Below are 288,358 nucleotides of genomic sequence, written 5' to 3' on the forward strand. Positions count from 1 at the left end.
GATCATCTGGCCATTATGATACAAACGTCCAGCACAGTACGTAGATACAAAACGGGTGTCCCCAAATGGAAAAAATTAGCTTTCAACACTGCAAAATTTCAAAATGCTTGGGAAAGCGTGCATATTGACGGAGCGAATGCAGAAACCCTGGCGGAACAAGTTGCTTCTCAAATGGAAGCCTGCTGTGACGCAACCATGCCCAGGTGCGGGGTCGGTAGGCTCAAACAACCAGTTCACTGGTGGACCGATGAAATTGCATCAATCCGGAGGAAATGCTTAATGGCAAGGAGAAAGGCACAAAGAGCACGGCCGCGTTCATCGTATGAAGAACTTTATGCATCCTATAAAGCTCGTAAACGCGATCTGAAGCTAGCAATCCAGCAAAGCAAAATTAGAAGCTTTAGAAAATTGGTAGACGGGGCAAATGTAGATCCCTGGGGCCTAGCGTATAAAACTGTCATGCGGAAAGTGAAGGGACCACAATCACCTCAACCCACGTGCCCACTGCTATTACAACAAGCGGTATTAACGCTCTTCCCGCCCCAGAAAGACAGTGATAACTCAGCAGACAAATACGACTTAGAGCCGAGTATACCTCCGGTAACAACAGATGAAGTGCTAGGTATACTGAACCGTATTAAAGACAGAAAGGCCTCAGGGCCAGATGGTATACCTAACGCTGCGTTTAAGACAGCTGTACATACGAAACCACACCTTTTTGTGAATCTGTACGAAACTTGTCTTAGAGAGGCAACGCAACACGCAGCGAAGAATTCAGTAGCAGCTATTCGCTGGAGGTAGACAGCCTACGAACTGACGACAAATAACAGACGCCTGAGCTTAGTGCTCAAGACGGTATCAGTCTACGACATGTCGGTAATACTTACGACACTTTTTCCGATGTTCCATTTGCTGCAGAACCATTTATGAAGTGGAAGCAACGGACACTATCGATAGCGTATAACCTCCATACGCCCATGTAAGAGAAACCTGGACGCAGGTACCTGTTGTGTCAATAGACATAAACGCGGCTCCACTTTGACGAAATGTTACCACGGTCCCAGGGTGGAACTCAGCCGATAAGGAGGGTTGTTATAGTGCTAGTGGGAGCATGCCCCACATACCACTGGTGCGACGGCACCTTTGATGATGTTTTTGACATTTTGATTTGAACCTCCCTAAAAAACAAAAAAAAAAGGGCTGGCGTTGAACTCAACCCTGGACCACAGGTATTTAACTGCTGCATCTGCCACAAACGGCTCCACTCGAACTCCACCTCGGTTAGGTGCAATAAGTGCAACGGGTGGTGCCATCTTAAGACCTTTTCAGGCCTTAAGACTCATAGCGAGTGGTCCACAAAGTATGTGGCCACGTGTTGCTCCCGCCATCAGGCGGCCCCTGACTCAACGGCGATACCGTCATCAGTGCCGGGACGCCAAACTGCCGCCATCAACCATACCTTAAAGGAACCCTCAGGCGCAACACAACTCCCCCACTGACCCACAACCTTCCTGCTCCTACCCCAGTGCGGGGACAAAGCAGCAGCTCTTGGCCCCCAGCACAGTCTGTTCCGTGTGTCAGACCATAGTTCCTCGGAACCTGACAACAGTCCAGTGCAATTCTTGCAATGGCTGGTGCCATTTTCGGAAGTGCTCTGGCCTGCGCACCACCCGTGAGTGGACACGCGACTACGTTGCCCCCTGCTGCAGAGCTCTGCACCCACAGCCGTCCCCTGTGGCGCGGCCACCCCTCAACATCAGGCCACAACAACTTTTGCGGAACACACAGCAGAACCAACGAAGACAACACCACGCGTCCCTTACCCCCCGAACTACAATTGGTAGTAGGTGACTTTAATGCACATCCGGTCTGATAAATAGTATAACCTAGCGACCTATGCTATCGCTTGCATCAGACCACTTGCCCATTATCATCTCGATCGAGAAACCTGCCGACTTTGTTTCCGCAGATCACCGGTCATATAACAACTTTAACAAAGCTGATTGGACCAGATTCGGGAATTCACTGAAGACATCTTCGCCGCTCGCCCCATTCCCATCGATGTGCGCGCAGGCGAACGCGCATTCCGCAAAGTGAACACAGCCGCTGCGCAGCTCGCATCGTACCCGCTGGAAGGATCCGGGATATATGTCCCAATTTCCCAGCTGAAACAGCTGCTCTGGCGAACGAGCGTGGGGTATATTCAATAACGCATTATAATGCGCAACGTACTTTTGCAGTGTTGGCAATGCGTTCAGAAATGCAAATATGGCAGTACTGCAAATGCATCGCGTTCCAAAACGCCATTTTTGTATCAAACGTCGCGCATTATTTGCAGGAAAATTTTTAATACTGCCAATCTATCAATTGCAACACTTGTCACATTGGCAGTGCTGCCAGCGCTGCAATTACTGCGCATTTATAATGCGTTTCTGAATATACCCGTGATCTCCTACGCCAGCCCGATTCCGGGAATCCTCGGATAAGGGATCTTAATTCGGAGATCCGGCAACTGGTAACCCGATATAAGCGGACCAAATGGGAAGAGCATCTGAAGTCTTGCAACTTCACCTCTGGTGTGAGCAAGCTCTGGTCCACCGTAAGGTCCCTGTCGAGTCCAAAGCACAACGACAAGGTGGATATCACCTTCAACGGTCGTACTTCGTCGGATCCAAAGGGAGGCACGAGCTACTTTAGCAGGCAATTTATTCTGCATCCTCCGGCCGCCAGATCCAAACGTAGTGCTACCAGACGGCTGCACAAACTGACATACAAGGTGCTCACAGGCTGCGGTTTGCTTCATACCTGCTGGAACGATCCCGGACATACGTCCTAATTTCCCAGCTGAAGCAGCTGTTCTTGCGGTAGGAGGGGGATGTTAGATGAGTGGGTTTGGTGGGGCATGTGAAAAAGTGGTTAGTGTTGTGCGGTGCGCCTTCACATGCTGGACATATATTGAGTAGGTTGGGGTCGATTTAACCTACTACAATATCCAGAATGTAATTGGGCCAACGTTACGCGGGTCTCGCGAGGCACCTAATTCTTTGTCTGTAATATGTGATGGTTGCACTCTGTTAACAGCATTCGGCGGTCGGGAGTTTAGGAAGATGGTAAGGCTCTCCCGATGTATGTCGTTGTCTATCTGTATACTGCCCGGTCCAGTAGTAGTTGCTGTGGTTTGTCCTGGATCTCGTCAGTGTGTGTTACCGAAGGTATCACCCTAGCAGAAATTGCTGAGCATGGGGGATATCGGGAGGCGTCCCACAGCTCTCCTGATTAATGTATTTTGACATGTCTGGAGCTTTGTCCACTGCGGTTCACTGGTGCCAGGTGACCATAAGTGTACGGCATATTCAGAACATAATTTCTTGAATGACGTTGCTTTTTAGTGACCTCTATTGGCTATTGTTGGTGTTGTAGCAGCATAAACACTGCCGATACATATACGGGGAATGCTGCTGAAGTGACAATCCTTGTAAGCCTCCAATTACTTAGAACCGACTGTAGAACCTCTACTGGTCGCTTATAGTTGGAATAATTTCCACAGTTCTATCCCAATTTACAACTTTTTCCGTTTAAAGAAAAAAAAAAAAACAAATGCTCATATGCATTTTGTAAGATTTTCTTATTTTTATTTATTTATAAGTAAACGTTTAAACTTTTTGTAGTTGATCTTAATTACGTTAATATCATTTATGAATGCAGTAATTCATTTTGTTTTTGTTTGTTTGCTGGTTGCTTGCTATTGTATGCAAATATGCATGCATGCACTAATAATTATTTAATTATTTGATGCTTCGTTATTTTATTTTGCTTAAACGATACATACAATATATTTATAAAGACATATATATGTATATATGTATGGATGTGTGTAATACGGATGTATGTCCGCTTGTATTGTATGGTATGGATGTTTGCATGCATGTATACATAAATAATAAGTTAATATTATAATTACAAGTTTTTTAATTTAAATTTTCCAGTTTAAATAGCATTTCCATTACATTAAATTAAGTATTTAACGTATGTGTGTGCCCGTATGATTTGATTAGCCAAATCTTGATCGTATTTCAAGTAAATGTGCTTTTACATATAATTTTAACACCTCAGTATATATAATATAATATTTAGTTTTATTTTTATCTTTTTAATTTACTACTATTCAAAATTTCCTTTTAATGTTTTAAATGGTGAAAAATGTGATTACAATTTATTTAGATTTACAATAAATATTTATTAGGCTTTACAAAAGATTGATTAGCGCCTTTTTATTTGCACGCCACTCACACATGTTACTTATATATAACGGATATAACGATAGAACATTTTATAAGCATATCTCTAAATTCGAACATAACTCGAGCAGCCCATACAAATAAAAACGGACTAAAATATTTTGGAAATGTCCTTTTCTAACCGGCAAACAAATGTTTAATTTAAAATACCTAAAAATGCAGTCTGAATCTCCAGCCAAAACGATGCGAAGGACTTAAATTTGGAAAGCATCTGATCCCCAACTAGGTTTACCAATTCAACTGCTTGGAAGATAAAAGAATTCGAAAAAAATAATGTTTTATACATTTCTAATATTTCTGAAAATTAAAAGCAAGTTCCACAAAAATAATTGTACGACGATACGAGATATTGTTTTAGGTGAAAAACCAATCAGCACGTTGCAGTGGCAGAGCAAAACCCTACATATTCAAAGCCGAAAAACAATATAAATAAAATATATTTATAAAAATGTTTATTTTCAAAAATAAAAATTAAATTATAATTGTTTTATTAAAATAAAATTAAAATAAAGTATTATTAAAAACGATTATAGTATGATACAAGTTATTCCTACTAATGTATTTATAAAATAAGTGTGAATCAATGCAATAATGAAATTTTATAAAACAAAAAAAAAAAAATAAACATGCAGACATTGTCAATTGAGATAAAGTATGTATGTATATTTTTGTTTGTAGTCTTTCTTCTTTGCTTTTTATGCTCTTCATTTACATTGAATATCAATATGCAAAGACTACGCTTTGCTCACGCACACGCAATACATACACATGCTCATAAGCCTTTCTTATGAAATTTGGTTTGTTGAACAATAAAAAATTCAAAACCGAAAATTTTGCACTTTTAACGAGCATTCGAATCGTTCGCTTTATCTAAATATTAGAAACCACTATTGCCATGAAGCGTATTAAGATAAACAAAAAAATCTTGGTGATAAGGCTTTGCCGTTTTTTTTTTTGTTTGTTTGACTAAAGCGCACGACAATCATTTTCGCATGGCAATTAGTTGAAATTCTTAAACTTGTTTATGGTCAAGTAACATTGCTAGTCCAGGTGCGTTAAGCCTGGGCACGGCTTATCAAAACTAACTACGATGCTCTGTTAGCGCTAATTTAAAATAAATATTCTTCTAAACTGTTTGCGATTATTTTTTATGTTATCGATTTCTCACAATTTTAAGTGAATAAAAATAAAACCAAAAGATAAATAAAATCAAACAATCGCATAGATTTTTGATTGGCAACAAACAGATTAATTTACTATCATATTCTTAATTTGCCTGAATTTGCATTAATTTTTTATTACTTTTCTCGTTACAACTACAAACTGTAATAATTAGCATAATATAATCATACGTGTAATTAGATGAATATCAAAAAAAAAATATAATTTATAAAATACACACGTTTAAGAAAATATATCTATATATAAGTTGCCTATTCAATTATATACGCTTTTTGTTTTCTCATTTGAATTCTGCAAGCGTTTTCGAGTATTACGCTTACCAGTACATTACAATACTACCATTATCATTATATATTACAACGATCATTATCAGCATTATAATAAACGTCATAAGCTCAAAATTTATCGTTGCCGTTTGTAGATTTACTTGTGCATTTTACTTTTTTAGGTAAATTATTAAGCAATCCAATTAAATTAAATTGTCGTTACGAGCTAACTTGGTTATTTATTTTTTCTGTATTTTTTACTTTTTTGTTTTAGCAATAATTTATAGTAATAACTCTTCATTTATTATAATCTGTTTATAATTATAAGCGCTTTTCATAATATATTTACTTTTCCTTTCTGCTTAGCCAATCAAATTTCATTATATTGCAGAAGATCAATACAAAACCATTATATAAATGGAAGGAGAGAAGTATGTTTGCGAAATTGCTACAAGCTCTGCAACTTGTCAAATGAAAATGCAGCAGCAGCGTGAATGACAAGTGCTCGAGTACAAATTATAGAGAAGTGTTTTGGCTGTGAAGCAACAAAACGACGGTTGCAGCAGTTGCCATTTTGCGCTTTCAAGGTCGACGCACTTTCTCATAGAACCTTCTCATTGAATAGTGTTTAGGAGCATGGTGCAGAATTTAGGTGTAGTGAACATCACACTGTTAGCCTGATCTTAGTGATTTTAGGGGAATCAGCTGATTTGCTGTCGTAACAGGGGATGTGGCAATGATTTCTTTATGACAAAACTGAGATTGTGTTGATGATATAAGAAAAAAACCAGCGCACCAACTCATTGGAAGCTCGTAAGATTACTTATGAAATGAGCGGCCACAATTCTGCTGCCAAATCCTCTATGACATGGTAGCCCAAGTTAGTCTCACAATTTTGTTTTGGACTGGCAAACCTTGTAATCTTTGAGGTTATCTCCGCAGGAACACAATAAAATTGTGCAGTAAGTTCACTTAACCTTTTAAATGGAGAAGATGTCTGATTTTACAACAGTATATCAAAGTATTTATGGATCTGTTAGCTGTTACAACCACAACATTTATGGGCTGCGATTGAAGTTTTATGATTTTTGCTTTGCTAATACTAGTATTTTACGCCTTGGTATCCACTCCTCTCCCACACTCCCCAATTTCACTTAATCCTTGCATTACTCTACATACAATAAATTCATACTTTCTATTCACATTCCATATTATTTGTTTTTACTCGTTCGCTACTTGCGCGCTTTGTTCTATTTATTTGTCATCAGTCGCGTAGTACGTCGCAGTACTCATTCATTTTTTTCCTCCGCCTCGCTATTTGTAGACAAATTCAATGTTGCTTCCAGGCTGCCGCTCGATTGGCGTGTATGGCGTGTTGAGCGCAATTCGCGTCGCTTTTCAGGCGGCTGTTCATTTAGTGAATGATCAGTGACCGTTCGTGGTCGTTTCAAACGGCTGGATGAACGTCGATGCTCTTCATTGGCGGAAGCTGCCGCTGCCGCTGCCGCAGCTGCAGCAGATGTCGATGGGGTAGGGGTTGTATTGCCACTAGTAACACCACCACCACCACCACCTCCGGCCATGCTGGCAGCTACTGCTGATTCTAAATCCTCTACACTACCATGACTGCTTGATGCCACACTTGGGACAGTCGAAGTTGGTGTGTTTTGTGGCTTCTTAAGTATTGGCTGTATTATTAGCTCGTCCGCTTCCTCATACGGTGGTGGCAATTTAGCTGCGTCAGCAGCATTTGTGATTGTCAACGAAATGCGCGATTCACTACGTTCAGAGCGCTCACTGCTGGAACTGGCACCGGAGCTTATCGGTGGTGCAATGGTAATGGTGGTCTGCGATGGTAGGTTAGCCGCAATGCCAGCGGAGTTTAACGGTGTCAGTGTGACTTTGTCGGCCTCGGGCATCGCAGCGCCACCACCACCACCACTACCACCCATACCACCCATACCGACATTAACGCTCCTTAAGCTCTTCTCTATGCTGGTCATGCCACCGCCAAGATTTAGTGGTAGCCCACTAGCTAGCATAGCAGCGGATAATTCATCTTTAGCGCTTGCTAACGCTGCGGCATGTGAATCAATTCTTGGACGCTTAGATTTGTGATGATCATCAATTTGGGCATTAGAAATTGAATTGGACACACCGCTGGTGCTCATACTCGTTGCAACTGAGGTGGGTATTAGAGAGATGCCAGATCCGAGTCCTAAAGTTTTCGTATAGTATTCCATTTGTTGTTTAAAGGCATCCTTGGTCAAGGCATCCGGGTCAATCATGTTGCTACTACTACCACCGCCACCGCCGGCGCCACCTCGTTGGCGTTTCGAGGAACTCGAAGTGCTGCTGCTGCTGCCGCTACCGCCACCCATAGATGACGCGCTACTGGTAGGTGGCGCAGTCAAGCCCGCCAAACTTGCCAACGAACCAGGAGCGGTCAACGCTTGTGCCATATCGGCGATCATCGCTGGTGCAAAGTCGCTTGGTAGACCAAGTATTTGCGGTAATTGTGCAGCTAGGGCAGCAGCTGCCGCTTTCGAGGCATTCTTGCTCGACGAAGCCGACGATGTTGACGCCGACGAAGACGTGGAAGTCGTTTGGCTACCGCCAGTTAGTGAGGCAGGGAATTTGCCTTGTGAAAAAGCCTGTAATGTGGCCAAATCTGTTGGCAATTGACTTCGCGCTAAGCTCTCCATCCATTTTTGCTGCTCTTTGGCAGCTTGCTTTTCTGCCTGAGCCGCTTGTGCAGCAGCGATCGACGCAGCTGAATTGTTGTTGGACGAGCGTTTGTCACTAGAAGATGATTGTGGTGATGGCGCATTTATTTGTGGGATTCCTAATGAACTCAGTAAGCGTGTACTCTGTGCTAAATCCATGCGACTGAGAGACTCAAGCAAATGTGGATCCGTGCCCGGCAATAGCAGACTCGAGAGCTGTGCCATTTCAGCTACCTGGGCGGCAGCCCGACTGGCCGCTGATTGGCGCCCGCTGCTACGTGATGACGATTGAGAGCTACTTACGCTAGTTGGTGGTTGACCAGCCGTTCCCATACTCGCCATTACATTCATAAGATTTGCCACAGAAGCAGCTGAGGATGACGACGACGTAGATGAACGCGAATTACTTGATTTCGATTGAGATTGATGAGACTTCGACTGCGTTGTGGAGGAACTGCCTGCCGATGAAGTTACTCCTGCACCACCATTCAATAAGTTGTACTGTTGTGCCAACTGATCATAAGCTGAGCCAAGTCCCGATGAGCCCAGCGAATATGGATTCAAGCTGCCAAGGCCCATTGGTGGATAAAGTAACGACGGATTGGGGAACAGGTACGGAAAACAGCCTGTCAATTGTGATGCTGCAGCAGCTGCAGCGTTGGCGTTTTTATTTGACGAGCCTCCAATGCTGCTACCAGAATTACCACTATTGCCCGAGTTGCCCGCCAAAGCACCCAAGTTCATAGCATTTTGCTGTGCATCATTTTTATTTTTCTTGCTGGATGACCCACCGGATTGCGAATTTTTACCGGTGCCTGAATTCCCAGTGTTAGTATTCGTTCCACCCAAACCTGCCAACGCCGATCCAGCAGCCATTAAAGTAGCCAGTGTTTGCGGATCCATCGTCGCCAAATTACCAAGGCCTCCCATACTAGCCAAACTAGCAAACAAATTCATACTGTTCAAATTATTCAGTCCAGGTATATTCCCCATAGCAGGCATGCCGGCAAACGGCATTGATAACAACGGGTTCTTTGGATCGAAGGCGCCAAGTGGATTCTTTGGATCAAATGTACCTAGTCCAGGCAAACTGGCCAAAATATTTGGGTTCAATCCAGCCAATGTCCCAAATTGCATGGCGGCATTCGCTTGATCGATAGCCGATTGCCGTGAAGACTTCTTGGAAGACACAGTGGGCGATGGAGCTGGTGACGATTGTGTGGATGAAGATTGTTGTTGTTGTGCATGAGCTCCTGATGACGAGCTGCTTGAAGTTGATGATGGTCGACCTCCGTGTGATGATTTACTTGTCGATGCATAATTACTAGTATCCATCGAACTAAGTTTTGGCGATGGAATAGACATTGGATTTTGTATTTGTTCCAACCATTTGGGATCGACCTCGTAAGCAGGATTCTCAGTCAGCCTAGTTGTTGAGAAATGAAAAACATACAATTTTTACCTTTCTAAAACAAACAATAATTTATCATACCATTGCATCAGACGCTTCAGTTGTGGGGCTTTGCTACCAGAAATACGCTTGCCGGTTTGTTTATTGACCACAGGCACGGGCTCCTCGCCAGTCAGTCCTTGTGGGCCAGCCATTGTTGCCTGTTGTTGGTGTTGTGCATGGGATTGTGCAGATTGTGAGCCAGCCGCTTTGTTCATTTGCGAGACAGACGCCTGATGTGCCGAATTACTACTTTGTTGCCGATTCGAACGTCGACTGTTTGTATTGGTACTGGTACTGGCCGCAGAGTTACCGAAATCCATATTCAGTTGATCTGTGAGTGGCGTGGTCATGTCTGTCAGCCACTTATTCACCTTCAAGTCAGGCACGTTATATTTAGCGCTGCAGACATCAAAAATTAAAAAAAAAAACACACAATATTTCTCATTATTTCAAGCTTCCATACGGCTAAAGGTAGTGGATATATAAAAGTAGCTTCTTACCTCAACTTCATAGCTTGTTCCATTTCGGCCAGCATAGCTTCATAGGCTTTGCGTTGCGCCGGGGGTAAGCATTGCATCATCTTTTGTTGTTGCTTAAGCAGAGTTTGCGGATCTGAAGCCATGGTTTGGGCAACGATAGCATTAATGTCTTTTAAGGACAGAGAACCGCTCATCAATGGCAATCCACTGCTCGATGTAGAGGGTACAGGCGCTGGGGAAGGCATTGAAACATTTCCACCTGATTTGGACTCTGCAAGCGATTAGAAAAAAGCACGAGTTATTATTTGCATTTATATGAGTGATATAATTAGGCTAAAAATAGGCTCAGAGACTCAAACTCACTTCCGGGCACTGTCGTAACAGTGATAGTGAACGGTTTTTGATTTTGCTGATTTTGATTTGATACTGAAGTCGGCAGACTAGCAGGAGTTACCGATACGCTCGGTGGTATTTGTGGTTTCTTCGACGACGGCAAAGATGGGTCAGGGAAAGTTTTCTGTTCCTTGGCAGCTGATAGACCCAATACGATTTCATCTAGCTTCTTACGTTTCTTCTCTTTGCCAATAACGGGTTCTTCAATAGTCTGCAAGAAAAATTAATCAGCATAAGTTTCGTTGTTGCTAAGCGAGAATAACATTAACATGTCCAACTTACGCAATTATTTTTCTTCATTAATTTGTTCAGAGTATCATCCAGTTTGCCTTTGCCGCCCATAGATGGAAAAGCGGAACTCAGGGAAGCTTGTAAATGCGATGTAGACGACTTCTTTGAAGGCATTGAAAAATCCTGTACTTCACTTAAATCAATGGCACCGGAAACGTTAGAAGCAGATTTTAGCATATCTGTCATGTTCATTCGTGGTAGGCTGCGTAGGAGAAAAATGTGTTATAAATAAATCATAGTAAAATGTATTAATATATGTACCTTGAAGACAAGTCCATTGGTCCACTAATGGACGTTGGTGGCGTTTTAAGTGGTGGTACTGCCGGCTTGCTGAATTGGCCAGATGACTGCCGTGCAAGTGATGCGTGCTGATGTGCAGGTGGCGGTTGTAATGGCATACTTGTAGCGGACGCTGTAGGTGCTGCTGGTGAAACAGACGAAGCACTGCGACGTCCAGATGGTTGTGCAGTAGCAGCCAATGGTTCCATATTTGCGATTTCAGTCTCCCAATCTTTTAGACCCACTAGAAATAATAAACAATTATTTACGGATGTTGAAATGTGTGTGAATATATATTCGGCCTACTCACTATTTTGTGAACTATTCAGCAGCGCATGCAGTTTAGCTCGCTCAGTCTCAACGTCAATTGCTATATGGCGTTTTCGTTTTTTGCCTATACTTTGTGTGGCTGGTGGAAGAGGAGCCGGCACACTGTTTGGCATATTGACTGGCTGTGCCACCGGCGCAGTGGCGTTCAACGCTGTCGTCGCGGCAGCTGAGGCTGGTGTCATGGTCATTCCTGGCAACAGTGCTGATAGCGTATTCGCAGACAATGAATTTGAATTATTTCCGCCAGCGGCAGCTGCTGCGACTGCAGCTGCAACTGCGGCATTTATACTGTTAGCATCCAATGGTGGAACGCTCATGTTACTAATGCCTTTACCTGAGCTATTAACACCGGCGACAGTTGTTGGCGGCGGTAACAGCCCAAGGGCAATATTAGTGCTAACAGCGGGCGGAGCTGTGACGGGAAGTGGTGAAGCTGGTACAGTACCAGCGACCTGTGGCATTTGTGATGTCTGCAAATGTTTTGTAACACCCAGTTCGGTAGTTATAGTGATTACATCAGGGGTCGATGGCGGCCGCTCGATATTTTTCAGATGTGGTATAGCCTCATGCAGGCAAATATTAAGATCAATGCCCTTGCAGCCGGCAAACGCGGTATAATTTCTATTTACTGTCCATTTGTTCGTCTCCACACAGATAACGATGTGCGCAATTCTTCGTTCAAGAGCGAAATCTTTGAACCAGCGTATCATGCACATTTCTAATTTGGGTTTATCCTGCTTTTGCTTCACGGTGGAGGGTTGAATGACCTCCAAGTCGGGGAAACGGGCCTTTAATTCAGCCGCTTGCTTCTTGCACTCTTCTTCAACTGCTTTTTCCTTTTCTTTCATGACATCCTCATCATCAGGATCAGTGGCTCCTGTTGTGGCTACGGCCAAATCGAGTATTTCTTCATCGGCAGTGGACTTTGGATTTTCATCTGCTGCGTCTGCAACAGCACTTCCATCTTTCGAGATCGATTCTTCTGCGTTTGGCTTTGTACTTTCAGAATCTTCCTTAGAAGACAATTCACTGCCTTTACTTAATTCATTCTTCTTTGTAACAACTTCGTCTTCACTTTCATCTGATTTATTTTTGTCACTCTCATTTGCAGGACATGTTAATTTTGCGTCTTCGCATGACTCCTTTTCTACATTTGATTCTAGTTCATCGGTTGGAGTGCCATTTATCTTGCTTGCAACTTCCGACTTCTCCGCAGTTGGAATTTTTTCGCCGACCTTATCGGCATCGTTATATGCGCTCAGTTCTTTAGACTTTTCATTATCAACAACAGCAATACCAGCGTCCAAGTCTTTTTTCTCGACGGCACTTTCGCTTACGTCCATTTTTTCACTACCGTCTTTGGGCTTCTTTTCCACAATTTGCTCGGCGTCAATTTCGGAAAGCTCCTTAGAAGAAACGCCTTCATCAGATTTATCAATTGAGCTCAAATTCGTACTCTTTGTATCAAAGTTTGGTATCTCGTGTATTAGATTGGAATCTTTGCCTTCGGTATTGGATTCATTCATTAAGCCTAGACCAGTCGGTTCTTTATTTACTGTTGAAGCATTCCTTAAGCTTAAATCTTCATTGGATTCATTTTGTCGGTCAGTCTTTTTATCACTTAGCTCCTCTGAAACCGCACAAGGCTCAGTATCTGTCTTACCTTTGTCACTGGTGAGTTTGTCAGCAACATCTACTGACTTCTCAGTTTTTACTTCTGCTTTCACTGATGTAAATTGCTCTTTTTTGATGAGACTGTCTTTTGTGAGTAGCTCATCATCCAGATCAATTACCTCACCCTTCACAGTTGGTACCGCCGATGGCAAGCGATCCGCGTTAAAAGACTCTAGTTTTATTGAACGCTGAATTTGTGCTTCCAATTCACGTATAAAACGCTTTTCTGATTCAGCAAAACTGAAACTTGGATCATTAAAAATGAACGTTTCCGAACGGTAAAGACCATGTTTCAACACGGCCGATATTATCTCTTTGTCATGTTTACCAGGTTCCCACCAATCAGGTGTGTCTGCATTCATCTGACACAACTTCAGACGCTCCTCTAATTGCGGATGCCGGGCTACTTCGCGCAATTTCGACAGCAATTCCAGTCGCTCTAATATTAATTTTGCGTGATCCTCGCTAATTTCTTCGATTATCCCTTCGAGGCCACGTTCATTATCGTTAAGTTTGATGCCAGCCTTACGCTTGCACATTGCTATGAATACCTTGTAGTAATCACTTAGCGTCTCATCACTTTTACGTTCCAAATGCGCCATTTGCTTGAACTTGGTCCAATCTGGTGCCAAAATAATGCCCAAAGCGGTGGGTGGCTGAAGATCTACACCATAGCCGGTTAGCACGCGCAAAAATTCATATTCTTCGCGTCTATTCCACTTTTTCGGTATTTGCAGGAGACGCTGACTCTCCCGTTCTTTAGCTGCCAATTCCATTTTGCCTTGCCGCTCCATTTTCTGCAAAATTGTTGAAGTGAGAAAATGTTTAGTAGTTTATGGTTAACATAAATCGAATGTCTTTTGTGGAGTTTACAGGTATAAAAATATGTGTTAAGAGATGTATGGGTATACAGAGTGTGTTGAATGAGTTAAGCAAACATTTTATGTTGAAATTGTGCAGTAATTACGAATGAAATCAAAGTTAATTAATGTGCAACGTATTAGTAAGTCCACCGCCAAATAATATTTTTTTATATTGTACAAAACACACCACTATAATACAAATAGTTATCTACTGTTAGCGCCGCATACATACATATATACATGTATGCACAAGTAGGAAAATTATATTAATATATAAGAGGAATTGTTTTATTGGAAAGAGGCAAAGACTGTTTATAAAGCAGTGGTTACAACACACACAAATTCTAAACCTGCAAGCTACTAAAGTAGTAGTAAAGGGTGGCCCATTGCGATTGTACGACGAATGCACGACATTAGGAATACTGAAAATAGGAGGATTATCAAAAATCAACGAGAGTTTATATGCTAGGTACCTATGAGTAGTGCTGAATAGCAAACTAACGCGGAAACTCAATGTGGAAGAACGAACGAACAAAGCACTCAATGCCTTATACGCCTGCAAAAAAAAATGCTCGGTAAGGCATGGGGCTTATCTCCACGACTTACACATTGGATTTACACGGCGGTAGTAAGACCAATAATGCTCTATGGCATTCTAGTATGGTGTATAAGTTTGAACAAGAAGACATACGCTAGCAAACTGGAGAAAGTACAAAAAGATGCAGAGCTGTGAATAACGGGTGCAATGCGCACCACCCCCACAGCAGCACTGGACAAGATACTTGACCTCCACCCAAGAATTAGTAGCAAAAAGTTCTACAAAGAAGTCTGCACATAGGCTATTGACAACATCACAACTAGTTGAAAGGCCTTATGGCCACAGCCGAATATGCAGAGGTTTGACCGCTAACTCGGACTACGCTATTCCTCAAACTAATTTCAATAGGGAACTTTAGATAGTATTAGAAAAGGATGCATGACGGAAGGGGCAACTTTCAACGCACCACACTTTCGACACATACACAGATGGTTCCAAAATGGAAGAGGGTGTCGAAGCCGCAGTATTCTCTCCGGAATTAGGATATGAACAGTCAACAGTGAACAAATTACATAGAGAACACTCCTCCGAACTCTCAAATAAACTTTTACATTGACAGCCAAGCAGCCATAGAGGCAATAGCAGCTGTAATGACAAACTCACACTGCGTACGACAATGCCGGAACAAGATGGATAAGCTAGGAACTAAGAAACAAGCCACCAAGGTTTCTGGACAAAAGGGAATTGAAGGAAACGAAAAAGTGGATATGCTAGCTAAAGCAGGCGCTAATCTTCTAGTAGCTAGCACGGCCGGTATACAACCACCTCTCTGCAAACAACGACTAGATATAGATGCAGCAATGATTCGATAAACGAATTTAAGGTGGGAAAGAAATAGCTCACGCATAATCGCGAAAATCACAATGTCAGGTCTACAAACTATATTTTATCTCTTCCCAGGAAGAGTGTAAGCTTGTAGTAGGGATACTGATGGGACACTGTCCCACTCCATCGTATGCGGCCAAACTGAAGCTAGTGCAGAACGATACATGCACAATATGTAACGAAGTCAACGCGAGAGAAACCCTGGAACACCTACTCTGCCACTGCCCTGCACTTAACAGAATACGAATAAACTGCTTAGAAAGTGTGGCAGATAAAAAAATTAGCAGCCAACTTGAATTATCCAAACTGTGTATCAAAGAAAAAATATAAGGTATACTCTCCATATTAACACTTGGTATTACTATGGATCAATTTCTGGTCTATGTGCGATCTAGAGGATCAACCAAGTCTAACCTAACCTTTTCTACAATGAAGCAATATAGAGCTCGATAAGAACTTTCTAGGCCGACGGTAATTGATAAAAAGTTCAGATACTTGACTGTTTTCGGAATGCGGAAATAGTATTTCAATCGGAAATATTTGCAATACTTAAAATACTGGATAATTGCCGAAGGTGACGAGGATATAAAATCAAGGTTTGCAGTAACAGTCAAGCTGCTCCGTCCGTTCTTATCTTTTCAAAAATAGTCCAGGTGGAATGACCTAGGTTTGGTTGAACTAAACATTTGCGTTTCATCAGGGCGTCCAAATTGGCTGGAGCCAATAGCGGGAAAAGTCGTGTACATCAAGGTTTTCATTAATAAAGCTCATGATAACCGTTGGTGCAGTACTGGCACCTGTAAAACAACCAAATGTTTTTTGAAAATGCCTAACAAGGTGGCAGCAAAATTCCTTCTCGAACAGAGGAGGGAGCTACAAGCCTTGATAGCACAAATTAAGATGCACTATCCATGGGGACGACATATAGTCACCGTAGAGATCATCGACTAGCCAGTGTGTAAATCTGGTTTGGATAACGAGGAAAGTACAGATCATTTTCGTAACTGCAAGACCGGCTTTCGCCAGACTTAGATGGCAAATTTTTGGCTCGGATATATTGACTCATTGATATGAATTTAATGCCCTCTCCCTTGACAAATTGCTAAGATTCTCAAAAAATTTGAAGGAGGACGTATTCCTATTTTCAGGAAAATATCAAGGCACGTACGACAAATTGAGAAGCTTGGTATAAATATCTTTGAAGGACCACACTAATATTACTATTATTGGAAAAACTAATTTCATAATATTTGAAATTTGATATAAAATTATATTAATAATTATAAGACAAACAAAGACTTCAATTGGAGAGCAATTTGAGAATTACGAAATAGCACAAATGTGAACCTTATACATATGTTAAATTTTTAGTAGGAACTCTGATTTTATCAAATAAATGTGTTTGTTTACGTTTATTACCGTTATTAAGCTTACATTTATGCGAGGAATTTACCGTTTTTTTTTCGATGGAATTTTTTGCGTTCTATTTTATTTATGCTTATTGCTGTTGGACACAAAAATAGCACATTGTAACTTGTGCAGCGGAGAGTAAAACTTTAATATTGTTTCAGCGATTTTTAGTATAATTTTTTGTTTCTTAAATAAAATTTTAAAGTAATTACTAAAAATGGGACGTGGAAAACATTGCACGCCGGAGAAGAGTTTTTATATACCGTTTGAGTCAAAATGGGAAAAAGCTATGCAGAAATAGCTGAACTGATGATATGCTCTGGGAAAATGGTTTATAATGCTCTTAATTTAATTAAGAAAGATTCATCCTATCTAAGCAAAAAAACGGAAAGAAAACCAAAGCCGCGAAAAACGGATGTTAATATGGGTAGAGCTAAAATATGCAAGAGCAAAACAGATCCTTTTAAGTCGGCACGGCAAATAATGCTTGAAATAAACCAAGAATCTGGTCTATAGGTGTCCAGAAAGCTTATAGGAAGGCGACTTAACAAAGCCCAGCTGCTTGGCCGCATAAGCAGAAAAAACCACTCCTCTCAAAAATACATATCAAACACCGACTTGCCTTTGCAAAAGCCCACAACAAAGACAAATCTATTCAGTTTTGGAAAAACGTACTTTGGACCGACGAAACCAAAATAAATAGGATGGGACCAGATGGAAAAACAATTATACGCCGTCCAAAAAATCAAGCGCTAAATCCTAGGTTCACAAAAAAGACGATTAAACACGACGGCGGAAGCCTCATGGTTTGAGGAGCCTTTTCCTGGCATGATGTTGGGCCGATTGTTCGCGTGGTTGATAAAATGGATAAATTTCAATATCTGGATATACTCCAGAATAAAATGGAGCCATTTGTGTTTGAGTTGATGCCATTAATATGGGCATTTATGCAGGACAATGATCCAAAGCATACTGCAAAGACAGTGAAGCAATGGCTCAGAAGAGAAAAAATTAATGTACTGGATTGGCCGGCGCAGATCCCTGATCTCAATCCAATAGAAAATTTGAGGAATGACGTTAAGGTCAAAATCGCTAACAAAAATTTTTAAAATTTTGATGCGGCTCACAACGCAGTTGAGGAGTAAAACATTAAAACATTACTTAATTATCTGATTTGTTTACTATTTTTGCTTTTATTTGGAATTTTTTAGGATGTGCTATTTATGTGTCCAGCAGGTTTCGTGAGTTATCAACGTTCTCGTAAAATAAATCAGAACTGAAATTCTTTTTGAGCATTTTTTTGTTTTAAAGTGGAAGTAAATACGTTTTTTTATTTTTTAGGTTGCTTTTTCCCCCAATAAAAAATGATTATTTAAAAACATATTCAACTCTTTGCTTTCAAAGTCTAAATGTGGTATTTATATGACCATGGTTGTATATATTACAAACTACTACAAATAAATATATATATAAATAAATATATACCTATATATATATATATATGTTTTGTTTTTTGTAATAGCCCCCGATTTCTGTTCGGGCTGCCCGAAACATTGCTAAAAAGGCGAGGAAAGTACAAAAAAAAGTTATTTTATTTTTTTAATAATTTTAGCTAATAGTAGTTTTGGAAAATAATTTTTATAGAAACACAAATCTTTACAGAAACTTGGCAATGTTCAATCTCACTTTTAACTGAGGATAAAAAAATCCAAATTTTTGTCGAATATTAGGGTCGCCATGTGGTTTCAAAAGGTAATACGAAATAGCAGGGCTTACACTGTTATTTGAGAAAATGAAACATTATAAGAATTGGGGATTGGAGCGAGTACGAATATTACACAAAATACAATTTCAATTTAAATTTTATATCCAGGAGCCTGAAAAACACCGTTTCGCTTCTCCTTCCTGAACACAAATAGCGCTCTGCACACATTAAAATAAATATAAAAAGGAGCTAAACGTTAGTCAAAGACAGAATCTCTATAAGCACCACCAGATAAATATATCCAAAACTGCGCGCTCGCTCTCCAACTACCCAATTCAGCTATGAACCAGCTAGCTACCTAGTAGTCAATCAACAACCTCCCCCATTAATAAGAATATTCGCAAATCGTTGCGTTGAGTTGAGTAGGTATCTTAAACAACCAATGACAAACGACAAGAACAATGTTAGCATCAGTACCTATGTAGATATGTATGTATGTCGCTATCGACTGAGAGTCGAGACGTCACCAACCCAAGTGGCAGTAGCAAAAGAAGGAAATTCAAATAAAAAAACTAAATGGAAATGAAATGAAATAGAACAAAATACTCGTATGTAGATATTATACGAATAATGATGATGAGCGAATAGTACTCGTATGTATGGGATGTATGCACTATGGATAAACGCGAGTAGAAAACGACGATATACAAAAATAATAAATAAAAGTAAAAACCATTTTACACCCCTAATTTCTTTAATATAGGTACGTACAAGTATGGATATTCGAGAAAGACTGTGGGCACTTTGCTTATAAAATAAATACACAAATGAATCCTGCGAGGCCAATTGCATATGAAAGCTTATACGTACCAAATACGAGTAGAAAGAAGCATACAGACAAGTAAGCACCGATGGGTGGTGCTACTATGACAAAAAGGCCGAAAAGGGGGTATACGGCACATCACATACTCATAACTCGCACATCACTACAAGCATACATGCATACTTAAAAAACATGTGATAATATACATGTGTGAATGCAAAATGCATACGAACGAGTATATATATGTATTATAGAAGTACACCACAAAAACGCACATGCATTTAACCAAACCATCGCATATAAATTATAAGCACTAAATTCACCAACAATACTATGCAACTGATTACGATTATTATTAGTGATTATATTAGGAACTGGAGACCCAAGTCAAATATATTATTGCACTCTCTAAATGATGAATGAGTTGCCCTCATAGATATCGGCAGATCTGAAGTATATTTAAATTCAAAAACCAATGAATAATTGCGCTGTTCAATATGGAAACGACTCGAAAAAAGTTGAAAATAAAAATTCTTTAAAACAAAGCAAGGACGAACCGTTTAAGTTCGGGTAAAGAAACGCTTTATATTTGTAATAAATACAAATGTTGTTTAAAAAACCAAAAATTAATTGTGAGATTCGGCCCATCGACTCTAATTTTTATAAGCTACAGAGAAAATAAGAATATAGGCTTACATAAATCACAGAAGGCCAAGTAAAGATTGAATTCATATTGTTTAGTGTGTAAAGAAAATATTTGTTAGCTCCGGTTGTTATCTTGAATGAGAAAGGTCTGAGCCGGAAGTATGATACAATTATGTCATTAAGTTCAACAAAAAAGTTTAAGTACAGTGATGGTCACGAATTTACCACTCTATGCCAAGACATAGAGTGAAAAAAGTATTTTTTTTTCTGAGCATAATTACATTTTTCTTGGAAAATTACCGCAATAAACACTGATTATGCATATGCATATTTTTTTTCTTCGTCATAAAACTCATTTACTTGCAAGTATCATAGTACCAGTTAGAGCTGGGCTTGAATTTAGCGCAGTAAGAAAATTTATTTTCACGTTACTCAATTCAGCTAATTCAAATTCTGTGGTGAGTTTTAACTTTAAATGTCATCCGTGGTGCTATGAAGCGCAGCGACAGCTTACTCTGAACTGAAAATCACATGGAAGCACAAACCTAGATATATCGAAGCAATTGCGATGGTTTATAATGCATTTAAACATATTCAGAAATATGGCAATGCAAAAATTGGCACAATGACACAGAGCGCGAGAACCATTCTCAGAGTGGTATGCATAGTGGTAGATCCATTTAAAATGCCAGCCAATGTTCCAAAATAATTAGTACACGAGAAAAGAAGAAATATTTCAGACACCAATTGTAGCAGTACATAATCCCTACTAAGTAAACAACTTTCAAAAATGTTAGTAATCATTGAGAAAAGAAAAGAAAAACTAGAGGGAGTTGCCTTGACATAGGAGTGCTAAATTAGTGGCCACCACTGTATGCACAATCGATTGTGCGATTCATGTGTTTCGTAAAATATATCTATCTGAATTAGATAATTATTGTCAATATTTCCACTTACATTTCTACAAATTCCTTAAACCAAATTATAGGGCAATGGTCCTAAAGCCATCTTTCATACACCCTAATAATAATAACTTATGTCTCAGGCCAGTTGTAATACCAAATAACAAAAGAAGCAATAAAAAGGAATATACTGTGAGCGTCAAAATAAAGTGTACAGCGTACATCAGTAGCATTTTAGCGATTTTGTACGGTAAAAAATACCGTTATATTTGGTTGTTTACTTCCTTTTTCGATGCATTGAAACTTTTTTCATATTGTATTTTAATTGGTTGCGATCGGCAGAGAGAAAAGTTTTTGTCTACAGTAAATTAAATTCTATTATTTATTTTTTTTAATAATGGGTAAACAAACTTCGACTGATGTTAGAGAACTGGTACTAAAGCTTCGCAATGAAGGTAAAACCTTTCGTGAAATTGGCTCTATTGTCAACAGAAGCCATAATACTGTGACAAAAATAGTTGACAAATACAAAAAGTTCGACAAAGTAGAAAATCGCCCAGGTGCAGGCCGTCCAAAAATTTAATATAAAATTGAAGTAAGGTCTACAGTGCGTGATGTGAAGAAAAATCCCTTTAAAAGTGCGGTCAAAATATCACAAGAAGTTTCAACTGCATCAGATACTAGCGTAAGCGCCAGTACAATGCGTCGAGCGTTGTACGCAAATTGGTTACATGGTCGTCTCCAACGAAAAAAGCCGCTAATATCGACAGTTAATCAAAATAAACGTCTTGATTATGCAAAAAAAATACGAAAATCGGGATGTTTCTTTCTGGAATAATGTCCTGTTTAGCGAAGAAAGTAAGTTCGTGGTCTTTGGGCAGAAAAAACCGGTTAAAGTCTGGAGAACCAAAAAATAAAGAGTATGCCGACCAAAATTCGATAACCACAGTGGGGGTTCGGTGATGGTGTGGGGATGTATGGCGGCAAGCGGAGTTCGCAATTTGGTTTTTATTGAAAGTACCATGAACAAAACAGATTATCTGAATATTTTACAAAATAATTTACTAACCAGTGTACAGAAATTAGACTTGCAGGGATCTTGGATCTTTCAACAAGATAATGATCCCAAGCACACAGCAAAAATAGTAAAAGAATGGCTGCTTTATCGTACTCCTAAGACATTGGATCATCCTCCACAGTCACCGGACTTAAACCCTATTGAACATTTGTGGGAGCGTTTAGACCACCAAATCCGGAAAAGGACAATCACCAATATGGATATGCTGAAACTCGCTATAAAGGAAGAGTGGGATAAAATTTTATCTGACGTGACAAAAAAACTAGTTGAGTGGATGTCTTCTGTTATCAAAGCAAAAGGGAAATCAACAAAATACTAAATCGATATCATTTTTGTAAAATATATCTCTGTACACTTTATTTTGACGCGTAAAATATGCACTAAATTTTGTTTTTGTCTTACAACTTTTGTTGTTGTAATTTATTTTTTTGTTGTTTTCTAGTAATTAGTAGAGAATCCAATACTAATTTAAAAAACATGAAATTAAAATATATTGTCTTGTTATAAAAGACTGAAATAAAATCCATATTGTAACAAAATGCATTGAACACTTTATTTTGACGCTCACAGTATGTTTCAACTTTTTTCTCTGACTATAAATACTAAAAAAAGGTACGACAAAATTTTGCTTTCCGTATTAATATATAGATACTCTAGATCCATATGTTTTTTCGCACTTTTTTTAATTGTGTAACTTAGTTTTAATTTCAAAGTGATTTGGATTGAATAAATATATATTTTTTGTTCATGAATTCATAAATTTTAATTTGCTTCATAATGCCCAACAGCAGATACGTACCAATTTGACTGAATATATGCAATGGAGGATCTATAATTTATTAATGATTTAGGCATAATTGGGACTCTATTATATCGGCAATTTTGCACCAAATGTTATCTTCCAAGAAAACACACGTGAACCCTGTCTTTGGCAGATTAGTAGTTCGTTCAAAGGGGTTGAAAAAACTTAATATTTTCTTTTCTTAAAAAAAAAAAAATGTCATCTATTGCAATGGAACATTACGAAAAATAAACAAGAAACATTTTATCTTTCCACTTTATGTACTTATAATTGAACTATTCACTTCCATTAGTTTGCAACAATTTAAGTTTTCGCACAACTGTTGTAATGCTCACCCCCACTTCGAATATTCGGAGAAAAGAACACGAAAATTTAGCAACCCTGGTGCAGGTCAAATGCAACATTATTACGAGAAAAGAAAACGCTATTAGATACCGAGAAAGTAATATGTTCGCGACATGCACTGTTGTAGCAGAAAAAAATTCCCAATACATTTTTGGGGAATGCTGCTGAAAGGCAGTCCTTGGCAGGATATAAATCCCCGCCGTTTCTTTTATTTCTAAGGAATTCATGAAAAGTGGATTTACACACAAATAGGGTAATAGCACATACAAGCACATGTACAGAGATTTACGCACATGTATACTATATGGTGGTATACTCCTATGTGTATGGGGTGTTGCTTTCAAGTTGGGAAAATATCACTCTGCAATTCGTATGCTAGGTATTCCAATACCTATGTAATCTAAACAATCCTAACCTGACAAGCATGAGGTGAAAAAATCTATCACCTAAAATGAGACAGGACATGATTAAAATTCAAATTTATATACAAGATACGGTTATTTTTTTCTCGTACCATATAACTATATGAAATGAAATATTCATTATTTATTTGTATCTTTTTAAGCCCTGTGGTTTCAAGACATTTGAAACAACTGGGCTTGAGATACCCTGCTTCATCTCGCCAGGTTAAGCGATGAGATCATCGTTACTTGGGCGACTGAGATTTAATGCCGTTTATTGTTCAACTTTCTGGGTCCCCTACATGTACCTAAGTAACTCGTGGAAATATTAAAGGAACAATTTCTGAGGTCGTTAAATTTGTTGTACGAAAATATATTCTCTTTTCATGTTGTTTTCCAGTAGGAATCAGCTGGTAACTAAATTTATGAGAGTTTTACGACATTCGCTGTCAAAGGTATATACAGTCTGTGTCAGAAAAAAGGAACCGCGATTATTCATGAAGTATAAAAGATACATATTTAAATTTCTTTTACATGAAAGCATGTACAAATCTACAAGTCGCAATTACTCAATAAGCCGTGTAGTCTCCAACGTTGTCGAGTATAGCCTGGCATCTTCTCGGGATGCTTTGGACCAGCTCTTCTGCGTAGCTCGTCGACAAAGAGGACTAGTTGCTGGACTAGTTGACGCACGAGTTGCTTTAAATCGTAGAATAGCTTTCCGGCAAGATGCGTTTTCATAGTTCCTCACACATTTTCAATGGGGTTGGCGTCAAGGCACTGGGAAGGCCAATCCATTACTGTGACGCCATTTTCTTGTTTTGTTGTTTCTCAATGTGTTTTTCTGCGAGAAGTGGTTTTGATGATGTGGGACGGTAGGATATGTTCGCCTCCTTCAGTCGACGTTCTATGGCTGATAGTGCTTGGCGTGGTCGCAAAAGTTTAAAAAGTTGGGCGATCACTTTATCCTGCTTTTTTGTCGTCACTCGCTTCAAGCCGCGCTCGGAAAAGTCATCAACATTTTTGTACATCTTATACCGCGGATTCCACATCACAACAAACTTGTTTGATCTTTTAATCACTTTTGCAGCCGCTTCGAGTACTTCTCACTCAATTTTGTTTGATTGCGTTTACGGGAAAGTTTCGAACAACACTAGTCTGAGTTAGCACTGGGGTCGTAGCCCTTGAGTGGGACTATTATGCAGCAAAAAGCAGAACAAAATATATGTATCTTGAAGTTACAAGAAAAAAACCGGTTCTTTTCTTCTGACACAGACTGTATCTAAAAGAAAAATAATGCTATTTTGGGTATCTGTTTTTATTTCAATTATTTCCCTAAAGATTTTTCAAAACTCAGCTTTTTATTTGCACAAAGCACGTGAAGAGAACTAGTGTAAAAACGAACTATTAAATGTATTAAATACAGTATGTAGCAAGACAAATTAATAGGTGACGTCGCTAGAGCACCAACAATATTTACATGTATTTCGTTTTTGCAATTTGGTAGTTTTATTGTCAAAATTTCAATGAGAATGTAAACAAACAAATAAGACAACAATGAAGAAGCACTCCTCGTTGACATTCAAACCAGCAAATTGCGAGAAAAAATAAATCAGCTGATAAAGCTAAGTCACCTTGTCTATAACAGGTAGAAGTAAACAAAAAAAAAAACAAAAAATTCCATCACATCATACATACAGTCATGTATATGTATATCTGTGAGATGAATGAAAATTTAAATTTAAGGAAAAATAAAGAAAGATTATTCACGACGATCGACTCCTTATTTTATTTCAAATGAAAATTTTAATAATGCCGCGCGTTAAAGAGTAACATCCATATCGAAATAGTTTGGATTTATTAAAAAATCAATTTTGTCTAATCGGGCTTTCCCATACAGGGTGGGTCAAGTAAGACCTACTAATGTTAAGCACAAATAACTTTTTTATTTTTTGACATATTTATTTTTCTCTTTTTGTAGGTTATAATTGAATTGCTGGGAATTTATTATGGAACCGTACAGTACAACACAACGCGTTAAAATTATCGAGTTTTTCTATTCTTGTCAACGATCAATTGTTTTAACGCAGCGTAAATATCGGCAACATTGCATGAAGCGCATATCCATTTAAATGGTTATGTCAACAAACAAACCTGTAGATTGTGGGGCTCTGAAAATCCAAGGGCAACACACCAACATCAGTTGCACCCATCTAAATGTACTGTTTGGGGCGGTGTTATGGCCACTAGAGTTATCGGTCCATATATCTTCGAAAATGAGGACGCAAAGCCGGAATCGATTTCAGGAGCTTCTTACAAAACATTAATTGAAAATTTTTTGCGGCCAATGGCGGAACAGTATCCTAATTTGTGCTGTCAACAAGATGGAGCAACTGCGCATACTGCTAGGCAAACTATGGACCTGCTGCATGAAATAATTGGCGAACGTCTGATTTCCAAAAATTCAGATTTCCCTTCGCCACCTCGTTCTCCAGATTTGCCTGCGCCCGACGTGTTTTTATGGGGATATTTAAAAGACAAAGTGTATCTTAATAAACCAGAGACTATTAGACAAATATTCGAGACGAAATACTGAGCTTTCAACCAGAAACATTATGTGATGTAATGGAAAACGCGTTACAGAGAGCCAATCTTTGTATCGAGAAAAATGGTGGACATTTGTCTGATGTAATTTCCATAAAATATATTCAATGTATAAAAACAATTAACCAAAAGAAATTATCATTGCAAAAGTTATTTCTGTTTAACATTAGAAGGTTTTATTTGGCCCACCCTGTATTATGCACATCCGGGACTGAGCCCCGAATGCCCTACCATTCACTCTTAACTCCAGTCACTAGACCAAAGGCCGATGTTATTCAAATTAAATTGTTAAATTTCTCACACCTAAAATTTTCTGAAAGGTTTGTTTAATTAGTAGCGAGAAAATGTTTACAAATATTACCTGTTTGTAATAAGAACTCTTTAAAAAAATATTTACGCCATGAACAGTATTTATAAGTAAATAAGTAATTTTCTAAACGTATGCAAACACGTGACTATTATTAACGCAAATTTGCTATAAAATATGTTAAGAAGAAATAATATAAATGCTTTTAAACCACCAAAGGTCGATCTATTAACTATATGATAAGTTTTAAATTTGTTCGAGGCATTTAGACAATAATTGCAAAACTTTTATGGTCATAAAGTAAAACCCGCCCAAAACAGAAATTATTAAAACATTTGCATATATAAAAGTAATCAAGCAAAAACTGATTTCTTTTTGTTATTTTTAAGTCTGCTACTGTACGTATCATACACTACAAAATAACCGAATCCACTTTTTTCAGTATTAGTATTAGTATAGGAAATGCAGTAATTGTAGTAGCTTGTTAACTTGGCATTTGGATTTTTAAAATTATTCTGTGCGGACTTTACATAATGCAACTTAAATCGACGTCGCACTTTCTAGCTCTTGTTAATTCATCCATAACAGATCGCTGATCTAACTACAAGTCATAGTAAGTTTTTTGATGGTGCGTAGAATTTGTATCAATTCGTATAATTATGTTTTTATCCATTTTTACGTCCCCCAACAATGAAGACTACCCATACACACTTACTTTAATCACTTAATCAGGGTTAATGACCCTAAAGCCGTTTGTAGTGAACAGCATTTTTCTTTCGTTTTTCGTTTTCAAAACCTAACCTGTTTCGATTCAATAATTTCGAATTCGCAATATATGCTTTATCACAATCATACTCGTTTAATACCTCAAAATACTGATGATGGTTGTTAGCGTTGCCGTTAATGAGGTTTGAAATCGGGGGTGGCGTTGTTGATGTATCCGATGCACCAGCAACTCCGTTTGCCGTTGTGGACTCTATTATGGCTGTTGTTGTTGTAGTTATCGTGGCAGTCGTGGCACTTGTAGTCTTTTTCGTCGATTTATCCAAATGTTCGCAAAATGCAGAAAAGCTGCTAAAATCCATTGGTTTTATAACTTCCATTTCGACGCGTTAGTTACGCTATCGAAGCGTTCTTGCCCACCGGTGCTGCTAAAGCGGAACAAGATGGTGATCTACACCGCCACACCGTGGTAAAGTTTATCGTCAATTAGAAGAAATCATGAGAAAAAATCACGGCAACTAGATTTTAGTTTAAACTTTAATTATCTCAAATATATTTAAAAATTTCGCGCTTTAGGCTTTTAAAGACACTTCGCGAACTAAAACACCAGCTCAGTACAATACTCATCATTGAATTAAATTGAACTTTTTATTTCAAATACATGCATGTGCATACCACACTAATTTGAATTATAATACGTTTCTCATATGTGTGTATGTATGTACGTATGCATGTATAGTATCATACACTCTACACCACTTCATCTTTGCACTAATTACTTATAAATCATTTATTCGACGTCAAAGACGAGAGTCACCCAACATATGCATAAGTGTACGAATATAGGATTGTATGAATGTATTAATGTACAACTTTTTTCCTGTTGTTATTCGTAAGTGTTTCTGCTTTTTTGTTGCCTGTTTTACTTGTTTGCCTACGTAGTCTTCTTTTTTTCTTAATTTTTTATTATAACTTTTTTCTTAATATTGGCGTTACTTTTTCTTTATTTTCTATTTGCATATTTTTATTGCTTTGATCGTAATCACAAATGTGGCAAAAGCACTAACAACAACGAAAACCAATAACGACAACTAATAATAATAATTATTATTATAATGATTATGTACACTATAAAAATATTGCGAGCGAGAGGTACGAGTACGCGAACAACAAAAGCGCAGACGAAGACGACAACGGCTACGGGTAAAACTTCGAATTCGACTTCGACAACAGCGGCGGATACGGAGACGGAGGCAACGACTTCAGCTATGGTGACAACGGTCGATGATGATTTAGTTTAAGCGTCAATACGTTTGGTCTTTTGGTTAGGGCTTTATAATTTTTGTTTACTTATATGCCTTTTCCATTTCTTGTATGTATATGTGCATATATGTTGTTTCTTCATTTGCTACACTTATACACTAAGTACAAACGCAGCTCTGTATATTATTAGACACTAAATGCACTTCTTTCTTTTTTCGATCGTTGGTTATTACTTATTAAATATTTTATATCATTTATTATTGTTATTTCTGTTGTGGATTTTGTTTTATTTTTGTTTTTTTTGAGTGAGTGAAACGTGCACATCATCTTTCACTCTCCAGTGCGCGCCAACGACGATGACGAAGAGAGGTATTATTTGAAAATTCTTTTTACAACTTTACACGACGACGCTCAAACAAATAATGAGCACCAAGGCAACTCACGCTAAACCAAAATGTACGCGAAGAGATAGATAAGCAAAGCAACACAAACCGGAGGCCGAGACAGAGACCGAAGCAGAGACAGCGACAGCGACAAAGGCAGGCACATAAGGTAAACTCAAAGCAAAGTGAGAAGTGCGGCAAAGACACCAGCAGCGGAGCAACCGAGTCACAACCAGCAGCGGTAATCGAACTGAAAGAGCACACGGGTGGCATAAATGTGGCATGGAATCATACGTATGCACAAAATGGTATGTAGCTCATACCTATCGGTATATGTATCGAATGCTTATGAGTACAGCATGGTGAGGATGGATGTTGGATCAAATGCGGAAGGAGCGGCTGCGAGGCTAACACGGCGACAAACGGGAAAAGTACACATGACGAACGAAATGAAAATGAGCGAATAAATATAATGAACGCGCGCGCCAACGCCACTGCCACAGCAGCTGCATCAAAAGCACTTTACACTAGAGTAGAATGAATTGAAAATTCATTCTTTTATCAGCAAACTAACATACCAACAAACCCATCGACCCAACAACTCAATGACTGGTCGCTGCTGCCATTCAACCATAGGCCCAACAAAAATTAACAGCAAGAAACAATATTCAAAAATGATACTACATATTCAAATAAAGACAATAAAAGCAACAAAAACAAAAGCCGAATAGCGTTATTATTACTTGTATGCTGTTGCTGCTATAAAACAAGAAACCTAACACTTTTGCCACTACAAATATGCATATTCTTGTTCCTACTCTCAACCACGTTGTTTTTGTATTGGCTGATACCCTTCCATTACATATGCATATGTATGTACATACATACAAATATTTCATTACCCCGTATAACTACAATATAGAGAAAAGGCCAAAATGTATAAAGGGATAAAATACAAAATAAAATAAAATAAAATAGTAATAACACAACCACATCCATACATATGCACACATCTACATACACTAAAAGGTAGACACAGATACTATTGCACACATGTAAACGCATTTGAAGTCAATCGTAATACGCGTTGCCGGGCGCGCTCTTAGCGCAGAGACACCCTAGCTAAAATGGATTAAAATTCAGGTACAAAAGTAATATACGCGAATTCAGTACATGCTGTACAGTGTGTTATTTTAGTACAAAATTACACTTCACAAAGCAGTTATCGTAAAACGCGGCGGAGCACGTACACAAAATAGGTAGAAGTAAAATTTTGATGAGACTTTTTTTATCTTGTTGTTGTATTTAAATTTTACTATTTGTTTACTTGTTCGTGGTACCAACGAATGAAATTAAAAAAAAAAAAAACAAAAAAAAAAAATTTGAATATAACAATATCATATCCCAAAATTCTATAATTATCTTCAATTAATATTTGGAAAAATTAGTAAATTTTCTGAATTCACCTGAAGTTGCTGTTGTTGTAGCAACATAATCATTCCCTATACATATATGGGGAATGCTGCTGAAGTGACAGTCCTTGACGGATTTAAATCCGGGTCGTTCCGATAACGTAGAACCGACTGTCGTGGGAACGCTTCACCTGAAGTATTTTCAATTGGTGTACATTGGCAACCTTGCATGGGAGAGTTTCAGGCATATCTAACACGGTACTACAGGAAAAATTACCAATCCCTGCATTATTTTGCATCCGAGCCGAAAAGAAAACCTGAAACCGGATATATATTATTTTAAGTTCACTACAGTTGTTCCATTTTGTTTGCTTGTAAACAAACAAGCGAAACAACAACAAAAAAGCTTTAGACAGTGAAACGACCAACCAAATCGCCAAAAAAAAATTTAAAAAATCAGGTATTATACTGCTACCACCTAGTATAGATGTGTTTCGGTTTTATGCAGTTTGATGATTTGCTTGAAATTCCCCAAACACTTTTCAGGAGTGCGTTTATAATAGTCTCTTTGTTTTGCTTAACAACACGCAAATAATTATACGCTTAATTTTCCCGTGTTATTTAGGTCAGACACAATACAAGAAAACTACTATTACAATTGGGGTATGCACAAAGGGTGTAAGTAAATGTCATTTTGATGTTTGTAAACAACAACCTATGAAATATTAAATTTGGTACCGGCTATTATTTTGTCTAGAATGTTCTGAGAACGAAAGTTATAGAAGTAACCAACGAGTTGTTAGTTAGAAAACAGCTAAGGGATGAGAGTAATCTGTTTTCTGTGCTACAAAACCCACAACTGGATTTCAAAGATAAACCTCGTCGCATTACAAATTAAATTTAATATCCAGGTTCATCAAAATTTAAATTATATTTACTTAAATTTTACCTTTTGGCATTGATTAATTTGTGCGTACGAATGGCGTTTTGCAACCAAACGTCATTTACGCTGTATTGAGTACATTCGTGAGGTTTTTAATACAGAACACACACTTTTAAGTGACGATCCGTGAATGGGCTACGGATCACGTAATTCGACCTCAGCTTTTGGATATGAAAGTGGTGTCTTAAGAAAAAGTCAATTTTCTTTTCGTTTTGCAAAAATACGAAATAAGTTTGGGAATAACAGAACAACATCTAAGCATTTACGGAAATAACACAAATTACACTCAAAATTTAAAACAGTACACTGTGCATCAAGCTAACATAGGAGCCACCAAGTGCACTCCCTTCTCATGTACAAGGATTTGTAAATGTATTCGCGCTCACTAAATGTTGGTGGCGGTGGCAGCAGTATTACCGGTGGTACTGTCAGCAACGGTGGCGACGACAAAAACAATGCAAACACAACAAACAACGTCAAAGAAGACTTAGCGACTTTGTGGTGCTACTTCCATACACAGAACTATCTGAGCTAAAATGAACGCTCCTCTCAATCTAAATGAGCATAAAAACACCAAGATTTTGTATATTCTATGAGAATTGAGTAAATGATTCTTTTTTATTTTGGGAGAGAAAAAGTGGCAGATTTTAACCAACAATGTATAAGCAATGGCAGGCTTAAAAATTTGGTTTAAGCAGAGTGTGAGAGCACCCGATTTGGTTTGGTAATTTCGTTGTTTCGACTAGAAGTTGTTAGTTGAGAGCACGGATGATGGTTCGGGTAACTTGGGTAGATGGCTCTTTGGTCGCTTTTCGAGCTCGATATGATGTACAAGTAGCGTTACGTTAATAAAAATTAACATAAGCACCACATATACATCTACATATTAAAATCGGTACTCTCATCGCATAGTCGATGTATAGCGAATGCAACAATAACAATAACACCACGAAGTGACAGCGACAACAAGGCAAATAAAATGTGGAAGAACCCCGCCGTAGAGAAATCCAAGCCGAATACGACACATGGTCGGATGTAAATACATGCATATGTAGGTGCGTTGTGAGGATAGGCAAAGATGTGAGGACAGTGTATACGCTTCACGCCTGGCGCTCCCACTTGACTTGGGTGATAGATAAAAGTGGCATCCACAGCAATAGTCACGCGAGTTCTTCGGTTGACTCGAATATGGAATTGAATTTAGAATAGTGAATTGATTTTAGTCGATACCCTGTAGAGAAAATTTAACTAATATACATTACTATTTTTTACAGGTACTCATTTAAATAAAAATAATTTTAAGCTAAGTCAAACTGTGGGAATTTAATTATTACTATAATTGGCACGTACACTTCTGTTAGGTGCTTGGCCGAGCTCCTCCTCCGAGCTGTGGTGTGTGTCTTGATGTTGTCCCCAAATAGAGGGACCTGCAGTTTTAGGCCGACTCCGAATGGCAAATGGTTTTTTATGAGGATCTTTTTCATGGCAGAAATACACTCGGAGGTTTGTCATTGCCTGCCGAGGGGCGACCGTTATTAGAAAAATCTTGGAGACGGAACCTACGCACTCTCCAATGGTAATCACCAACCCATTCGGCTACGGCGACCGAATGTGTGAATATAGTAGGTAAGTAAATTAATGACTAAAAAATATAAAATTATGTAAACTTCAAAGTATTTATAGAACAAAATTTTTGATCTGATATCGGCAAGGACACGATGGAATTATAAAAGGCGTGCTTATCCTTATGCATACACGAGTATGTATGTAAAGCATGTTAAAAAAACAGCAGAGGAGATTTCCAGACTATTTTCTGTAGAGATTTGAGAAATTTATAAGATTTTAGAATTACATATAATAAAAGCAGATGCTCTCTCTAAAAGGCCTAGGGCTACTCTTCGCTGTACCTACTGACCTACTTTGAGTCTTTTAAAAAACAACTACTAGAATATGCCACTGAGTGGTGTGAAGCGGAATTTGCTGGTGGTACGTATATTGAGGCGCTTGTTTTTTCTAGGCCACAGATACCTTTGCTGAAGGTATACTACAGTGCTGTCCGGAGACTCAGGCTTTACTTAGTCACAATACTAAGCTCGAATCTTTACTGTCGACTCCAATATGTACTCTATACTATGATCTGGGGTTGATGCCAAAGATAATGGAGGAGATATTCACGTTTTCTTTGGGGATTATGCCTCGGATTTCAAAACTAAGTACACGCAATACTGAAGGTTATTTGGTATACATAGGTGGAAATAAGCCATACGAATATAACTTTTTGGTTACAACGGGGCTTTCCTTTACCAATTTAGCACTCGCACATCGAAGCCACCAAAAGAAAATTGGTGAATATTTCACTGTTAATTAGGTGTCATAGAGCTATTCAATGAGCTATGAAATTGCATGCTTGAAATATTTTCAGAAATTCTGGGTAAAAAGCCGATTTCTTACAAATTTTATAGAAATTTTGAAACTTTACTTTATATCATTTTTGTTGTAGTATGAATGTACTTTTATAAAAAAAATTATTGAAATTATAAAGTAAAAAAAAAAAAAAAAATGGTGAAAACTTATCAATATATAGTGCACGCTTTCTTTTGACGTTGACTGTAGATACTGTAGGTAGGCCACTTCACTAGAACAAAGTGAGTGTGGAATTGTATGGGGCATCTAAAGGCACGATGTGACTGTATTTCTACTATTTTATGTTATTTAATAGAAGACACAAAACTATATTTTCTGATATGTGGAAAATCAACTGTGATTTTATGAAAGAGGAAAACAGAGTAGTTACGAACAAACCGATTTTCATGTTGGGCATGCAACTCGTACCCAAACACATTCATTCACCCTAATTTTTTAAGAATGAATGGAAAAGTTCGTACAATAAATAAAACATATTTATATGTAGGTTTACAAATAGAAAAGTTGAGGATCATTGGATATTTCTATATATGTACATAAATATTAGGCCGGGTCGATTTGTGGGGAGGCAAAAAAATCGCCCATTGCTCTGTGAAAATCATATTCTAGGGATCAAAATAAGAAACTTTACCGAAGGAACCATACCTCTAAAACGAATTCTGATGTCCCCCAATTTGGGTCGAACTTTTTAGTTTCTTTTCTATAACTCACTTAAGGGAGGGGTCTAGGGTTTGACTTTCAAAAAATCGATTTTTTGGAAATAGCTTTTTCTTATAGTAAATCATCTCAAAAATATTGTCCCAAAATTTCAGCTCAATCGGAGCAAAACTTTTGGAGTTATAGACGTTTTTGTCCCCACTCCTCTGCGACAGCTGCGAGCGTTTGGAGCGGAGCGTTACAAAAATGCCTTTTTTTCAAACGCGTTTTTCTCGAAACCACTTTTTCAAAGTCCGTGACTATTAGAACTTCAACAATATTTAACCGATCCTTTTCAAATTTGGTATACAACTTCTATATATAAAATACCTCCCCCCCCACTGAGAGATTTTTCACTTTTTTGTTTTACATTAAGGGCGGTTTCCACTTATACAGCGAAAAAATCAGTGAAAATCGCACTTTTTGCTTCAAAAACGCGCTGGCAACGTAAAAATGAAAAAAATCGGAGCCAGTGGGGGGGGAGGTTTTGGTGATAATTTAACCAAATAATTCTGTTTTTTTTATTTCAGGTGATTCTACAACTAGATACGATAGTCACCGCAAATCACCTTTTGGAAAAGGCGTTTTCGGAAAAGTTACCTCACCGGCTTATTTCCCGATATTTTCTTATAAAAATTTAGTACAATATTGTTGAAATGATGCTTTATAATGTACAAAAAGTTTAAATACATTTTCACTATTCATATCTCTAAAGCAAAGTCTCAAAAATTCATTAAAAAAAATGCTCAAACCCTAGACCCCTCCCTTAAATTAATTTTTTCATTTACATATGTTCTGACTAAATAAATTTCTTAAGAGAAAAAATAGATATTATTATAAATAAATAAAAATAAAGAAAAAACATAGCCATTAGCTGATTTTTTCATGTAAAGGCCAAAAATGGTGATATTTTTAAATTGGGGGACATCAGAATTTGTTTTAGAGATATGGTTCCTTCGACAAAGTTTCTTATTTTGATCCCTAGAATACGATTTTCACAGAGCAATGAGCGATTTTTAAATCGACCCGCCCTAATAAATATATACATACATATACGCAATATTAAAAGAATATATCACTTTTTTCGGGTTTGGGTGGGTTATTTGCTGTGTTTCAAATACAGTGCGCGTTAGGCTTGGAAAAACGGAGCTTTGCTGTGATTTTCTCGAAAAGATTACCTATTTTTTATGCAAATAGAGAAGAGAGTACCTATCAAAGCACCGACGCGTTTCAAAGAATTTCCCAACTTTAATAAAAGACGACCTAATATAAAAGGTCAAATATGAAGCTATGATTTCAGAGTACTGTGCTCGAGTAAGTATAGCTTCCACGATATTATTAAGTAAAGATTTAAAGAAGTTTAATCATTCACTATGGGTATGCTCGGAAATGCCGACCAGGTAATTAAAATACCCTCACAGGCATGCAAAAGGAAAAAGGTATAATATGAATTAATTTTGTTCAATGAAGAAGTTGACAACTAGAAAACGTTTATAATTTGCAATAGACTAAAAACAAAAATAGTATATAAATTTTTTTAATTATTAAGTGTCCCATTTGTGTGTTGCACATGCTCCAACTATATGAAGTATGCATGTATGTATGACACATAAAAAGCAGGTAAAACAATGCCCACATGCAGCTAGACTATCAGACAGTATACGAAGAATGGCAGACGAGTATAAACGAAAGTTAATATCCATAAAAAGGTATGCATGTATACGCCTCGCTTATATTAACAAAGAAAGTACCAAAGCATTTCAGCAGCAAAATGCTGATTACGATGGCGACGGCGACCGCTACAAAGATAGTGAAAAACGAACGAAATTAAACGTTCGAAACATGTAAATCAACATTTAACTTCACCTTCTTCGCGCACACACACATTCACTATCCGCCACACACGTCATAACATACATCAGGTACTACAAGTAAGACCACATATCACCGAATTCAAGCAAATGCGATGAGAGTAGCCGCAAGTAACACGCATTCAAGCCTAAGAACGGAAACAGAACAGAGTAACATGGAACAGTAAGAGTAGACTAAAATCAACCTATAGGATAATATGGCCGGAGCAACAGCAGCAGTAACAAACAAAAACGCAAGAAAACAAACAAACAAACTAATAAAAAATGAGCTACGAAAATGAAGAATACAAGCGAAAATACATTTTAAAATTGCCCCCGACGATATAAAGGGATAGCTTCTGCTGGCGATTTTACTGCAGAACCGAGCATTGATGATGGCTGATGGCTTGCTTCAGCTACACTTCAGCATGCTTACAAATGTCTTTGTTGTATTTTCTTTTCCTGTCTGCATTATTTTGTCGCCGCTGCCGATACAGATGCTGATGATGTGGATGAATGCAGATGCCGCCACCGCCATCGGCATTGCCAACAAATGGCATAAGAGGAACAGAGATACAAGGTACAATGTTTACGTACATGTAGTAGACTAGTGAGTGGTATACCCACCAATAATGCCTATTCGTGCACAATAAAATGTGGCCAAGTCGCAATGAGAGCGCCAGTCAAGGTATGGATGGTATTGTATGCCAAGTGTTGACCCTGAGAAAGTAAGAAGAGAACAAATACAAGCACAAAGGAGCAGTAATGGAAAGGCATATTATACATATATACGTATGTATGCCGAATAAGCTAATAAGTAATAGTAACAAGGAGTTATGTTATTATATATGGACGAAAAATTTATTATAAATCAAGCTAAAGGGGTAAACAATGGGGGCTGATCAATAATCTAGGCAACTATAATCGACTTATTTATTTATTATAAATACTAACATACACGTTAAAGAAACTGGTAACACACGGGTATCTTTTCTGCAATATTCCATTAAAGAGCTCAAATAAGGGAAGGCAGTTCATAAAACAACAGTTAGTTAATCTAGCAGGATAGTGTCGCTAAGAAACACGAGACAGACCTGGAGGGATAAAAAATAGCAAAAAACTGTTTTAACTAACGAAGGCAAAGCTCACTTTTATTCTAATGCATCTCCAGGTAATGTGTAATGACCTAAACGCAATTTCAAATTTCATTTCATTTCAAGAGAATGTCTACTGTGCAGATTAAACACAAAATATGCAATGTAAATATTTTAAACGAGCTTCTGGCATAGAAAACCATCTTACGGACGGAGGCTACCTAAAAACGTAAGCAAACCAATACCAATCATCTACCAAAATCTGTGATAATAAAGGTAAAAAAATTATGTCAGGGATCGGCTTGTTAGCCAATGATATCTATTCTTGCATAAAAATGAAGTGATCCTACTTATTCATTGATCAAAGAGCGATTTTGCATCTGAAATCAACCATTCTTCAAGTAGTTAAACAAAAAAGCCAAAATATCAATAAACCAACACGAACCGAAAAAAACGGATGTAGACAGAAATAAATAAGTTCTCTATTGAAGATCTTAATTCAAAACACGGAGTGTAGCCAACCACGAGACAACTATATTTTCTCATATGTGTAAGTTGTATTTTTTCTTTGTAGTGCAAGATTTGACGAATTCAGCCACCATATTCCAATGCAAAAAACATTTAAACAAAAAAATCTATGTACTACGTATGCACACATACATACATACATACGCACATACATATGTAGATGTGAAAAAAATATGTTCATAACCACATATTTACAGAAATAATTAAATGTTCGATTTATTACTTTCCGCTCAACGTTTGAGCATTCCAAACGAATTCGAGTGCAATCAAATGCAAACAAAATTACCACAAATGTAGTAAAGAATACAGTAGATAAAAATAAATAGTTGATATGTAAGTATCTACATATACTTGATAAATAATAAAATACGGTGAGTTAAAAAAACAGAAAATAAATAAATTAGCACAGTGATCGCACGTCAAGTTGAACAGCCACCACTATCTAGCATCATTTTCTGCTATTATGGGCATTTTACACTAGAACTTGACTGCTACCTTCATTAAAAAACAATGCTTCTCTTTTAAATTCTTTAATTTTCTGTATATGAAAGGTTTTACATCTCTCAATAATTGGGAAGGGCGCAAGTAACAATACAATTTCCAATAATTTAATTGGCAGTAAGAAAAATCATTTTAGTTTCCATAAGTACGCGTTAGCGATAGTGTACTCTATCCGAAGAAATCGGGACCATAGCCGAAGATTTGCAAATAACTAGAGAAGCAACGAGAATTGGAAAAGAACAAACACATTGCGTTTTGGTCAGCGACTTGCACTAACTTGTAAACACATACATACATACACATATACCTGCAAATGTAGATTTCGTTATGAAATAACTACAATTAGCATTTTATCATTTGAAGAAGTGGAGCAATTTGGCATTGTAGCCCACATATAAACATATTTACATGTATACTTGGGCGGTTAAATAAGTATTCGTATTTGATAATAGAAGACGTTCCTGAGGAAACTTGGTGTTAGCATCGGATGCTGCCGTCGTTTGATGTCAAAACAAATTTCAGACGGACTGAGAGGTTAGTTTGGATTTGGCAGCTATTCGATTAAGACGTGTTTCATGCTTTTCGCTAAGATGGGGAAAAATGCGAGGAAATAAAAGCCAAGTTGGATGCTGTCTATGGGGACCCTTCTCCATCTATGACCAGCTAGATATTGGTTCAACGAAACGTTGGCGAACATCCGTTTTTGATGAGGAGCGACCAGGACGCCCGGCAGACATGGTTGCTGAGGAAATCATTCAAAAAGTCCGCAAGGCCATAGGTGTGTCGACTGGGACGGTAATTAATACTATATTTTACATGATAAGTTGGCGATGAAAAAATTGACGGCACGATAGGTGCCGCCATTGCTCACAAGCAACAAAAAGCGGATGCGGCTGTTAACTTCGAAGCAGTGTTTGGAGCAATTTAAGCGAGATCCGAAGGAATTTTTGCGTCGAATTGTCACCGTTTAGGAAACTTGGATTCATCATTACACACCAGAAACGAAACAACAATCAAAACAATAGATTTCTCTCGGTGAATCTGCTCCAAAGAAGGCGAAGACTGTCCCATCGGCCGGAAAGGTCATGGCGACGAACAATCAATAGACAATACTACAGTGAGTTAATGGACCGGTTCCACAAAAAATTTGAGGAGCACGGCTGCATTTGGCGAAAAAGAAGGAACTGTTTCATCGCAACGTTCCACCAACACATTCATCCGGAATTGTCGCCGCCTAACTGCATGAATTGCTGCCGCACCTCCGAATTCTCTCGATCTGGCTCCCTGCGACTTTGTATTCATCCCTAACATGAAGAGATGGTTCGCGGGGAAAAAATTTAGCTCAAACGAGAAAGTCATCGCCGAGACAGAGACGCATATTGGACAGTTCGACAAATCCTATTTTTTATAAAGTTTAAAAAATGGCCACGGCGTTCCTTTCTACACGAGGACTATGTTGAAAAAAAAATGGTGTCTTCATTTCTAACATGGGTACTTATTAAACCCTCCTCATACATATACATAGACATGTATGCATACATCTGTACATACATGCATACATTTCATATCACTGTGAGAGCAAAAGCACGCCACGATACCAACGTTAGCACAGCAAGAAAATCCACGCAAAACCGTAAAATAATAAAAAATTAACATTATTGAAACGAGAGATTCTCAATAGTAATTGCTACTGGTGGGCCGCCTAACTAATATACTTACTTAGCCAAGCGAACAACCCACCAACCCAGCCCAACATAATGCCATAATCAGTTCTCCATGGTGGGTTTTTTACCAAAGTACAGTAGGTGTTTAGACACACTATCCAACCAATCACTACATAATCGACACCCGACAATCGCCCAAGGAACAAAGCAAAGTGGAGCAGAGCACAACACAGTACAGCACTATGTAAAGCACATCAATGTCGCTCTGCTGCGCTTTCGACTTTTGTCGCTGCTTCGCTATGAATGCTCGTACGATGTTTAAAATGGCCGGTTGCCAATGAGCTGCGATGTTTGCATTGTATTTAACTCGCCGCTGCTTATTGACTATTATACACTGTTTTATTGCCTAAATGTCTGATTGTCTAAAAGACTCGAGAAAGGTGTAGCCCACAAGCAGCGTCAGGAAAATCGTACACGTTTGTATGATTGTATATCATATGCGTGCGTATGTAGAGTACATATAAGTATTATACAGATGTATGCACGTAGGTATGTATGTACGACGAGTGTCAGTTAGATAGAAAGTGCCACTTGGCGTAGTAAGTAATAAATTTTCTAAATTGAGAGTGCTCATACATATTTTACTTACTCCTTCTTCTACCTCCCTCTTATTTAATGGATACATAAAGCCAAGCCAGTCGCACTCGTTGGTACAAATATTTTTTTGCTTTGTTTTTCAATGTTCGATTTCATATTCTATGCCGACGTGGAATCTCTTTTATAATTATTAGCAAGCACGGAATTAGGGGTTGGTTTGTGTAGAAAGCGACTCTGTTTTACAAAATGTTGTAAAGAGAGCAGCAATATAATGTGCCAATCAATGAATATCACTAAAGCTTATGTCACATATTTGAGAAAATTTAACTAAGGCGTCACTAGAACAGAACGGTGATTTTGAATATTTTCAAAAATATTTTTGTTTTTACTATAGTGCAATATTCACTAACCACTGAATTTTGTTTTTAAATAAACTTTCCAAATAAAATTTTAATATGCTAATTAGTGTATAAAATATCAATCGAAATGCAAATGTACATTTGTGTGTAAATATGTACCTTTAAAGTATTTTATTAGCACATAGAAATTCTATTTTAAGCCGATGAGCGTAACACGATTTCTTTTCGTGTCTTCGTACGAAAAAATTATTGTAATTAAAATGGCTTCAATTTGTTTAATATTGGTAACAATTAGTCCATTAATTTTTTTGCTCTTCATAGTGACTGCAAACGTTCAGAAAAAAATTAAGTGAACAAACTATGGAAAACCGGTTTTGAAGACAAAAATCACTCAATCACAAAGCCAGTTAAACCGTTGCCATGTTGTTTTTATAGTACATATAAGATAATTAAATGCTGTGGACTCGTTAAAATTATAAGAAGCCTTTTAATCCATGCGATTTTTTTTTTCATTACACCATTTTAATTTTTTTAACCAACAACAAAAATGAGTATCATCAGAATTCAGTATTTTTTTTCGACACTAAGTTGCCTAGACGCATATCCATCCAGCGCGTTGAATTAATAGCTCACTAAAATCAACATATACCGAAATTTTATGTGAGTGGCTTGAATTTGGTTACCAAACGAATTTTGTGCTAAACACAAAAAATACCATACGATCTTTTCATCAACATGAGGCGCTAAGCTAAATCCATCATAATATATTTATTACGAGATAGTTTTAAAATTTTCCCAATATATCCCATTTGGTAAATCTTTAAATATATATACGATTGCAAGTATGATTAATAATGCGTTCACATATAAGTAGATAAATAATAAAATAATCCTAGATAATAATGATAATTTTTGATACACAACCTTGTGTTTTCTATGTTATCGATAATTATTATTACGAATGTAAGGAGAAACATCAAAATAAAAATTAAATTAAATGGATGCCGGCAAAGAAAACAGGTCTGTAAACATAATTCTAATCAAATGTTTGTTAAATATTATTAATTATGGATTAATTTTGTAGAGAAAAGCGTGAGTTCATAAACGTCCTCTTGTCCTCTCATTACTTATTATAAAATGTAATATAGAATTTCCCATGCGTATTGCTGCCATAATTTTTTGCAACCTCAGTAAACGTCGCATACGGATTTCCTCCAACTGTTTATTATTAGAAGCCAATTGCGCAATTAAATTAGCTATCCTTCTCCTTGTATTTTCTTCATATCGTTAGTAATAATTAAAGAAAGCAAAAACTCCGAAATATTCCACCAAAATAATTTCTATGAAGAGAAACCTCTCAAAGCAGTATTGACAGCTGATTGTAATCTGCCATATGTGAACGGGTAGATTAATTTGGAGGATTTATAAGTGATTAATGCATGTGTAAACGCATTATAAGATAGCGAGAAGATTCTAAATCTAAATGACTTTTTCATGTAACATATGCACCTCTTTCGACTCTCTAATGAATTTCTTTTTTTAGAATACAACTTTCCCGTGGCCAGTGTCACCTAACAGTTACTGTAACTTTAAATAGGTTTGTCCTTGGTATACCATATTTAGCAGGCCTGTTGTGATCTTAGTCAATCCATCCCTTTCCTCATTTCCTTTGATCGGGGACATAGAGAAAAGATGATCGTCGGTTAAGCCATTGAGCGTAATGCCATTTTCAGAATGCAATGCTACTTTGTTTCTACTTGCGCGCTTATTTTTTATATTTTATTATTATTGAACCCATATTTAGTATGTGTACATTTGGTATCTTTTCCTGCCTAGTGTATGTAGAATGGGTAATTAGACCAAACGTCATCGACTCAATTTTTTGTCTATCCCCCTATCATCACACACGGGGATAAATATTCCATTATCTAAACTCCATCTATCCTCTGAAAATTATTATTCCGTTCAAATTCATGGTGTGCATTTTGATGATGACCTAGTCATTAAAAGGTTTGTCTGGCGACGGGACGACCGATATTATAATAAATTTTTCCATCTAACCCGGAACAGACCGAACTGTAGACATGAACTTTGTTTAATAGTTTTTGCAAACTTGGTCATACAATTTGCTTTGTCATGTAAAACACATGCCGATATTTCAGCAATGCAATGAGCCTAAGATTTGATAAACGGAAACAACTTTGAGACATACTGTAAGGTCTCGTTTTATGCAGATTATTTTTATGCGATTTTAAAGTTGTGCGGTTTGTATTTTATAAGAAAATTCCTTGGACGATCATCGCAAAGTTTAATTGTCGATTACATTGTTAGAAAAGAAAGAGCTACACAGCACGAGAATAAAGTTTGTGAAAATCTATCGCCTTTACCGCAAATATATATTGCAGATATGTCTCTTCTGATGATGAAGGTGATTTGAAATCACTTCGCAACGGTGCAAACCATTATCAAATAACGATAATGATTAAAAAATGTAAAACTATATGACTTTTCAATAAAATAAAATTAATTAAGTTGGACTAAAGATTTATTTAAAGCTTTTATATGAATTTCTTTCGGATATTCGAAGTCATTTATGAAGCATTTCTGTAAACTTTTTTATGCAGTTTTAAGTTAATTTTAACTCATTGGAACCGTATCCCTACTTTTTTAAGGCAAGTAAAGTCTTTCTTAATGCGGACTTTTATATGCGCCTTTCTGTAGAACGTATTCATCGCATAAAACGAAACCTTACAGTATTTACTAGATTTTTAGCGTGAATTAGAAAGAGCATCATTTCATCCCAACATTTCGATATTGAATAAGAAAAGCATTGATTGTTGTTTAAATAACTTCTACGATTGCATGAACAAAGGAATCACAAACGAGAAGTAACTTTAAACGAGCAAAATGTGGAGAATCTGATGATAAGTTCTTCATTAGCTAGTCGTTTTGGAAAAATTTCTAAGAATAACATATGCGCAAAAAATATATTATATATATATGCATGCCTATATATTTTAAACCATTATTCTCTGCATACATATGTACATATATACACCCATGGCCGCGCAAACCTTACCAGTAAATTTTTCCGGTTAAAAATGCTTTTCAACTGTAAATAACTACGGTTGAAAAAAAAAATAATTTAAATTTTTATTTTGATCGAAGTGCAAAATTGACAATTGACAAATGCATTTTAGGAGTTTGTGAGAACTCGTGCGTTAACCATAACGACTTAAAACATGTGCGCTAAATATAAGCAATTAACACGCCATCAAAAATGTATTGTTTTTACTTTAGAAAAAAAAATTCGCGAGATAGCGAGTAATAAATATACTCGTAAAAAGGGCCAGGATGATCGTTTGAAGCGTCAGAGTAAAGTTGAAACTAGGAGAAAGACATCACCCCGAACAGATGGTGTTAATCGTAGGGTTTGCTTAAACGCCCTTTTGAAAACTTTTTAGAAATTAGAAGGGACTTGGAGAAAAAACATAATGTAGTTATGTAGTTCTAGAAAATATTTGCAGATTTCAGAATATCGGATATGGCGCGGCCAGGAAATTATCCCGACTTGAACCTGATTGAGCATCTATGGCAGATGATGAAAAAGAAAATGATTCACCACAGCCCAAACTCTAAGGCAGAACTGAAAAAAATGTTTAACAAGGCATGGGAACAGGAAATTCCAAACGAAATTCTTAAAAACCTCGTTGCTTCAATGCCTGCCCGGGTCCTAGCAGCTATTGATGCCAAATACGGTTTAACTACATATAAGAGTATTTACTAAAATATTTGTAGATGTATTAATTTTTAGAAAGATTTGGTAATTAAAACTGCGATAATTGTGGAAAAAGTGCAAAAAGTGAGGTGGTGCGGTTTGTGCGGCCGCGACTGTATATCTGATAGGTTTTGGCTAGGCCCATAGAAGCCTCATTTTGTTAGTGACTTATTCTTAAATGAAAAGGCGGTAAGTGTAGCATGAAAACAAATACAATAAATTTAAATAACATGCAACAGTATGACTAACTTAAGCAATTAGGAAATCAAAATCTACATTTAACTTGGCCGAAATGTTTTTATTTTTGCGCCAATCAAGAAGGAATGTTTGTGTCATCCTTTTAATAAAATGGTTTAGTGATTAGCAAAGAAGCAATGAAGTAAATGCACTGAAAACTTAAAAAAAAATTGTTAAGTTATACAACTTCGACATGAGATGATAAGACAAACAAAATTTCTGAAACTTTCAGTGAAAATGCCGAGTTACCCTCGTATATACCATCATATAAAAGTAGATAAAAATCTTTAAATTGATTGGCGCACAGACACTAAAAAATTAAAAAATACTTTGCTTATATCCATATATGTATGTAAATATTTTAAATTATAAAATGAATATTTGTATCCTAAGCGATAAGTTAGTATAAATAATTTCATATGTATGTATATATATGTGCCCTTGGTACCACGAAATTGAGAGCTGTTTTATTAATTGTTGTATTTAGCGATTGCGGGATGAGTAAAATAGTGAAATATGATGGAGCTTGAATTATTTTTAGGGCTTTGTTGTTTGCATGTCTTAATATTTAAGAAAAATATTGAGAAAAATTGGCGATCATTACATTGTTCATACTAACCAAATACATGGCCAGCTTATTCAGATCCAAATTAGCCAACTGACTGACATCGGTTGTATTTAAGAAGCTCAACATTAATCCAATATCAGCGGCAGTGGGCATCTGTGCTGCAACCGTTGCTGCTGCTGCCTGCTGCTGCTGTTGTTGTTGCTGTTGCTGCTGATGAGCAATAGTTTGATGTTGGTGCTGTTGCATTTGATGTTGCTGCTGTTGTTGACTTCCAAGTTGTTTTTGCGGCTGTGACGTATGCTGTGGGTGTTGAAGCGGTTGAGAATGATGCTGACCACCACCACTTGACATGGCTTGACCAACAATATTCGGTACGTTAACAACATTAGAGCAGGTATTTGCAGCTGCTGCAGCCGCGGCAGCGGCTGATGTGCTGGCACCTGTTGATAACTGTTGCGGAGTTTGTCTTCCACCACCAACACCACCGCCGCTGCCGCCAGGGATATTATTATTCTGTTGGATCAGTGATTGCAGGCTACGATTGCCCGGCTCGACTGCATTCGGCTGCTGTAGTTGAGAGGTTCCTCCCGCGCTGACACCACCGCCGCCGCCGCCAGCAGCAGTGGCAGCAGCATTTTGCATCTGCATTTGCATGGATTGTAGGGTCGGCGTAGTGGGCACCGATAATGGCGGTGTTGACGATACCAATGCTTGCAGCTAAACATTTTCACATACGATAAAAAAAGGAAGAAAGGAGTTGGCAATTTGGACAATGAAATTTAAACGTTTTTTAATTTCATTTTATTGAAGGACATTTTGTGATGCGATTAATGTGGTTGATGATTTGATATTTTCGATTCTAGCGCACACTTTTATAAACGCCATTATTTCAACTGCAATCCCTAATAAATATTTCATTTTCACTTCTAAAGATTAATGTTTTCAGTATACCTCGATGAAGCTCTCATTTCACTAATCTTAAAAATTAGCCTTTACATTTGATTTTTTTAGCAGCACTTTTTAAATAATTAAAAATTTACTATGTTCACTAAAATACATAGCGGAGAGTATAATATGTAAATAAAAACAAAGTAAATACTGTAGTAATAATAAATTTGCTACGGTCTTTTTGACCTCGCGCAATATAAGTTGTGTTCATTGAATTAGCAGAGCATTCATTTGTTTGTTGCTATAAACAATTAGATTATTGTGTGTGTGTTGTTTTTTTTTTGCATTCTAAACCCTAATATTATTTACCAAAATGTACACTTTTATTGAAAGTAAAAAAAAAATATTAATTTTATACAATTATTTGAAATATGAAGCTTAAAATTAGTGATTTTTCTAGCGTTTCTGATGGTCACTAAAAACTCATTGATAAGCATTTCGCAATTGTTCTGTATAAAAGTTACTTGAGGTCTACCAATACCAGGCGATATAGAATAAATTAGTCCAGTTAAAATAATTGGCATTATTAATAATTGAGGCATCCCCACAGCGGTGGAAGTAAGGAAAGCATTGATGAAACTCGTTTACTGCCAAGACCTCTAATTAGAGCAAATCAAATTCTGAGGATCTTTCGAAAATTCTACTGGAAACAGCATTTCGGTCAACGATGAACGCTAGTAACTTTTCCCGTCATGCCTTAACGATTTCAAGTTTCTGAATTCAAATTTAAGTGCTGAATTCCGTAGTCCTTTAAACTGTGTTATATATGGGTATGCTAGCGCTCCAACAATTGCTGTTTTACTTTTTATGAGCGTTCTAAGCGAATATACTGGCAACATTGGCAACATCACGTATTCGATCAACAAAATGTTGACAAGTGTTTTTAACCACTAGCAAGCAAATACAAACAAAAAAATAACGGGGTGATTGAGACGGAGGACCGAAATATATTTAGTTTACTTATATTTACTGATTTTATAGTAAAATGAAGGGAGACTAGAACAAAGATGCTGGTCGTTTCCACGACAGTCAGTTCTACGTTACCGGAACGACCCGGATTTATATCCAGCCAAGGGCTGGCACTTCAGCAGCATTCCCCATATATGTATGGGGAATTTTTATGCTGCTACAACATCAAAGATGCTGGTCAATTCTTTGGAAACAATTTTCTAATAAAAGGTTTAGCCTATATTTGATCAGTTATAAAATAAGTCAAAATATCCATATTTCCTTCTAATTCTTCTATGCAAATTAACTTCTGCAATATTTCAGCAGATTATCAGCTGAGCGTCGATCACACAGTACCAAAAAAGTAACAGTGTGGCAATATTGCGGGGGCACTTAATAAAAGTGGCAGTATGGCAGTATTTCAGCACTTATAAATTCAGAGGCTCATGTCGTCCGAATGGATACACACGCTTCGACTCTGAAAGTATTCGAAGCGGTGCCAGCTGTTGGTAGCAGAGGAAGAGGAAGGCCTCCTCTGTTTTGGAAAGATCAATTGGAGAAGGACTTGGTTTCACTTGGTGTATCCAACTGGCGCCGGTTAGCACGAGAAAGAAAGAAACGCTCAGCTAGAGTGGCATAAGCGGTTGTCGGGCCAATCAAGAAGAAGAACCGTGTTCCAAATCCTAGGCTGAGTCTTTTCTGATGTTCGGTATTTATTTTGCATATATAGGTGAACAAAAATAACGGAGTTCTCTACAAATTTTTTCCTGGTGAACCAAACGCGCAAACAAAATTTGTGTGATGCCGATTTTAAAGACTTTGTATGCAACTATGACCGAATTTATGACACCTTGAACGCTACAGTTTTGTCAAAGGTTTCAGAATTTCACACAATTTGGACGTTAGGGCAAAAAAAGAACTTGTAGTTGGACCACCTTGAATTTCTTGTCCCGCAATCTAATAAATCTAGAGATCTATCCTCGGAAGCATTTATATTCAAGAGTTTTATTTAATTCTGATGGCCGCTATGTAAAAAATATCACAAAAACTAACACAATCGAATATTATTTCAAATTAAGTTTCATGCAGCTCTACTAGTTTAAGGAACACAACTGTCAGACTATGATTGCGTGATTGCTATTAAATAAATAACTAAAAACATTTACAGCCAAATCCAAAAGAGTACTACCCAATTTAGACAAAAATTGACACAATAGTTCAGCTACAATTGAAAAAGGATAGATGTACCCAAAAGTGGTAAATATATAAGATTATATTTTTATGTGTGCAACTCGTTAGAATCTGTACTTTACCTCGTTTAGATAAACATTTCATCGAATTTTAGTACTCTTTTCATTATAACATTTGATATGACATCGACCCGTTAAGACCGAACGAGTATACGGTTATATGGAAATGAGGCATATAATTTTACGGAAAGTGCTTCACTTACCTTGGCTTTCTGTTGCTGTTTCAACTCTTCTTTCTTATAATTGCGTTGGTACGCCGTTATGACACGCCTCAAACGCGTATTCAAATCTTGCATAGATGGCCACATTGTGGCATCATCAACTGCCATAGTCGTCGGCGGATAACTACTTGCAACACTTTCTTCTTCATCTAAGCCTACGGTGGTCGAATTAAGAGTGTCATTTTGCGTGTGTTCATAAGTATTAGAAGTAGGAGTGGGTGTTGTAATAGAAGCGGTAGCTGCAGTACGATTATTGCTTGCAGCATGTTCGGTGGCGGTAGTACTTGTGTTGGTGGCTGTTGCGCTATCGACAGCACCGACCAGCATGGACAGCTCGCTTTCAGTTTCAGTTTTATTTTCTGACTTCATTTCACAATCAGCTTCACTCTGAGCAATGGTGGCTTGAGTAGAGCCATCACCACTTTGTGTAGGCGACGTCGATGCTGAGGGCGCCGTTGTATCAGCTGAAGTTGATTCTCCACCAGCAATGGCAACAGTAGTTGTCGTAGTAGCATCAGTATCAATCTCCAATTTAGCCTCAGCTATTGTTTCGTTTGTTTCCATCCCAACTGGTGCAGTTGTTGTTGATGCCTCAGTTGGGGTGGATGACGAAACACCATCTATTACCATTGCTGTCGATTCATTTTCAACATCCTCAACGGAGGCATCTGCATCTGCATCATTTGTTTCGTTTGATTTATGTTCGATTGCAACTGATTTTTCTGATTTATCTTGGTTTCCAGAGTTTTTAATATTATCAAAGTTTTCGACATTTGCCTGGTTTTCTTCAGACTCTTTTATTTGTTCCGTTTCTTTTTCAACTGTCTGATCCTTATTAGCTGTGCCGGCGGTACCATCGACAGGAGCCACAGGGTTCGCAGCGATGACACCAACACTACCAACGTCAGCGGCTTCACTTTTCGCCTGTTTTTTGCTCTTACCCGATGAACTAGGTCGCTCTGGATCGAGTGAGTCTTTGTTGTCGCCTGCTGTTAGTTTGGTGGAATCCGAGTCTTTGGTTGTTGTGCCATCATCGTCAATTTCTTCTGTATCTTCATGTTTCGAGTTTGCATCGTCTTCGTTTCTGCTTCGAACGAAATAAGAAGTAAATCGTCTTAGATTTGATAAAAAATTTAAGTTTCTTAATAAAGATATAATATATTTAAAAATATATGTGTAATTGGACACAGTAAGTCATGCATAACAATTCGAACCACATCAAGAGTTTGCTAACAGAGATGACATCGAAGATGGATTTCAAAAATTTATTTGAATAAAACTGAGGTGTTTAATAGATACAACTGTCATGATAGCAAGTTAACATTTCTGAATGTGGATCTATGCAAGTATTTGAAACGTTTAAGTGGAATGCGATTAATGAATTTTAATAATACATAAATAATAATGATGTGATATGTGATATGATAAAAGTAAAATTTAGAGTCCAATTAACATCACTCTACTAGAACTAAAAGGAGCATCGAATCAAGGAATGGTATGCTGATCCACAACTTCGAATCGTGTTTACGAAATAAAATTTATAAAGCATTTAGGGCAAAATGGATACGAGTACCTTGCCCTAGTTCAACTTCAAACAATCCGCGAGGGAGTGAGCTCTAAACTGTTACATGTAAATTACAAACTGATGTTTTACATATATTTATACATTTTATATACACATCACAAACTTTCGTTCCATCGTTTTCGGTTGTTCCAGTAGCGCTCAACCCAGTCATTAGACCGTTTTTAGCATTCAATTTGATAGGACTCCAAACTATGTAGCACACGAAAATTAATTTGAATTGAACTGTATTCAGTGTTTACTCGTATTCAAAAGTGGGTCATGCCTAACAAAATGAATAATGACATAGCCAAAGTTTGATATACTGAAATTACAGACATAACCGAAATACATTTGTGCGGAACAGTTGCAATATCCAAATAATTTCGGGTGTTGGTTCGAAGTACTTATTTTGGACGTGCAGCATCAAAACTTACATATGTAGGCCCGATCACATGGCTTATGAAACAGAGTCTCATAAAAATCAAATGCTGCTAGAGAATGGATAGCCTAGAGCTACACAACCGAGACTAAATCTGTCAAAACTATATACGCATACTTTTTTGGATTTTCCTGTAATATTTCATTGCTAATATTATATTAATTGTTGCATATAAGAAGTAACTTTCATATATCTCGGACCTTTGTGGTGTTCCATACGAATAAATATATTTTCGCTTAATATTTATAGCTTTTTTCTAATGTAAACCTAATCTGACTATTAAATTGAATCTCTCTATAAATTGTGATTAGTATTTAATGCACAAGTTCATATAAATATATTCGTACAATTTTATGGTTAGTATATATCGTATTAGACACTTACGTCGGCAAATTCGTCACTGCCGTATCATCACCGGCACCAACATGACCCACAAAACATAAGTTCGGGTCGGCACGTATCTGACGGTACATTTCACATCCATGCTTGTATGTTCCGACCAAAAGACTCTTATCACAACATACGGGATTCCACCATGATGCTGGCACTTGATCTGGCGTTGCAGGCGGGCGAATGGGGAGCTCGCTACATAATAACATAAATTTTTTGTGATTATACATAATGCGAATGTGTTGTATAAAAAATAGTAAAAACACAAAAACAAACAAAAAAAAAAAAAGAAATTTTGCAACAAAACTGAAAAAAGCCAAAATAAAATTTTACAAAAACAAAAATAAACCAAGTTTTTTTTAATAATTGAAGAGTTCAAAGCCAATTACTACGTAAAGTTTGAAAATGTGACTAAATAAATCAAAAGCACTAACAATCCAATTATTTCACCAGAATTTTAGTATAATAAATTTTATCGAATTTAAATTTTAATAGAAATAAATACATTTTCAACTTTTGTATCAAAGATTAAGAATTTTAAACTTATTTAATATTTCAATAATCAAGAAACACTATCCGTAGCTTCGAATTCCCTGTTCGCCTGGCACATTTTCTCTTTGTCACATATCTTACGCTTTTTCATATTACCTTTTTATGTTAGTTTCTGTTTGAGAGAAGGCGCGATAGCTACACGATGAATTTGTATATATACGTTGAATAAAGAAATTTATTGTTTCAGTTATTGATGGACTAATTAAGCGATCGACTGATAACGTAGGTTTGTATGTATTAGGCATGAAAGCGATTGAATCAATTAGCACTTTAATTTTAATTTAGTAGCAATTCAAATAGTAGTAGTAGTAAAATTATATTTATTTTACAAGGTAAAGCAACATCTTAAATGCATAAAAATAAAAGCTAATATGAATACTAAACGAATGGAAAACACAGAACAGACAATTAATGAAGTATCACTGAACGAGAACATCGAAAGTAATGCAAATTTCTTTAGGCATCTGAGTACATAGCGTGAGGCATTGAAGAAAAAAATCATAATACATATGTAGTATATGAATGTACTGATTAGCTTAAGATTTGCTATTTTTTGTTTAGAAAATCCATCACTAGTGCAGATTATATATAATTTTTAACACCTTTTAATTTAAATTGGTAATAAGTTTTAACTTTTGATGAATCACTGAATTGTGGTGTAGCATATTAGTATTTTTAACAATATTCTTTTGTGATTTTGACAATAAATTAATTTTTTTTATTATTTTCGAAAACGCACATTTAATAATTATACATTTCAAAATAAAGCTCTGTAGTATGAATAAAAGCAATACATTTTTAGTTGGCATTAAGCTCTTAAAACCTTATTGAAATCAATCAAGAAATAGTCAAAACAAAAGAAACCGCTTTAAAAAATAAGCAAATGAAGTTGCCATTGTAAAAAATGCATAATTTTGCTCGGAACATTCTGGCAGAGAAAACAATGCGTATACAATTAAAACAAAATGAAACGAATAAAATACATTTAAAAAAATTCATAGTTTGAGAAATGAAGTTAACAAATGATATGAAAGGAGAGCAGTAGATAGTTATGCAATACAAAACGTTTTGGAAGACAATTTTTTGGAGAATTTTCGGTTACCTGACGGGTGTGTTATCTTTGATTTGTTGCACTAAGTCGCCAATCACCTCATGTTGAATGTAATAGAGCATACGTACGCGCAGAAGGACTCTGAAAACATATTCAATGCAATGCAATAAAGTAAAAAACAAAAAATCAAATGAAATGAAAATCAATCAACGAAATTATGTGAACCGAAAAATCGTTAAATGCACACAAGTTCACAGTAAAGATGTTTACAAAAGTAGAGAAAAAAGAAAGATTGAGATAGAATGACATTAGTGTAAAATTCCATAGTAATTTGGGCAAACAAGCTTTCGATTCCACACGACTCACTTATTCGCGTGTCTGCTCAAATGCTTTTTATAAGCACATTCCAAAAATGCATCCGCATCGAATTTCTCCTGCTTGCTCCAGTGATTTGGATCGGTGAGCGCATTTTGACTGGCGCTGGCATTTGGATTTGAAGTTGATATCGGTGTTGATATATTCATCGGTGGAGTGTTGGCATTAGTTGGTGATGCTGTGGCTGATGTGGCGGCGCTTGTACTGGCTCCAGCATCCTTCTCACCCTCGGTTTTTGCAGTTTGAGTAGCTGTTATAGCAGCGGCAGCCGCTGCAGCTGCAGCCGCATTCGCAATTTCTTTCTGTGCTTTTCCGCCATTCCGACCTGTAACGATTAGCAATTGAACATCAATTAGTTCTAACAATGCCCGGACGCCCAAGTAAACAGTTGCTACTTTTTATGCTGAAACCTACACGGATTATTCACTTCTAATATACAATATTTACATTATTTATACAACTACAAATATATACATAATTTTCATTTCTGTGGATGTTTGACAAAACTACATAATTGAGTTAAAAAATGCTTGCCATTAGATATATATTCTTGTCTTAATTTAGTTTGTTTTAAGATGTATTCTACAGATACACATTAAAACACAAATTTCATGCTCGACAAGTGGAGTTTTAAGTAGTTTTTTCAAAAATCTACAGATTTAAGCGATTTCATGTAAAGTATGTGGTTATTTTGTAAAAAAAGTATTCTACAAATACTTAATAGGAAATAAAGAAACAATACACGCACATCGTTCATTAAAATCCAATAGAGTATAAGTGACTGGAATTTTATAATTTAATACAGATACAACTAAGGAAAATAGCGATTTCTGCAATTTGCAACCATTAGCAGCTCACACACACGCACACAATTTTCTTTTCGTTGCACACGGCGAAAACGTTTCATTGCTCAGCCTATATTCGTTGAAATGTTCGTGAAGTCCATCTCAGTATTCGAGCATTAATAGAAATGTTTGTTTTTGTTAATTTTTTATTGGTTTGAGCGTGCGTGCGCGCATTAACTACGTCCGTGCAGTTAGAGTGCGTGTTTGTGTCTTTTCACCATACCTTTTGCATTCCTACCTCGTGGCACCAAATTATGTAGGCCACTATGATCCCTGCTGATCTTCTGCACCTCACCGTCCTCAGTCGGAGTAATCAGATCCCAAATGAAATTTTTTATTTTCTCATCACCTTTATAAACTTGCAGGCAATAGAGCAGCTGCAAAAATAAACCAATGTACAGCTGTTGTTGGAGAAAATATATTAATGAATATAATTACAATTATTCTGGAGCAGTCTTCCACGTCCATTTCACGCCAACCACGTTTAAATTGTCCTAATTCAAGAATTTCAGGCCAACGACCCCAGCTTAAATTAGAAAAAAAAAAAAAAAAAACAATGAAATATATTTCAACTTGCAATAGTGATTATTTTGATTAGTTGTGGTGTCACAAAGAACAATCAGTGTTTGAGAAGATTTTTACTCAGCGAAAACCTAAAGTTTTCTCAATATTAGCATGGTTGGTCATCATTTTGAAAAACAATAAAGTGAACTTAGACATAATTATTTCTTAAGTGTCGAAAAAAGTAATGAAATACAATAAATATTATTTGCTGAAATATGAAAGTAAAGATAATAAGTATATTAAGGAATAGATTTCATTTATTAAAATTAAATTCAATATTTTGTACACTACTCTATAAAAATTCCCTAAATGTTGCTGCAATTGTACGGGCACTCTTGCATTGAATGTTTTTCCGAATTTCTGATTACCTGTTTTTGTAAAAAAAAATTGTGTAACTGCGATCGTTTTGATATACACATAGCCCATAAAGTCAGCGTATCTTTGCAAATATATTTTAATTGAATAAAAGCACATATTTTATTTATTTATTCTTTCATTACATTCTAAGTTACAAAAGCAAAAAAACTTCATTGTTTACATAACGGTAAGTAATTGCAGCAATATGTAAGTGTAGCAGCCAGAAAGTTTGCGTACAGTTTTTTTTTAATAATACCATCACTTTAGTAGGATTTTTCTTTTTGTTTTTGCGCATTTCTCTATCATCATTTGTTATTATGATTGATCGGTTAGCGAACTCAGTTGCACGCTTTATTTAAAAGTTGTAATAATTTGAAAACATGGAAACCAAAAAAAAAAGAAGAAATTAGTCTTTCAGAAAGAAAAATATGTATGAAATTGTGTAAAGGATCTATGTGGCTTCCGGAATATTGGCAAAGCTATTGGAAGAACCGTTTGCTACGTTTAGCGCATAGTAAACAATTACAAACAAATAGGGATTTCGCTTAAGCCCAGGTCTGGGCATCCAAGAACACTATCGGTCCGAGAAGAGCGCAGCATAATCAATATGACAAAAGTTAACCCTCGAATTACATCATAAAAAGTTGTTGAAAACGTAAACCAAACATTTAAAAAAGTTTGTGCGGAAACTGTTAGAAAAATTTTACATAAATTTGGATATAATGGCAAAGTCGCTCGAATAAAACCGTTCATTTCAGTTGTGAACAGAAGAAAACGCATTGATTTTTTCTAATATATACTCGTTAATAAAAAGCCAGAGTTTTGGAAGCAAAAAATTTTTTCAGACGTAAGTAAATGTTGGTCTTGAGAAACAAAATCTTGTTGGTACAGTCAAACACGGCGGTGGTGCAGTTATGGCGTGGCGATGCATGGAAGCAAGTGGTGTTGGCCAGTTAGAATTTATTGAATCGACACTGCATAAATAGGGGTATTTGAACATTTTATAAAGGAATTTGACACAGAGTGCTGAAAATCGTGGCTTATCAATAACATTTTGGTTCGAACAAGATAATCTCCCAAAAACACACAGCTGAGATCGTTTAGCTTTAGCCCTTGTAAAGCACTCCAAAACAGTTCAACAGACCCCATTACTCGCTTGATCTGAATCCCATTGAGCATTTGTGGGATCTATTAGAAAAATGAATCGGCATTAACATATGTAACAAGTAAAGTGGCTTTGCGAAATGTTATGCGGCCCGAATGGGCGAAGACTACAACTGAAGAAACAGAGAAGTTAGTAAGCTCAATGGCAAATAGATTGAGTGAAGTCCTAAAACACCGAGGCTATCCAACGAAATTTAAATTTTTGTTTTTGTATATTATTTATAAACCTTTTTCCATATGTTTAAAACCTGTACGCAGACTTTGTGGTTGCTATATTTCCATGATGCTGCAATTACTTACTGTTATGAAAACAACGAAGTGAAGCACATTTTTTTTATTTCTTTTGCTTTCGTAACTTAAAAATTTAATGAAAGAATAAAGAAATAAATATGTTTTCAACTATAAAATATATTGTGTTTTTACTCAAATTAAAAACATTTGTAAAGTGTACGCAGACTTTATGGGATATGTGTATGAACATATCTTGTTTTTGACAAATGCTCTATGACAATACGAAGCAACTCAATTGTCGCATACTTTTTCCCATCTAAAACCAACGTTAACACGTTGAATGCCATGGAGGTCACCGGTGACCGGCACCGGTGACAAGGATTGCAAGAAACATATAATTTGACTAATAGTGTCATATAATTTGCAATAGTGTAATTGATATAATGTAGTATAGAACATGCAAAAATATTTTATTTAAATATGAGAAATGTGTGCTCGTATATAAATTTCATATACACCTAATACATATGTTTCGCATACTAACAAATTCATGTTGGCGCCACGGGCGATCGGAGTGGCATTCAACGTGTTAACGCAACATATTGGATTATTTCAAGATAAATTAAACACACGCATTACGCGTCTTTTTATTTATTTTTATGTGTCTACTTATTGCATTTAATTTCTTTTCATTTTTCTATTTTATAAAATATGCATAAAATAAAAAAAAAACACTACTTATTAATGTTTGTTTTGGCTGTATGTTAAACCACTTCGCCTTGAAGTTAATCTTCAAATGAAGAAAAATAATAAATAATCAAAATCAAAAATAATAAATAATCAAAATCAAATATTCTCTTTTTGTTTGAAAAAATTTTGAAAAAAAAAAAACGAGCTGTTTACAAATAGAACGCATAATGTCCATATATAAGTCTGAGGAGGAATCATCTGTTTTGCGCAACAACAGCATATACGCACACGCGAAACTACCTTTTCAATATAATGAAAGCGCTGGAGATTTCGCTTTAGAAACATTCATCAACAATCTGCAATTGGACCTTTATAGGTTAATGAATGAAGAGGCAAAGAACGAGTATTTGGAAAAATATGATGCTTTAGATATGTTCACGGCCGTTCAGGAAATAAACCACGAGTTAGCTTCAGTTAAATTAGAAAATCACTTTCTTACGGATTTTCTCGAGCGGAACGATCCGAAAATGTTGTTCGGTCTCAAACAAAGACGTACCACTGCAGAACAGCAAAGGCGTTTGACAACGGCTTCAATCTCCGCCGCAAGTGCACATTTATCGATCGCAACACCACGGCGCTCAGTCGGTTCCCGACCCTCTGAGAATATGTCCATTTACAACACAAGTCAATCAAATTACACTGGTACTTCAAAGAAAGGTGGACTGCTAGATATGCACGGCGGACAAATGGACTATCGGCTAAATTACAAAGCCAAATGTGATATGGCGGAGAAGGCTACAACCGAAATTGAGAAACGAGTCAATGAGATGGAGTCTAAAGGTACGAAAACAGTATACAGTAACAGGATTGTAACAGTAATAGTAATTGTATGAATCATCACCTTAATACACTTGCATTTCACTTCGACGAATATGTATAGCAATGCAGGGAATTAAATTTCTGAATGCTAGAATCGAGGAGTTGCAATTCCGATACAATGAAACCGAGGAAACAATCATGAATTTTCAACTGCATTTTCTAAACGATAAACAAGATCTTTTATTTTTGGAGACCGCTGGTGAAAAACAGGTAGAACGAAAGTTTCGAAAGTTCGTTAACAATTGGCTGAAAAACGCTCGTGCACTTCTCAGCACAATGCGCCTGCGTATCACAGCGCTAAACGAAAGTTGCCAACAGCTACGCAGTGATCTCATTACAAAGGCAGACCTTAGCGGCATATTGAGTGAAGTGGATTTTGAACAATTGATAATAAAGCGAAATGAACTACTGAACTCACTTGACGAAAAAAACGCACATATGGCTGGACTGAAGAGCGTTACGGGTAAAGCATCATTGGCCATGTCCGAAGAAAAGAAAATCATGATGAATCTTGAGGAAGAATCAAAATCAATTGCGTACAAGACGATTGATATAATTAAAAACGTTTCGCAGCTTGAAAGGGAAACCAAATGCGTTGAAGAGGAAAATAAGAAGGAGTTGAAAGTGCTCCAAACACTAAAGGAACAATTGGAACTCTACCAGGCACCTAGCGTATATCAGTATGTTGAAAAGAAGGACGAATTGCTGATGCTGGAAAAGGAGGAAAAAATGTTGCACCGAAAAATTTACATATTAAATGTAAAACTTAATAATGTTTCGAATCGTTGTACAAAAATGAAGGGACACAATATTGGTTTGTAGGTTGAATGGTTGATGACCATTATTACATATTTCCTTACTAAGTTTTATGCGAAATATATTTATCCATGACCTTCGCGATCAGTTTTTCGTGCACTTACCCGAATGATAAAAGTCCCTTCTCGACCTTAAAGCATTCAGACTTGGCCCAATTGCCGTACTGTATTTCATCCAAGCCTAGGGAGGCCAAGGCGTCACGTTCCCTTGGTATGTACTCATCATTAATGCTCGTCTTTTTTTCACGTTCTCGCTCACGCATTCGTTTCTCTTTGCGGCGTCTTGAACGCAAACCTACAAGAAACAGTTAAAAACGTGCATTTTTAATATCGCATAACTTTCAAATACAACAATGATATTAAAATATAAAAATAGTATTTTTAGCTGTTCATGTTGATAAAGTATATTTGAAGCATACTTGAAAACATTTTTCATACTTACTTATGCCTCCCTCTTCGTCACTGTTCTCATTGGAAGAGTCATCTGAATTAATTTCCATAACATCCTCATGGCCATAGCGTTTAATTTGTGTACGCCTTCTAGGTTCAGATAACACGAGATCTTCGGTTTCATCACGTTCACAAGCATCCGGATCAATATCCGCTTTCTTAGCCCACTTTGTCCAGAAGTCGGGATCGTCGATTTTAATATCCGATCGATTACCAGATGCAGCAAATGAAGCTTTTGAAAAAGTTGATCCCTTTTCAGATTCCATTGTAATAACCTGTGTGCGTCGTTTCAAAATCGAATCGATATCTTCTTCACAAAACTTATCTCCGGCGTTATCATCGTCCATCACAGCACCGTAAGCGCCCTTTCGCAACAAATCTTCAATTTCCTTTTTTGAAAGCTGCCGATTGCTACCGTCCTTGGAGTTTTGGGTATTCATTGATTGCAACACCGCTTTGTCCAATCCCAATTTAAGTGAAGCCTTATCGAACATTTCACGTTCGTAAGTGTTTCGGCAAAGCAAACGATAAATCTTTACCATTTTACGCTGACCGATACGATGGCAACGCGCTTGCGCTTGTAAATCGTTCTGTGGATTCCAATCCGAATCATAAATAATAACTGTATCGGCGGCAGTCAAGTTAATGCCCAAACCACCGGCTTTAGTGCACAACAAGAAGACAAAACGATCAGAGCCGGGTTTAGAGTAGCGATCGATAGCTTCTTGACGCAAGTTTCCACGTATGCGACCATCGATACGTTCAAACGGATACTTTCTATATACTAAATAGTCTTCCAAGATATCGAGGCAGCGCACCATCTGACTGAAAATCAACACCCGATGCCCATTCGCTCTTAGTTTTGGCAACAATTTGTCAATTAACACCATTTTACCAGCTGATTGTATAAGATTTTTGTAGTACGACTCGGGATCATCACCATGTTGCGCTCGAAAATCGTATTGTATCTGCTCTTCGGCACCATTCAAAAGATATGGATGTATACAACATTTGCGCAACTCCATCATTGTGTTCATGAGATTGGGTATGTTCGCCGAGGTTGTACCTTTCTTTAGGAAAGAGAAGTTCTGTTCCAAAATACCACGATAGTATTTCTTTTGTATATTTGTCAGTTCTACCTCGATGATAGTCTCCTCCTTTGGAGCAAGCGATTTTTCTACATCGTCTTTGAGACGTCGCAACATCATTGGTTTCAATAAAGCCTGCAATTTATTCACTTCCTCTTCGGTACGCAAACTACCGAATTCCGACATGAAGTCATCAGGACAAGAAAATTGACTCGGCTCGAGGAAATTCAATAGTGAAAATAGTTCACTTATGTTATTTTGCAAAGGTGTGCCAGACAGTAGTACACGGTGTTCTAAATTTAATTGCCTCAGCCCCTCAAGCAATTTACAATTTCGATTCTTCAAACGATGAGCCTCATCGATTACACATAACCGCCAATTGAACGATTTCAAATCCATGTGATCAGTCACAATCATTTCGAATGTCGTAATTAGTACATTGAATTTAACAGGCTCTTTTAGTATCTTACCACTTTCAGTTTTATAATAAAATTCATAGTCTTGTATCATTTGTTTGCTTGTTACTGATCCATGATAAACGACGACGTTCATATCGGTCCAACCTTCGAATTCGCGCTGCCAATTTGGAATAGTTGATAATGGTGCAATAACGAGGAAAGGACCGCGAATGCCGTATTCATACACCGAATGTACAAATGTTAAACTTTGTATAGTTTTTCCTAAGCCCATCTCGTCAGCTAAGATACAATTGTGCGAGTTATACCAAGAAAATTTTAACCAATTCAAACCTTCTAATTGGTACGGACGTAAAGTGTTGCCACTCTTATAAACTGGGGTCTTTTCTAGTTTTTTCCATTGCTCAGGGTGTGGACGTTTTTTGTTCTTCCACTCGGGGCGTGGTGGTAATTTATTAAAACGCATATATTGCTCAATTTTATCTGCATCCACGTCTTCTTCCAACTCCCATGTGCAATCTTCGTAGGCCAAGGACTTCCACTTCACTAAATAGTGCTTCGTGGTTTCGCCCGTGTTTTCATCTGTGTGGACAGACATGTCCAGCACGCGGTCGACTTCAACAAAATCGGGGTTGAAGGGGTCTTCTTCAATGCTATCGAAGATGTTCATTTGTTGTGCTTGCTTCTGCTGGAAGCGACGAATCTTAGCAGTTACTCGACGGTCTCCTTTAAAGAGTTCCTCTTCAGTGCGCCACTCGCAGTGAAGATACGAGAAGTTTCGATATTTCACGAAATATTCCTCCACGTCAATGTACACAGGATCTGGTTTAAATGAGCTCGAATCGGCGTCTCTGCTATTATCTTCATCTTTATCTTTGTTATCAGTGTTACCTTTCTTATCTTTGTAGTCCTCCTCTTTATTATTTTCATCACCTTTGCATTTGCCTTCATCAACAGTTGTATCCTTTTCGGACCTAGAAACGTTGTCACTATCTTTTGAAGCTGTTTTATTCTCCTCTGATTCCTCTTTAGCCGTCACTACGCCTGTATCCTCTTCAATCTTAGGTTCATCATCAACATCCATATTTTCCACTTTCTTCAAATTCTCTACATCTCCTTCATTTTTTACCACTGCATTAAACATTTCCGTTTCATCTAACTTGTCAACAATACTTTTTATAGATCCATCTTTGTCTTTGCTATCTTCTTCCTTTATCTCTTGGTCAGCATTTTTGATAGGTACATCATCACCTTTATTTTCATTGCTTTTAACTTCTAATTCCTTAGAAAACGTGTTTTCTTCAGACTGCCGTTCCGGCTCTTCACTTTCAGTTTCTTCTACTTCGCCGTCGTCGCATTTGGCAACAGGCATGGCTTGCTCATTTTCATCGATATTCATTTTCTCAGACTCCACTTCGGGGTCCGCTGGATTTTGGATACCCTTATTCTTTTGGCATTCGTTCTTTTCACTTTCCTTTTCCAATTTATCATCATCCACCTCCATTTTTGATTTTTCCGCGAATTCTTCTTTCTCTTCTTTCAATTCTTCCTCTGCTTTATTTTCATTAGTCTCCTCAGACTTTTCGTGGCTTTCATGCGTCTCTTCTTTATTTACTTGTATCTTCTTTTCCTCTCCTTTGAGCTGTTCTGAAGGTGGGTCCGGTATTAATTCTCGTCGGCCCATACGAACCGCCAACACGTATTGTACAACCATGCTGTCTTCATCTCCAGTATTAATATATACATAGTTGGGTTTAGAAGATATTGGTGGTAGAACCTCTAGCACTGATTTGTCCTTCTCTGTCGCCGTGCTAGAACTCGCCTCCGTTGCAGTTCCATCTTCAACTTCACCTGATACTGCTTTCTCTTCGCTTCCAACAGTTTCACCATCAGCTCCCAAGTTTACTGCACCTGTGTCCACCTTCTCTGCATCAGAAATCTGTGGTGCTACACCTGTCACAGGAGCTGCTGCTACCGCAGCCGATCCCTTCTTTTCTTTCTTAACTGGAGATGTTATCAGGGACGAATCGTCATCTGAAAATCGCAGCATTACATCATCAATATACTTCTTTCGCTGGGTGTTTCGGGAAGAGCGTCGCTTATTCGTATCCGTTTCGGAGTCGGGTGGTGGCGACGGCGGTGGCGTACTTGCCAGAGTGTCATCTTCACCGTCCGATTCGGGTACAATTCTTCCCCGATTACGGCGCTTTTTAAGCGCCCTTGCAGAGAGTGTACCCCTACGACGAGTTGTATACGTCGCGTCATCGCTATTATTACCACGATTACGTCCACCCGAACGTTTCTTACTTCGCCGACTTGGTGTTGTTGTGGCGTCGCCTGCAGAATCAGGCACTGAGTCCACAGTCTCATCGCCAGCCTCCGTAGACTTTTCATCATCAGCGTTCGCCCGCGTTGTAGGTATTTTTGAAACCGGTATATCGTCGTAATCTGGCGCTTCACCGTCTATGTTGGTAGCTTTCAATTCAAGACCAGGTTCATCCGATGTTGTAGTTTCGGGCTTATTTGCACCCTCACCATTTTCATTAAGAGCATTACCACTTTGCTCTGCAGCATCTGACTTACAAACAGAAAGAGGTTTGTTATCCTCAGCTTCACTGCCATCGGCCTTTTCTTCCTCTTCGCCGGTCTTTTTCTTTTTGGCACCACTGCGCCTGCGTATGGAAGCAAGTGATTCACTTGAGTTAAGCTCACCATCTTTTACTTTTTTTGCCTTAGGAGTGCGATCACGCGGTGGTTTGTTTGGATCCTTAGGTGCACGTGGCTTACGGGGTTTCTTCTTCTTGCCCGCGTCATCTGTGGACGTATCCAGTTCATTAGCTGAGTGCACAATATCTTGCGAGTGATCGCCACTTCCTTCATTATATTCAAGCATTCCTACTACCGATGTGTCACCGGCGCCTTGTGTCACACAATCCTCGGACACAGGCAATTGGGTGGTAGGAATTACATGTGAGGGCACAACGTTGCCACTTATATCCATAATATCGCAGGTAGGTTGCTGTGATTGTTGCAAAGCAGCCTTCTCCCCTTTTTTAGTGCGTGGTTTGCGTGGTTTGTTTGCGCCCTTTCCGCGACCACGTCCAGTAGTGCTCGAAACTTGTGGACTCTCCACCATCATTTGGCTGTGGAGCACACTGCTGCCGCCATATATCGGAGGCACGCTACCACTCTGGTAGAGTACACATTGCGGTCCACCGCTTGCACATTGGTCATTCACCTCATGTTGCTGCAACATATTTAAACGTTCTTGCAAGCGAACAATTTTCTCTTGGTGATCGGGCCCCGTCGGTGGCATGCAATACATTTCTTGCAGCTGCTGTTGTAAAGCAGCAATTTCTTGTTGATGCAGCATTGGATAAGAAGGATATATGTGGCCGGGCGGTGGCACTGGTGGACCATATGGAGGTAACATTATTTGTTGAGTACCATCATAACCCATAGCAGTCATTCCAGGTGTGTTAGCCATTGGATGATGTGGCAGCATGCTTGGTGGCAACATTGGTGCAATTTGTGGCTGAGATTGGGACAGTGGTTGTGGTTGAGTATTTGATATAACCGTCGTCACATTCTGTACAGCAGTTATCTGAGTCATGGTATCACCAGGAGTTGTTGTCGGCGCTAAAGGCAACTGCGGCTGCGATTTAGTTTGTTCGGATAAAGGTTGGAGCGGCTGTGCTGTCGTTTGCTCAGATACTATTATTTGTTGCTCCGTTTCTGTAGCAGACAACGTCTCCTCCGAACACTTCGCTTGCTCCAGAAGCACATCTGGCAAAGTGACATCCGACGATTTTATTGTTTCTTCAACTACTGCGCCGACTGCAGTAGCAGTATTGCAGGAATTACCGGGTACTATTTCCTCTTCTGTTGTTTTTGCAACCTCGGTAACTGGGTCATTTGTTTTGAAACCGATATCAGTTGACTGCGCGGAAGCAATATCCGCACATTGTTGCTGTGCCGGTGCTTCTTCGGCAGTGCTAATATTTTGCTGAATCTTTTGCTGTAGCTTGCTGGCACTATCGAACTCATTAACACTCGCGACAGCGCCGATAAATGAGGATTGGGAATTGCTATCTAGCATTGCGGCGGCAGCTGAAGCGGCGGAGGACGCTGCTGCTACAGCGGCGCTTGTTGAAGACATTGAGTTGTTGTCGAAAAGACTTGCGCCAGCGCTGTCTAGAAGTCCGCCGTGTGCTGTAGCCGTGGCTGAATTCGAATTGCTGTTCAACGCCGCATTGCCGATACTATCAATCCCTGACAATGATTGTTGCTGATTATTACTACTGTTAATTGAACTTTGTGAATTACTATCATGCACTGAGGTGGGCTGATTGTTGACTATGCTGTTGGTCGAGCTATTACTGCTGCTATTGTTACTGTCGTTTGCTGCTACCGCTAATGTAGAAGAGTCGTTCGAATTTGCAGTCTCGTTAAGAATGCTAGCCAAATGGTGTGAAGGAGTTGTAGGCTGTTGTGGTTGTGGTTGTTGCTGCTGAATTGCCAACGGTGGTTGTTGTTGTTGTTGTGTGGCAACATTTGGAGTAACAGCTAATGGTGACGAAGCATGTGCTGGTGACATAACTAATTGCGTCGTTGGCTGTTGTAGTTCACGTTGTTGCAACTGCTGTGCTTGCTGCTGTTGGTGCTGTAGTAATGGTTGTTGTTGTTGTGGTTGCGGCTGTGGCTGAGCCTGTGGCTGCGACTGTGTTTGCGTTTGCGAGGGTGGTGGCTCCAACTGTGAAAGCTGCTGTTGCTGTAGCGCAGACTGCAAACCAGTTGGGGGATCTTGTGTCGCCGTCAGCATCGCAGCAAACGGATCTCCAAGCAACTGCTGATTGTGCTGTTGTTGATATGATTGATGCAGTTGTTGTTGGGGCTGATTGTGTGGTGATAATTGTGGATGAAGTCTGGGTGATTGCTGCTGGAGCATAGATTGTTGATGTGGCGACGGTTGCTGTTGTAGCTGCGACTGAGCATGAGACGATGGCTGCTGTTGTTGCTGTGCTTGAGAAGTCGGTACCACACCAGCTGTAGGATCATGACTTGGTGTGTTTCTGCTCATAAGTGTAGCGGTTGTATGATCAGTAGCTGGTGACATTTGATGATGACCTATGTGGTGGATGCTAGGCAGCCCGGGTGGTTGATGGTGTAATTGCTGTTGTTGCGGTTGCTGTTGTGTAGATGTTGTAGCCTGTTGCTGCTGTTGCGCATGCATCGGTGACATTGATGGTAACTGTTGTTGTTGCAGCTGCTGCTGCTGTTGTTGCTGATGCTGATGTCCACCGCCTACAATATCATTAATCGAGTGCTGTAATTGCTCGTTCAATTGTTGATGCTGTGGCTGCGGCTGTGATTGCGGCGGTTGTGTTTGTTGTTGCGGTGGAGGTGGCTGTTGCTGCTGAGGAGTTCCAATCGCCGATGGGTGTCCAGCCGGTGGCTGCTGATGAGTCATACCCTGTGCTTGTGCGTACAAGTTCATTTGTTGCTGTTGGTGCTGCAACTGCGACTGTGTACTCATGCTACTGCTAACACTCAATGCAGTGGGGTTTTGTGACTGTGGCAAGCCCAAGTGGGGACTCCACTGCAAGTGATGTTGAGGTGAAACTGGCATGCGTGGTCCCATCGGTGACATTGTGGCATGGCTAGACGCCTGGCGATATGCCGATGGATAATCCATTGGTACACCTCCTGGACCAGACATGACGCTCTGCGTCGGCATAACCATCTGCTCGAGTGCCTGTAGGGTGTTGACAACTGGTGGGCCACCGTTACCTTTTGAGCTTGGTGGTCCTGTATTTGGTAGTTGTGGGCGTGGCGATGTAAGGCCAACCATGCCCGATATGCTGTGATGCGACGGCTGTTGTTGACTGGGTGAATTCACTTGTTGAGTTTGCGCTTGGGCTTGCGACTGTGGTGGTGGCTTGGCCGGCGACATTCCAGGTCGCGGAGACATTTGCGGATGTGGCGACATTGTTGGTGGCCTTGGTGACATTTGTGGCGAAAGCTGTGGAAATGGAGCACGGTATTGTGGCGACGATGACAGTTGTGATGGCGTGGTCTGATGTTTAGTTGATGACAAATACGATGCGGCGGCGGATTGTACGCTTTGTACACTGTTCGGCTGCTGCTGGTTCTGTTGTTGTTGTTGCTGTTGATGATGACTGCTATAACTTGGTGGAACTCCTATGTTATGAGGTGTAGGCAACCCAGCACCCGGCAATTGCTGATGTTGACTTGGCGGTTGTATTAAACCAACATGATTTTGTTGCTGCTGCTGTTGTTGGATCTGTTGTGTCTGTTGTTGGCTCTGCAACATGTGTGCAGTGGATTGTTGCTGCTGTGGCGTACCCAAGCCGGGGGGTAACGATGGCTGACTTGTTCCAGTATTACTACCATGCGGTAAACCCGTTGGATTTTGTTGCTGCTGTTGCTGTTGTTGCTGCTGTTGTTGTTGTTGACTACCTGGTCCCATATGGGCTGAACCATGCGCGCTTAACTGCCCTGCCTGCTGCTGCTGGGCGGTTAAGTGATGCGTTGGTACGCTGGTTGGTGCACCTGATGTTGGCACATGTTGGCCGTAGGGATTTGTCTGATCCAAGTGCCCATAGGGAACATGTTGAGCACCACGACTCGACTGATGTTGCATGGAGTTGACATAGGGGCTATGCGCATAACCTTGAGGACCACCTGGCACCGGTACAGACGAACCTGCCTGCCCCGTTGATGCCGGTGCAACTGGGTATAGTGGATGTTGGCTCGGGGCCTGTGGATAATGTTGGGGCAAACGAGTTGGCTGGTTTGATTGTTGTTGCTGCTGTGGAGTAGGCGCTTGCTGCTGCTGCGGTTGTTGTGTCTGCGACAAAGTGCCGTAGCCTGCAGCACTAACACTTGGGCCGGGTTGCTGCAACAATCCACTGATGCCCATTTGCTGCGATGCATATGACAATTTCTGTTGATCCTGTTGGCCGTAGGTGGGCATATGCTGGCGATAGCTGTAATGTTAATTGTACGAATGAAATCAATTGAGGTGTTAATATTTAGATTTTTGTTCCCAATATGACAATCACTTGGAAGATATTTTTTTTTTTTTTTGTGAAGTGTTTTACCTTGGTTGCGCTGTAGGTTGCCGCTGTTGTGTTGGAGGTGCTGACTGCGGATGACCATACGCACTCAGACCGGAACCAGGGTAGGCACCGGTCTGACTTGGTGCTGCACCCCAACCACCTAAATCGCTCATACCAAGATTGTGCTGATCGGCAGTCGTGAGCCCATATATGTTATCTGGCGTCGGTTGGTACGTTGCATATTGAGCTTGTTGCTGAAGCGGATGCGGAGCCCGGTGACGTGGTGGATAGGAGCCCGGAGGACCCATCGCACGCGGTGTTGCCGCCGCTGCGGCTGCTGCTGCTGCGGTGGGATCATACCGATAGTACGGGTCTCTGCAAGGTAAAAGTAGATAATACAGGAAATTTTAATACAAAGCATTTCAGTGGATATTAAGGGACGTGTTTCCAATTTCTGATTAACCCCCTTTTTCAGAACATAATCGGTAAATGGGTAAAAACTGATTTCTCAATCTCTAGTTAGCTACAAATTGAAACAGAACTAGTAGCTGGATGGCAGCGAAAAAAATAAATCCATTTGCTTTTTGAAATCGTTCTGCAAATTTGAAAAGGCTTTTTGGAACGAATTCAACTTCTGTATATGTTAAAAAGCTTTTTTTATTATACCTAATTTCTGTAGAATGAGCGTGGGGATTGTAAACCGCGTAATTCAAAAGTGTTCAATGCTACTGCAAGACTTTTATAAAATTTTTATTAAATTTGATATCTAAATTCTTCTTTTATTTTCATTATTATTATTAAATGAAATCATTAGGAAATACAAATAAAAATATAGGTGTCATAGATCAGCACGCATAACGATAGAACGTGTATACACAATAGTTTTGCAAATTCTTTTGTAAAATATTTACATTGATCGAACTAACAAAACGTCACCTACCCAGCCTTTGATGAAAATTAAATTGTGATTTCAAGCCATCATTCAGTTAAGTTACCACCGTTTAAAGATATTAACCAGGTATTGAGAAAGCAGCCCAAGTAAAGTTATGTATTGCCTGAATAACTGCCTCAGCCTCTACGGGCTCATTTCTTACTAACCTGTATATCCCCTACAAATACCGGAAGTGCTAATCTGGGGAGCTACCACTGGATTCAATAGCTTTCAGATCAGTAAACCCGTAGATCAAGCTATTAGGCAAATATATATTAACTACACGTCAAATATGCGTTAACTCTCTACAACCGGTGGTTCCACTTAAATTGACGTCAGTGATTGCTTGTTTTTTGCCCACAACTTTTTTTTTTTTTTGTATTATTGACTTACCCTTGGTGATTTCCGTGAAACATATTTTGTGCATTTCCATCCATCAGATTTTTCCAACGTGAAAAATCAAATCCTTATTTGTTCCACGTTTGTTGCAGTTAAAATATTTAGTGCATTTACGTGGCACGTGGTGAATTCGGAGCCTGTTGATCGATTTTTGGTGCGATGATGCAAATCGTTTCAACACTCTCTCCAAATGAAATTACGCTCATCCGTTTGAAGCTAGCATCAAAATAGGTTTTTCCACCCCGCCAAATTTGGTGGGAGGAAGATATATGTCTATCCGACAAACTTTTAATTATATATATGATTTTTTGTTTGCTTATAGGGAATTCGGGATTTTCATCTGAAGATTTTGTTGCGTTAGTGCATTAATTGCACACTTTCCTTTATAAATTGAGGAATCAACATTCACTAATTTTCGATCGTCACCTTTTCTCTCTCTTTATATGTTATCCGCGTTTGTTTTTAACTATATAATAATTGTTCAATACTTTCAAAAATTATTCAGAACTTTTAGCTTGAGATTATTTTCCAATGTAAAAAAAAGCAGACATTTCCTGGACATTTTCTAGCAGTTGCACATCATTTACAGCTGCAAAAACGTATGTTTTAAGAACGCATTAGCAAAATTTGATCTCAAATATAAATAGAATTTATTTATTTAGATGCGAGTGAAACCTAATTTAAATCATTGGGGTAACGATTTTATTTCAATATTATTTACACAAGTCACACGTTGTCGCTCATATTAGTGTAGTATCTGAAAGAAAAATAAAAAATAGACATTGTTTATACCATAAAATATATGGGTTAGATCTAAAGTAAATGCCAACTAAATACTGAGCATGTCGTGTGCACACACATTTTTTCACAAGCGAATGTAGATACATACATGAGTTACCGTAATATAGAAGGGCCCTAACTCATATTTTTGGTACTTTATGGCAGAAAGTTGCATACAGTTTTTTCAATAATTGAATATTATTTAGTGAATGTCTATTTAGAGATTATACAGGGTGGCTGATGAATTTTGCTACATTAAGAAACTCAAATAACTTTTTTTTTAGTGTATGGAATTCATTTATTTTTTTTTCAAGTTGAAGGTCATTAAATTTTATTAAATGTAGCTTAACTAGTTTTAAAAATAATTGAATTTAAATGCCCCCCATGCTCGTTGACACAAGTGCGGCATCTTAGTAAAAAGTTGTTCATTGCTGCTTTGAGAGTTGCGACAGGAATAGCCGCAATTGTTGCCCGAATGGATTGTTTTAGTTCATCCAAATTTGTTGGCTTTGTTTTATAAACTTCTTGTTTACATAAACCCCACAAGAAAAAGTCAGGTGCAGTATTTTCGTCGCAACTCTGTCATAACAGTCTGGGCTATGCGAGACGTTGCCCCAAGGCAAGTTTAACATGTTTTGGTCTTCTTCCACCATTTGCAGGATCTTCTGGCAAAATTCCAAGCGAATCGGCAAGTCTGCTCCATTCAGTTTGTTAACCATTTGAATTTTGTAGGGAAATAAGTCTAAATCTTTGTGCATTATTGTTTGCAAAGACTGTCGGCTGACACCAAGTTGAGCAGATAAGCTTCTTGTTGAAACCCTTGGATTGCTTTGTATAGCTGCAGCTACAGCAGCGATCGTTTCCTCCGTCCGAACTGGTGGGTTTCGATGATAAGGCCTTCTTGCGACTGTTCCTTGCTCAGCAAAATTATTCACCAGTCTCATTATGGTCCATCTGCTCGGGGGATCGCCGCCAAACATCCGCCTGTACTCTCTCTGTACCAAAACTACGGACTCCAGTGCGTGATAGCGGCGGACTATCCAAATTCTTGTTTGCGTGTCCCAGTTATCCATTTTAATAAATTTTAAAGATCAATCTGCAAATTAAAACAAAAATGGAACAGATAACTTAAAAAGAAAAAAAGTTATTCAATTTTTTTTTGGTAGCGGCTTTCATCAGCCACCCTGTACATCGAATCCGTTAAAAACTTGATTGGGTCGACATTCAGTCGTTATAATATATATATAATTGGCCTTTTTTCAGTGTTTAGCCGCATTCCTCCTCCAATTTATATTGTTCGTCTTGACATTTTTCCCCAAATGGAGGGACCTAAAGTTTTAAGCCGACTGCGAACCGCAGAAGGTTTTTATGAGGAACTTTTTCATAGAACAAATACAGTCGGAAGTTTGCCCTTGCCTGCCGAGGGGCGACCACTATTAGATAAGAAATGTTTATATTATTTGATGTTCATGCGAAGAGATTCGAACCTGTGCATTACCGAATCGTAGTCAGACTATCCGAGATTGTAGGAAAAATCGACATAGAACACGTAGGGCCGACAACCCTCTCGTTGAAATAAATTGTCATAAAAGCAGAGCAAAAGCTTCGAATGAAACTCGATAACGTTAACCACCCTAGGAACCGAAAGAGAAAAATATATTGGAAATTTCACTTGGGACATCAGAACAAAGCTATAAGCTGGAAAAATGAATAAGATTGAAGACCAACTCAAAAAATTTAAAGTGGATTTCGTAGCACTACAGGAATTACGTTGGGAATACTTTGGAGAAATAAGAAAAAAGATGGCATTCTTTATTACAGTGGTAGTCTAAAGAAAGCAGGAAGAAACGGCACGGGTTTCTAGATAGGAAAAGAGAGCAAAGAAAAAGGGTTGGGCCTAGAATCCGTTATTAGCAGAATATGCAAATTAAGAGTAAAGGGAGTGTTTACCGGATCTAGTCTCGAAGTATGGCCAGAGGATCTGAAACCAACCAGGAAAGGTTTAAAAGGTTAGTAAATATGAAAATATATAGTAAAAAAACAATTTTGTTTTCCCTTAGAAACTATTCCTACCTTTCAAACATTTGACGTCATTAAGAAATCAAACTAAATTTAAAAGTGAATGTATTATAATAGCTGTCATTTGTTTCCCACATTTGACATTGACAACCAACAATTTCTGATCGTAACCAAAATATAGGTCGATCCTTTAATTCCTCTCAAGACCTTCCTCCTTTTCTTTGTGATAGTGACGTTTGTCGTTACATGTGGTAGAACTTTACTTACTTTGATTACAATTTACAATGCCAAGGAGAAGACGAAGTCAATTAAAAGTGCGAAAGCTACCTCACGTACTGGCCGCACACTGATGCCCAACGAGAGGCAGATAATGTAAATAGTCGTATTGATATGTCGGAATTACGTTCTAGAGTGAGTAAAAATGAAGTGGATAGGCTTAGAATGCAACAAGTGAGTGCACATCCAACATAACAATAGCGAGCATGACACAATGATCCTGGAACGAGATGATATCGCCATGTTTGCTCTAAAATCCAAAAGATTTGTAGGTGAAATATAGGGATGACATGTTTGAGAATGTTTTGCTGTCAAACTTTCAATCCTACACTGCAAATGACTGCAAAAATTTACAATAAGACATTGATAGAAGGCATGTGCTTATCGGTTCTGTTCAAGTTAAGTCCCTTATAGATATGAAATTATAATACAGTGCACTCGCGGTAACTCGAATAGCCGCTAAGTCGAACGACGTGCTAACTCGAACACATTTTTTTCCCTATTGACTAGTTTGTAACTCGAACAATATTAAAGCGCTATAACTCGAACAAAAAAACAAATTTATTTGTACACACATTCTTTTCAAACATGTACATTTTGTACATACATACATATGTAATAGTATATGTATATAAATTATATGTATACTAGTGTATTGTCCATATGAATATTTCGACGTTAATATCCCGTTAGTTTTCTGGGAACAACATCTTGCATTGACCAAATTGCTTTAAATTTGTCATTTGTAGTGTATCAGTGCACGTGAGTAATGGATCATAAAAGGTTGAAGTGTTTAACATTAAAAGAGAGGGCTGAAGTCCTTAACAAAATTAAACGTGGATGTAGTGTTACTTCTCTAGCGAAGGAATATGGGGTAGCCAAGTCCACCATAAGTCTTATAAAAAAGAAAGACAAGGCAATTTTAAAAGCAGTAAACAACAGGTTTTTGGGTCCTGGGAAGAGGAGAACTTTAAAAGCTTCTGAGTTTTCTAAAATGAAAGCCGCTTTATATATTACAAATGGTTTCTGTCCCAAAGAAAAAAGAATTACCCAATAAGTGGACTCATCTTGAAAGAACATAACATGAAAAACATAATTTACAGGTCGAATTTACGCTTTATGATGTTAACAAATGGAATGATGGTGCCGAATTTACCGACACAGAAGTAATAATTGAAACTAGTGATTCTGAGTCTGAGTTTAACAACACAACTGAGACATGTGAGCGGATATCATCTGAGGAGGCAGTTAGCTCTATCAATAAGGTAATTCAGTGGGCCACAACTGAACAAGTAAGCCCCGCAAAGGTTAACACTCTTCAATTGCTGCGTGAAAAAGTCATATTCAACATTGCTGCAGGCAAGAAAAGACAAACACACATTACAACTTTCTTTTCGGCCTAACTTTTCTGTTAAAGCTGACTTTTTTTGTGTAACTGACACAAAGACTGCCAAATATTTGATGAAAAATATTGAAACGAATTAATTATTTTAAACATATTCATGTTCATATCCATATGTAAATAAATAAATAAATTTAATTGAAAAAAATCGATATCGATGAGTGTTTTTTTAACATAGCACACTTAATTGATAAGTCGAACAAATTCGATAAATCGAACAGCGCCTGTTTTAATTAGTTCGAGTTATCGCGAGTGCACTGTACTTTTTTTATTAAGTTAGTTTTATTTAATGGCTGGTCCCATATGTAGAATACCCCGCAAGTGGGGAAAGTTACTGATCGCCATTCACTTGGGAGTGGATAGGACGATTCTTCTGCATATGGTTCAAGCAGCTCACAAACATTTCGTACGTACAATTGTTGGTGTATACCGATGATATTGACATCATCGGCCTTAAGGGGTTATATACCTTGTGAACCCGAAAAAATGGACGATTGTCATAATTTTTTTTAAATATGTTTTAGAACTTTAATTAATGAGGCATATATCATACTGAAGGGTACCTCTCGAAGAATACATTTTAGTGTTTTTATTTTAAATCTTTTATTATTTATTGTTGATATCGCCCCTCGCGCGAAACGCCGTTTTTTACAATAGACTTGCTGCAGCGCATGAGCAGCTCAACTGAAATCAAAAAAATCAAATGATTATTGTAGAAAAATGTTTTTTAGTGAATCTGGTGAATTTACCCCAAAAAATTTTTTCTCGATATGAAAACCGCTTTGCACCAAAAAAAAACGATTTTTGAAAAGTTGAAAAATTAAAAAAATTTATTCCAGCGAACTATGCAAATATTTATAAAAAGTGAACCGTTCAGATTCACGAGGTGCTAACTTCGATAATTAAAAAAAAGTTTATGCAAATCGATCAAATAGTTTTTGATAAATAATGATCACCGCGACGGTAATTTAAAAAAAAAACCCGACTTCGAAATAATCGCGTCTAAAGTTCTGCGTGCACTTCATTTATGCATAATTTGCCAGCTTCCACGATCTGTAACTTGCGTTCTAGTGCTACGATCTTTATGATTTTTTGAATTTATATTTTTAAAATAATGTACTTTTAGAATATGCCATAAAAAAATGTTCGATTTTTTAGCCCAACACAAGGTATATAACCCCTTAACAACCGCGCTGTTAGTTCTGCCTTCTCCAAACTGGATAAAGAGGCAAAGCGAATGGGTCTGATGGTGAACGAGGACAAAATAAAATGCCTCCTGGCATCAAACAAACAGTCGGCGCACTCGCGTCACGTCACTGTTGACAGTAATGATTTCGAGGTTGTAAAAGACTTCGTTTATTTACGAACCAGCATTAACACCGATAACAATGTCAGCCTTGAAATACAACGTAGAATCTTTCTTGCCAACAAGGACTTGGCTTATCTTGGTGTGTCGAACTGGCGCCGGTTAACACGAGAAAGAAGCGACTGGCGCGCTCTGTTAAACTCGGCCAAAATCGCGTAAGCGATTATCGCGCCAATTAAGAAGAAGTTTTATTAATCATGCAAATATTAAAAAAATATATATGTATATATTTTAAATTTTCATTCGAAATGGTCACCATTTGCACACATTGGTCGAGAGGTGGGAAGAGGTTGTAAACAGCAACGACGAAAAAATAATTAATTAACTTATTGATATAAATATTATTTTTTGTTTAAATAAGTCTTCGGTAAAATGCTACGAACTTTTTCCCCAACCTAATATATTTCATCTGTGTTGTATTTAATGTAGATAAAAATATTATATTAATTTCTATTGTAAGCAAGTTTCAAACTAGAACCGTGCACTACAAACTTTATAACCTTTGTGACATAACAATTTTCAAACATGAAAAGTAATAAAATCTAATTTATTAATATCGAGCTTTTTTTTTATTGATTACGATTTTTTTTTTGTTCCGGTTAAGTTTTGACCACATCTGCAATTATCGTTCAGCTTTTTTATTTATTGATTCTGAGGCGGTATATTAAAAATCTCTTAAGAGAACAACAAAAAATAACTACATTTTTCCATATCTTTTTTAAAATAAATTGGTTAGAAGGAAATAAAGTACCTAATTTTTTTTTTTTTGCACTCATTTCAAGACTTTCCACTATTTACTTTTATAATACATTATTGTGTGAAAATTAATATTCTGGCTAGAAAGCAAAATTTTCAATTACATAATGTGCAAGAAACAAAAAGGGCTATTCGAATTTTTGAAATTTTTTGTTTTGAAAAAAGTTTGTTATGTATTTCAATTTTACGAAAGTAACCACTTGAACTGATTGTCGTCTTTACAATTACATTTAAGGGGAAAAGCTATACGCTTATGAATATTTTAATTAACATAAACGCACAGCATTGCCCCCTGAAGGTAATGCAATTTTCACTCTCCTAAATAGTTTTATATGCACATACATACGTATTTAGGTAGGTATATATGTGGACATATTTAATTTGCAGTATGCATGCGGTACAACTATGAAAGCTCAAACAATAAAAAATAAAAGCGTATGCAGTGTGTACATATGCATGTGTATGTAATATATAAATATGTGAACAACTAAGTGTTCTTATTTATATTATATATGTTATATTTACTCGCAAATCTATATACATGTATATGTACATACACATACACATTTAAGCATATTTCTAGTATTTGAGTAAAACAAAAATATGTAATTTTATCATAATTTCAATTTATATATTATAGCAAGTGTGAATTTGAAGCAGCCGTATGTAATACGAAAGCAAATTCCACACACTCAACTGAAGACTATATAACCGAAAGGAGTTATTAGTGGCACACAAAATTCGGTCGATTAATGATGTATAAAAACTATTTAGTCAGTGGCAATCAACTTGCTTCATTTGTTATATGCGCATTTTGTTTGTACAATAATTTACAAAGATATCAAAAATGTATACCTAATTACCAACACAAGCATGTATGAAGTATAGGGACTTACATAAATATGCATTTCTGTAGATACTTAGGTATACACATTGCTGTACTTTTCAAACTGCTAACATCACCAGTAATACCTTAACTTAAATTTAAATAAAAATTATACATTTACGCTTACATATACACATATATGTATGTATATAGTATGCGCATATGTATATATACCCTGCACTAAATTAGACATCTCAAGACTAGTACGACATTGTTCTAAATTATGAAATTTACTTAGATTCTTGCGCATCATATGGCGGTTATTTTTAACGTTTGAGCTCTTTAAAACAGTTCAGGAACATTATAACCGACCTTTTCAAGAGAGGTTGTGGTTATCATATTAGTTATCTTATATATGTATATAAATAGATATAATTGGCGCTTACACCCTTTTTGGGTGTTTGGCCGAGCGCCTTGATATTGTTTCGCAAATGGAGGAACCTACAGTTTCCGAATGGCAGATATTTTTTTATGAGGAGCTTTTTCATGGCAGAAATACACTCGGAGGTTTGCCATTGCCTGCCGAGGGGCGACCGCTATTAGAAAACACTTTTTCTTCACTATTTTGAAGTTTCACGGAGATTCGAACCTACGTTCTCGCCGAATTCCAAATGGTAGTCACGCACCATATCGGCTACGGCGACCGCCTTAGTTATCTTATAAACTTTTAAAAATCTCTAGCCAATATATAATATTATATAATTAATATAAATATTAGTTATAATTCCCCCATTTTACTTTGAAAATTCTGCGATATTTAGGCCGGAAATTAAAGACATGAACTTGGACGATCTTTAGTTTCAGTAATCGTGTTATCAGCTGTCTTGACAATGCCAATATCCGAGGTGGTCAGGAGCTGCGATTAGACTCTTAGTGGGCGCCGTGAACGACCGATAGCATGCGTAACCAAGATCTTGAAAAACTGGCTTAAAGAGGATACGCTATTTCGCAGCCAGCTGATTTTTGGAATTTTCAACCTGAATATAATATAATATCGCCGTATAAAACTCATCCACAAAAGAAACGCGATTTGGTGTCATGATTCTAAATTCCCTAGTTTAGCACTAATGAATTTCCCTGCAGGGTATATGCGCTTGCTTTGGTATAAGTGCGCACACATCTATCAATACAAGTACATACATATAGCAGCACAAATGTACACATATACATGCATGTGTATTTTCATGCCACTAATTTGTAATTGTTGTTGCTAAACATCACAAATTGCCAGCTCTCTCATTCGTTTGGTAGCTTTTTTATTTGTGTAATACTGTTTTATTGTAATTATTGTATGTATGGGCATGACATGCTCAATTATATATTTTTGAGAAATCCAATGAAATTGGAATTGTGCACACTGGCTCAGCCAATTGCCGGCGACGTCTACGATGACAGCGATGGCGATTGACTGTACTTTTATTTTAGTTACTAAAAAAATATCACCCAACCAAATCTATAACTTTTTAAGTTTCATGTACATATTTAGTTTAGGTGAAAGAGTGGCATGTATATTGACGTTTGTTCGTATATGTTATACATATTTATGCATGTAAATTTGTTTTATAAATGCACTTATAAAGCAAAAGAATATTCGTCAATGGCACAGACATACATGCATACACACATGAACAATAGCGATTCAGATTTAAATAGTAACTAAGCACCAATCTACCACAAAAATACCAAAGGTTGACATTTTATCGCACGGAACTCCCAACTATCTAGTCACACTGCTACGATTTTTCTTATTTCAAACCCACTTCTTCATAAACAATAGTCAAACTCCTTTTAAATATTTCTGTATGATCATATATGTGTATGCTTGTATGTACGTAAATATATCCGCAACACTTGAATGGCAGAACTAGCTGAGGAGCACCAGTATGTAGTACATGCAAACGCACAAAGAAAGCACTGAGAAAGACACGAATGTGCAATCGTAACGGTTAAAAAAAAAACAAGAAAAATTGGCATGAGGTATTGAAATTGAGCACAGTTATAACTAATAAATACACTACAAAATGCAAACGAAAGAAAATAAACGAAATCATAAGCAAGTCAACAGCGTTAACAACAACCAAAGAAGTATGATCAAGAGAGTATTAAATAGTTGTAACAACCACATACCCGCAGACGGAATGCTTACACAGGCGCAAGCAGCAACACATATACAGACAAATAGACAGATAGATAGCTAGACAGGCGGGCATTCAGTAAGAACCGACGTATACCTCAGTAATTTCGTAGTTAATGCGAGCGCGACTAGAGATATCTGTAGATATGTTCGTACACATTTACATATGCATTAATACATACATATGTATATAGCATATCTATAAAGGTATCAGCTTACCTACATACTTATATATATGTGTATACAAATAAACGTAGTCAAGCATTAGTGGATTTCTCACTCGTCAAACCGGCGCTCTATCACTTCTACTATGATTTAACAATTATTGCAAAGTATGAGACAAAAAACCAATAAGAAACAGTTTGTTCACCCGGCCTTTCTTGCAGCAACTCTTAACAAAAAATTAACTGAAATAAGTTACTCTGTAATGAAATTGTTACAACGGATTGTAAAACTCATATGTTATGTATTCAATGTATACATATGTACATATGTATTAAGATATTTATTGGAAATAGAAGACAATAAAAAATGGATGGATAATACTTGACAACCATCCTACATCAGCGTACAACTAGTACGCCAAGTAATGCCAATCTGCTTAAGTGAATACACTAACTAACACGAACAACAAGTGGAGAAGATTCACAGCTTCACTGTAAGAGTTCAGTTACCTCAGGCTTGAAGCACCAAAACGAACGACACAACAAAATCGCCAACCCAAAACAGACATTAAAAGAGCTAATTATAGCATAACAATCGCTGAAGAGACGGCCTGTAAGCAAAAGCCAAATGTCGCTACCTGGTTTGTGACTTAACTTTACCTGAATCCAATATGGAGTTGCACAACATTGCATTTGTAGCTGCAAAATCTTAAACGCATTTCAAAAATACTATATTTCTCAACAACGGAACCATTTGAATGTCGCCATATTGTACACACCTATTACGAGTAAACAAATGATAAATTGGAAGATTCTAACAATTGTTCAAATGCCTCTTATCTGTATCATATGCAGTCTGCGTCAGAAAAAAGGAATCGTGATTATTCATGAAGTATAAGAAATATATATTTAAAATTTTTTTACATGAAAGCATGTACAAATCTACAAGTCGCAATTACTCAATAAGCCGTGTAGTCTCCATCGTTGTCGAGTATAGCCTGGCATTTTCTCGGCATGCTTTGCACCAGCTTTTCTGCGTAGCTCGTCGACAAAGAGTACTAGTTGCCGCACGAGTTGCTTTAAATCGTAGAATGACTTTCCGGCAAGATGCGTTTTCGTAATTCCCCACACATTTTCAAAGGGGTTGGCGTCTGGGGACTGGAAAGGCTAGCCCATTACTGTGATGCCACATTCTTGTTTTGTTGTTTCTCAATGTGTTTTTCTGAGAGAAGTGGTTTTGATGATGTGGGACAGTAGAATATTTTCGCCTCCTTCAGTCGACGTTCGATGGTGTTGATACTCACATCTATTTACTTTTTAGCAAGAATTGTGCGTGCTTAGCGTAGTCGCAAACAAGGGTCCCGCTTAAAAAGTTGGACGATCACTTTATCATGCTTTTTTGTCGCCACTCGCTTCAAGCTGCACTCCGAAAAGTCATCAAACGAACGAAATATATCATGAAGTTACAAAAAAAATAAATCGGTTATTTTCTCCTGACACGGACTGTATCATATAACTTGCCAAAACAAGGCCCCGCCGCCTTGTTTTGCAGCTAAACCAAAGATATTTTGTGCTGTAAATGCATAATTTATTTATTCCAATCGATTTTTAGAAATATTTCGATTCCAGTCATCTAGGGAAGATCCAAATTTTGGTCATATTCGAAACCACTCATGAAAAGTTCATCGCAGTCGAATGTACGATTTAGGAGTGCAGGAAAATCCTGTTGCTATAGCCCAAGAATCCTGGCATAGATGGACATCATGATAAGACCAATTATCATTTCCGTGGTAGCCGGTTCTACGTTACCGGAATGACTCGGGTTTTTCCCGACCTGGGACTGCCGCCCCAGTAAACTAGCCCTGTCTAGTGTATCGTACCCCACTCCCAATCTACATTCCCATGGCAGCCGGTTCTACGTTACCGGAATGATTCGGATTTTTCCCGACCAAGGGCTGCCGCCCCAGTAAACTAACCCTGTCTAGTGTACCGTACCCCACCAATTATAACATATGGAGAGGTCGCTTGGGTATCGAGAGCCACTCTCTCTACAGTGCGGGCACCAGTAACTTAGCTTCACACCAGAAGGCATAGGCGCTGGAATAGATGGCCCCAAAGTCAAGCGTTCTGTGTCGTTGGGTAGTTTTTCAAGCATCTTCCAAGTGGAGATGTACGCCATCTGTCTATGAGCAGAGATATACTTAGACAGAAATTTCCGGAATGAGCAAATTACCATTCTGAGCGGAAGCCAGGCGGCACTCAAGGCTCTATCATCCTCACTGGTTCTTGAGTGTATCGAGAAACTTAATCTACTAGGAACGCACAATCGCATCTGGCTAATTTGTGTCCCAGGGTATACTGGAAACGAAGTAGCGGACGCATTGGGGAGAGAGGAGCGACTATGGAGTTGCGCCCGTCGAAATCCTTACTGGCAGGATACAACCAAAAGAGGTTTAAAAAACTCATAACCCTTCCCAAGGATAAACTGAGAATGGTTACGCGCATTCTCACCGGTCACTGGAGACTGCATAGCTATCTGCACATAATCGGGATATTGTCCTCTTATTCCTGACGTTTCTGCGGACCAATCCCAGGAGACTCCAATGCATTTTATCCTTGAATTTAGCGCTATAACGCGGAAAAGGTAGAGACATCTAGGCCAACTGCAGCTAGAAGAAAGGCACATACGTTCAATCCAACCTAGCTCTATCCTGAGTTTAATAAGGGAACTGGGTCTGGATGAGGTACTGTCATGAGCAAAGGGCACAAAATACCGACCATGAGGTCGAAGTGCAAGTCTCGAAGTAATCTAATCTAATAAACTGAAATCATTCATTGAATCTTTTCACATTTTGGTTTTTTGTTATCACTTTAATTAATTAACAATAATTCTTCAAACTACATATGACCATATTTCTGTTTTTGCGAAAAAAATTGCTTCCGTATCCTTTTACGACTTGCTTAGGTTTAAATGTTTAGTTTTACTCCAGAAGATCATAAACACTCAGGAACCCAGATACCTCAAAGATCGACTTAAGTTTTCAAAGTCCTGCCGTTCGTTAAACTTAGTCTCGATGAAATGCAGTTGTTTGGTGACGGAACGTCAATACTTTGTGTTCTCTGTCCGTGTTTGGAATACCTTATACCTTACAAAATTAAACGTATAAAAGAAAGCTCGTGTTTCAAAAATAAATTGCTTCGCTACCTTGCCGAAAATAGCTGAATGTACTCAAATGGCTCCACATTATTTAAATCTCTTCCAATTAATCCCTACTCCTACTACTACTATTTTTACATTACTTTCCTTTTTTAATATTTTCTCCAACTTATACTTCTTTACCACTAGCTGTATATTTAATTTTGATTTTACTGTTAATCCTTAATTTGTTAATTTTAAGGTCAGTCATTGTAAAAATAAACTATGGTTGTATGTTTGACTTTAATAAAAATAAATAAATAAATAAATTAGTGTATCCTCCATATTTTCTTAAATAATTATGAGGTGTACAAATTTAAAACCGCTGTTTTTTAAGTACTTTATTTTGTAAAAAAAATAGTTTCATACTTATTCTTTAAAATGCTATTCATCACTAGCTTCAATCTTTTTTTATTTTACTGGTAGCACACGAAACAAGCTGTTCGTTTTTTGAAGCGTTCAATAAACTACTCCATTTTTGGATTTTTAGTTCGAATGGAAGTGCTGCTCAAACACATAGATCAATCGAAATAGGTGGAAGTTGGAAAAAACGTCTGAACTATGCGGCAGATGAAGTAAGATTTCCACATTTCAGTGGTCTCAGGCACGTTTTGATGATCTGGCTTACGCTGGAAAACCACCTTCTCTAATTTTTCATCTTTTTTCGACTCATCATATCGGAATATATGGACATATGTATGTTATTAGAAAATAACTTTACATAAAACAAGCAACTTTTGTTATTATAAAAATTAAGAATAAGCTAAAGTTCGATGTAGATGTGGAGGTCGGTATATTTCTGCCTGTTTTTTTACCGTACTTCTAATTTAATCTCCCCTATTTGGACGAATTAGTTATAATATGGTGAAAGTGGTTAAGGGGGGATTCTACTGTAAAAATCAAATTCTCATGGATTTTGTTTTCATACTTGTATTAATTTAATTAGTAAAAAAAAGTTTAGGGTTACATAAACACAGGTCTTGAGTGTACAAAAAATTTTTTTAAATTTATTTTCATTTCAAAATGGCAGCTGAACAGCCGCTCCCCCGAAACGCCTTTTGAAATCTGCCCACACTGTCGCGCATTTAAAAAAAATCTGATATGAAAAAAACCAAATTTTTTTTATTATATATCATTATTTTTAGTTGTTAAGCCTATTACTTGCAAAAAAAAAATTTTTTTTTTAAATTTTTGAAGTTTTTTAAAAAATCGACATTTTTTTGTTGTCATTTTGTTATTAAAAAAGGGGTTATAAATAATAAATTTTTTCCCACCATAGCTTTAAAAACTAGTAAATATTGTTAAAAATATACTATCAAAGTTTGAGCTTTAATTTTTCACGGAGCTGTGATGTGGGCAATTTTGAAAACGTGGTTTCGAGAAAAACACGCTTAAACAATTTTTCATACTTACAGCATATGACCGTAAACCGCTCGAGCGCTCAGTTTATACCTGCTTTGCTAAAACTTTTATAACTTGAAAACTATTCAAGATTTCTTTTTAAGATTTTCATGGAACATTCTGGAGTTGTTTCTGAGTATGTTTCAACAAAAAGTAAAAAATCGATTTTTTTTAAGTTTTACAGTAGAGGCCCCCCTTAACGTTGCACATTTTCTGTTTGGGCATTTATCTGGTTACACCTTCTCAGTATTTCTCGTTATCTGGTAAAACGCACCATGAATTTATAGCTAGTTGTGCTGATGTTGCGTATCTTAGGGTCAGAATTTTCACCTTGGATAAAGAAGGTATCACTAGTTACATACCAAAGACGCCGATGTTTATGGGAAAGTATCGACCGAAAACAATTTGAATTGCAATATAAGACAACAAAATTAGCTGAATATTAAAATTTGCCAAGTTATTAAATCAGCATGTGAATCTGATCAATAATAGGGATAACCATAGGGACAATGCGAAACGAACCATGAAGAAACCAAAATTCATTGCTAACAATTGAGCACGAAGAGGAAACAAATCGTGTTACCGGTGCAAAATTGGTCAAGACGAAGTGGAGAGAATTCGAAAAAAACGTGTGACCAGCACTAGATTGTTGAAAAAATATCAGATTTCAAGTTTTTAAGCCCCTTAACAGAATACATACAGGTAACATGTTTTGGTTACTGTAAAAATGCAAAAAGTTCAAATTGTCATTTAGCCCATGTTGATCCATGTAGCCTAGAATGTAGATTGAAATGTTATAAATGTAAAGGGGCGGTACAGAATAACCAAAACCATTTAATCTGAAAAATTTTGGCTTAGAACGGTAATTGAAATAAAGGATATACATATAATTGAAATAAAGGATTACAAAAATGTAATTTAAAAACATTCTCCAAAAGAACAAATTCTTACTGTACTAAACATTATTTTATAAAATAAATCAAATAAATGTGCAAACAATAACAAATCAGTGAAAAATAAAAACCAAAACAACACTCAAAAACAGAGTTGACTGCAAAAATTAACCAGACAAAACAGATGGCAATGACACACCGACGGCGGCAAAACACAATAGCGCTACAACGCTACCATTAGCAGCGACTGAACGAATGTCCAACGACCGGCAATCTAGCGACGAAAGATTGGTCACACAAAACGTGGAATGTGAAACAAACGAGAGAAGAGTGCGAAAACTCTGTCAACCCAACTGATATGAAGGTGAGAATAACAATCACAATTTGTACTTTCGTGTACCCAAAGCGAGAGAGAGATCCAGCCCCATCTTTGCATGTTGAAAATCTAAACTGTAAGAAGAGAAACTGGCTGTAAACTGCTACAACCACACCAACAATAATAAAAGCGGGCAGCAATATATAGAGAATAGGAGAATAAGAAAATAAAGTTATAAAAACTGTGAACTGGCGAGAAGAGAAAACGTGCAAACAAAAAAGGCAGTGTGAGGTAAAATCGTGGATTAAAAATGAAATAAACAATCACGTGCTGGTATGAAACACAGAGCGGCAAGTTGCGGCACTGATGGCCAGAACGACGGCAAAGGAAGGCTACGAGATTCTCCAAGCCCAGAAACGGATAAAGGGGGTATGAAACAATGGCGCTGGCATTTAGAAAATATGACGCCAGGTACGACAGGTGACGTCGGAGTTAGAGATTGACAAAGAAATCGTTACTCGAACGGCAGACACAGCAAATGGAACAAATGTGAAAAATCTGTAGACACCAGTGCAGGCAAAAATAATTCAATTGGGTGGATAATTTGACAGATGAATTGATAAAAACTGTAGGGGAAGAATGTTAAAAAAAATTTACAAGGCGAACTGATTACTGAAGGTGGCGTCATTAAAAAACCGTTACTTTACTCTGAGGTCAGCTCCCTTCGCAATACAAAACAAATGAGCAAAACAAACTGAATTTTCACAAACATGCAATTCCTCTTCCTTTTGTTTATATATTCTCAAAGCTTGACGTCGCAGTAAATTCGGAAGACGCAACTTTTTATTCATCATTCTTGTGTATATATCTTATATTATCAAGGAATAAAAATAAAAATGTTAATTTCCTGAAAAGTTTCGACGAGGAGAAAACAAAATAAAGTTTTGCAGTTTTTTCGTGTCAAACGAAAGCCATATGAGCTACAACTTCGTCAGTATACAAAATGTCAGACCAACTATTAGTATAAATCGACACGAGTTGTAGATTGTTAGAAGAATTTATGAGTCAGCAAACGCTGTCGGCAACCGAAACTTCATCAGGTTAAATAAGAGCTGAATCTCAATTTCTACGTTTGTCATCTAACGTTAATCCGTCATTGAGGATGACTCTTGAGTTGGGGTCCAGAAATAAAAAAATCTCACATCGGAAACAATATTGCTAATATAACTCATATCCTGATATATTTCAATTGTTAAGGAGTTTTTAATATATAATAAACTGAATATTTCATGATTGGGCTTGGTAAACACCATAGACGAACGCTGCTCATTTTTTGGATTATCCCATTTGGCTCAAATATGCGCATTTTTCTTCGAGAAATTTTTTTATGCGATTGAAGTTAATTTTTCAAAGGCTCTCTTGAGGATAGTTTCGTACTATCAAGAAAACTTTGAAATGATTAAAGTGGTGATATTGGCTGAGTTTTTGGCACATAGTAAAACCTTATTGGGTAATCCTGGCTCCGCAATCATTTGGGCCAGCAACCGCAAGTTGACCACGATCTTTTACCACCCAAAACATCGCGATAAATAGCTACACGAAAATGGTAAAAATTTGTATTCGGCCTATACAGAAATTAAATATCCCTATAACTTGGCTAACCAAACTGAAAGCGTTCGGGAATACGGATTCAAAGGGAGTCTTATTTTTGACCTTTTATGTTGAAATGTTTTTCGTAAACTTCAAAAAATTTACCTTGTCATGAAGGCTTGTGGAGTGTTAAGCATACAAATGCTTTATATGAATAGGTTTTAGTCAATACGTGTGCCGTTTCCTCATTTTCATGCTAAAATTTTCGTTGCATAAAATTTTCAGTTAAATTTCTTAAATTAATTTATGTTATTTTCCTATAGGCACAATGTATTTTATTTTCTTCTCCTTAATTGGCACGATAACCGCTTTTATAAAAAATTGTGCCGGAGCGATTAAGTTCTGCGAATATTCTATACGATCCTTTCCAACATCAGGTTAAAGAAGTCACATGACAGCGAGTCACCCTGTCTGAAACCTCGTTCGGTATCAAACGGCTTGGAGAGGTTCTTCCCAATTCTGATAGCGCTGCTAATATTGAGAAACGTCATCTTGCATTGAAGTATTAGTTTTGTGGAGATACCGAATCGCGCATATAGGTAACTCCTTTCCGTACTGTCGAATGCAGCTTTGAAGTCGACGAAAAGATGGTGTGTGTCGATTCTCCTTTCATGGGTCTTGTGCAAGACTTGGCGTATTGTGAATATCTGGTCTGTGTATTACTTATGTATTTGTATTATTGCTTTTTAATTCCAATACATACAAAAAATTCACAAATACGACTCGTAGAAAGATTCAAATAGAACTGCAAAATAAGGCCCAATAAGACTCGTTCAATTTTATTTATATTGTAAGATGGCAACACTGAACAATTGCAGCAGACGTTTTAATTACAAACACAACAGTTACGGAAACACAAGGGGAGATTCCACAAAACGCAACGAAACTTTAAAAAGTGATAAAAAAAAAAAACAATTTAATCAAATACAATTTTTTCATGCGCTACCTGAAATACAAACACTTACCTATATACAATTTCATTTACATTTGCATTTACTCATAGACACATACATGCTAAAGGGTTTTCCAACAAGAGTTGTTATTTTGATATTCAAAGAATGACATACATGCTAAAGGGTTTTCCAACAAGAGTTGTTATTTTGATATTCAAAGAAAAATGCTATTTTTTAATATAAATGATCGGATATTTATTTCATCATCAAGAGGAAGGTATGCCGGTAATAGTGGAAAATAACATCAGGCAAATGACCACCACAACCTCGCTTACAGGACAATATCCTTTTCATGAAATTTTCCAAAACCGAATGGCAAAGTGGCTGTCCTGTGCCTTCAATAGCCTCACGAATTCCATCTTTGAGGTCTTGAATCGACCCTGGACTGCTGGCGTAGACCTACTCCCTCACTTGGCCTCAAAGAAAAAAGTCACAAGGTGTTAAATCACAAGATCTCGGTGGCCAATTGTGATCACCTCTTGTCGAAAATAAACGTTGCCCAGATCAATACCATCCAATACCGGCCATTAAAAATGGTTAATCATCTCTCGATAGCGATAGATAACAGCTGTTATTGGAAAACCCTTTATATAAACGCAAGTGCTTATGTATATATGATTTTTAACGTATTTCTAATTCTAAAATGTAATGTATTTGCTTGTTTCTCACTCTTGCCATTTTTCGCTCTATATCACTACGTTTGTAATTTCATATAAATTTCAATACTATCGTTCACGATTGGAGGTGCAACCATATGAATGAAAGTTATATTACTCTGCTACGAAGTACTCCGTTTGATGAAGAAAGTATTAATACTTGCATTAGTGGTTGTTTATTTTAATGGATCTTACTCCAATCACATTGGAAAATAAAAAGACTTCCAAAGTAAAAAGTTTTTGCTTGCAATGAAAGACTCTCTCGCGAATCATATTCAACTCCGCACGAATTTTAAACATTTGTCTGTAAAATAGCCTCGTCAGTTGGGCAAATGGCGAACTTTGAAGCGTAAAACGAACCAGCCCGGTGGGTCGTTGCTGTTTGTTTCTTTTGTTGCTACACTCCTTATAGTTGTAGGCTGGTTGAATATTCTCATTTACATGTAGCCACATCATAATTTGTATTACATTGAATTTTTTCACATCATTTACCTACTTTTGTACAGTGGCTCAAACGCTTAATCGTACCTACCCACTGTTCAATTTTAAAACAGAATTTCGGAACTGTAAATTAATTAATTTTCGAAAAGCATATTTGTCATTTATTCATATAATAAATTATATTTGCATTCAAAATTTTTAAACTGGGAAATGAAAATAAACGAAACCATCGAATTTATGTCCAAATGAATAGTAGTAAAAATTGTATGCCCTTAAAAAATAATGTTAAACAAAACTTCGTGATCATTATTTAATGGCTATTTCCTTGGCATTGAAAGAAACTGCATTTCAACGTCTTATCAAAGATTCTACTAAGGTTTTACATATTTATGGTGAACTATTTGATTTTTAGACTTACCTTCAGTTCATTTGTGTTCAGTTTTTTTTTTGTTTTATAGTTATTCCTTCCCAAAAATGCTCGATTATATTCAACTCAGACGATTGAACGGGTGTTTGGAGTAAATTGTTTAGGGCAGTTGTAGATGAGCCACATCTTGACAACTATGGAGGTGTCCCTTCTGAATCTATGAAGAACCTCTCAAATCACTTTTAAAGGAGAACGGTCGTCAAATCAATCGAGAATTGGCGGAAAAAATAAACTGTGATCATAAAGCTATTCCAATCACCTCAATTAAATGGGATTTAGCGAAAAATGGGGAGCTTGGGTGCCTCACGAGCTCAACAAAAAAAAAAAACAAAGAAAGTTTCCGTGTTCAGAGGAAGAAGGGTGTTTGATGAGTCGGTTTAATGGGGCATGTGAAAAGGTGGTTAGTGTCGTGCGGAGTGCCTTCACACGCCGGACGTATGTTTAGTATGTCGGGGTCGATTCTGGATAAGTAGGAGTTTAACCTGCTACAGTATCCAGAACGTATTTGTGCCAAAGCGGGACTCTCGGGGAAGCTGGAACTCTTCGTCTGCAATGGGTGGTGGTTGGACTCCGATAACGGTATTCGGCAGTCGCGAGCTCAAGAAAGCGGTAAGGCTCTCCCGATGAATGTCGTTTATTGTCTGTAAACACCTTCCGGTCCAGTAGTTGTCAATTCGTATTGTCGTCGATCTCCCCGGCGTAGTTGAGGAGGTGTCTCCTGACGTGGCTGGGAAGCGGTTCAGGCTCAAGCAGGTATCTATCTACATGGAGGAAACCTACGGTAGCACCCTAGTAGAAACTGTTTGCTGAGCAGTTTGTTGTGCTCCTTTACTGGTATCATCTGTGCCACGTTGTGTAGACGTTGTTGAGGGGACATCAGGAGGCAACCCGTCGCTGTGCGAACAGCAGTGTTTTGGCATGTCTGAAGATTTATCCACTGTGTGTCACTAGTTCCGGGCGACCAGACCGGCGCAGTGTAGTTTAGAACCGGCCGGCCAATTGCATTAAATGTAGATAGCAACATTTCTTTCACTTTGTCCCAAGTACAGCCGGCTAGCGATTTGAGGACCTTGTTGCGAGTTTGGGCTTTAGTGGCAATTGCGGCTGTGTGCGCGGAGAAGGCAAGCAAACTGTCGAAGGTTACACCAAAAATGTCGGGCTTGTTTACAGTCGGTATTGGGGTCATCGTCTACCTGCTCTGCCAAATGGTGTCCCCTACTTGCATTCAAGCCTACCAAAGATCGTGATGTGCATTAAAGTCACCTACAACCAATCGGTCTTCACCTATGATGAGCGCACCAATATAACGGTGATATCCTGCTGGGCAGCAGCTGACAGGGGGTATATATACTCGTATATTATAAGTTTTGAGCTCGGCATCGCCTGACCGGAAAGCTATACCTGGACATACTAAGGTGCTGTCCCTGCGGTCGGTGCTTTCGTCAACGAGACGATACTGCATTGTGTGGTAGACTATGAATGCTAGGCCACCAACACTGTCTCGCTCGCGATCTTGTCCGTGCACATTATAGCCGTCCCTGGTTAACAGGGAGGAGCTAGTGTGCAGTTTGGTTTCTGGGACCGCAGCTATTGGGATTCCGTGTCGGCTCATAAAGTCGACTATCTTATCTATCTTGCTCGTAAGTCCGTTACACTTAAATTGAAGAAGCTTGAAGCTCATCGGTAGGACTGTCGTAACGCGGGTTGTTAGGGACGCGTGGAGTTGTCTGCGTTGGACCTGCTGTGTTCCACTATTGTTGCGACCTGATGATGCTAGGCGGTTGCGGGTGCGGACTCAACACCAGGGACAACGTATTCACATGTCTACTCAGCGGTGCGCAGGGCAGAGCATCTCTGAAAGTGGCACCAGCCCATACAGGAACTGCATTTGACTGATGTCAAGCTCCGAGGTACTCTGGTCTGACACACGGAGTTTGTGTTGCTGGTTTGTCCCCGCACTAGAGTTGGAGTTGGTCGATGGTGGGGAAGTTGTGTGGCACCGATACGTTCCTAACGGTTGAGGTTTGATTTGTGACGGCGGTTGGTAGTGCCGCTAGTATACTGCTACAACAGCAACAATAACATGGCTAGTTTACTGAGGCGGCAACTCTTGGTCGGGAAAAACCCGAGTAAAATCGGTAACGTAGAACCGGATGCCATGGGAATGATTGGAATTCGGTCGAACATTTCCGTGATTTTTCGCTTCAATAATTTTATCAACTTTTAGTTTTGTAACATTTTTTGGATACTGGTATAACAAAAAAAAAATATTGCTTGTTTATTGCTAAAGCACTTTAAAATGTTTGAATCGCTTTCCGCTCATTATCGATTATAATTCTATCCATTCTTAAATTCGTTTATTTGGATAGATTTTTAAAACAAATATATACTCCTTGGGTTTTAAACACTTTTTCTCTGATAATTCCATACTAAATTAAAAAAGAAAAATTATATTAAAGATACAATTTCATTGATTCATCTAATTTCTTTAAACTGCCTTAAATCACTTCATGACTATGCCAAATCACATTTTTCAAGTAATTGTTAAAAAAAATAACTCTTTACAAACGTCTTTTTATCTTAATACAGCGGGCGCTCGATAACGTGAACTAATTCAAGCCAAGGCAGTTCACGTTAACAAAAGTGTTCACGTTTTGGAATGCTGAAAAAGACTAAGTAAATATATTTTTCACATTTAAATTCATATTTATGCTTGTTTTCGTTACATATTAATTGAAAATTAAGTCATACGGTGGTTTTTTTTTTAAATTAGTCATCTTTCTCTTTTAAAAGCGTACGTTTTCTCTGGCAAAAGTCTCAAAAGTGTCTTTCTATTTCCAGGTCCACAATACGTGTTTGCGCATTTTAAAATCACTTGCTTTTTCGCTTTAATGTTACAAATTATTGATTTAGCAACATTATATTTCTTTGCTAAAATCGTCACAGATGAGCCTTTTTTACAAAGCCGAGAATTTTAGCTTTTGTTTTAAGGGGTTATACGCAGTTATGAAGCAAATAAAAGACGGGTTGTCAAGGATTTATTCTGAAGAAACTTCAGAAAAATGCAATAAAAAAAAAATCGATTTTTTTGAAAGTCATAACTGCGTATAACCCCTTAATGTCAAGCACACGGGTTTTTTAGAACTCATTTTCACCAGAAAACTTAAGACGAAACAGTCTTTGCAAAACCAAAACCGCGACTGAAACATTTTACTCCTTACATGCAATTGCGAATAAAATGCCTATTTTATAAATAGGGGATTCTCCAATTTCAGAATTACTTGAGCTTAAGGGGTTATACGCAGTTATGACTTTCAAAAAACTCGATTTTTTTTATTGCATTTTTGTAATGTACATATATTCAAAAGTATACGCACGAAATTTGAAGTAGATCTAAGCAATACTTTCGGAGTTATACCTAAATATGTAGAGATGCCTCGGCACGTTTAAGATAGGTATTGAAACTTTAAACGTGTTTTTTTCAAAACGGCATTTTTCAAGTCGGTGTACACGATATCTCGAAAACGGCTTGTTTGATCGGTCAACCGCTTTAACTCAATCTTTAAAGATACATTTCCTAGTAATTAATCGTTCCTTTTGTAAATCTGATACTTATTTTCCATTTTATAATCAATTTACGCCCAAATTTTAACGTAAAAATCGAAATCATTTCTTTTAAAAGCTGCCATTTTGTGAAAATTCACTATTTTGATTAGCCGAACGATTAATTACTAGATAATCTAATATATTATATTAACAAAATTTGTTTGGTTTTTTGATTTCAGATAATCCAATCCTGAGGTACGATGTACACCGTAAATCGTCTTTTTTAAAGGAGGTTCCAGAAATCGTCTGCAGCGCGCTCTATAATCAACATTTTCATAAATAAAAAATTTTGTTACGTTCTTGAAGGATGCTTTTATAACCGCCAAAAATTTTCAAATTAAAATATTCTGAAGTTTCTTCATGATAAATCCTTGACAACCCGTCTTTTATTTGCTTCATAACTGCGTATAACCCCTTAATGTAAGCTACATTCAAATAATTGTAACGTTTATTGTTCATGTTATAGAGCTTTTTGGGTTTGTTCACGTTTTAGAGTAGTCAATGCACAAAAATGTCTGTTCACGTTTTGTGATGTTCACTCTTTAGAGCGTTCACGTTATCGAGCGTGCGCTGTAGTTTCATCTGCGGCCTTAATCAAGTGAATAAAAAATTATCACTTGTCCGGGCAAATTAGGATTTCATTTTACACCACTACCGAAAAAAGATTTTTTAACAATCACTTTTCTTAGGACATAATAAAATTATCAAAACAATTTTGTTTTCTCGACTCTGAATAGAAGGCAAAAACAAAAGAAAAATATTTGGCATTAATCAAGTGAGAGGGAGTGTATTTAAGAAGTACGATGTCACAAGAGCGGTTGAATGGGCCCAAGACATATTTATATCTATAGAGACTTAAACCCTAACGGTGGAAAGAATTTTAGAAAAATTTGAAAATGAAAACCATTACGTGTCGAAAAGATAAGGTTTATAAACAGCTACAAAATTTACAAAATCAAATTATAGTTCCAGTTTATTTTCATGGGACTACATAAATGTATCTTTTTTGTACTTATTAATTGTTCTACCACAACAGCGAGATGATTTTATACGAAAAGTCTTGTCTTCACTTATCAAGATATAATATAATATTATAATTACATTTGTATCGCCTGCAAATTCTATCATTTGGCAATCACATCAGATGTCATCTCCGATTTGGAAATTTACAAACAACTGAGGTTATCAACAAAGATAACGACAAGGTTTAGCCGACCGTTTTACCCACCATTCATTCGGTACAACGTAAGCCGGACAATGATAAAGCAGCTATGTCGATTATCTTGAGCAAGTGGAAGTCTCCGACACCACCGCCGTTCATATCACAGCAACAGACTCGCAATTCGTTATTGCTTTTAATGTGGCTATCTTCGTACTTATACGAGCATTATTTTTTAATCTTTAATTCTCCATTTTCTCTCTGCATACACATACTAATGCATGTACATATTTTGCTAAATTTCGACGTCGCCTTTGATGACGTTGCTGTCGCGCCTAATATTGTTGCTGTTGTTTCGCAGTTTTTTATCTTAAGAGTTGATTGAAATTTTTTTTGCCAACACTGCGCGCGCCGCCGCATTTATGACGAACTCTTACTACTTGCCTTTCAAGCAATTCCCGCCTTCCCCTCACAATGGCAAAAGCAACAGCCAGTAAGTCAGCCAATTTTTGTCGATATCTGCATAGCGCTTCATAGTCATGCATATGTATATATGCATATAGACATAAACGCGAATACAAACAAACACGTGTATCCAGGGTATGTTGCATGCGCTGGCATACATACACACATATATAAAATTATATATACTAGTGTGATTCAAAATTGTTTGCGAAATAAAAATTGTTAAATAGTGTTTTAAATTGTACGAATTTATATGGTGCACACAACATGAACAATGTAATCGTCTGAAATAATCAATATAGCAATATACCCGAGAAAATTACAATGATTAAATGGCATTCATTATCAGTTGAAAAGTTGTGTTTTGGGAAAAATTCTAAAATATAACCCCTTTTGGCAACCAGGCATTAATCTTCCAACCAATCATAGATTTTACAATAATTAGTTGTTTAATTTACGTATTTGACTTTGAATATAGAGACCAACTTATTGAATCAGAACGGCAGAAGGCAGAGAACATCCATTTGACTCACGATATAAATATTCAAGGAAAGTAAAAAATTATTTTATTCGGACCACCTTAGTGTGCAGTGTACGACTGTAGGGGTGTATCTGTGTGGAATGCCAGTTTTATATAGCTGTCTGTATATCTGTTCTTTGCCATTACTGCTGTTGCTATTATGTTGTTATTTGTATTGCCACCATCGTTTCTCGCTTGCGCTTGATGTTATTCATCGTTGTCGTTTTTTTGCGTTGTAGTTGTTGTTATTAATACGTGTGCTACAGTTAAAGATACATAATTATTTCTAAAAAGCAACTTCTGCCTGACCATTGTCGTAAATTTCTCGAAATTTTACGATTCGCCTAAGCAAACAGTAATTGCAGGTTTGCCAATAGCGAATGTATGAAAACTGTACACGCACTCAGCTGCTCATATCAATGCCTTATAATATGTATATGCAAGTTTGTGTATACATATATAATCGCGTATGTAGATACACATCTCAATTGATCAAAATATCTCTAAATGAAACTTACCTGTATATTATCATTTACTCTGTATCTCTTTGCTCTTCTTTGACAAAAACCGAGCTACATATTATCGCACAAATATCACTTCAACGATGGTAATGACTTGTGTAAGAAATATATCTCATAAAGTTTTTTTTTCTTTTTGTCGATATGTAAAACCGTTGTGCATGTACACCGTATTTTATGTAGTTTATATAGTTAGGTTATTTAAAATTGTTATAAAAATTATTTTTCTTTAAGTTCTTATAATGTATTGTTTTTTAAGATAAAAAATTATTTCATTTGGATTGGTATTGGTCGGAGCGTTTCACATTGATTTCAATTGCCTGGAATAGTCAGAATACTTTCCAAGTGAACGTGACTTGAGTAAAAATTGGTTCTATCTACTAACTTCCAAGATATTTTAGAATGCTTAGCACAATGCTAGTTAATCGTGCAGATAGTTTTCAAGAGAGATAATCGTAAAACCTCCATCGCAAATTATTGATCGTGTCAACCGAAATTATTCTAAAATACCTCCATATCACAGTAAGTACTGAAACTGTCCTAAAGAGCTTTGGTGAGCATAGTTTAATTTCGCGAATTAATCGAAAAGTACCACGCATATGTGAACGGACGAAACTAAATATTGTACTTTCTTTATTTTAAACTAATACAAGAAAAAAGTCTACATAGTTTTATCAAGGTGCTCATGGCTGAAGAAGCCTCTTAATTAACGAGCGTTATCATTTACGCCCATTCCATACCGGGGATCATAGTATTAAGGATAACTGGTTGGTAAACTTGCGCAGAAAAAATGTGCGAAGTACATAAGGACCTGCAACTTTACCTCCACGTTAGGTAACTGTCCAATTCATCGAAGCGCAATGAACCTCTGCGCTCGGAGGAGCTACATCTAACCAAGACTACACAACCAGCCAAAAAACACTGTGCATTGCTGTGACCAATGAGGAAGTTCGGTATGCTGGAAATGAATTCCAAAGTACACTAAAAAAACCGTTAATAATGGTGGCCCGTGGGCTTTATTTTACAAATCCCAGACAAAATGATTGGATTTATATATATTAGAAAAAACTTGTTTATTTATTTTAGTCTTTCACCGAGATTCGAACCAACGTTCTCTCTCCGAAATCCGAATGGTAGTCACGCACCAACCCATTCGGCTATGGCGGCCGCCGGATTGGAATTATGTACTAGGAAATCTTGTATCAACACTTCGTAGCAAATTACAATTTTGTAAAAACTCTCGCGTGGCCGTCGCCAAGCTCCGGTCCAAACCCAATAGAGAATATGTGGGTAATCATAAAGACAGCGGTGGCAGCAAAAAAAAAAACCGGAAAGTAATTGTTCCTTATGACATTTCATCCAGGAGAAATGGCTCAAAATCACTCTAGATCAATGCCAGGATCTGGTGCAGTCCACGACTAAACGACTTGCAGAATTTATACAGCTTAGGAAAATATTAGCAGTGCAAGATATAAAGTTTATCAAAATATATATAATTTTGTTGCAATAAGGATTGTTTTACAGATGACTTAATTATGTCAACACAAAAGCTGTGATGGAAGACATTTTTTTGGTTTTAAAAGTTTGCTGATGAACTTTTTTGATAAAATGAAGATATCTATGTTGCACAAGTTCATTATGAATTGTCTTGTTTAATTTATATTAAATGTCCTAAAACTTGAAACACTTTGCGTTGTGTTTTGTAGGTGTTCTCTAGGATTATATTATAAGCTGCAAACTGCAAATCAATTACAAGGCGAATCTAGGCAAGATGTTATCAGTACGACAGCTGATTTTTTTTCTAGTGATTTTGTGGTTTGAATGTCATATTGAACTGTTTTTTTAGTTTACTTTCTGATTGAAATTTTGACATTCAAACCACCAATTTGCAAATAAAAACCAAGACATATAAATATTGTTTTTGTACTACTGGTAAGTACACCTCGGTTAAATAATTGTCGCAGGTATTTGTATTCCGCGACTTGTCAATTGTCAGTTTTTGCCGTTTCTCTTTTATTCTGTCTTTTCTCAGCTTGCAAAACAGCCGTTCGCATACATGCAAGTACATATACAGAATAATATGTACATATCAGCATATATTCATATACACCAACCGCGCGAACCTAGTTTAGTTTGATATTCTTTCTTCTCTTTGCTCCCTCAATTCATTTCATATTTTATGTAAATCCAGTAATCCAGCCAGGTATTTTGTCTTCTCACGAGCAGTAGTGATTGGTGCTATTACTTGCTGTTGGTTATTGTTGGCTGTGTAGTCTTACCAGTATCGGCCACGACTTTTTCTTGCTTTTGCTGTTATTGTTGCATTTGGTTTTAGATACGAATTAATGCTTTATACAATTTAAGCATCCAGCGAAGTGTATATGTAGTTTTATATGAATGTGTTCATGTACAGGCATACATATTTACTACAATAAAAGTACAATATCAACAGCAAAATGTGGCTGCATATATACCGATCTCTTATTCATTTTCGAGTGCTTATATGTATATATGTATGTATGTATGACAATACATCAGCAGTTGAAACTGTGGCGTGTGTATCTTCACATCCAACTTACACAAGAAGCGTCACAGCGTGGCGCGCACATCCACTCTGTATATTATAAAATGCGTACAGATGCTAAAATCGATGTGACGGCTATGTTGTTGTTGACTTTCAAGAGGTGTGTAAGAGTGTTGAACAATGAAATAGAGTAAAAGCAATTTGTGTGACAAACAGTGGTTTTTGCATCTGTCTTTCGAAAAGTATGAACAAGCAAACCGCTTCTTAATACTTAAATCCATTTTGTTGTTGAAATCGAACTAATGCATTAAAATACGGGTTTAACTTAGTTTTTTCGTTACTTTTTAAAGTTTTCCAATTCACCGCAACATTCGATTTTTCTCCAGCAAAATTCATTTCCCACTCTAAGAATGCTCTTCAAATGTATGCATGCAAAATGTTTTTATGAATAATATGTTGCATCGAAAAAGTTGCAATATCGACAGTGCTACCAGTATTGTAAACATACTGAATAAATCAGTATATCTCTAGCAGATGGCAACATAGAAAGAAACGTACCGAGCATACTATTCACAAATGTGAAATTCTTACAACAACCACACAAAGTAATAAACATATTTAGTGATATTATTTGAAGTCTGTCAGCACAGCAAATTTTCAAAAGGAAGTAACAGGGACTAACAATGTCAATAGCTATTAGTAGAGAAAGCTTCATGCTCACGATTCGTGCAGGTGCAAGTAATACGCAATACATACATACAAACGAAATATTGTATTCGGCGACATTTCCCCGATGACGGCCACAAAAAAGTTTCTCTTCATCGGTTTGAATGCACTTTATAACGAATGTATATATACGAGCATTGGCGAACACACGATTTTGAATAAAACAGATACTCCTGGTGCCGTATCTAGCAGAATTAAAAACCCATAATTGTACTGTCAGACACCTCTTTCAACTCTTATGCCGAGATGTAATACTTTTGGACCGGCACACCTCCATATGCGATTTTTTTTTTCAATCGTTTCATATGAAAACAATCATCTGAATGAGTATTACAATGTACATTGAATTCAAATTTTACTGCGATGGTTTCGCAGATGTAACACGAAAATCGATGAGGCGAGTGGTGATGGGGAAAAACCAAAAAATTAGACAGGAAAAAGCCGAAAGAAATTAAAAAAGAAAAGGTAATCAACTAATTTCCAACTTTGCTAACAAACACAAACATAATCATTGACGCTGCAGTTGTCGCAGCCGTCGCCATCTCGCGGAGACAAACGAAGCAGTTCGAATGAAATGAAATCAAGTGGGGTAGGGTACGATGTGCGGTCGCGAAAGAGGAGCTATGCTACGGGCACTGTACGACGGTCATCGCAAACAGTCAACCATACATATACGAATACAACAACCAATTATGCATACATAAGTCCAGTACCACCGATTTCAATTATGCAAAGCGCCTTGGTTAGCAGGAAACAATGAATCCATTTCATTCCCTTTCACACTCCAACTTCTTCGAATCTTTTTTTTCACAATTTTCCAAAAATCTTCCTATTTACAATACTTTCTTTTAACATGCGGTTTTTTCGCATACTTTTTTATTATTATTCTTCGTTTGTCTTATTTTGTAGTTTTCTATTTATTTTTATCACAGTCATTTATTGCACTTTTTTACTTTTCTATTTTTCACGCGCGTTCAAAAGTTTTTAAATATTTTTTTCAAATATACGAAACAAAAGAAAAATTATTGCTGTCGCTTGTTGAAGAAACGCTGCCAAATAGAAACGTTGAAAAGCAGAAAACGAAAAAACCAACGTCGCCTTCGTTGGCCATCGTCAACGCGAAGTACAGAAATTTTTCTTCTTCTTTTCTCCCTAATTCTCGATTTTCACCAAGTGTCTGCGGCTGAATTATATCGAAAAATTTTCAAAGTCATTTATCGCTGTAATTACACCATCGAATCACAATAGGTTTATTGCAAGTAATAACTGGCATTTTCACCCACAAAGTTTTACTAATTTTATTAATTAATTTACACTTATTTTACCGTTTACACAATTTTTTCACACTACTTGTACAAAGAAGTACGCACCAAATTACAGACCTCCATTTTGTTTTCAGAATTCATTCTTTTTGCCGACGACGATTGGTTTGACAGCGAAAATCGGCCATCCGATATGAAGTGTTGCCAAACTTTTATTCAACAAATTTCCAATATTGCTCAAATATAAAAAAATTTAAAACTGTATTTCTCAGTCTTTTGACTTATTTTAAAAATTAGATAAATTTTTAGAACTAAATAAATGTATGTACATATATAAACAACCTATAACATTAATATATATTGACATTTTCCTTATTAACGTGATTTGAAAGTTAAATTCTCAAAACGATCCAATAAAAGTGATATTGGTTTTTAAGACAATGCACGACCAATTCGACAGAAACAAAAAGTTTTGAAATCACTATAAAAGTAATTAAATATAATATATATATTGATTTGAAGATATTATTTATGGTAGATTCAGTTTTCTAGGGAAAATTACAATAAGGATGAGCAAAGCGTGAAGCCAAACATAATGTGCTAAAGCAGAATTTCAGAGCGAAAGATGACGCTTTTAACGATCTACTATCTTATTCTGTTTAAGTTTGGCAGTTCAGATTCTTGGATGCGACGACAAAAAAAAAGGAAAATCACAACACCACTTCGCCTCGGTCCACAGCCAACTCAAGTAACTTCTATTCACATTCACGGATTGCTAGCTGCCAAACATAGTGTGACGAGCATCAATAAGATTTTGCATTATCACCATGTGGTAAAAAAAGGTGTGCTTGAGTTGGATCCCTCACAATTTAATAAACGCCCCGGAAACGCGACAAAGTCCTTGGAAAATTGACTCAAAAGAATGCGAAAGTGAATTGATCATAATGAATAATATTTTGAAAACCAATCAAATCGTGATCAAACACAAATTTAATTTTTCCATTGTTAGGCCAGATATATATACAGCACCGCTCCCACTCACGGTATGTTTATTTACTTGTTTCTTTCAATATTTCCAGATAATAAATTTATAAATACTGTTTATTTTACAATTTAACACAACCGTTCCCAAATTTCTTTATCATACTCCTTCATAAAGCTTTTTAGAGCAAGTCTTAAAGCTTTAGCGGCTTAGCGCGCGCAAGTACGAGCCCCTCTCATGTATGTGCTATAATTTCGTCAATATTTCGAATTTCGGTCTAAAATTTGTACAGTATATTACCAATATATCGCACTTTCAAAATATGTAAAAAACCAAAATTCGAAATTTTCAAAATAAGTTACCAGACTACTACCTTAAGTAATATCTCCTCTTCTATCATTGTTAAAAGCTTAGGAAAATAAGTCAACCTGGCATCATTCTGAAATAAGCTTGCCTAATTTCAAGGCGAATTGAGTACAGACGGTGATGTCTTCCGAAAACAGGTACTTAAGCATGATTCAATCATAGATCTATAATTGAATCATGGTACTTAAGTTTTCGCGCTATTGACAATATCATTATGAATAAAACAAGCAAAAGGTGGAGAAACTACTTGCATATTACAAAATACAGTATGATATTGTGATTTGTTAAATTTAAACTAAACAAAGTAATAAAAAGAAAGAGCCGCATGTTAAACAGTGAAAACTCGAATTATAAAAAAAGTTTCAAATGCAGTACATGCATATAATTTCTTGCGGTTGTTAGTTATTTTCACTTACTCTTTCTCTTCACAAACAATTCACAAACTAATTCCCTTTCCTTCTGTTTGTATACTTTCGGGTTCTGACGTCGCAAAGAATTCGGAAGGCTCAGTCTAGTATTTTATCATTCTGGGCTCTACTGTCAACTCCTTATTTTCAATACCAAATGTTTCATTTATGACGTCATGACGAAAACAGATGGGAGCAAGGTGAATCCACACAAGACGAGTTCGCGATAGCAGCTGATTTGCTTTTTCTTGCGATTTGCTGGTTCAAATCTTAAGGTGCCCTTCTTCTTGTTGCTTCATTTGTTCGTTTCCGATATCATTGAAATTTGAATATCCAACCCCACAAAATAGCAAAAGCAAAAGAGATACCGAAGTCACCGCGGATGGTAGTCAATGTCAGGATGCATCCACAGCAAGGCGAATTGAGTATTTAAAGTGCCATTATAACACATTTTAGAGCCCTTCTTCCTTATTATTACCTTACGTTCTCATTAACCAAAACAACCTCTGCTTAATCCTCTCCAGCGTTTTGATAATACCCAGATTACCACCACTTGGGCCATTGTGGAATTCCTCTAACATTGATGTCATTGTGAATTCTTAATCTGATGTCAACTATCACCATAGATCTCCCGACTTTGGAACAATGCTTATACTCTATAGCACAGGGTCGCCGAGATAGTGGATCAGCATTTCAATGTTGTTCTCCTTTTCGATCGAGCATCGAAGTCGTAGACTTCTAGAACAGTTGACTGTACAAATATTTGTGGAAATGTTTTACGCACTCAACCATAGCAAACAGTTCTCGTTTGGTCACGCAGTAATCCATCTCCGACTCTTCGAGAACTCTGCTACAGTATGAAATCACTTTTTCTTACTTAGTGACGATCTGTGATATTACTCCACCTCTTCCGTATGTGCTAGCATCTGCATCCGCAACATATGTTTCTGCCGTGACCAGATATGCTAACATAGGCGCGGTAAAAAGCAGCTCTTTCAATTCCTGAAACGCTTCGTCCTATTCCTTGTGCCACACAAACGCACAATTTTTCTTAGTGAGCTTGTGGAAACTCCGGGCAACATTTGCGAATCCTGGAACAAAACGACGGTAATACGTGCATAGTCCTAGAAAACTTCGTACTTCATACACATTTTCTAGTCGTGGCCAATATTTTACCATATATCCAAGATATGTGACTTCTGTTTTGAGCACACTTTCTCGGTCTCGGTCGTAGTCTCGCGGAGGCAATGCGTTGAAGGAATTCTTCTAAATTTTACAGATGGTCACAAATGAAGACTTATGCCGCGACCTAAAAATTGATCCCATAAAAGACGTAATCCAGAATTACAGCACGAAACACACACAAAAATTACTAACCTATTCGAAGAAAGATGTACAAAAAATACCGCACATAGAACTGACGCAGAAATTAAGGCTAAGCGTATCACACCAATAGCATTAGCAGATACAAAAACTATTTTGGAAAAATATAACTAAGTGTATTATTACTGCTAATATAGTAAATCTAAGCTTTGTATGTAAATATCCATTGAAACATGTTATTTATTTCGTTGCACCTGTGTCTAGAGTAAGTACCTGGAATAGACCATTTACAGTTCCCCTTATCATCAAGTTGTTGCTTTTCCGTGCAATTTAGGAGACACAAACTGTGTGGCATCCAGTTGTGGGAACGAGTTCTCGCCTTTTAGAGCTGGTTCGTTTTAGTTTAACGCCTGCTGTGTATCAGGAGTGCTATTGCCAGTATCGGTCCTTTGGTTCCTTCCAGCTGGGTCTTCGATTGCCTGCGTGACACTCTGCGACTGCGTGCCACATGTCCAGCCTTACCGCAGTTGTAATACTTTAAAATCAAACTGCTGGTCGTGGTATTTGAGAAAAGGACTTGGGTATTGTTCTCCTTATTGTTTCTTCCAGAGAGGTAGACGCTTCCACCTCAACCCGATGGACTTGGGGCACTGGCTTGATCAGGAGAGCTGCTGTTTCCTGTGTAAGAGCAAAGCACACTGTTCCAGAAAACTTCCCCTACGGTGTTAAGTATGCTGCCCGCTTCGTGAGCGAATCTCGAACACATCTTCTGAATGCCTCGAACTTCATCTTCTCAACGAAGTCTACTGTTTCTTTCGCATACTCCAAATGTGCCAACCGCTCAATCTCTGTCGCCTATTCCTGCAAGCTCTTATTTGTCCTCTGGCATTCCATTTTGAGCATTTGCTGCTTGTGGTCACATTCGTAACATTCTCTATAGCTTTTATGAGACTCTCATAATTACCACGATCGACTTCTGGAACTGCCTGCAGTATTTCGGTGGTGGAATTCTTAAGTGAAAATTCTTCACCAATGCAGAAATTTTGTCTGCAGTACTCCAGCGATTTGTTGTTGCTGTTGTTTCGAACTGGTGCTTAAAATGCGAGAGAGAAACTGCGTTGATATTTGCGATGACAATCGCGATAATACAGCCTTAATCACGTTACTGTCTACTCCTGGTGACGGTAGCTCCTCAACTCCAGCTGGTGTATATATCATCTACATCGACGTCCTCTACCTCGAGTAGTCGTGCTTGTAACTCTGCCTTGTTTTCAGTGGTTAACAAGCTACGCTGTTCCAGATTTTTCTTAAGATGCTGAATCTTGAGTTCGTTTAGCTTTGCCTGCATTATACTCGTTTTTTACATGATTTTGAGATGTACGTATGTTTTTACACAACCGTATTTTTGTAAAAACTGTTGTTACCTTAAGTTCGAATGTTGTTGCCTTAAGTTTGATGTGCCTATCATTAATAATTAACCCAATCCTGTTAATTATCCTCTCTGGTAAAAAGTGGTAAAAGTGGAACAACTGCTGCTGTAGAAATAAATGCTATTCACGGAGAGAATACCGTGAGTGTAAGGACTGCGCAAAAGTGGTTTTCAAAATTCCGAAGTGGTAACTGCGACATGGAGGATGCCCCGCGCCCTGGTCGTCCTGAAGTCTTTAACTCCGACGCCTTGCTCGAACTCGTGGAAGCTGAGCCAAATTTGACCGTCGATATGATAGCTCAGAGGTGAAGGTAGTAGTCTGGTAACTTACACGTTTTTTGAGGCCATGTTTGGGACATTTTTTGGAAGGGAAAATAAAATTCAATCGATTTGATTTTCTGATATGTTATTAAAGGTATCAGCATGGCCGGCATGATTTCGTCACTTGTGGTCATCTGAAACAGAAAAAACAAATTGCTTATTAATCAGTGTGCTTGTCGTTCTGGCGGGTAGTAAGATCAAATGAGTTTGACAAAAAATAACAAAAAGGCGGACTTTGTAAGAAAACTCCCCATTTTTAAAGTGGAAATCGGACTAAAAAATAGAAAGTTAGGGACGAAATAAATTAAATCTACTACCCGCCAGAACTATTGATGTGTAGAAAAACATATCTAAATTTCTGCTCAATCCGTTAGATAGAAAATTTGTTTTCACGACGGCCATCCACAAAAACGTTGTTTTGAGAAAAATGCGTTTAAAGTTTTAGCAATTGATTATTTATAGCGCGGGCAAGTACGAGTCGCTCTCATGTATGTGCTATAATTTCGTCAATATTTCGAATTCCGGTCTAAAATTTGTACAGAATATTACCAATATATCGCACTTTCAAAATATGTAAAAAACTGAAATTCGAAATTTTCAAAATAAGTTACCAGACTACTACCTTAAATTCATCGCATGGAAAAGCTCACAGTTACCTGGTTCAGTTGGGAAAGGTTTCAAAGCTGGGAAAATGGGTTCCGCATAGACTTTCCGTCGCCAACCTTCAGCAGAGAGAGAATGTGTGTTCTCAGCTGCTGCAACGGCTTGAAAATGAAAGTTTTTTGAACCGTATCGTTACTGGTGGTGAAAAATGGGTCCTTTACAATAATTCTGTTCGCAAACGCCAATGGTTAGATAAAGATGAAACACCAGAACCGACCCCTAGAGATGGCCTTCACCCCAAGAAGATTCTCCTCTCTCTTTGGTGGGATATGGCCGGTATTGTTTATAATGAACTTCTGGAACCCAACCAGACGATGACTGGTGATTATTATTCCCATCAGCTATCAAGCCTGAATGAGGCACTTAAAAAAATCGACCGTCTTTAGTGAATAGACGCAAAGTTTTGTTTCACCACGACAACGCAAGGCCTCGTACCGCAAGGCAAACATTAGGCAAGCTGAACGAGCTCGGATAGGAGCTAATTCCCCATCCACTATACTCTTCGGATATTGCACCTTGTGATTATCACCTTTTCCGTGGACTTCAATCCCATATGAGTAACAAGAAGCTATAAAATGGGATGGTTGGTTGGTTGGTTAAAGTAGTGATTCTTCCAGAATCCAACTAGCGCTTCCGCGCCATTTTGTTGCCACATCCTCGTTACCAACTTGTTTAACGGTTATTTACAGCATAACTATATCCAGTCTGTGCGGTTAAGGAACCTTATTAGGTTGTTAACGTCTAAGCCAGATAGTTGTTCGAGATTCTCGAACAGCGGTTGGCCCCGGGTTAACATTCTGTCCTTCCATAGGGCAGGACATTCACAGAGGAAATGGAAGATTGTCTCCTTTTTCTCCGGTTGTTTGCAACTGTGAAGTATGTATTGTGAGGGATACTCATTTTGGCTGCTTGTTCTCCGATAGACCAAAAGCCAGTTATGACTGCCGTTAGTCTCCAGACGTCCCGTCGTTCGTTCTTATTAATGCGGACGATTGCTTGAGGTTATAGGTGGGCCATAACGTTCTGCTAATTTTGCATTTCGTCTGGACTTTCCACCTACAGTCCGCGATTCGCAGGTATTTTTGGGAAATTGTACTCTTGACTGCACCTAATGGTGTGAGTACCGCTTCTGCAAGAGCGTTATTCATGGCAGGGATATCGAAGCGTATTTTGGCTCCAAGGACAAACAATTTTTTGAGCAGGGAATTAAAAATTTGCCTAAACGTTGGAAAGACATTGTAAATAATGAACGAAAATATATTATGGATTAATAAATACTTTAAACATCTTTTTTATTAATTTTAAAACCTCCTTTAAAAAACGCACGAACTTATGGGCTGACCTGATATTTCTGTATTTTCAATATATTCGTTATTTGCTGGCTTTACAAAATAAAAAGATGCAGATATTACATGATTCAAAGGTTTGCTCAGTAAGCCGCTTTCTCGTTCTCTCTTGACAAATCGGCTCCCTTAGCAAGACACTGGGTTGCTAGCTCTAGAAAACAAGTGAGTGAAAATGGAGGAAAAGTAAAATTTGTAGAAAAACATTTCTTTTTCAAAATGGTCTGCTTACGAGCAACAACTCGCTAAAGAGTTTTCATCGGTATGTTCAGGCTATGGTAGTACGACATAAAATGTATACCGCCTAAGTCAGGACATGATAGATTGACGCAATCCGAGATCGATGAGTTGAGAATTTACAAAGCTTTATTTCTTATGATGTGATTTAGACGGAATTCATGTTTTGCAAAGAGTTAGCATTTCCCAAAGAGTTACAGGGAGAATAAATGGATAGTCCCGACGCGATCGGTAACATAACATACTTCATTATAAAAAAAGTTGGGATTGACGCAACGTATTTCCAATGAGCCCATCTTGCCCTGGATAGATGAAGTGTCCAGAGGAGGCTTAGCAAAACATAGTACAAGCATGAAAAAGATCCTCATAAAAAGCCATCTGCCGGAATCGACTTAAAATTGTAGGTTCTTCCATTAACAATATTGAAACGCGCGCTACAGATAGAAGGAGGATCTCGGCCAAACACCTAACAGAATTGCACGTGCCAATTATTTATTTATTTTTAACAAAATAGTTTCATATTGACAAAGTTTCGCAACTTCGCGATCGGTTTTAAATTTATCAATTAATTCACAGAACAAAATCTTGAATTAAGTTAAATAATTTCTTGTTTTAATATTAGACTTGGCAATTTCCGATAATAACTTCTCTTTGTACCATTTTTTACATTCAAATATTAATTAAAATTTGTTTTTTAAACCGTTCGCAGTTTGTTTCTATTTTAGTAAGAAAATACTTTTTTGCTACCATTTTTACCAAAAAGAATTTAATTTGATCCACTTTATTTACCTTCTTAAATGCAACCAAGGGAGTGTCAAAAATCGAATGTCACTAGCAAGGCGAATTTATTATAGGTGACAGCAACCACATATAAGTAAAACCCTACATGTATTTGTTGTTGACTTTGGTACAAGCATCAAGTCAAAATACAATACAATACAAATGTAAACATTCCAATACATACAAACAAAGCATATCATTTTGACGTAAGTCATATCTTCGGCGAAAAATTCAGCTGGGTGAATGATGTCACCTATAAAAATCCACCTTGGTCACTAGTGAGCAAACCTTTAATAATTGAATCATGCAGATATTACATCTCGAATTCATAAGCCTTCTTTTTCGTTGTTCATAGGTAAACAATCGCTTAACCACTGCTTTTAAAATACCTACATAAAATATTTTTGCTTCATTTGTATTGATTTGTTGAAGTTGTTAATGTAGTCCACACAAGAGTAGTATTATAATACATAGATGAAATCACTTTTTTAAACGCGAGAAATGTTGAGCTATATCATCAAAAAGCTTCAAAATAGTTGTGAGCTCTTTCAAAACATCCATTTCACTTTTAAAAGGTGCATTTTTGCCAAAATTTAGCAGAGAATGTTGATGAATAATTGCATACAACTATTCCACCTGGTTGAACCTTGTAGAATAACTTTAAAGTTTTGTCAGTGGACTGTTCTTCGAGAAGTGTTGCAGAAGCAGTGGTGCTAGATTTAAAAATATTTTAAAATATTGTTACGAACCGACTGGCAACAATAGCGAACGAATGAGATGGCAAAACAAAAACATAAGTTCGCTTTGATGGTGACAGCAGATGGTGGCAGGGCGAATTGAGTACTTCAATTGATTCTTCCCAAAATAGTTACTTTATTTCTCGCGATTTTGGCAAATCAGACAATCGAACAGAACAAGCAAAAGGAAAAGTAATTATATATTTGTGAAAATTCATTGAATGGCTTCGTAATATTGTGATTTGTTAGATTTAAACTAAACAAACTAATGAACACGAAGCGCCGTTTGCTAAATTGTGAAAGCACAAATTAATATAAAGCTTCCAAATCCAGTTTTCTGCGTTTTTATACCGAAGACGCCGTGACAAGGAAGTGTGTATGTGTGCGTATAATTTCTTGCGTTTGGTTGTTTCCATTGCTTTCGTCTACTCTTCCTCTTCCTTTTGTTTGTTTATTCATGGGCTCTGACGACACAGCGTATTCGGAAGGTTCAACTTGGTACTCTATCATCTTGGAGATGGCGGGACAGAATTCGCCAGAAAATACGAGCTGCCAGATCAAGAAATTACGATAGTTATTAAGCACATGTATGTAAATAGAGGTGCCTGCAGGATATTTCGTCGTAAGGTGAACATGGACATGTAAAATGGAAAGGAGTTAAGTGTTGGAAATAAAGTAAATCAAGTTGAGTTGCCATTTATTTTTGACTTTTATTTGACAATCCACTGATCGAACTCAGAGCAAATATTCTGAGAGATTTATTTGGACTTTAACGCAACAATATCTTTAGATTTCTTTTAAGTAAGAAGACTTCGTGTATTTTTAAACAATCTTGCGCAACTTAGTTGACTGAGGGAGCAACACATGGCAGATGCCGCGTTTTCAGAAGCTCACAAACCTTCAGCATTGAAGATTTATTATCTGTTACAATACAAATGACTTTTACCCTCAAGCCATACTCTTCGAATATTTCAAACAGCGAAGCCTCAATAATTTCAGCTTAATGGTTTGTTTGGTGAAGCAGGGCTTCGGTTGACAAGGCCTTGCATTTTAAATGAGACTCGCTGTCAATAAAATGACAAGTATCAGTAAAATAGGATTCCATAAATCGCAACCAACTGTAACGTTGGCAGTGGACTTAAGTTAATTTTTTAATTGTAATATACATTTTTCTAATCGATTTCCAATTAAAATGTTTTTAAGGGTTGTTTTCGATGGAAGGCGATATCGAGGAGCCAAAAAAATAATTAAATGAGTGAAACCTTTATCATTCTTTATAACACATGGGATGAAAAGTCCCTTGCCTAACAAAGAAAACACTTTCTTTTGTTCAAAATTAGCTTTATTTATCAACGTATTTTCCATCAAGAACATCGCAATCATTCCGCTCTAACATTACCTCTTTTGTAGAATGATTTAGCGATAACCTCTGACTCAGCTTCAGCGATAACCTCTTCATTTGAGCGAAATTTTTTACCAGCGAGCATTTGTTTTTTCGACGAAGCACGATCTTTGAAGGTGATATCCACCTTGTCATTGTGCTTCGACGGGTTCGACAGGGACCTTACGGTGGACCAGAGCTTGCTCACTTCAGATGCTCTTCCCATTTGTTCCGCTTATGTAGGGTTACCATTTGCCGTATCTCGGAATTGAGATCCTTAATCCGAGGATCCCCTGGATCAGTCTGGCGTAGGCGATCACGCTCGTTCGTCAGAGCAGCTGCTTCAGCTGGGAAATTAGGGCGTATGTCCCGGATCCTTCCAGCGGGTATGAAGCAAGCCGCGGCGGCTGTGATCACCTTGCGGAATGCGCGTGTGAATGGGGAGAGCGGCAAAGATGTCTGCAATAAATTCCGCGAATCTGGTCCAATCAGCTTTGATGAAGTTGATGTATGGCCGGTGATCCGCGGAAACAAAGTCGGCAGGTTTCTCGATCGAGCTGATAATGGGCAAGTGGTCTGAAGGTCGGAGGTTATGTTATTTATCAGACCGTCGCTAGCAATTGAGCTGTCAGGCGAGCTGCTGCAATGGCCCACTACCCTGGTGGGGGCGTCGTCGTTTACAGTGCTGAATGTCGAGTCGTCTATCTGCTCTGCTGTCCCCTACGATCATTTGGCTTGAATACCAAAGATCGTGATGCGCATGTCGGCTCATGAAGTCGACTATCTCGTCAATCTTACACGTAAGTCCGTCGCAGTTCAGTTATAAGAGTTTAAAACTCTTCCGGAGTGTGATCGTAATTCGGGGGGGGGGGGGGGGGGGTGAGGGACGCGTGGAGTTGTCTGCGTTTGTCCTGGTGTGCGTTCCGCAAGAGTTGTTGTGGCCTGATGTTGACGGACGGCCGCGCCGCAGAGGGTGGTTGCGGGTGCAGAGCTCTGCATCAGGGAGCAACGAAGTCGCGTGACCCCTCACGGGTGGTGCGCAGGCCAGAGCATCTCCGAAAGTGGCACCAGCCATTGCAAGAATTGCACTGTACTGTTGTCAAATTCCGAGGGAGCCAGGTCTGACACACGGAGCAGACTGTGGGGGGGACCAAGAGCTGCTGGATTGTCCCGCACTGGGATAGAGCAGGAGGGTTGTGAGTCGTTGGGGGAGTTGTGTTTCGCCTAACGGTTCCTTACCGCTGAGGTATTGTTGGTGGCGGCAGTTTGAAGTGCCGGCACTGAGGACGGTATAGCCGTTGAGGCAGGGGCCGCCTGATGGAGGGAGCAACACGTGGCTTAAGGCCTGATCAGGTCTTAAGATGGCACCACCCGTTGCACTTATTGCACCTAACCGAGGTGGAGTTCGGGTGGAGCCGTTTGTGGCAGATGCAGCAGTAAAATACCTCTGCTCCAGGGTTGGGATCGACGCCAGTAGAGAAGTATTCGGAGCAAACGTGCTGCAAAGGATTGCTCCTGTGACGAGAAATTGGGGGTGGGATACGGTACACTAGACATGGCTAGTTTACTGGGGCGGCAGCCCTTGGTCGGGAAAAACCCAAGTCTCTCCGGTAACGTAGAACCGGCTGCCATGGGAATGGTTGGCCGTGATCGTCTAATGGTTACGACCCTACGTTGTTGTTACGTTGCCAATGTATTCAGTGTTTTTCACATTAATATAATATACCTATGCATGCTCTTTCGCCTCCATATGAGATACTGGCAATAAAAAGGAAACGCCAGCATGTACATATTTCACATCTCTTACTTTTTCTTTTTATTAGGCGGTTCTGTCGAATCATCGGCAGAATATCTTTCAGATTTGTACTTAATAATACCTATTACACCATCGGCTACTTCTTCGAAATCACTAATTTCTTCTTCTTCCTCGTCAGAGGAATCGGAAAGAACTACCGGTCCCGAAGCCTTTACAAACATAATTGTTTTGCCAATACGTCGAGATTCTGAAAGTATATGAGAATTTCAATTACGAACCATCATTATTCATAAACCAAAACTACTTGGCGCTTACCAGCTCTCAGAAACAACTGTCTGCACGCTTTGTCCACAGCATTCTTTCCCTGATCCTCTGACAACCCGAAGATATACGCCCTAATGTAATAAATATATACATAGTCTTTAAAAAATACGGATGTATAATATGGCTTAAACAATATCTTACAAATTGGCCACATCGTATGGTCCTCGCAATTCGAAGACATTTGTTGCGTCGCTACTGAAAATTATATTTCTTGATTTTCCTCGAACACAATAATTATGTGCAAGCTTTATCATATCCTTCCGTACGCTTGAGTCCCTGATAGCTGGCCCGTATTTAATTTCGAAAAATAAGCCACGCTTTATAGCTATTTTATATGCCTTGCGATTTACTAGCAACTTTACCCCTGCTTCAGTGTCGAATGTCACTAAATCTCCAGCGAAAGCGGTACAACAGTGCTACGAGTACAACGTAAATGTTTGAATAAGTTTAAAAAGCCAAATATCAAAATTTGTGTGTTACCGTTAAAGCGGCATCAGTTTTTGGTTGACCGGCTATCAAGTTGTACTTCTTCAGGTTCTGTGAATTTGTCTATGAATAAATGAAATGTAATTGGTGACAGAAGTAAAAAATCAATTTTAATTTTTTTGATTTTTTACCATTGCGTGTGCAACAGCAACATCCACATATATAATAGTTATTCTTTGCAAAATCTTTACTTGGCTTTTAAACTCATTTTCTAGGTGTTTTATTCCGACAGGAGCTGGGAATATGTCAGGTCCACGTTTGGTAACATCACGTTTGCTGTGATCATACACTTGATCAATGGCTATTGTTTTGTAACCCACTAAAAGCAGAAGTATTAGAAGTTAGATGCACATGCACAAAAACGGGTTTCTTACGACTAATGGCCTCTTTGATTATTTCCCGCATTACGTTTTCGTCTCTTTGATAAGGTATGCATAAATCATAAAATGGCTTAGTTTGATCCATCTCTATGTGAGTTTAAAGTAATTGCCGGCTTAAGAATATATTGTTTTGATGGAACTGTTCTGAAAACCCCAGCTAAAACACACAAAAAGCGTATTCTTTTCTTTAGTAACTTATAGAAATATTTTGCATTTAATACTCAACATAATTTGTAACGCCAACTAATAAATTCACAAACATATTTTATACTTATTTTTAACGTTGACCACTTTTATTTGTAGAATACCTATATGCGTGGAATGTAAACACCAGCTGTTTTTAGCACGTGCAATATAGTACACAAACAAGGCGAATAAAGTACACAAAACTTTGCCGAATTGAAATAAGCACAGGCGAGTTCGCCTTATAATACGTTCACATATAAGTAGATGATCTACTTTTTGGCGCTTAACTCAAAATCCGTGATTAAAAAGCGCGATTTTCCATACAGAATTTCTCTCCCAAAATCTGAGATTTAAAAAATAGTCTTAGATAATAACTATACTTTTTGACACACAACCGTGTTTTCTATGTTATCGATAATTATTATTACGAATGTAAGGAGAAACATCAAAATAAAAACTAAATGAAATGGATGCCGGCAAAGAAAACAGGTCTGTAAACATAATTCTTATAAAATGTTTGTTGAATATTATTAATTATGGATTCATTTTATAGAAAAACGCGATTACATTGGTATAGAGTCGAGTTTCTTTTAGAGTTGTGGGAGGAGAAGCTGTATATGCAGACATGGCTTTGTGTTCTCGTCAAGAGAAATAAAGGTTAAAATACACAATTTAACAAATAAATATAGGTAATTTTGATCAATAGCAATTGTTAGTATATAAATTTAAAAATAGTGTTCTTGTTTTACAGAGATGGGAAGAAAGTTGTTGGGCCTTCGGCGGTACCTCTCTGCGTGGGCGAACTACGATAAAGTGCATCATATCCTTGGCGGATACAAGTATTTTAACCTTGAAGCAGTTGTGGAAGAGAGTGTAGGTTAGTACGGTAAAGCTTTATAATCTCATGCCTATATTAATTGTGTTTTATGTATTATTTAATAAAGTGGAGACCCTTCAAATTGAGGCAGAGGAAGAATGCAGCAGCTCTTATCAAATGCAAACACCTTCGGTGGAATTTACATTGGAAGATTTCCAATATGCATTTTTGGAAGAATTTCGGGCGGCCAACCAAACGATTGCCCGAGAAATTTTAGAACTGAAGGATAATAGTAGAGAAGCCCAGCAAATTGAGAGGGAACGAAATGGTATTCTCGAAAAAATTTTAAGGCCTTCAAGCAAAATAGGCAGTGGAATTTTCTATCGCTACCCAAATGAATACAAATTCGTAAACCACACCAAAAAAAAAAAAAACTAAAGATTTTAAAAGAAAAATTAAAAAAAATGTGATAAATGAATTATTTTTATTTTAAGTTTACAGAATACGAATTTTAAGTTTACAGAAGGAATTGTTAGTACTTTAGGTAAGTTTAATTAATTTAATAATAAAAAAATGAATTTGAAAAGAAAAATGTGAAATAAATGAAATTTAAAAGGAAGATAGCAACGAAGCGATTGATTCTCGAAATTGTTCTGCGCTGACGTTGTGGTTTTGAGTATAGTACGTAGGTTCTGCATTTTTGATGTCATTATCAATCCTTTACCAATTCTTCTAAACCTTGCTTTCAAGTGACCGAAAGCATTCTCTACTACTCTTCTAGACTTGGAAAGTTGGTAATTAAAAATCTGTTCGCTGTATCCGGCCGTTGAGTTGTAAGGGTTAGGCTTCATTAGAAACTCTGAGTCTCCTAGCACAACGACTGGAACATTTGTACCAAAAATTTGTTTCGTATTCTCGCTGAGAAGAGGGCTTTGAAGGATTTTCTTCAATAACGACTGCTCGAAAATTGGAGAATCATTGCAGCGGCCGGGAGCCTCAACATTTATACACATAAACCTATACCTATGAAAAATTAAGGTCAATATTTTCATCGAACTTATGTATATACAGGTCACCTGCAGTCAACGAGGGCTAGTAAAACTATTGAGTATAAACCCTTATAGTTATAATAGTCTACAGCATCACTGGCTGAAGGTCTTATTTCAATATGGCATCCATCTGAAGTTAATTAAACTTATATGAGATCTTTGAGCATTAAGTAAAATATACACGCTTACCGACAGCACCTAAACATTGTGGAAATCCAATTTTCTCAAATCCCTTAACACTCAATTCAATTTTCTCTTGGGTAAGAAATCTGCTTCGTAAATACATAGGAGGATGTAGAAGTCCACGCAAGTGGGGAAAGTTACTGATCGCCATTCACTTGGGAATGGCCAGGACGATTCTTCTACATATGGTTCAAGCAGCTCACAACGGCCGGGATTAGCCCACGTATCCTCTGGGTAGCTTCCGAACACCCGTTCGGGAGTGAGCTAACGTGAGAAGGCGAAACATTCCAGGATAGCTGGTTGTGCGTTGGGTTTGGGACCCGCCACTTAAAAATCCCCCCCCCCCCCCAATGAAAAGTTTGAAAAAGCCTCGGATGAGACCTCCCTATGCTGATGACGACCCCTGCAAACGAAATAAGGAATATGATTTGAGGGCATGCACCTGGAATGTCCGGTCCCTTAATGGGGAAGGTGCCTCTGCCCGGCTGGTTGATGTCCTCGTGAGAGTAAAGGCTGACATCACTGCTATCCAAGAGATGCGATGGACGGGGCAAGGTAAGAAAACCATAGGACCTTGCGACGTCTACTACAGCTGCCATGTAAAGGAGCGCAAATTCGGTGTCGGATTTGTTGTGGGAGAGAGACTTCGTCGCCAAGTACTGTCGTTCACTCCGGTGGACGAGCGTCTCGCAACAATCCGCATCAAAGCCCGTTTTTTTAACATATCGCTAATTTGCGCCCACGCCCCGACGGAAGAGAAGGACGATGCGACCAAAGATTCTTTCTATGAGCGCCTGGAACGCTCCTATGAGCGCTGCCCCCGCCACGACATAAAAATCGTGCTTGGCGACTTCAACGCCAGGGTGGGCAAGGAGGGAATTTTTGGTCCCACAGTCGGAAAATTCAGCCTGCACAACGAAACATCCGGTAACGGACAGAGGCTGATCGACTTCGCCGGGGCCCGAAACATGGTAGTCTGCAGCACCAGATTCCAGCATAAGAAGATTCACCAAGCCACCTGGCTGTCTCCTGATCGAAAAACACGAAACCAGATCGATCATGTTGTGATAGATGGAAGACACGCTTCTAGTGTATTAGATGTACGTACGATCCGAGGACCCAACATCGACTCGGATCACTACCTTGTTGCAGCCAAACTGCGCACACGCCTCTGTGCAGCAAAAAACGTGCATCTACCTACGCAAAGAATGTTTGACATCGAAAAGCTGCAATCACAACAGACAGCCAGAAGATTCGCCACTCGACTCTCACTCCTGCTCTCAGAGAGTACTGCCCAACAAACCGGCATCCACGAACAATGGAGCAACATTTCTCGTTCTCTACGTACCGCCGCCGAAGAAGAAATCGGATTCCGGCGAGCCCGAGAAAACAATTGGTACGACGAGGAATGTCATGCTGCCGCAGAAAGAAAGGATGCCGCCTATAGAGCCACGCTGCGATCGGGCGCAACGCGAGCCATGTGGGATCGCTACAGAGAGCTGAAAAAGGAAGAGAGACGTATTATCCGAAAGAAGAAACGAGAGGCCGAAATACGTGAGTGCGAAGAGCTTGAGATGCTGGCCAACAGGAACAACGCCCGAAAATTCTACCAGAAAGTTCGGCGGCTTACAGAAGGTTTTAAGACCGGGGCGTTTTCCTGTAAGAACAAAGACGGCGAACTGGTGACTGACGTACAGAGCAATCTTAAATTATGGAGGGAACACTTCTCGAACTTATTAAACAGTGACAGCTGCGCATGTCACCGAGAAAGTGAAGATCCCGATACCCCAATCGTTGACGACGGAATTGTAAGGTGCATGCATCAGCTTCTATGCAAAATATGGTCGGATGAAAGCATGCCTGCCGATTGGAATTTAAGTGTACTCTGCCCAATCCATAAGAAGGGCGATCCTGCAATTTGTGCCAATTACCGCGGGATTAGTCTTCTAAATATCGCCTATAAGGTTCTAGCGAGCGTATTGTGTGAAAGGCTGAAGCCCACCGTCAACCAACTGATTGGGCCTTATCAGTGTGGCTTCAGACCTGGAAGGTCTACCATCGACCAAATATTCTCAATACGCCAAATCTTGGAAAAGACCCATGAAAGGAGAATCGACACACACCATCTTTTCGTCGACTTCAAAGCTGCATTCGACAGTACGGAAAGGAGTTACCTGTATGCCGCGATATCTGAATTTGGTATCCCCGCAAAACTAATACGGCTATGTAAGATGACGTTGCTCAACACCAGCAGCGCCGTCAGAATTGGGAAGGACCTCTCCGAGCCGTTTGATACCAAACGAGGTTTCAGACAGGGTGACTCGCTGTCGTGTGACTTCTTAACCTGATGTTGGAGAGCATCGTACGAGCCGCAGAACTTAATCGCTCAGGCACAATTTTTTATAAGAGCGTACAATTGTTGGCGTATGCCGATGATATTGACATCATCGGCCTTAACAACGGCGCTGTTAGTTCTGCCTTCTCCAAACTGGACAAAGAGGCAAAGCGAATGGGTCTGGTGGTGAACGAGGGCAAAACGAAGTACCTCCTGTCTTCAAACAAACAGTCGGCGCACTCGCGTATCGGCACCCACGTCACTGTAGACAGTTATAATTTCGAGGTTGTAAAAGACTTCGTCTATTTAGGAACCAGCATTAACACCGATAACAATGTCAGCCTTGAAATCCAACGTAGAATCTCTCTTGCCAACAAGTGCTACTTTGGACTAAGTAGGCAACTGAGCAGTAAAGTCCTCTCTCGACGAACAAAACTAACACTCTACAAGACTCTCATCATGCCCGTCCTAACGTATGGCGCAGAAGCGTGGACGATGACAACATCCGATGAAGCGACGCTTGGAGTGTTCGAGAGAAAGATTCTGCGTAAGATTTTTGGACCTTTGCACGTTGGCAATGGCGAATATCGCAGACGATGGAACGATGAGCTGTATGAGCTTTACGACGACATAGACATAGCGCAGCGAATAAAGATCCAGCGGCTACGTTGGCTGGGTCATGTCGTCCGAATGGATACAAACGCTTCGGCTTTGAAAGTATTCGATGCGGTACCAGCTGGTGGTAGCAGAGGAAGGGGGCGGCCTCCTCTGCGTTGGAAAGATCAGGTGGAGAAGGACTTGGCTTCACTTGGTGTGTCCAACTAGCGCCGGTTAGCACGAGAAAGAAACGACTGGCGCGCTTTGCTAAACTCGGCCAATATCGCGTAAGCGGTTATAGCGCCAATTAAGAAGAAGAGAGAAATACATAGGAGCGAACTTATCCCAGACCGCTGAATAAAAATCCTGTAAAATATTGCATACGCTGAAGAATCAAACGCATATAAATCAATCGCGACACGTTTGTCTAAAGGGTGGCATTTCCTATAAGTTGTATCAGTTTTTGCAATGGCCATGACTTCGTTACATAAAAAGGCAAAGAAGTCCCGGCTCTGCCTAAAGCACTCCTCGAAAAACTGGTCGGTGCTGCAAGGAATGTCTAGCTCCCAGAACTTGCCATGCCTCACCTAGAACACACGGACAGGCGTTACCTATTATATTCACTAATAAAAACAAAAACAAACACAATTACTTACGTGTGTCCATAAACGCTTTGCCCTGTTCCTGCTTATTATACAATGTAATATTGAATTTCGCATGCGTATTGTTGTCATAATTTTTTGCAACCTCAGTAAACGTCACATACGGATTTCCTTCAACTGTTTATTATTAGCAGCCAATTGCGCAATTAAATTCGCTATTCCTTCTCCTTGCGCGTTTTGTTAGCATTTGACATTTTTAATCTACCCATTCGTTCCTGAGCCTTCTCTATGAATTTACGTACGTGAGGAAAACTTTACACCTTACTTAAAAAGGTATCGGCAATACAAAGGCGGCTACTAATAGGTAGTAATAAACTCTGTTACATCAGTCAAAAGTTAGAGGTTGTTGCTGTTGTAGCAGTAACTTTGACCTGTCAGTGTAGTGTAATCGCCGGTCGTCTTCGTGTAGCTCATCTAACGGTAGGCTCAGGAAACTAGCTGTTTCGACAGCTTGGATCTAGAGGGAGAGGGGTGTTAGATGAGTGGGTTCGAAGGGGCATGTAAAAAGGTGGTTAGTATCGTGCGAGATGCCTTCACATGCCGGACATATGTCTAGTATGTCGGGGTCAATTCTGGATAAGTAGGAGGTTAAGGGTCTCCCGATGAACGTCGTTGATGGTCTGTACACTGTCCGATCCAGTAGCTGTCTGTCAGTTTTGTCTTGGATCTCGTCCGCGTAGTTGAGGAAGTGCCTCCTGACATGCCTGGGAGGTGGCTCAGGCTCAAGCAGATATTTGCATGGGTGAGGCCTACGGTAACACCCCAGCAGGAATTGTTTGATGAGCAGTTTGTTATGCTCCTTCACAGGCAGCATATTGGTCTCATCGTGTAGGTGTTGTATCGGGGATATCAAGAGACATCCTGTCGCGGTCCTTATGGCAGTGTTTTGGCAGGTATGTAGGCTTCGTCTACTGCGAATCACTGGTTCCAGGCGACCAGACAGGCGCAGCATAGTTTAGAACTGGTCGGCCTACTGCCTTGAAAGTCGACAGTCCTTGTCTTTGCCCCAAGTGCTGCCGGCAAGCGACTTGAGGACCTTGTTGCGATTCTTTACTTTAGTTGCAATAGCGGTTGTATGCGCTGAGAAATAGAGAAAGCTGTCAAAGGTAACTCCCAATATTCTGTGGTTCTTTACCGTAGGAATTGGTGTGTCATCGACTTTCACCTTGTGCAGCCTGACCTCTTTTGTCCAGGTGGTGAAGAGGGTCGCCGTGAATTTAGTGGGGGAAAGTTGTAAGTTCCTCGCAGTGAAGAAGCGAGAAAGGCTGGCAAGATAGTCGTGTACCTTGGAGCATAGGCCATCAATGTCATTGCCCGACGCCATTATTGTATATTTGTCGGCGTAGGAGACCAGGGAGACTCCCTCTGGTGGCTGGGGGAGTTTCGAGATGTAGTAGTTAGAAAGCAAGAGTGAAAGGATATCACCCTGCAAAAAGTTCCGCTTTATTTTCTCTGGATGTTTGGTCTCGAAATATCACCGACGAAGGACGATCACTCAGGTAGTTCGCGGTCCACCTCTTCAGTCCTGGCGGGAGTGTCGACTGTAAAATATCATCTAGTAGCGTGGCGTAACTGACTCTGTCGAAAGCCTTTTTTAGATCCAACGCTACTAGTTTCGCAAAGAGAGGGAGTAGAAGGGCTTCAAGAGTCTTCACTACTGGGGAAAGGAGACTTATCGGACGATAGGACTCCCCTTGGCTGACGGGTTTCCCAGGTTTCAGTAGTGGGACCATTCTCCCTGATTTTCACTTGTCGGGAATGATGAGAGTGGCCATAGACAAATTGAAGACCCTAGTGAGGTATTCTACTCACAATGAACCCAGCTTTTTCAGCATCAGCATGTTTAGTCCGTCAGGGCCAATGGCCTTAGATGGTTTCATGTGGTTGATAGCCCCCTGAACCTCATCGCTGGAGAAAGCAAGTGGTGTACTGTTGTGTGTCAGTTTGTGCAGCCGTCTGGTGGTACTACGTTTGGATCTGTAGGATGGATCGGAGGATGTAGAATAAATTGCCGGCTAAAGTAGATCGCGCATCTCTTCGGATCCGACGAAGCACAACCGTTGAAGGTTATATCCACCTTGTCGTTGTGCTTCGTCGAGCTCGACAGGGATCTTACGGTGGACCAGAGCTTTTGTTACCAGCTGTTGGATCTCCAAATTGAGATCATTTATGCGAGGATCCCCGGGATCGACCTGGCGTAGGTGATTACGCTCGTTCGCCAGAACAGCTGCTTCAGCTGGAAAATTGTGACGTATGTCGCCGATCCTTCCAGCGGGTATGAAGCGGACCACGGCGGCTGTGATCACCTTACGGAATGTGCGTACGCCTGCGCGCACATCGGTGGTACTGGGGAGAGCGGCGAAGATGTCTGCAATAAATTCCGCGAATCTGGTCCAATCAGCTTTCTTAAAGTTGATATATATATGACCAGTGATCCGCGGAAACAAAGTCGGCAGGTTTCTCGATTGAGAGATAATGGGCAAGTGGTCTGATCCAAGTGATAGCAATTGTGATGTCAGGCGAGCTGCTGCAATTGCCCACTACCCTAGTAGGGGCGTCGTCGTTTACAGTGCTGAATGTCGAATCGTCTATCTGATCTGCCAATAGCTGTCCCCTATGATCATTCGGCAGGCTTGAATGCCAAAGATAGTGATGCGCATTAAAGTCGCCTACTACCAATCGGTTTTCACCCCCGGGCAGCAGGTGACAGGAGGTATATTTATATTAAATATTTCGAGCTCGGCATCGCCTGACCGGACAGCTATACCTTGACATTCTAAGGTGCTGTCCCTGCGGTCGATGCCTTCATCAATGAGACGATACTGCACTGTATGGTGGACTATGAACGCTAGGCTCCAACCGTTGTCGCGCTCGCGATCCTTTCTGTGCACGTTGTATCCGTCCCTGGTAATCAGCTGGCGTGCAGTTTTGTCTCTTGGATCGCAGCTATCTTGATACCATGTTGACTCATGAAGTCGATTACCTCGTCTATATTACTCGTAAGTCCGTTGCAGTTAAATTGTAATAGTCTGAAACTCCTCGGGAGTATGGTCGTAACTCGGGGGTGAGGGACGCTTGGTGTTGTCTGCGTTGTCGCTAAGGTATGGTTAGTGGCGGCAGTTTAATGTGCCGGCACTAAGGACGGTATAGCCGTTGAGGCAGAGGCTGCCTGAACAGGTCTTAAAATGGCACCACCCGTTGCACTTATTGCACTTAACCGAGGTGGAGTTCGGGTGGAACGGTTTGTGGCAAATGCAGCAGTAAAATATCTCTGGTCCAGGGTTGGGTTCAATGCCAGCACTGAAGAGAAGTATTTGGAGCAAATGTGCTGCGAGGGATTGCTCCTGTGACGAAAGATTGCGGGTCGGATACGGTACACTAGACAGGGCCAGTTTACTGTGGGGGCAGCCCTTGGTCGGGAAAAACCCGAGTCATTCCGATAACGTAGAACCGGCTGCCATGGGAATGCAGCCAAAAGTTAGAGATCTTCACACTTGATTGACACATCATCCAGTTTTGAGCTCACGGTGCAGTTTGGGACTGAGCTTTTAGACATGTTTTTAATGATAAAGAAGCGGTAAATTCCTTTTGTTTCTTCTATTCTAGGCTATTGGTGAACGAAATCGTCGATCTCTCGTTTCCTTCTCACGCTTTATTGGGTTCAAGATTATAGAGGCTTAGGCAGGGATTTTAAGAGCATTTTTTTCAAACGACAAGGTTAGAGATAAAAGAACTGATGATGCCATATGGTTTAAAATTAGGAATTGACACCAGATATTTGGTTCTACGATTTGTTTTTTATTTATGGCTTACGTGTGTCGCTTTGCTGATTGGAACAGGTCCACATGCCGTTAATTTTATTCCAAGGTTCGTCTGATCCGAAAACCATTAAATTGCGTAGTATGAAAGTCGGATCTTAATATTTATTCCTACTGTGAGTGGATTGGCCACAAAAATTCGTAGTAGAAAGCTTTAATTTAACAGTCAATAATTAACTAATATATCATAGCAATATGAAATATATCTATCTTGAAAAAGTCTACCAAACAAAAGGTTTCTTATTTGAATATTCCATTTGGTAGGAACTGAATAGATATAAAGCGTTAAATTATTCGTCTAAGTATTGTACATTAAAATTTATATACATTTTAACTAAAAATAAGTACAGTTTTATGATTAAAAATCAACTGCCCCCATTGAGAACAGATTTTACGTCTACTTTGGGCAAATGATTAGCCGGATATGAACCTTTATTATACTCTTCCAGGTCATCAGATAGACCCGAATCGTGTTTGATCCTTCCTTGATTTTCGTACTGTTTTGCTTTAATACGTCGCGATTTGATCAAGATTCCATGTCCGGGGCAATCACGATCTTCGGAATAGCATTTCTCCCGACAGCAGGTACGGCACAAACGGTATTCACATTTAATGCCCACAGGATTCGCACATTGATCACAGCATTCTAAGCTACGTTCATGTTTACCTTCCGGCCTATTGGGGCGTCGCATACGCCTACGCAGCTTCTTCATGCGTTTGCGTGAGATCTCATTGCCTTCGGTGTCGAAAAATTTTCGCTTCGGCTGATTGGGGTCCTCAGCAAGGCGCACTTTTTCAGCAATGATTTGTTTGTGAGTCTCAGGAGGCACTCGAACATACGGTTGACAAAGCCATGGTGGCAGAGATAAATTCAACTGAAAAAATACCAGTATTGAAGTATATACGTAAGTAAGTAATTAAGACATGCAATTTGTTGTAAATAAAGTGCGTAAGCTATAGAAATGTATGTCCGTTTTGTGTTGCTTCTGTATCGGTCTCTATTCTATGCATATATAATCATTTCAGACCCATGGGTAAGAATTTGTAAAACTTTAAAAATTTTTGGTTAATATCATCTTTTTATAAGACTAAAACCGAACTATCTGCTCAATTTGGTCAGTCATATGTACTTCACCATTTTCAAAACTAGAACTTCATCCCCTTTTTGCGATTGGCGCTTACACCCGTTTTGGGTGTTTGGCTGAGCTCCCTCTCCTATTTGTGGCGTGCATCTTGATGTTGTTCCACAAATGGAGGGACCTACAGTTTTATGCCGACTCCGAACGGCAAATAAATGATTTCTCAAAAATTACAAAAAGAAAGTGTTCCCAAACATTTTATACATAAAAATAATAAAAAATACTAAAAAAATAATAATAAAAAATAAGAATAAAAAATATTAAAAAAAATATAATTTATAAAAATGTTAAAGGAGCTGAAGATGGTTTCTTTAAAAAAAATCTATACCAAATTTTCGATAAATCTTCTAATTATACTCAAGCCTACAAGTAAACAAATTCTTAAAATAGTTGAATAATAATGCACAGGTCATTTGCACAAATGACTATTCCATTGACACAAACTGTAACGGTACATTAACCATGAAAACATCGTAAACATTAAATAAAGAGGAGAAACGCACACTGGATTCATGTATAGCCTGTCTAATGGAAGCGTAACTATCATAACTTGGAAACTATTTGACTACTTCTAGTTAGCTTCAATGGCTTCACATATTCGCGTTATATTTTTGTTAAATTCTGTGCAAGTTGTGGAGGTAGTTGGCTGCAATTCAGCCGAAGTTGCTTTGGTAACTTTTTGATCGTCCAAATTTATTTTCTTTTGAGTTTTTGCTTAACTATTGTCCACACATTTTGAACATTCTTGCCATCAGGCTAATGTGAAGGCCAGTCCAACCTTTCAATTCCATTTTGAAGTTTCCACTCTACATACCTTCGGCTTCGATACATGGGTTCGTTGTCTTCTTGTAAAATCCAAGGTTGGGTAGTTCTTCCAAACATCTTCCCAGCCTACGGTTATAATGCTTTTTGGTAAATTTTATTTATCAAAACTGCATACAAATTGGCGGTAAATTCAACTAAATGGCTAAATCCTTTTCCGGTAAAACAGTCCCAAACATGAATCTTAACTGGATGCTTAACAGTTCGTTAGAGTTGTCGATTATTAGCAGTACACCAGGATCGATGTATGCAACTATTCGCCCAAAAAGAAGATTTATCAGTGAATATTACGTGTGCCCAATTCCATTTTGAATTCGCCTTAGTCCATGCAAGTCTTTTTGTAAGGTGTGATAATAAAAGTAGCGGTTTTTTCAATGTGTTTCGGAATTTAAGGTCTTCTGCACGTAAACGTATCGTGTCTTTGGATACATTAACACTACTTCTCTGCATCGATAAATTCATCTTTCTCACAAACAAATCACTTTCTGACCTTCTGATCTTGCTTTGAAGAGGTATTTTTATTTTTGGGCCTCGTCCGAGGAAGTCTCTAACGTTTTTAAATGCGGTATACCGTTGCAACCATTTGTTTATATCGACTTCTTGTCCAGGTGCACATGAAATTTTTGAATTTTAGGTACTGCTTGAAATCGTTTTTCATACGTGAGACTCATTTTGTAAAAACAGCGAACATTTAGCGTAAATTTTTCACAAAACTAGCAAATTGTACAACGTGTATTGCGAAAAGGATACGCCTATTTAAACATTTAATTTTTTTATAACGGAACTCTAAGTTTGAGTTTTGCCGGCCGCGCTTCTATTAGACAGACTGTAAGTACATCACTACGTATACGTGCCATGATTAGATATTAATTACATACCCGCAGTGTGCACAGTAGGTACTACAGTATATGAGCAAAAATAATGGAGCAATAACACTTAAATAAATACCAACACCTTGCTTGAAAACCAAAACACTGAGATCCACTTCCTCGTCATCGTAGATTGCTGCGCCCACATGGTATGGTTCATATTTGCTTTTGATTTTTTCGACTACAGCTCGGAAATGCTCCAATTGATTGGATACTGCTAATTCTTCACGCAGTGCTGCATTCGGTCGCAAGTTCATTCTTTATATAACATTTAAAGAAAATGAAAAGTACATAGAAAATTGTCTTTTATCTAAATGATGTAGATGTGTTTGCACGTACAAATGGTGGAAGATTTTGAATAGATGTCCACGAATGAAGGATACTGGGCAGGGATATTTCTGTACATAATTTAAATACTCGCTTGCCATATCCCAAGTTTTTACTAATTCACCAGTAAATATAGCTGGATTGTGTAGATTTCCCTCCGCAGTCATCACACCATCCACCCCCGTTTCTGCAAGGCAGCGCTTGATGTCCTCCAAGCCAAGTATATTCCCATTTGCAAACATAGGAATTTTTATATGTTGTCTGCAAGTAAAAAAATATAGATACATTCAGGAATTAGTTTAAATCGGAGATACGTTTTCTTCTTTAACATAAATATTTAGTTTATCCGGTTACTAATCATAAATTGGGAGAGCAAAATTGAGCCACTTTACACTAGCTTTTTATTGCATTAAAATTGAATGGGCAATAAAACTCATACTATAAAATTGTCTGAGAACTCTGAGTGAAAAATTTTAAATTTTGATTAAAAATATTAATCGTTCAATTTTCTTAAAATTTTTTGAAAGCTTTAAATTTTCATGTGTAAGGTTAATGTTTTTGTATGAACCATATCTTATCCGGGCGGAGACCGGATGGGTTAATATCATATAATGGGTGTTAAATTAACACTTGGCAAATTTTAAATGATTCTTGTGAATCTAACGTAAAATAAATGCATTTGTATGCAGAAGCACTGCAGAAGAGTATGTTCTATCTCGTAGACTAGTAAGTACAGTACTCAGACACAATTAAGTCCATTGAACTGCACTCGGGTTTGAATTTTCTTTTAATCTACCCGACCTCTGAAGAAATCTGAGTAGATCTTGAGGTGCCAAGGAGCGAAGGTGGTCGCTGCTTAACACATCAGTGCCAAAGACCTCAAGCCTGATTCGAGCGAAGGCCGGGCAGACGCACAGGAGTGGTAATCACGCACCAACCCATCCGGCTACCGCGGCCGCCATTATACCGACAGTATGGATAAATCATATAAAAACCACTAGATGTATTTGCTTTAAATAGCGGGTGATTTTTTAGCTGCATGAGAACTATCGATATCGATAACAATGACTTGACAGCTGAGAATGGCAAAATATGTTGCCATTTCTGTTCAGCAAGGTTTGGCAAGTCATCAAGAATCGTCCAGAACAACGCTTCCAAATTGTGGAAATTTACTTTGAAAAAAAAAAAAAATAATAAATCTGTTCGCGAAGTTTATAGAGCACTGGCGGCATCATCGGTCTTTATTTCTTTCGAAATGAGGAAGGATCTGCCGATTGGGTGAATGGCGAGCGCTATCGAGCCTGACTGAATTTTTTGTTTGCAAAAATTAATCAGGTAAACATCGACACCACTTGGTTCCAACAAGACGGCGGACGTATGCCGGATATCTTATTCAAAAAATAAATACCATGATATCTGGTAGATAGATTGTAATAAAAAAAAAATCATTCAAATAATATTATATTTCTGTTTTGTTCTTCATTTTAAGTTCTCAAGCTCTTTAAAACACCAAATATTTACGGGTCGCCTGGTATCTGCAATATTTACTACTAAATTTTCGAAAATGCGAATACCTGAAACTATTCAAAATATACAATATGTATGTTATGTTCGTGTGTTCGGTAAAGCTGTAAGGTCGCTAAATATCAGCTGAAAATTGCGAAGCTAACAAACGCAACCAATTATCTTCGGATATGAGGTGTATAGAATGGCCATTTGTCCTCGATTACTGAATAATTACATACTTCTTGTTGCGGTGATACTGAAGTCAAGCTTTTTAAAATATTTCTTGCGAGCTAATGAAAAGTGCAAGCTGTAGTAATTACACGAATTCATAAGGAATGGTTCATGAGTTTTTAATTTCTTTAGTTAAAAGTGACGTACCTCACTTCCTTGATGTAACTCCAATCAGCGACACCGGTTAGCGGCCCCTTTTGCTCTCGCGTTCGACCATGCACAGTAAGTAGTTGACAACCCGCCGCTTCCAACATTTTTGCATACTCGATTGTGCGTTTGCGGTCTTCAAAAACGCGAATTTTACATGTCACGGGCACGGAGAGCTTTGTATGTAAGGTGCTGACTGCAAATATGATACGAGAGTACGCTTTATTATTTATATGCTCACACATATGTATTTAAATAGAGAACCCAATAAATGCAAGAGAAAATATTCTCCAACGCTCGATAAATCATAGTTCACAAGTTGAGTCTCAGCGTTCCTTATCATTTGATACTCCTATTCACCGTTTTCTCAAACTATTTGAGAAGTCATTAAAAACTTTATGTTTTCCTTATGATTTTATTTTATACACAATTTTTACTTCAAAAAAAACGTATATCATTAATTATAGGTAAAGCGGCTGGTATTTCGGTTCGATGAATTTAACTTGAAAGTTTTAATATCAATTGAATGTCGAAAACGGAATTAAATAATTTTTTATATAGTACAATTAATATTTTTTTTTAAGAGTTTACATAACTAATTTTTAATCTAAATAATTTATTAAAAGTATTGCAATTATAAAATACTTATTTAATTTGATACGTTTTAGATTAATTTCATTTGAGGTCAAGTGGGGAGTTTCCAAATTGAGAACACTATAATCCGCTTGTTGGGAATTAACGTTGGAGGTTTGAGAAAGCTATATCTTATCAAATGCATCTCAAGTTCATATCAAATAAAAATGTTTGCGGCGAAAGTAGAAATTATAAATTACATACCAATTTCAGCAAGGAGTTCCCATTCGTCTTGCAGAAAAGCACCATAATGACCGCGCTTTGCAATCGCCTGCGGACAGCCTAAGTTAATGTCAATCGCATCACAGTGGTCCTGAGCCAAGAGTGCAGCCTCCAGCAGCGTTTCTCCATCGTTACCACAGAACTGCAATTGAGACATTTTAAAAAGCAAAAACTAGAATACGTTTTGAAAAAAATTTAGGAATTATTTTATATCATCAATCATATAAACTTTTTCTTTCAAACAAAACTTATATTTAACGACCCTTACGCGTTTTGAAACACAGGACCACCGAGTGGTTGTTGTGCATACATCCACTCGGTACAACAGCCATCCATCGGATAGTTTCCAATTTAATTTGCTATCAATTGGTTTGTATGTTGATGTTGTAGTCGTAACATCATAAAACATTCTTCGTAAATTTTTGGAGAATGCCGCTGAAGTGACAGTCCTGGGCCGGATTTAAATCCGAATCGTTCTGGTAACGTAGAACCGACCGTCGGGAATGATTGATTTGTACGTCGTACAAATTGCTGATCATTTTGTGTTTTAATTGCTATGTGTCATATTTTGCTAACCGTAAGAAAAATTTTAGAAATGTCACAATTCTAGCGGGTCCAAACATACCTACTCATACTCGTATTCCTTCGCAGGTATGCACTATTGAGTAAATGAGCGATATCCGATTTTACCCATAATTTTAGCTCTGTCTTAAATTTTGGTTCGCTTAGCCTTTCCTCTCATGATGTTATTACTGGCATTAACAATCTTAACGCGTTTGTGAAAACTTGCCAAGAACACTACATACCACGAAGGAATACGCCAAAGTCCTTATGAAGCCATGTTTGGCGTTACAGCAAAAAGAGGCACAGCATCGTCTTTTTTGCCTGGCGAACAAATCGCAAATATTGAAACCGAAGAACAGCTTGAAGAAACTGTTAATGCTTATAAAAAAAAATTGAGCGGTGGTCATACCGAAAACCATATTCCAAAGAAAAATATTGAAGAGGACCTATAATCTACAACGTCTTCGCATCAAATTCTGACTGGAAAACACGAGTTGATCTGTACAAAAAAAAGCGGCCGAGAAAGAAAATCTTCTACTGCAAGCAACAAAAATATTACGAGCCTGACAAAAACAATTTCCTCCTGCTCAAATTGGTGATAATGTACGAATACAGGTCCCTAATGTCGATCGCGGTCGTACAGATAACCGAAATGTGTTAGCGGTTATTGTTGGAATAGAAGTCTTCGACTTCTATAAACTGTCAAATAAAAATGGAACCCTCAAGTAGCTTTACACACGTAATCAGTTCGTAATTTGTAAAGAAAAGTTACTTTCCATAGATGAGATTTATTTTCAAGAAATATCGCTGAGAGAAGCAGCTGCAGCTAATTCGAGAAGCGGGGGACAAGGCTATCGACGCTGTGATGGCAAAAGGAAGTGTTCTACAAATAAATGCAGTTGTAAATGCAAGGGACTCTTGCGCAATTCAAAATGTCATAATAGTTTAAGTTTTTGCAATAAATAAGATTTGAATCACATAAGTAAGTAGTTTTTGTTTGGACCGTGTATTTTAAATTCTTGGTCATTCCCTTCAGAAAGAGAGGCGAAAAAGTTATGTTACCCTTGTGGCGTTTTATAGCGTCTGAACTACGGAGAAGAAAATATAAATCTCCAACATGTGCAACATGTTCAACATTCACCATTAGTGCATGGTGAATGTCAACATTTACCGAACATTGAAAGATATACGCAATGACTAGAGATGTTTTGGAGGCGCAATGATTTTACTGTCTGGCGTCTTCCGCCAAACACTGCCAGTGATTCCAAGATCAACGGCTGCTGACGAAATAAACGCTTGCCTCAAATGTCAAATCATCGAATCTATGGCGCTATGAGAAGAAACTTCAGCTGACAACAAACATGAGAGTTGCATTACTTAATGATAGAGTAGAATGGGGTAAGATAGGTCATTTTTCTTTGGAGAGCTCTTGCTACGGTGTTTTTGCATTGATTTTGAAAAATAAGCAAGATTTTGAAAGGTTATTTATCTGCTAACATTTTGGTTATACTGTCTTATGTTTGGCTAAATATTTTGGAAGCTGCATTCAATAAGACAAAGGTACTTTTTTTCGATATTTTCAAAATCGGGGGGCACGATAGGTCACTATATGTGAGGGGAAAAGAACAATGTACATGGCTTGGAAATTAACGTTTTAACTTTTATTTATAGAGTATGAGCACTGCATATGTTATAAAAGTTAGGATTTTTTCTTTAATTCATCACGCGAGCACGTAATGTTTCGAACGGAATTTTAAATTGTTTAGAGGCTGATCGAACACTAGCGCCATCTCGGACTGCCGCGATTGCGTTTTTTACGTCCTCTTCACTTCGTTTCGGCGTTTTTCGCACATAATTACGCACCATTTTGCTGCAGAAACAATTAAAATTTATTTTATTCAATTAAAAGTAGTGACCTATAATGCCCCCAGACGGCTGACCTATAGTGCCCCCAAGCACATGTTTTATGTTAGTGTCGATATTTTTTTTAAAAACAAAAATATCAAAAAACTAACACATTATTCGTGTTCAGCATTATTTTCTACGTAAAATAAAACTCACCTGACAAATATTTACATACATTAAATGCACTGCACCGTAGAATAAAAAAAATGCTATGTCGGAGAAAAGCTCACAAAAAACTAAACGACGCCAGAACTAGGATAACTAATCAATGGTGACGGCCGAAATGACAGTCGCGAACGTTGTTCCCCACCACGTATTCAATTCACATAAGACGAGTGACCTCTGCAAAAACAGTGCGACGAAAACCCCACCTACCTATTGTGCCCCCATACCTATCTTACCCCATTCTACTCTACATCTACTGAATATTTCTCTGAGCAATTCTGACTATCGGTAATGGTCGAGTACCTGTCGACGAATCGAGCAGATTGATTTCTTTTCCTCAGAATTTCTGTAACTTTGTCTCATCGAAAGACGAACTTATCAATAAAGTATTCCCAAACATCATTAATAACTACAAAAATAATGAATGGTTCAGTGAGCGAGCAATTTTAGCGGCTCAGAATACAGATGTAGATGACCTAAACTACATAATTCAAAATAATATCATTGGAACAATGCATTCATTCAAATCCATTGACTGTGTAACGAATGAAGATGAAGCCACCAACTATCCAATTGAATTTTTAAACTCAGCCCACCAAAACTTTGCAACGGTATAGTCGATAGCTTGTTGTTGCTTTCGCATGCAAATTTTTCGTCAAGTTAATCGAGCATAGATATAGCTAGTTGGGAAATGGCCAATTATTTTTTTTTAATATTCTCATGATTAAATAAAACTAACTTCATTAAAAAAGGTATTATAATTTCATATCTATAACGGATTGAACTCGTAAGTGAGTACAGATATTAAAAGGCTTAGGGTGAATAAAAATAAATATCCTAATGCATGTGTATATATGTAGATGCACATGTAATACTCGTATGTGGTGTGGGCTACGAACTATAGATTGCACTTTCTTCCTTTACTTATAATACTTTGATTATAAACATAATTTTTATTTAATCATGTAAATATTAAGAAAAATTTTAAATTTTCGTTCGAAATAAAAATAATTTTTATAAACAATACATTTCTCATCATAAGTCAAGAGGTACTGATTTTCATAATAATTCTTTTGTTTTCTTGCAATTCTTTGGAAATTTTCTGCCCACTAATCTGATTGCAACTTATAATTTGCGGTCTCATTTATGAAACTCATATATCTTTATTTAACCAACTAACCTGTATGATTAATGGTCGATCTTCCGGGCATGTTTGTAGCGCATCTTTGCGATACTTTGGATCTTTGGCAAACAAGTTACAGTGAAACATTGGTGAGTAGCATAATTGGGCGCCATATTTGCGGCAAAACATACGCCATGCCAATTCACTCTGATCCACCATTGGCGCCACCTACAAATAAGAGAAAACGTAAATCCAAATTGCTTTTCATTGTCAGTATGTTTAAGTAAGTTTAAAAAGTTTACAGATCGATATTATTTAATCTCTTCATTTAATTTGCCTTCAAAAAAGGACAAAAAATGTTACCCTATGTTTCATTAAACACAAAAAAGAAACATTTAACAATTTTTTATAGCGATCCTGAAATTAAAAAAAAAAACAATATACATAAATTTTTTATTGTTGGTATAGTTTTTGGAACATTTGTGAAGATAAATTAAAAGTTCATTTTTCCCTATGTAATTAAAATGCAATTTTCAGTGTCAGCGACACGGGTAAATATCATACTAAATAAAAAACATTTAAATATATCTGAAGCCGAAAGCCTCAGTAGCCAGTGCTTCTTTTCAAATAATGTAAAACAATTGAAAAATAACTTAATTGGGATTAACTACTTTGGGAAAAAACTTTTTTAATTTTCGACAAAATCTCTTTTTAGGCTTTTGTGTCTGTCCTTTGTCCAAGTCTGCAAAACAGCTATTCGTTTCTACAATCACGTCCTCAATTCAATAAAATCTTTTTCCCGCCAGTCATTTCATCAAATGGGGGAAAAATAGTGCCAAGTCCTAACAAAAGGGGGGATGTGAAACGAGTTGGAACCATTTGAATTAATTTTGCGACCAGAACTGCTGAGGCGTGAGCTGGTGATTTATCGTGATAGAAAGGAAAATCACTCGACTTTCTCGGAACAAACGAATGCCAAACACAAAGAAATAGACCGATCTGGCTGAAACTTGGTGTGTTCTTCCAAGAGGTGCTATTAACTAAACATAATATCGACACGCGCCAGTAGTACCATCCTTCTCACTTTGCATGGACTTTTCAAACGAGCCTCGTATTAGTTTTTTCTTAATAATCATAATAATAAAATATATGTGACTCATTTTTATTGGCCATACGTATAACATAGTTAGGGGGTGGCATCAAAAAACAATTTTTTGGGCCAAACTAACGTGCATATGTATTTGTGTATGTAAAATATGTATACCTTAATACATTTTTTTTACTTACCACATACTGTGGTGATCCAAGGACTTGGCGATAAAATTCGTAACCTTCAAGCTTGGGGCGAGCTGTTGGCGTTGTGTCTTTTTCTGCGGTCTCCTGACTGGGTGTTGTTATTTTATTTGTCGGTGGCGTAGATGTGAATCTGGAGGTGGGTATATTTGCGACGACTTCAATATCCATTCTGCCGTTATGATGGTTTTTTAACTGAAGGATGTGAAAATGTTTGAGTTAGAAAATTTATTTAATACTCTTTATGGTTTTTTCTTAATCTAAACGATTTCTTCCTTATGAATAATTGAAAGCGTTTCCATTTGTAAAACAATTCATAATTGTTCGCATTAACTAATTAATTCATATTAAAGGTGGAGAATTTCAGAATGTTAGGCTCATATGTCAGTTTAATAGTGTATAATATATTTGCCATTACTTTTTATTAGGTTATTAGGACTATGAATCCATAGGTGTGTGTAGATATGTATAGGCAACCAAAAACGAAATCCGTACTTATATTTTGGTGCGACGAATGTCGTCTTTCATTTCAGGAAATGTTGTTGTTTGGTGTTGTTGCATTTTTGTACGTCCTCCACGTAGTTCATCTTCAACGCTTGTATAATCACGGTTAAACTCCATGACTTATCGATGCTTATTGGAAATAAAGAAGCAGATTCTTACACTGTCATCATTTTTCTATGAAATTCGGTTGCTGATGAAACTTCCAAAACAAAGAATTTCAATGCACTATTCTTTCCAATAAAAGACAAAAAAAAAAAACATTGACACGGTAACTTAAATATCTTATAAACGAAGAATACATTGACAGATCGAAATATAATTTGTTGTGTGTTCAAATTAAAGATGAAGTAGTAAAATGGCGTACAAATTTTGATCCCTATGCTGTTTAAAAGGTGTCAACCTGTATAAATGATTTTTATAACTATCATATCAATAGTATCTCTAATTTTTTTAGCTATGAAATTGCAGTGACTAGTTTTTAGGAGAAACTAGTTAAATAAAATTGGAAATAAGTTGAGACAAGAGAAAGTAAAATACATCTAAATTTTTACTCCAATTATAATCCCTGTTGCACTCCTGACCAAATAGAGTCATTAGGTGTAATTTTGTGACTTTAATTAGCACTCATGTTCCGGCCTTAGGCTCAAAAGGGTCCAGCTTTAACTCATTTGGAGGATATAAAGAGTTTTTTCTCGTGTCATTACTGACGCGCCTTTGTTAAATTCCTTCACAGATGTTTCTTAACCCTTATGTCAACAACCGGGTACCCGGGTACCCTTTTCCATTTTTGAGATAGTACAATTCAGACACTGCTTGATAAACATTTTTTCGCCCGGATCTTCGTTATTTGGTCAATTCTACATCGATCTACGTTTTCAACTTTTTTTAAAATGAAAATAACATTTGATTCCTGGGGGTCAAACTAATTAACGCGCTTGTTCAATAATCAGGGTACCCACTTGATTCCAGAGTATTGTTCGTGTAATTGTAATAAAATCAATATTGAAAGTGTAAAATTGGAGAAAGGGTAGTTAGAATTACATACAAGTCATTATTATTGATAATAACGGAAAACACTCTTAATCCTCACTTTCTCACGTGGAACTCTCAGGGCCTGACTTATCTCCCAGTAACGCGACCAAATACGGTGACCTCTTTACAGCAGCCAACCTAATAATGAAATACTATTTTTATATAAGTTTACCTTGCGAATTCTTGCTCAGATAGTTCTTCCATTTCCTTTTCAATTAGGTTTTTTTGAAGCACACTGAATTCGTCTACACTTCTCAACTACTCAACGAATACTAAATGAAATATACGCCAAAGACGCGGTCACATTACAACCCAGGTACCTTATGATGTCAGTTCGTGACGTCATAGGGCTCGGGTAGTCCCACATCTGCCTACCATTTGTAGGGGAGCGTGCGACTACCTGAGAAGCCGGTACGTTATAAGAATAGACCGGGGAAAATGCAAAGAAAAAATATCTGAAAAATACTGTACTTGTTCAAACAGCTACAGATCTTTCAATTATTCATATATTAACAATAAAAAAACCGTGGGTACCACTAAATACGCATATTCGCATTTTATATAAGGTGGGTACCCGGGTACCCCGGTTATAAAACAATGTCGAAAAAGTTGGTTATAGACAAGTGGGTTAAAGTAACAGACAAGACCAGAATCAATCAGCAATATTGTTTATAAGCTACATAGGTTTTTGCTTTAAATAGACGGCTCGATTTTGTACAAAAAATAACGAGTAACTTGTTCAAAAAAATGGAGTGTGCATTCAATAATAAAAGGGATACGTGATTCCAAACGCAAAAATCACCATTGGACCACTTCTAAATGTTGTTCTTAAGGACTTAAACTTTTATTTAAGCAAAAAAAATATATTTTCAAAATCTTAGAGTCGTGCTACTTCTTAAGTCGTATAGGCGGTTGGTCTACTATCACGGAATTTTGAAAGTAGCAGTAGGTGGCCCTACCGGTAGTAGCTTTCTTGGATTTCAAATTAATTATTATTTGGCTCGCGCTGGTTTTTTATATGTGAATGAAAATAATCCAGTAATTCGCTTTAAAAAGGCTCAATTTTGTTACATTTCAGATGGAAATTCGGTCAGTTACACGTTTTGCTATTAATTTTCACAGCTTCAAGATCGAAATTTTACGGAAAAATGTCTTAATGTCTCTAAATATCAGTGTGATGGAAATGTTAATAATTTTCATTTGTATCAAAATTCAAATATCTTTTCTGCAATCTGCAATTTACTTGATTTATAAGCCATCAATCGTGAATTTGTTACCGAATTTTATATACAACCAATAATAGAAAAAAAGCCAGAATTTATGCAACACCTTTCTGGGTTGTCTCTGATAAATTCGAACGTCAATAATTAGGTGATGCTGCTTGTCTTCCCACTCCGGTCTTCCCCACAAATAGCAATAGAAAGTAAAAGTGACCGCCACATCAAAAAGCACCGTAATGTTCAAATTGTAATTTATTTTAGTAATAACAACAGTAAAAGTGGATGTGATCTCAAATGCAGCAACGCTAAATATGGATCATGTGCATCATTGGGCTTTTTATCAGCTTAACATGCAACTGAGCGCACCCACGAGCCCATTTAACAGCAAAAAACTTTTAGTAGCAATAAAAATGGCACAACAATGGCACCAACAACAACTGCCATATAGCAACTTGTCGAGAAAGTAACTAGTAAGTGGTAACACTTTGTTGCAACTTCGCGTGTTGCTTTCGCTGTTAGCCATGGCTAGCGCTTAGGCAGCGGAAAATGTGCTTAAAGAGAATAAAAGTTAATTAAGCTAATTTTTTACGCGCTACACAGCAGCAATTGGACTGTAACTAAGTTTTATGCATAAAAAAAGAAATGAAAATAAAAAAAAATGAATACAAAGAAGAGTTGCATTAGTGATATTTTTGACTTTATCAATGCTTGCATCAATACCAACAACAACAATACCACAGCAACTAAAGCTAAGTCAAAATTACAACCTGTTAATATGTGTTATCACTTGAGGCGCAACCTTAAATAAATTGCATAACTGCAAGTGTATGTATAAGAATATGCAAATACATATACATATATGCGTAGAGCACCTTTTTCTCAGTTTATTAGCAAAAGTTCACAAAAGTTATTTCGCTTTCAAATAAATACAGTAATGTTCTTGTATCATGCACTTCGTTTAAAGGGGTCGTCTTACGAGCGCAGGTCAAAAAGTTCGCGGAAGTAAATAATAAAATAAATACATACTGTTTCATTTGTATCTTAACGGATCGCTTTTGATATATCGTCGGATAAACAATTTAATCAGGAAGAAAAAATACAGAAAATGAAGTTCGATCCCACATTCAGAAAATGCATCTTTATTGGAGACGAGACGTGGGTTTATAAGTACGACACGCAATGCAAACATCAGGCGAGTGAGTGGAGAGTTCCGAGTGAGCCAAGACCAAGCAAACCCCGTCGTTTTCAGTCAAAAAAGAAGCCGATGCTCACGCTTATTATGAATTTCAACTATTGTACACCACAAAGTCCTGCCAGAAGGTCAAACAGCTAACAGAACTGTTTTTTGGGCGTTATTAGATGTTTAAGTGTAGCAATTCGCCAAAAAAGAAAGTATTTGTGGGCAAACAACTTGTGAATTTTGCACCATGATAACGCACAGTGCCATCATAGCATCCATGGCTATACCGAAAATAGAGATCCACAAATGTTTTGGGAATTGGCACAAGTGTATTGCATTGTTCATGGGGAGTACTTTGAAAGCGATAATAATATCTATTTTGAGGAATGAACTTGTATTTCAAATTTTCTAAATGTATTGTAAGGATTAATCTTGTCCAAAAAAGACAGTGATATATACATAAGTGGCAAAGTGTATTCAAGCAAAGTTGAGAGTAAATTGAAAAAAAAAAAAAATTTTTTTTTGAAAAAGATCAAAAACTTGTTTTGGAAGATGCGTGGAAATGTTTGGAATATCATTTACAACCATTTTGAATATAATCAGTGATAACCTTGGTGTGTCTAATGCCATCGTAGATATATGTCGAGAATGCGTCAACAACTTCAAAAGTACAGTAGATTCTGTTTTTATGCGGTTTTGAAATAGAGCGGTTTTTAAAAAAATTAAAAAATGCATGTTGACCTATCGGGAATTGTATAAACAAGATTCTAAACCAGCTAAGCAAAAACTCATCACAGATTACACCAGAAATGCTAACACTACAAGTATGGAACCGCCTGCATCACCATCCAGATGAGACGTGTACATTTCCTCAAGTGACGAAAGCGATTTTACGCCAAATCCTAACCGAATACGCAACATGCGGGTATTGTCTGATTCTATTTCTGACGATGTAAATTTATTTTTCGATTCTGACGTTTCTTAAATAAAGATATAATTTTCAAAAATACAATTTTTTGTTTATGCGATTTTATTTAATTATTTCAGATTCATGCGGTCTATGGAACGTATCTATAGTTATAATATGGGACTAGTGCCCTTTTTTTATGCGATTTTATTACATTATTTCAGATTTATGCGGTTCTTAGCACTTTTAAAACGTATCTATAGTTTTACTATACGTAACGTATATACCGCATAAAAACAGAATCTACTGTAATGATATGTTCTCGTTATACAGCGATATTTTATGAACCAGATTATTACTGCACACGAAATTGGGTGGGAATTAATTTAATTTTACACAATTCTTCACTTTTCAAGAGTAAAAATATGCAATTAAGTCAGCATCAGTCATCTTTAACCCCTTAGTCAAACTGATTTGAATTGCAATGATAAGCGATTTATGTTAAGCATGTTTCTTTTATCTAACACACCAAACGACGCCCTTAATAATTTTCCATGATATACTTTTGCGATACATTACTTTTCTCGAAACATTCTCCATAGTGATTAATAAATTTTTGTAAGCAGACCTATTGTGGTAAATACCATTTAAAAATGGATATTTTTCTTCTGACTCCAGACTGCCATCCAAATATACACATATATAAGTATATAATTGCCGCTTACACCCTTTTTGGGTGTTTGGCCGAGAGCTTCTCCTCCTGCAGGGACTGTAGGTCCCGACTCCGAACGGCAAATATTTTTTATGAGGAGTTTTCTCATGGCAGAAATACTCTCGGAGGTTTGCCATTGCCTGCCGAGGGGTCATCGCTATTAGAAAAAACTTTTTCTTTATTTAGGTGCTTCGCACACGAAGATTTGAACCTACGTCCTCTCCGAATTCCGAATGTTAGTCACGCACCAACTCCTTCGGCTACGGCCGGTATGGCGAATTGAAATTGGTTGTGGCAAATTCCACACTTGTTATTGAGTACAACTGCGAAACATGTACATATATTTTCTTTATTCAGGGTCATAGCAATGCTTTTTCAAAAATGGACATAGCAATGTCAAAAAAAGAATATTATTTTTAAATATAATACAAATTTACATGGTGCAGCTCGCGAAAGAGATTAGTTTTGGAATTATGGAACATTACTATCGGAGTTCTAAGTCGATGGCCGCAGTAACGTAGTATACGTGGGTCGGGATAATCGTTCTACAAGACAGGCTGTGTATGTGCTCTAATGTATAATCTCGAGTAAACATGTTTAATATTGAATGTTTCTGTGCCGGTAAAACAGCACATTCATAGAAGTACTCAAATTTACGTGCACATTGTTGCTCCACCGCCATACCTTATCCTGCCGCAAGGCGGCTCACTACTATTTTGCGATTATGAATGTGAAGCGCAAATAAAATGGGAATATGCGCATGAAATTGATTTTTGCTGCTGCCTTTTATAATAAATTTTCTTGCAAATTAGAAATATTCTGCGTCAATTCTTAAGCCAACCTACCTAGCAGCCACCCGTTGTTACATACTTGAGGGCAGACAATGTGGCGTCAATGCCAAGTAGGTATTGTTCAGTAGTGGCGCTTCAGCAACAAAAGTAACAAGTGATTTGAATTTCTAATTCACTTGGCTCTTTCTCTGCCGCGTCCAAACGCCTTCTGAAGGCACGTCAAGTTACACAGTTAAGGTATCGAGATAATCACTCGGCTATTATTTTGAATAGCTACTTTTCTATCATCACGTATTTGCACTTGTAGCTGCTGTCTTCGTTGTGCATAGATTGTACCACACCATTTTAATTAGTGCGGAAGTTATTATACTCGGAGATGCGTTCGCATGTCGTAACATCGACGACAAACAATAGGAAATTTTGCGTATCAGCGAGTTCATGTCAAGAGATCCAAGTATTTTGTCGCCAATTTTTCTAAAAATTGGTTTATTTGTACGTGTAATAAGTGGTGCGCGTCATAATGTTGTTTTATCAATGGAGAAACCTACAGTTTTAAGTCAACTCCGAACGGCAGATGGTTTTTTATGAGGAAGTTTTTCAAGGCAGAAATAAGCTCGGAGGTTTGCCATTACATGTCGAGGGGCGACCGATATTAGAAACACCGTTGGTGTTTCATATATAAACATATTCATATACAAGCCAAATAAGTATGGAAAATGGATAGCTGGAGTACTGTTCGATATGATAGTTACAAGTCGTCTTAAGATAGCAACACAGTATCTAAACTATAATAGGTATAAACACAAATTTATACCAACTTAAATCGAACTTTTAATTGTTGCCCATTGCAGCCAAATGCATTAGGTGCATTAACTTCACAATGTGATTCCTCAATGCTTGAAGTGGTTGAGAAGTGAATGAGTTTTTATAATGAAGCTATGAACTTTCACCGGAAGAGGAGGAAAATATCTAGAAGACTTAGAAATGGGTGAAATACAAGTAGATGTGCTTCAATACGTAGCTGGATTTAATATACCAAATTATGCGTTACCGAATATGAATAGAAAATCTTTTCTTCTTATAGGTACATGGATAGACCAAATTTCAAATGAAGGGCAAATAAAACTCAAACCAGAATTTCTTGTAAAAAATAGCTGGATTTGCGAAGTAAAGTTCTAATGTAAATTTAGAAGAAAGAATCAAAATATTTTTTATAAATGTCGAATATACCTTAGAATTAAGTATTTGAATAATAAAATAACATTGGGTGAATAAAAACAAGAAAATTACCAAAACGATTTTATAAATGAATGTGCTTCAATTCACTTAGTATACAATTTTCCTCAATAAGTTTACATACCTATACAAAAATGCAATAACTACCTACTAAAATCAAACTAGATAGATAGATAGAAATTCATTGTATTAATTATATATTATATATAAACAAATAGTAAAATACAACAAATATACTACATTTAAAATGAACATACAGTACTGACATATTGAATCGTTTGCCGGAAAAAAAATCCATATTATTAATCTAATATAAATTGCCTAGTTCGTAAAACACCAACAACAAAGCTCGTAAAATTTTTCCAATTTGCATCATCGTTCAGAATTTGTACCATTTCAGATTCGACTAGAAAGTGTTTCCCAAAAGCTGCATGCCGATAACATTTTAATATGGGGCATCTTCCTAGAAAATCCTGGGTTGTTTCAATTTCATTCAAGTTACAGATGGAGCAGTTTTTGCATAAAAATCAAAGAAATTCTAATTGTCCTATATTATGATATCCTGTCAGTACTATTTATTGCACATAGCACTTTTTTTTTGTTGGCTGCTTTAATGCTATTCAGAATAATTTTGCACTTGTAATTCCAATTTCTTGTGTCATTTTCCATGTCGTCTCGTTTTAGGTCATAAGCATTTCCTATTTTGTTGAGTTCTGTACCCTTTCATTCTTGTATTCGAATAATGTCTTATGTATTGGGTTGGCAACTAAGTAATTGCGGATTTTACTCATAGATGTTTTCAGTTGAATTTTTAAGTTTGCAGACGTAGTACAAATTTAAAAAAATTTTTTAATTTTATAACTGGCAATTCAGCTGCCAATCAGTAAAGAAAGTTTTTTGATCGGTTGCGTAGTTTTCGTTTGGCGTTCGTTGAAAAATAGAAAATCTAAAGGAAAAGGAAAACCGCATCGCAAGCCTATAAAAAGTTATGCGCTGTTTATGGTGACGAAGCCTTAAAAGAACGGCAGTGTAAAAATTGGTTTGCCAAATTTCGTTCTGGTGATTTTTCACTCAAAGATGAAAAACACTCTGGTCGTCCAATTGAAGTCGATGACACCCTAATCAAAGCAATAATTGATTCGGATCGTCACAGTACAACACGTGAGATTGCAGTATCACAAACATGCATTGAAAATCACTTAAAACAACTTGGCTATGTTCAAAAACTCGATACATGGGTTCCTCACGAACTGAAAGAAACGCATTTAACGCAACGCATTAACAACTGCGATTTGCTAAAGAAACATAATGAAAATGATACATTTTTAAAACGACTGATAACTGGCGATGAAAAATGGGTTGTTTACAACCATATCAAGCGGAAAAGATCGTGAAGCAGGCCAGGTGAACCAACTCAAAGAATATCAAAAGCTGATATTCATGAAAAGGTAGTAAATAACAAAAACAAACAAAAAAAAAAACAGCACGCACCCTAAACAGTTGGCTTAGGGCATCACTTGCTGAAGCGTTCAGGGACTTTTTGATCAAGGTGGTATAAGAGTCATTGAGGTAACCATCTACGGGATTTTTTTCGAGCTAAGTAAATCAAGGAGCGTGGCCACATGCAGTAGATAATTGTTGACAAAAGGCCCTGAAACTCTTATTGCATTTCACATGATATACCTATGTATACGAGGAGTACATATATACAAGTATAGGAGTGCACATCATACACGAATTATCGATGAATGGCACATTTTACGATTTAAATTTCTCAACTTACACAAACAAAAAATATTAAAATCGCACACCGCTTGCAGACTTTTACCGACAGCAGTAGTTAAAAGCACTGATCTCAAAACTTTCCTTTGAATAAATGACAATTGAGCCGCCCATTTCATTGGCTGTCCTAGTTCTATAATAACCAAGTTGATGAAATTCGCGATAGCCGTGGTCTACATATATAACTTTCAGCAGCCATACTGAATGAGCATTCCAATTAATAAATGCTACATGAGCGCTCAGGATACGAGTGGCTGAATGGCATAAGCTAGCAAAGCATATGAGTTCATCTCACAGTGGGACAAATGTAGCCAAAAAGAAAATTGTTATTTTTATTTAATACATACATACACACCATTTATTCTCTCTGCAAAGTTTCGACTTAATAAAATTATTTTAAAATACTACTTTTTCATTTTTGTATTTGTGTTTTTCATTTTTGAACGGCCTTGTGAGCAGTCAATGAACTCAACTTAACTCAAACAAAGGTTAGTGCAAATTTCGGTTTTTGAACTTGCATTACGTCACAATTTTACATTAGCACGAATACGTTTAGAAAGAATTATGAATACTTACATATGTAAGTATAAAGCTTAGTATATACGTATGTGCATACAAACGTTAGTTTTGGGCTAAATGCAAATACACGTACTTATAATATGTAAATGTATTTTGAATTCAGTTCTGAAGGACGCTGATCCAGCACTTCCAGTGGAATTGTTGACCCGTCTGTTTAAGGGAATTTTCAAAAACTCAAAATATACACTTTAAAGAAGCTTTATCATCAACAATCAACTGGTCGGATAGGTTGGTTAAATGGTTGAAGTGCCAGTCTGACACTCCTCAAGTAGCACTAAATCGCCGTTTTGATACTTTTATAGGACATTCAACAGGCAGATATCTACATCCAGCCAGAGCTGTTGATATAATGGAAAAGATTGATGGGATTCAGGTTGGCGCACTGCCCCAGGCTGTCGAAGAAAGAAGCACCAAGTGACCTTAATCGGCTAGCTGCCAAACCCGGGCATTTACAGAGAAAGTGCTCAACAGTCTCCTTCTCTGATAGTTCCTCACAGCTTCTGCTATGGGGGTCAAATTGTAACCCTAGCTCTGCCACGAGTTTGGAAATTGAATGGCGAGCAGTCCAAGGGACCTTCAAAGTCCTCCGTATATTGTACTGGGTCCAAAGGGTTTTCGAAATAGTATAGTACATTAAGAAATGGAGCTCCATCTTTTCTGCGTTTTCCTGAGAAATAATTTGTGCAGTTCCCCTTTAACAACTGTCAGGGGGATGCCGATGACCGGGTAGGATGTCTCTGAGGCCAATTCAGTCCCCTTCCTAGCAAGGTCATTAGCAATTTCATTTCCCTCTATGCTCCTATGTCCTGGAACCCAGATTAGAGAAATGTTACTTGCACACCCAAGATATTTAATCTTCTCCTTACAGGAGTTTACTAGTTTCGTTCTGCATCATGGCGTCGTCATAACCTTGATCGCGGATTGACTATAGGAGAAAATTTTAATATATCCCTCGCTCCCGCGTTCTCTAAGCATTTTGTATGTCTGCAGGATCGCAAAGACTTCTGCCTGAAAAACACTAGCAGTATTCGGCAAACTAAAGGAGATAAATAAATTGGCTGATTTAGAGAAAACCCCTGCTCCGACTCCCGATTCCATCTTGGAACCGTCAGTGAAGACAGAGGTGCAAGCTTCGGTGCAGATTTTCCCCTCGATCCAATCCTGCCTGGTCGGATAACTCTGGATCAAACTGTCATTTGAAAAGTGCAGGCATCTATACGTGTGTCGGAAACATTTTTGTGACTCTATCTCAATTAACATCAACAACTTTTCAGTAGAAAATATTAATTATCTTAAAATAATAGGCTTAATTTTTTATTCTAAGCATAATTTTAAGGAACATAAGAAGTAGTTGGCTACGCTTTTCGTTGCAGGTCTTTGTACATAGTACAACCCTTGTAATTGGCGGGATGGTTACCATCACATAGCACGCATTTAACTTCCTTTGAAATACCCCTTTTTGGACAGTCAACGGTTAAGTGATTACCAACGCATTTAACGCATCTTGGACTACGATTGCAAAAGTGTTTTGTATGTCCGTAGCGTTGACATCTTGTGCATTGTGGAATTTCGCGCCGTTTTCTTGGTGTTTCAAATTTTATTTTTGTATAAAGCAGATTATCACAAGCTTATAACTCTTTATTTTTGCTGCCTGCTTTGGGGCTAATTTAGAGCATTGGAAGCGGTTTTTTTGTTTGCCATTGACGCATATTGCAAATATTTACCACTTGGTAGCCGAGATTTTTTATTGCTTCACGAATGTCGTCTGTGGGTGTCGATGAATGCATACCTTTAAGGACTATATTGAAGTTACGTTCTTGTTTTGTATGTATGAAACTCAGTTTTCTTTTCCGCTAGGACTGCAGTTATTGCAGTGTGTTTTTTTGCTGACTGTGGTTGGATTTTAACTTCGCTTCCTCCAGTAACTTTTAATACGAACCATATACGGCTACATTTAAGAGTAGTTCTTGAAGTGGCTGGATGTTGCTGACTCCAGATACAAATATCGATGGGGACTAGGTTCCTTGCGCATTTGGGGTGCGGGAGTACTGCGATGGATCTCCTCTTGGTCGAGCACTGCTAATCGATTTGAGTTGCTTACAGAATGCTATGCTAGCCAGTAGTTGTCAAGCTTTGATTGTTCTGTTTTATTAGGTGTATATTTACCTGGATTAGATCTCCCGCGCTTTGCAGGCGTAGCATCTTTATTCGTGTGTTTTACAATAAGTTTTTTGTGATGTCTTTCGGAGAGGTCGATTTATCGTTGGTTGTTGGTGACACACACTGAGAGCTCCAAGATTCTTTTTGTCTGCATGTTTGATCGCTTGTTTGCCCAAACTTTTGTTTGTTTGGCGACTGAGCTGCGTACATGCCTTTATAAGTTTAAAGTAGTGTGTAAAGTAAATTTACGTTTTACAACAGTGTTTTCGAATGTCAGCTGCTTTTCAGCAACGTGAAACAGCTGTAGTGTTAAATTTGTTTGTGAGTTCACTTTCCCTTTTAGTTTTTCGAGTGTTTTTGGCTATAATAAAACGACCAAACAAAAAAAAAATGTCGTGATCCTTTATTATTTCGATAAAAATTTGGCAAATTTGCCTTCACAGCGCTATGGAGATAGCTGGTTTTTGAGACCCGATAGCAGCTGCGTGATCTGCTAATTTTTGTGGAGTTTTTGCTTTTGACGCGCCCGTGCTGCGTGCTTCTTTTAGATTCTTTCCGGAGCCACTTCACAAACGTCCGCTCGGTAAGAAACGAATTCAAAAATCAGGCAATGTTGGAATTCATTTTGATATCTCCGGCATCATTTAGCGTAAATATGTTTCTGCCGGCAGACAGAGACTGGACAGTTGTTTCTGGAGTGACACATTTTCCTAGTGCGGCCCGAACTCACCGCACATTCCTCATTCATTGTGTGACAGCTTCGGATGAAAAAATGTATTCTATCAAAATGCAAAATTTTCACATTAAAATGCAAAAATTACCATTTTGCTCCTTCACACCTTTCCAGTCCACCAACGTTAAAAGTTAGTTTGGTTAACGACTGAGTTACACACAGGCAATGAACACCCATATGATTTGACCTTTGACGCTTTGTTTATAAGAATGTGCGTTAGGAAATGTAAAAGTATCTATCAAGCAGTAAATCAAACTTCACTGCCTCCTCCTAGAGGAACGAACACGCTAACTTATCAGCGCACCTACAGGTTTAAACAAGTAAAGGAGGTTATTTGCCAAAGGATACATACTTAATGTACAGTTGCGGATATATAAAAACACAGACATGTATTAAACTTGCTTAGTAGGAAATTGTGTCAGGCGCTACTACCATTCGGTTTGTACCACACTCGAAGCTTAGTGGACATGATATAACAAAGAATGGAAAATTGTTTTCTAGTTTCGTTCGTCCCTCGGAATGAAATGACAAATTTTCGAGCGCACTTCTATCATGAAAAAGCTATAAGAATATTCCGATCTACCGCTCGGAGGCGATATGAAACTGGGTGTCTCTCTATGTTTACATGGCCATACATAAGTTAAAAAAGAGGCTTTGTATATTATAAAAAGGGGAAAAGTTAAAAAGGAGCATTCACTGTCTGAAACGTTTAAAACATTAAGAGCGAGTTTTTAAAAGTCGGCGGCATATAAATTTGTAGGAGAATAGCTCATTGAAAGCTTTAAGATGCTGCTTCACTCGCTCGGCATTCTGCTAAAAACGAACAAACAAAAAAAAAAACTTCTGACAACAAAAATTTGCCAAAAAAAGCCTCTACTGGGCAAAATAACCCCAAAATTGTACTGCATTTTATACAGAAAAATAACTTTCAGTGACGAGTCTACATTCAAACAGTTGCTAAAACGGCATGACGTACACTTGAAGAAAAAAACAAAGAACGCTGCGAAGAGTATATTCGGCGCACTATTAGACAAGGTGGTAGCCGAGTAGCCAAAGTCTGCTTTTAATATAATGGTGTTGGCTAACCCATTGCATAGACGGTTACATAAGAAAAGTTTTAACTCATGGATTGAAGTCGCTACTCACAGACAAATGACATTATTTTTCAAGAGACTCTGTAACCCGCCATTGTGGCAATGTAGGTCTGCAGTATGAGTTATCAGATGGTTAATATCTGGGCGTATGTGTTCAGATTTTTGTGTTCGTGACTGTACGTATGTATGTAGTTGTATGCAATAATATTAACATAACGTGATGGCCTAACGTTATTGACGAGGGTGACAAAGTTGGGGGTGTTGGATAAGTTGGCAGCTAATGGCAATTGGGTGTGTCCTGATGATGCGTAATATGCTTTTTGGACTCATGCTGCTTGCAAACTATTATATCTACAGCTTGGTTAACGAAATTCGATTCAAATTTAAAATAAAGAATGCTAATAAAAACTTAATCAAATTATTTGAAAAATTTTATATTTTTTAACCGAGCAATTGCTAAGTATGGTAATTAATAAGATACTTATAAAGTTATTTATTTGAATTAAAATAAATCGGTTTGGATAAAAAACCTTGTGGTTGCTATTAATTCTAAATCCTGGAAGCTTGGATTTGGTTTAGAGTTTATCTAGGTAAAACGCGATAAGTATTTTGGCACCACTTTTTGTTTCGTAACATTTTTTTATTGCTATTTTAAAGCTGATTCCCCAGCCCAATTTTTTTACTAGACATACAAGTACTCGATGCTACTTTATCGACAAAAAGAGTGGTCAAGTACCTAGGAGTGCAATTAGACACAAGGCTAACTTACTGGGCGTACATAAACCATGCTGCCACAAGAGCTGCCAAAGTAAGCGATATGTTAAGTAAGCTCATGGCAAACCTTGGAGGTCCAACGCAGAACAAGCGAAAACTTTTAATAGACACGACGCACGCGATTCTCTTATACGGATGCGAAATATGGGCAGATTCGCCAAGGGTGCAATGCCGGCGGAAAACTCTACAATCTGTGTAACGCACCTGCGCTCTCAGAGTGGCTTCGTCATACAGAACAGTATCTGAAGCAGCGGTTTTAGTTATCAGCGGAACCATCCCTATAGATATTCTAGCACAAGAGCGCAAGCAGAGATGGGAGGCAAGGAATCCCAGTAAATACTACTCTTACACGTCGCCATTGAGTTGTTATGTGACCAATGGCAAGGCAGGCTGTGAATATCCTTTTCAGGGCATCAATCAGCCTGTTTCTTCTTGCTGGGCATATTACATCAGGTCCATGGGACTTAAAGTTTTCAAAGGGAGATAAGTAACCTCTTATCGATGCCGCTATCTGACTAACAATATACCAGCTATACCTAGAGGTTCCACCATTGTTACCGTTAATGTCAATTCTGCTTTCTACTTTAGAAATCGTTCTATTACCCAGAAAATGGGTTTTAACTTGAGCATTGAACGTTTCCGATTTGGAAATGGTATATGAACCGTCAGGTTTTCGACTGGAATCCATCCAGAGGACTTTATTACTCAATTATCTACTTAGTCTTGTCTTACGTGCTTATAAAATACAGCTCGTGCAAGAATTGAAGCCAAATTACCATCCTTTGCGTCGCATTTTTGCTGATTCGGCGAATTTAGAATTGTTATTCAGATTTACTGAAAAAGTAGTAAAAAATTGGACTGATCAAATGTACCATGTATATTAACTCGTAGCCGCTGTGGACATATTCCGGATATCATATTCAAAAAATAAATGTCTTAAATTACCTACCAGATTATAATAAAACAATGCATTCCAACAATATTTCTGTTGTGTATTATCATTTTAAGTTCTCAAGCTCTTAAAAACACCCGATATACGTTATGATGGTTAAATCATTAGATTTAATTTAATTTCTCCTCGTTGAAAAATACTCTCAAAGGAACGGAGTAAGATACTTTATTTCACATGCAATATCTTAGCTTTACCTTTTTGAATCATAATACTGTCAGTTTTTAGCTTTCCAGACGATGGCAGAGGAAAACCTTCTGCAGGATATTTCACTAGGTGGCTCTTATTTTCGCCATTCCTGTAATTTTACATTTTTGTTATTTCTTGTTATTATTTACAGCAGCTGCGCTAGAAAAAAAAACACAAATTTTATGTATACCTTTTTCCAAATACTAAGGTGATGTGCTCCGCTAAAGGAGTCTGTGCTAACTACAGCCCATTCGCCCTAGAAGAACATTGAAACATCAGCAGCCGTTAAGGTTTTGAAATCAATAAGTTTACATTTATTTGGCTATGACGAGTATTTTTTTGTTTTCTATATGTTTGGGTTGTGTAAATGTTCTTCTGTTCTTCCTTTTTTTGGTGTTTCATTTACATTGTATTTACATATATTGTATAATCAGCAGGGGTTTGCATATTAAAAATAATTTTTTATCTTCATATTGTATCGTAAAAATTAAATTAAGTATTTGCTATGTTAATAATATTGATCGATAATCAAAACTAGTTTGCTGCACACCTTTAGTAATTGATAATTATTAAATTTTACAAGTACAATTATGACATGTCATAATGCTGGACCATAGACATATGTAGCTTTATAATGTAAATCTTAATTGCGCAATTAAATATTTTTGCCGAAATTGTATACCGCTGTTACTCTATTTTAAACATTTGTAACACTATTTTTGTTTTACTTATTTCATTATGCAATGAATTGTTTTATATCAACTCGCAAAGCATTTTCGAGAAATGTTCAGCGTTATGTTATATTTTCCTCAAATTTATGCATTTTATGTAAAATTCAACTCTAAAATTATCCTGCCCTCTTTACATATACACATAGTATTTTTTGGCTTTTTCTCTGATAAAGCATTCTTAATATCATTAAAAACATTAATTTTATTTTTCGAAACTCTTATTTATGTCATCTTAAGCTGATTTTTTTAATTTGCAAAAATATACGCCCCAAAGCGGCTTACTACTGCTAGCACCAAAGCTTCAACACTTTCGCTTTACAAAAACAATACGAATTCGCTTATTACCAAAAATCCCAGTCTTGCCTTGTTACTTTTTAACATTATAAATTTATTCGTTTCTTCTTTTCATTTTACATTCAGTATCGTATTTTTTATTCAGATTACATTCCTGGTTCTCTTTTTATTTCGATTTCTTCTTCGTTTTTATTTTTGTGCATCCTTTTTTTATAAAGATTTTTGTTCTTGTTTTTGTTCTTGAATCCAATTACTGTAGACACAATCTACATGAATACGTATGTGTGTGAATTTCTTGTTCTTGTATAAGCACAATATCTACTACCTTCGTACTGATTGTCAGCTGAACCAGAATTCGCTAAATTGGTTTTTAAATGAAATAAGTAAACGCCCGCTGCATTGATGCTCCGAGTGCCAATATATTCCGTATATTTGGATGTGTTGTTATTTGATGAACTTTGAAAGAATATAGTATACCAACAAAGTGTGAGTCATTGACCTAACTAAGGAGAGCAAGCGAATTCTAACGGTATTATCGATTACCTCATTTATTTTCAATACTTGTACAATTGGAGATTACTTTATTATTTATTACAAAGAAACGACTGTCAGTGAAAGGTGCACAAAATACAGAGTGACCCAAAACGAAGTTTCTATTTTAATCATAATCATAGCTGATAGCTGAAAAATCTGAACTGTGTCAGCCAGTTGACAAATATTGCAAACTCTGGTTCCCTATATATGGGTTACGCTTTTCTGTCAAGTTAAATAAGACTTTCAGTTGCATTTTGAAAACAAATTTAATGGAAGAAGTTTTGAAGTATAAATATAGAATATACAACATAAAAATATAAAAAGCACCTACTAGTGTTACATTATTGGTATTCCCGCATATCTCTCCGCTATCATTCCAGTGCGCGTACAGTAAACCTTGGGTCAGCAGGAAACTCAACGGAATCACGCACAATAAGTTTTGGTGCATATGAGGCAAACTCGCGGTCTCTGTAATGCTATTGTGACTACCGACGAAAATGTGTCTTTTATGGCCAGAAATATCCAACTCAACTGAAAATTTCGTGAGCTCGCCTATGGATCATTCGCTTCTCAGTTTAGGACTTAGTCGCTCGACTTGGATGCTGAATTTTTCCAAACATCTTGGATTGCATTAAGAGTAGTGACATCTTTTATCAATTTGTTTTGGTCTTAAAATTGTGCTGGCATTGCCATTTCGGTCAACGCTGAGCGCCGCGGAGGCATGATTATTGGCCTTTTATGGGCTGAAATTCAAGTCCTGATCTTGAAAGATCTTCTTTAACAGAATGGCTTTTATTCGTTTTACTTAATTTTTAAAAGAAACCGCCAATTTTTGGCGTTGAATTAGGCCAAAATCACTTAAGAGGCTGCAGGCCAATCCAGGAAGAGAAAAGTTACCCCGCAAAATAAATAAAGAAGATCTATCAATGCTCCATTATAACTGAACTGATGTAGGTATACAAGTAAAAATTTTATCGTGATTGAATCTTTCATACAAGACATTTCGACTTCGGAGTCCAATACTGCTGCACTCTTCTGCCATTCAACATTTATGTGCCTCCCACACATGTTGCCTTTTAGTAAGGCAGTTGCTGCACTAAATCTGCGGCGCACCGCTGTCTCCATTATGCAACGCCCAACTCTATTGAAATGTTATTTTCGCCTTTGTTAGCCGACCTGGCGTCTCGTTCAGCTGTTGAACGGGCGGACATATCATAATGAATACATAACGTGGAGCAAAGCTGTAAAAATGCTTCCGGCTTAATGGCAATTGTTTTATTGCTTGACTATTGCCATTGACAGGCGGGCAGTCAGAGGTGTAAATAGGCAAAATACACAGACCGTTCGCGAACGTCCACGTCCACGTCCTCGGTATCCTGACTCATTTTACCTGCATTCCATGTTTATCGTGCTGTGACATGCTTAAGTATATAATAAAATAGCAGTATTTCATTTAGCTGGACTCATTTCCCAATTCCCATTGTTAGTCGATTTTAGCTTTGTTGTACTAAAGTAAACAACAGTGGCGTAGCAACATGGAAAAAGCCTAAGTGGGGACGGACAGTGCAGTTAAAAGAATCTCGCTAGAGGCATATAAATGACAATGGGTTTAGGAGAAAAAAAAAACAAATTTAGTTGTTTTCATAATGCAACAAGGAAATGTACTGTGACCCAACTGTAACAAAGTGATTAAAAATGCTGGCTGCGACTTTTGTGGTAGAAATGTGCTCTATTCAGTATAAATTACATATAAATAAAGCTTGCAAAATACGTATACCTTCTACCACAGTTACATAATTTTCATCACAGATTGATTCATCTTAGGTTTAATTTAAGAATCCGTCTCAACAGAAGTTAGGTAAAAATATTAAATACTATACTTTACTTTACAAAAGGGTTGTTTTGTCAGAGTGACAAAGATAACTTCCTTCGAAGCTTATCTCTCAGCTATTTTCCAGGATTAGACAAACGCTGAGAATGAGTTGTACCTATTAATGCCCCATGCAATGCATAAAAGACTAATAGGAATTGCTGACGAAATTCTAAGACAGAGATTGCGTCATAATTTTGAACTTTACACATCTTGTTCGGGTGGCTGGTACTTAATTTCTTCTTTAAACTTCTTAATATTTCATAGTTGTTAATTTTAAATTTCAAGGTTTTAGTAAAACCGAAATGCGAAGAATTCTCAGCTCCAGACAGGTTCTTAATTTAGATTTGTCTAGCAAATGTTGCTATAGTAGTCACGCACAAAGCAATCGGCTGCAGTGGTTGACATATACAATAAAATAAATTCAGAAATTTTCAATGTCAAATTCAATAATGAAATTTTACTAATTTTAAATTTTAATTTAAATATGCACAATAAAATTAAATTTTTATTTTAAACTTCAGGCCAACGATGGAGTAGAAAATATATTTGGGAAAATCTACTTACTCATACTCATAAGTATTGTATTATGCGTACACAGTGTATGCTATAACCGTATATGTATGTATCACTATTTATACATATTTGTATATCTGTTGTAAGCAGCAGGACGTAATATGTACATATGTATGTATTATATAAATAATATTTACTGAGCTTTTGCCTTGTTTACTATACAATAATAGTAGTAGCAAAACTCGGAACTGAGTGACCATGACAACATAGTTTATAATAATATTTATGAAAATTAAATAAATATATATTACAAAAAAAGAGAGTTAGTTCACAAAGGATTTGTATTAGTAGGTACTTTAGAGCAAATAAGTACAGTGTTGTGCAAAACCGAGGTATTTTTTTTTGTATTGAGCCATCGACGATAGGGTAATTGCTCCTCTCAAACCTCTGATTTAAATACTTATTTATATTATTTATAACATTTAAAGTGGACCAGAGACAAAAAATGTATCTTCAATTATGGATAATACCTGTATCCATATATCCCAAGAAATACAATATATGGTGGACAATAGCAGATGTACAAGTACATTAACACCCTTACCGGCTTACTCTGCTACGCTGTATCTGATAGAAAAGGCATTTTCGAAGGTAGAATTCTATTGTGATGTAACTGTACTTATATAACATAGTTAGTGTTATTGAAGAAAGTAACGCACGAATTCCCTGGTTTCACTTGGAGTTTTCAAACGGTGCGCTTTGCTAAACTCGGCCAAAATCGCGTAAGCGGTTATCGCGCCAATCAAGAAGAAGAGAACGCACTAATTCCTATGGCAGCGAGTGGCCAAGCTATTCAGTAATTTTATATATTTCCATATATTTGCTCTAAAATGGCTAAAAAGCGAGTTGTTCACAAAATGACCGTGTAAAACCGAAAATTTGTTTGTAGTAATTATATAAATACCACGCATCATATATTCATATAATTAGTATACAAGCTTATTTCGCTTCGAATTTGTCTTTAGCCATCTTGAAAATTAAAATGCTTCAAAAATAATTTATTTAGATAAAGGAAAAATATGAACTTCTAATTTAAGAGTTAAACATATTCAACCTTTATGTGGATTAAAAATGCTTATCTCCTTTCGCATAAATTGCAAATCTACCCGATCTGCGAAGAAATCTGAGTAGATCTTGTGGTGCCAAGGAGCCAAGATGTTCGCTTTTTAACACATCAGTGTCAAAGACCTCAAACCTGATTCAAGCGAAGGCGGGGCAGACGCACAGGAAGTGGTCCGCCGTCTCATCCTCCTGTTCACAAGCTGGGCAGAGTATGTCTGAAATGCCCAAACTTTCCATGTGCTTCGCCCACGGAAAGTGGCCCGTCATCAGTCCAACCAGCCGTCTGCACAGAAGGGCTTGCGACAGTCGATCGGACATGACAGGTAACATCAGTTTAGTCCATCTGCAGCCTCTCTCAGCCTGCCAAGCCCGCTTGTGGGTGGTAGTTACCCATTTGCTAACCGTGGCTGTGATGGCTGCAGAAGCAAGTGGCAAAACGGGCTCTGGACCAAAGAAGTTGGCACATCCACATTCGTAAAAATGCGAAAACAGTGTTTGCCGGGCTCATTTGACCACAACTGAGCCTCTGGCAGCACTACACTGTATCTCTTTTCAAGTACTACTCTTGATGGCATGGAGAGAATCGTTGGATCGACGTCCATGCCTTCTCTGTGTTCCAATGCCGGACACGGGCCGTACCAGTTCCCATTGTGTTTCAGCCTGCAGATGGCCGTCAAGGCCTCTCCTTGGATGAAAGCATCAAGTGGTGGCAAACCAATCAGAGCATCTAATGCCAGACCTGAAGTAGTCGGAAAAGCTCCGGTGCGCAACAGATGGGCACAGTGTGTTGTAGTCTCGATAAGGTCTTCCTGACTGCCACGAGAGAGAGTCTACTCATCCAGACCACTGATGCATAGGTGATAATAGGTCTTATCAAAGCCGTGTAGATCCATAGGACCTTGCTAGGAGAAAGAACCCACGTTTTCCCAAAGACACTTTGCACTGTTTTTCTGGTGTTTCTATAGAGTAATGGCATTTGTGCCGCGTCGCCACACTGCAACTCAATGTACCTGTGGTCCGAGCACGAATCTTCGGTAAGGACTCTCCAGTTCTTGATTGACCACCCAAGTTATGTATGGCTAGGCAAGAGGACGCGACGATCGAGAGCCCCGTCCATTGCCCTTGCTGCTGCCCCAGATTGTATGCTGGGCATTAGCATTGCAGCAGAGAACGAGACCCAGATTGCGCCGCTCACAGAACCTCACGAGACTAGTGACCTTCCCGGGTGGTGGCCCTTCCGGAGCATCGTAAGGAAAATAAGCAGACGCAATCAAAAACTTCGACCATCCGCGTCTACCTATGTAACACACCTCAGCAGGTACCAGGTCTTGGCAACAGAATTGCTCAAGACCCGTCACAGTCAGATGGGATAATACTATAAGAGCGGCCCTAGGTCTACTCGAACTCCTGTCATATAATAACGTGGCCCCTTTCAACGCGCTAAAGCCACAGAGGCGGCCCCTAAAGACCCAGGGCTCTTGCACTGTTGTTATGTGGCATAATGAAGTAATATTTTAAACCCCATTGGCAGCGTGACTACTTACTTAGGTTTTGCACACCCATTTTTATAGCCATATATTTATTTTTTAATTTTAATTGATTTACATTCCTCTATGTATATACCTATAATTATATGTAAGTTAATATATGGTAGTAATATTGAAGTATTCGTGTTTGCTATGGCTATGAGGCGAGACATCTGAGTGAAGTTCGATTGTAAATGTAAACAAATTGCATGTTGCCATGCACAATTCAAATGTAGAAAAAATGTTGCGGTTGCTACGTTTGATTATTAATGGTAAATGGGAAAATGTTTACTTTTAAGAAAAGGGAAGAAAAGAGAAAGGGAGAGTTGGACTTTGCATATCACAAGGAATATACTGTTATATTAAGAATAATTATATCCTGGTGGAAGTTGTACATATTTGTAATATGTATTAATTTTGTAGCTCTTATTTATAATTTTCGGCTTCGAAATAAAAAAACAGCTCGGGGATGATAGTCAGTTAACTTTAATTTTTAGTGGCACACCACTGCATACATATGACCAATAGACGCGCATGTGCATAAAGGATGATCAATTGGATCACGAGTGACTACTGTCAAACTGAGTACATAACTTTTTCAATATTCATTGACATTTCATCATGGAAAGACTTGCCCTCAATAACGTTTACAAATCGTACAATTGGCTACGTACTTAATGGCTACGTCAATAAGCAAAATTGTAATTTTGGGCTGAAGAGCAGCCCGAAGTCATTCAAGAACAGCGATTGCATCCATTAAAAACGACGGTTTGGTGCGGCCTCTGGGCTGGAGGAATCATCGGCCTATATTTCTTCAAAGACGAGGCTGCCCTCAGTGTAACAGTGAATGGCGAACGCTATCGTGCCATGATAAACGACTTCTTGATGAAGAAGCCCGTTATCTCCACAACATTTGGTTCTAATAAGACCGTGGTACTTGCCATACAGTCCGTGAAACAATAGATTTACGTCGTTTCGTTGAGCAATTTATCTCTCGTCCCAGGCCAGTGGATTGGCCACCAAGATCGAGTGATGTCACACCTTTGGACTTTTATTTGGGGGGTTTGTAAAGTCGAAATGCTTTGTGGATAAACCAGCTTCGATTGAGGCATTGAGAGCCAACATTACTAAAGTTATTCATGAGATATCGACCGGAGTCCTCCAGCGAGTAATTCAAAACTGGTGTTTACAGATGGCCGAATTACGGCGCAGTCGCGGCCAACATTTGAAAGAGATTATGTTAAATAAATGTCATGAATGGTTCTACATAAAAATAATAAAGAAAATCAATTTCAATTTAAAATCCGATACCTCTAAATTGATCAGTCTTTTTGTATGTGAGTATACACATATATTTCAATACTGAAAATTAAGGACACAAATTCGGTATATTCGCAAATTAATTAGCAATTCGCAACTTAGGAACACGTTTCCGTGCGGAATGGGATTAAAAGTGTTTACGCTTTTTTATATATTCTATATAAGTGGTGTAATTATATTGTATACAATTATAGAATTTACATATACTAATGTTTAAGAAGAAAAATATAAATAAATATAAACTAACGATATCAAACAGCAACTACTAGAAGGAGTTAGGCTTATTATTGGTTTGTTAAGTGAAACTAGGGGAAAAAATGTGACGAACAATCTTTGAAGAGCCTTGGGCGCCTTTTGCTAGCTGCTGCATTTGTAAAGTATGGAACTACGAACTGCAACAGGCACATAAAATCAAATTGAGATTCGCCGATTTTAATTTTGTATTAATTATTTATTAAATCGGTTTAGGCCAAACAACCACGACAAGATTGAAGTGGGACGTCGAAATTTGCTCACGAATTTGGCAATATAAACTAAAAGAATGCCTAAAACGATACCTGACCATCGAACTAAAAAAATATTTGTGGTTATGCTGGGGAAATCGATCCAATACATGTTGTACATTCTACCAGCATCCATATACTTAATCCTCATCTACAACTCTGAAGTTGTCAAACACACACTATTGCCAATCGGAAAGCTTGTTCAAGAAAAAGTTGAAAAATATACAAGTATTTCGACGAAGTAATAATCGCAAAATGTCGTAATACCAACGAAAACATGGATTTAATCCAACGACCCTCTTTTGTGTCTCGCACCTTGTTCGATGTTTTCTTGTGATAGTCCACTTTGAGGTTGACATTTGATTTCATTAAAAATTAAAAACGCTAGTGTACTCGCAAATTTACGCATGGGATAAACAATTATAATACTCGCTATATGCTTTGGTGCGTTTCCGTAAAAGATTTACCTAGCCCTACACAAAATCAATGGCAGTCCTTTGTTTGTAACTCAGTTTTCGACTGATCTACAAAAAAAACTAACAAAGATGACGTAATACCTAAAGTTCATTACATTCAAATGTCACATTGTACGGCAATGCGTCGAATTTGAAAATTTTACAGAAGTTATTTTTAATTATAAAGTTAGGTTTTCATTGTGTGTCTACAGGAACGTATTTGTATGTAACGGTCTCCCTTGGTCTCTGCTACGAAAACAGTTTCTTACAAAAACCATCAGCCGGATGCAGGTGGCATATGCTTGTGAGCTTCTCCATTTGCTTGGTGTCCTGCCACGCGCAACACAAATTATAAAAGAAGCTTAGCCTAACAACATTTGCACAGATGTAGGCGGCACACTATTATACATAACACATGCATATGTACATATATATGCTCATGCGTGACATGTACAATTGAAAACGAGGCCAGCAATGTGACGGGTAAAATATTACGGTGCAAATTTATGGAAGTAAAAGGCTAGCTGACCATGAACCTTGGACTTAAGAGAACAATATGCAAATTTTATACTTGTGTACATATACTTGTATAATAACAAACACATACCATATACTGACATTCACAACCATGAACACATTTATTTGTCAAAAATAATTTATATATCTGGTGTACACCTATGACACCAGAATTCACGCATATTATGACGCTAGCCATGTATGGATTTTTGGACTGCATAAACTGCTGTTTCAAACAAAAAATCAGGTTAAACTATTATGTGCAAAGGTATATGTAACGGGTGATTGTTTAGCTATTATCTTTTTAAACAGTTGGTTTAAACAGCTGACGCACGTTTCGTGTTTTGTTTCACTGTCAAACATCTTCAGTTTGGTCTATAATTTAACCATGAATCGTCTTACAAAACAAACAACGCTTGCAAATCTTTGAATTTTATTATAAAAATGCGTGTTCGGGTAAGAAAGTTTATCGCGCGCTTCTTCCATTTTATGGTCAGTTTAATCGACCCACTGAAGCGGCTATTCGAGCTGTTGTGACTAAATTTAGAACCAAATTTACGTTATTGGACATCAAACCACCAACGCGCTTGCGTAGAGTGCGAACTGAAGAAAATATCACAGCTGTATCGGCCAGTATTAATGATGACCATCAGTTATCGATTCGTCGCCATTCGCAGCAATTGGGACTCTGTTACTCAACAAGGAGGAAAATTTCGCTAAAGGATTTAGGTGTGAAGCTTTTCAAAATACAGCTGGTGCAAGAATTGAAGCAGAACGATCTACCGCAGCGCAGAATTTTTGGAGAATGGGCTCTTGGAAAATGGGCCGAAGATCCACTTTTTTATCGAAAAATTGTGTTCAGCGACGAAGCTCATTTTTGGATCAATGTGTACGTAGATAAGCAGAATTGTCGATTTTGGAGTGAAGATCAGCCAGAAGAATTGCAAGAGCTACCAATGTATCCAGAAAAGGTCACAGTTTGGTACTGTTTATGGGCTGGAGGTATCATTGGAATGGTGAGCGCTACCGTGAAATGATATCCAACTTTCTTTTGCCCAAAATGCAAGAGCTTGACTTGCATGACATGTGGTTTCAGCAAGACGGTGCCACATACCACACAGCACGCGTAACAATGGACTTGTTGAGAGGCGAGTTCGGTGAACATTTTATTTCACGTTCGGGACCTGTCAATTGGCCACCCAGATCGTGCGATATAACGCCGTTAGATTATTTTTTGTGGGGATATGTTAAAGTCGATGTCTATTCAGACAAGCCTGCTTCAATTAAAGCATTGGAACAACATTAAAGCATTTATATGTGAGATACCGGCCGAAACATTGGAAAGAGTATGGCAAAATTAGACTAAGCGGATGGACCATTTGAAGCGGAGTCGCGGTCAACATTTGCATGAAATAATCTTCAAACATTAAATTATATGGACTGTACTATCGATTTAAATAAAAATTTCGTGCATTTTTCTGAATTTTACGTGTGTTTTTTTTTAAACTTTCCTATAGCTCTTAAATAATCACCCTCTATTATCGCATTTTCATCTCGAAAAAGAACACTATTTTTTTTTATAAATTAACAAAAAACACGGCCGCCGTAGCCGAATGGGTTGGTGCGTGATTACCATTCGGAATTCACCGAGAGGTCGTTAGTTCGAATCTCGGTGAAGGCAAAATTAATAAAAAAAAAAAAAAAAAAACATTTTTCTAATAGCGGTCGCCCCTCGGCAGGCAATGGCAAGCCTCCGAGTGTATTTCTGCCATGAAAAAGCTCCTCATAAAAATATCTGCCGTTCGGAGTCGGCTTGAAACTGTAGGTCCCTCCATTTGTGGAACAACATCAAGACGCACACCACAAATAGGAGGAGGAGCTCGGCCAAACACCTAACAGAAGTGTACGCGCCAATTATTTATTTTTTTTTTTTTTTTTTTTTAACAAAAAACACTATTTTTCGTAGTAATGGTGCTGCAAAATGAACCAAAAGCCTCAAGTTATTGCGGAAAATAGTAACTCTCGCACAATAAAGTTGTTCACTTTATAATAAATTTGATATATAGAAAAATAGTTTATGATTTGTGAACAGCAAGTCACGTAGAATCCTCATTGAAATAAAAAAATCTAGAAAATTTGATCAGGGCTGATCAAGGTTTTAGCTCTTCCTCTTTGGGGTACAAATACCCATGGACCCCATTTGAATGCAAATTAGGAGAAACGTTAGATTATAATTTCTTTTCTAAAAAAGGTCAGCGTTCTGTTTATTCATAACTGATAACATTCATTTTAATAAAAAATATACACCGTTTTTAGGTGTTTGGCCGAGCTCCGCCTTCTAATTGTGGCGTGCCTATTGATGTTGTTCTATAAATGGTGGGACCTACAGTTTAAAGCCCACTCCGTACGGCAGCCGCCTCGCTCTCGTTCAGATGCGTACTCAAATTTTAAATAATGTGGCGCAAAATTAATCATCAAACTTGATTTTGAATAACTTATTTACTAAATAAAGAAAAAAATATTTTGTGACGGAGATCTTTATTTTGAATTTTACGCGCTCCCCCACTTGTCTGTTTGAATACTGCAGCCGTCTAGTTCCCAAGTGTCAAATATGACTGACGTACGACGTCATTTGCAAAAATTTTAAATCGATAAGGCCACCTTGTACAATTTACATTGCTAATCAGGATTTGAAGCTATTTTTAACCAAACACATAAAAAATAACTCCAAATCACGTGAGCGTTGAATTAAATGAATATTTCGCGCGGCTAATCACGGAGGATGGTTCCATATGTAGAAGCATACGTAAGTGAGAAAAGTTACTGATCGCCATTCACTTGGGAGTCGCCAGGACAATTATTATACATATGGTTCAAGCAGCTCACAACTTCCGGGATTAGCCCAAGTATACTCTGGGTAGCTTCCGAACATCCCAGGATAGCTGGTTGTGCGCTGGGTTTGGGTCCAGCCGCAATGTCTGAATTTGGTATCCTCGCAAAACTAATACGGCTATGCAAGATGACGATGCTCAATACCAGCAGCGCTATCAGAATTGTCAAGGACCTCTCCGAGCCGCAGAACTTAACCGCTCAGGCACAATATTTTATAAGAGCGTACAATTGTTGGCGTATGCCGATGATATTGACATCAACCGCGCTGTTAGCTCTGCCTTTTCCAAACTGGATAAAGGGGCAAAGCGAATGTGTCTGTTGGTGAACGAGGACAAAACGAAGTACCTCAATCAAACAATCGGCTCACTCGCGCCCGGCACCCACGTCACTGTTGACAGTTATGATTTCGAGGTTGTAAAATACTTCGTATATTTAGGAACCAACATTAACACCGATAACAATGTCAACGTAGAATCTCTCTTGAAAACAAGTGCTACTTTAGACTAAGTAGGTTAATGAGTAGTAAAGTTCTCTCTCAACAAACAAAACTAACTCCCTACAAGGCTCTCATCATGCCGCTCCTAACGTATGGCACAGAAGCGTGGATGTTGGCAAAATCCGATGAAGCGACGCTTGGAGTGTTTGATGCGCAATCCATCAGTTGGTTTCAGAGGAGAAATCGTGAATGGAGTTTGTTAGCCGCATACTTCTCGTTGATTTTTTTGAATATCAATACTAGTCGGAACATTTCAATAACGATACGAGTATTAGAGACTTGGCACTTTCGGCGCCAAGTGCTGGAATGTACTTGCAAAGTGTGTTGAACCTCTTCTCCGTTGTGGGGTGTAAGGCAGATCACCTCCGCGTAGTGCACCCTGGGTAGCGCTAAATAATCTGCGGCCTCAACGGCCTTCCTGAACAATAACCCTGCAGAAAGCTTCAGGGGGTAGCGGAAATTCAGAACCGAGTCCCGAAACCACCTCTCATAGGACAGGAGGAGCGAAAATTTTTGCCCCGGGAGGTAGTCTCTAGTGGGTGTAATGCGTCGAAATCAACGCGTAAGGCAATGACCAAGGGGGACAAAAGAGTAAACCGGGGGTCAAAGAGAGGAATCCTTTAGACCCTGATGGTATAATTCCTGCCCAACTGCAGAAATCTGTGGAGGTATCATGCCATTGGTTGAGCCCTATCTATGCGAGCTGCGTAGCCACGGGCTATTTACCAAGATCATGGAGGGCTGTGAGGGTTGCCTTTATACACAAGGCAGGCAAGAGCTTGCATGTCTCCCCTAAGGACTTCAGGCCAATCAGTCTCTCATCTTTCTTACTGAAAACCCTTGAGAGACTGATTGACCTGCACATAAAAAGCGAAATTCCTCGGGGTCGGCTGTCGCATACCTAACATGCTTATTGCAGGGGTAGATCGGTGGAATATGCCCTGCATACAGCTGTGAAGGAGATTGAAGAGTCTCTTTTTCAGAAGGAGTTTGCAGTGGGCGCCTTCCTCGACATTGAGGAGGCTTTTAACAACGTCCTCCCGGAGGCAATTACCAGGTCTCTTGGTAAAATGACTAGAGTTGTTTTTTAGCTATATAATACTATTGTAAAGCCTATATTGTTATATGGAGTCATAATCTTGTGAAACTCACTAGAGAGAACGACATTGGTGAAGAAGCTGGAGAGGGTTCAGAGGTCGGCACTCATTGGAATCAGCGGGGCGCTTCGAACGACTCCTGCTCTGGCGCTCAACGCAATGTTAAATGTGGTACCCGTTGACATCGGAGGCAGAATTGCCGCTACACGTACCATAATCAGACTGGCTCGGGCTATAAGCTCAACCTCACTTATGGGCACTCAAGCATCCTTAGAAACTTCGAGTTCGTCCTCCTGTCAACGGATCAACGTATACCCTCGCTTAGTTCAACCGGAATCTTCTCCACCCATATTCCATCAGAGGAAGAGTGGACGGGGACTACACTTGGGGACAGGGCCTGGTGAACTTGTTCACGGTTGGATCGAAGTTGGAAGGAAAGGTTGACGGGGGAGTTTTTTGCGAGGAGCTCCCCATCAGACTCAAATTCAGGTTAACGGACCACTGCAGTGTATTCCGACAGCCAAGCGACAATAAGGGTCCCCGGGTCAGTGATGGTGCATTCGAAGCTGGTCAGAGAATGCTTGGCCTCACTTTCGACTGCGTCCGAATTCTTTGACATAAACCTCAACTGGGTTCCTGGTCACAGCGACATTGCGGGAAACTGTGAGGCGGATGAGCTGGCCAGACAATGGAGATGTGGGGATTCCCCCGCTAAAGAAGAGAATTGGAATTTCCCTGACTACCTGCGGTCAACTCCTGGAAATATGGGCGCCAACTCAGCGAGCGTTGGGAAAGTACACAAACTTGTAAGGTCGCAAAAACGTGTGGACCGGGGACGCTCGGGCGAGCTTCTGAGGTTGACAAAATATCAGCTTTCGAATCTCGTGGATTGTCTCACGGGCTGCCGTGAGAGCAGCCACAGCTCACTATGCACGAGGAATGCATGCTGTGAGACTTGGAATTATCTCAAGTCCTTTTTGCGCTGGATGTATGGAGGATGAGGTGGAATCATTTCAGCACCTTCTCCCTAGCTGCTCTGCTCTGGCGGGGCTAAGATCCAGGCAACTTGGCTCTTACTTCTTTGCTACGCCTGCTGATATAGCTGGCGTTGAAATTAAAAATCTGATGAATTTCATCAGCAGCACAAAGTGGTTGACGCAAACGCAGCACAGTCATCGTTCGTAATCCACACACTCAAATCCCTCCCTCCTAACCATCCCAGCACCACCTCCCCCCGCCCTCTCCCTGCATCCCATCAGTCTTTCTCTTTCACCTCACCTCCTTCATAATGGTATCACAAAGGACGAAACCGTTTTTCTTCATCCAAGTGTTCTCATTCCTTGGGCAACCATACCAACCTCAACTTCTCAGGTGTAGAGGTCATAAGTCAAACATAAAAAAAAAAAAAAAAAAAAAAGATTTGGCAATAAAGACATTGAAAGCATATAATTTTAAAAATCTGATCGCCATACCCAAGACCATAAAGACATCGGCTTGAACACAGACGTTTCTGTGCTATGTATTATTTATCATATTTGTTGTAAGAAAAATTTCAGTTTAACATGAAATCGTCTACTCGACCCAACAATCATTAGATATCAGTCAGGTTGATGAAATAAGCCCAGAATTTCATTTTTCAAATTTATTTTTGGGATTGGCAAGTAATTTTCTATGGATTTTTGAGCGCTAAATCCGAGTCTGGCAATACAAATTTTCTATCATGTCACATTTTAGCTACATTTGAAAATTTCTACCAAATCAGACGAGCTGAAAATTTTCCAAAATAAGATGAAAGCAAAACTTTCTAAATTATTTCGTAGATATTCCTAACGATGCGTTATTTATTAAAAACCCGAAGACATATACTTTGTTACTGATACTACCATATTGCGTTAATCTCCTCTAATTTTTAATTAATCATTTAGCCGACAATACAGTACAGATATATATGTATGTATGTGTAATTTTCACTAAACTGCTAGATATTAAGCAGAATTTTTCGCCATTTCTTAAAAATTAAACAGACATTCTATACTTCACGTATGCAAATATTTAAGTACTGCTAGAGTTTGAACTAATACTATGTAGTGAACTATTCGATGAATTCTTTCTGCCTATTTCGGCTGAATCGCCTAGACTACCCGTCACAGCAAAAGCACTATAGTTGGAGGCGACAGCATTGTGTCGTCCCGGTTGTGGTGATGTTGGGTTTGAAAGTCCAGTTTCGTGTATAGGCGACAAAGTTGGTGAACGCGTGCGCAGAAAATGTTTGCGTCGTTGTCGACGATAAACATTGCTCAAAGTTGGGAGCCGTTGCACTGGCGATAAAGTTCCTGAACCACCACCCGACGAATGGGAGACGAAACTTAGTGTCTCTGCGAGCTCTTCTAGATTTGTAGGATTTGGTATTTTGCGTCGTGTTGGTGGGGGTAAGGCTGGTGGGAGTGTGATTCCCATTGGTGTCGTATATGTCATGGACGTATCATCACGTATAATTGATGTGGGCAGGATCGTCTCGATTGCATTGGGCGTTTGACCCGAGGGTGTTGTGAGATTACTCGAATCACTGTACATACTTTGATCGCTGCGCTCAGATGTGGTCGTTGTGGATGAGGGTGGTTGTGGTGAGCTGCTATCGTTGTAATTTTGTTGTTGATTTTGGTGATTAAGATGATGACGACTATATGCGTCGTTGCCGCTAGTTCGCAAGTGAAGTGGGCGGATTTGGTTCTGTTTAACTTGGTGTTCGTCAATGCCAGCAACCTCACCATTACCGTCAGTTTTTCGACAGCGGGTTCGGCGATAACGACCCAGCATGCGCATCACGTGGCGCAGACGTGGCATTGGCCAGGTGCGAGAGTAACGCGAGCGGGAATTTGATTTGAGATTGGCACTGCGAGGAGAGGTTGGGCGGCTACTGCTTACACTGCCGGTTGTGCTGTCTCCGCTTCCGCTTCCATTCACTGTTTTAATGAAATGTACAGGCATTTCTGTAGCATTCACTTTCTTACCGGCGCTTGTGGCAGAGCTGTGTTGGTGGCGCATTGTCAAAGCGCTAATAATGTCGTTCGGCACATCGGGACTGTCAGGAACATTCGAACAGCAGTTCCATTTTCGACGCCAACGCTGGTTCTTCGATATTGACTTCATGCAGCAACGCTGGTGCTCAGTAGTCACCACTTTGGAGCTTGCCGAAATAGTCCTCTGTGTGGGACTCAGCTTTATATGAGTTTGTGCACCGTGGTGCCTGCCACTCACGGCACGTATGTTTACATCTCCAACACGTTTGCTCACTATGGGGCTGCGTATTCGAAAAGTGCACAATGTGCACTGCTCGGTGTACTGCATATATGAACGTCGTGCACTTATCGCTTCTATGTCACTAACCAAAGTGGCTTTGGAAGTGGCAGCGCTGACTCTACGCTGGGTCGCTAGAGTGCCAAATGAAGAACAACAATGGATTGTCTTATAGCCGCTATCCGTTGTTTCAGGTGTTCCGTTTGAGTCATACAAACCCCCAGTTCTAGAATTTCCTCTACCACTGATATGCGATATTCCAAGCGGCGAACTTGGGGCATTCTCCTCGAGCAGCGAGCACATATAGTACGCCTTCATAGCCGGTTGATGATATTCTCGGGAATCAACACAACAATGCAACTTCGACCGCGGACTTTCCTCACGCTTTGGAAGTGGCTTACGCGTTTCAAAATAATGCAAATCGGCTGGACTTATAGCATTTGGATGCCTTGTACTGGAGCAGATATACATTTGGCCGCAGTCATTAGTCTTTTTGGACGGAGTCAAAGGGAAATGTTGATGATCTTCTTTTGGCAGGTTTGAAATCGTTTGTTTAGCTTTGTTCTCTTGCACTTGGCGATGATTACGTATGTATTCGTAGGTTGTAAGACCGAGGAAAGAGATGTATATATGGAAAAAACAAAGATGCAGAAGGAGGCCTGCCGTGATAGCAGCCAAGAGTCCCAGGAAGCCAATTAGCACCAGGAAAATGGTATCACTAACACTAATGCCGGCGATTCTGGCAGCTGTAATATTGTTTTTGGAAATGTCGCCTGCATCATCCAATGTTGTCTCTGCGCCTGTGAATGTTTGGTTTAAGTGCAACAGCACTGTATCGTTGATTGTGTCCGCAATTAGTGTACTTACATTCGCAGCGGGCGTTGGCAAAGTCACATCCGGCAACATATCGGTATCCAGCAGATAAGTTGCATTGTTGGTTGTGACATTTGCGGCGACATCGAAGTTATTGGTAACATTGGCTGTTTCTCCAATAGTGCTATTAAGCACACTCTCATTTTGGATAAATTGTACGACATTGGGGTCTATGTTGGCATTGTTAGCAATACTTTCACTTGATAGGCCGCTGCTTGCGCCATTTCCGGCTATTGGATGCCAGAAGCTCAGCCATTCAGGGTGCACATAATAAAGCATAATTTGTGCTACCACTGCCGCGACAATCACCACCGTTGCAATCACTGCACTGACCACGCACATTAGAAATGCTACATAGTTACGCGAACCGATACAGTGATTCAGCCATTTGCAGTGATGATCGAATTTTCCGACACACTTATTACAAACCGAGCAGTGCTTAGTACGCGGTGACGAAGTGCGTATGTTACACAAATGGCAACGACCGTTCTCAATAACATGTGCGTGTTTATTACGATCGAACTCCGGTACAATACGATCGTTGCGATGGACACGCTGTAGCTCACGATCCGCGGGATCAATTAGAAGTGCAGCCAAATGTGATGCAACATGCACTATATACAAACCCGAAATAAGGCCGTAAAGCGGACCTTGAAATTCACTCGTGAACGACGGTATCAACACCAAGAACGAGGCAATACCGAATAGTATCAGCACGAGCCAACCGAATACTTGTAGCGGATGTAGCGGTACTTGTAAGCCATGCAAGCGGCGACCTCGACGATGATGGACATCAGCGTTATTATCTTGGAATGAAATTAAACGCGACAGATCACAACAACGGGGGGATGATCGGGTCTGAGTATGTATTTCGACGTTGGCAGCAGAAACTGAAACGGCTGTAGCTGGGGGCTTCAAATAAGTGCAGGAATGCTGACGAGCGGCAGTGTCGCTATTAGCTGATTCTAATTTAGATGATGCAGATTTCAGCGAATCCTCATTGAGGGCGGATGAATGACACTCGTTGGTGAGACTGCTTGTGCTGATGGTTATGATGTTGTCGCCACCATTCAATGTGGACTCAAATGGCTTTACGGCTCCGTCGTCTGTCGCAGCAGTCTTGGCAGCATTGACTTGTTTGGGCATGTTTCAAAAGCATCTGCTGTAATTAGGCTCCGAAAATAAAATGCCAGTTTGTAGTGAAGAATACGTGGTCGAAGTCGATGATGGTGAAGAGTATATAAATTCTGGCGATGAAGTGAGAAGGTGAAGTAATGATATTGACGTAAAAGGAGTAAGTACATCACAGTGCCGTGACAGCAAAAGCAAAATGCAGTAACTAGTAGGATTTTAGAACAGCGCTACACCAATAAAGGTTGGGTGTATTGAAAAGAAGTGACGGAGTCCACAAGTTCGCTCGCATATGCCACACAAAAATTTGATCATATATTCAGAGACTTTCGGCCAATTTTACGTTTTAGTATTTTATCCTTTTGCTTGCACACCATACGTCAGCTTAACAGCTCGATATCAAAGACGAAATTACTAGTCTCACAACCACTGCTAGATGCCGTTTTGTCTGCCACTCGACAGATATGCTTATGGCAAAAATGAAAACAAAAATTAAACAAAAGTAATTAAAGATCGTTGGAGCCGCCGAATTGAGTATATTCGTAGCAGACAAGCTTTCACGTATATACACTATATGTATGGTACGTGCATTGAATACACACAAATACACATGTACTTCAGTGGTTTTTTATGGGTGTGCGTGAAGAATTTTCGTAGGTAAGCTTCTCAAGGAAGCGACTAATGTTGTGTGCCGTTATGCGTCTGCCTTCCTTCGAACATTTGCTTGAATAACTTTTGAATATAGGCCGCAGATTGTGTAAGCTCTCACACAAATGCTTACATATTCATTTACATACATATGTTAAAGGGCATACGCTATATTCCCCCTCATGTCAAGGTTACCACACAGATGCTTACACGTCGAGTTTATCCTTATTTTGTTTCACTTCGTCACGGGGCAGGGATTTTAACAGCCGTTTGGTTGGTAGGCAAATATTTGAGGCTCTAAAATCACTCGCACACTAAAGATATTATTAAATATTATTCAATACTTGAGAAAGAAAATATAAATCTGCAACTTTTCAGTAGAGATTGGACTGGATTGCATTTCCTCGTTTTTTCACTTATTGTATACTTTAGCCCTTTAGAATAGGGGGTTTATATAACTTGACTTTATTCCATCTCTTTCATTCTTTCGCATAACGAAATTGTTCACTTTTTAAACGCCATAAAATATGCTTTGTAATAATCCTTCTGTATGTAGTTTATTTAATCCGCTGGTATTTTTTGAGTTCATTCTTTGAGTGCATTCATAGTTTTACTTAAAGTAGCATTATTTACTGAAAATTATCAACGTGTGGATTCTTTTGTTTCACTTCACAGCGTTTTGGGTTTGTATGTATGTGTCGTGAAATGTTTCTCGCAAAAGGGTAGTAGTTCACCCCATACTCTTGACTGGTCTGGGCATTGTTCATTAACCACCGTGCTATACATTCATACAACCAGTAATGCAAATATCCATTAAACAAACGCCCGAACCATTTCAACACACTTGTTCTTGTGTTATTGGTGTTTTTTTCTTCTTATTCGCTTTCTGTTTCACAATACAATTGCCTGCCATGGCTCCTGTGCTTATTAGGTTGAACGGTGAGTAGAAAAAGGAGCAACAATATTACCAAATGCACACAACACTACATCCGCCATTCACAACCGTCTCGTTTCAAAATCTCACAGCAACTGTTCGAGCATTCGGCTTTCATAGCTGTGTGGTGCTTAATTGGGGGGAAAATGGAAAATGTAAAAGCTGTCAAGCTGGGCTTTTCCTCTCCACAATCGCTTTTTTGTTGAGAGAAATTTTTTCTTCTCTCTCTTAATCTCGCAATGGTTTTCTTTTAAACTTTCATAAGCAGTCTATGAATAACATTCATTTATTTGCCGGTTGGTTAAATGTTTTTGGTTTTGTTCCGCTTTTCCAATTTTGTTTAGATACAGTGGAGCTGCAAAACAATGGACAGTTTGTCGATCGCTTGAAATTTCCAAAGTACCAAAAGCTAATGGGTATTAAATCAAATTAAATATTATATTAAATTAAAAGAAAATGTTTGGGTTCTGTGTTCTTTTTTTACAACATATACTTGAATTGTTTTTTTTTTGTTTAGGAAATTTCTAATTTAATCATTGTAAAATAAAATTGCTTGTAAAATGTATATTCGCAAACAAAATAAATATATGAAATCGAATTTCATATGTACTACTGTGGGCAAAAAGTAAGGTGAATTTATTTGTCAAACTTCGTGGGATTAAAATTTTGCTCTAGTTATTTTTTTCATGAGTTGGCAGCACTGTTAATAACATCTGGGTCAACTTTCATGTGAATGTCATTATCAGTAATATATTTACGCTTGTGTTTACCAAATGACCCAGAGTGCATTTTTCGAAAGTGTAGTACAATCGACTTAATTAATGTCTGAATGCTGAACTTGCTAATTGTTGTTGCTTTTATAATTGTTTTCTAATTATTTAACTTTAAATAAAAAAATATATATTTATATTACATATGTATAATACATTCCGTATATACAATATATAGATATATATATACATATATTCAATAAGCGGATCAAGTACTTTTTAAAAAGTAAGGCAAAATGACAAAAAAATTATGCATGAAAAAGAATGTCCTTGCTACCTGGCGCTCTATATCATTACACTATGGTCGTAACAAATTATTTAGAAAATCTACGAAACGATGCGATTTGCGAAAATCGTGCTATGATAGAATCAGGAGGGTGACCGAGGATAAAATTTGCACTGCTAGGAAGAAAGTTTTAATTAGGCAACATACATGTTACTATTTTTGTATTATGTAGCTCTATTTCCAAACCACGAAAACACATGATCTCAGCAGCCAATCTGAGTGCAATCCCAAGCTCTACATTTTATATACATGTATGTAAGTATTGTATGTATGTATGTTATTATATTAATAACACATCCTCTTCGAGTATTCAAAAAAGATCAGACTGCAATTGCCTCGCTGTGACGCATTTTAGAGTTCTAATCAGAACAGCTGGATAACTGGTAGTTTTTTAGCAGACGCACATATATACATGAATTTACTTTTTAATTGGACTAGTATTTGTTTGTCTATTTCGAACTAGTATGAGACTGGTTTATTTCTGATCGAAATCTGGCGATTGGCATCTCGTAGATACATCCATGTTTGAAATACCAATTGCTTGTATGGAAAGAAGTAGTACTAGTACATTTGGCCACGAGGCAGCTTTTGATATGGGAGGATATGTTAAGGAAATTATAGCAAATACGATAATCTATGTCAAAGTATATATATATACATATACATACATACATACATATTTATCTATAAAATGGAACAGATCTGAATAGCACTGAAATATTTATTTTATTTTTTCTCAAGCGCTTTGTAATTTTTTACAGGCACTTCATACGAGCTCACCCAATTTGAAACGATGAGTAGCAAGCCTGTTATTACTTGTTTATGTTTATGGTTATTACTGGAAATGCCTCAAAGCATAAACTACATTTTCTCACATATAGGAGCTTTTTTTGTGACAAGATTGTGTGGTGATAAGCAAATTGCCGTTTCTTATGGTACATGGTTTGAATATGAAAAAGCGCTATGATAATATTTTTGCCGAGATTTTAAAAAGCTTGAAGTTATCAGAAAAGAAGTGTATCGCTAAATACGATAACTTAAATAGGAATATTTGCTTGCTGTTTTAATAAGGAAACAAGTTGATTTTGTTAAAGTTTATATTTTGAATATGTAATTCTGTGTGTACAGTCATAATCAAAGCGGATAATTTTACGCATGCATATTAAAATACGTATTAAAATTAGCGCTCATATACCCAAAAACTAAAAATATGCATTTGAATATGCAAAAAAATCTTAAAATACTTATTACTGAAAGTTTTTTTTTATTATTTTATTCAAAATTTACGATTAAATCAAATGAAGATGCTTGCATATGCGAATAATTCCTTCAAAATTTACCGATGACACGGGCAAAGCATAAGCCCGCTGACAGATGAGTTTGAAAAAAGTAAACGCTCTACATTGTTGCCAGAAAGAATGCATCATAAACGATTATAGCTTGCGCGGTGAATTTGTTGAGTGGATTATCGAAAAGTTGGAATTTGTAATATTAGGAATGAAAATTTTTAAATTAAGCAGACTCAACTTCATTGGCCCCTATTTCTTTCTGAGGCTGTAGAACAATCAATCAATGAAATTTGTTTCCAAATATAATACATATGAGTATACATCTGTGATTTTCCAATTTGGATACATCTGTGATCCTATCAGTTTTATGGCCATTGCTTCACATTCATAAAAGTTACGCCGTCTTAATTAAATCTACAATACCTGTGCACGTGTTTTCGACTTTTACAGTTTCGAAAATGGATTTGAATTTGCTACAATGAGTTTGTATTAAACTTAAAAAATGGATACAATAATGCGATAACCTTAGAATTGTTGGGAAATTGTTTCGGTAATGATACTCTAAAGAAAACCTCCTTTTATGAGTGGCATGAACGTTTCAGAAGAGATTGTGAGTCCATCGAGGATGACGAACGTAGTTACAGGCCGTCGACATTGAAAACTATGTCATGGAAAAATCAATAAAGTGAAAGAAGAGTTGATCAATAAACGCAAATTAACCATCAGAGAGCTGGCAGAGGGCTTGAAAATTGCTTATGGATGCGTTCACGACATTGTGAGGCACTGTTGATCAATAAATGAAATTTTCTTTCCAGGTTTTTGTTTGTTGCTAAAAATTAGGGCTTGTGGGTAACTTTATAATAGTTCTTATAGTTCGTTTGATATTACTGCGGAAAATGTAAAAAAGCACAGATCACCAAGCTGTTGGCAATGTGACGAAAGAATGGGTGAATTTTACTCTGCACAATTTCTTCTAAACCATCTATTATTTTTTAATAATGCTAATTTGATATAAAACTTACAAGCTCCACAAGTTTTACAACAATACGTAACACGGGAACCTTAGTATTTATTTATTATGGAACCATTTATACGTTCTTATGAAGCGTAGGATAGGTTTTATTCCAACACCCAATACTTCCGTAAGAGAGCCAAAATATCAGGTCAGTCCATAAGTTCATGAGTTTTTTAAAGGTGGTTTTAAAATAAATAAAAAATATGCTTTAAGTATTTATTAATCAATAATATATTTTCCTTCATTATTTACAATGTCTTCCCAACGTTTAGGCAAATTTTTAATTCCCTGCTCAAAAAATTGTTTGTCCTTGGAGCCAAAATACGCTTCGATATCCCTTTTTATAGCTTCTTTTGAGGAGTAGTTCTTGTTACTCATGAGGGATTGAAGTCCACGGAAAAGGTGATAATCACAAGGTGCAATATCCGGAGAGTATAGTGGATGGGGCATTAGCTCCCATCCGAGCTCGTTCAGCTTGCCTAATGTTTGCCTTGCGGTACGAGGCCTTGCGTTGTCGTGATGAAACAAAAAGTTGCCTCTATTCACTAAAGACGGTCTAATTTTTTTAAGTGCCTCATTTAGGTTTGATAGCTGATGGGAATAATAATCACCAGTTATCGTCTGGTTTTTTTCCAGAAGTTCATAATAAACAATACCGGCCATATCCCACCAAACAGAGAGAGGAATCTTCTTGGGGTGAAGGCCATCTCTAGGGGTCGGTTCTGGTGTTTCATTTTTATCTAACCATTGGCGTTTGCGAACAGAATTATTGTAAAGGACCCATTTTTCATCACCAGTAACGATACGGTTCAAAGAACTTTCATTTTCAAGCCGTTGCAGCAGCTGAGAACACACATTCACCCTCTGCTGAAGGTTGGCGACGGAAAGTCTCTGCGGAACCCATTTTCCCAGCTTTGAAACCTTTCCCAACTGAACCAGGTGCATGTGAACTGTTCAATGCGATAAATTGAACCTCTGAACCTCCATTTTATTTTTTAACAAAACGTGCTTCTATCCGCGATTAAAATCTTTTGTTGAATGCACAATATATCAAAGAATATATAAATAGTTCCTTTAGGGAGCGTGTCATTATTCTGTATTACAAAATTCTGGATGACAAAATTCTGTAAGTTGCAAAAAAATTCTGCTTTTTAAAATTCTGCTTTTTTAAAATTCTGCTTTTTAAAATTCTGCTTTCTAAAATTCTGCTTTTTCAAAATTCTGCATGTTTAATGCGAAAAATTCTGCTTTATTCAAGTTTTGTGATTTTCGTCATACAAGAAGTAACAAAATAAACATTTATTCCATAAATATACATATGTATATGTTTAAGCGATAACAATATTTTAGTTTAGCCAATTACAATATTTGTTCGAATTCTTTTTAAATATGTAGTGTGACTTAATTCATTTATTTTCTTAATAATTCTTCGCAGCTGTCGTTTTTTTAGAAGAGCTCTACGCAAAAATACTGTGGATTGCGTAGCCGGAGTTGGACTGATGAGGGTTATTTTTTTAAAGCGCGGCCGAAGGCCGCCCACGCGAAAAAAAGTTCTACGCAAAAATACTGTGGATTCTATCGAAACTGAAGAAAAAATTATTATTATTTTTTATTTAATATCTCGAATAATAATAAAAAATAATAATAATAATAAATTAAATAATTACATTACCTCTTTAACATTGTTAACATTATATTTTAATACAGAATTTTGTAATACAGAATTTTGAAAGCAGAATTTTGTACATACAGAATTTCGACACCAACCCGTTCCGTTAACAAACTTGCTCTATTCCTAGCTATGGCTGGACAATTACAGAGAACGTGTTCTACGGTTTCTTCCTCTTCCTGGTCTCTACAACTTCTGCAGTATGCATGAGAAAATACTCCTAGTGTAGAAGAGTGCCTACCTAACAACCAATGATCGGTGACACAAGTAAGGATCTTCGAGACGCTCTGTCTTGAGAGATTGAGCAATTCTCTTGATCTTTTCTAGTGGTAACACAAGTATTTTCGGTTCTCCATGACCTATTGCCCTCCTGTTACTAACCTAACACGATGTTACTTTCCTCTATCCACAACACGATGAGCCATTTTTGAGCGGGCGAATTCAAAGGCTCTGTTGCAAATTTTATTCTGGCATCGATGTACTTTTTCGAGAAAAGGTGAGCCTTTCCGGGACTTGTTGACTTGGAGGCTGAGCACTCGGCTTTATTGTACAATTTGTCGTTTAAGAATGTAGGTTTTTATTAGACCGCGTTCACACAGGGAATATTTTGTTGCTTCACCTTTGTGAATTCTATTTTGGTGTTGTGCGTCGTGTTCACATACGTCAAGTACGAGTACGAGAAACTCGGCGTTCCTCTTTTACCCCCATCTCCCCCTATTCAATAAGTTACGAGCAACAAAGTTTGAGTTTCTAGTTGAGTTTTTAACCTAACTATCAATTCTCATTTGTCGACTGAACAATATCTCTCGAATTCAAAACAAAACCCTGTAATTATTTGTTGATTTCCCATTCTTTACATCCTACTATTTACATATGACACCATTTTATTCTTGTTCAATTTGCAAGACAGAAAACGCAAAAAAGGAGTTTTTAATGCTGTTCTACCTCAATTGTCAGGAACACAAATGTAAGTCAGTTTCCTTTTAACTATAAACCAAAATCGGTCTGAAATAAATTATTATTATATAAGTTATGATTAAAATATCATAATAATGCGTTTGTTATTGCTTTTGCTTTTGCGCTAACTCGAAAACTCTACGGCTGCGCTTCAAAAGACCAAACATATTTTATAAGAAAAGCGAACAGAGTACGAACAAGTAATGTGCAACCTAACAGCGACGCATTATGAGTGAAAGGCTTAAGGCTTGAATCTTGAAAGCTTCGGGAGCAATGGGCGCAAAGGCAAGTGAAAAAATGAATTGTTGGCACAAAGTCGTTTTGTAAACGTATTCGGGTATATATTAGTTCTTTCAGCACGAGCTAGTGATTTGTTTCCTCATGGCTCGTCAATTTCGAATGTTGGCAGCAATAAAAATTGTATTGCGTTACTCATACGCCCCAGCGTATGGCATGCTGTAAAGGAAAATAATTACTGAAATTCTTGTTTTTGGTTGGAAACAAAATTCGCTCAGATTTTTTAGTTTAAATATTTGTATAAATTTTTAGTAATTAGGAATAATAAAAAATTTATGACATAGACATGTTTGTCTGTCCGAACGTACATCACGACACTTTTGATTTATGTTCATCCATAAATTTTAATGGTTTTTAGGTTAAGTAATAAAATATTTCACGAATATCACACTGTACAAAAATCAAATGTAATAATGCATTTTTTATATTAAAATTGAAATAGAAAGCCTATGAGAATAGAAAGGCGAACGACAATTCAGAAGGACGTGTACACTAGCCCTAGATTACTAATGTTAGCCGGTTCGCCTAATATACAGGGTGCGCCATCTTTTATGTCGGTATGAAAACATTGAATAACTTTGAAAAAAAAAACCTGATTTGTATAAGTGAAGTATTTTTATTTGGTTTGGTTATTTACAATTTATTTAAACAATTTTTTTAATACAATATCAATCAAGCGGCAACCTTTATTAGCAATCACAAACTGCGATCTTTTTTCTGCGTTTGTCATCACCTTGTCAAGCATTTGGGGCTTTATACCGTCGATTTTGGCACGATTGTTTGTTTTAAATCATGTACATCAGTGCGGACGTGTTTTTTTTTTTACGCTCCAATATCTACCATATATCTGTGCTTAAAGAAATAATAAAAATACAACAACCAGCGAAATAGACGCTTTAACCAAAATATTGCGGATCGCAATACAGTTTGGATCAACAAAAATAATCAATCTAAAAGAATAAATAAAACAAAAAACAAACAATAATAAAAATTAAAAAAAAAAGTAAAGTTTATCCGGTTAAGCCAGTAGAGCGAACACCACCTACACCGAGTTATGCTCGTACTGAGAACAAACTCCCACCGGATAAAAACAGTCTCAGAGCGCTCTCTCAAACGTGTTTGCTAAGTGCGCGTAGTCAAAAAATGTCAAGTGAGAGTAAAATGACTCCTCTCTTACCGCCTTAATACGCAGTCAATAAACGAAAAACGCCGCATCACCTGTGAATCCGGCAGATGCGCTCCCTTGGACTGCTCAATACACTACCCCAATCACTCCACTATCACCAACTGCTTCTCTCTCCAACAAAAATAAATATACCTATACTATTCCAACTTCACACTCTGATGAGACATCCACTAAAAAGTCTACAACAACAATAACAATACAAAGACAATACATAACTACCGCAGTATCAACAGCCACAACAACAACCGTGTATACTACCACAACAGCGATCGCCTCCACAATTGCATCACTAACAACAAACACGCAAGTACTATATGCAAATACTTTAAATTATACCAACTGTAAAGAGCAGCTTAGTCAATTAATTTAAGGGTTGGTTTAGCCCCGCCACCCCTTAGCCAGGTCTGCGTTTCTGTATTTAGATAACATGAAAAAATTATTCTAGATGGTTTTCATTGTACCTCAAATACCTGCTCAAAAATGCTCGACAGAGCTACTTTCTTGCAATCTTTTCACAAACCATTGAATTGTCAACTCATTCCAATGACTATTTTCATCAAAAAAATAACGAATTTTGAGATATGTTGTTCTTAAAGATAGACCATTTTCATAATAAGTTTTAACAATTTGGCGCGTTGTTCTATTGTGTAAAATTGTACATCTATCACTTCACAAATGTCAAAAAGTACCATCTAGCAATTATTCACTGACATCTCGGCGTCTTTTCTGAAAGATCCTTTACAACAACAACAACATAAAGAAGCTCTCTCTCTGGTGGTTGGGGGATTTTCGAGATGCATAATTTAAATATTAGTAGTGGTATAGGGACGATTACCATTTAAAACCGCAAATAAACACACCTACCTTCCATATAATAAAAGCTCTAAAAGCCTCAAAGTGTATTTCCATACGTATAGTATCTGTCCAAGGACTGGCAATTCAGCAGCATTTCAATGCTTTCACAACAACGACAATAGTCATATATTTGGATGATTAGTAGAGTAAAAATTAAAAGAAAAATATACATAATTTTATTAGATACATATCCATGTTTCATTTCTAAAATTGTACACTTTATTTTTTCAAATAAAAAAACTTGTTCCTAAACTTTTTAAGTCAATTTTTTTTCAGTCGATATACTATATACATATGTAGCTTTGTATCATAAGACTTCGTAAAAAAATAGCTTAAAAATCACTAAATCAGAATTTTTGAGTCCAGGCAAAAACAAATCAGAGTTTGGTTTATGCACTAATTAATTATTAGCTGATTACGGAAAAATGATTGATGTGCTTTCTCTACCTCGACGACCTAAATTGGATGTGGCCGAAGTACCAAACCTAACATTCAAATCTGGTCTTCCCATTAATAGCTTACCAGGCTGGGAGCTCATACCATTAAATTCGAAATTGCCTATGCTCAAGTGTCCCGGGAATCAAGTTATATTTTCGAAGAATAAAATTGGGCAATCGGTGGGTTCAACAGAGAAGATAGTTTTTTAACTGAGATTAATACATTTTCATTAAGTTTAAATATTTGAAACAAGAATTTGACCCCTCAGTTCGGGAAAGCTTACCTGAATACAATCCATTACATGATTCAAATTTGAAAACATTTTATGCCAATGAGCGGAATCTGAAGGTGAGAAGTTAATGTGCATCACTTAACTTTTTTGAATGCCCTATTTCGATGTTTAACAGCGTTTGCGTGAAAACGGCGAAATAACACAAAACAATGATGTGATTTGTAATTTAAAAGATTTCAATGAATACCGACAGCAATTGCACAGAACTAGGCTTTATTACGTATTACAGGAAATAAATCGCCAGGTATATAGTTTATCGCTATAATAGTTTATATAGTGATTTCAGCAGGTTCTGCTTAAATATTACAATCCGCATTAGGAAAATGAACAACACGACCGGATGCTAATAACTAATGCCGAGGCAATAACTGCTCGAGATCACCACAATTTGGCCGCGCGACAGAACAGTTTCACTGAAATACAGGGCCGTAAAAGAAAGCTAGAGAACATAAGAGCTGCTCGCTTTCAAAAAATGTGGCAACAAACACAGGATAGGATAGCACGTAAAGTGGCTGCCGATGAAATGGGAAAGGCCTACCACGAATACCGAAAGCTCCTAAATCATATGAAAATACAGCGGCACTTGGAAGCTGCTGCAGACTTGCAGCGAAAACATCTGATCAAATTGAAAAAAGTATTCCAGTTTAAACAGGACCGCTTACAGAAGAATTTACGCAATGTAGAGGAGGAGCGGTTTAGAAAAAATGAGTATATTCAAACCATTTTCTGGGAGAAACGTCTGAAGGAGCGCATAGCATATCAGGATAAGATGAAAGGTCTGCTAAATACGATGACTAAAGAGAGAAAACAATTTATTGAGGTTTGGGATACATCGAGAAGAAACAATTTTTATTTAAATATTTTATTATAATTTTCTTTAATTAGGATCACCGGCAAAAATATAGTGAGAAATGGTTACGTATTCAAAACGAAATAAAAAATCGTGCAAAACTTACCAAAAAACAGAATAAACTAAATAGAAAACCTAAGAAGAAACCAAAGTATTTATTAAGGCCTAAACCAAAAACTGATAATGGAATGGCGTTCTGTGATAGACCTAATGAAAGTTTCGACCAACTCTTGGATCATCAACTTTGTGAAGCATTAAATACAGCCATTGATATAGAAAATCAGTTGTCGATGCCTTTTGAGTCTGGCGACCCAATATACAAGGCAGCAAAGTTCATCATAACACATATTATTAAAAAATTTGACAAGGATTTGAGTACAGACTCCAGAGTTTGTAATCAAGTGAGAGATCGTGTGGATCAGTTCTTTGACGAAGCCAAACGTTTTGTGTTATTCGTATGTAATTTCGTTAGTTAAGAGTACATTGTAAAAAAATACGTTTCAATATTTTAGAGATCATCGCAAATTATTGCAAGTATACGTGAACAAGTGGAAGCGGGTTATGAAGAGAACAGTCAGCGTCCGACCATAGTATCATTTAGTCGATTACCAATGACAATAGGCGAATCCAGTTACGCCATACACCCAATGGTTGATATTAAGGCCGTGGATACACGAACGCCAACACCAGTGGTAAAATAGAGAGTTATTTATTTCGACTAAATTTAGTTAACTCTATGTCTTGGTGTTAAGGGTTCACTTGCCTCCATCAAGGTCCACTCGGAGGAGCACATATTTAAGAATATTCCAAATTTGTGCCGCAACGAGTTGATTTTCATTGAGCACTACATCATCAAATTCAAACGCGAACTAATTACAGGTGTTGGCAAGCGGGTTTTCGCTGCGATTGATTGTCATTTCTCTAATAAAATTATGGACGTTCGCCCCGAACTACTTAGTAAGTAATTCGCAGATTTATTTTAGAATAAGCCGAAAGTCACTAAGGTCTTCATATAGATTTGAATCGCAATTTCCTTACGTGTCAGATGGCGAAAGCTATACTCAGCTATGCAACAAACAAATTAAATTATGAATCAGGCATTAAGTTGTGCATCAGCGCTTTGGCTAGTGATATAATTTGGTCTCTGCAGAAACATCTATTGAAGCCGGAACGCGACCCACGTGGCATTGTTCCTCCACACTGTTGTGACGAGAGTTCTTCGCCACATATGCGCCTGTGTCTTTATTGCCACAAGTAAATAACCAATTGCATTGCCATTGTCACTGGCCGACGGTTACAAACTTGAAGAATATTTCATATGCCCATTCAAACTGTCTATATATTTTGTATGTCGAAATAAATCCAACAACGAAAGGGTGTTAATGTATTTATTTGGGTTGGATACATCATTCACAAAATAATTTAGGGGCTGGCTTATTGAAGTATGCGTTATCTTATTTCACTCACCAAAGAAAATAAATTGTTGACAACGTTTTCACTAAAAATTTCCAAATAACACAATTCACCAATTCAACAACTGCAGTAAACATAAGTTTTTGGTGCATTTAACATGCTGATTTGACATTCTCTTTTATTGTTTCTTCCGTGTTTGGTAGCAGCCGTTCGTTCTCTGTTGGAAAAGAAGTAGGCAAGGCAACTCTATACAAGGTGACATCAATAAAATGGCTGATTTATTTAATTTCAATCAAAATGTTAACAAACGAAATTGGAACAAAAACACAGAGCACTCTTTATAGAGGGTAGAAAATGCCACACATTTACATTGTGCGAGAGCAACAGTTTGATAAAAGAGAATGCACCTCATGAATATGCTGACAAACGAAAATTTGACAACTCTGGCAAGGGGCGGATAGATGCGGCATTATTGCGAGGAAAGTAAACTGGATTAAATCTTTATAGGTATATAAAAAGGAATGTTTGTCTGTATGTCATCGATGAACTATAAAACTACTGGACCGATTATTATAAAAATTGGTATATATATGTATGTATTTTTCCACGGAGAAGGTTTGTAGAATATGCTCATTGATGCCCCTCGCCGCCAGGTGGCGCTGAAAGTAGCAACTTCTGCTCCGTTCAACCGACTGTCATATATAAATTAGTATGACTATGTATTTTTGCACAGAGAAAACGAATATGACATGTTCATTAGATGTAACTCGCCACCAGTGGATTGAAGACATATGTTTGACAATCGCTAACAAGGCACTGGTGCAACTGGGAATGCCTGCTTCAAACCGACCTGATTCTGACGAACTGGGGACACACGGAATTGCTTTGAATTAATTTTTTTTTTTAACTCAAAAGTAGCGTCACTTAAAGCACTGTAACTTGTAAACAAATGGTCGGATTAACATATGATTTTGACAGTAAGCCTAAAAAGGTTGCCAACTTTCGAAAAAAATATTGATTAAGTATTAGTGCTGGTGTACTGATTTTTCTTTAAAGTTATTTTTCTTAAATTTATTTTAGTTGTTGGCGTAGCAACGCGCGCCGGGTACAGCTAGTTTGTCTATAAAAAGGCTATTACAAACTAACAGAAACTTGGTCTAAACATGAATAGTAAAGAATATGTACCATTTCGCTAAAAAAAACTAAAAGGAGGTCGAAAGAACTTTATATATTTATTATAACGGTACTAACTTACTTAATAATTTATTATTATTATGAGATGGTACTTTAAAGGAAAGATAATTAAATATTAGTTTTATATTACAAGCACATGTGCAGTGTAATCTCTTAAGCAGACACCTAAGGGAAAATTTGTCAACTTATGCTTGGTGACTGCTTATGAGAAAACTGTAAACAAAGTTAATAATAGTATATGGGAAGGTTAACGAGTTATGGGATGGTTGTCTTCTCAGAAGAAAAAAAAATCTTTACGGATTTGTCGTATGTACTGAAAAAGTGTCCGCTTAAGAGAAGTGTCCGTTAGGAGAGAGTACACTGTACATAAATAGAAAACGAATTCAATTATTTACATCAACAGAAAGGTATTTTTATATATTTAATTTTATGCAAATAATTAACCTATGATCGTAATTACCACAAAAAAACGTGTAGTACCATTGTAGTCACGCAATGCACGCGTAAAAATAATGATCTATTACATAGAAAACACAAAAAATTTGATTATTATCTAGGATTATTTTATAATGTCAGATTTTCGGAGATAAAATTTGTATGGGAAATCTCGCGTTTTAATTACAGATTGGCAGCTAAGCACGAAAAAGTAGATCATCTACTTATATATGAACGTATTATAAACCTGGGAGTTGTTTGACAGTTCTCACTAAACAGTGTTATTATTGATACCTCACACGACAACAACAAATGCTCATTAAAAAAAAGTTATGAGCAAGAGTTGCTCGAATTGGACAACCTCTGCCTATAACAAAATATGAACTAGAGCAGGAACGTGTTGAATGAACCGTGAGCAAGTGGGAAATTCTTCTTCTACTGCACCCGACAGACTGCAGACAGGCCATAAACGCTATTCACAGAGAATGCCCAACAATCTTCTTGAATTCTCGATCCCTGAATGCCGTGATCGGCGTCGAACCACCAACGAACTGCTTAACCTGCCTCGAGAAAGCCCCCATAACCTGGTACAATAATATATCATATTAAGCTCCTACCTACCCAGAATTGATTTAGTTTTGTTTAATTATTTCATTATCATTTATCAGTATCTTATCGCCTTAGGTGCAAGCAGACACAAAATTATGAGCTATTGCTATTTAAAATGTGCGATCGAAACAAGCGATCGAACTTTGATGTTATGGGAAGTATAGCTGTAACATTGCACAAAATTACCTAATATAGGTGTAACTGTTATTTGTGTTCCTGACGATAAATAATTACAATACAAAATTTCTCTTGGGTTTCCTTATACAATTTCATTCATTTATTTATATCAGTAAATAAATTTACAAAAGTTTTTATCCAAATGTACATGTATTATATTTTTATGCGAGATGTAATAGTTTCGCTAATGGTTACGCTAAAATACACGTTTCATTTTAAAATATCTTTGCCGCGGAAGTTTAGTAGAAATCTATTGAGTTGATTTCCTCTTTTCTATATATTATAGGCTTTTAATTTGATTTAAATGTTTTCTTTAGTAAAGTTCCACAATACTTGCATATGTTTGTATTTATAAACTAACACGGTACACATACATACATATAAATATACAGATGCCAAAGTTCACAATTAATATAAGTATTAAATATAATATTTAGTGGTAATTAATCTCCATATTCTTATTGCGTCATGTAAGTAAAAATATTACCATTATTTTAATTTCACTTTCTCGATTTCCTACTTTTGATATTTGGTACAGGAGAATATCATTGCATACCTGAGTAAGGGAATTTTCGAAGGTTTTACTACTACATATGTGTTCAGAGAATAACGAGTCAATTAACGAGTTTATTTAGTGCAATCTTAGAAAGTAGTAAAATAATTTAGAAACCTTCAAAGTGATATTTTTAAACTGATATTCAGCTATATTTTGTTGCAAGTGTTTCTTGTCTTGTAAAGATCTTTTAAGAATGTGTACATTTGAGGCAAACGTTGATTTTTTCCAAAACAAAGTGCAAATTATTCAAACAGAAATTTAATATTAAAATAAGTACTTAAAAAAAATTTAACAATATTCTGTAATTTTCTTAGTTTTAGAGAAAACGTTACTTATATAGGGTGGGTCACCTAACGTTTGAAACTTGAACTACTGATTGTTGTTAATATGCCAACTAAAATACATTGGTATTAATGCAGAAAGTTAGGTTAACATCCAAGTGGCTTGATTTACGCTTGAACGTTGGGAAATATTAAAAATTTACTTGCAAAAGGGGTATTACCCTTCTGAAACTACCCGGAACGATCCGGATTTATATTCGGCCAAAGACTCAATTCAGCAACATTCCTCATATATGTATGTGTATGAATAATGTTTATACTGCTACAATAACAACAAGAAAATTATACTATTATTCGGTAGAAGAGGTACGCCCTTCATGCAATTTGTGCATCTCTTTGGAAAAGGAGTATGTGAACTGGATCTTTATTGGATGCAACAACAAGAGTTCGTGGTTGTACAGTGCGCACTGCCTGCAGGAGCAATTCTGTCATTATGTTGCTGTTCTGAAAAATTTAGCTAATCAAATGGGCTACTACATTTGAACGATGTATATATATTTATATATGTACATAACTTATATATAATATATAGTATATACATACATATACATAACTTTCCAGAACAACATAATGACAATTGCTCCTGAAGGCAGTGCGCACTGATCAAACACGAACTCGTGTTATTGTAATATATTTTATATATTTGTATATATATAAAATCAAACGGCAGATAATTTCTTATGACGAGCTTTACCTCGGAAGTTTGCCATTTCTTGCTTTAGAAAAAAGTTGTTGTATCATATGGTGTATTAACCGTAAGGGATGAATTTAAAACAAACAAAAAACCTACTTTGAAACAAAGAAAAAAATAATTTGTTTCTTACTTAAACCTATTTCAAGTTACTAACGTTAAATGGCCCTTTCTGTATATTTGCCAGTCTTATATATATTAACTCATAAATTCATTCCTTTTTTCGTTTTTCTCTGCGCAATATTTGTATGATAGATAGAAAGTACACTGCAAAAAGATTGGTTATTCACTTCTAAGCGCTCCTATGACTTTTAAATGCAACTGTCTTGTGTTCTTTTACAAATCATTATTGCATTGAATATTTTAATTTTTTGAGCAGACCAAAGCTTGCTTTCGTTAAGACTATAACTATATACTAAATTTTTATGTGATTGTTATGCCAAGCATACAATCATCGAACTAACGAGCTATATGAGAAAATAACAAAGTAAAAGTTTACCATAAATTTTACTATGTATGTGACAACAATTATAATCTATATATAAGGCGACTTAAAATATTTTCTAGTCGCTTAGAGGTCTAAATAGCATAATTGAAATTATAAATACAATCGATATTTCAATAATACGTATTACGCATAACAAAGACTACGCAACAAAAGCACCAATTTATAAAAACTAAAATGTATGTTAAATTAAATATTTAAAATGTAAATTTTTGTACACAATTCTGAAGCTGTGCAGTGCAGTCGTAGAATACCTTTAATTTTTCTTAGACATCGTAGCTCATTAATAGTGGAGTATCATAGTATCGCTGTGACGAATTGAAATTGGTGCACGGCATAAGCCAACAAACCGGATGGCCGCGTCCAAAAACATCAGTGAATAACTGAATTTTTCGCCGGTTTGGTAATTGCATATCTTTTCCCTTCATTTGTACCGCTTCGACAGCCGTCTCATCGTGCAATATAGCATGCATTTGATCTACCATTATAGCCAACACGAAAAGGCCAAATAGTGCCGACTCCAATAGCAGAATCACACTATGAAGCCTGGAATGACGTACACCAATATTTATTTAATACTTAATATGTTTAAAAATCTATTATTACATTCTTGTTTGCGTTTCCAGAGTAGATACATTGCAACTTGTGCAAGGGTATATGAAACTGTAGGTCACCATTGAAACAGAATAAATACAGAGTATTCCGACATAGAAAAGGAACTGTAAGAAAAATTTTTGATTTCTCTCTCCTACACAGTTATTAATCCAAGGACAATGATGATCCATGCGCCGTATACAGCGCTTACAAATACGGCAGTGATGGGCGCGTGGCGGACGATAGGTCTCACACCGAGTGCAAACTGTCCTATAATTTTAAGTAGGGATGAAAATGTAAACTAAAGAATAATATAAATTAATATATATACACACCACTCGCTGCCTCCGCCATTGTTATTTTTCCCGGTTGTATGTAGATCTGAAAAATCTAAGCGACTCGCGGGCAATGGCACACGTCCAGGGTCTGAAAGCACTGCTTTCAAGTGGGACATACACAATAGGAAAATTATTGTATTAAACATAACCACATGTACTGGGGCCCAAATGCTGGTTGAAATAAAGTTATTTTGTAAATTAATAGTGGAATTAATATGTCTTTTACCTGTCCTCCATAGTTTGTAGAATAATCCAACGAAGTACCACATAGTCAGCATACATAATTGCGATGTAGGTGATGACTACGCATACAACCCCGCAAGGATCTCGTATAAAAGCCATTATTGCCTCTACCACCACCTACTGGTTACTCAGTAGCTACTCTAATTAAATTTGAGCCTCAGATTTTTGAGGACTGCTATGGAGGCAGATAATTTATTCGCTTTCTTTTTAGGCTCTTTTTTGCTAGAAAAACTAACCATATACATATGTACTCGTTTTAATCACATCATATTTATTGACCCAGCGCTTTCTACATTCTAATTGTGTTGCTTTTCAGTAGCACTCGACTTAAAAATATTTTACGCCAATTATACACAAGTACGATATTTGTGGGTGATTTATTTCTATATATTTGTTTTATTCTGATATTTATATATAAACTCGAAGTAGTTGGTAGCGCTAATAGTGTTACCAGAAATTTGTTTATTTCTCAATGTACAGAATACTGAAGGTGGCGCCTTTGAACACCGACAGTCGGTCAATGTCACCTAAACGATCAGATTTATGTATAGCCGTCCAAGGACTGTCACTCCAGCAGCATTCCCCGTACATGTATGGAGAATTCTTACACTGCTGCAACAATAATAAAAAAAGGTTTGCTTAGTTTCGGAAGTGATGTCGCTTCTTCTGTCAAATTCGTCAAGAACAAAGTAACCGTTTACGGCAAGGCGAAAAGAATACCAGAGGAGAACTCTCTTCCTCTTTCAGGGTTTTGACAAGTATGACGTCAGCTCTCTTTCCAATTCAAAACAAACAAACAAAAGGAGGAGAAATTAAAAATATGTGAAAATTCAGTGAATGTCTTGGTAATATTGGGATTTGTGAGATTTAAACTAAACAAACTAATAATACGTTCACATATGCATTAATCACCTATAAATCCACCAAATTAATCTACCCGTTCACATATGGCAGATTACCTGCAAAATTGACAATCAGTTGTCAAGACTGCTTTGAGAGATTTTTCTTCATAGAAATTATTTTGGTAGAAAATTTCGGTGTTTTTGGTTTCTTTAATTATTATTAACGATATGAACAAAATACAAGGAGAAGGAATAGCTAATTGCTTTTCCTTCCTTCCTTTTTGCTTATACTGAAGCTCGTTCTCTTGGAAACTGTGCGTGGCTCTAGAACGTTGATAAACTCGCCTTGCTCTGTTGCACTCTCTACGCTATTCCGCAATATCCGCTGTCCAACAGTAAACGGGTTCACTGTTTTGCCTTGTTTTGGACATGGCTGCATCGCATGCTTTTGTTAGGTGCTTCATAGCTTGCGTAGCCTTCTCAGTTGCATCGCCAGTGAGTGTTACATCTGCCATCATGACTTCGATAACCTCAGCCTCCATTGAGTCGACCCTGTATCTCGCGTCGTATGTATTTGGCAGCTTTGGTTGGTCGTGTTTCTTAATTTCGCAAAATATCGCGAGAATTATCCCATTCCCGCCTTTGGGAATGTCTGCTGGTTCCCTGTGCTCATAAGGACTATGTCTAACATGGCGAAAGTTTCCAGAAGGGCTTGACCTCTTGGACTTGTTCAAGGGCATTCCTAGTTCACAGCCCAAGCGTTAAAATCATCAGCTACGACCACACTATGGTCTTTAATTTCTGGGGCGAGATTCTCAAGGATGCTCGTAGCTTCAGACAGAGTTAAGCTGGGTGGTAGGTAGCAGCTATAGACGTATTTTTCCTCAACACGCCCTCATACAAATCCGCGGGCTGCCTTCACGCGGCACTTGCTGCTGGTCATCGCATGTCCTTTGCCGCTTACATTTTTCTTCCTACATATTATGCAGCTTGCTGCTTGTGTGCAGTTTTTGGCCTGATGTTCTTTGTTGCCGCATTTAGAGCAGACACTTACCACAGCAAAAAATATTACGATAAAACTTCTCAAGAAATCAATCAAATCAATTTTGTTATTAAATGAAAATGGAGAGTATGTATACATATTTAGTTATAAAAGTACATTGAATTTTATTAATATCTTGCAGACACAAATTATACATGTGAACCACCATCATCAACATTTGTCGGTCTGCATTGTGGTGATGTGCATGTGAATGCAAGTAAACAAGGGAATACTTCCTCTACTTCCATTTAGATAGTATTTCCACCTATATGCAGCGCCTGCTATGAGGATTTCATAACTCCAAATTGAAAAGCTGCCGAAAAGCTAGTGAGATGCTAAAGGGATGCTATAAAAATTCTCGACAAATATTATTTAAATAAATTAAAGATTAAAAATCAAATAGATTTTGTTTTCTATATCAGCTGTGAAATTCTTTATTATGTTATAAAATATCGTTAAACTAATAATTTATTACATATGTATATGAAACACAAAATAAAACGGTATTCGTAAAATACAAATGAAGCAAATAATTTATTTGGAAAAAAGACATAATGAAAATGTCGAATTAGCAAGTTTTACTTAAGCTTAGAGGTTTACAAACTACTTTTATTTTTTTCATTACAATTTCTTTACTTAGCTTATAGAATTGATTAGCTATAGATTTGACTATGTCTATAAAGTTGTCGGATAACTACATTGTATATGAATTACATTCGTTCTGTACTACACAAAGCTAGCGTTATCATAATATAGCTACATATATATATATACCAAATAGATACGTGGTTTATATAAATTGGTTTACATGCAGGGGAAAACTAGTTTAAAATTAGTTTAATTCAAACTAATAACCATTTGAATTTTGGATGTAATGATTTGCGTTTCATGGTAAGAGCGCTGAATGGGGTTATCTTTGGCAGAAAATGTGTCCTACACGCAAACACGGATATATTCCTTATTGCCATAATATTGCCAGACACGAAAGGATATTTCAATATTTTTACCACCCTAGATATCCATTTCGTCATCGAAAGCACCAATCTATTTGAAACACTGTTCATTTACCGCAAATAAGCTACCAGCCATTATTGGTGTTTAAAATTGTTCATCTTCATTCTATTGATTCACTTGTAATGTGACCCCTAATTGAAGCCAGCACACACCAAAGGACTTGCGTTCTATTCAAACGTATCAGGACTAATGAAATCCATAACCGGCACTGGTATAGTATAGTTTTCTTGCTTCACTGCATGGACAAGATGTTCAACCTACTGTTCATATTTCAGTATAGAAAAACAAACCCATCGCCTTCCGCAGCATTAGTGTCTACCATACCAAGATCTGAAACATAAATTGAAACACATAAGACAAAAAGTAACAAAGGGAAAAAGAACGCATTTTGCTTACCTTCGTTTTTACGCACAATGCACATTTCACCATATTTTCATTCAAAATAACAATGCAATAATATGATATTATATACGGATAATCTTTATTTTTTGCGTTTCAATATAACTGCGACATATATTTTGAATAACCCTTGCATCGACTAAACATCATTACTTTCGCAACATTGACCCTCTTGAAATATTAAAAAATCCAACCGAAGACAACATATCTATATTATATAACTATCCCAAAGATACTGATCTACTTCGTCGGATTTAATCGAGCCATAATCAACCTGCCAGCCGAAAGCCTCCGATGCTAGCGCTGAACTACTTTTAGTTTGTATAATAATTTTATTGTTATGTAAACCTTTATAAAATAAAATAAAATAAAATAAAATAAAAAAAATAAAAAATTTTGAATAACAATGTAGAAACAAAGAAATATAATATGTAAACAAAGCGAATTCGGCTTGGCACAAATTTTTGACAGAAATGGCAATTCGCCCAAGGCGATAGATATGCCTTGGGCGCAACTATAGTACTCAATTCGCCTTGGCTATCACCTATAATTAATTCGCCGTGAATAATCCATAATAATCTACAGACTTTGGCAACTCTCCCCATTTGACAGTAAAGTGCAATTCACTGGAAGTAGAGTAAGGAAGCGAATGACATTCTCAGCAATACTGATTTTCGTTAGTCATTTTTTATTAAAATTTTCCTCGGTTTTGCAAAATAGCCAAATTCTTTGGTCGAAAAATACAAATTAAACTTTCTTAAATTAAGAAGAAGATATGAAAAAGAAATTCAGTTGAATGTAAATTTTAAAAAGTGCACTTTGAGAGCGTTAAAAGTGCAAGGAATAATCCAAATAAGAAGAGAGTAAAAAAAAAACAATAATACTTAGCGAAAATCGATTGAGAAACACTTCAATAATTAAAAACTGTCAGTTTGTTAATACGCAGTGAAAACTGTAAATTAGTATTTCAATTGGATTGTAGCGGAATACGCGTGTGAGATGGGGCTATTTGGACAGTCGACACCATTTGATGCAGATATTGGTGAGTATTTTTTCCACAAAGAGGGGTCAACGTATGGTAACGTTTTAAGACGCTTCAGACAAAGACTGTTTTGGTATCAGACAACAATAGTGTAAGGAATTATAAGCAAATCGCTGTAGTAATAGCAACATGAAAGTCACCCCAAAACTTTCTGACTAAGTAACAGCCCTTGCCGGGTGGGAGTCTGAGGCGTTAACGATAACGAAGACCCGAAAACGGCAATACCATGCAAATTAATGGAATGGGCCGAAGATATTGTGCTATGTATTCTAAATTCAAAGGAAAGATTCTTTGTTTATTGAAAGTGATGTTTGGTGTTTATTTTGATAGTATTTTAAGTAGACAACAAAAAACTGAATATGTGCCCTTAACTTTGCGACCGACCATCACCGCTCAATACGCATGCAACTTCTCAAAAAGCATTAATCTGTTCCTAAATATGCAACAAACTCTAAACTAATTATTGCAATTTTCGACATGCAACTTCTCAAAAAGCATTAATCTGTTCCTAAAGATGCAACAAACTCTAAACTAATTATTGCAATTTTCGATGTTTCCTTGTTTTTGTGTATTTAAGTTAACGTTGTGGGGTTCTCACAATTTCTTGCTTGTACTTACTATCTTGTTTTTTTGGGATTGTAAATATACTCTTTGTACCTTTGTAATTCTGATACGTTTTGGCGTTGTTATTTATGTATATATGCTTTATTCAATAAAATAAAATTAATAAACACACAAGTTGAGACATCAAAAAAATGCAAAACAGAGCTATGCGATTCATTTTGAATAAGTATGTATACGGCGGACGCTGTAGCCGAATGGGTTGGTGCATGACTACCATTCGGAATTCACAGAGAGAACGTAGGTTCAAATCTCGGTGAAGCACCAAAATTAAAGAAAAACATTTTTCTAATAGCGGTCGCCCCTCGGCAGGCAATGGCAAACCTCCGAGCGTATTTCTGCCACGAAAAAGCTTCTCATAAAAATATCTGGCGTTCCGAGTCGGCTTAAAACTGTAGGTCCTTCCATTTGTGGAACAACATCAAGACGCACACCATAAATAGGAGGAGGAGCTCGGCCAAACATCCAAAAAGGGTGTACGCGTATGTATATGTATCATACACCCATACAAGAAATGATCACAGACTTGAATTGGCTGAGCGTGAAACAGCAAATATTTTATTACGCTATGAAGTTCGTTTTTAATATAAAGCAGGGCAAGTTACCGAATTATCTGAGCGATAATCTTAGATACATAAACAAAACCCATTCATATATACTCAGGGAAAGTAATAGTTTAGACTGCCACTGTTTAGTTGATAAGAAAAATATATTCTATAAAGGATTGATATGTTTTAACGACCTACCAACTCAAATAAAATTCTGTTAACATGAGCACTTTCAAGAGGATAAAAACTAGACCCTTCCTTTCCAAGCAGTGGGAATATGTATTACATTAACTATGTTAAACTATAAATTACTCTGTAAAAAGTTGATAATTATAAACTATAATTTGTTTTATTGTACACATATATCTATGTATGTAGCAATATTATTATAGTACTATTTAGCACATAAGGATATAAATGTATAAATTAGGTTTTAAGACCGTAAAAACTAAATAAATAAATAAATATACATAGTTCTTGCAGCAATGAACCTGTTAAAAATTTTGTCAGGACCAGTTCAGCTAGATAGGTAACGCTACTTAATTGGATTGTTCTGGTAACGAATGCCTGACCGTCAGTATTATGAGTTGTTTTAAAAGGAAATGAAAAACTGTAGGTTTTTTCGGAATAACTATTAATTCTAACATAGCTATTATGCCATTCGAAATCTTCCTGTGCGACAATGTTGTTGTTTTAACAGCATAGGTAGCCCTGCCAGTGTAGGCATATCATCGGTCGTCTTCGTCTAGCTCATCTAGGGGTAGGCCCAGGAAAGATGCTGTTTCGACAGGTTGGGTCCAGAGGGAGAGGGGGGTTAGATGAGTCGGTTTAAGGGGGCATGTGAAGAGGTGGTTAGTGTCGTGCGGGGTACCTTCGACAATCTTCCGATATACTTTCTAATCAATCTATGAGTATATTCGATTTTCACCAGTGGTGTTTGTGAGGCAAAATTCCTGCATAAATTGTTTCTAGAAATTTGTATTCTTCTCTTTTACCGGGAACACATAGACTTCGCTGTGAAAGTGTTATCAAATAATTATGGAAACCACCAGTATAAATATTTTGCTGAACTCTTTGTCACTAAAAAAAAAAAAACAGAAACACCAGATGTTTTTGGCCCTTTGCGAACATTGTCCATCTTATCGACTCAAGTAAAGTGCATTAACTTGTTAAAATGAGTCATATGGTGTAAATACGAACCTTTATATATAAGTACAAATACAAATGCGTATACGCTTATGAGCCTTTATGAACAAACATTTGAAACTCTGCGCTTAAATTGATTCAATTAATACACATTTAAATATTTAGATATATGTAACATATTTTCCTGATAATATGTGTGCATTGTACGTCTTATCTGCGTTTGGGAGCAATTTATTTTTTGTTTTTGAAATCTTTTCTCATTATGTTTTTTTTTTATTTACTTTATAGTAGTTTTTATTTATTTTATCTTATAGTGATGCTGGTTAAGAAGTTGTCAATTTAATAAACTGTATTTTGATTGTTGTAATAGCATAAAATATCCCCCATAAACTTTTGTAGAATAGTGCTAGGGCCACATTCCTTAGCTGACGTGGACGTGTCTTCCATGTGAACAAATGGGGATGGCTCTTATAAATTGATTTAATGTCATTTGTTTACGTATTTTTAGAGAAATCAACCAGTGAAACAAATACAAACGAAAACTGGTCTCTCATATTGGATGTGTGTGATAAAGTTTCGTCCAATCCGCGCAGCTCCAAAGACTGCTTGAAGGCAATTATGAAACGTATGGGTCATGCCGACCCTCATGTGGTAATGCAGGCTTTAACACTTCTGGACGCATGTGTGAATAATTGTGGTAAACCTTTTCATTTGGAAATTGCCTCACGCGATTTCGAAAATGAATTTAGGCGTTTATTATCAAAAGCACAGCCAAAAGTATCGTTGGTGAGTAATGATAAGTGGAAAAAATTTAATATCTTAATAAGCTAAAATATATTTTTGGTTAACAGAAAATGCGTCAATTGCTTAAAAACTGGGCTGAAAATGATTTTAAAAGCGATCCGGAATTGAATTTAATACCGTCGCTTTATAATAAGCTACGGCATGAAGGCTTTGATTTTAGTAATCTCAACGAAAAGCCGCCAAAGTCGGCTACAAAAATTACCGCTTTAAAGGATCCAAATGTGGTGAGCAGTCAGCAAGAGGAGGATGATATTGCCAAAGCTATTGAGTTATCGCTGAAGGAGGCGAAAAGTAGTCCAAAGCATCAAAGCAGCAGCAGTGTTGCTCCAGGTTCGACTGTTTCTTCTGCTTATGTAAGTACCTTTTTTAAGTAAATAAAAGTGCGTAAAATATGCGTTGTAATCAATTTTTATATAATTTGTTTTTTTTTTAATTTAAATTTTAATGAATATTAATTTCGTATTTCTCGTAGCCATCATTGTATCCGTCGTTTTCGGGATCTGGGTCAATGGCCAGCATTATTTCTACCGGAGGTGCATCAAATAACTCTACAAATTCACAGGCCGAACCGCGCAAAGTGCGAGCCTTGTACGATTTCGAAGCAGCCGAGGAGAATGAGTTGACATTCTTCTCCGGTGAAATTATACATGTGCTGGATGATTCAGATCCAAATTGGTGGAAGGGCTATAATCAACGCGGTGAAGGTCTGTTCCCATCGAACTTTGTAACTGCAGATTTGTCGGTTGATCCAGAGCGTTTGGATATTAATCAACATAATAAAACGAAAAAGAGTGTGCAATTTGAGGATGATGCCAAAGCGTTGCAATTAAAGACTGAAGCTGCCGCTGCGGCAGTGGCAGAACAACCAATCGAGATCGATGAAGTAAAAATCGATCGCCTTTTGCATCTGCTGCACGAGGCGAATCCGGAAGATCCATCGCAAGATAGCGAAGAAATGTTGCGCTTAGAGCAGGAAGTACACCAGATGGGCCCACTGATTGATGCCGAGCTGGAACGTGTTGATCGTAAGCATGCACAACTAACGCAACTATCCAGCGATTTGGTGGACGCCATCAATCTTTACCATTCGTTGATGCGAAATGATCGTTTGGGACTTCCAGGTGGTCCTGCATCTGGGGGCTATATGGGTGGTATACCATCCATGGCAGGGGCAATGCCGGGTCTGGGTTATCAAGATGTGCCGAACCCACAAATTTTATACACTGGAACTGGTTATCCAGGCAATACCAATTTTCCTTCACATATGCAGCAACCCCAGCACATTCCAACTCATAGTTACGGTATGCAATCGCTGTCCTATGTGAATACAGGACAGTTACCCGGCAATGTTGCGCCTGTATCTACACAAAATTTAATAAATCAAAATGTGGCTTCAACAGCAGCATCAGTACCGGCTGGCGGCTACTCCATACCTCTACAATATCAGAATGGGCATGTACACTCGGCACAAATTAACGGAAACGGTTCTGCAGCTGTTGGAATAAATGGTGCCTATATGTTATAATAAGCCTCCTACTATTATTTTAAAATGTAAAATATTTCTTTATGATCGCAGCACTGCCTACATCTATGACTTCGTTAACATATGGAAGTGTAGCTTCTCAGTTGCCCGCAACATCTTCAGAGCCAACAACCACTTCTGATCACCAACAAATGCCCCAATCAACTGTGACTGGTGCTGTTTCAGCTCCTGTGAGTGTCTATAACCCGGGTTCTCAGCTTTCTCAAATGGGTAATATGCAGTCCATGCAGCCATTGCCACCCATCTCACAATTTCCGAACGGACAGATGGCCCTAAATGGAGCACCAAATCAAATAACTGATGGTATTAATGGTAATTATTGAGCTGATGTAAAGAGAAGTAAGTGTTAATATATTCTGGTATAGTTTTGACGCCCGATCAACTGCAGCAGCAGCATCAACAACTTCCCCATCACCTCCAACATCCACAACAGTATGGCCATCTACCAAATGCAATATCGCAGCCATCACAAAATGCGTTTATGGCAGGCCCACCAGGCTTGATCCCTCCCAACCGTGCTATGCATAACCCAGCAAACGGTGCTGACCAATACAGCCAATTGCAACATCAGATGGCTGCAATTTCTCTGGCAAGTGGAGTTAACCAGCCGGTAACACAGAATTTCCTTGTACAAAATGATCCAAAATATAATATTCCAATTTACCAGCAGCAACGGTAAGACGTTGGTTGGCAATCGAGGTAACGACATTAAAACTTTTCTACTCGTCCTCCTTTTGTTACAAAATATATATTAACATCGTGGCATGCATCTCAATGGATAGCAGACGTTCTTAGTGAACATAGAAATAGTTGAGCAATGCATTCACATTGCAAATAAGTTCATTTGATTTGTTATTTTACGTCATTTAAAAGCCCTGTCTCACGAAAATGTATTTTGATATTGTTATTTTCCCTCTTTATTTATGCATTTTTCTTAGTCGCAATGAACGAATGAATGTTATGTATTTTTTTTTAATTGTTTTAAATTGGGGACTAACGTTTTGTTTCCTATCTTGATTACTTGTGCTGGCAAACGTTAAAAAAGAAGTTATACTAGAAGAAATGTGCGACCATATGCACTTTGTGCTCTTTATTCTTTAAAGCGAACGTATGTGACCAAATTTAAAAAAGAGAGAACACTAGCAGGATTTATGTTAACCCTACATCTAAATAAACTATGATACTTTATAATGTACAATATATGAAAGAAACTTTATTTGAGGATTCGAAAGCAAAGGAAATGCAAAACAATATTTGTATGAGAAATCAATATTATTAAATAGTAATAGCAATTCTATTACTACGTACATATAAACGATTTATGATAACATTAATGGAAAATTAAATATTAAATTATGTATTAAAAAGAAAACGATTGTGTGCATAAACAGCCGCCAAAAATGGTTTTGATGAATAGTGGTATTCTGACAGCCCTGGACGGCATATAAATTGGGGTAGTTAGGGTGACGTAGGCCTGTCCTTCATAGGAAGCAATAGTTGAGTCTTATTCAATTCCGTTTCCTTGAAGTAATTTAAGTTGCTGAATATTCAGAAACGGCATAGAACACCGTTTATTTTCTCGGAATATTTAACCATATACAAATATACATATTCTAGCTACTCCTATTTGTGGTGTGCGTCTTGTTTTTCCACAAATGGAATAATGTCGCATTTACTCTGTTCTGCGCTAGGGCTGCCAAATTTGGGAGTCTTTATCTGAACATATTAGGTGCGTGATCTTTTCTCACACTGTTGCGCTCTGTGGCCTTTTCTACCTTCCACAAAATGTGACGGTGGGCATTCTCTAGATTTGTATGGAATTTCGTAAATCGTGCCCTTTTAGTGTATTCAATATATAATCTATAATATATGTATATATGCCTATATAGACCTTTCAGATACTGGCCTTCTTAATGACCTTTCCATTTGTGGAATATCAAGATGCACACCATAAATTGGAGGAGGAGCTCGGCCCAACATTCAAAAGGATAAAAGCGCCAATTACACACGTCGCCATACATATACATATTTACATATACTATATATATATACATATAATATGGAGGTTGAATTAGTTTTAAAGGTTTTTTTCGAAGATTTGGGGCTTTATTGTGAAAAAACGGTACAAAATATTTTATTCGAAGTATTGGCCATCGCTAGCTACAACTTTCGCCCATCTTTCGGGCAATTTCCGGATGCCGTTTCTCCAAAATTCTGGCCGCTGCTTGGCTATCCATGACTCAACCCATATTTTGGTAGCCTCGTACGAGGAGAACCGCTGGTCCGCCAAATCGAGACTCATATGCCTGAACAAATGATAATCGGAGGGAGCTATGTCTGGACTATACGGCGGGTGGGGTAACACTTCCCAGCCAAGCGTTCCAAGGTATTTTTTGACAGGTTGAGCAACATGCGGCCGAGCGTTGTTATGTTGCAAAATAACCTTGTCGTGCCTTTTTACCGTTTCCGGCCGTTTTTCTTTCAATGCCCGGCTTAAACGCATCAATTGCAGTCGGTAACGATCCCCCGTGATTGTTTCGCCCGGTTGGAGCAGCTCAAAATATACGACGCCGACCTGATCCCACCAAATGCAGAGCATGATTTTCTCGCCGTGAATATTCTGCTTGGCCGTCGACGTTGATGCGTGGCCGGGCAAACCCCATGATTTTTTGCGTTTTGGGTTATCGTAGTGGATCCATTTTTCGTCGCCAGTCACCACCCGATGCAAAAAACCCTTCCGATTTTGTCGCTCGATCAGCAATTCGCACGTAAAAAGTCGCCGTTCGACGTCGCGCAGCTTCAACTCGTACGGGACCCAATGTCCTTGCTTTTGGATCATTCCCATCGCTTTTAGACGCTTGCAAACGGTTGATTTATCAACGCCCAATGATTCAGCCAGCTCTTCTTGGGTTTGGCACGAGTCCTCGTTTACCAATTCCCCCAATTCCGCGTCCTCGAACTTTTTGGGCTGGCCAAGACGCTCCTTGTCTTCGGTGTGAAAATCACCACTTTTGAATCGTCGAAACCAGTACTCACATGTTGAAATCGACGGAGTATGGTCTGGGTAGGCCTCCTGCAGCAATTCACGGGCTTGGGCTGTATTTTTTTTCAAATTGAAGCAGAAAAGCAAAGCTTCCCGCAAATTGCGTTTCGACGGCACGAAAGTTGACATACTCGGAGCACGAAAACACTGCATTGTTTATACTTCAGCGAAATGACAGATACTGATAAACAAAGCCTAGGGATGAGGCTTTGTCATGAATATATATTCAGTATTGCCAACGCGATAAAGTGATAAATAGCGCCATCTGTGTGTCACCTTTAAAACTAATTCAACCTCCAATATATATATATACATATGTACATATACTATATATGTACATATACATAATATATATATACACTAGCATCACCCAGTGGGCTTCGCACCACCATACATACAATGTTTTTTTTATATCGCAAGAAATTTTTCATATTAAGTTTTCTTTATAGAACTCGTAAAATGTTTAAACAGTTGAATTAGTTGATTTTTTTCATTCAACATACTTTCTAAAGATGTCACAATAGCCTTTTCTGTACTTTTTTAAAATTTGATTGTAGTGGTCACCTATATACAGGTAAGGTGAAAGAGCCGATAAAAACTTGTAATTAAACTTTGATTCTTTAATTTCCATTTCAATTTTTTACGCTAAATAAATTATGCTAAAATAAATAAAGTTAAAAATGTTTTTCCAGTTCCTTGAATGCTCCAGTTTTTATTATATTTTCGCCCAAAATTAATATTAACATAATACACTTACAACTACAACAGTACAACAGAAACGCTCATAAGCGGCTGTGTATTTGTTATTGTTTTTCCCATACGGGCATTTCGTATGAGAGGAAACCATTACTCACATAAAATATCATAACTCAGGAACGGCTGCACCGATTTCAATCAAACTTCACACAAACCACCTCCTCAAAGATAGAAAAGGACTCTAAAATTTTTGTGTCAATCGGTTCGACAACTTGAAATAACCCAGGATCAGCAGTGTGGTTAGGAATTTCAGCTGATATAAGGCTATCGATTTGATTCGGAGTTATTTTATGTACCAGCCAAATTAGTATATGTGCGTGCGGCAATCCCCTTTTCTGCCATTCGATGGAGTACATATGGCAACGCACCTCCCCAAATACATATAATTTCACAATTAAATCCATAAGTGCTTTACATTTTTGCCGAAATGGATACTCATGTGGTTCAAACATATCCTAGGGTTATCCAGGTCCACGTTTTGGTCTATATCTCGAGACCCTAGTTACTTAGGGGCATTAAAAATACTCGATACTATAGAATCATCAGCAGCTTCCATTTGCTACCCATATTGTACAAACACATCCTAGGGTTACCCGGGTCCACGTTTTGGATTATATCTCGAGACCCTAGTCACGGAACGGTATGAAAAATACTCTGTACTATAGAAATCATCAACAGCTTCCATTTGCTACCCATATTGTACGAACACATCCTTAAGTTATCGGGGTCCACATTTTGGGCGATATCTCGAGACGCTAGCCATGGAGCGGCATCAAAAATACTCAATACTATAGAATCATCAGCGGCTTCCATTTGCTACCCATATTGTACAAACACATCCTAGGGTTACCCGGTTCCACGTTTTGGATTATACCTCGAGACCCTAGTCACGCAACGGTATGAAAAATACTCTATACTATAGAAATCATCAACAGCTCCCATTTGCTACCCATATTGTACGAACACATCCTTAAGTTATCGGGGTCCACATTTTGGGCGATATCTCGAGACCCTAGTCACGGAGCGGCATCAAAAATACTCTATACTATAGAATTATCAGCAGCTTCCATTTGCTACCCATATTGTACAAACACATCCTAGGGTTACCCGGGTCCACGTTTTGGATTATATCTCGAGACCCTAGTCACGGAACGGTATGAAAAATACTCTATACTATAGAAATCATCAACAGCTTCCATTTGCTACCCATATTGTACGAACACATCCTTAAGTTATCGGGGTCCACATTTTGGGCGATATCTCGAGACCCTAGTCACGGAGCGGCATCAAAAATACTCTATACTATAGAATCATCAGCAGCTTCCATTTGCTACCCATATTGTACAAACACATCCCAGGGTTGCCCGGGTCCACGTTTTGGATTATATCTCGAGACCCTAGTCACGGAACGGTATGAAAAATACTCTATACTATAGAAATCATCAACAGCTCCCATTTGCTACCCATATTGTACAAACACATCCTAGGGTTACCCGGGTCCACGTTTTGGATTATATCTCGAGACCCTAGTCACGGAGCGGCATCAAAAATACTCTATACTATAGAATCATCAGCAGCTTCCATTTGCTACCCATATTGTACAAACACATCCTAGGGTTACCCGGTTCCACGTTTTGGATTATATCTCGAGACCCTAGTCACAGAACGGTATGAAAAATACTCTATACTATAGAAATCATCAACAGCTTCCATTTGCAACCCATATTGTACGAACACATCCTTAAGTTATCGGGGTCCACATTTTGTCCGATATCTCGAGACCCTAGTCACGGAGCGGCATCAAAAATACTCTATACTATAGAATCATCAACAGCTTCCATTTGCTACCCATATTGTACAAACACATCCTAGGGTTACCCGGGTTCACGTTTTGGCCTATTTCTCGAGACCCTGGTATCCGATTCTTAAAATTTTAAAACACAAACCATCTACTGAATAGTCCAAACAAAGCCTAAAAATTTGGTTTGGATAGGTGAGCCCGTTCTTGAGTTATAAGATTACCAAGGAAATGTAACTTCTTTTTATATATATAGATACACATACATATTTATGGGTATAATAAAATCAAATACATATATAATTTGTGGAAGTATTGAATATTTCTTGTTTTATTCTCATATGAAATGCTCAACATTTTCACAGGGCGTATGGCGATATTTTCGTAACGTCAACTGATAATTTGGTGGCATATCGCATTTATTCTGCTCTGCGCCAGGGCTGTCAAAGTGTTTTGTTCTTTTCTCAACATATTTATAGGGTTGCGCGTTCTTTTCTCAAACTGTTGCGCTCTGGGGAATTTCTTTCCCTTTACAAAATGTGGCCGTCCAGCTGATTCTAATTTAACTGTGTACATGAGTTCCTCAAAATAGTTATGGGAAAATTTTAATTGTTACGAAAAAATGGAAGTAAATCGTTCAATTTTATTAAATTCAATAAATGAGATTGTTAATGAGTTGGTGGACACGTCCTCCTCTTCGTCCGATAATGAAATCGAATCGTTAGTTTTTAGAACGAATGTACGTCCCAGAGTAAAAGGATTTGTTGAAAATGTGAATTCCTTCTCTGCGCAAGAGGTAAATAAAGCAATATTAAATAAAGAGTTAACTTTCCCATAGATATAATTTTACAGTTTAAGAAAAATTTTCGTATCAATCGTAATGTTTCCGATTATCTCACGGCAAAATATGCCTCAAGTTCGTGGTACACTACTAGGAGTTACAAGGGAGGAAGGCAGCAAACGCCAGTAGAAACTCAGATGCTGGCATTCTTATGGTATGGTTACTGAAATATGAATGAAAAACGTGATTCAAAGAATATCTTGTTTTTCAATTCAGGTTTGCCGCCAATAAAACTACAATCAGAGAAGTTGGAAACCTTTTTAATATGTCTTTGTCGAATTTCTATAAAACGTTCAATAATGTCATGAACTTTTTCGTTAAAGATATGGCGCCAGGAGTAATAAGGTTCCCAAAAGACACTCAAGAGAAAGACGTTATTGCAAAGGAATTTGAAAATGTAACTACATATTTATAATCTGCATAACTCGTAACATAAAGTTTGTATAATTTGCAGATAGCTGGGTTTCCAAATGTTTTGGGCTGCATAGACGACAGTTTTATCACAAGTGGAAAACTAAAACATAAAACGCGTTCCAGTAATGATAACATGCACGATTGCGTGTCCATAACTTTACAAGGTATTTGCGATGCGAAGCTACGGTTCTTGGATATTTTTACTGGAGTGTCAAACAAGACAAATGACGCAAGAGTGCTAAAACTGTCCTCAATCGGAAAAGAATTGCCAAAACTATGCGCGCCTAGATACTATTTACTAGGTAATTCCGCATATCCTCTAAGAGAGTACTTGCTAACACCATTCCGAGATAATGGAAATTTAAGTGAAGCAGAAAGTTTGTATAACACGAAGTTTGTCAAAACTAGAGTGAAAATCGAAAATGCCTTTGGAATGTTGAAATCACGCTTCCTTCAGCTAATGCGACTAGATTTTCAGAACGCTGAGTCGATGTCAAAATTCGTTACATCGTGCTGCGCTCTTCATAATATTTGTATTGAAATGGATGACTTCTTTGAGTTCAGCACCACAAATGATGAGGCTGGAAATATTTCCGCCGAAAAAGAAGATACTAGAGAATATTTACCAACACAGTTAGGCGAAATAAAACGAAATGAAATTAAAAACCACTTCTACTCTTCCAGACTATAGCACATCAATTGATTACTTTCAGAAATTAATTTCTTAGTTTCAAATAGGTCACATATGAACGTCATAAATTTCACAAGTTGTTTAAAAAATAAGTGTGCGTTTATTTTATCAGTCTTGGATTATTAAATCCCTGAATGAAAGAGATAAAGGTAACCAAATAATACGTTTGAGAAAAAAACAGCTGAAAATCTCTCTCCTATCTCTTCGACCCTGAGGACGAAGTGTTTTTTTTCAATCATTCGCATTTCTTCAACTATTTGGGTCATACTATTGATGATGCCATCTTCGATATCCTGTATTTGTCACTAGCTGTAATCTCAGATTCTCAACATCGGGCTTTCATGGTAAATCACATCACCTAAGTTTATTAAAACCCAACGGTGGCGGATACGAAGGCAAATGAGTTTTCGATGAAATTAATGAAAACGGTTTATTCATTGCCAAAATTGCAACGCAATGCAAATCTGCAAAAGCGGAACGGAGAATTGCAATAAAAAAATAATAATAAATTAAATAAATAACTCAACATATGTATTTAAGAATTTTATAAGCGATATTTTAAATTATTTGTTAATTTTTACTGAATGTGCAAATGCCTGGTTACAGAGGCTAACCGCTCACTTAATTTTAAGCCGAAAAAGGTTTTAAAGCGCTTGAATGAATTACAAAACACTATATTACATTTACAGCTTGTGCTCAACTTTAAAAGAACACATAAACAAAAGTAATGATACCTCAGCTGACGGCCGGTTTTTGCTTACATTCATGTACGTGCCGTGATCTTTTTATAATCTATTCGTGACTAATCTTAAGTGGTATAAAACAAATTCGTCAGAAGCTGCTGTATTTTATTGAGCAACTCCATTTTCTCTATGTAGCCGTTCTCTTGCTTCTTCTTTTCGTAGAGCTATTTCTAGCATAATTTCTTGTATTGTTCTATTTTTCTCTATCTCCTTCTCCATTTTCATCCCCAGCCCGAGACTATTCATTTCCAGTTACGGTTTAAAGAATTCACTAATATCACTTGTATTTTCTCCCTCCTGCTCGTAGTAAAACCTCTGTCTATTTTCCCCTGATGTGTGTTATTTTCCACGCTCTTTTTTTTCATTTCATAACAATTTTGAATCTCTTCTCGCATTGTTTCGCAGTTTCCTCCTATACTTTCTCCGAAATCCTTTGCCACATTTCCTTTTTATTGCAAATATTTTTCATAGGTCGAATTTCAGGTATATCTGTCCAGCAAGAGGTTCTTCTCACTGTCCGACCGCACAGTAACAAAAACATAACACAAACCTTTTTCTAAGTTTTGCATTCCAGATTTACGTACTTTGTATATGCTTAAAGAGGATGTTTTCATTTCATAGTTGCCCCATTTAAATACTTTGAATAAAGTTTTGAATAAATACTGCGTTCAAACCGTGCAACTACGTGCAATTAGCCATTGTACGTGGACTTAAGTCTTCATGGAAGCAGCCGGTTTTCTGTGCGTACGACTGCAAAATGACAAAGGCAATTTTGGAGAACCTCATTATCAAAATTCAAGAGTCTGGGTTTACAGTGGTCGGTATTGTGTCAGATATGGGAGCAGGAAATCAGTCCTTGTGGAAGGAGTTGAAAGTGTCGAGTGGTATGTGAACTTGTTTTGAAAATTTTCCGTTTCGTTTTGTAACCATATATTTTTTCTTAGAGCAAACGTGGCTTTCAAATCCAGCAGTGGATGGGAAAATATTTGTGTTTGCGGACGTTCCGCACTTACTTAAACTGCTTAGAAATCATTTCCTCGACACTGGATATATGTATAAAGGCAAACTGCTGACTTCAAGAACCATTGCTCAGTTGCTCACCTTAACGTCGGTGTCAGACGCTTCCATAGCTCACAAACTTAGTGAGGAACATCTCACAGTTCATCATGCTGGGCGTCAAAAGGTGAAATTGGCTGCCCAATTGTTCTCACACAGCACTGCAAGCGCAATACGACGGGTTTATTCGCTAGGTCATGAAATATATAACGCTGCAGAAACAGCGGAGTTCGTGGAAATTGTCAACGACTGGTTCGATATTTTTAATTCGAAGTTTACAACAATCCAATCAGTGCCAACGAAAAAACCGTTTGGGATGGATTTGTTAAATCAAAACGAATTCATCGACAAAGTTGACGTATGTGTGAGAAATACAAGGGCCTTTGGACGCCAATCACTTTTACCCTTTCAAAAGGGAATCCTGATGAGCAATAATTCGCTCAAAGGTTTACATCGCTATGTTCAGGAAAGGTATGGCATGGAGTACATCTTGACATACCGATTAAATCAAGATATATATTAATTGAACACTTTTTTGGAGCGATGCGAGCGAAAGGGGGTATGTTCGACAACCCAAGTCCACTTCAATTTAAATATAGATTGCGGAAATATTTGCTAGGTAATATTTAAGCATAATATATAGTAAATGTTTGACATAAATGTATTTATCAACATGATTTAATTATAGCTCGTAATACGGAAAGCTTTGCTTCTCGTGGAAACGTAGAGAAGGATGAAACCGAGTGGCTTCGCCTCAATGACGTTTCAACGGAACGCTTAAAGACTTTCCTTAGTGATGATGAGGTGGTTTCTGAGGAATTTTTGTTTTCCACTGAGTTGGCATTTCCTAATAAAGTAGGACAAGAAGAAAATTTTAATGGCTTGCACGAAGACGCCTTAGAATATATAGCAGGCTATATCGTACGTAAACTAGGCTTAACGGAATATGTTTCCAATGAGCCTACGTTTACATGGATCGATGAATTATCGAGGGGTGCTTTAACAAAGCCAACAACAACATTCCTAAATTTAATAAAACAGATGGAATCTGTATTTCGTAATTTGAATGGCGACCAAATTTCAAATATACTAAATTATTTGGAGCAAATTTTAAAACTATCTTCACACATAAGTGACAGCATGGACATAAAAAAACTTTTTTTCAAAATGCGCATGTACCAACGAATAAAAAAATTTAACAAATCATTAAGAAAATAGGAGCCCAGGTGAATATCAGTGCATAATAAAACATATAAAAGATGCTAAAAGTCAGTATTTATTTCAGGAATAAAAGTGTGTGAAAACAGTTATGAAACGTACATTTACGTATAGATGACTTCTGTGCGTCGTTTTCTTTTTAATAAAGCTACACAAAAGCTTATTTTGATTACTAGCATTGCCATATGTATGTGGGTCTTCGGACAATTTCATGGATGACATTGACCGTGCTGTGGTGATGGTGACGATCGTTATGTGTCTGGTGCTGGTGCCTCTGAAGTCGACTTGGCTTCCGAACTGGCTGTCCCCGCCGATACCATACCGGGTCTAGAACAGTACGCTGTACGTAGATCTACGATCAAATCTTCGCACTTTCCGTCTACAAGGGACGTAAGTCGTAGTTATATATGTATTTGAAGTTAACAATTTTTAAGACTTCTGGTTTACAGGTTTTCGGTTTCTGCGCAAGTTCAATGTCCCTATATCTGCTCGAATCAGATCAGCGTTCCAACACCCATACGAGCCACTTTCCGAAATTTTTCTCATTGCATTTGATTTACGTAAATTTATGAATTATATTAGCAATATATGAAATATTTGTTTTAGACCATATGAATACATTTTCCCAACACTTACTAATATTAGGGTCAAGTGTATTAAGGTTAAACTATAAACTGCTAAACTTATAATAAAAAATATACTAATGTTTATTTTAAAACTACGAACTAACTTAAAACACATACTTAAGGAACAAAACATAGTTCTGCGTGCTCTTGTGTTGTTAGATAAACATAGAAAATATTCTAAATAAATATTACATTTGTTTAAAGAAAAAACTATAATTTTTCTGTCGCTTTGTTTTAATGTAGATTAAATAACCAATATACTTGTTTTTCTCTTATTACAGGACTAATTAGTTACTTTACGTACTTTTTTACTACCTTTGGGCAAGAAGGGGAAAACATTTTTCCCTTTTTCCCATCCTTCGTAAATGCAGCCCTAAAATAAGGGAGTGTCAAAGCGCCCTTGTCACTACTTACCTAACCTTCTATAATTGAATCATGTACTGCGTTTAAATAACCCAAAAATATCTCCATAATAGTAAACAAAAAGTCGAACAGCTGATTAATGGCACGGTTGAATACATAGATTATAGATGCATAGATAATATAGATAATAATCATAGATAAAGATAATATCATGGATAATAAATCTATGAATATGTTTTGTTCTTTTCTCATATGATATATGCAACATTTTCGCAGAGCGTATGGCAATATTAGGAAGATGTTGCCATATAAATGTTAAATTGCGTTTCCTTCTCGTAATATAATAATAAGTTGCTCGATGAAAAACATTGTCATTACCAGCCAGCAATAAAAATCTCGTGCATTAGCAAGAGTCCTCTCTCAAAATTTGCAATAAATGCCACAAGCAGATTGAATAAGACTAATAAGTTGGTTGCAAGGCTGCTGGTCAAGGATAATATAATACAAGGGTGTGCCTTCCAAGTTCGCTGTGTCGTCAGGCAGAATGAATAAACAAAGAAAGGGAAGGGGATTCACCTGTTTGTGAAGAGGAAGAACGATAGATAACTAGGTTTGGCCAATAACTATGGTGAAAAACAAAATTGTGAGGGGTAATTCCACTGCCACGTCACGGGAGTATTCGCAAGCCGAAATCTACACGATAATTTCACACATACTCACACCCTCGTCAAAACAGTCGTTCAGCCGCTTTTTTGTTGCGCATGTTAATAGTGCGGCGATCCCAACGAAATGGTTTATGGATTTGTGTACAGTGTGTGTTGCTACGGACTAGGCATAATTCGCTGAAAATTGTGCCCTGTGTATGGCCCTGCAACTGTAGGTGCCTCCATTTGTGGAACAACATTAAGACGCACACCGCAAATGGGAGGAGGAGCTCGGCCAAACTCCCAAATAGGGTGTTCGCGCCAATTATATATGTATATATATATATACGTATGACCAGCTTAACACATTCTTAGTATTTTCGAGAACAAACCGATTCGTTACTCGGACTACGTCAGCCAATCGGCTGATTCTGTCAAATTCGCTGAGAGCAGGATAATAAGTACGCTCACATATAAGTAGATTATCTGCTTTTGCGTGTTTAACTTCTTCCTTTTCTTAATTGGCGCGATAACCGCTTATCCGATTTTGGCCGAGTTTAACAAAGCGCCCCAGACGTTTTTTCTCGTGCTAACCGGCGTCAGTTGGAATCATTAATCCACCTGATTATTCCAACGCAGAGGAGGTCTTTCTCTTCCTCAGCTAGTATCGCATCGAATACTTTCAGAGCTGGAGCGTTTGTATCCATTCGGAGGACATGACCCAGACAACATAGCCGCTGGATCTTTATTTGTTGCCCTATGTCTATGTCGTCGTACAGCTCATACAGCTTATCGTTTCCCCGCCTGCGATATTCGCCGTCGCCAACGTAAAAAGGTCCAAAAATCTTCCGCAGAATCTTTCTCTCAAACACTCCTAGCGACGCTTCATCGGATATTGTCATCGTCCACGCTTCTGCGCCTTACGATAGGACGGGCATGATAAGAGCCTTGAAGAGTGTTAGTTTTGTTCGTCGAGAGAGAACTTTACTACTTGTAGCACTTGTTGACAAGATAGATTCTACGTTGGATTTCCAGGCTGACATTGTTATCGGTGTTAACGCTGGTTCCTAAATAAACGTAGTCTTTTACAACCTCGAAATCATAACTATCAACAGTGACGAGGGTGCCAATACGCGAGGGCGCCGACTGTTTGTTTGATGACAGGAGGTACTTCATTTTGTCCTCGTTCACCAGCAGACCCATTCGCTTTGCCTTTTGCCCAGTTTGGAGAAGGCAGAACTAACAGCGCGGTTGTTAAGGCCGTTGATGTCAATATCATCGGCATACGCCAATAATTGTACGCTCTTATAAAATATTGTGCCTGAGCGATTAAGTTCTGTGGCTCGTACGATCCTCTCCAACATCAGGTTAAAGAAGTCACACGACATTGAGTCATCCTGTCTGAAACCTCGTTTAGTATCAAACGGCTCGGAGAGGTCCTTCCCAATCCTGATGGGATAATAAAACATAACTCTAATACAACATTTTTTTAAAATAAATATTTCAATTTAGAAAAATAAAAAAATATGTACATGCGATAAATGAATTATTTTTATTTTAAGTTTGCAGATAAAACTAGTCGAAAACAAATTGCACGTAATTAGCTGTTACAGTATCGGCACCATAAACACCATTCACAATTTGTTGACTTCCATTGTTAACGCCCTGTAACTCACAACTGAATTGAACAAACAAACAACAGCAAACGATTCTTTTTGGTGTAAAATGCCTTGACTAACTGAACTTGTTGAAGCAGCGTCGGAGAGCGTTGCCCAGGAGCCAAAGTGTCGTATCGTCGTGACGCTCATCACTTTGGCGTAAGTGAAACCACAATGCGGCGCATTTTATAGGATGATTTAAATTTGTTTCCGTATAAAGTGCAATTGACTCAAATAATATTGGCGACAGACCATTCACGTCGCTTGGAATATGGCCGAACAGTCGCTCGAATGGTTGACACTGAATGCAATTTTTGGAAGCAAATTTGAATGACTGACGAGGCACATTTTAATCTCTCTGGCAGCGTGAATAAACCGAATTGCCGCAATTGGGGAACTTAGAATCCACACGAGAATCATGAAACTCTGCGAATGCAACAATTGAAGGCAAACATTCGTGCCGAAATCGACGCTATAAAACCCGGAATGGTTGTCAAGGTGATGACAAACGCCAAAAAAGATTACAGTTTGTGATTGCTATTAAAGGTGGTCACTTGATTGATATTGTATTAAAAAATAGTTTTAATAAATTGTTTTTTTTTTTCAAATTTATTCAATGTTTTCATACATACATAAAAGATGGCGTGGCTTGTACGGATGACACAAACATTCTGACACTGTAGATGTAATAACATCGCTACCACTGAACCGAATGTCACCAAAGCTTTCACTGGAAGTGAGCTAAGGATGTAAATTCCAACGTACTAACTCATTAAAAAGATGGTTCTATCAAAAACGTTTTTATAACGCCAGTCTTGTTTATTTTGGACTTCGCCTTGTAGGTACCACATTTAACCAAACCGGCAATGGTATTATCAGCGTTGGAAAGCATACACTTGAAACCCACATTCAAAGCACTGTCATTGTGATTTCTTTGTCAGTGTCACGCTCATTTCCATTTCCGCTGATATTATATGATTGCAACATTTGCATGGTTTAAAGTCGACCCGCAATATAACACACTCAATAACAATAACAATATTAAAGGGTTCTCTTGTACATGGTTCAACTTACAACTGCCAACTTATACAGGGTGGGCCAAATAAGACCTACTAATGTTAAGTACAAATAACTTTTTTTTTTTTTATTATTTATTTTTCTCTTTTAGTAGGTTATAATTGAATTGTTGGAAATTAATTATGGAACCCTACAGTCCAATACAACGCGGTAAAATGATCGAGTTTTTATATTCTTGTCAACGATCAATTGTTTTAACGCAGCGTAAATATCGGTGATGTCGGATGAAGCGCATTTCCATTTAAATGGTTATGTCAACAAACAAAACTGTAGATTGTGGGGCTCTGAAAATCCAAGGGCAACACACCAACATCAGTTGCACCCATTTAAATGTATTGTTTGGTGCGGTGTTATGGCCACTAGAGTTAATGGTCCATATTTCTTCGAAAATGAGGATTAAACGCCGGAATCGATTTCAGGAGCTTCTTACAGAACATTGATTGAAAACTTTTTGCGGCCAATGGCTGATCAGTATCCTAATTTGTGGTTTCAACAAGATGGAGCAACTGCGCATACTGCTAGGCAAACTATGGACCTGCTGCATGAAATAATTGGCGAACGTCTGATTTCCAAAAATTCAGATTTCCCTTGGCCACCTCGTTCGCCAGATTTGACTGCGCCCGACTTCTTTTTATGGGGATATGTAAAAGGCAAAGTGTATCTTAATAAACCAGAGACTATTAGACAGCTGAAGCAAACTAATCGAGACGAAATACTGAGCCTTCAACCAGAAACATTATGTGGTGTAATGGAAAACGCGTTAAAAAGAGCCAATCTTTGTATCGAGAAAAATGGTGGACATTTGTCTGATGTAATATTTCATACATAATTTCCATAAAATACTATATTCAAGGTATAAAAACAATTAATCAAAATAAATGATTATTGCAAAAGTTATTTGTGTTTTAACATTAGTAGGTGTTATTTGGCCCACCCTGTATTAACTATCTGCTAGATAGCAATCAACACTAGCTTGGGGAAGAGCCATATTTAAAAGGCGAATGAAGGACCCAAAACCGGTTCTGGTTTGAGACCCGCCACCTGAAAACGACCCTCTGATGACGATAGCGACAAAAGTTTTGAGGACTATAATTTGAGGGCATACGCCTGTCGATTATAATGACGTCACATCGATTCGATCCAAATTGTTCGATTGGTCGAAAAAAAGTAATTCTGTAAACATTAATCGACAAAATTTAATTAAACCTTAAATTGAATCAAAAATTGTTTACGACAACATGAGAAAAGTAAGCATGGAAATTGAAATTTGTACAGAGAAATTTTAATATTGATAAATAACTATTTATACTTTTCCACCAATGTGTCATCATTTCATGCTGTACTAAATACGGGAACCCGTGGGTTTAATATCCCATATGCTAAATTAATATGTACCAGTGGCTCAACAGGATGGTTGCTTAGAGACTCTGGATATCCCTTACAGTCGTTGCTAATGAGTTTATTCAGAAGTGTTGTTGGTAATGTCAGTCCTTCTGCATTTAGTTATTGTATAAATGCATTTGAATATATAGTACAATATGAACTGGTAATAATTGCAGTAAACTGCTTCTACTTCTTCTTGATAACCGCTTACGCGATTTTCGCCGAGTTTAACAAAGCGCTTCTTTCTCGTGCTAACCGGCTCCTGTTGGAAACACCAAGTGAAGCCAAGTCCTTCTCCACCTTTTCTTGCCAACGCAGAGGAGGCCTTCCTCTTCCTCTGCTACCACCAGCTGGTACCGCATCGATTATTTCAGAGCCCGTGCAGTAAACTGTATATCCATTATAAGTCTCAATATGTTAGTACATATAAACAATCAAGTAGCAAGAGTATTGTGAAGAATTTGTATAAGTACAGGCTAAAGAATTTATGATTTTATATAGCACTATCCTTAGTGGGACATGGAAAATAACACCCTCTGAATTAAACTAAAGGGCAAAAAGTAATTTGCCATACATTACAAAACTCGTTGCTTGCTTTTGCTATAAAGTTTTCATACATATGTACATATAACAAATGAAATGTGTGTTGTCACTATCTCAAGCCCAAGTGAGAGTATTTATTCATTTGGTTACCTTTCAATCGATCGAAGCCCTTACGTCACGTTTCTTTATCCAAAAATTCGCAATCAATTGTGATAGATGTAAATCAAGCTTCTAGAGCTTTAGATATACGTATCCGATCCGAAGGCCAAACATCGTCACAGATTATTAGTTAGCTGCCCTCGTTCTGTCGAGCAATTGTAACCGATTAAGGTAGTAGTCTGGTAACTTACACGTTTTTTGAGACCATGTTTGGGACATTTTTTGGAAGGGAAAATAAAATGCAATCGGTTTGATTTTCTGATATGTTATTAAAGGTATCAGAAGGTGTACAAAAAATTTTTTTTTTTTTTTTTTAATGTTTTGATACTATTTTTGCACACTGCAGCAAGCGGCAAAAAAAAGAGGTACAGTTGCTGGCCGGCGTGATTTCGTCACTTGTGGTCATCTGAAACTGAAAAAACAAATTGCTTATTAATCAGTGTACTTGTCGTTCTGGCAATTAGTAAGATCAAATGATTTTGACAAAAAATAACAAAATGGCGGACTTCGTAAGAAAATTGCCTTTTTTTAAAGTAGAAATCGGACTAAAAAATGGAAAGTTAGGGACGAAATAAATTAAATCTACTACCCGCCAGAACTATTGATGTGTAGAAAAACATATTTAAATTTCAGCTCAATCCGTTAGATAGATAATTTGTTTTCACGACGGACATCCGGAAAAAAGTTGTTTTGAGAAAAACGCGTTTAAAGTTTTAGCAATTGATTATTTATAGTAGGGACGGGCAGCAGCGTGGCACGCTCGCAGCAGAGCGTGCTAGCAAAGTGCTAGATGGGGGGGCGACAAACTTACATAAGAAGGGTAAGCAATAGGCGTGCACGTATATTAATCACTTCTGAGCAACGCATATGTGTTTGTAAAAAAGAGAGTGAAGCTTTGCCAATAGCAAAGTTACCAGATAAGGGGACTTCATTCCATGTTAAGGGATTTCGAAGGGTTGATCGTTCATATTAAATAATAAAATGCTTTTGGTTTTTTTATTGGAAACGCTTCTTTGAATATTAACATCATCTTTGCAAATTTCTATTTTATTTACTTTTATAATTTTTGTAACCAAGAAGCATAGGCGATTTTATAATCAAGAAGTTTGAACATTCGCAGTTCAAAGTTTCATAGTTGCTAAACTATGTGGAGATAAATTTGTACTGACAAATCGGTGTATATTTTTCTGAATGAAAAAATTGTCTTCGTTTACATATACCTAAGTATGTATGTATATCGTAAGTTTTTATGTTAGTGCATTTTTTTTTAAAGAATGCTGGTCACAACAGCGAACAGTAATCTCAACCAGCCATGTTTTATTTAAACAATGGATGTTATACATTTTATTTTGTTAAAAAGGACAATTTATACATGTTTCCATTAAAAAAATAGAGGATTTTTTCAAAAAACATTGAGGAAATTATCATAGCAGAGTGGGTATTCTTGGTGAGTACTTAGTTGCTCTCAAATTCAAATCACACGCATATGGCAATGCGCACAGTATGACAAAGTACACAAAAATGATTAGAGAAATTTGTTTGCATCCGCTCATGCATTTCGCACCATCGGTGGCAACGCAAACCACTTTTCGCCATGATACACCCATACGTTCAGTACATTCATTAACACATTGAAATTAATCTTCACCTTTAGTCGTCCCAGTCATTGGAATAATGTCCAAAAGTTCTTCACATATATTTAGGTGGGCATCAACTCCTCGGATAAAAATCGCTAATTGGGCTATGTCGGATATATCTGTACTTTTATCAATTGCCAATGAAATCGCTGTGAATGATTTTATACGCTCTTTTAACTGCGATTCTGTAATTTCCGCCATTTCATCTACTCGTCTGCTTATAGTTCTACGAGATAAAGGGACAAAATTCCTACTGCTTGTAATATACAAGACTTCACCAATTCGCCATCCGAAAATGCACGATTCTCACGAACAAGGTTTAACGCGATTTCATAAGTTGCACGCTTTGCATCTACAACGCAATCTTCCCTTTCCTAAGAAATTAAAAAAAAATTTTAATAATTTGAATTTTTCCGACCTTCTGTAATTTGGCACATCGAATCGGGCTCTTCATTTAGACTTAAGGATTTGTATATACTTTTCCTTTCTTTTCCTACATATTCATCATAATCACTCCTGTGCAGCTCTTAATGTCTCTTTATGTTAAAAACCTTACACACCACACGTTTTTCACATACAAGGCATTGTGATTCTCCGTCTACATATTTGCATAAAAAAGTTACACTCCTCTTCGGATTCAAATTTAACAATGTTATTTTATTTGAGGTCATGCTGAACCAAATGTTTTATATTTAATATTTTATTTAACTTGGTTTATCTAAATTAAAAGTTAAAACAGAGTAATATATAATATTACACATTAGAAATAAATTTATGTTTTTGTCGGCAGTTGATCACTGTGCATTTTGTTTTGACGTTCGCCGTTTCAAATTTTCAAATAGAATTTTCAGCACTTTCTCTGCATACACACCATACAAATACACTTAATATTAATGGTTTTTTATGCGACAATAATATGTAACTTACGGTCTCCGAAAATATCGTCGAAAAATGAAGAAATCACGAAAAAACTGATTTTATTTATGAAATGTCAAAACTTATGAGAAAGAGTTGCCGCAGTTGTTAAATGTGGGAATCAATTTTGGAAATTGTTGATTTTATTATTCATGATTTATATACATAAGTATATACTATTGGTTGTTTATTTTTATTTGCAGTTGTGCATATCCGAGTGTATTGGATTTAGATGGGCGAAATTAGTTGTCAGTCACGTCCACTTTTTATGAAAAATAAAAGAAAAAGTGGTATCATATAGTAGCTAAAAATTCTGAAACATTTGACAAACTTCGGTAGCTGAAGAGAGTTTGCAGTTTTATAAAGTAATTTGCTTACAAATTTGATTTTCTGGATTTCTTATTTAAATATATCCGATTTCAAAAACCATTTAAGTAATCATAAGATAAGTGTGAATAATTTACAGATTCGTCAGTATATGCAGTGATCAATATTATTGAAGATTTAACTGGCATTGCTTTCCAATATGTAAGATTTTAATTTAATCTCAAATTAAATATTTTCAGAGGTCTTAATTTTCTTTACATCTAGCAATTAAAAAACAGTCCTCCCTGGTAAAAATTCATGAATAATTGCTCTCTCATTCAGGGTACAAACACAGACACAACTCGCTCAATTTTTCTGTTTCTTCCCTGTGCTTTGTTATCCCCCTTCACCTAGCACTTTTACGCACGCAGAAGCACACGCTGCTGCACAGTGCAAATGTGCTGAGTTTGCCCATCACTAATTTATAGAAAAGCCTTACTTACACTAATCATCTATCCCTGCTGCATACAATAAACCTTCTGTTTCTTCATAGGCCTCATTCTCAGCTAGTTTCTCTGACCTGCGACTCATCCGGGCAGTTTTAGAGGCATGAGCTGCATCTTTGTTCGCTTTCGAGACCAAACAATAGGGACGCAGCTGCGGTGCGGCTTAGCGCGCGCAAGTACGAGCCGCTCTCATGTATGTGCTATAATTTCGTCAATATTTCGAATTTCGGTCTAAAATTTGTACAGTATATTACCAATATATCGCACTTTCAAAATATGTAAAAAACCGAAATTCGAAATTTTCAAAATAAGTTACCAGACTACTACCTTAACATTTTCCGCATGGTATGTAGTTGTGAAGCTTCACTATGAATGACTAAGACCAGTCGAAAATCAGGGAGGCACGCATAGTCATCTCTCCCGGTTACCATACAATAAAAGTTACCAGTATATTGTAAGTGTGAAATTCTGTTGCTTAATATTTGGACGTCTTTAATAACGGTAAATGGTTTCAAAGAGGGCAAATCTGTAGAAGCTTGAGTATATAGATAGAGAACAGGGGTTTCGCAATGCAAATGCTTGATAAAACTGCCAGATGAGAAAAGCCCGTGGTAAGCCCGAGTTGTATTAAAGCCGAACGATGCTATTTCACACGAGTAAAGTATCAGCATAATTTTAATGCACATATATATGTATATAACAGTAGAAGCCCGATAAGTGCAATACCGATAACTGCAATTTCGCGGAAAGTACAATTCGATTTTGAGTCCATAGAAAACTCGAAAAGAGCAATAAAAAATTGCAATTTTCGGGCGCAAAAGAATTCTTGTTCGAAGAAATTTTTTACTTAATACGGCAATGTATTTGCGTTCATCACGCGCGAAGACACAGCTTTATAGCTATGCACAGTTATGGTTCTCGGAATTATTGCGACCAAAAACACTGTTCTCACGCTTTGTGATTTTTGATTTTTACAAATAACTGTAAAATGTAGCGCTGATATCATAAAATATGGCATCGAATCGTTTGTGACATTCAACACGCGTTAGTTTCAAGCTGGTTCTTGAGAGTAAAACAATCGTTCGGAGTTTGAATCATTTTTTTTTGCTTTCATCAAATAAAATCATGGGAAAAGTGAAAAAGAATCTACATTTTCTTACATTGAAAGAAAGAGATGAGATTCTCCAAAAAATTGAAAAAGGCGTTAAACAACGAGATCTTGCATTCGAATACAAAGTTGATTGCGCAACGATTTGCCGAATAAAAAAACAATCCCGTTCATTAAAAGAAAATGCATACAATTCATTTTCACTTGGAAATAAACGGAAAACTTTGCGGTTTGGCAATCATCCAGAGCTCGAGAAGCGTTTGTACCAGTTTTTCATGAATCAGCGGCGACGAAATGCTCCTGTTTCTAGCTTGATATTGAAAAGCAAAGCATTAAAAATATTTGATGAAATAAAAAAGGATTGAGAACAACTCAATGCAAGTGATGGATGGTTTTCGCGATTCAAGAAACGCTTCGGATTTCGCTATTTGACTGTGACTGGTGAATCATTATCTTGTGATCCAGAAGTCATTGAGCCATTTAAGGAAAAATTGACGGCGAAAATCGCTGAAAAAGGATATGTAACATCACAAATATATAATGCTGATGAAACGGGGCTCTTTTGGAAACTTTTGCCAAATAAAACCTACGTTTCGAAAGATGAAAAGAGTGCTCCAGGCAACAAAGTTTCAAAAGATCGATCAGTGTTCTTTTGTGTGCAAATGAATCCGCGTTGTTTTAAAAATTTTCGTCTACCGGTGAATTATGCTAGCAACAAGACTGCTTGGATGATGCGGGATATTTCCTGTTTTTGTTCTTTGATAATTTTGTCGAAGAAGTGAAAAAATTCGCCAAAGAAAATGATGTTCCACCCAAAGCATTACTCTTGCTGGATCAAGCCCCATCCCATCCGCCCGAAGAAGAATTAGTTTGTGGTGAGATCGAAGTGATGTATTTTCCGGCCAATTGCACAGCGATTTTACAGCCAATGGATCAAGGTGTTATTAACTTGACAAAAATTCAATACAAATCATTGCTAATGGAAACCATAATTAGTGAAAAAGATTTTTCATTACATGAACTATTGAAGAAAATTGACTTGAAAACCGCCGTGATCATGTTGAGCCAAGCATTGGGGAAATTGCTCCCTGAAACGATCGCTAAATGCTGGGAAAGCGTATTGGATACAAGCCCAACAGTTGACGCGATTATTGAATCTAATCCAGACGATATGCCATTGGATATCGAAATTGACGACCCCCTTCTTGTTGGAGGATTGCAACGGTTGAATGAGATGGTCGAAAACTATGTGGGTGAAGCAGACACAGATGAAATCCGCAATTGGGTTTTGGAATTAGGAATAGATGAAGGTGATAGTGAAGCCAATGAACCCGAAGATACTACTCAAGAAGAAACAACCGAAAAAGTCCAGCATGAATCGATTTTTGGCTGTGTCAATACAATTTTGAAATGGGGTGAACAGAACGATGTACTGTCATTCAATCAGATCGCTTGTTTGAATGATATCCGATCAAAAGCACTTGAAAAGTGTTACGAGAAAACGCAATCGAAAATAACAAAGTTTTTCCAAAAAAAAAAATTGAATTTTGGAGCACACACTCATATGTCCTTCCGCATTGATCTCTTTGTATTAATTTCAATAAATATGTGTTCATTTTTCTTGAATATCGACCTTTTGAGCTCATTAATTGCATTGAATAGAGTTAAAATATTTTTCCCTAGGTATTCCTCGATCCTCAGGAGAAATTCACAAAAGTGCAATTTTTCGCTAAGTGCAATCATTGCTGAAATTTTCCCATTGTACTTATCGGGCTTCTACTGTATGTACTTATAACTAATGAGTTTAAGCTGAAAAGCGGCTTCCAGACAAGGAAAGTCACGACAAAGGTATTTGCAACACAACAAAGTTCTTCCGTCCTCATGTTGTTGTAGCTCACCTGTCAAAATAAAATGGAAAGTATTGTCGCACTCGTTTCCAAGCTCAGACATTGCTCCTTTCAACTTCCTTTTCCGACGACACATGTTAATGATGCGGCTATAAAAATGTTGCGGAGAGAACCCTGTATCCTTGTCTAATAATGATGCGGCATAAAAAATGTTGCGGGGAGAATTCTGTATTCTTATTTGTTGAAAAGTTGTTTATATGTTGCCAGAGGATCCAGTTCGTAGAAGCAATAAATTACACAGCGAGAAGGACCAAATGATGATGAACCCAAAATCCTGTTGGTTATTGAAAAGTTGATGCTGCAACAAAAAAATCCAAATATAAAATTCGTTGCTTCACCTTCCAAATTACAATTTCCCTTCCTTTTATTTTCCAAAATATTCCCTTTACATACATACATATTTCTTTTCAATCAAAGCCTACCTATTTTCACAGAAAATTATAACAAATATCAAGAATTGAAAAACCTTAAAATGTTTTATAATGAAAACATATTTCACAAAATCACTTATTTTAATCGTATACTGAATTTGACTCAACACATGTCCTGCTTAAGCTTCACTATAGTTCCTACGATGCCAATCTTTTATTCAGAGAAAAAACTCGAATTGCCAGCGGAACAAAGATTAATGTTATATACGAGTCTACGTAGGTTAAGTATGGCCTAGTCTTATACATATGTATATAGATATATATCAGTGTTGTCACTTCAGAAACCAAATTAGTGGTATTTTATTAATAATAATTGCGGTATATCTATAACAAAGCGTGGCAGAATACTTGTAAACATTAAAAACATTTGTAACCATTTTAGTTTTGTCAAATTATTATTATTCAAGACCAATAGCCAAAAATAAAACAAACACGGCGACCGCCGTAGCCGAATGTGTTGGCCACCGCTCAGTAGAGCCCGAATAAATGATTATTATGCTTATATACTATTATTAAAAAAAAACTTAAAATAAAACATATAAATACAATAAAATTTAAAACTTAAAATTTTACACTTTACACTATGAATATCTACGCCGCCAGTGATTTGTTAAAATTCTTGGAAGGGAAGTCGAAAATACGTTTTGGAAATATTTAGGTGCAATTTTGTATCACGGTAGCCGGTTTCAATATAAATCTTCCTGATTTTTAAATTCCTATTGAAGAGAAGAATGGGTTTTCAACTTTTATGAAAGCAACATTTTGGCAAATCAGGTTAATAATTTTGTTTCAGCAAAATTGTTCTAGTTTTTTAAAATATACGTGGTAGCTGTGGTAGGAGTGAAAAAATACTACAATGGTGGCGCTTTGCTTGTTCGTGTCTCGTTAGTCTTGAATACTGGGAAACCGTCTCATACCTTGAAAATCTGGGTGGAGTGGAGTGGAGACACTCGTCCACTATAATAAATGATTGTTCTCAGTGGCTCAAAATTGGCATAAATAAATGTATGGTAAGCTGCTTCCAATATTCAAGTACAATGTTTCTATTCCACTACGAATTGGACACATATTACAATTTCACGGCCACCATTTATTAATTAATTTTGTTCTCTTTAATACTAACTAAGATAAGGTAATAGAATGCAAATTATATAATGAGCAGCGAATGCTAGTTTAAATTTCATTTACTTTGGTATTAGGCTATCGTCCGTATTCCAATTATTTTGCTGTCATGGTTCTAAGAGAAGTGAAATGTGTGATGCATAAAAAAGAGGGTAAAATAAGGAAAAAGTAATTTTCCTCATCTCATTGAAGTGCTTTCGAATTATGCTTTACATTGATATCATTTGTGCTTCTCTATAATATTTTTCATGTACTAGTACAAAACTTTAACTTTTTTGGTTACATATTTTTTTGCATTTTTATTCACTCATACTTTCTCTATTCATTCTATGGATTCCTCTTAGTAGCCTAAAAGAAGAATACTCTTAGGCGCACACCCATTCAAACTCAACTCGTGCTTGCCATATAAGCGTTCGTCATTCAACTACCAGACCGTATTAGCAAGGATGATAGAATACAATTGGCTAAAATTAAGTAGCGGGTTTCGGAAGGCGCCATCTTCTGCATTCCCTAACATCGGTGTACCAAAGTGAGTAAGCGGAAATATTTATTTGCGCCTGTTGTTCTTCTTCTTTGCTTGTAGCAAAGCAAAATTGTTGTTGCCTACCGATTTTTGTCATTGTGTGCTCCTTTCATTGTCGCTATTGTTGTTTCGAAGTTTCTACTCCCTTTGCCCTTGTCATGACAACTTTTGTTGTCATCTCCCCTTAATTAGATATGAGCGGAATTTAATTAAATTGATGCTGTTGCGGTGCTTTTTTGGCTGATCCTGTAGTTCATTCTACATGAGCCTGGTTTAGTATTTCTAGTAGTAGAGCTGACAGATTGTTGCTCATAAAATTGTTGTTGTTTGTTCCTTATAATTTTGGGGTATGATTATCAATGTCATTCACCTAGAAGTCTGCCTTTGACAATGCTCTTGTGAAGAAATGTAATGATTGCGAAAACTACAAACACCAGGGATATTTTTATTGAAGAAACTTGTGGAATGAAAACTGCAATAAAAGGATATGGCATAAACGTACATACTTATTCATCTTCAGTGAATATATGAATGAAAATATGGCGATAAGTACGGTATTTAACGTCGTTAAAGTTTCGTTCACAGTTTTGCTGGATATTTAGCATTAAATTATTTCGTGTGTTTTTATTTGTATGAGGGCGGTTCAATAAGTACCCTTGTTTGATGAAATAGAGCGTTCATGAGAGAAGTTGCTGTTATCGTCATGTGCTGTCATCTATCGAATGACGGCGAAACAAATTTCAGACGGATTGATACGTTAGTTTGGATTTAGTAGCTATTCAAGTAAGACGTGTTTCGTGATTTTCGCTAAGATGGAAAAAGAGCAGTATCGTTCGGTAATTCGCTATTTGTTTTTGGATGGGAAAAAATACGAGGAGATAAAAGCAAAGTTGGATGCTGTCCATGGGGACGCTTCGCCATCTATGACCACAGTTAGATATTAGTTCAACAAATTTAAACGTGGGCGAACATTCGTTTTCGATAAGGATCGACCAGAACGCCCGGCAGACGTGGTTACCGGTTGTCAGCGTTGATGAAACCTGGATTCATCATTATACACCAGAAACTCAGCAACAATCAAAACAAGGGATTTCTCCCGGTGAATCTACTCCAAAGAAGGCGAAGACAGTCCCATTGGCGGGAAAGGTCATGGTGACAATTGTTTGGGATGCGAACGGCGTCTTCCTCATGGATTTTTTAGAAAAAGGAAGAATGATCACTGGACAATACTATAGTGAGTTATTGGACTGCTTTCATAAAAAAATTAAGGGGACACGGCCGCATTTAGCGAAAAAGAAGGTGCTGTTTAACCTCGACATTCCACCAGCACATTCATCCCCGTTCACCCCCCGTATTCACCCGATCTGACTCCTTGCGACTTTTTCTTGTTATCTAGCATGTAGAGATGGCTCGCAGGAAAAAAATTTAGTTGAAACGAGGAAGTCAGAGATAGATAGTCAGATAGTCAGAGACAGAGACGTATTTTGGAGAGTTCGACAAAGCCTATTTTTTGGAGGCATTAAAAATGGCCGGAGCGTTGGAAGAAGTGTATCTATGAAAAGGGGACTATGTTGAAAAATAAAAAAAAAAAAATTTGGAAAAAATGGTGCCTTCATTTCTAACACGGCTACTAATTGAACCCATCTCGTATATTTATAACACGGATAATTCCCAACGAAAAATTGGATTTCTTATGAAAATGACTTTTTTGCGAAACCAAGGCGGCCGAAGTCATTAGCTTATCCACTAGTGCTGCTTTGTTCAAGCTTGGTCACTTGGATTTATAAGAATGTAGATCGAAGTCTCTGCGTACAATTCCCCAAGTTGAACCCACATAAAGACAAAGTTATTGTAGACGACGAGAAAATTACGTCTCGGGTTTCTCTTATACTTTCGCATACAGCAGTGATGTCTTTGGCAAATCTTTCGTTTCTCTAACGAATGGATGTTGACTGAGTATGTAACGAACCGTTTGATTTGGCTTACGCACGCCGAGTTAATAACTTAGCAGGACACGAAGTGTTTTTTCGAACGGAGCACTGATTCTGAAAATTAAATGTAATTTCCAACGCTCTAACCTTTCGCAACCAATTTGGAAAATCTTACTTTAAAAACAGGGCCGCAAAAACCCAACAAATTTCGTTCACTTGTTTTGAAATATCTTTACAAAATTATTGCATTTATCATTTATTGTGTTTAGTCGAGCTTCTATTCTAGTTTTTGGTGTGGACCTAGAAGTAGTTCATATAGGGCTCAAAAGTTGTTGACCCCTCCGAACGATAGACGGTCTTATGAGACGTTTGTCTATTGGAAACCACTTCTCCAAACATTTAGTGTTTTACATATACTTGCAACGGTATCGAATCCGATACTATATTACATTAAAAAAATCTCACATTAGTCATCATACAAAAGGAGTGACTTCGATAGTTTGATACTACCGAAAATTTCTGAGCCGGGCGGCTGAAGCGCATCGAGAGCTACAAAAAGTTTATGGAGAGACTAATTTAAGTGAAACAACGTGTCGAGATTGGTTCCGTCGCTTCAAAGACGGTGATTTTAATGTTGACGACCGTCCGCGTGAAGGAAGGCCAAAAATCATCGAAGACGCTGAGTTGGAAGCAGTGCTTAATGAACATCCGTGTCAAATGCAAGAAGAGCTTGCTTCAGTATTAGGAGTTACCCTCCAATCCATTTTCCAGCGATTGCGTGCTTTGGGAATGATTCAGAAACAGGGGACTTGGGTTCCTTATGAGTTAAAACCAAGGAATTTTGAACGTGATGGATATAAGACGAAAATACCGTATCCTCAATCACGAGGAATATGAACCACATTCTCAAATATTTCTTAAAGTTATACATGATAGAATATACAAAAAATGTGAATCAGCAATGGGTCGTTTGCAGTTTGGCTTCAAAGATGCCACGGGCACAAGAGAGGCATTTTTTTGTATTTAAGTTCTTATGCAGAACTGTAGAGATGTCAATAAAGATTTATTTATGTATTCTGTAGATTACAAAAAGGCTTTCGACAGAGTGCGGCATAGCACCTTGATGGAAATACTGTGTAAGGCAAGGATGTATATTGTCTCCATTGTTTTTCAACATTTATTCGGACTTCATTTTTCAAAAGGCAATTGGCGATATTCAGAAAGAAATAAAAATCAATGGACAATATATAAATAATGTACGATACGCTGACGATACAACACTTCTATCCGATAACTAGCAGTGTTTGATCAATATGGTTAATCAGAAAAGCAATTGTTATGGCTTAAGCATAAACATAGAAAAAGAAAAATCATGTTATGTTGTAATGTAAGCAGAACACAATATTCGTATTTGAACACTGCCTTGAAAATAGATGATCAACTTATTGAACGTGTGAGCTGCTTCATATATTTGGGATGCTGGCTAAATCTTACAGGCAGTCCGGATAAAGAAATAAGGTGTCGTATCGGGATAGCCAGAAACTCTTTTTGACAATACACAAAAGTTCTGACCAATCGAGAATTAAATATAAAGTTGCGTATGCGGGATATCAAATGTTATGTTTGGTCTGTATTACTATACGGAGTATAAAAGAACAATGATGAAATGTGGTGCTACCGTCGTATGCTGAAGATTTCGTGGATTGATCGTGTTACAAAGGAGAAGTCCTCAGAAGATGCAGAAAAGAGCGAGAATTGCTGCAAAATGGTAAGAGCCGCAAAACAGCCTACTTCGGACACCTCATTCGTGGAGCGAAATATGAATTACTCCAACTTATAATCGAGAGAAAAATAGAAGGAAAAGGTGCATGGGACAAAAACAGATGCCCTGGTTGAGAAATATCCAGAGAAACAGAGAAGAATATTCCAGTTTTATTAGATATAATTTAAATATAATAGTTTAATATAAATAAGTTTGTAATGAGAAATAATTTTTACTAATAAATGTGACCGCCAACATCATCAGTGGATAGGCAGTTGAAGAAGAAAAGGTTAATGGGATCCCGACATTACTCCTTTAGCGAGTGGCACGGAGTACGAAGGTCAGATTCCAAGAGTAACGAACAAAAATTAGAGAAAACAATAAAAACAAAAATATTTTGAGTTCTTTGAAAAAGTTATTGAAATAAACTTTTATCATTGGTAATTATTTTTTAAATTAGCTTTTAATTCCTAACTCTGGCACCGGATATCTTGTATATGTAGATCTAACTCACAAATAGATATTTTTTGAACTCGTGACTTATGAAAAATCATTGCGAATGCCGAGTGAATTGGACATGTAGGCGCTTGAATGGAATGGACGAGTCTGAATGGATCACTGGGATGGCATTCTCTATAAATTTAGTGAATTTCGTAATTGGGGTTGTTAACTGCTTCGTTAGGATCGACAACAGTTGTGAACGATTTGAAGAACATCTCATTGCCAAACAATGACTGTTATTTTTTGAATATAATAGTTTCAAAACTGATTTTTTGAGTTGATTCTATGTGTAATATTGTGCCATTATTACAAATTCATTAGCTTTGCAAGTTTTAAATGGAAAAGTTACCAATGGAAAAGTTACCAATGAGGCAGATGTTGATCGCTTAGACCTCATCACTACTCAATAGCCAACGCACATGCAAGAAAAAAATATGCGTAAAGATAATTTGAATGCCATGAACAAATTATATTTAATGAAATATTCTACATGTATTTAGAAAATTGAAATGATAAGCTTTGCGCTAATAGTTTGTAAAAAATGTAAAATATATTATCAGTTATTTATATTTTCGCCCGATATCTCTTTAGGAATGGTAAAAAAAATTGTTAATATTTTGGATATTAGTCATTTAGTTCGTTACTGTGCCCGTCGAGAAGTAAAATATCTCATCCGATTTCTTGGTCAATACCAAAAAAGAGAGGAAAATATAGTGGAGAAAAATTGGAAATGGTTCAATTATACTTATGTAGATTGGAAGAAAGTAATCGGACACTCAAAGAGGTAATGTTCGAAACTATAAACCGTGTATCCCATTGAGCTTATCTGGTTACCTTAAAAGAGGTTCTTGTTCCATCAGTCATTCAACCTTTCAATGAAAGTCCCTACTGTATGAACCCAAATCAGCTCATGTTAATTCTCAATTCAGTTTAAAAGCCGCTTTAATAGTCAGGTAGACGCAGGCTCAGATTAGTCAATATTATTTTAAGTGAATCGTTCAAATTATTCTGCCATTTAAGCTTTGATCTATCGGAAAATATGGCAAGGGACCCTCCTCGAGCTTAGATGCTAGTAGCTGGTTATCTTATAAAGGGTTTTCCAAGGTGTTATTTGGAATAGCCCGTTATTTCTGTAGATATCCCTTTTGAAGCTGTCATTTTTTGATATTTGGGTCGTTGAAATGCATGAGACTGATACGGAATTCCATCGAAAAATCATCTTGAGTGATGAAGCCCATTTCCACCTCGGTTGCTTCGTCAACAAGCAAAATTGTCGGTTCTGGGGCTCAGAAAATCCAAGAATTATTGTTGAAAAGCCTCTGTATCCTCAACGAGTGACTGATTGGTGCGGTTTATCATCCGGCGGAGTCATTGGATCTTACTTTTTCGAAAAAGAACCTGGAGCCACAGTTACGGTGAATAGATTGCGCTAGCGAGAGATGATTATTGATTTTTTATAGCCGAAATTGGATGGTATTGATCTGGCGCTACGTGCCACACAAGCAGCGAAACCCTTCACAATGAATAGAGACAGCGAACGCTTATTGCTTTGAGTGTCCGAAATCGGGACACATCCTGAGGTTTTCTTGGAGATTGCTGCTGTCTGTTTCTTTGCCAGCCTCTGAAGCTGCATTAACATGCCAATCTAATTGATTGCTTTCTTTGTCAACTTTAGACTTTAGATCAGCTGGGGTGCTGAAAACGTTGCATGTTTCATCAGGTTCATATTCCACCCATGAAAACCTCTTCAACTTTCGGTATGGAACAACACTATACTATATTACCAGAGTGTGGATGAGCTCTAAAGAGCCTTTCTTAGTGAAATGAAGATGCGCTATCCGAAAAGATCTTTGTCAACCGACGAACAGCTATAGTTCAAATTATAGGCGACCAAAATTTTAAGTTCAATTGAACAACCCAAACGAATGTATGCACTATTTATGCAAACAATTCCATGAATTTCAAAACATTAAATCCACACAAAGAAATTGCGTACAAGCACAGGTAAATTACTCGTATAATAGAACACAAATAGCTTTGGTTTAAAATGCCATTTTCTTCCCATCATCTACTTCATCTGATCAAGTTTAATTTAATGAATTTTGATATAAAATTTGTTGCGAATGTGCAAATGTTGGCGAGTATGTAGTGAGTTTGTTTTTATTAAATGCATTCATATGAGTTTTTATTTCAAATATTACCAATTTCAATTTTTTTTTACTGAAGCACTTCAATTAATTGGTAGCACTCAATTTGTCGCTTCAATTGGCTCTGCGGCATCCAACATTGCTTTCCCTAGCCAGAAAAAAGACTAAACATTTCATAAGGACCCTAACTTTATCCTAATCTAATAAAATATTGTATGGTTGCTCAGAGGCATCTATGAGCCACTTTGTGCCATAGAACGATCCATTTCTCAGGCTGTGTCACTCGCCCTCCATTTCCTCATCGAATTCTGAGGTATTTCCGCTCCACAGCTTAAAGGCAATTGACTCAGTGTGGTTGCGATGTAATCTGGTATGTAGAACGTTGTAGTTGTTATTGCTGCTGCATGTCCCAAACTAACGCAAATACAGAGCCAAAGCCAAATCCCATCCATTCAGATCTGCTTATGCATTTTTTATTTGGCCTCTCTTTCCCTTACCCTTCTTTTTTTGTTAGAAAGCCCACTTTAGACTCAGTTTCTGCGTGTTGTCCAAAATTCATTTTGAAATGTGGTGCTGTTGCAATGACGTACACAAATTCTAACCACCTCACAGTGGGAGCGTTTGCTAAAGTTTTCCAATTTTTAAGTCATTTTAACTTTACTACAGAAGAAAAACATGCAAAGAAGAATGCAAAAAAATTATTAAATGAATTCTATTGTGGTAGTTCATATTATTTAATGTACACACACATTTTTTAAAATGACAAAAGTACCATAATTATGGGAACGCGTATTCATTAAAGACGGTGGCACTAGACTAACAGCAACGTTTTGTACGGCGTGTCACGGCGAAAGGAAGTAGAAAAGAAAAAGAAGAGGACGAACTATGTTGCGCAGCTGATATGAAGCTGGAGCTAGAAGCATACGACGATGGTGCGGATGGAACAACTTTTCGACATTTCATTTAATGCTGACATCCGGATGTACACAGCGAAAGAAAAAAAAATTGGTTCAAATCATGATAAAAAATACAAAGTAGTCGCACTCAATCATGAAACAATAATTATAAGTGATGTAAGTGGTACAATATTCACCATGTGTCGGTCATCTTGAGCTACTTAATAAATCCGTTGTTCTCTTGGAAAATCTACTTTAAACTATTCAAAAGCATAGAAATGCATATACCACCTAGAGAGCGTGAACTCTTCAAATGCAAGCGATTAATTTGGGTCATATTTCTACGGGGTACACCACTTACTGGTCTAGTGATCCAAATAAAACACCAGATGTTATGGACTTCTGTATAGGCAAGGGTGTTTCCAAAAATCAAGTTACCATAAATACATGCCTGGATCTCTTTTCAGACCACTCACCATTGTTTTTATCTTTACACGCTCAATTTTATAAAAAGCAAACTCCGCTCAGAATAGACTAGAAGCATACAAACTGGGCACACTTCAAAAAGTTGGTTGAGGATTCACTGCCGCGGAATGTTCCACTAAAAACTAGTTCTGACATACCCTATGATCAGAAAGTACCGGGAATGTTAAATTGACAGTTTTCTTCGATTGCCAAGGTGTAGTGCACCATGAGTACCTTCCATCGGGCCAGACAGTCAACAAATAATATTAATTATCCGTTTTGAAGCGTTTGAGAGATGCTGTATGTCGTAATCGGCCGGAAATGTGCTGGATTATTTGATCAACCACCAAGTAAATACCATCGTGCAAGCACCGTTCTCACCTGATATGTCCCCGTGCGACTTCTTTTTGTTCCCCAAGTTGAAATTACCACTTCGTGAAAGGAGATTTCAGTCGATAGAGGAGATCAAAGAGAACGCGACAAAGGAGCTGAAGGACATCTCTTTGTCAGCCTACCAGGGGTGCATAGAGGACTGGGTAAAACGTTGGCACAAGTGTGTTGCCTCAGACGGATCATATTTTGAAGGAGATAAAATAAATTTGCCTGAAATTTAACTCTGTTTTGTTTTATTTAAACATTCCCGGTACTTTCTGAGGATAGGGTATACTCTGCAGTGGAGCTTTTTAATAACTGTAGCTATCCAAATTCAGACTTCGATGATCACATAAAAATATTACTTCACAATAAATTTAGGTTTCGACGTAAATGGCAGAAAAATAGAAACAAACACGACAAAAACATTTAGCAACTTACAAAACAACTAAAAACCGCTCTAAGAGAAGTAAAAAATCTGATTTTCACGAGTACTTATCAAATTCGTCACCAACGCATGTTACGAATTACTTATTGTATTATGGAAGGCAACACAAAAAATGTCACAACCAACATCCTACATTGCGTTTATCAAAATACCCCACGGATAATGGGCAAAAACCGATAAAGAAAAAGCTCTTGTGTTCACCAATCATTTTTCAAATGTTTTCCCACCTCTTCCCAGTTAAAATACGCAAGAAGACCACCTAATATACAAATTTCTTTCGACCCCGTTTCAAATGGATTTATCGATACCACAACACACCAGGAAAGAGATTGAATACACAGTAAGTAAAGTACTAAAAACACAGTAAGTAAAGTACTAAAAACAAATAAAGTGTTAAAAGAATTACCCACATGTGGCTACACGTTCACCCCTTTTATATTTAATGCGATGATAAATAAAGAATACTTTCCCATTCAATGAAAAGTTGCGCAGATTACTCTCACACACCAGGGAAACCTCTAATTATGGTCTCTTCGTAATTTCGAAACTCTTCGAAGAACTGTTGCTGAAAAGGGTTAACCCATTAATTGCACAGAGAAACCTTATACCCACACACCAATTTGGATTTCGCAGACATCACTCCATTATTGAACTGCGAATTGAACTTCGATAGAGAAGCACTCGAGAAGAAGGAATATTATGTTGCAGTTTTTCGAGATATTACGCAGGGTTTTGACAAAGTCTGGCATGAAGGCCTATTATATTTATAAGCTTAAAAGGAGCCTGTCAGATAGTTACTACATGCTCTTAAAATCATGTATTCAGAACAGGCATTTTTTGTCAAAGGAAACGACGAAGTTACACCGCTGTATATGCAGATGATCCCGTTGTAATGGCTAAGACTAATGATGTCTCAGCTGCTTTTAAAATACAGGGAAATCTTCCCGAGACAGATAATACTAAATACTTAGACATTCTTCTAGACACGCGATATCACGTATTTTGAAAGCGGAAGCAACTTGGACTTAAACTATGCTCATTGTATTGGCTACTTTTGCAAAAATCGGTGCTGCCACTAGACAATAAAGTGCTTATATACCAAGCAATACTCAAACCAATATGGACCTACGCAGTTCAAATAAGCGGTTCAGCTCCAAAATCGAACCGGGAAATCCTGCAGAGATTCCAGTGTTGCTGGACATGTGTGTCAATGCGCCTTGGTTTGTAAGCTTGTAAGCAATGATGTTTTACACCGTGGCTAAAAAGTCTTAACAATATACGAAGAAAGAAGATCAGTCCACTGGGGACTCTTTTTCTCACTCACTGTCTGAGATGCCCACCTTTGCCCATAGAAAGTGGCCCGTCATCAGTCCAACCAGTCTCTTACAGTCTCCTCCGCTTATTGGCATTGGATACATATAGATCTCTGCAGATACGTATAGATCCCTCTTCCTCAACAAAGTTCATCGCTTCTTGAACAGCATACACCTCCGCTTGAAATACAGATGCATGCATTCCAAGAGCAAAGTGCAGTTTCGTCCTGTTGGATTCCATGTAGACCCCAGAGCCGAATACGTGCTCGGTCCTGGAGCCATCCGTGAAAATGCGAGTGTTTGGCGGGCTCATTTTCTGAGTTTGACCACAACTGAGCCTCTGGCATCACTATACTGTATCTCTACTCAAGTAGGACTCTTGATGGCATGGAGTCAAGGGAAATGGAGAGAATCGCTTGATCGAAGTCCATGCCTTTTAGCTTAGGCAGAACGAGTTCATAAAGCTTCCTCCTTCTGGTAAAGAGGACAATACCAGTCTTGGTGGGATTTGCCGATACCCCATCCGCACAGCACAAAGTTTTGCAGAAATTGTTAATTACTCCGCATCTGCTTCAGAATCCCATTTATCATCCGAAAAGTCAAATGCTTCTTTAAACGATCTAAATAAATTAATTTTTAAAAAATTTCAAATAGAAGGTAAACGAAAAAAGGCAGACTTTTAATAAAATAATAAAAACAATAAAATAAATGAGTAGCGCGCTTAAAGGCTATTGAGTTCTGTACATACATACAAATGTATGTATGTGCAAAGATTCCCGGTGAAATTTTTTAAATTTGCAACGCTGTCTTTTATTAGAAATAAGTGGTTAGAAGTTTGTGATTGCAGAAAATCTTCCCAAAGTGCTATTTGTTTGGTCTAAACATTGCGCCCCAACGGATACAAGTTTTCGCAACCATAAAACAATTTTATGCAAAAGTGTAGTGCCGTGGCTTTTGTATGTAAGTATGCTTGTATAAGTACATATATATCTTAACCATATATTTGTTTGTCTAAGTCAGAATTTTTTTATTTATACAATACATATGCACATTAATTGGGTCGAAAACTACGCAAATGAAAGTTATCATGGAAAGAAAAGTTCTCTACTTGTTAACCAATGCCATAAAACGGTGTGTGTTCTTATTATAATGGGTTAAGCTTCTAATCATAATTGAGCGAGTTTTAAAACTCCATTACTCCAAGTGCCAGTATTCGTAAAAAATATTTAAGTGGAACTTCTTTTGTTTTATAAGTATGTATACAAGTACTAGCATCGTCCGAGCAAAAAGAACAAATTGTGTGTATTTTATTGATGGTTTGGTACTCTAAAATCTCACAAAAATTAACAAAAGTTGACATTTTACATTAAAGTATAAACGAATATGACAATTATGAAAAAGCAAATCTGCTATTCTGCTGATGCTACTTGTTGAATGTGCGTCGTTGAAACCCAATAAAAACTCTCATTTCAAACGTAACGTATTTTTTTATTTTTAAGCATTTAAAGTTAAGTAAAAAAAAAAATAGTTTCAACAGTTTTTTCTTAAAATTTGAAAATTCATATAAATTCAGGTGTAAAAAATCAGTTCCAACATTTTGGCGTATCAATTAAGTATATACTAATAACTGAATATAACTATAATAAATATGGATTTCTTAAATAATATTTTATCGTTTTTGCTGAATTTTGTACCGCTTAACCTAAAGTAATATGAAAACGTTTCTTTTGGGCATCTCTTATGCTGAGAGATACCAGTCGCTCCCTTTAAAAAAATTGCTTTCATTCACAATTAAATTTTTATTTACTCACCGTCATAATCTCCCACTGTGCGTCTGCTCGCTTGGTCACCGAAAATTCGGATGAAATGGGGATGGAAGGGATTGGGTCGTATGTTTTGGCTTTGTTGAGCAAAATTTTTCAGCGGCATTGCATTCATGTTGGTGAATTGTTTAAAGAACATCACAACAATTTCGTTCAATTAGAGTGGAAATGGAAATACAAGTAGTAGTAAAGCAATCAGCTTCTGAACTATGCAAAAGCAGCAATGCCCACAAAAACAATTTCAACGGTAATGACAACTACTGCAATCGAAACTATTACAACAATTTCCAAAAGTTTCAAATTTGCAGCAATACTACTTTACAACTATGTAAGTGTTTGTAGCGTGAATGGAAATATCGCCAAGTTTTGAAGAGCTTTTCAAACGTATAACTGTAAGAAACAGCCAAAATCTACGAAAAACAAGAAAAAAACAAATTTGCTAAATAAACAATCAGCCGCAACTGAGAATATTTCGCAATGGCGTGAATGTGTGATTACCCAACAAACTAAACTCCCCGAAATTGGAGATAAAGTGAATTCAATTATTTTTTGATTTCAAACTCTGTAGAGGGGTTGAGCCGACTTTTCTATTTAATGGAAAAAGCTTTTGTAGCAAAAGCTGCTATGCGGCTCCTCATAAGTACAGATTAAAATGTTTATCCCCATATGAATAAATAGCTAATACCAGCAGTAAAATATGAAACATATCATCAAGGTAAGAATAGCAAGGGACCTCTCGGAGTTAAGTGTGATAAAATCTACTAAATTCGCCATAACAATTTTAAGAGTACTTTTGTGCAATCAAGAGTATTTTTATTCTTTAAAATTTTAAGTTTTTAATAGGTTAAAATTTTCATGATCAATTTACATAGATATTTTAAGTTATAAAGAATAACAAATTAAGGTAACATTTAAATAAACGATAAAAATGACTTATGAATTAATATAATCTGCCTTGGTGTTGTGGTGCTAGGTGTTGTTTGAGCGACACAGCCCAGACCCATTTTTAACACCACTTGTAGAACCACTGGTTTTTATTAGTAGAACCATCTTGATTTGACTATAAATCTGTCTATGTCGTAAATTTTCTTTTCTACCATTTTTTTCAAGTTGGCTATCGAGAATTCCACAGCGTTCTATGTTGGAGAGCACCCAGACTTTGGCACTCACATAGATGGGGGAAAACTGCTTCTCTAGATTCTTCTTGATTGCAGATTCTATATACATTTATTGTTGAGCGACCATCCCATCTTCCTGGCATGGTCTCCAAAAGGCCAATGGCCTGTTATTTTTGCCGTAATTTTGAAAATGTCTGCACATGGCTTTATTAACAATTCATCAGTTCTAGATTTGTTGAAATTGGGCCACGTTTGTTTAGCTATTCTGCCAATATTCAGCTTTAGGTTTCCTAAGTGCTTGCTTGTATTTTTTCCGTTGCTTATGGTACGGCTGACGTATGCCGGTCACATAACATTCGTTAAAAGTTGACCGTAATTTACCATGGTGGAGGTTTGTTTTTGATTACACTGATTGGTGAGTGTTCAACACGTTAACTTACATATCCAAATCAGCGGTGGAGTATATCCCTTCTTCGGGCTTACAACCCCTAGTTTCTGATTGCATATTCTAATGAATTTATCCAATTCGTTCTTTTTGGATTTCTAAAGATGGAATGAATGAGATTGAATAGTATACAACAGTGATCAGACATTGATACTCTATCTGATATCATCCGATCCTCTACTGACACACTACTGATCTCTGTCAACAGTGTAAGGTCTAGAATTTCCTCTCATCCTTGAAATCTATCTGTACTTGGGAAGATGAACGTCGGATTGTTACCTCTATTTACATATACTAAGCTTAGTATTTAGAATAAAGTTAAGAAGTGAGTCACCTCTATCGTTCGCTTCGCTGCTTTTTCATAAGGTATGTAACTCCTCATTGATGCACGCAAGTCCTTCTACCGTGGCAAGGTTCTTGGTGCTATTATATCTCTGTAGTTCGCATCTAAATGTGATACTTATAGATAATACATTTTAGGGTTTATAATTCCAAAGTCGGATCACATGTGCCAAGAACTGTCCTTCTGACGTAGATATTTGTGTCTAGCAGCGAGGTGTTTGACTTTGTGTTTCATCCAAATATCCAATGGTCGAAGGACGTACTGTCGTTACTGCCAACTCGTCGACATCTTGAGCGGTCGTATATTCATTTTGTTCACTGGGTGTTCAATAGAGCACACATTAATAATGATTCATTTGTATGTATTTACAATTTTACGCATTAAAGAAAGTTTCGTGGATGTTTTGTTGGCCACAGCTGTAAAGTTGCCGTCATCCATCTATTTCTTTAAAGTTTTGTATAGTTTTAGGTGCACACACGAGCACTTGGGCTTAGCGATGAATGGACAAATGAATTGCAACCATTTCCCATTCTATGACAGTTGTATTGATGATGTTGACAGAGTTTTGTTGGCGCAATTTGCGGAAGAACTTTTTAGAGTATTTAAGGTTTAGGTCACTGAAAAAAAAATCTATTGTTTTGCTGTAAATATGTGCTAATAAATACGAATAAAATTATATACTCAAAGGATTAAGGTAGGAAAAATGCCTAAATTTGGCGCAACTGCCCCCAATACGATGCATGCATGAGTACCGTAGCGAAAACTTTAAAGGCGGTTTTTTAAGAAACAATATCTTTCAAGTCGGTCAGATTCACATCTCGAACAAATCTTGGCCGATGTACTTAAAGTTTGAACAAATTAAATGCTCATGAGTATATTCTTCATGGAAGTACGGATGGATTTTTTCATTTTTCATTTTTCATCAACATTTTTGGCCGATTTCTTTACGAGAATAAAGTCAATCCGCCATTTACTTTTTAATATTATTTTATAGCTATGTGCTCGTATAACGAAAAAAAAAAATTGTGCCAGGCAAGAAAGCATTGGCAACAAACCAAACACCTTTGAGACAAAAAACTCTGAACTTTCTTACATAAAAACTCAAGGAACCTCACATGATATCGAACCCTCGCTAAGTACTGTTCAAAAAGTTAAATACACTCTGGAGCTCATCCCCAGATGGACCCACCTATACAAAATTTTCAAAAAACGAAGTGAAAGAAGCGATAAAAAAGCTTAAAACTGTTCACAAAGCATTTGAACAGAAGAAGTATTGCACAGCCGCATTTCTCGATATATCTCAAGCCTTCGAACGTGTCTGGTATGGTATGTAAAACAAAATGAAGAACAATCTCAGTTCTACGAAAGTTTAGCTGGTGCATCCCAAGGTAGTATTATGGGTTGGATCTTATACTTCCTTTACGCTCCGCTCACGATTTACTTGTTACTGAGGAAACTATCGACGGAGTTTTTGCAGACGACACCGCTTTACTCGCAATTGACTCCCTCCTGATGTGGCTTCAAAAGACTTGATGAAATAACTCAAAGACTGGAAAATAAAATCAAATAAAACAAAATCTGTTCAAGTTACTTTTACACTCAAGCGAAATACTAGCGCTTGACGAGCGCGCTTAATAACACAATCATACCCCAAAGTAATGTGACACAATTTCTCGGAATGCATCTTGACTGGAAAACTCATAATTTTACTAAACGCAAGGTACCAGGAATAAGCTTTTACTGTACTCAACTATCCTAAAACCAGTATAGAAATATGGCATACAACTCTGGGGCACCGCAGCTAACTTAAACATCGAAATACTCCAATCGAAATCCACCGTGATCTCAAAGTTCCCACAATAGCTGAAGAAATCAAGAAGCATGCCCCATTATACAATATAAGACTTCAATCCCGCCCGAACCCCGTTAATTATATAGTAAAAATTACGACCAATCCCATTTCCTTTAATAGATTGAAGAGGAAATCAACAATAGATTTCATATGCTAAATAGCAAAAATTGAGGAATGGTTGCACCACTGGGAGGTTTCCTCGCATGTCTCGTAGAGCATCTTTGTTTACTCCTTTCGGGAGCATAGGTACTCTTTCATCGTACACGGTTCTGTGCTGTTGTTTTTGCACCGACCTATGTGATGTCGGCATCTGCTAGTTCGCGCAACATCGGTCTTCTCCAAGTGTTTTTTTGTCGACCGCGACCTCCGCGTTTTAAGTATAAATATGGTTAAATGTTATTAAGCAGATCGCAATATAAAAAAAAATCTATATACATATAGTATATAACTTATGATATGTTCAAAAACGGATATTTTTTAGAATTCTGCTTTATTTTATTGCGTAAGCGTTGCGCATGCTGTGAATAAAAATTATATACAGTGCACGGCATAAATCTTGATACCCTACCATTTCTAAGTATAATTTGAATCGTCGTTTGCTTTTAGTGTTGTTATTTTCCGCTTTTTGCGCCAACCTTGCCCTCCTTTGGAATAGATTTTTAAGGAGTTCAACAGCAGTAGCTGTTGGAAGTATTACTTTCTGCACCTGTGAGGCCATTGTTGCTGTTATTTCAGCCTCTTCCGCAGTTTGTAGTTTTGTTTTATTTATATTTTTATTCATGCTGTATGGGCCCCAACTTTTAAGCCGTTATCCATATTCGGATGCTTAGTCACCATTGATGATTCCATGGTTGTCTTTGCGTGCAGACATCACTCCGCATACTATTATAAGAAAACAGAATAGTGCAGTCGTCGGCCCGAGGTAGTATGTCCAAATATTTTCCAGTATACCATAATTACGACCTTACTGGGCTCAGTTTCAATGTCGTTGTTGATGGTTTAACAGTTGCACCTAACGTGGTGAACAGACGCTGACCAGGAAGCCGTCCATTATGGAGCCGTTGCGCATAGGTTTTTGTATTATTCATCATGCCTATACATGATCAGGGGGACACCTATATCTAAGAGGCGGTGTCTTCTCACCACTATCACAAGAACTTCATCAGATTAATGCTGGCTTTTATATCGCATCCTACTTATTTCGCAACTGGCCTGTTATTAAAGACTTTCCGGCTAACCGCAACTTGCCTAACTTCACGGTAGCTAGAGCCCAGCTTAGCTGTCCGAGCTGTAAGGAGCATACACTTTCGAGAATGCATATATTTTTGTTTTTTGTTTTTTTTTTTTTGACGAGGAGGAAACATCTAAAGCCTCTACCCTGTCGGTGAAGGAATTTAACCCAAACTAAACCTCCTACCGTCAAAGTGCCGATCTCCTCCCGGTACAACAGTTAAGTAAATCGTCGGGAAGCCGGTTGAGCCCTAGGTTACTCTTAACATGCAGTCCGCCAAAAGTTTCATGTACTTTAATTCTCCCCTAGTTTTGTTTATTCCCGAAGGAAATCACTCCAGTTGGGCCTGTGCACGCCCTCCCACCTTACTTGTAACACTTCGACTTTAGAGTCCGTTTCTTTGTCAAGTTTCGTATGTTTAGCTTCCGCTTACCTCGTGTATGCCTGCGTGCTTTAATGCATGTTGCATATTGCATTTGATCCCACGCATACTTTGAAGACAACACAATGTCGACTATGTTTCTTGGTAATATGTTTCCCTGTACTATACTACAGCTAAATTGCCTGTAATAGTCGCAAATCGTGGGCATACGAAAAACACAATGCATACGTACCTGTATGCATATTTGTACATTTGTACTTGGAAATTTGTTTAAAGGAAAACTGCAGACTCATCAGTACGTGTGTGTTAACATACTCGTATGCGATGTTATTCTTTCTCTGCTTTAGCAAATTGACCTTCGTGACCAGAAACACTGTAGGTTTAATATAGGACGCATCTCCAAATGTAGAGGGATGTGATTGAGTGAACAATATCATAAAAAAAAAGGATTGTACGATAACCTAACTTTAATCAAGGTAACATTTCCTTGAATTGACAAATCAATCCTGTAAGAACAAAGACGGCGAACTGGTGACCGACGTCCAGAGCAATCTTAAATTATGGAGGGAACACTTCTCGAACCTATTAAACAGTGACAGCTGCGCATGTCACCGAGAAAGTGAAGATCCCGATACCCCAATCGTTGACGACGGAATTGTCGTTCCGCTACCCGATCATGACGAGGTGAGAATAGCGATAACGCGGCTAAAGAACAACAAAGCCGCGGGCGCCGACGGACTGCCGGCTGAGCTATTCAAACATGGCGGCGAGGAGCTGGTAAGGTGCATGCATCAGCTCCTATGCAAAATATGGTCGGATGAAAGCATGCCTGCCGATTGGAATTTAAGTGTGCTCTGCCCAATCCATAAGAAGGGCGATCCTGCAATTTGTGCCAATTACCGCGGGATTAGTCTTCTAAATATCGCCTATAAGGTTCTAGCGAGCGTATTGTGTGAAAGGCTGAAGCCCACCGTCAACCAACTGATTGGACCTTATCAGTGTGGCTTCAGACCTGGAAAGTCTACCATCGACCAAATATTCTCAATACGCCAAATCTTGGAAAAGACCCATGAAAGGAGAATCGACACACACCATCTTTTCGTCGACTTCAAAGCTGCATTCGACAGTACGGAAAGGAGTTACCTGTATGCCGCGATGTCTGAATTTGGTATCCCCGCAAAACTAATACGGCTATGTAAGATGACGTTGCTCAACACCAACAGCGCCGTCAGAATTGGAAAGGACCTCTCCGAGCCGTTTGATACCAAACGAGGTTTCAGACAGGGTGACTCCCTGTCGTGTGACTTCTTTAACCTGATGTTGGAGAGCATCGTGCGAGCCGCAGAACTTAATCGCTCAGGCACAATTTTTTATAAGAGCGTACAATTGTTGGCGTATGCCGATGATATTGACATCATCGGCCTTAACAACGGCGCTGTTAGTTCTGCCTTCTCCAAACTGGACAAAGAGGCAAAGCGAATGGGTCTGGTGGTGAACGAGGACAAAACGAAGTACCTCCTGTCTTCAAACAAACAGTCGGCGCACTCGCGTATCGGCACCCACGTCACTGTTGACAGTTATAATTTTGAGGTTGTAAAAGACTTCGTCTATTTAGGAACCAGCATTAACACCGATAACAATGTCAGCCTTGAAATCCAACGTAGAATCTCTCTTGCCAACAAGTGCTACTTTGGACTAAGTAGGCAATTGAGTAGTAAAGTCCTCTCTCGACGAACAAAACTAACACTCTACAAGACTCTCATCATGCCCGTCCTAACGTATGGCGCAGAAGCTTGGACGATGACAACATCCGATGAAGCGACGCTTGGAGTGTTCGAGAGAAAGATTCTGCGTAAGATTTTTGGACCTTTGCACGTTGGCAACAGTGAATATCGCAGACGATGGAACGATGAGCTGTATGAGCTTTACGACGACATAGACATAGCGCAGCGAATAAAGATCCAGCGGCTACGTTGGCTGGGTCATGTCGTCCGAATGGATACAAACGCTCCGGCTTTGAAAGTATTCGATGCGGTACCAGCTGGTGGTAGCAGAGGAAGAGGGCGGCCTCCTCTGCGTTGGAAAGATCAGGTGGAGAAGGACTTGGCTTCACTTGGTCCAACTGGCGCCGGTTAGCGCGAGAAAGAAACGACTGGCGCGCTTTGTTAAACTCGGCCAAAATCGCGTAAGCGGTTATAGCGCCAATTAAGAAGAAGAAGAAGAAGACAAATCAAAAAGCAGCAAAGTTCGTGCGTATTTTACTCATAATTTGCACGATTTTTGCATACAAAAAGTTATTCGCGGAATATAACGGAACTTATTGTATATTCTTTGATATATTGGGCATTCAACAAGTGATTTTAATCGCGGATAGAAGCACGTGTTAAAAAATAAAATGTAATTTTCGAACGCGTATAAGAGGCATATTTTGAATTTTTTTTTATAAAAGTGGTAAAAATGCAAAAACTGCTGCTGCAGAAAGAAACACTTTTCACGGAGAGGATACCGTGAGTGTAAGGACTCCGCAAAAGTGGTTTTCAAAATTTCTAAGTGGTAACTGCGACGTGGAGGATGCCCCGCGCGCTGATCATCCTGAAGTCTTTAACTCCGACGCCTTGCTCGAACTCGTGGAAACTGAGCCAAATTTGGCAGTCGATATTATAGCTCAGAGATTAAATTCATCGCATGGAACAGTTCACAGACACCTGGTTCAGTTGTGAAAGGTTTCAAAGGTGGGAAAGTGGTTCCGCATAGACTTTCCGTCGCCAACCTTCAGCAGAGAGTGAATTTGTGTTCTCGGCTGCTGCAACGGCTTGAAAATGAACGTTTTTTGAACAGTATCGATACTGGTGATGAAAAATGGGTCCTTTACAATAATTCTGTTGGCAAACGCCAATGGATAGATAAAGATGAAATACCAGAACCGACCCCTAGAGATGGCCTTCACCCCAAGAAGATTCTCCTCTCTATTTGGTGGGATATGGCCGGTATTGTTTATTATGAACTTCTGTAACTAAACCAGACGACAACTGCTGATTATTATTCCCATAAGCTATCAAACCTGAATGAGACACTTAAAAAAAATCGACCGTCTTCAGTGAAGAGACGCAAAGTTTTGTTTCGCCACGACAACGCAAGGCCTCATACCGCAAGGCAAACATTAGGCAAGCTGAACGAGCTCGGATGTTAGCTAATGCCCCATCCACTATTCTCTCCGGATATTTCACCTTGTGATTATCACCTTTTCCGTTGACTTCAATCCCATATGAGTAACAAGAACTACTCCTCAAAAGAAGCTATAAAAAGGGATATCGAAGCGTATTTTGGCTCCAAGGACAAACAATTTTTTGAGCAGGGAATTAAAAATTTGCCTAAACGTTGGGAAGACATTGTAAATAATGAAGGAAAATATATTATTGATTAATAAATACTTTAAACATCTTTTTTATTAATTTTAAAACCACATTTAAAAAACGCACGAACTTATGGACTGACCTGATACTTGCGAAATGATATTCGTCGCTACTTTCCAATGTCATACTTTTACTTCACTGTGAGGATAAACCACCAAAAAGAAAGAACAGGTTTTTTCTAATAGCAGTCGTCGCTAAGCATGCAATTGCAAACCTCTGAGTGTATTTCTACCATGAAAAAGCTCCTCATATAAAATTGTCTCTGCCAGGAGTCGACATTAAACTGTGGGTTTTCCCATTTGCGGAATAACTCAAACGTCCAACAGAGGATATACGCGCCAATGATATCTGCAATCTTTTTGGAGGGCGTTATTGAGATGTTTGAAACGCGCTCTCAGTTTTATCTCAATATCTTACATATATACATACTTAGTATTTTTCAAGTGGCTTCGGAACGGCTAAGTTCAGGATCTGAGGTCGTTAACTTCCCTTTAGTGAAGCATAAATTTTATATTTGGTAAATATCTGTACAAATACGATTTTCTGAACTCGCTAACGCCTTTAACACGTTCACGCCGGCGCGTACCACCGGTGGCCCGCACAAGTCTGCTTCATGGGGCGGCGCGTACCACCGTTGGCCCGCACAAGATTGCTTCATGGGGTGGCGTGTACAACCGGTGGCCCGCACAAGATTGCGTCATCTGGCAGCGCGTACCACCAATGGTACTTTATCAGACAGTACCTATGAGATGAGATGCCATAAACGACTACCCTTACGAAAAAAATTCGTTTTATGACCTGCAATCGCTCCCGATAGAGCGAAAAAATGTAAACATTGCCGTCTGTGGGCGAAGACCTTGAATAACAGCGCCGGCGTGAACGTGTTAAAGATATTTAGAGTATTCATAATGGACTATGAATAAGTTCGTGCGGTTTTTTTTCGAAATTTGAAACTTTATTGACGTAAAATGGTTACAAATTTAATATTCAAAATATTGTCCATCGCTTACTACTACTTTTTCCCATCTTTCTGGCAATTCACGGATTCCCTTTGTGAAAAATTCGGTCGGTTTTGCCGCAATCCACGAATCGATCCATTTTTTGACTTCATCGTAATTACGGAAGTGCTGGTCAGCCAGGCCATGTTGCATCGATCGGAAGAGATAGTAATCGGATGGCGCAAGGTCTGGACTATACGGCGGGTGGGGTAGGACATCCCATTTGAGCGTTTCTAAGTATGTTTTGACCACTTGTGCAACATGTGGCCGAGCATTGTCATGTTGCAAAATAACTTTGTCGTGTCTATCGGCGTATTGCGGCCGTTTTTCTCGCAGTGCTCGGCTCAAACGCATCAATTGTCGTCGGTAGACATCCCCCGTAATCGTTTCATTCGGTTTCAGTAGCTCATAATACACAACACCCAGCTGGTCCCACCAGATACACAGCATAACCTTCAGGCCATGAATATTCTGCGCCGACGTCGATGTTGAAGCATGGCCAGGGTATCCATACGTTGCCCGACGTTTTGGATTTTCGTAATGGACCCACTTTTCATCGCCAGTCACAATTCGATGCAAAAAACCCTTTCTTTTGTGCCGTTGAAGCAGTTGTTCGCATGCCATAAAACGGCGTTCAACGTCTCTTGGCTTCAATTCATACGGCACCCAATGGCCTACCTTTCGGATCATTCCCATGGCTTTTAAACGTTTGGAAATGGTTGATTGATCAACTCCCAAAGTTTTTGCAACCTCTTCTTGCGTTTGAGCCGGATCTTGATCGAGCAATTCCTCCAATTCGGTATCCATGAACTTTGGCGGCGCACCCTCGCGTTCTTCGTCTTCCAAGCCAAAATCACCACTTTTAAAGCGTGCAAACCACTTCTGGCACGTTCGCTCAGATAGAGCATGCTCACCATAAACTTCCACCAAGATACGATGACTTTCGGCTGCTTTTTTCTTCATATTAAAATAATGAAGAAGAATTCCCCGCAAAAACACATTATTTGGCACGAAATTCGACATTTTCAAGTGTGGTAAAAATATTGTTGTTTACGCTTCAAATAAAAAACTTATACTGACGTTTGTGCCTTACGACAGTAGCTCTCCAATGAATGTTTGGAAATGTGGATCGATGGAATAATAATCAAGTTACGCCATCTGTTGTAAAACCGCACGAACTTATTCATAGTCCTATTAGTTTTTTGCTAAATTTAAAATGTGGTAACATTGAATAATGAATTTTTTTATAATTTTTTGCAAATTTAAATGAAAAATGTCTCACCAAAGCGGGAAATTGAATTAATAATTAGTGTCTTTTTTGTGTCTGCACTTCAGTTAAATTGAAAGGAAAATGCCCTTCACTTCTCATGCCGTGACTACCCTCTAAAAAATAAAGATGTAAAATCATCCTTGCTGTACTTTGCGACTATGATCTCGGGAGTAATGTATGTGTTCTTTTGCTAATAAGTTGCTGGAGAGGTGTTGGGTGAGACATTAAAATTTTAATAAATTATTAAATATGTTTAGTATAGTTAAAAGAGTTACAAAGTGTACGCGATTAAAATCCATCTCCCTAATCGATCCCCAGCAGCGTTGATAAAGTGCGTTGATAAACTAAAATGTTCGAATCTTTACCTCTTGAAAGCAAGGAAGCTTAAGGATTCTTTCCCGCTGTCTTCAAACAACTGCCACAAAAGAACCTAGAAATAGTTTTAAATCTCCTGTCAGGATTTTTTTCGGGCATTGCTTGGTCAAGAGCTACACTATTTTCCACAGCTAGTACTCTCTTTGATCTACTCGTATCGCTTAGTACTTGCTGAGCTGATCTCAAAGTAATAAAAGTGGCAAAGTAATACTCATTCAAAATCCTAACAAAATAAACCATCCTTCAGTTTTGGAGAACTCAAACAGATGCGAATATGGATGCGCACATGTGGATAAAAATGCTCGGGGAGTTGACGAAAGGTTTCCATTTATTATTCCACTATTTTGTGTGTCACATGACATTTTTATTTTTATCACTTTATAGTGGTTTTTTTGCCTTTAAGTTTTGTGTTTAAAAAAGCTTCTTTAGGTGTGAGCTCAGGTTTAAAAAGAAATTGGATGACCTGTTTATGTATTTTTGTATTTTGCAAGGACATATAAAAATATGCCCACATGAATTCTTTATGTAGAACGAACACTGAGTCAAACAGATATGTGTAAGTATGTATTTAGGTATGTATGATGCATACGTGCATCCCTGTATTCATTGTGCGACAACTGTTAAATATATATAAATTTCTTTATTCATTATTTTTGTGTACATGCATACGTATGTATATATGTCAATGTGTAACTGACAGCTGCAATGTCGTTTACGGAGAGGTTGTGGCCAGCTCCTTTGGGGTTATGTTGTGTGCACGAAAACGATCACGGTTGTGCTTGTGGCTAAGAACTATTGCTGCGGCAGAGATTGCGGTTGGGTTTGTTAAAACGATGACCTTGTAGCGTCACTTGGAAATTATGATAAAACTTTTTTCCAGCTGGGGAAACTTTGAATAGGAAGAACTACTTTTTTTTGCCCAAAATTCCCAAAAATACAATTTTATGCTCATGAAAAAGTGTAGTTTCCTATTTTGAAATCATTCATATATGATGGAGGGCGTATTAGAAAAGGCACTTGTAGGTATGAATGTTATTAATTTTAATCATTAGACATGTGTGCACTAGTGCATTTGATTTATATGGTTAGTTGGAACAGATATGAAGTAACTCAACACAAGCTTCAGAATAATAAAAAAAATCGATTCGGTTATGTCTGTCTGTTCGCACTTGTCCGTCCGTAAATCTTTGCATATTATAACTCGAGTAAAAATTAAGATGTCTTCACAAGACTTGGTTACTTGTGGCCTTCATTGACTAGCTAACCTATCTACGTGAAAAAAAATTAATTATTTTTGCGTAAAATTTTTTCGCAAATGGTCTAAAACTATTTTATGGTCGATCTTCGGTCAACTTCGATTGTTTCTGTGATTTTATCTTCATATTCATTTATATTGAAGATGAAAAAGTAAATGAAGACTGATTGCAGAAAGAAGTGTGCGCGCCAATTATTTATTTTTTATTTTAATTTTATAGATTCTGCTCGGCAGCTGTTATAACGGGATCTATTTTATTCCGCTTATGATTCAGTTGGTAAATGTGCGCAACTCGTCACCCTATACTTCTAATGTGATAAAGATCTTGGAGGAAAGTGTAATTTGTGAAAATTCTAAACCGGGGGAAATAGTCTTGTTGAAAATATGCGAACAAATAGTGGACATTGCCGAGAATCGCTAAAGTTAGAAAAGATAACATGGCTCTTTTCTCCGCAAAGATCTACGAATCAAATGGTATAAACAAAAACAACGCATTTTTATTGCAAAAAAATTAAAATTAGTGTACTCGTCGCTACTTGAAAACAACCGTCCATGTTTATTACGGACTGGACAAAAAATGCTATCATCAGTAATCTGCCGGGTTTTAGTCAAATTTTTAACGGGTCTGTTGGTTTTTTCGTTGCAATAACGTCTGTAATTAGCCATTGTTTTTTGCTTTTACGTTTAAATTTAATGCACAGTTCTAAAATGGGGAGTGTCCGCTTACTCCCCATAACGGGACAAAAACTGAGGAACCAAACTTTATGTTAGGTTTTTAGAACGAATTCCACTCTAATAACCGGGCACTCTAATAACCGGACGCGGACACTTTTTCTCATTTTTTTTGTTCTAACCACCTCTCGAAAGCGGACGCGGACCTCTCGGTAACGGACAAGCAAAATATATCACTGAACAAATGTGTAAAGAAAACAATAAAAACCTCTCATAAGCGGACGCGATACTCTAATCCACAGACAACAAAGATAGTAAATAGACAATAGTTGAAATAAAAGATATTAAAAGAATATGGATGGGCGGTGATAACGTCAACAAAAAGAAAAAGTTCTTAAACGCGGATGGCTCAAAAATTTACCATTTGAGTTTCGAATGGTTCGTTAAGGCCAGAAGTCAAAATATACAATACCAATATCGGGTATTATTATAAAGGAAAAAGCAAAATAAATCGCTGGCCGATTAGGTATTCAAAATTTTTCTGCGTCAAATGGATGGTTGGAGAAATGGCGTAGGCGTCATAATGTGACTTTCAAAAGAATATGTGGGGAATTGTGTGCCAATATGGTTGGAGATAAAGAAAAGCCATTGGTTATCGGAAAAGCAGTATGCCCACGCGCCTTTAAAAGAGGCAATATAGGAAGTTTGCCAGTGGAATGGAAGTCAAACCAGAAAGCTTGGATGTCTCGTGAAATTATGTGTGAGTGGCTAGAAATGCTTGATAAAAAAATGGGCTGCCAGAAGAGAAAAATTTTATTATTTTTGGACAATGCTACAACTCACCCTCGAGATATTAAACTAGATAACATAAAGTTGATCTTTTTACCTGCTAATACAACATCCGTTTGTCAGCCCCTCGATCAGGGTATAATACAAAATTTTAAGTGTCATTACAGATGCCATATAATCAAACATTTTTTGACAAAATTAGGAGGCATTCCAATGGACAGACTTTCAAAAACTTTTGACATTTTGGAGGCTGTTTTTTTTATTAAATCTTCATGGGACAACGTAACGGCAGAAACAATTAAAAATTGTTTTTCGAAAGCCGGGTTTCAAAAAGCTCCGCTAGAATGTTCTGACTTCGAGGCAGAGGATGATATTCCCATATGACACGCGACACATCGATAGCGGCTTTGATAAAGATTTTAAATGAAAATCAGCAAGGTCAGTATACAGAGGAGTTTTTGTTAATCGACGAAGTTGTTAATACAGAAGACAATAATATTGACGTTGTCATTGTCGAAATTAATACTGAGGAACTATCTGACGGAGAAAGCGGAGACTCAAATCATGTATGTGTCCAGGATGAATGTCAGATCAAGTCATATCCTGAAGCATTAAGCAATTTCTAAGAGACGATATTACTGGATTCCAATACGCCAAGACTTTAGAGTGTCATCTTGAAAACCTTTTTCTGAAACATAAACAGGAAAATCTACGACAGACTACGGTATATGAATTTTTGAAGCCTAAAATATAAATATGTTCAATCAAATATGTATATTCAAATGTGTAAATATACTCATTGTTCCCAATATAAAAATGTACCTACATACATATTATATATAATATATTTTTCAATAAATATGAAAAAAAACTGAACGTACCATAAAAGAACATAAAAAAATTATTTAAAGAGGTGGGATAGTAATTTTAATATAGAGTTTTTTTTCAACCCCCATAAGCGGACACTCCCCATAAGCGGACGAAAATTGTGGAACCGTGAGTGTCCGCTTGTGGGAGGTTTCACTGTATATGTATATATGTACCTTTACATGTGCTCCTGCAACTGTCTTCATTGTTATAAGTTAAGTGTTAAGTGAAAACATTGCTGTAAGCTAAAACTCTGTCACATAGTTTACATTGCAATGGGGGGTAGCCACGGCAAATACGAGGTGTCAATATTTGAATATCGATATGTATGTATATATGCCTTATCCTTGATATAACATACGGTATTATTGATTCTGAGAAACGTAAAAATCCTTTTTACAACAACAACTACTTTTGATTAGCTACAATTTCATCTACCAGCTGCAGTATACGAGTATAGAATATGGTTTCGTTTACGCGTGAAATATTGTGGTAGCTGTAGGACCTACTATATATGCTCAACTAAACTACTTGAAAACTATGTCAATCAGTTTTTGTTCAATCAAGACTTTTCTCATATCCCTCAGCAACACGAATTCAATGCATACTGCTTTAGGCATGCTTAACTTCATATAATATACTAAGTTCCTACCTTAGCTAGACGCTCACACTAAATTTCACGATGGCAATTGCCTCGGCCTATTTTTATGTACCCTCTAGTATAGCGCACGGCCGGTTGACAATACATTGAATGTAAAAAGAAATTAATGTGACATTACAATTTAGTGTCGTTCCTAGTCGGAACATAGGGCGGAGACTAACGCGTTCCATCTATTACGATTTTATGCAATTTCTCGAATATAAGGCCAGCTACCAATTTATTGACATTCAGCATGTACCGTTCTTATTCATGCACTCTTGTGTCGTCCTCTCTTTCGTGAACTTGGCCACTCGAGTGCCATTTTGGTGATGTCATTATTTTCCTTTCGCGAAGTGAGGCCAATTCATCGCCATATCCGACGTTTAATCTCCGCATTAGCAGGTTCTGACATTATTAGTGCTAGCAGGCAATATTGCGTAGTACTTTCCCTGAGAAAACCAAAATGGTGCCCGGAAAAAGAAGGTAACTAATGCGGAACCGTTGAAATGGATCCACTTAGTTAATCCTAAATCCTGACAATTCTGCCAGATAGTCCTACAATTGCATTGTTATTCAAGGTATTTTTTCGTACGTCGACTCGCTCCAAATAACCGAACCAAATCGGACTATATGTACCATTTTTATCGGAATATTTTTATCGCAGCGTTATAAATTTTGCCAGGCGTTGTCACAACAATTACCGAAATATGACCATAAATGGATAAACTTAATTGGATACGACCGAACAAACAAACCAATTTTCGCATTTATATTGAAGAAGAAAAAGCAGGACTTGCGGTTCTTTTGACTGACTCTGATTTTGACTTGGACAGCAGAAAGATCGAATACATACATACATAAGTTATTTTAAATTTTTCTGCTTTTTGCACTTACTTTGCGTTACCCAATGAAGTATTTATTCTTGAATGTCCATACAAGTGTTGGTGTAATCTCCCACGGTATACAACTTTGCTAGTTCCATGCTAAAAGCATTATTAGCACTAATCTTAGTGATTTTATTTTTAAGAGACAATTTTTCGAAGAGTTTTCAAAGTTTATGTAATTTGTGTTTGTGTAAGTGCATGAATAGCACAGAAAAAGAGTGAGCAACAAAAACAATGGCAGATAGTGGTTAGCAAGTACATACATATGCAACAGGTGTCCCATTAAGAGCGATTTAAACTTAACGCCTTTTTGTGTTGGTTTGACAGCTACCACAGCGTATTGAAGTTGTGAAAGTCCTCAAAGATCTAAAGGGCAGCTTTTGACGCAACTGTAAGTACTGAAATTGAGAGAGTTTTACGACGACGGACATTCGTTGATTTTCTTTTTACAGCTTTAATAGTTTTTTCCTCTGAAAACGTCTATTGAAACAAAACGATAGAGTTCCTGCCACCGATATAAAATGTCGATATCCAGAAGAGACATTTCATATACCCATTCGTATATATACAGGGTGCGCCATCTTTTATGTCGGTAACCCGGAATCGACGCCATACAACCCGAAATGCTTGACAAGGTGATGACAAACGCAGAAAAAAGATCGCAGTTTGTGATTGCTAATAAAGGTAGCCACTTGATTGACATTGTATTCAGAAAGTAGTTTTAATAAATTGCATATAACCAAACCAAATAAAAATACCTAACTGAAGCAAAAATAAGATTTTGTTTTCAAAGTTATTCAATGTTTTCATACCGACATAAAAGATGGCGCAACCTGTATATATATATATATATTATATATAGGTACAGTGAAACCTCCCACAAGCGGACACTCACGGTTCCACAATTTTAGTCCGCTTATGGGGAGTGTCCGCTTATGGGGGTTAAAAAAAACTAAGTTAAAATTACTATCCCACCTCTTTAAAAATTTTTTTTATGTTTTTTTATGGTACGTTCAGTTTTTTTCATATTTATAGAAAAATATATATGTATGTATGTACATTTTTATATTGGGAACAATGAATATATTTACACATTTGATTGAACATAATTATATTTTAGGCTTCAAAAATTCATATACCGTAGTCTGTCGTAGATTTTCCTGTTTAGGTTTGAGAAAAAGGTTTTCAAGATGACATTCCACAGTCTTGGCGTATTGGAATCCAGTAATATCGTCTCTAAGAAATTGTTTAATGCGACGCAGTTGTTCTAATGCTTCTATCCTGCACTGACTGATCTGACATTCATCCTGGACACATACATGATTTGAGTCTTCGCTTTCTCCGTCAGATAATTCCTCAGTATTAATTTCGTCAATGACAACGTCAATATTATTGTCGTCTGTATTAACAACTTCGTCGATTAACAAAAAATCTTCTGTATACTGACCTTGCTGATTTTCATTTAAAATCTTTATCAAAGCCGCTAGTGTCGATATGGGAATAATATCCTCTGCCTCGAAGTCAGAACATTCAAGCGGAACTTTTTGAAACCCGGCTTTCGTAAAACAATTCTTAGTTGTTTCTGCCGTTACGTTGTCCCATGAACATTTAATAAAAAGAACAGCCTCCAAAATGTCAAAAGTTTTTGAAAGTCTGTCCATTGGAATGTCTTCTAATTTTGTCAAAATATGTTTGATTATATGGCATCTGTAATGACACTTAAAATTTTGTATTATACCCTGATCGAGGGGCTGACAAACGGATGTTGTATTGGCAGGTAAAAAGATCAACTTTATGTTTGCTTTTTCCTTTATAATAATACCCGATATTGGTATATTTTGGCTTCTGGTCTTAACGAACCATTCGAAACTCAAATGGTCAATTTTTGAGCCATCCGCGTTTAAGAACTTTTTCTTTTTGTTGACGTTATCTTCGCCCATCCATATTTTTTTAAATATCTTTTATTTCAACTATTGTCTATCTACTATCTTTGTTGTCCGTGGATTAGAGTTTCGCGTCCGCTTATGAGAGGTTTTTATTGTTTTCTTTACACATTTGTTCAGTGATATATTTTGCTTGTCCGTTACCGAGAGGTCCGCGTCCGCTTTCGAGAGGTGATTAGAACAAAAAAAAAATGAGAAGGTGTGTCCGCGTCCGGTTATTAGAGTGTCCGGTTATTAGAGTGGATTTCGTTCTAAAAACACAACATAAAGCTTGGTTCCTCAGTTTTTGTCCGGTTATGGGGAGCGTCCGCTTATTGGAGGTGTCCGCAAGGGGAGGTTTCACTGTATATACATATAACACGCGTACACCCGTTTTGGGTGTTTGGCCGAGCTCCTCCTCCTATTTGTGGTGGACGTCCTGATATTGTTTCACAAATACAGTTTCAAGCCGACTCCGAACAGCAGATATTTTTTATGAGGGGCTTTTCCATGGCTGAAATACACTCAGAGGTTTGCCATTGCCTGACGGCCTTTACCCTGCATTTTATTAGGTATTGTAAAATAGGCGGCAGTAGTTATCGATAATAACTACAAATTCTCTTGAACACGTAATTTTTGTAATGCCATTTTCGTGAGTGCTGTGCAGCAATAGACCATCGAACAAAAAAAGTTGATAGTGGATAAAAAGAGCCTTTTATTTTTGATAATCTGTTTTTTTGACGGTGTTGTGCACTTTCTTCCACAAAAAAAGAAATAATACTATAAAACGGCTTACCCAGAAATTAGATACACATTTTAATTAAAAATTTTGAAATCCTGTGTTTGCTATGTGATTTTATAAAAAATTAATGAACATTAAACAAATAAAACAAAAGTGGTCAAAACTGGTTAAAATGATGAGTACTATTATTTTGAAAAGTAGTTTATCTTCTGTTACCATTTTGTATATATTCATTTAGAAAATAGGTCAATACCAATTACGAAAGTGTGATTCGGGTTTTAAGTTTACAGTTGAATGAAGAAAAAAAACTACAATAAATATATTAGTTTGGAGAAAAGGAAATCTATTATCTAAAATTTGTGCGGAAATGGTTTAAAACTGTTTTATGGTCGATCTTTAGCTCCTGGGGCATGCTATGACACCTAACATGCCGGTTAACTTCGATTACTTCTGTGATTCTATCGACATTTTTGACGACCTGTGCTAGGTGCATATTTTGACATCATGACATCATACCTGAACCGAATCGATGAAAGCAAAATTGCACATAATTAGCTGTTACAGTATCGGCACCATAACCACCATTCACAATTTTAGCGGCCTGGCGTGCATTTTCGCCTTTATCAAAGAAAAACTGTAAAATGTAACGAATATTCTCTTTGTTGACTTGCATTGCTAACAACCTGTAACTAAAAAATGAATGGAATAAACAAAAAACAGCAAACGATTTTTTTAGTGTGAAATCCCTTGACAACGAGCGTAAACTTTAAATTGTTTGATCGATACTTTAGAGATATCAATCACTTTTCAAACATCTACCGAGAAAATAATGGCTTCCTCTTTCCTGAAACTATTATTATTGTTAAATATATTATTGAAAAATTGTTCTGGATTTTCGATTCATATTTACGGCCACCTACATAGAAGGCAATCTTTCTTATCAGCAATTTAAAAAAAAAACTAAAACTTTGTAAGGGAGGTAGGAGGTAGGAGAAACACAATTAAATTTTTCAATTCATAGCAGCATATACAGCATACATTTAACTCAATTCTCTAAGTCGACTTAGATGATTATTGCTTGGGCATTCAATGAAAAGTATGCGGAGTTCTTCAACATAAACAGCTGATGTCAAGTCTCCAACTCCCTATAATTATTATCCAAAATCAGTTTTAAATGAAACATTAGTTTGCATATTGTCTCAATAATATTTAATTACTTAAGAAAAGTTATACACATTATTTATTGATAGTCTGCTCTATAATATCGAGTGATTCCGTGATATAAAAAAATACCATACATTTGTACACATTTTAAATAAAGAAGAATCAATCTGGAATTTCATAAAATTGGATCTGAATATATCAATAATGTACGCAGTATATTCAAACACATGTATTTGAGTCAATTTCAGTAAATTTTTCTCGAATATCCTTCGAGGTATTTTTGAAGTTTTCCTGCCTTTTGAAACCAAAGATATTTTTTGAGTGCCAATCACTCAGAGTTTAGTGGAATCTCCTCGACTCATCACCGTTTTTGGCAACTTGGCATTTTGGTCTAACGGTGTAATTGAACAGATTGTTTGTGAGAATAACTAACAACTAACAGTGGGATCACCGTAAATGGTTTTCGTTACCCTGAAATGATAAATAACTTCTTCTTGTTCCTGAAGTGCTTGTAGTTTTTAGAAAAGAAAGATGAATACCATATAATCCATAAACTCATCTTGAAATCAAGGGCGATATTCGAGGCTTCAAAATAGTCAAACAAGATAAATAAAGATAAGAAAACATAACTTTATTGTCCACCCCATTTATCAAAATAAAGACATCAGAACTTTTTAAACAACCAATGCGTTCTAGTGGAACACCCTATAGTATTCTACTATTTCACCAAGCCTGATAAAAAAATGTATTGGAAAATCGAATTTGCTTCAAAACTAATTTCAGAACTTACAAAGAGGGTTGAGACATTTGAAAGTGAGTAAGTACTAGACAGTTTAAGTTTTCTACAGAATTTTTTATATGGTAAAATACCTACATACATATAATATTTGCATACCCACAAGAAAGTGATATTTATATAAGTTGTGGCAAAGACAAATATTATACTTAAGGTAAGAAAAGTGCCACTAAGACTCTAGTCGTTAATTTCATAATAAATAAAAAATAGAAATATGAGATGAGAAATGAATTGGCGTATAAAAATTCCAAGCTATGAATGAAGAATTATAAATTTAATTTGGTCGTAGCCGAGTGGGTTTGTGCCTGACTACCATCCACTAGTTACGGGATTCGGAGTTCGCTGTGTGTGCACGAAGCCGCTTGACAGGTGAGTGCATTTCTTTGTGATGAAAAAGCTGCTCAAAAAAAATTTTCCGCTGGGAGGCGGTACAAAACTGCAGGTGCCTTCATGTGATGAAAAACAGCAAGAAGCACACCACAAATTGGAAGCGGAACTTGGCCAATCAACCAGAAAAGGATGTAAGTGCCAGTTGTATATATGTCGGAAACCAATAGAGATGCCAAGCACTAATGTATTGTTTGAGCGAAACAATGGTGGTGCACTTTGCACTAGGAAAACTGCTTGTTAAAACACTTGTGAAATTATGGAACGTAAAAACATATGGAGAAAAGCGAAATGAAAGAAATAGGCCATAAAAAGTAAAATTATAAATAAGATAAATTATGATTCCAAAGTACACTTTGGATTATTGGAAATTTGGGGATTGAAAGAAGAGGACTTCAAAGGAAGGCCAATGTGCGCCGAGTGAGGGCGTAACAGTCGAGTGATTTTAGGCGAGAGTAACGAAATATTAAGGACAAAAAGAAATCGTTAACTCCCACATTTTCGAGCACCCCATCAGCGCGCCGCTTGCATATTAAAAGGTTTGTAAGATTTCTTCAATAATTTCCGTACTGATTACTTGGAAGAAAGTCCGACTCGACATTCGGCACTCTCGCATCGCGGGTGATGTCCTTTCTCTTTCCTCTTAGAATCCTTGTTTTAAGCGAAGCGCTTTATGTTCTAACATTGTCTGCCGTTGAGGTACATAATTTTTTAAGCCACCTCTATTTAATCTCTTTCTTTTTGTAGAGTAGGGGATGTGTCAAAAGCCTGTGGCCGAAACCGTGGTGTGCCACGCGCCAAAACTTTGGTAACAATAGGTAGCACAAAACTAAAAACAAGTATTGAAAATTAACCTGCTGATGACAAAGAGCTAAACATTGTGAACCAAATTGTTACCGTTTACATAAATTTCCTTACAAAAGAAGTTCAGCTGTCAGTTTACATTCTTGTCTTGCAACATGTAACATTTTTAAAGGAATCTCTTTGAATTCACTATATCAGCAACTAATGTAAATAGTTTTAAGTAATTTTGCTTGTAAGTTAGCAAGAAATTTTTGAAAGCCATTTCTTGTCCTAAGAGCTCTGAGTTGCTGCAAACTGCATCAAATGCAGAGTGAGCCTTCAAGCGCATTGAAATTTACCAAAAGGAAGTACGAACTTTTGATGACACGCGAACTCCATTTACTTGTGAGTGTTAATTATAAACTATCGAAAACTTCGCTGTTTTTTGAAAGTTGTCAACAATGAAGAGGAATCACGATTAGCTTTTTAATGAAGATATGTACTTATAAATATATGTGTCTCTGTAATTTCAGTAAATATGTATGTAAATAACGTTGCGTGGGTAGAAATAGAAATACTAAACCGTATCAACAGAACTGTAACAGTACAGCGAAAGGCTTGCAGAGATACCACAGAAATTGTTTTTTACGATAGCTGAAGAACAAAAAGGTAAACCTTTAAAAATAAGCTTTTCAAAAGGCACTCTATCGCTCGAAGGAGGCTGAAAATTTAACTCTTCCTATTGTACTATATAACAGTATACTAAAACTCAGGCCAGTTTATGTATATATATAACAGTTATAAGAGCCAATAGAGGATGCCTTGTAGAATCCTTCAGAAGAAATACACACCTTGGGACTCGTAGCAATGCACACGTGCGCATCCAGCAGTGGCTGCTGTCAACTAATTGCAATAAAACAATGCACTTATTGAAGGCTCACAAATCAGCTGATCGTGAACAAAATATTAATATATTAAGTTAAGCCCATTCAGCTATTGCAGCACGCACGGTTTCCATGGATATTGACGTCGTTGCTCGAGTCAGAGAGTGCTTGAAACTTTTAAAATTTCTGTGAGGTCTGCGACAGGCCATGTTCTCCAATTCTGATCACAAACTATAGTCCAATGGATTCAGGCCTGGACTTCCAGACTGCCAATCATCTGTGGCTATGAACGCAGGAATATTATTTTTTAGCCACTGCTGGGTGATTTTTGCCTCATGGGCTGGAGCGCTTTCCAACGCTCTCCATTGAAGAGAGCACTACTCAACTGCTGTAGCACGTCTTCTAAGACTTCCTCCTGGTACACTTTTCCCCGGTCTTAAACTCTCATTTCGGCTTTACAAGACACACCCCACCAAATCATTACGGAGGCTGGATGGCGGCCAAGCTGAACCCTTGGAACACCATTTTTTACGTTTTAGAAGTTTTAGCATACATTTTGTCGTTTTCTTATTAGAAACTTCTTCAACATTGAATATTTTATCATTTATGAAAATAGTGTTTTCTTGGCCACGTTGACCACGTGCTGAAGAAGCTGCTTGCATCTGTCGAGTCTAATTTTCTTCAATCGTGTTGTTAGAAGATGAGCAGTTGAGCGACGGAAGGCATTCATGTGGTGATCATCTCTAATTATTCTTGACATGGATCTGGTCGATACATTCATTTCCCTGGACATGGCATGCTTTCTAAGGGGATTTGTGCGAATTCTTTCTCGAATGGCTTTTACGGCTGCACTGGCTCGAACCACGTGACGACGACCACTTCTTTCTCTGTCTGTCACTTCAGACGTTTGGGGAAACAAGCATTCTCGAAATATTAAGATTTTTCAGATTTTTCTTTTGTAATGCAATCACTGTAATGGGATTTTTCTTAGCTCCGCACTCCATTGTTAATAAGCGAAATTTGCCACAAAACGGAGTATAGTATGAGTAGACATTGCATACGAACAAAAGCAAAACGAACGGAACTTTTTTCTGCTAATTTGTTCTCGCCGTATGCATTGTAAAAGTAGAACGCAATTTTTGTCAAAAAAGCTTTTCGTCACGTATGACTTTCTGCAAGAGTTTTAAGCAAGAGCAACCAACGTCTTCCTGTAACATTACAATTGCTCTTCAAAAGATTCTGAATTATCTGTGCAAGAACTGGTCTGCTAGAGTAATTTAATTGAAGCTGAATATTTTGTTTTTTATTCAGTTCTAGCTCTGTTCAGCCATAAGCTCAAGCTCCTCACTTTTGGGATAATTTTTTGTGATTTATTTTGGTTCAATAAAAGTTTTAAAAATTGGAAGATCATCATCATTAAAAAAAATAAACCGGGAGATTTAATTTATCCCTTTCACCTTCAGAGCTCGCGTTTTTATTTTTATTTTAAACCTTGCACATTTGCTGAAGTAAAACGTCTGTTGAAGAACTAATGTTAACTGGTTGGCGCGTGACTATCATTCGGAGGTGCACGGGTTCGAAACCCCGGACACCAATGATAGACACACATATTTTTTCTAATAGCGGTCGCTCCTCGTCAGAGCGAAAAAGCTCCTTATAAAAAATTATCTTTCATTTGGAAACGGCGTAAAAATGTAGGTCAATCAATTTGTGGAGAACTTAAAGGCGTACACGACAAATAGGAGGAGGAGCACTGGTAAACTCCCAGCAAAGGATGATGACGAAAATTATGAATATATGTATAATATAATAGTATGTACGAAAAGATATTGACTAGTATTAATAATCATGGGTCCGCAAACTAACGGTTTTGGAAATATGGAAAAATCATACCAAATCAAATCATCGTGACTACCATTTGGAATTCGGAGAGAACGTAGGTTCGAATCTCCGTGAAACACCAAAATGAAGATAACGTTTTTTCTAATAGCGGTCGCCCCTCAGCAGGCAATGGCAAATTTCCGAGTGTATTTCTGCCATAGAAAAGCTTATCATAAAAAACCATTTGCCGTTCGGAGTCGGCTTAAAACTGTACGCCACAAATAGGAGGAAGAGCTCGGCAAAAAATCCGAAAAGGGTGTATAGTGCAGGAATTAATCAAAAATAAATCTGGGCAACTGAAGGGTTTTCTGAAAAAGTTCGAATATCCTTCAGACCAAGATAGTATGCTTGCTTATAAACTGAAGGAGGAAACTTTGAGCATATTAAATCACTTTTTTGTTTTTTTTTTGCTTTCTTGTTTGGTTCCTCCTCCAATTTATGGCGTGCTTCCTGACATTATTGCACAAGATGGACTTAAAGTTTTATGCCACTCTATCATGGCAAAACTACACTCGGAAGTTTGCCATTGTCAGCCGAGGGATGACCGCTTAAGAAAAAATATGCTTCTAATATATAATGTTGGAGTTTGGGAGGAGTGTTGGGACCCAGCGGGTGGATTTCGAACCTGGGCACAGCCGAATTGTAGTTCGGGAGTCGGAAATAATTTGTATACATTTTGCATCTTTTGAAAGCTTTAGATTTGTACCATACAGTAATTGAGCTCTGATGCAGTCTATCTATGTAATAATCTCAAGGTCGTTCTTCTTGTTCACTTTGCCGTTAAATGCCTGACAGTTGTCAGGAATCTGACTTCTAATAACTTCTACATACCAGCTGAATACTGTAACGACAAAAAACAATCCAGATCCACGGATTGAAACCAAATTTTTGGCTACAGGTAAAAAGACGGTTTAGGTTACTGTACAATTCGTTGTCGCTTTAGTTGCGATAAATATTTGCTCAAATATAAAATTAAAGCTTCCACTACTCTGAAGTTCTATATTAGCTATAACTGCATTGAAAATGTTAATATTTGGCCACAAAAATAGCTTAGAGAGCCTTTTAGTCCTATCTATTAACGCCTCTTTGCGATTTAGAGTACGAATTTACAACAGTTTGCCCGCCTCAGAATGCACTTTCCAGCGCAGGTGGTTCTCAGGTATTTTAATACTTTATGTTTGGCACAATTTGCTTATATTTTTTGGTTGAAATGCAAACAGGCAAACAACAATACGCCGACGGCCAACGACAAACCGAGCGTATGAGAAGGGCGAGAGACACTAGAAGAAAAAAATGTTTATTATTCATTTATGCATTTCTGGACGTTTCATGTTTTTAGTTCAACTCTTGCGAAGGAACACGAAGGGGCAGAAGAGGTTTAGGTGGATAGAAGATCGCGTTTACTCACAAATAAATACAAGCACATATACTTCATATAGTCAGCAATGCCTGGTATTTGGGCTAGCGGAATACCAGAACCAGGAGCTTCTTCAGCTACAAGCGCCACCAACTACGGATATGTTTGTTCTTTTCAACTATACATGTAAGTAGTTTTGTTTATGTGTTGTATATTTGTGTATAGGTTTGAGTGCTTGCTATGTTGGTAGACTTGCTAACTTCAATGTTTGCTGTAGCAATTTGTGGTTGTGCGTTTACCAAAAATGCATCTTTCTTCAAGCATCTGCTCTGTTGGGTATTTTGGCGTAATCGTCGACAGTGTGAAATTTGCACAATTGCATAAAAGGCATTTCATTCCGTCTTTCCATCCGTTAGTTGCTTCTCTTGTACGTTGTTAGATATGTACATAGATATGTATATACATAGGTGCACGTTTAAGGGCTTGTTTGCTTGAAGGCGCGAATTAATTTATTTTTTATTATTTTCAAGTCCACTTGGGGCAACAAAGTGAATGGATTAGTTTATAGGATGTTTAATTTCATTAGTAAAAATTGTCTAGACGCCTAAAAATATGCTAATACGTGCGAATAACTGACAAGCGACGAATGCTCGAGTTAGAGTGCAGTTGGGTGTCCTTGCAATAGAAAGTTGTGCAGCATATTGATTTTGAAAAGCAGATGAGAAGTGCCAAAAAATAAGCAAGTCATGGTTGAGTGGAGGGCAGACAAAGTATACAAATTTTAAGTGGTGTTTGTATAAAATATTTGTTTCATGCTTCGTAGCTGCAGTTATTTACACAAAATTTAAATATATTTTACTAAGAATGAAAATTTACAATAGACTGCTTTTAAATACTTTAGAAATAAATGCTCTAATTTAGTGATTACGTGAAGGACTCATTTCGACGGTGGTTAGGAATCCGCCCATTGTGGAGTAGATGCTGAGATAATTAACCTCATCTTCATCATTATCAAAGCTATAGTGAGTCTCGCCACATGTCAATTTATCGAACAGTGGCTGGTTAAAATCTACACCATTTTTGAGAGTTGCAGAAGCTTTATGGCATGCTTTCGATACACACGTGGTCAGAAGTACATCGTTACCTTACATAACAGCACGCTGCACTGGCTTAAGGCAGACCGAAGGTAACCAATCTCTTTTTTATTGGAGAAACTATGTATCTTATCAGTTATACCTTGATGAGAAGTTCCTTGAATTTAAAAATTTTTACCTTTATAATTTTTTCTATAGTCTAGTCTGGTTAACACCAGCAATCGCGCATAAAAAATAAAACCGAAGTGTTTTAGTTACTATACAGGTAGCAAAATATTTATATAATTTATTGAAGTAAAAGTTAGTCACCAAAATAAATTGTATTACAGACTAATACAGACGTTGTACCAAATAACATAATAATAAACTTAATCCGTAAGAAAAAATATAGCAAAATACGCTAAATAATATTCTTTATAGGCATAATAAAGAAGTTTAAAGAAAGAGTGCTTTGAAGAAGTAAAGTCAATCCCAATAGATTTGTGAATAGTATTGAATTCGATTAGAGCTCACATGGCGGATGTACTCCGGGCATACAGAGTTCTTATAAAGTCAATATGGAAAAAACCTAAATTACGAAGCGCTCCAGATGGGTATTAAGATGGTTCTAGAGGGAGATGGAGGATGGTTCCATATGTAGAAGTACACGCAAGTGGGGAAAGTTAGTGATCGCCATTCACTTGGGAGTGGCCGGGACGATTCTTCTGCATATCAAAAAATCAACGCCGAAAAAAAGGAACATACTTTTATTCATCCGCCTGCTTTTGACGGATACCGTATTGCTTTTGAAGCCGATTTATGAAGAATTGTCGTCGAAGGATCTTTTGAAACGCTGCTTAGGCAAAAACACGCAAAGTAATAAAAAAGCATTTAAACATTGCTTATGGAATTTGGCTACACAACATATTTTTGTTGGGCAAAAGGCCCTTGAAATTGCTACATTGACAGCTGCATGCACTTTTAATGAAGGATTTAATCCTATTTTGAAATTTATGGACACTATGGGAGTCACAATCGGTTCGCAGGCTGCTAGATACGCTTCAGACATAGACGAGTAATGTAAGTGCGAATTTTGTCAGGGAAATCTATTCGAAAACTTTAAACGTGTTTTTCTTAAAACAACGTTTTTCTGGTCTGTCGACGACCTAAAACAAATTCTATTTAACCGATTGATTTGAAATTTTCGTCAGTTATTTCAAACATAAGTAGTTCTGGCAGGTTCTAGTTTCGTTTCTTTTCAGCCCTAACTTTCCATACTACAAGCTGATTTCCACCCGAAAAACATACCTTCTTTTTCAAAAGTCCGCCATTTTGTTATTTTTCAAAAATATTTTCCCATTGTAGCACTTGCCAGAATGACAAGCCTACAGAATATTAATCAGTTTAACTTTTTCGTTTCAGATGTCCTGAAGAGCCAAAATCCTGCCACACTAATACAAAAAGATATTTAAAAAAAATTGTTTTTGTATACTTTTATTTGATGTCAATAACAACATACTATAAAATCAATCGCATTTTATTTTCTTAAAAAAAAATTCCAAAAAAATATCTATATATTTGACCAGAGTAGTAGTATTAAAAATGCTCTCAAATTTTTCTAATATTTATTTCTCCTATATTAAATTCAGCTTCCATTTAGTTTTAAGTGAATTAATAAAAAGTATCAAAAATGTTTTTTAGTATGTAAGAAATGGAATATATTGTAGATTGTTAAAAGAATTTTTTTGATAGAATAGATGGTTGTACTAAAAAACAATTTTAAAAATCAGAATATTTAGAGCATATTTAAGTTACATACATACGATTGCAAGTTTTAAATTAATTAGTTAGAAAAAGGGTTGGTGCGTGACTACCATTCGGAATTCACAGAGAGAACGTAGGTTCAAATCTCGATAAAACACCAAAATTAAGAAAAACATTTTTCTAATAGCGGTCGCTCTTGGGCAGGCACTGACAAGCCTCCTAGTGTATTTCTGCCATAAAAAAGCTACTCATAAAAAATATCTGCCGTTCGGAGTCGACTGTAGGTCCCTTCATTTGTGGAACAACATCAAGACACGCACATCACAAATAGGCCAAACACCCAAAACGGATCCACGCGCCAATTATATATAATATATAGGTAAGAAAATCAAAGCTATTTTAGTTTCAACGGTTGTTTTTATCTACACAAACAAAAAAAGAATTTTCTAGCCGCGATAGGATTGGAATTATGAATGTTTGGGAGTGAGACACCAAAGAAAAATCACGAAATTTTCTAAATGAAATTTAAATTTTAAATTTTAATTCCCTCTATTTTCCAAAAGAAAAAGAAAATCTTCGAATACTTGATGGATATTTTGCATAATTTTGCTATACGCGTTGAACTTATTTTCTCTTAATGATATGTTATATATTGTAAAAATAATTTAAATGGTGAGTTTCGTGGAAATATCTTGCAATAGGAACGAATATTTCATCGGCCTTTTAATTTTGAAACAGTGTATGCGCAACAACTTCATTTCAATTCTTAAGGTCTGAAACGGCACGTGTTGCTTTTGTATGAATGAGAAGTATGTCGACGAACTATGTCTGGGTATTCCTTGAATCACATGCAAAATTAATTCATGACATGCTTGTTTGTAATTATATTGAATTACGACCCAATTAACATCCAGCAGTAATCATCTATTTAAGGTTATTACAAGAAACTAAATATTATATTTCACTTTTGTAGTTGTGAATCAAAATGATTGTAATGGGAGCTGTTATCAACAAATGTGTCCGACTATTTCACATCTCGACAAGCTGCGATAATACTTACGCAGAATTTCATGGAAGTGCAATTACGTATTTACAAGTTATTGGGGAATTCCAACAGGTTTAAACTCAACAAATACGCATTCACACTTATTACCATAAATACACACATATGTACTAACATTCAAGTGGCAGCCAACGAAATTGGTCGCACGTACTAGTAGTTATTCACTCGCATTTGCGATCCGTTATCATTTCATCTGTTTATATTCGCTGTGCCGGTGCATCCCCACCCACTAATCGAACGCTACCCATCAGGGGCCTGCGAGCAAGACAAATGTAAAGACCTGTTATTTCTATATTAGTTAATAATATGGAAGCTTTGAAGCCAGCGCCGAATAATTTCCTGCTGGTTCTAAATCAATGGTGTGCTTATATTTATATATAGGTAGACCCACCCACCATATGTTTACACGGCGTTAGTTATTACGATGAGCATCTGTGCCTAAGTACGTATATAAATTACTAGCGGAATGCCCAGTTTGAATAGTTCAAGAAGAGCAGTGGATTACTAGACAACTAATGAGAGTTTAATACGAATAGTAACCTACAAAGCAAAGGAGGCAGTGAAGAAAACCCATTCAAAACCGACCGTTATTGGATATGAAACAAAGTTCAAATTTTAAATAATGTTACGTAGACGAAACGTGAAGCAAATACTGTTGCAATCGCTAGTCCTAATCAACATGATTTTGATTACAAAGTTAAGTTGTCCAATGGGACAAGGTGTGTTCCTGGGTAGGTGCCGGCCGTATGTTTAGTCGTTAATACGCAAAGTCAATAATTAAAAAACAAAAAAACAAATTTATGCAAACAAGTATTATTTGTATTAAGATGAAACTATTGTTGTACTTAATTGTTAAGTTATTTATTGAAATAAGTGAAAATGAACAAATCTCAATAAAAGTGATTTTAAAGCATTTCATCAAGATTGCTCAAGGCAAGAAAAATTAATTTTAACAATTTTCTATGATTGATGACTAGGGCAAGACAAATAATTCAAATGTATGTCTTTTTATTTTTATCTTATAAACATGTGGGTGATAAATAATATAATATATTAAAACAAAATTAATGGGCGCCTTCGATACGCCACTTCTCTGCTCGCTATCTCTGGACTCTGCTCATTTTTCGAAAAATTCGCATGTGAAAGCAATAACAAAGTTATTCTTGCAAGAATAAATCAGAATATTACCAAACCCTTCACTGAATATTCACGACCAAGTCATTTCTCTTCCTCTTCTTTTGTTTGTTTATCTCCAGCGCTGGCGTCATCTGGTTGTTAAAATCGCGAAGCGCCATCTTCTGTATTCTCCTATTATTTGCGATGTTCGAAGTCGTGAAAACCTGGCCATTTCCTTTAAATTAGAATTCGCTTTTGTTGAATCTAATTTATGGGTGCTTGGATCGGTGTTGTGTTTCGTAGGCATTTTTAATTTGGTGCTATTGATCATTTTTTTGTTATTATAATACTTTTACATAAAAGCGGCTTCCTTTGCGCCCAAGACCAGCGAAAATCTTTCTTTTTATTCTTAGAATGCAGATGGTAAGCGTCAACAAATATGTAACAAATCATTTCCTTTATCAGATTTTTCCACGTTTACCTCCATATTAATAATAATTTTCAAAATAATTTTCACAATGTAGACTTTTCAATAACTTCTTTGCATTTGATTTTTTGAATATACATATTTAAAAGTAAGTGATAACAAGTAAAAGAAGGCAAAAAGTGAAGCGTAGATATACGGCGGCCACCGTAGCCGAATGGTTGGTGCGTGACTACCATTCGGAATTCCGAACACGTAGGCTCGAATCTCCGTGAAACACCAACATGAAGAAAATTTTTTTTCTAATAGCGGTTGCCTTTCGGCAGGCAATGGCAAGCCTCCAAGTGTATTTCTGTAATGAAAAAGCTCCCCAGCAAAAACAAAAATCTGCCGTTCGGAGTCGGCTTAAAACTGTATTTGTGAAACAATATCAGGACGTCCACCACAAATAGGAGGACTAAACACCTAAAAAGGGTGAAAGCCCCAATTATATTAGGAGCACAACTAAGTTCTCGCTGTTTGTTTGATGAAAATACAACTTTATTCTGAAAAAATGGTTACAAGTGAACCCATCGCCCATCGCTGGCTACTACTTTTTCCCATCTTTCTGGTAGATCTAGAATACCGTCGCGGTAAAACTGTTCATCTTTTGAGTCTATCCACGGATCAAGCCATTTATTGATGTCTTCATATGAATGGAACTGCTGGTCAGCTAGACCATGTGCCATTGATCGGAACAGGTGATAATCGGACGGCGCAATATCTGGAGAATATGGCGGGTGGGGTAGGATTTCCCATTTCCGTGTTTCCAGGTAGATTTTAATGGGTTTGGCAACGTGAGATCGAGCGTTGTCATGCTGTAGGATCACTTTTTCATGCCTTTCCGCGTATTGCGGCCGCTCGGAGGTGCGTTTAAGCCAGACACAGTGCAAAATTTCCCAATTACACAAATGGGAAATTCGCAAGATTTGTTGAATTCCCCTATTGTGCCTATCAGACACTTGTCGGTTGGATTGTTAGTACTTTACTTTATTTTCAATAAATATTAAACTATATCTGTTAGAAATATTTTAATTGAATTTTTATATTTATAACATTTAGATTTTTAGATTATTAACATTTAATCTAATCATAGAGAGATTACACAAAAAGTGAATTTTCAAAAATTAAAACGTTCGTTTTTATAAGGGCAAGAAATCAAAATCGTGTCTGTGAGACACTACTGCGTAGTTAAAATTTTCCTCTCAAATTGATGCTAAGGTCAGCAGTTCTGATAAATAGTTGTCCGGCCCTGTTCTATCTCCTGAAAGTAAAATTCAACAAATATTTATCTCTGATGCATAAAGCTCTCTTCCATTACGCTCTTCTTAAGAGTGACAATAAAATTAATAGGCTTAATTTAAAAGCTATAGACTATTTCCACAATTTTTGAGCACGTAGTAAATGCAAAACTCTGCTTTGCGGTTAAATCTTTACTTTGCCTAAATCAGCATGTTCGTGAAAAGCAGATCTACAATATCTAATCTGGCTGTTTTTAATGAATACTGCATTGATTCTATCTTGGTTGGCTTCCAGGTCGACTGCATTTATATTGATTTTTCGAAAGTCTCTCTTATATATATGTATATAATTGGCTCGTACACCCTTTTTGCGTGTTTGGCCGAGCGCCTTCTCCTATTTTGTGGCGTGCGTCTTGATGTTCCACAAATGGAGGGACCTACAGTTTCAAGCCGACTCCGAACGGCACATATTTGAGGAGCTTTTTTATGGCAGAAATACACTCAAAGGTTTGCCATTGCCTGTCGAAGGGCGACCGCTATTAGAAAAATGTTTTTCTTAATTTTGGTGTTTCACCGAGATTTGAACCTACGTTCTCTATGAGTGCCGAATGGTAGTCACGCACTAATCCATTTGGCTACGGCGGCCGCCGTCTTAGTAGAAAATTAGCTTGTTTTGGATTTCATTTTGCTTTTCTACAATGGATAAGCTCTCATTGGTGCAATAGACCTTGTGATGTAATATAACAATTGATGATATTTCGTCTACGCCCTTTGCTGCGACCTCTGGTGTTCTGCAAGAAAGTATCTTGGGACCGCTCATATTTGTGCTATTTATTGATGATATAAATTTTTATTTTATTCTGATGGCCTTAAGATTTTCTCAGTGATCAAGACTCAAGAGGACGCCCTTGATCTTCAAACAGAAATTGATAGGGTTTCCTTGTGGGGCCAAATATAAGTTATATCTGAGTATCATAGCATAAAAGGCGAACTTTTAGTCATTTAGTTTTTTTTTGGATATAAGAATGCCTATGGGCATTGTAGAAGGCTTTCCTCCAACACGACGCAAGCCTTCAGCTATTTTGGCCAGACAAAAGGACGCGTGTGGAATTTAAAATACAGGTATCCCTTGTATAACGCGGTCTTATACAACGCGGTTTCGATATAACGCGATTTGGAAAAATTTGGTTTCAGTACAAAGCGAAATTTAGGCTTAAATAATATAACGCGAAGGGGAAAATACATAATTATAAAATCTGGTAACACTAATTTGCTTACCACATATTTATAATATGTAATGTATTTTTAATGTTAACCGGGAATTACCCTTTTTTGCCTTAGATAGATAGAATAGATATTAATCTAGCAACTTATTACGAAATTGAAAAGGAGCTTAAAAAACCACCCACCAAAAACTGATAACAGATTTTGCAATTATAAAACCAGTAGAAGAACCACAAGGTCCCACAACTAGTTTCTTATCCAATAGCGAAAACTATATTATGTTGAAGAAATATCTTCTGATATCACGCCCACGTGCAAAGATCTTTGAAGACAGTGAAACAGATTAATTACCATATGAAGTTTGAAGAATAACAATAAAGTTTTTAATAAACCTTTAATTTGTTTTAGTTTGTTCTTAAATGTTTTGTTTTGTGTTTTTAATTGTATAAGAAAGTCTGAACTTTAGTATTGAGTTGAAATATATGTGCATCTGTTATTTTGTATGTATTTTATTAAAAAAAAACCTATTGGAACATAACCCCCAAATTTATATGAAAACTATGTTTTAGATATCGCGGAATTACATAACGCGCAATTCTTCTGGAACGTAACTATCGCGTTATACGAGGGATACCTGTACTGTATAACAACCTAAAAATGCGTAACTCATTTTTCTCATTATTTTATAAAATTTAATTTGGTTTGAATTGAAAAAAACATTAATTACGATTCTCAATCTGTATATTTCGATGAAGCTACCAAGGTCCAGCTGAAGTCGAATGACTAACATGGCTTCTAATGTTATTAAGTGGAACTATCTTTGTTTTTGTTCATGCACAATGTTAAAAATTATAAAATAATGTTTCTTAAGTCTACATAGATTGTTAGCCAAAAAGAGGTTGCTGTGAAAATTTAATTTCGTGAATTTTTAAGAAGTATAAGACTTAACAGATTTTACCAATTTTATTGCACTTCAAGTTATAAGCCGAACACTTTTTTTGTGGATAATTTTTTAATTTAATTAAAATCAACAAAATTCCATAGCTTTCATTTTGCAAACAAATGAATGTGAAGGGTTAGACTAACACCTCAGCTACTATTGTACTTCTGCTTTGTCTTTTGACTATATAGAATTTGTTCGAACGTAATTGAATTTGCTGCATGAAATTGGAAAACATTTGTAATTTCCTGAAGCAAAATAGGTTTTCGGCTAACTGTAAAGCGAATATGATTACGTGAACAATTCAAGCTTTGGGTACATATGTACATGTACATACATGTGTACGTACATCCTTCATGAAAATTTTCTTTGAAATTCTAAACTTACAATAAATAAAGATGTGATCAACTGAGCAGGAACGATAAGAGGCCCTCCTGCTTTAGCCAATAAGTCAATCAGACAGCAAATATGTACATAAATATGTATTTACATGTATACGCATGAGTATACAAATGTACATATGTATATCTGTATGTATGAATGGATAACGATATGGCAGACAAGCGGGTAAACTACTCAACCATCTAACTAAATTGTACATCCATCAACTAAACTTTGGCAACTGCCGACACTTGGCGCCTGCTCTGCGAGTGGGCCAGAAAAGTAAAACAAAAAATGATAATGCAAGGCTTGCAAAACTAGTGCATAATTTTTTTCCATTTTTAATTAAGACAGAACGAGCGCCAAAATATGTGGGTTAAGGCTGTGCTATTGTTTTGGTGTCTGCGGGCGGAAAGGCAATGGGGGGCGACAGCTGGTTGCTGTACGTACTAAAAGTAAAATGAAGACTAAGAATTGCATCAGTTCTTGCAACAACTTATGACAAATGACGATTATAATTTGCAAATTGCTTTTCAGTGTCCTTCTGCCACGTAAAATGCTCAGTGCCTCGATGGGCAGGGAAGAGACCTTTCGGCTGCTGGCTGACTGGTAATTCTGCTGTTACATTTAATGAAAAGTGAGGTACGTTGTAGTAATTTTTGTTGTTTAGATTTTTGGTATGCTGTAGCAAGATGATGAGTAAATTCTAGGATTTTGTTTTGAAACATGACGTGGATGAAATACAACTGGAGCAATTAAGCTTATACAATGGACTCTACTACATCTCTTTCTTTCTTGCCATGTTTGATAATTTTATATAGATCTGAGCACATATAAATATAATTTAGTGGAACAAAGCAAATTTGTGGAGCAGTCATCCCGTGTGGAGTTGCCTGATCTCCCATCGGGCGCGTCCCAGGTGGTGGATAGGGAAGCCCTGGCATTGTATAATAGTGGACTTCCATGCTGGGTTAGTGGCCCACCAAGACTTCGGAAAGAACAGGGGATTGAGGTTGCAGTTGAGAAACTCAGCGCTGCCTTAGTTGAATGTTTTGAGTCAGCATGTCCAATTTGACCTCTCCTTGATCGAACTCCCGTTCCGTGGTGGAGCCGAGAGCTCCACACTTTGAGGCGTGAGCCGAGAAAACTTCTAAATCGGGCCCTCAAGACTAATCTTGCTGAGGACTGGGAGCGATACCGTCATGTTCAGAGGAACTACAAGAAGCTGATTTGTGAGTCGAAAAGAGCCTCATATAGGGAGTTCTGCAGCGGCATTGAATCCCCATCGAATCTTTTGGCGGCTACAAGTCGCCCAAACCAGATGGCATATATCCTGTCATGCTGAAGGCAGGCGCAGAGTTCGGTACAGCAGCCCTGAAGAAAATCTTCTCTGCATGCCAAGTGGTCATATATACCTGGGAAGAGATGACTACACCAGCCCCAAAAGTTTTAGACCTATCAGCATCATGCTGAAAGGTTTCGAACGGCTAGTGGAGTTGCATATGCGTCGGAGGTCGCTGAAGGTTTACCCTCTCTCCATTTCAGCATGCCTATCAAAGCGGAAAACCCTGCGAGTCGGCACTGCGAAACCTTGTTGCTAGGATAGAGCAGGCCATCGACAGGAGGGACTACGCTATGGGCATCTTTTTGGATATAGAGGGGGCTTTTGATAATGCCACTTTCGACAGTATGTGCAGCTCTGCCAGTAAGCACGGCGTAGACCGGGTGCTGGTGAATTGGATTCGTTCAATGCTAGCACAAAGAATCATCACGGTGCGGGCGCAGGAAGATTTGCTGGTGTCGTCCCGGGTTAATAGAGGTTGCCCCCAGGTGGTGTGTTGTCTCCATGCACCACTCTCTGGTGCGTAGTGATCGATCCTCTACTCACCACCTTAAATGATGCTGGAGTCTACACACAAGCATATACGGACGACATTGCCTGTTTGTTAACGGGCTCTTCCCTTATGAACATCTGTAGAAAAGTGCAGAGAACTCTTGATATGATTGACACTTAGTGCTGTGGGAATGGGCTATCGGCAAACCCCACCAAAACTGGTATTGCCGTCTTTAACAGAAGGAGGAAGCTTGATGGACTCGTTCTGCCTAAGCTAAAAGGAGTCACAATCCAGCTATCCAAGGAAATTAAATATCTTGGAGTAATCCTCGATAGTAAGCTCCTATGGAAATCACACGTTAAAACAAAGGCATCCAAAGCACTGACAGCTTTTTGGCAGTGCAAAGGTGTCTTTGGGAAAACGTGGGGTCTCTCTCCTAGCAAGGTCCTATGGTTCTACACGGCTATGATAAGACCTAGTTTCACCTATGCATCGGTGGCCTGGATGAGTAGACTCTCTCGGGGGAGTCAGGAGGACCTTATCGAGACTACAACGCACTATGGCCATCTGTTGCACCGGAGCTTTTCCGACTACATAAGGCCCGGCATTAGATGCTCTGATCGGTATACCACCACTTGATGCTTTCATCCAAGGAGAGGCCTTGAAGGCCATCTGCAGGCTGAAACACAATGGGAGCTGGCACGGCCCCTGTACGGCATTGGCAAACAGAGAAGGCATGGACTTCGATCCAACGATTTTCTGCATGCCCCTTGACTCCATGCCATCAAGAGTCGTACTTAAAAAGAGATACAGTGTACTGCTGCCAGAGGCTCAGTTGTGGCCGGCAAACACTCGCATTTTCACGGATGGCTCCAGGACCGAGCACGTATCACGCTCTGGGTCTACGTGGAATCCAGCAGGCTAAAACTGCACTTTGCTCTTGGAATGCATGCATCTATGATTCAAGCGGTGGTGTATGCAGTTCAAGAAGCGATGAACTTTGTTGTGGAAAACCGATGGAGAGGCAGATCTATATGTGCCTGTAGCAACAGCCAAGCTGCTCTCATGGCCTTAGCAGCCCCCCAACCCCATCAGGACTAGTTGAGTCCTTAAAATCCAGGCCGAACTATGTGGGTAGACATAATAGTATCGTGGGTAATGAGACCTCTGACTGCATAGCTAAGATGGGCTCTGAGGGCAATTTCTTTAGCCCAGAGCCCGTTTTGCCACTCTCTTCTGCGGCCATCAAAGCCACGGTTAGCAAATGGGTTACTACAACCCACAAGTGAGCTTGGCAGGCTGGGAGAGGCTGCAGATGGACTGTTACCTGTCATGTCCGATCGACTGTTGCAAATCCTCTTGTCATTAAGCAGAAGGGAGTGCAGGTAGCTGGTTGGACTGATGACGGGCCACTTTCTGTGGGCGAAGCATATGGAAAGGATGGGCATCCCAGGCAGTGATCTCTGCCCAGCTTGTGAAGAGGAGGAGGAGACGGCAGATCACTTCCTAAGCGTCTGCCCAGCCTTCGCTCGAATCAGGTTTGAGGTCTTTGTCACTGATGTGAAAAGAAGCGACCATCTTGGCTCCTTGGCACCACAGGATCCACTCAGATTTCTTCGGAGGTCGAGTAGATTTAAAGCAAATTAAAAGGGAATCCCAGTTTAGTACAATGGACTTAATTCATGTCTGAGTGCTGCACTTGCTAGTTGTCCCGACAAAAAAAAAAAATGTCATTTGGTAGATCAATGGTTGCGTACATACTCAGTGCTAAGTAATATATGTACAACATTTTTGCGAGGGAATGAAATTATAAAAAAAGTCGGAGCTGTTGGCCTCTGCAGCCAATGCTCAAACATAATTTTAGTACTGGTATTCATACCAGTCACTAAATAATAATAATAATAAAAAAAGGCGTTATCAACTTTTTTTCGCCTGTAAAATGATATTCATTTGCATTTCATGCACTTGGAACGTTGTTGTTGAAACTTTGGTTGGCTTAGCAAAGCATTGGTGAGATGACTAAGTTATATGAGTTTGGCAAGGAAGCTGCCGAGATAGCTGGCGGGAAATGTGCAATTGCTGGAAAGCGTTTGTGTCATCGTTAATATTGTCACAGCTACCCCTGTGCACCTAACCATGGAAGTTGGATAACCACATCTGCTCTGTTGGCTGTGCTGACCACACGACTATACTCTTTTTCAATTGAATATAATTATATTAACATATTAGAATTCATATTTGAAAACGTGTCAATTGAAAATGTTCGGTGGCAATTTTGGGAATTGTAAAAAACATTAATTACTAAAAGAATAATTTATTCCGAACGGACGGGCGTGATAGCGGAACGAGTTGGTGCGTGACTACCACTTGGCAATGCCCGGGTGCGACACTCCGGGCAAGAAATATCAAATGGTAGAAAAAGTTTTTTCTAATAACGGTCACTATCGGTAGGTAATGCCATGAAAAAGTACCTTATAAAAAGCCATCAGCGGCATAAAGTTATGGGTCCCCCCGTTTTGTGTTAAAATACCAAGGCTCACACGAAAAATAGGAGGAGGTGCTCGGCCAAACACCAGGATAATGTACTTAGTCTTGCCATAACTTCTGTGACAAATTTTAGAATGCGTACGGCGGGAACTAATTCGCAGAAAAAAGTTCCATTCTTTTTTGCTTTTTGCTTTTGTTCGTATGCATTGTCAACTCATTAATTATACTCAGATTCGTGACTAATTTCGGTTGTTAACATTACACTATGAAAATGTTATTTTCACAAATGAGAAAATTTTCACTGCTGAAGAAGTTTCTAATAAGCAAAACAACAAAATCTGCGTTAAAACTTCTGATGACGCAAAAAAGATTCAGCGTGACCTCCATCCAGCTTCCGTAATGGTTTGAAGTGGAGTGGCTTATAAAGGCATTACATCTCTTCATTTCTGCGAAATGAGAGTTTAAGGCCGGGGCAAAACTAAACCAGGAGGATGTCTTAGAAGACGTGGCGCAGCAGATGAGCAGTACTCTCTTCAATGGAGAGCGTTGGATCTTCCAGCAAGATTCCGTTCCAGCCTATAAGCAAAAATCACCCTGCAGTGGCTAAAAAACAATATTCCTGGGTTCATAGCAGAAGATTGGCAGTCTGGAAGTCCAGGCCTGAATCCATTGGACTATAGTTTGTGATCAGAATTGGAGAACATACCCTGTCGAAGACCTCACAGAAATTTGGAGAGCCTCAACTAATGTTTATTTCGAGCAGCGACGTCAATATCCATGGAAACCGTGCGTGCTGCAAGAGCTGAATGTCCTAATTGTGTGAAGGCTTTTATAATGATCGTTTCGAATGAAAATTGAAGATTTTTTTTTAATATTTACATGATTAAATAAGTAAAAAAAGTATGATATACATGGGGTTTTCCAAACAGAGGTGTTATTTTGATATTCAAAGAAAAATGTTTTTTTCAATATAAATGATCGAAGGTTTATTTCATTATAAAGAGGAAGGTATGCTGTTAATAGTGGAAAATAACATCAGACAAATGACCACCACGACCACACTTACAGGACAATATCCTTTTCATAAAAATTTTAATAACCGAATAGCAAAGTGGCTGCTCTATGTCTTCGATAGCCTCACGAATTCCATCTTTGAGGTGTTGAATCGACCCTGGGCTGTTGGCGTAGACCTTCTCTTTCACGTGGCCCCAAAGAAAAAAATCACAAGGTGTTAAATCACAAGATCTCGGTGCCCAATTGTGATCACCTCTTCGAGAGATAACATGGTCCGGGAACTTTTCCAGTAAAAGATCAATGATTTCGTTGCTTGTGTAGCACGTAGCGCCGTCTTGTTGGAAATAAACGTTGTCCAGAACTTATGGCAGGACAAGTATATTAGTTGGGGGGACAAATACTAATTCGGTACCGTTGTTCTTTGATGAAAGCGAAAATGCAAGCCAGGTCACTAAAATTGTGAATGGTGTTTATGGTGCCGATATTGTAACAGCTAATTGGTGAAATTTCGGTTTCGTCGATTCCGTTCAGGTATTTTTGATGTCAAAGGAAATGATGATAGAATCACAAAAATAATCGAAATTGGCAGCCGTGATATTATTTGTATTCATTGCCGAGGAGCTAAAGAGTGAAAATTTAAACCATTTGCGCTATCTAAAAATAAAATTTATTGATTTTTTTCCTCCAAACTTATATTCTTATACAGGGTTGGCCATATTAAACTGACCCATGTGATTATTAAAAAAATATGGAAAAAGAAACATTTTTTTGTGTTTCATTGTGAAAAACATTTAATTTAGTTCAAGGAGATTCGTTTACATCACTTTTTGAATATGATATCGCGCAAGTGGTCGCCCTTAGCTCGTATAGCGTAATGTGCCCGTTTTTCGGCGTTTTCCATAGTTTTGGCCAGCGTCTCGGCCGATATGGCGGCTATTTCCCGTCGGATATTGGCCTTAAGTGCGCCTAGCGTCTTTGGCTTGTTGACGTAAACCTTAGATTTCAAATAGCCCCAAAGAAAAAAGTCCGGTGGCGTCAAATCCGGTGATCGTGGCGGCCAGTCAAAATCGCCGCTTTTTGATATCAAACGGCCAGGGAACAAAGTCTTCAATAAGTTGACGGTGGCTCGTGCTGTGTGTGGTGGTGCGCCATCTTGCTGAAACCAGAAGTGCTCCATACCATTTTCACGAACAATCGGCATCACAAAATCGGTTATCATGGCCCGATAACGCTCTTGATTGACGGTCAATGGTTGGTGTTGACCATTTTCAAAGAAGAACGGCCCAATGACCATATCAGCGCAAATGCCACACCAGACTGTAACTTTTTGGTCGTGGAGAGGTACCTCTTCAATAATTTGAGGGTTTTCAGTGGCGTAGAAACGGCAATTTTGCTTATTTACGGTTCCGTTCAAGGAGAAATGGGCCTCATCACTCATAATGATTTGATGACGTTGCGTTTTTACAATCGAGAAGGAATTTTGAATGTACAGCTGAACAATTTCAGCGCGTTCTATTGGGGTGTACTGTTTCATGGTATAAATTTCCTTCGACTGACGCTTCCAACGCGGTATGTCATTAGCTGATCTGAAATTACAGTAAAAAGTTATAGGGTTACTCAATGGGTCAGTTTAATATGGCCAACCCTGTATATATAAGTACAATACATATTTACAGTCATAGCCTCATTTGCATTAGTGTAACGATAAAGCAAAATAAAGTGTTAGCTCATTCAATGCAGCCATCTATCCAATTTCAATATCCGTTTGAAAAACTATCGACCCGCTTTATTTGCAAGCTCTTTCTATTTAATAAGCATCTCCAAATTTGCGTGTCAGGCATGAATCCCCAAACCCCTACCTGCATTCCCCCTGTGATGAACATATCAAAAATAAAGCTCTTCCATTGAAAAATCTGTTACGTACATTCAGAAGCTTTTGAAATAGGTGACCTTCTTCCGAGAATTCTGACATATGGACTATACAATAGCCCCGCTTGCCTTAACAGTTTGGATTACCTCAACTTTCTCACAAGCTATATCATGAAAATACCCGTCCTCTATGTTACAATACAACAATAGAACAATTATAATTGCTTTGCCCTTTTTCATACTCATTTACTTTTCATTCAACACCTTTCCACTGTCATTGGATAAACAGCGTCAGTCAATTCTACTTATACAAAGTGTGCATGTGCTCTGCTCTAAAGGGTGATCAGTACATATCTATGCATGTATGTGTGAGCTACTTTGCTTTCCTTTCTGTTACCAGATGATTTCTTCCTTCAAGGGTTAAAAAATCAAAATTCAAAATAATTCGTCGCGCTTCACTAAGCCATCAGCAATGAATGTAGGATCTGCTCGACGATGGTTTTTACTGATGAGAGTGAGGGGGAATCGATAAGTGTCGTTGTGTGCAAATCAGATATGCAGTGAATGTTAGAAAGAGTTCATACCAAAATTGCTGTACTGCAAATAAAAAACACTGTTTTACATAAATATTTTATTTGAATTACATAAATACATACATTACATACTTTTTTCCATAGGATTTTTTTTGAAGGAATATAAATTAATTAAAGCTTAGGATTAAGTCAAAATGTGAGAATAAATTTTTCAATTTTCGCAAAAGTCATACTCCGTTAACCTTAAGGTTAATGTGTGCTAGAAAATTTAATTATCGTTAAAGAAGTCAGTTTAATATCCATAACAGATATTTACATATAGTATAGAGGGTTCACAATGTGTGGTTAATCTTGGCTGTTTTCATAAATTTTCTGACCGTTAAATGAAAGGTTACAGGGCTTGAAACCACAACCAACTCTTTTTTAACGGTATGAAGCTTCATAATATGACGTGTGCAGTATTTTGCGAACCCCCTAAATGTATTGTTAGCTGTTCAAAATATGTATAAAAATAGGACACTTTCGACACCCTTGAGAATATTGAGAAATTGCATGGTACCCATACAAATTAAATATCTATTTCCTATGAAGCAGATATTAGTATAGTATGATTTAGAATGCAGTAGTAGTAATGAGTTGTATGAGCGCAGCGAATAAAGACCCAGCAGCTTCCTTGGCTGGGTCATGTCGTCCGAATGGATACAAACGCTCCGGCTCTGAAAGTATTCGATGAGGTAGCAGCTGGTGGTAGCAGAGGAAGCGGAATACCTCCGCTTTGTCGGCAAGATCAGGTAGAAAAGGACCCGGCTTCCCTTGGTGTGCCCAAGTGGCGCCGGTTAGTACGAGAAAGAAACGACTGGCGCGCTTTGTTAAACTCGTCCAAAATCGCATAAGCGAGTATCGCGCTAATTAAGAAGATTATTTAATAATTAATATAGTAATATTGTAAATATACTCATATATTCTTACATTTATCAGATTTTTTGTATTGTTGGTACCCGAATAAAATTACCACTGAGCAGTGAAGGGGTAAAGTTTCCATCTTCTGAAAGAATGTATAAATTCCGGAAAAAGGTAGTAAAGTAATCAAGGAAAGTTTTTAATTTAACTTTTAATTTTTACTTTACTACTTTTAATTTATTCTTTTATTATATTAAATTCATTTAAATTTGCTTCCCTATTTGATAATGCCATACGAAAGCTATGCGTAGACTTTGTGTTTACGGGCAAAAACTGCAATTTTAAGTAAAAAAATCCTTCATTTGATATGAACTGTCCCAACCTGTTAATCTATGTCTGAGCACTTGGTTAAAAACATATTAATTGTTGAGAGCGGCTTTGTTCCGCGTGAGTCCGATTGTGGTAAATGCTGCATTAGGGCGAAGACAGACACAGCGGTTTTCGCCGACTATTCAAAATACTTACAGCGGCACTGTATGAACCCGAACGCTGTCCAGTCATAATATGATTCAAATTTACGTGAGTTGTTGATTGTTGCAAAATGGAAGATCTTATCATTTTCTACTCATTGTTTTCTTTAATCTTGAAAAGAAAGAGAGAAAAAAGGAGAAGAAGGACAATGTGGGTACATCCGATTGTTAGCGAAAGGGAAAGAAAAGGCATTTTTTACAATTTATTTTTCGAAATAAGGCAAGATGAAGACAATTTTTTAATTATGTAAGAATGTCAATGACTTCCTTTGATGAGTTGTTGAATACTATTAAGCCAAATGTAACTAAAACAAACACCCGCAATAGAACATGTATTTCCGCAGAAAAAAAACTGCTTATTACTCTCAGGTAAGTAATTTTAGATGTAGATGTAATTTTATTCATAAACTTTTCTACAAATACTAAATCTTGATTATATTAGAAAACGCTAAACTGGGATTCCTCTTCTGGGCTGAAATTACTTACATAGGTCCGATTGGACAGAGCCAGCTGGAGAAGGAGTTGGTACAGGAACTCTAGATTGTTCTTGGTAGTCAGCTTGGAACTGATTGTTACTTAAAGAGTTTTTTTGAACTGCATATAAATAAGTAGGTTGTTCCTGCGTGTGTTGTGAAGTACGACTGAGAACAGAGAGTTGTTGAGCTTGTTGCGAGAAATATTGTAGATTGGTTGTTGTTGTTGTGGTTGCTGCGAAGCGTACGATTCATATTTGCTTATCACTTGCATAAGCTCTATCTTACACTTTGTATTCAACATCTTTGGCAGAGATGCGAGACTAGGTACCAAAGAAAGCAAAAAGTGGCTGTTATCATCATAAGGCGGAAGGCCTTCTGAATTCGATGAAGAACGACTCAAACCTCTTTTGACGGAGAACGATCGCCAAACAGTCGTTAATTGGCCGAAAAAATTAACTGCGATCATAAAACGTTTCCCAATCACCTTCATTCAATGGGATTTACCGAAAAATTGGGAGTGTGGGTGGTAGAAAGCAACGGCGAATATATAATTGGTTAACTGAATGATATAATTATTGTTTTTTGTTTAAATAAAAGTCTGCGGTATGGTAAAAATTCTATAAACTTATTCCACCTAATATATAGTATAAGGAATAAAGTGATCTCGTGGTCTTGGCACGCCAATTGTGACTGCAGAAACGAAGCATTTTGCCATAGCTCACAAACAGCTACTAAAAAATCATGCAAGCTTTCTTCGGCTAAATTCTTCTCGAAAACGATTAAAACACACAACGGGAGAGCGAATATCAATTATATTGTAAAATACTTCCGAAAATAAGTTAAATTGCAAATTAAAATAGCTATTTATCCTTCTATATATATTATACTTGTGGCAAATAGACAACGCTTATAAAAAATGAATAAGAATTGTTACTGAAATCAAAAACCCTCGGGGAAACCTGTTATTCCTAGAGGGCGCGTCCCCAGGTGGGGGATAGGGGAACGCCTCCCAGGACATCTCCCGCGAACCACACAAGTCGAAGATGTAAATTTCGTTAAAAATACTCCCTCAACCCAAGGTGTAACGCGTTATTCTGGATTCAAAACGTCGAGACGACCCGCTCGGCTCTCAAATGTCTCGTCGGAAGCTGTATGTATCATTTTAAAGCAAATGTGCCTTTGCAGTGCGTAGTCTGCAATTTCGTTCCGTTTCTATTTAGAAGTTTTATTTTATTATTTTGTGGGCTGTAATATTTGTTATATTTGCTTGGTAGGCAAGAAAAATTAATAAAAAATGCTAATTTGGATTTGTGACTGTGCAATGGCCTTCACTATGCCTCTGTTCATCTATTAACTTAATATCTTTGTCTTGCTTACTTCAAAGCAAGCACGATAGGCAGTGTTTATAAACCTCATTGCATTTAGTTGGTTGGTTTTTTTAAGTCTCGTAGTTCTTTTTGTGCCTTAGCCGGCATCGGCAGTTAATGCTGATATGATTATATTGTGTTGTCAACATAATGGTTTTTTTATTATCATTTTTTACAAACTTGGGTAAATGAACCGCTCTTTTGTCGTAAATATGTAGCTGTCAGCGCGTGCAATATATTTTAAGCCAAATACAGTAGGTTCTGTTTTTATGCGGCTTTTTTTTATGCGGTTTTGAAATAGTGCGATTTTTTTTTTAATTACAAAATGCATGTCGACCTATCGGGAATTGTACATATAAACAAGATTCTAAACGAGCTAAGCAAAAACTCATCACAGATTACATCAGAAATGCTAACCCTACAAGTATGGAACCGCCTGCATAACTATCTAGATCAGACGTGTACATTTCCTCAAGTGACGAAAGTGATTTTACGCCAAATCCTAAACGAACGCGCAACATGTGGATATTGTCTGATTCTATTTCTGACTTAAGTTTATTTTTCGATTCTGACGTTTCTTAAATAAAGATATAATTTTCAAAAAAACAATATTTTGTTTATGTGATTTTTTTTAATTATTTCAGATTCATGCGGTCTATGGAACGTATCTATAGTTATAATATGGGACTAGTGCCCTTTTTTATGCGATTTTATTACATTATTTCAGATTTATGCGGTTTTAGCATTTGAAACGTATCTATAGTTTTACTATAGAACTAGAAGCTTTTTTTATGCTGTTTTTTTTTATGCTGTCTCTTGCGGAACGTATCTACCGCATAAAAACAGAACCTACTGTACAATGTTTTAGGTAATGCAGGGAAAATGTACACGGCGAAATGTACAAAGCATCGCACACTAAACTAAAGCAGGAGATAAATGGTATACGCAATGTCAATAGATCAGTAAACTGATTGAGTGTTTTCCTGAAAGTAATTTTTTTGTATCTTTTTTAACTTTTTTTTATTTTCATGTAAGAATATTTTTTGCAAGCATTGATTTGGATTCCTACAACGAATGACAACAAATTGCCATTTTTTTATTTTTTAATATTCTTTATTAAATTTGCAAGAGATTGCTGTCAAAAGAGGGAAATTAATGTAGTGACTTTTTTATATTTCCTACATGTAAACAATTTCTTGACTAAAATTTGTTCTTTCATTCATTTATTATCCATTTTATGGTTTTAAAATTTATTTTTATTATTATTATTCCATACTCCCTTAGGAGCTTAAGGATGCAACAAAAGTTTTCCAAACATTACTATTTCTAGACATAAATCTCAGTTCATTAAACGATTTTCCAGTTTTATTGCGGATAGTCCTTTGCCCAGTCATCAATGGTTTGCTTCTTCTTCTTGTTCCTTGCGGGTTCCAAGTCAAGGAGGCATGCGGTATTTCCTCATAAGGCTTTCGCAGAGTATGCCCTATCCATCCATATTTGCTTTTCTTTATGTCACTGTTATGCTATTTTGGTGTGTAATTCTCCAGAGTTCCTTGTTTGTTATAACTCTTGGTCACCATATCTTAAGTAAATATATTACGCAGACACCTGCTTTTAAACGCTTGCAGCTTTGCGTTTGTTGTGTTCGAACTTGGTTGGTAAGTTTCGGATCGGTACAGCAACACGGACTTAAAAATTTTAAACTTTGTGCAAGTTATGATGTTGTTGGAGCGCCATATATTTCGAAGCCTGGCGAATGTCACTTTTTGCACCATCGTCTATGGAGATCATACTTCCCAAATAGCAAAAACTCTTAACGTCTGCAATGGTTTCATCACCAATTGTAACCAACGCAGCGTTGTTAGCTTTGATACGCATAGATTCCGTCTTTTTAATATTAATTTTGAGTCCTGCTTTTGCGGACTCCTACTGAAGCAAATTTAATTTCAATTTTAGATTTATGATTTTCCTCGGTATACCCAACCTATTGAAAACTTCCCATATGTATTCTCTTTTGACAGGGTCAAATGCCTTTTCGTAATCAACGAATGCCATCTATAGGGTGGTATTATAATCAATACATTGTCCTATTATCACTCGCATAGTGTTGATGTTATCATTGCAGTAACGGTTTTGCCGAAATTACGCAGTTTATTATTTATTGGCTCACAATGGGGTCTAAAATGATTTTATTATTGTAAATATTTTGCCTTTTGAGCTAATTTAACAAATTCGTTTCCTTCTATTCGGATGTAATTATCTCCGAGTTCCGAGTGACCGGCATTCAGCTGGAATATTGTCAATATCGGCAGATATTCCATTTTTTTTGTGATCGTTTCGCTTAAAAATCTCTTCTTTTCTAGGACGGTCTGTGCATATACATACTACGTAGAGGTCGCCGAACTCTGCTCGGTGAGAAACCGCTATTAATATCTATATGAGCGCTGACATTGAATGCCCTTTTAAAGTGGTCGCACCACACTTTCTGTGATGTTCTGCTTCCATGGTGATGATTCGACCATTGCGGTCTTTTATAGGAACATTGTGTTGACAGTTGTTGTTTGCCAGTTTTCTCTTAATCGTGTACACCTCTTTGAAGTCATCCTTTGATGCCGCTAACTTTTCGTAGTAAGCTCTTTTATCATTTTTAGCTTGATTTCGTTGGTACCGCATTTTCTCTGCGTAGTTCCGAAGCACTTCTAGTGTTTTGTATTCCGAGCAGCTTTCCTTTCTTTTGTAATCTCTGTTCCACTAGTTGCCAAAAAGATTCAGTTAGCCATTCTTGATGTTGTTATGCTACCTAGTTTTTCATTTGCGGCATCCAGTACTGATGCTTTGACTTTTCCATTGTACTTCGACGTTTCTTTCGCTAATTCTGGCATTAAGGCTTTCATGTTTGATTTGCATTGTTTCTACGAAATTGTTCCTTACACATTATTCCTGGAGCCTAAGGACTTGGTACTTCTTTCGCGCAGACGTGTTACCTCGGTTTACTACAAGTGTTTTTAATTTTAGCTCTGTCATGACTAGGTAATAGTTGCTGTCTATTTCAGCGCTGCGCTTATTTCTGAAATCGAGTAACGCATTTATTCTATTATACATTGTGTTCCTAACATTTCTTCTAATTCAGAGTTGTCGCTTCCTATTCTGGCACTAAAGTCGCCCATTAAAATAAAAAAAATCTTGGCGGCAAATAGTCGATGACGCGCTATTCAGCATGCTGTAAAATTGTTCTTTATCTGCCAGCATAACACTGCAAAATAGTAATTTTTTGCACTTTAGAGTTTAAACACACAGTGATAATTCATTCAGAAATTGCATGCCACTCTAGTAGTGGTTTTGTCGCCTTCTTACTTAAGTAAATGGGGGTCTTCTTTATTACGCATACCAGAGTATATTATCAAGTCGCCGTTAGGTTAGGTTAGGTTGAAGCAGGATAACCGCTTCAGACTACAGACAACCACACTCAGGCTCATAGCCCATTGTGATGCCGCGTGGCGAGCTTTCCTTATTTATCCTAAAACCTGTGTGCGCTTTTCAAAAATTTTAGAGTATCTCCTATTTCCGCAGAACTGAGATCTTCCAGATCATTAAAAAATTGTCTGCCTCGAATAGCAGGAAAATGGCACAGAAAGTGCAAGATTGTCTCTTCCTCTTCCTCATCAAGACGACTTCTACAGAAGTTATGTCCTTGCACACCCATCCTTTGGGCGTGCCTACCTATTAGGCAGTGATTCTGTGAGTTTAGCAATGAGTGTCGGCTACAGTTGACGGGCGATTTTGCAGGTGGCTTAATTACGCCATCTTTCGTTTGCTTTCCTTACGATTTCTTCAAGAATGCGTAGCTTACATGTTTGTTAGGGTATACCTATGTCATTGTCTATTTACTCATCGGTCAATTTGGTGCTAAGTCTCGCTAGTTCATCGGCTCTGCAGTTACCCTCGATGTCGGGATGGCCAGGAACCCATGTTATCCTTAAGCGAAATGACTCAGCCATCTCGTTAAGACATGTGCGGCATTTAATGGCGGCCTTGTAGGTTGTCGACTGTTTTGTGAGGGATTTCATCGCCGCCTGGCTGTCAGTGAAAATGTAGATGCCATTTCCAGATATCGATAATCTCCGAAGTCCAAGCCAGAATTTTGCCGTGACCGTAGCTCTTATTTGACTACTTACTTAGAGTGTTCAGCCACACTGCCGCACTACGCGCGATATATTTTGCCTGAAGATCTACCGGCAGGAAGTTCAATGTTGCATATAATGCTTTCGATGGTGTGGTTGACATCGCGCCAGTTATAAGAACAGATGATAGTCTTTGTCAAGTTTTTTGTTCACACCCTTCTCAAGGGCATTCCACCATATTACAATACCATAGAAGAGAATAGGCCTAACTACTGCTGTGTCCAGCCAGTGTATCATTCTGGGTTCCAATCCCCATTTCTTTCCAATTAGCCCTCCGCAGGAGTACAACGCCATCATAGATTTGCGTACTCTATCTGCGATTGTAAGCCCCCAATGTAGCTTCCTATCCAGTACAAGTCCTAGATATTTCGTCTTTTCTGTTACTCTAAGTAGTTTGTCGTACGTTTTTCCCCCGCTCATGTTCCATCGCGATTCATTAATCCCTAGGACACCTATACGTAGCCTTGAGTACTCAGATGTTAACTGTGCCAGTTTTCCTGGTTGGTTAAGGGTTCTAACTTTCCCCTGTGGAATGTATGGACTGTAAGCAATTTTTCGTCATCATAAAATACGTCCGGAATCTTTCTCTTGTTGAAATATTGATAATAAATTTTCAGAAGTCATAAGCTATCAACATTTAACTCCAAAGCTTGGTGGCAGGGCTGCTACCTCGGGCGTTGTGTTGGTTGGTTGGTTAAAGTGGTGATTCTTCCAGAATCCAACTAGCGCTTCCGCACCGTTTTGATGCCACAAAATCGGGTCTGTGTTCGCAAGCCATTTTTCGTCATCATAAAATCCGTCCGGAATCTTTCTCTTGTTGTAATATTGATAGTAAATTTTCGGAAGTCATAAGCTATCAACCTTCAACCCCAAAGTTTGGTGGCAGGGCTGCTACCTCAGGTGTTGTGTTCGGTAATAGGTAAAGTGGTCCGCACCATTTCGTTGCCACATTACAGCATGACTATATCCAGTCTGTGCAGTTTAAGAACCTTATTCGGTTGTTGACGGCTGAGCCAGACAGTTGTTCGAGATTCTCGAACAGGGGTTTGCCCAGGATTAACATTCTGTCCTTCCATAGAGCAGGGCACTCACAGAGGAAGTAGAAGATTGTTTCCTTTTTCTCCGGTTGTTTACAACTGTGACGATATGTGTTGTGAGGGATGCCCATTTTGGCTGCTTGTTCTCCGACAGACCAAAAGCCAGTTATGACTGCCGTTAGTCTCCAGGTGTCCCGTCGCACAGTGCGGCCGATTCCCAAAAAGCTGGCCAAAAGTCGAAAAAAAAAGTTTCTAGACATAGTTTTTTTGTCTTTGGGTTGGCTACAGTAATGCCTTGAGTAGTGAAAACCGTTCATAGCAACGTCCTGTACCCTAAGTATCCTCTGTATTTTCAGTCGCAAGGTGGCCTTCGTTTGAGCATCGAATTACTGTCGATGAATAGTGAAAGTTGTACACATTTGAAAGATTTTGTAATGGAGTAAATTGAACAAAACCAAATGGAATCATCTTCGGAAGGTTAGTAAAATACGAGAAATCTTTAGTACATATCAATACCTCGACACAAAATTTTTAGCTGCAGCAATACGTAGATACATTTTTTGCAATATTTTTTATAAAATTTGAGTTTTCAAACTGTATAGTAATACAACGCCGTCATATGCTGCTTTGAAACCTATTAAAGGTTACTCAAAAAAGTAATGGTTACTGAATAAAACAAGACTCAGCTGCTACCACTTGCTACCTTGGCTTTTATGCTATTTTTTGTGCGCAAGTGCATCTTGATTATGTTCTAGAATATACGCTATTTCACGTGAGGGGGTAGCCAATAGGGGTGGAAGGGGGTGGATTTTCAAAATTTGAAGATCAAATTCGTAATCAGCGACCCCGAAAACATATAAATTAATATGCATCTTGATTATGTTCTAGAATATACGCTATTTCACGTGAGGGGGTGGCAAATAGGGGTAGAAGGGGGTGGATTTTCAAAATTTTAAGATCAAATTCGTAATCATCACGATATCTTAAGGTTGTAGGTGGGCCATAACGTTCTGCTAATTTTACATTTCGTCGGGTGTCTCCATCTACAATCCGCGATTCGGAGGTATTTTAGGGAAATTGCACTCTTGACTGCACCTAATGGCGTGAATACCGATTCTACAAGTGCTTATTCATTACCTTCAATGCTCTGATGTCCCGGGACCCAGATTAAGGTAACTCTATGGTTTACGCTCAAGGTGGTAAGGCTAATCCTGCTTTGTTCCACTAGTTTTGCGGTTGTTGCCGCCGAATCCAGTGCCTGAATTGCAGCTTGGCTATCCGAAAGAATAGCGATATTGCTCTTAAAAGATAAATCTGGGATTAGTAGCCTACAAGCTTCCCCGACTATTTACAAAAATATGTCCCCAATACAGTGAAATAACACAGCAAAGACTCGCGGATCAAAAATTCAAATTATACATAATTACAAATACAAACTAACCAGTATACTCGTAGACATTCAAAATAGTAAAGAACAAGTAGCAGTAGAAATAAATATAATATCCCAACAAAACTTTGAACATTCACCTCAAATAACTGTTAAACAGATCGAAACAACAATACAGCCACCAACCTCATTATCAACGTAGACAGCACAACTTCAACGCCCGATAATATAGAATACCAACTCTTTTAAAAAGTAAAAGCTGCTTTTCAAACAAACAAAATCAAATGGGAAAGAACTGACCCGACAACTCGTCCTTATATACCTAAACTTATTTTCAAAAAGCAAACCATCCACCACATAGACATAATAAATAATTTAATACTACACCTGCCCTAATTCACGGTAAATCAACACTAGAAGATTACCACATCCTTGTTTACGTATCTGCAATAACAACAATAAAATTGAATGATCGAAATTATAAAACACAAAACAAAACCTCAGGCACCTCAAGAAAACCAAAATGGCAAATCAGAATTCAGAACAATATCAACAACCTCAGAAAAGATATGGAATAGAACAGAAAAAAATGTAAAACACATAGAAAAATTAAAAATTAACCTTAAGAAGCCAATAGAGGAAATCATAAATCTACAAAGGCAAAAATTGAAAGTTTACGACGAAGATACAAAGAGTCAAACATGGAAGAAACAAAACCAACTTTTTATAAATAACGAGAAGGCGTTCTACAAAGGCATCACGTGTAAGGAAAAACAGACATTGAAATACCAACTAAAGAAACAAATACTAACTACTGGAAGGGTATATGGTTAGTAACAATGCAACACAATGAATCTGCTTATTGAATTCAACAAAAACAACGAAGGAAATACAATTTACAATCCCAACAATCTTATATCACAACAATAGATGAACTGAAAGAAATAGTAAAGAAAGCACACAATTGGAAGTGCACCGGAATCGATTTTATTCACAACTACTGGAATGAATATCTCACATCCATACACAATAAATTAGCAATAAATGACATCCGCATAAACTAACCGGCTTTCTAACAATAGGTCAAACTTATATCAAACCAAAGAATAGAAAGTCTTACTACATTATACAAAATAATACAATAATAAAAAAAAAAACATCTAATGAAACATAACCTTATTACACATGAACAGAAGGGTTGCAGAAAAGACAGCAAAGGATGCAAGAAGCAGTTAGCTATAGACTCTGTGATATTAAAACAAACTACCTCACAACAGAGAAATCTGCACACATGCTATATTGATTATCCGAAAGCATTCGATTCGGTCTCACATAGCTGGCTTATTAAAGTTTTAGTAAACTATAAAATACATCAAAAACTTATAAAATTCTTATCAGATACGATGAAAAAGTGGAGAACAACAATAAACCTGACAGTAGCGCATGCAATAACTACAAATGAAATAGCCATCAGGAGAGGTTAAATGCACTAAATGAAACGAGCTATGGATACAACATCAAAAGTGAAAAAGTCACAAAACACAAAATAAACCATCTCCTACACAAGGATGACATTAAGTTATTTGCCGCCACTCAGACACAGCTGAAAGGACTCCTTAAAATAACTGAGACAATAACTGCTGATTTAAAAATGCTATTTGAAAATGCGGCCGCCGTAGTCGAATGGGTTGGTGCGTGATTACCATTCGGAATTCACAGAGAGGTCGTTGGTTCGAATCTCGGTGAAAGCAAAATTAATAAAAACATTTTTCTAATAGCGGTCGCCCCTCGGCAGGCAATGGCAAACCTCCGAGTGTATTTCTGCCATGAAAAAGCTTCTCATAAAAATATCTGCCGTTCGGAGTCGGCTTGAAACTGTAGGTCCCTCCATTTGTGGAACAACATCGAGACGCACACCACAAATAGGAGGAGGAGCTCGGCCAAACACCTA

General features: G+C 37.5%; 9 protein-coding genes and 1 long non-coding RNA gene across 34 annotated transcripts; 5 read left to right on the plus strand and 5 right to left on the minus strand.

Annotated features, from left to right (window-relative positions):
• Window positions 1-5,560: 5,560 nt before the first annotated feature.
• LOC128862720 (mucin-19) lies at window positions 5,561-100,013 on the minus strand. 17 transcript variants are annotated; one of them, XM_054101402.1, is made up of 20 exons: window positions 99,908-100,013; window positions 69,343-69,937; window positions 68,061-68,393; window positions 59,425-67,946; window positions 59,088-59,277; window positions 54,721-54,808; window positions 54,506-54,659; window positions 53,429-53,762; window positions 53,114-53,203; window positions 51,454-51,654; window positions 50,008-50,150; window positions 49,049-49,221; window positions 45,736-46,416; window positions 11,678-14,168; window positions 11,350-11,611; window positions 11,080-11,290; window positions 10,768-11,008; window positions 10,426-10,675; window positions 9,965-10,324; window positions 5,561-9,898 (listed from the first exon to the last, which is right to left on the minus strand). In XM_054101402.1, the coding sequence occupies exons 2-20, from the start codon at window positions 69,384-69,386 to the stop codon at window positions 7,036-7,038; spliced, it is 17,631 nt and encodes a 5,876-aa protein (XP_053957377.1). In that variant the 5' UTR covers window positions 69,387-69,937; window positions 99,908-100,013; the 3' UTR covers window positions 5,561-7,035. The 17 variants fall into 17 exon arrangements, with proteins under 17 accessions (XP_053957377.1, XP_053957376.1, XP_053957381.1 ...); XM_054101401.1 differs by having other exon boundaries at window positions 50,008-50,153; XM_054101406.1 differs by lacking the exon at window positions 99,908-100,013 and adding an exon at window positions 99,296-99,871 and having other exon boundaries at window positions 54,521-54,659.
• LOC128863329 (girdin) lies at window positions 57,516-58,989 on the plus strand. Its single transcript, XM_054102448.1, has 2 exons — window positions 57,516-58,128; window positions 58,229-58,989. The coding sequence occupies exons 1-2, from the start codon at window positions 57,516-57,518 to the stop codon at window positions 58,987-58,989; spliced, it is 1,374 nt and encodes a 457-aa protein (XP_053958423.1).
• Window positions 100,014-108,525: 8,512 nt separating the features above from the next.
• Window positions 108,526-114,313, plus strand: LOC128864116 (uncharacterized). Its single transcript, XR_008454650.1, has 5 exons — window positions 108,526-108,624; window positions 113,063-113,434; window positions 113,499-113,634; window positions 113,697-113,822; window positions 113,890-114,313. It is a non-coding gene; the product is annotated as an uncharacterized LOC128864116 (long non-coding RNA).
• Window positions 111,591-113,157, minus strand: LOC128864115 (ribonuclease P protein subunit p30). Of its 3 annotated transcripts, none has more exons than XM_054103625.1 (7): window positions 113,068-113,157; window positions 112,754-112,916; window positions 112,511-112,698; window positions 112,374-112,442; window positions 112,035-112,309; window positions 111,885-111,964; window positions 111,591-111,816 (listed from the first exon to the last, which is right to left on the minus strand). In XM_054103625.1, the coding sequence occupies exons 2-7, from the start codon at window positions 112,842-112,844 to the stop codon at window positions 111,617-111,619; spliced, it is 903 nt and encodes a 300-aa protein (XP_053959600.1). In that variant the 5' UTR covers window positions 112,845-112,916; window positions 113,068-113,157; the 3' UTR covers window positions 111,591-111,616. The 3 variants fall into 3 exon arrangements, with proteins under 3 accessions (XP_053959600.1, XP_053959598.1, XP_053959599.1); XM_054103623.1 differs by having other exon boundaries at window positions 112,986-113,078; XM_054103624.1 differs by lacking the exon at window positions 113,068-113,157 and having other exon boundaries at window positions 112,754-113,059.
• An 8,178-nt stretch (window positions 114,314-122,491) lies between the features above and the next one.
• LOC128865392 (tRNA-dihydrouridine(16/17) synthase [NAD(P)(+)]-like) lies at window positions 122,492-181,449 on the minus strand. 2 transcript variants are annotated; one of them, XM_054105721.1, is made up of 9 exons: window positions 181,321-181,449; window positions 178,283-178,374; window positions 133,347-133,547; window positions 132,117-132,287; window positions 128,285-128,444; window positions 127,448-127,643; window positions 125,576-125,824; window positions 125,320-125,494; window positions 122,492-123,281 (listed from the first exon to the last, which is right to left on the minus strand). In XM_054105721.1, the coding sequence occupies exons 2-9, from the start codon at window positions 178,325-178,327 to the stop codon at window positions 122,772-122,774; spliced, it is 1,707 nt and encodes a 568-aa protein (XP_053961696.1). In that variant the 5' UTR covers window positions 178,328-178,374; window positions 181,321-181,449; the 3' UTR covers window positions 122,492-122,771. The 2 variants fall into 2 exon arrangements, with proteins under 2 accessions (XP_053961696.1, XP_053961698.1); XM_054105723.1 differs by lacking the exon at window positions 178,283-178,374 and having other exon boundaries at window positions 181,321-181,448.
• LOC128865390 (uncharacterized) lies at window positions 164,643-170,292 on the minus strand. The gene has a single exon (XM_054105718.1). It carries the CDS (start codon window positions 168,380-168,382, stop codon window positions 165,119-165,121), a length of 3,264 nt encoding a protein of 1,087 aa, XP_053961693.1. The 5' UTR covers window positions 168,383-170,292; the 3' UTR covers window positions 164,643-165,118.
• On the plus strand, window positions 178,532-181,247 carry LOC128865391 (fibrous sheath-interacting protein 2). 2 transcript variants are annotated; one of them, XM_054105720.1, is made up of 8 exons: window positions 178,532-178,890; window positions 178,946-179,059; window positions 179,119-179,247; window positions 179,323-179,823; window positions 179,889-180,308; window positions 180,366-180,545; window positions 180,606-180,810; window positions 180,899-181,037. In XM_054105720.1, the coding sequence occupies exons 1-8, from the start codon at window positions 178,699-178,701 to the stop codon at window positions 180,943-180,945; spliced, it is 1,788 nt and encodes a 595-aa protein (XP_053961695.1). In that variant the 5' UTR covers window positions 178,532-178,698; the 3' UTR covers window positions 180,946-181,037. The 2 variants fall into 2 exon arrangements, with proteins under 2 accessions (XP_053961695.1, XP_053961694.1); XM_054105719.1 differs by having other exon boundaries at window positions 178,537-178,890; window positions 180,870-181,247.
• Window positions 181,450-183,757: 2,308 nt separating the features above from the next.
• LOC128863842 (palmitoyltransferase ZDHHC3) lies at window positions 183,758-187,418 on the minus strand. The gene is made up of 4 exons (XM_054103211.1): window positions 186,933-187,418; window positions 186,704-186,877; window positions 186,381-186,638; window positions 183,758-186,320 (listed from the first exon to the last, which is right to left on the minus strand). Exons 1-4 carry the CDS (start codon window positions 187,046-187,048, stop codon window positions 186,041-186,043), a joined length of 828 nt encoding a protein of 275 aa, XP_053959186.1. The 5' UTR covers window positions 187,049-187,418; the 3' UTR covers window positions 183,758-186,040.
• A 3,451-nt stretch (window positions 187,419-190,869) lies between these two features.
• LOC128862925 (signal transducing adapter molecule 1) lies at window positions 190,870-197,150 on the plus strand. Of its 4 annotated transcripts, none has more exons than XM_054101758.1 (7): window positions 190,870-191,288; window positions 194,112-194,389; window positions 194,455-194,760; window positions 194,880-195,915; window positions 195,984-196,262; window positions 196,316-196,560; window positions 196,618-197,150. In XM_054101758.1, exons 1-7 carry the CDS (start codon window positions 191,246-191,248, stop codon window positions 196,627-196,629), a joined length of 2,199 nt encoding a protein of 732 aa, XP_053957733.1. In that variant the 5' UTR covers window positions 190,870-191,245; the 3' UTR covers window positions 196,630-197,150. The 4 variants fall into 4 exon arrangements, with proteins under 4 accessions (XP_053957733.1, XP_053957734.1, XP_053957731.1 ...); XM_054101759.1 differs by having other exon boundaries at window positions 196,621-197,150; XM_054101756.1 differs by having other exon boundaries at window positions 196,316-197,150.
• Window positions 197,151-201,958: 4,808 nt separating this feature from the next.
• Window positions 201,959-204,063, plus strand: LOC128864176 (putative nuclease HARBI1). Of its 2 annotated transcripts, none has more exons than XM_054103708.1 (4): window positions 201,959-202,343; window positions 202,400-202,542; window positions 202,605-202,635; window positions 202,712-202,784. In XM_054103708.1, the coding sequence occupies exons 1-4, from the start codon at window positions 202,170-202,172 to the stop codon at window positions 202,727-202,729; spliced, it is 366 nt and encodes a 121-aa protein (XP_053959683.1). In that variant the 5' UTR covers window positions 201,959-202,169; the 3' UTR covers window positions 202,730-202,784. The 2 variants fall into 2 exon arrangements, with proteins under 2 accessions (XP_053959683.1, XP_053959682.1); XM_054103707.1 differs by adding an exon at window positions 202,843-204,063 and having other exon boundaries at window positions 201,976-202,343; window positions 202,605-202,785.
• Window positions 204,064-288,358: the final 84,295 nt, after the last annotated feature.

This window comes from Anastrepha ludens, chromosome 5 (genome assembly GCF_028408465.1).
Source record: "Anastrepha ludens isolate Willacy chromosome 5, idAnaLude1.1, whole genome shotgun sequence".
Lineage (NCBI taxonomy): Eukaryota > Metazoa > Arthropoda > Insecta > Diptera > Tephritidae > Anastrepha > Anastrepha ludens.

What these genes read in the sequence shown, in the direction of transcription:
- LOC128863329 (XM_054102448.1), top strand. Translation starts at nt 57,516, where the DNA reads ATGTCCATATATAAGTCTGAGGAGGAATCATCTGTTTTGCGCAACAAC. An exon ending in CAATGAGATGGAGTCTAAAG is followed by an intron (nt 58,129 to 58,228) that starts GTACGAAAACAG and finishes GAATATGTATAG; the next exon opens with CAATGCAGGGAATTAAATTT.
- LOC128862720 (XM_054101390.1), bottom strand. Translation starts at nt 69,386, where the DNA reads ATGGATGGAAATGCACAAAATATGTTTCACGGAAATCACCAAGG. An exon ending in TGACGAAGAGGGAGGCATAA is followed by an intron (nt 59,278 to 59,424) that starts GTAAGTATGAAA and finishes TGTTTCTTGTAG; the next exon opens with GTTTGCGTTCAAGACGCCGC. An exon ending in ATTTGGTTAGTATGAACAAT is followed by an intron (nt 14,169 to 45,735) that starts GTAATGATCGCC and finishes ACAATTTTGCAG; the next exon opens with AAAATGGAGCGGCAAGGCAA.
- LOC128864115 (XM_054103625.1), bottom strand. Translation starts at nt 112,844, where the DNA reads ATGGATCAAACTAAGCCATTTTATGATTTATGCATACCTTATCAAAGA. An exon ending in AATCAAAGAGGCCATTAGTC is followed by an intron (nt 112,699 to 112,753) that starts GTAAGAAACCCG and finishes TTCTGCTTTTAG; the next exon opens with TGGGTTACAAAACAATAGCC. An exon ending in CCATACGATGTGGCCAATTT is followed by an intron (nt 111,965 to 112,034) that starts GTAAGATATTGT and finishes TTATTACATTAG; the next exon opens with GGCGTATATCTTCGGGTTGT.
- LOC128865390 (XM_054105718.1), bottom strand. Translation starts at nt 168,382, where the DNA reads ATGCCCAAACAAGTCAATGCTGCCAAGACTGCTGCGACAGACGACGGA.
- LOC128865392 (XM_054105721.1), bottom strand. Translation starts at nt 178,327, where the DNA reads ATGGAAATACACTTTGAGGCTTTTAGAGCTTTTATTATATGGAAG. An exon ending in GGAACTCCTTGCTGAAATTG is followed by an intron (nt 127,644 to 128,284) that starts GTATGTAATTTA and finishes TCATATTTGCAG; the next exon opens with TCAGCACCTTACATACAAAG. An exon ending in TTTTGGTTTTCAAGCAAGGT is followed by an intron (nt 123,282 to 125,319) that starts GTTGGTATTTAT and finishes GTATTTTTTCAG; the next exon opens with TTGAATTTATCTCTGCCACC.
- LOC128865391 (XM_054105719.1), top strand. Translation starts at nt 178,699, where the DNA reads ATGATTGATGTGCTTTCTCTACCTCGACGACCTAAATTGGATGTGGCC. An exon ending in AGAGAAAACAATTTATTGAG is followed by an intron (nt 179,824 to 179,888) that starts GTTTGGGATACA and finishes TTCTTTAATTAG; the next exon opens with GATCACCGGCAAAAATATAG. An exon ending in CGTTCGCCCCGAACTACTTA is followed by an intron (nt 180,811 to 180,869) that starts GTAAGTAATTCG and finishes GTCTTCATATAG; the next exon opens with ATTTGAATCGCAATTTCCTT.
- LOC128863842 (XM_054103211.1), bottom strand. Translation starts at nt 187,048, where the DNA reads ATGGCTTTTATACGAGATCCTTGCGGGGTTGTATGCGTAGTCATCACC. An exon ending in AATGGCGGAGGCAGCGAGTG is followed by an intron (nt 186,639 to 186,703) that starts GTGTGTATATAT and finishes TTAAAATTATAG; the next exon opens with GACAGTTTGCACTCGGTGTG. An exon ending in CTGGAAACGCAAACAAGAAT is followed by an intron (nt 186,321 to 186,380) that starts GTAATAATAGAT and finishes ACGTCATTCCAG; the next exon opens with GCTTCATAGTGTGATTCTGC.
- LOC128862925 (XM_054101756.1), top strand. Translation starts at nt 191,246, where the DNA reads ATGGGGCTATTTGGACAGTCGACACCATTTGATGCAGATATTG. An exon ending in CACAGCCAAAAGTATCGTTG is followed by an intron (nt 194,390 to 194,454) that starts GTGAGTAATGAT and finishes TTTGGTTAACAG; the next exon opens with AAAATGCGTCAATTGCTTAA. An exon ending in TGCAGCTGTTGGAATAAATG is followed by an intron (nt 195,916 to 195,983) that starts GTGCCTATATGT and finishes TTATGATCGCAG; the next exon opens with CACTGCCTACATCTATGACT.
- LOC128864176 (XM_054103707.1), top strand. Translation starts at nt 202,170, where the DNA reads ATGGAAGTAAATCGTTCAATTTTATTAAATTCAATAAATGAGATTGTT. An exon ending in CAGATGCTGGCATTCTTATG is followed by an intron (nt 202,543 to 202,604) that starts GTATGGTTACTG and finishes TTTTCAATTCAG; the next exon opens with GTTTGCCGCCAATAAAACTA. An exon ending in TTGCAAAGGAATTTGAAAAT is followed by an intron (nt 202,786 to 202,842) that starts GTAACTACATAT and finishes TATAATTTGCAG; the next exon opens with ATAGCTGGGTTTCCAAATGT.